Source organism: Asterias amurensis, chromosome 2, assembly GCF_032118995.1.
Source record: "Asterias amurensis chromosome 2, ASM3211899v1".
Taxonomy (NCBI): Eukaryota; Metazoa; Echinodermata; class Asteroidea; order Forcipulatida; family Asteriidae; genus Asterias; species Asterias amurensis.
In genome coordinates, this window is record NC_092649.1 from 3,753,024 (window position 1) to 4,041,381 (window position 288,358).

At 39.1% G+C, this 288,358-nt stretch overlaps 10 protein-coding genes across 20 annotated transcripts in view; 6 read left to right on the forward strand and 4 right to left on the reverse strand.

The window, feature by feature from the left end:
* Positions 1-9,803: 9,803 nt before the first annotated feature.
* LOC139954313 (transcription cofactor vestigial-like protein 4) lies at positions 9,804-53,521 on the reverse strand. Of its 2 annotated transcripts, none has more exons than XM_071954064.1 (4): positions 53,131-53,521; positions 21,521-21,743; positions 17,229-17,536; positions 9,804-14,466 (listed from the first exon to the last, which is right to left on the reverse strand). In XM_071954064.1, exons 1-4 carry the CDS (start codon positions 53,192-53,194, stop codon positions 14,213-14,215), a joined length of 849 nt encoding a protein of 282 aa, XP_071810165.1. In that variant the 5' UTR covers positions 53,195-53,521; the 3' UTR covers positions 9,804-14,212. The 2 variants fall into 2 exon arrangements, with proteins under 2 accessions (XP_071810165.1, XP_071810164.1); XM_071954063.1 differs by lacking the exon at positions 53,131-53,521 and adding an exon at positions 29,279-29,624.
* A 6,421-nt stretch (positions 53,522-59,942) lies between these two features.
* On the forward strand, positions 59,943-185,731 carry LOC139951675 (uncharacterized). Of its 7 annotated transcripts, XM_071950668.1 has the most exons (18): positions 59,943-60,103; positions 73,440-73,505; positions 89,044-89,138; positions 100,200-100,377; positions 108,632-108,711; positions 113,326-113,475; positions 155,999-156,143; positions 156,363-156,439; positions 157,053-157,151; positions 159,664-159,802; positions 161,799-161,952; positions 163,306-163,445; positions 164,627-164,758; positions 167,591-167,734; positions 168,431-170,205; positions 173,809-173,886; positions 180,678-180,871; positions 181,906-185,731. In XM_071950668.1, exons 2-17 carry the CDS (start codon positions 73,440-73,442, stop codon positions 180,829-180,831), a joined length of 3,606 nt encoding a protein of 1,201 aa, XP_071806769.1. In that variant the 5' UTR covers positions 59,943-60,103; the 3' UTR covers positions 180,832-180,871; positions 181,906-185,731. The 7 variants fall into 7 exon arrangements, with proteins under 7 accessions (XP_071806769.1, XP_071806779.1, XP_071806788.1 ...); XM_071950678.1 differs by lacking the exon at positions 173,809-173,886; XM_071950687.1 differs by lacking the exon at positions 157,053-157,151.
* Positions 185,732-191,956: 6,225 nt separating this feature from the next.
* Positions 191,957-217,629, reverse strand: LOC139950963 (host cell factor 2-like). Its single transcript, XM_071949797.1, has 21 exons — positions 217,444-217,629; positions 215,871-216,180; positions 215,268-215,476; positions 213,937-214,021; positions 213,249-213,355; positions 211,817-211,962; positions 210,757-210,874; positions 210,017-210,136; positions 208,789-208,895; positions 207,247-207,666; positions 206,118-206,552; positions 205,073-205,450; positions 204,463-204,571; positions 202,965-203,456; positions 202,086-202,322; positions 201,652-201,776; positions 201,326-201,469; positions 200,531-200,719; positions 198,926-199,200; positions 198,263-198,346; positions 191,957-197,824 (listed from the first exon to the last, which is right to left on the reverse strand). The coding sequence occupies exons 1-21, from the start codon at positions 217,601-217,603 to the stop codon at positions 197,755-197,757; spliced, it is 4,320 nt and encodes a 1,439-aa protein (XP_071805898.1). The 5' UTR covers positions 217,604-217,629; the 3' UTR covers positions 191,957-197,754.
* Positions 217,630-219,047: 1,418 nt separating this feature from the next.
* On the forward strand, positions 219,048-228,420 carry LOC139950974 (store-operated calcium entry regulator STIMATE-like). The gene is made up of 6 exons (XM_071949805.1): positions 219,048-219,502; positions 220,642-220,690; positions 224,099-224,197; positions 225,705-225,939; positions 226,595-226,678; positions 227,883-228,420. Exons 1-6 carry the CDS (start codon positions 219,259-219,261, stop codon positions 228,114-228,116), a joined length of 945 nt encoding a protein of 314 aa, XP_071805906.1. The 5' UTR covers positions 219,048-219,258; the 3' UTR covers positions 228,117-228,420.
* Positions 228,421-230,359: 1,939 nt separating this feature from the next.
* On the reverse strand, positions 230,360-236,688 carry LOC139954454 (NADH dehydrogenase [ubiquinone] 1 alpha subcomplex assembly factor 3-like). The gene is made up of 5 exons (XM_071954256.1): positions 236,533-236,688; positions 235,511-235,706; positions 234,868-234,934; positions 234,452-234,552; positions 230,360-234,019 (listed from the first exon to the last, which is right to left on the reverse strand). Exons 1-5 carry the CDS (start codon positions 236,613-236,615, stop codon positions 233,933-233,935), a joined length of 534 nt encoding a protein of 177 aa, XP_071810357.1. The 5' UTR covers positions 236,616-236,688; the 3' UTR covers positions 230,360-233,932.
* Positions 236,689-236,701: 13 nt separating this feature from the next.
* On the forward strand, positions 236,702-249,127 carry LOC139954453 (non-structural maintenance of chromosomes element 3 homolog). Of its 2 annotated transcripts, XM_071954254.1 has the most exons (11): positions 236,702-236,840; positions 240,535-240,669; positions 241,459-241,563; positions 242,491-242,554; positions 243,443-243,525; positions 244,238-244,350; positions 245,133-245,212; positions 245,883-245,928; positions 247,204-247,269; positions 248,224-248,338; positions 248,808-249,127. In XM_071954254.1, exons 2-11 carry the CDS (start codon positions 240,556-240,558, stop codon positions 248,943-248,945), a joined length of 924 nt encoding a protein of 307 aa, XP_071810355.1. In that variant the 5' UTR covers positions 236,702-236,840; positions 240,535-240,555; the 3' UTR covers positions 248,946-249,127. The 2 variants fall into 2 exon arrangements, with proteins under 2 accessions (XP_071810355.1, XP_071810356.1); XM_071954255.1 differs by lacking the exons at positions 248,224-248,338; positions 248,808-249,127 and adding an exon at positions 248,062-248,132.
* A 2,911-nt stretch (positions 249,128-252,038) lies between these two features.
* LOC139951658 (ADP-ribosylarginine hydrolase Tri1-like) lies at positions 252,039-261,346 on the forward strand. Its single transcript, XM_071950635.1, has 9 exons — positions 252,039-252,322; positions 253,355-253,573; positions 254,820-254,969; positions 255,393-255,536; positions 256,156-256,310; positions 257,007-257,175; positions 257,706-257,861; positions 258,585-258,715; positions 259,314-261,346. The coding sequence occupies exons 2-9, from the start codon at positions 253,376-253,378 to the stop codon at positions 259,687-259,689; spliced, it is 1,479 nt and encodes a 492-aa protein (XP_071806736.1). The 5' UTR covers positions 252,039-252,322; positions 253,355-253,375; the 3' UTR covers positions 259,690-261,346.
* Positions 261,347-265,666: 4,320 nt separating this feature from the next.
* Positions 265,667-278,555, forward strand: LOC139951664 (histone-lysine N-methyltransferase SUV39H2-like). Of its 2 annotated transcripts, none has more exons than XM_071950649.1 (6): positions 265,667-265,715; positions 267,284-267,369; positions 269,071-269,790; positions 270,669-270,821; positions 272,655-272,784; positions 274,012-278,555. In XM_071950649.1, the coding sequence occupies exons 1-6, from the start codon at positions 265,682-265,684 to the stop codon at positions 274,098-274,100; spliced, it is 1,212 nt and encodes a 403-aa protein (XP_071806750.1). In that variant the 5' UTR covers positions 265,667-265,681; the 3' UTR covers positions 274,101-278,555. The 2 variants fall into 2 exon arrangements, with proteins under 2 accessions (XP_071806750.1, XP_071806754.1); XM_071950653.1 differs by having other exon boundaries at positions 267,284-267,351.
* Positions 278,556-282,678: 4,123 nt separating this feature from the next.
* Positions 282,679-284,566, forward strand: LOC139954538 (octopamine receptor beta-2R-like). Its single transcript, XM_071954384.1, has one exon. The coding sequence runs from the start codon at positions 282,679-282,681 to the stop codon at positions 283,624-283,626; it is 948 nt and encodes a 315-aa protein (XP_071810485.1). The 3' UTR covers positions 283,627-284,566.
* A 169-nt stretch (positions 284,567-284,735) lies between these two features.
* LOC139954539 (transmembrane protein 243-like) overlaps positions 284,736-288,358 on the reverse strand; it is an 8,410-nt gene continuing 4,787 nt past the window's right edge. For both annotated transcript variants that reach the window (XM_071954385.1, XM_071954386.1), the window contains exon 5: positions 284,736-288,358. This exon is cut by the window's right edge and continues 319 nt beyond it. The gene's annotated coding sequence lies outside the window, so the exon portion shown is untranslated.

The following is a 288,358-nucleotide window of genomic DNA, read 5'->3' on the forward strand; positions in this document are numbered from 1 at the left end:
GGTACAGAAACAAAATTAAAAGTTCACAGATTTACAAAATAATATACAGGGTTTACAGAAGATAATGGTAAAAGACTTATCTTGAAATATTATTCCATTAAATGCTTTACTTTTTAAGAAAACATTAAAACAATATCAATTCTCGATAGCAAGAATTACGGATTTATTTTAAATACATATCATGACACGGCGAAACGTGGGGATACAAGGGTGGGTTTTCCCGTTATTTTCTCCTGACTCCGATGACCGATTGAGCCTAAATTTTCACAGGTTTGTTGTTTTATATATATATATATATAAGTTGTGGTACACGAAGTGTGGACAATACTGTTTACTGAAAGTGTCCAATGGCTTTAAAGGAACACGTTGCCTTGGATCGGACGAGTTGGTCAAAACAAAAGCGTTTTTAACCGTTTTTTATATAATGCATATGGTTGAAAAGATGTTTTAAAAGTAGCATACAATGATCCACACAAGTTTGCCTCGAAATTGCGTGGTTTTCCTTCTACTGTGCGAACTATCACCGTCGGCCATTTATGGGAGTCAAAATTTTGACCCCCATAAATGGCCGACGTGTTAGTCGACGAGGTAAAAGGAAAACCACGCAATTTCGAGGCATGTTTGTGTGGATCATTGTATTCTACTTTTACAACATCTTTCTACCCATATGCATTTTATAAAAAACGGTTACAAACGTTTTTCAAAGACCAACTCGACCGATCCAAGGCAACGTGTTCCTTTAAACGCTGTATTGTTTTGTATTGTCATCTCTTGATTTATGATCGGTAGTTTAAACAAATTATGTCAAAACCTTGTACAAACGCAACACAGCTGATTTCGTTTGGTACATCCTAAATTCAAGGACACATTTTTTCAAGCTGAAATTCTTTTCTGCTGTCATTTTCGTCAGCTTTTATACATTAATTTCTTTAAAAAGGCATCGTATACTTATGGTAATTGTCAAAGACCGTTCTTACTTGGTGAACCCCTAATAATGCATAAAATAACAAGCCTGTGAATATTTGGGATCAAAACCGAAGTTGCAAGAAAATAATGAAGAAGGTACACCCTCGTTTTATATAGAAGAATATTTATTAATTTTTTGAATATTCCATAGATTTCATTGAAATGGTTCACATTGGACGCATGAACATTCTAATAGCAATAATCTCAACGATAGGGATAATGCACAAACTACAATTCGATTATTATATTTGTGCATGTATCGCATATAAAAAACACAGGTACTCACCACATCAAATCAAATCATAAGAACCTGAACTTCGCCAATAATTTTATTAAATTCGTTGAAAAGTAGTATTTTTTCTTCCTCAGATAGCTCACTGTTCCGGTCGGGAAACTAGACTTCTGGCCATTTTGAAAGTTCAACAGTATACAATTTCTCGCTGTTCCCTTTTTCTGTCTGGTTTCACAATTTTCATTTTGACAAATTATGCCGTGTACAGATTTGAACGACAGGTTTCTTCAAATTACGGTATCTACAGACGGAAGACAAAACCGCTATGTGTACGCTCCATCACACCAATAAACCAATGTGAAACTAACCATAGTCAATTATCTTTAGCACGTATCGCCTCTCTACGCTGCAGTCGTCTGCAATTTCAAAATTGCATTTTTTTTTCGCTTCACCCTCTTCAAATAATAAGAAAAAGTTCCTCCCTGGAGATTTTGGAAATGTCTCATCAATTTGTAAAAATTTATCAGACATCTTTGCTTTCTGACAAAACACCTTGGAGGGATATGTCTCTCTCTGTTTTCATCGTATCTTTGGGATTTGTATTTTTCAACACTTCTACTTCTTCCCCTTGTAGTTATGTTGTTGTGATTCATATTTCGCCCATGGGAAGCTGAAGCCGATAGTCAAAGTGGTGGGTTATTTTCTTGCTAATTTTACCGCCAAAACAGGTCTCCGGAATTCTGTAAATTGGGGTGCGTTGAATTACTCATTGCATAAAATGTCTGTAAAATAATAAATGCAGACACGGTCGGTTGAGACTAACACAATCATAGAGCAAGGACCAGTACAGTGACTTTGTCTTACTAAATGCACTGGACACCTCGGTGTATCCCAACATAATGCACAACATAACAAACCTGTGACAAATTGAGCTCAAATGGTCATCGAATTTGCAAGAGAATAATGACAGAAAAAACCATCCTTGTTGCATTACTTTGTGTGAGACATTACCTCTTTCTCAAAAGCTACGTTACTACTTCAGAGGGAGCCGTTTCTCACAATGTTTTATACTATCAACAGCTCTCCATTGCTCATTACCAAGGAAGTGTTTATGCAAACAATTTATTTTGAGTAATGACCAAAAGTTTCCCCAGGGAAAACATGAGACAACTCGTCATGAAGTCCAGGATTAAAATAGATAATTGATCAAAATCCAGAGCCACCCGGAAGCGTCTTCGGAGTTGAGTAAGGGATAACCAGTGTTAAAAATGTAATCTCTATAACACCCTATGTCGATAACACAATCCGTATTCGAGATATGACGTCAGAAATGAGAGGTGTGACGTCATGAGTTCTACAAACTCGATGGCGTCAGAGAGAAGGGGGAAGACGTAAAGATAAGAGCCCCCCCCCCCCTCCCCTTAAGGGTAAGATTTAAGGTCATCGTTAAGTTTGTACCCGTAGCTGCCTGGAGCCGATCCAATCAATGGACAGGGGGTCCCTGGCTGCGACAAAATGAAGATGCAAGTCTTTTCGAAAGCACGACATCACATTTAAATAGGCTTCGGCTCTGCTGTTACAGGCTCAATACGTCTCGTGTAGAAAGAGTCAATTTTTCGAAAACGCCATATGTTGCTAGTCAGACTAGCGTAGCCCTGAACATCTGACGTCACACTTCGAGTCTCGTGAATAACGCCAGAGACCTGCCTCCAAACCGGCGAGTACTTTCACCTTTGACCTCATTCATTTTACATAGAGATACGCACTCAAATTCTATTGCAGACTTGACAGCAGAGTATTTGGGCATCTATGGAAAGCTCATGCCACTCCACGTATCATTGTACACAATGGAATCGCTGGATCTGACAGGATAAAGACAGGGGTCCAGTCTAGTCTTTGACCACTTTTTAGGAGGGCGCCATCACTCAAAAACGCACTACATTACCAGTAGAGGGCGTCGTTTAACATGCGGATGAAAGACCAAGAGAGAAACACCCTAAGATTGGTCAAGATTCACTGTATGGATGAGTTTATGGGGGCACATTGCTTTGGATCGGTCGAGTTGGTCCATGAATAGCGCTTGAACCATTAATTGTTGTGAGATCGATATGGTTAGAAAGATGTTTTAAAAGTAAAATATAATAATCTACACAAATATGCCTCGAAATTAAGTGGTTTTACTTTTACTTTGGGAACTGACACGGTCGGCCATTTAAAGGGGGTCAAAAACTTGTTGACCCCACAAATTGGCGTGCCAGGTTAGTTGGCGAAGTATAAGGAAAACCGTGCAATTTTTGAGGCATGTTTGTGTGAATCCTTATGTTCTTTTCAAACATCTTTCCAACCATTATGCATTTCATAACAATGGTTTCAGTACGCTTTGCATGGACCAACTCGACCGATCCAAGGCAACGTGTCCCTTTAACATGGGGGTACCGATCTTCAGATGTAAGGCCCTATCCATGGAGGTAGATCCATGTCAAGGCAATCGCATTTAGAAGACCCAAAGTCATTAATTATATTAATTGCATGCTGCAAACAAAAAGTACAATTAATTGTAATTCCATTCAATAACTCAATTCGGTTTTATTTATTTCGTCACAGTTGGGTAAAAAAGAGAAACTTGTTCCTGGTGTCCAAGTTTTACAATAAATCGGCCGTCCACATGCCAACCAGTTAGGTTCTATTTCTACCTCCATGGTTTGTTTTGTCACCAATGAAAGGTGATGGGCTGACCGTATATCTTGGCCACTAGAGGGGGTACTTCTAGACTGAGTGTCAACCTCAACAATGTTCACCCTCTCATTTCATTCCTCCATATTTCACACCGATTTTTTTCAGGATCAATGTGTTCCCTTGAAGTGACGTATCCAAATCAGTTTATCTCAATTGTAGTAGGTGTAACAAAACAAAAACTGTTCTTGCCAAATGTGCCCCCTCCCCCCCCCCCCCCCCCTAGATAAAACCCTCTGTGAATATAGCATTAATTGTTTGGATTATATAATTGGTGACTGTAACAAGTCAGTTTATTAAAGGATTATTTTAATCGTTTTGAAATTAATTTCTAGTTCATCTTTTTGTTTGATGATATAAGGATGAAGGACTTTTTCGATTAACGTTTATAAGATGTTCTTCAAAAACCATTTAGTTGTTTTTTATTTGGGGTATTCGTCATTTACCATTAAACACACGACAATCTATTAACATTCTTTGAAGAAAAAAAAATATATATAAATAAATATTCAGTGTTGTGGTACTACTCCCAATTGATGCCAGGCCATTGCAGGTTACTCCCAGAGTTCTGATAGCGCCCTCTTTTGAATCTTCCTCCTCTAGCCCATGTTAATTTCATAAGGGTGGACGGAATCTCCGGCAGACAGAATTCCCTGGGACACCGGTGTGGCAGGATTCTGTCCCACATCTCTTCATCCATGGTCCCACAGATCAGCGTTCTTTTCCCTGTGAACTGACTGTAACCTTTTCTGATAGCGCCCTCTTTTGAATTATTCTCTTAATAACAATAATAGTAATAATAATAATAATAATAATAATAAACATTTCTAAGGTGCTCTACAATTAAAGCCATTGGACCCTTTCGGTACAGAAAAAAAAAAAAGTTCACAGATTTACAAATAATTTACAGGGTTTACAGAAGGTAATGGTGAAAGACTTCTCTTGACATATTAGTCCATGAAATGCTTTACTTTTTGAGAAAACGGTAAAACAATATAAATTCTCGTTAACGAGAATTACGGAGTTGTTATAAACGCATGTCATGACACGGCGAAACGCGCGAAAACAGGAGTGGGTTTTCCCGTTATTTTCTCCCGACTCCGATGTCCGATTGAGCCTAAATTTCCACAGGATTGTTATTTTATATATAAGTTGTGATACACGAAGTGTGGGACTTGGGCAATACTGTTTACCGAAAGTGTATAATGGCTTTAACACAGCGCCTCACAAGAAAAACAAAATAACATAAGTAGAAAACAAAACAAAAGAAAATTACAAGAGGCTCTCAGTGGGGAAACAAAAACGTCTTGAGAGACCACTTGAAGATCGAAGTAGACTCTGCTTCTCTGACGTCACAGGGCAGTTGGTTCCAAAGCTTAGGAGCTGCATTGAAAAATAGATTGTCTCCAGCCTTTTTATAGGAGCGAAACAACCAAGCGTGTGACGTCAGAAGCAGAGCGGAGCCTTCTACGGTCTTCAGAATGACCAGTATTGTAGAGGATGAAGCCCATGTTAATTTTGGACAGAACTAGACCGTATCTGAAACGGCAGCTTCGACTACAACTACTCCTCTCGATATACTTTCTGAATGGTTATGCTCATCTTATGGGTGCACCCCACTATTAGTAGGAGAAAACAGAGCGTCGAGGATAGTATTAATTGTTTGTAGGGCCTTGTGAATGACTTGGGGAGCCAGGGCGCCCTCTACTCCAAACAGATAACCAAGGCGACGTGTAGTGTCCAACAAACGGTAAAACTGAAAGTACAGACTACAGAGCACTAGATTTAAGTACAAAATCTGAATAAAGATTAGCACAAAAGCATCACCAGGAATAATGAATAACTATAAGTAATTAATAAAAAAAAAATCACAAAGAACAATTTCCAAAGCAGACAATTTTTCTGACAGAATTGTTCTCTCTGGGCGCTCAAGATGTCCTCAACTATAAAATAAAACAGTGCTAAAAAAGCTCTTCTCGTCATCTTCAAACTAAAAATAAACAACAATGCATTGATTCTTTAATACACTCAATACACACAGCGAGTGTAAGCCTTTCATTCATAAACAGGCAAAGCCTTAAAGGAAGCAAGCTCACGTCAAAAATAATAAATGGCGAGAAGATGTTTTGGGGCAAGCCCTGCTACACACAAAAACCGAGTCAGTAGACCTTACAAACTCGCACATCTAGCGTTGTAATATACAACCACAAAAATGACCTAGAATTTCCAGTAAGAGTAAACCCTAACCAAGGGGGCCTGGGTGGGTTTCACAATTTATTATAGGACCAGTCTAATCTCGAGTTAGGACCAGTTACTCGTCCTAACTTAGGACTATCCCTGCAGTTGTATATCTCCTAACTCTTTGTGAAATCGACCCATGGACTAGTTATATGAACTACCCATTATCTTAATAACAATGGCCGTGACAACAAATGAAAATCCAGGGAACAAAAGGAACAAAAACTACGTAAAACGAGTTAAGGCGGGAAAACATGTATAAAAAAAGTACACGCCAATTAGACAACATTTAGACAAATTAATTTTCAATACCATTACAAAAAATAATCCAAGCTTACCACTAGTCTTCATAGTATTTACAACGTGTCCAAAAAAGGGCCTTCAAGGTGAGAAAGGAGACACTTTCTACGGAGTGGTTCGACGAACTAAAAACTTCAGAAAACTTATTTGCGAAAAGCACTAGGGCAACACGAGAGGGCGCTAGACCAAAAAGGCATAACTTTGGGGGTAGAGATGAACCATGAATGTGTTTCTACCTTCATGGGTGAACATAGCAGGCATCAAAATATCATAATAGACCATGGAAGACATATTTGAAAGCACCCACCCCCCCCCCCCCCCAACAAAAAAAGTATGTAAATGTGCCCAATTGCGAACCGGGGGGTGTGTTGACTTCCAAATTGTTGTATTTTGGACGGAATTGGGCCATAACAAATGGTCCTATTGTTGAGAGGTGTAGGGACATTTTTCAATATTGATGCTCGGGCGTTTGGTAAAGTTACATTTGTGTAGGTGTGTTTTGGGCTCATTTGGAGGGGGACATCACTCGACGGTCCCAAGGACTTTCCATATTAAATTGAGCAGAGGATTAAAGTTCAAGAGGAAATGAATAATTTTCCCCTTACTGCAAAAAGCTGTGAGACTTCTTCAGTGTTTTTCGTGTACTTTTATTATAAATGTTATCATTTTGCACTGTAGTGTACACCAGCAATAGGCTCATCGTATACCAATTTGATACTAGTCGACTAAATTGTGTACTTTATCATAAAATACCACGCGGGTTGTATAAGGGTGCACCACAAGTATAGTCACATAGAAACCAAGTGCTAATTTTTCAAAAATACTCAACAAATATTTTGAAGTTTCCTGCAATGATTTTACGGCAGAAAAAAAAAAGCGAAACTCACACACTAATATTTTCTTGAAACACAATTTTTACGCCTTGCGACCTTTTTTCACCAATGTTAGGTTGAACAAAGAAAAATGGACTAGAGCAGGACTTGAACCTACCTCCGTAAACATGCTGTAGATTGCAGGTTACAAGTTTTCCTCTAGTGAAATATTTCTACAGTGGACACTATTGGTAATTGTCAAATAATAGTCTTCTAACTTGGTGTATCTCAACATATGCATAAAATAACAAACCTGTGAAAATTTGAGCTCAATTGGTCGGCGAAGTTGCGAGATAATAAAGAAAGAAAAAATACCCTTGTCACACGAATTGTTGTGTGCGTTTAGATGGTTGATTTCAAGACCTCAAGTTCTAAATCTGAGGTCTCGAAATCAAATTCATGAAAAATTACTTCTTTCTCGAAAACTATGGCACTTCAGAGGGAGCTGTTTCTCACAATGTTTTATGCTACCAACCTCCCCATTACTTGTTACCAATAAAGGTTATATGCTAATAATTATTTTGAGTAATTACCAATAGTGTCCACCGCCTTTAAGTCCAAAATTATCATAACATTTACCCAGGGCCCAATTTCCTAAGCTGTTAAGCAGAACATACTGCTTGGCGAGTTTCTTTGCTAAGCATACATTGAGTGGGGCACCAGTCACAGCAGTGTGATTTTGGCTGGTAACCTGTTTCCCTGTTTATCAATACTTTTATGTGCTTGGCAATTTTTTGTGCTTAAATGCTTTATGAAATTGGTCTCCTTTGCTGTTTTATAACTAGACTCTTATCTTCCTCCATGCTCAATATCTGGTTGCACTTTAGTTATGTCAATCCAAATATCCTTTTTTTTTCTTTCCTCTGTGTTGTTTTAGGTCTGCAAAACTTTCCCTATAACCATCTGAACATAACAAGACCATGACGATCTACTAGACGAGTGTGACCATTCCCTTTAAAGGTACAAACATCTTTGGTAATACTGTCAAAGACCAGTATTCTAACTTATTGTTCCCCAACACATGCATAAAATAACCAATATGTGAAAATTTTGGCTCACTTGGAGCCTTTCTCACAATGTTGTATACTACCAACAGCTTTTCATTGCTCGTTACCAAGCAAGTTTTATATTCTCACAACTATTTTGATTTCCCACTAGTGTCCAGTGCCTTTAAGACCCTCGAGCTTAATATTGCAATGTTATGAATGCACATCATCTCCCATGGAAGCATATTTCTCATTCCTAGAGATCTTTCAGCTTAATGCCACAGCTTGCAGTCACACACACCAAGCTACGAGATTCCATGGATCAGTAACATTATCACCAGGCTGCCAGGAATTCCTAACACAGCGACTTGCTTAAAACACAGATCTTCTGGCTACTTAGACCAGCACGAACATTTCTGCTGAATAGAAGGGATGTCTAAAGGTTGTCAGCCATTTTTAATTCGTCTGACAAAATCTCCCATAAAATTTGGGAGGGGTGTGCATTGCCATTACACTGAGGTCCGATACACACTGTGGATACTCGGTACTATCCGGAGTTCTGTGACTACCAGAATCTAATACGAAAGAGCTTTCTCCAAAATTAAACATGTAAAGAATTGTTATTTGAAAGAGCAAAATGCAAAGATTTAACTCATTCTTTGTCTTACCAGACTCAAAGTCAACGTTTGAATGTCATTTCTCATCCGCAGTCGCAGTGAGGTATAATTATTTGATTGAAAAACACAAGACTGCCAGACTTGACTACCAGTAAGAGTTAACTGGCCGGCGGCTAAAACCACTGGCCTCAAGCCTCTGTCCAGTGTCAAATTTGAGCCCTAAAATGTATCACCACCTTTGTCAGAATTCAGAAAGGGGGGGGGCTGTAATATAAGACAACACTACGTCTCAAGAAAAAAAAACTGCACTTCTTAAAAGAGTGGTTTATCGGATTCAATAGTCTCATTTATTGGAATATTGAGTTATTTTCCATATTTCCTCAGATCAATATATTATAATATCAAGAGGACTACACATGTAACAATAATATTTACAAATACAGAAATTTAACTGACTCCTGGTCTAGCTTTGAACATGCATAATACAAATCCTTCCAAATCGCAGACAATTCCGTGTTTACCATGCCCTCACAATCATAGGAAAACTCAAATACAGCCTTCCCCTCACAAACATAGGAGAAAAAATACAGCATGCCCTCATAATATTCACAACAGTGAAAGTACAAAATTAAACCAATAAACCTTTCATAGGCAAAACAAATCATAATGCCCTTACTGGAGTCATAAGTGGACCAGGTAGGTAATTGCCCTCAATATTTTAGTGACTGGTTCTAAAATTTATTGCAGAATATAGCTTTGACAAGAGCTATTGCCCAAGAATGAAATCCTTCAGTTTGAAAAGATCAACTTCATAAGTTTGGCTACTATCAGTGCTAGATTTTGTTGTCAATTTGTTAACACCCCCTCCCCCCCCCAAATGTCTTCCCAGGGTCTACAGGCCCCTTGCATATTGCAGAACGCACCTCTGCACAAAGTGCGTCTACCATTTCCGCCTTTTTTGAAAGTCAATTTCTTTGTTCATTTTTTGACTCGCATATTATTGACTCCTGAAAATAGCGGACAGGACAGGTGTAGGTACGTTGCACATTGTGCAAGGGGTCTGTAGAATTAATCCGCACATATTACCACATCTTTTTGGGACCTGTAGAAGTGCATGATTTTGGTTCCCCCAAAACATAATGTGGGAACCGACAAAATCTTCCCATTTGCGTGAGACTTGCATGGTCTGTAAATCATTTCAACACGACAGCAAAATAGTCAGTGTTGAAATCCCAAAGAAAATACTATAATTTCCTACTGTTTATTACATTATGTGTTGAACCCCTCAAATTTCAGAGCTCGTCACTTTTTACAAGAGTGTTTGAAGTAATCTAAAACGATCTGCGGAAATACTAATACACTTAAATGTTGTGATATATATGTACGGTATACTGATATATACAATGCACTTTACAGCGATATATATTTAATTACAAGTATGTACAGACAAACAATTTTGTTTTGCCAAGAAGTTAAAACCAAAAACAACCACGGAATATTTAGAATCTACAAAGTATTGCTCTGTGATTATTAATGTAATGATTGCTTTGATTGTATTTGGTTGAAGCCTTGAGACAGGTCGCTAACCCGAGTGATAAAACCCACAATGAGTTGCTGGACTCACTGTTAAAGGCAGTGGACACTATTGGTAGTTACTCAAAATAGTTATTGGCATAAAACCTTTCTTGGTGACGAGTAATGGGGAGAGGTTGATGGTATAAAACATTGTGAGGAAACGGCTCCCTCTTAAGTGCCATAGTTTTCGAGAAAGAAGTAATTTTCCACGAATTTGATTTCGAGAACTCAGATTTAGAACTTGAGGTCTCGAAATCAACCATCTAAACGCACACAACTTCGTGTGACAAGGGTTATTTTTCTTTCATTATTATATCGCAACTTCAATGACCAATTGAGCTCAAATTTTCACAGGTTTGTTATTTTATGCATATGTTGAGATACACCAACTGTGAATGCTAGTCTTTGACAATTACCAATAGTGTCCACTGCCTTTAAAGATACAGGGCGAGTCAAAAAGAAGTTGACCAGGATTGGTGATGTTTTTCAAAACAAACAAATGACACTCAACCTTAAATTTGACTTTCCAAAGTGGGGGTTAAAACAAAGAATGTATTTCTTCGTTGGAATTCAAATGATTTGGTCAATTTGGTATGAGAATGTTTAGATAATTTAAGGGCAGATTCTGATTTCACATACCAGGGCCCAATTTAATAGAGCCAAATAATTTCTGCTGAGCAGAAATGAGCAGGCTACCAGTCACAAATTGTACTTGTGACATAGTAGTGTGGCTTGTAACCTTATTCTGGTAAGCGAAACAAAAATTATGCTCAGCTACTTTTTGTGCTTAAGCAGCTCTATGAAATTGGGCCCAGGAAAGGCCCCGCCCCATACATCCCTGGATCTGCTACAGCATCAATTTTGGGCAACATCGTTCATTTTGAATAAGTAAAACTCTATCCCCTAACCTGGACAAAAAGGTAAATTCAGAGTATAGACAGTTACTGTATTTTGTTCAGGCAGTTTACATGCATCAATTTACACACCCGACTTCAAGGATATTTCAAAAAGCAAGATACAGTCAAATAAATTTAGGAATGTCTTAAAACATCTTAAAACATCACTATGTACAATCATTGTTTACAATTTGTTAAGACCCTGCAATTCTTTCTCATACAATCCCTGTCTTATAATTCCCACTAAGTTATTCTGGCTGTAGATCAACTGTTTGCTGCTTTTGGCTCCTGCCCCGGCTCATAAGTGATTCTGAAAACAATTTTTTTTAATAAACCTAAGCCAGACCCAAATCCAGGACCATAAGCCGGAGTCAGGACTGGAGCAAGAGCCAGAACTAAGCCGGAGCTGGTACCAAAGCCACAGTCGGAGCCAAAAGCAAAACCTGAACCAAAGCCAAAGCAGTGGTTCTAAAAAGAGTCTTTGACACTATTGGTAACTGTCAAAGACTAGTCTTCACAGTTGGTGTACAAAATAACAAACCTGTGAAAATGTGAGCTCAATCGGTCGTCGAAGTTGCGAGAGAATAATGAAAGAAAAAAACACTAGTCCCACGAAGTTGTGTGCTTTCAGATGCTTGATTTCGAGGCCTCAAGATGTAAACTTGAGGTGTTGAAATCAAATTCATTGAAAATTTCTTCTTTCTCAAAAACTACGTCACTTCAGAGGGAACCGTTTCTCACAATGTTTTAAACTATTCACCTCTCCCCATTACTCATTACCAAGAGAGGTTTTATGCTGATAATTATTTTGAGTTCTTACCAACAGTGTCCACTGCCTTTAATACTACATTTTCTTTACCACACAGGTCTTTAATATATCAGTGAGGGGGCAACTATTTATAAATAATAAAATATTACCTACTAAGTCTGGCTCATACTTCCTGCCAGTGAATATGACATCACAAATTTGCAACAAACAATTCGCAAGAGTTGTGAAAATAGAGTTGTTACATCACGTTTGTTTCACATGCATACACTTGTAGGAAGTATGAACCAGGCTTTACAGTTCAAAATATTTATACAGTTGACTATGACCAATTATTTTGTTAGTGGAATATGTTTGCTCTTTAAAGGATTTGGGTACTTTTTCAAATTGTCCATAGATTTACATTAAACTTACAGGGTTTGAAGATAATGATAGTGGAAAGCTTTCCTTCAAATATTACTTACTGAGGTGCTGTAGTTTTTGAGAAATGAGTAAAAAAATGTCATGAAAATACGTTTGTAAATGATTAAAATAATTTTCGTCTCATGAGACGAAAATTATTTTCATGACATTGTTTTACTAATTTCCCAAAAACTACAGCACCTCAGCACGTAATATTTTCAGGGAAGCTTTCTATTATCATTATCTTCAAACTGTGTAAGTTTAATGTAAATCTGTGGACATTGTGGTTTTTTTCCCTACAAAAGTTACATAGACCCTTTAAGAGGTACCTTAAAAAGCAACATTTCAGTTAGTTACAATATTTGTTTTATGTAGTTTGTTTTTAAAATTTTAATAAAATTTTAAAATGTGATCACATTACGATACACCAGAGTGCATTGATGCAAAGTGAAAAATGGTCCCAAGTAATAATTCATAATCAAAACATAAAAGGGTATCGAATAGAGCGTGAATTTCAAGAAATCTACATGTAGCTCAAAACAAACTTTATGTTAAAAGTCAGTGCCGGATAGTTTCTTTAATTGCGCACTTGGTCAATTTTATCAAGGTTTAAGTGTTGAAAAATATTGAAAACTTCATATATATTTTTTTTTATTATATTATTGGAAATAATTTCATTGGTCACCATTTCTACTCAACTATCAGAGGAAATGAACAAAAGTTCCTGTTCATTTAAAAGTCAACATTATCAAACATCACTGTGTCCAATACTTGTATTTTCATAAAGAGCTAAATATTATAAAATCCATCTTTAGTTAATAAATTCAGAGCAAACTTCGATACATTTATATTTCTATATTTTGGTCACTCATAGTGCTCACAGCTTATTTCACCAGCAGTGGTCAAGTCAAAACATCCACATAAAATTGCTCAAATACCTCTAGGTCTTCCGGTCAATTTCAGCAAATTTTACTTCAAAGTCATTCAAATGCATTAAAATTCATGTATTGTTTCCCTAATTTGGTCAAATTTATTTCACCGGTTTCTATTTAGCCACTATTGCAATTAATTTAATTTTTGTGAAAACTGGATTTCATTTTTCTCATTTACGTTTGTTTTTGAAGCCCTATTTTATTTGTAGTCGTTTTTCAAGACTACATTTTCACGATACTCAGTTGAATTTCTATTACTTAAAATGTACTTCCATTTTGTACAATTGACGAAATTATATGGCTGACCAGCCTCTTGATGCTAGCTTTGACGAATTGGAATGATCTCTGCAACCGTACGACCAGTGAATATTAAAATTTTACATTTCCCTCATATTTATACAAGGTGCCCTTTACTTTCGGGGAAAAACTACCTCACCTCTCACAAGAACAATGTATCAGGCCGCTGTGGCAGGAGATTATGTCTCCCCACAGATTCAGTCCCCCAAACTGTGTACAAACTTCTTCTGATAGCGCCCTCTTTTGAATCATCCTCCTCCAGCCATGTTAATTTCCCATATGAGGGACAGAATTACCTGGGACACTGGCACCACAGTTTTGACAGCAAAATTGCACAGCCTTGTGCATACAACAGAAACAACGTTGATTATACCTATATTGAATGTGTTTTGATGCAGTGTTACGTAGACATTACTGACGCTTGATGAACGACATGGGGCGATGATGGCGGGGACTGACCTGCCGGTTCGATGACATTCTTTATCTGCGGCCATTTATCGCCTAACGCTTTAGCAAAATGGTCATCCACGGAGCCGGTGATCATCGTAACGACTCCGTCATTGGAACTAGAAGGCTTTGGGGTGCCGTAGTTCTCCTTGTAGTCCTTACCGAGACTCCTCCGAAAGTGCTCCTCGATAACTGGGTCGCAAACTCCTGAGGAATTGACAAAGTTGTAAAAAAATATGAAAGATTTCAGTGAGATAGAGACAATAATAATACTAATAATAATAACAATACTTGTAATGCAATGTAACCAACCCTCATAGTATACCTATGGTGTTTTTTTAATCGTTCCATGATTTAAGCCTATATAAATGTAATTGGCTGTCAAAAGTCACCCCAAATTAAGGGCCCCAGGGTTTGGGGTGACTTGGAACAAACCTCTACTCCAAAACAAATTCAAGAAAATGAAATTAAATTTGGGTTGTTTTTGGGGTATTCTTCTTCTAATCAAATCCCAACATGAACCGAAGAATCCCAGCATTTATAACAAAAACCTGTTATCATGGGAAAGCAGGTACAATTTTTCTAAAATTCTAAAGCCACCCCATTTTACGGAAACTTAACTTTTTACTGTTCTGCAACACAGATAAGTTTAAAGGGTATTGGTACCTTTTGTATAATAGATCAATTTTTGGCCATGACATGAATCCTCACTCACGGTGTATGAAGATGTATGTAAGTTTCAGCTTCATTTGTTGTAAAGTTTTTGAGAAAAAAAAAGTTAAAATCACAGAGCAATGTTTTCATGAGAGCCGCGTAAATCCGTTCAACATGAAAACAAATTGTGAAACTGTTTTACTCATTTCTCAAAAACTACAGCGCCTCAGCAAGTAATACTTTAAGGGAAGCTCGCTATCATCATTATCTATGAACCGTGTAAGTTTAAAGGCAGTGGACACTATTGGTAATTGTCAAAGGCTAGCCTTCACAGTTAGTGTATCTCAACATATGCATAAAATAACAAACCTGTGAGAATTTGAGCTCAATCGGTCGTCGAAGTTGCGAGATAATAATGAAAGAAAAAAACACCCTTATCACACGAAGTTGATTGCTTTCAGATGCTTGATTTCGAGACCTCAAATTCTAAACTTGAGGTCTCGAAATCAAATTCGTGGAAAATTACTTCTTTCTCAAAAACTATGTCACTTCAGAGGGAGCCTTTTCTCACAATGTTTTATACTATCAACCTCTCCCCATTACTCGTTACCAAGTGAGGTTTTATGCTGCTAATTATTTTGGGTAATTACCAATAGTGTCCACTGCCTTTAATGTAAATCTTTGGATTTTTGTGTTTTGTGTCATACTACGAAAAGTACCCAAACCCTTTAAAAGAGAAGACTAGAGCCAGGCAGAGGGTCACATAACTTAGGTCAAGTGCATCCTAGAGGAAAATAAAATGCTGAAATGCCCATCCATCATTGGGCAAGCCCCACTTCTAGGGACAGATTCATTTCATACAAATGGCTTGCAAGGTTTCTAGCACAGCCTGGGAATTATGTTGAAATACAGAGGCCATTCATCATTATCACCTAAACAAATCTTTGTTCACTGTGACTCCAACCTCCCGCCCCCACCCCCCCCCCCCAACTTGTTTTAATATTTCAATTAGGCCTTAAAAAGTAAGGTTGGAGTAACAGGCTTTTGTTTTTTGTTTTTGTTCCCAGCAACAAATGACATATTTTCCAATTTGTTAAGCTGCTAGCTGGTATACATGAACAGTACATGTGTATCGATCTCCGAGCTCCGTCCATACTTCTGAAAGTATTGGACCTGCGCAATCTTCTGCACATTCTTTGTGCAAAACATTGTGCACTCCTAAAATTCATGCACGCTATCATCACACAATTGAAGAGAAATGGCAGACAAACAATTGTTTCAAACATATTCATAACCAACTCTATAGATTTTAGTCATCATATTTATTGCCTTGAAAAAAATGAAAAAACCAGGGTCGAAAAAAAGAAACCCCAAAACAGGGTCGACTGTATTTTTATGATTGGTCGGGTAACGCAAACATTTTTTTGGGGTGTCCTTATTAGTATGCAGCCTTTTGTGAATGATTGATCTATGATACAGTTTTCCAGCTTTCTTTGGAGCACACAGCTGTCTTGTGAACAAAGGGAAGTTTTACTGAAACCAAAATTATGTTAAGATTTCCAGACATTACCAAAGAAATGATTTGTGTCCCTGTAAATGTTGACTGCACAGAAACAGTCTCGCCCAGTTTCATTAGAGCTGTTTAAAGACACTGGACACTATTGGTATCTGTCAAAGACCAGTCTTTTCACTTGGTGTATCCCAACATTACACAAAATAACAAACCTGTGAAAATTTTAGCTCAATTGGTCGTCGAAGTTGCGAGATAATAATGAAAGAAAAAACACCCTTGTCACATGAAGTTGTGTGCATTTAATTAGATGGTTGATTTCGAGACAATTCTAAATCCGAGGTCTCAAAATCAAATTCGTGGAAAATTACTTCTTTCTCGAAAACTATGGCACTTCAAGTGGAGCCGTTTCTCACCATATTTATACCACCAATCTCTCCCCATTACTCGTTACCAAGAAAGGTTTTATGCTAATAATTATTTTGAGTAATTACCAATAGTGTCCACTGCCTTTAAGCACAAAAAGTAGCTAAGCACAATAAAATTATGCTCACCAGAACCTGGTTACCAGCCACATACACTAGGCATTAAAGAACACTCTTACAATAAAGTAAAAATATATGCACCCTGGTAACATTATCATTTATTTATTTTGCGTTTTTTTTTTTTTTTTGGGGGGGGGTTTGTGGGTTTTTATTTTATTTATTTTATTTTTTTTTGGGGGGGGGTTCGGAGGCAGGGTTTGGAAGGTGCATATGGTTAACTTTTGATTTGGGGAATTTTGTACCAATCGAAGCATACAAACCTAGTGATATTTCTCGACGATGGCAATTTGTTTGAATCGCTGCCGATGATGATGTTGACGTGTAACCGTTGGTCCTCCCGTACGCCGGGCTGTTTCCGTGGCCTTCCCGTACAGCGCCCTCTCTTGACTGCGACGGTGCGCAGGTTATCACAGACGGCCGAAGTTGTTGCGTCTCCTTGCTGCTGGGCAGGCTGGGGAGGTGCGTGGGGGAAGGCGTGAGATGCGAAGTGCTAGGGGTCGGGAGAGCTGGGTTGACCTCTGGAATGCCCACGACGTCTGTTTCTTCAAGTCTCATCGTAGTTATTTCTCTGATTAAAAGAAACAACAACAACCTCATCAATCTTGCTGAGCTGATAAGTTTTCTTATCTCTTTCAGTTCTTTCAGTGATAGTAGAACGTAATTAACTAGAGTAAAGGTTTGTAATTTAGGAATAGCTCAATCGGATAGGCCCCCCTAAATAAAATCAACTGATCAACAGATAACAGGAAACAAGCATTATGGAAACTTGATTTAATACATGTACATATTCCTTCCTTTTTGTGTACAGCACTTGCCAAACACTCTTTCCCGCAAAGTGATTTATTCCTTCTGTAAATCAATCCCAGCTTTCCATTCTTCAAGTCCAAACAAAATGTGGAAACACCCAGATCAACCTCCTTTGATTTCCTGAGACACAAAGTATGCGCCCGGGTTCACAGCGAACGAGAGCCTTGACAATGCCTTTATCCTCTTGGGATATTCCAAATATTTCCCGTAACTCCAACAGGCCAACCCAAATACCCAAGCTAAACCCATGCACTGGAGAGATTTACTCCGGTCAGATTATTGAGTCCCCACAGCTCTATCAAAGTCGGTCAACAAGAAATAAAAGTTAGGCCCAAATGTTAGACATTCTTTGACAATTAATGATTAAAAGATAATGTCCAAAGTGTCCCATTAGTAATGAACTGAATAATGTGACTGTATGCCCTTCGATGTACATGTAGGTTTGGGCAATTGCACCGTTAGTGTTACATGCAATGTACAGATGCACAGTATGTAATTACAGCAGAAATAGGACACATTTTTAGCAGCTAGATGAACTAATGATTGTGTGCACTGGGCTCCAGCTCTAGTGTTTCTGATCAGCACAGTTTGGGTTCAAGTCCCGGTCTTGACACTTTTCTTCAAGACACACTTAACCATTATTGCTTCGTCCTTCCGATCAGAATTAAGACCGTAAGTCCAGTGTGTTGTGTAACTGTAAGGTATGTCAACTTTCCTATAAACTGTGGACGAGATAGGTAAGTTTGTGGTACAACTTACGAGCACAATAATTGTTATGCAGCTTTATGAGATATGAGGCCTAGTTCTAGGGGTCGATTTCACAAAGAGTTAATCCTAGTGACGATGTGATCTATGTTTACATTCAAACCGCCCTCTGTTGACAAATACTATATACGTCATGTTTCGCCGGGCACTGAGTTGCGTAGTCATAGTAAGATTGCGTACACTTTCTAGCTGGCTGCCAAAACACAAAGGTTTTGCCCGGCGGTATGCGTGCGAATCATGTTATGGTTTTCGTGTGACGTCAGAGGTCACATTGTCTATAGGAGCTCTTAAAAACTTAAGGCTAGTCCAATAAGTTAGGACGAGTAACTTGTCCCTACTCGAGATCAGACTACTCCTAATATTTATAATAGAGTTAGGATGAGTTACTTGTCCTAACTTAAGACTAGCCTTACGTCCTAACTCTTTGTGGAATCCACCCATGGCACACAAACTGCACTGAACCAGATGTTACAAACTGACGAACCCCATTTCTCATTTTCTTCTTCCAGATCTGTCAAAAAAATCATCCCAATACCTCCCTCCACAAACAGGCCACCATGAATCAACCTGTCATTCCCTCAATATCTTCCAGACTGAGAGAATTTCCGCTAAGCACATTTCACAAGCCCCTCAGGAGAGAAACAAAGTTATTTTCTTTCTAAGTTTTATTGGTGTTATGGTGATAGTCCACAGCCTTGTCTTGGCCAATAATAATTTCAAATCCCTGTCCTGCTCTTAAAGGCAGTGGACACGTTTGGTTATTGTCAAAGACCAGTATTCTCACTTGGTATATCCATAGAGAAAGGACAGTATATCCCAATAAAATCTGTGACAATTTTGACTCAACTGGTCATTGGAGCTGCAATTGACAACAATGAAAGAAGAAAGAAAAACGCCCTTGTTGCACAAATATGTACAGTGTATGCTTTCAGATGTTATTTGAGTGGAGTGAGAAGTTACCTCTTTCTCAAAAGATACAATACTTCAGAGGGAGCTGTTTCTCACAATGTTTTATACTATCAACAGCTCACCATTGCTTGTTACCAAGTAAGTTCTAAAGTCTAATAATAGGAGTAAAAACCATAAGAGTCCAGTGCCTTTAATAATATGGATTGCTCAGAAACCATTAGTGCATAACTTGCATAGCTCATGCCCTGAAGTACATCTACATGATGATGTGTAGAATTATATGTCTCATAGGGATGAATGTAAAACTGGCCAACTAACAGGCAGCCCGCCAGAAGAAGACCTTTGGCAGAGTTTAATGCACAACAAGGTTATGTCTTACTCACAGACAAACTTAAAGGCAAAGTCTACCTTTTGGTTTTTGAAACCATTTGATTGCTTTAATCCTATATAAATGCAGGTGTACACAATAAAACTAACATCTGAAAATTTCACTTCAAAATGAATATTGTCGTCTAGTTTACCGAATAAAAATTTGGTAAGTTGTGCCATTCATAATCATAGACAATTAAACAAATGTTTGTATTCTTGGCGAGATTAGCTGTGGCCAGCTTGATGTTTATATCAGCTTGTGGAAGTTGATGGAGTGTCGTGGATAAGAAGGATCATCTAAACAAACAAACAAACAAACAAACAAACAAACAAACAAAACGGACCGATGGGCTCGGACAGTAGGCCTAACTTTTAGTAAGATCAGTACTGATATGAACTTATTTATCATCAGTGAGCTTTTACATCACAACCAATCAGGAAACTACACAAGGAAGACATGCCTGCCTCAAAGATGGCAGACCTGATACTTCACAGAGGTAAAGAAGGCGATTGCCTCCATGCCCCCCCTTGGTCATTGCCTTAATGCCCTTCAAATGCCCCAGAAGAAATTGACAATGATAAAATGACTTGGTGCCCTTGCCCTTGGGAAGTGCCCTTAAAATGCTCCAGTAGAAATTTACATTGATAAAATGCCTCGTTGCCCTTGCCCTTTCAAACACGAAGCATATTGTATTGTATTTTAGTCTGAATTTCTTGTATTTTGTATCTGTACTTAAATATTTTTATTTCTTAATGTTTTTCTGTAATTTTAAAAATAGTATATATTATATTTTCTTATGATCTTTAATTTTAAATGCAATTCAGCCTCTGGGCTGCCAAGTTTGGATGTTTTTAAATTAACCAAAAAAAAAAATAATAATAATACAGTCCTGAGATGGGGTGTGGGAGGGGGGGGTGAGAACACAAGGTGTCTGTCAGTGTCAGAAACGTTTGGAGTTCTAGTTCTACACCCACTGTAATTCTGATGACACCGCTGCATGGTGTCCATAAGTCAAGATTGTCAGATCATTTTACTATACAGTGAATCATTCTACATCTGCACACATGGGTTGCGTTACACGTTTCAACCAAATTCCATAATGAGTTATGGACATCTGTTGTGGATTCCATTGTCATAAAAAATATAATAGCCTCTCCTTTTTATTTTTGCTGTGGCAGTGAAGTACTCACAAGCATTAAGTGTATCTGCGCACTGAGTTTGAACGTGTAGGTGTTAGATTTCAAGACAGTAAATAATTACTTGTGTTAACAAGATGTTCAGCCATTCAAATTTGTCTTTGTTTTAATACATTGGTCCAGAAACGTCAAGATCATCAATCTTTCTCCGATTCATATTTTAGGAAAAAATTAACTCTTTTCTCAACATTTTACTTCAGATAGAGTAATTTCTTACAATATTATTGTATACAGACTACCGCTCATTAACGAGTAAGTTTTTATGCTAATATATTTTTAGTAATAACCAAGCGTTTTCAGTTCCTTCAATACACATCTGTGTAAGGGTAAAAACCAAATTATGAGCTTGATAAGAATAAACTATAATAGTAAACTTGCAGGTACAACCATGTAATAATTCTCTTTATAGGAAGTGTTTGCTCTGAACAGAGCTAGTTTGGTCTTGACGCTACAGACGGTATACCCTGCTCGATCAGTTGATGTTTACAAATCTTACTACACTTACGTTTGTGTCCCTGCACAGCGAGTTGATACTGCAGCAGCCGTCTCCATCAGAGTCGCTGCTGCTGTCCTGCTGCTGCTGCTGCTGCTGCCGTTGTGAAGCTCATCAAAGCGCAACACCTGCGCCAACTCTCTCCTCTCCGTACTGCGTCGCTGCCGATTGACGCGAGACGGCAGCTCCTTGGAAGACTCCGATCTCATGTCGTCACTTCGTAGTGTTGCATTCCCTACGGAAGAGACAGGAGGAGAAAGACATTAGTTCACCCTTGACATGGCTTGAATTTTACACCATGGATCGCAGGCCCGAGGCCAGTGATTTTCAAATTGAGCCAGTATTCAGTAAACTCAGGACTGGACAAGTCTGGCGGTCTTGTATTTTTCAGCAGATACTACCTGTATCTCACTGTTGTTTCTGGCCGAGTGGATAAGAGCACCGAACTCAAGCTCTGGTGCTTCTGTTCAGCAGAGTGTGGGTGCGAATCCCGGTCGTGATACTTGTGTCCCTGAGCAAGACACTCAACTATAATTGCTTCTCTCCACCCAGGGGTAAATGGGTACCTGTGAGTGCAGAGATGGTTCTTGTGATTGGTTTAGCCGAGTAGCGCATAATTGCGCACATGCTGTATACTCCCCAGGGAGCTGAGATGGTTTAAGGAATGATTTAAGGCCCAGTGACCAGGGGTAATAATGTCGGAAGCGCTTTTAGACACCCCTCGGGCGTGAAAAGCGCTATATAAAAACGGTCTATTATTATTATTATTATTATTATTATTATTATTATAATTATTATTATTACTATTATTATTATTATTGTCATTTAGATTCTGGTTTGGCGAGTTAAGTTTTGATCCAGTCAGAATATTGAGTTATAAGGCCATGCAGTCTTGTGAAATTTCCCCCTAAAATCAAGCCCTGCTAGAACTCTTGGCAACTCTTTCCAGTGAGTTGACCAGCCTTTTGAAACCAGTCAACTACAGGGTTCTGTAGGGTGGAACAACTGTGCACAAAACTAACTGTGTACATGTATTAAACTGACATTCATTCCAGACCTCAGAATCACCCACATCACCCATGGTTATTGCCGTGGTGCCCTGTGCTTTTGCTGTAGTGCCCTGAGCAAAGTTCCAATACAAATTTACATTTTCCTCATAGAGTTGCCCTCACCAGAGGAAAATTGCTGTGCCCCTTCAAGAGCAAAGTTCAAGACCTGCATTCACAACCTTGGAGGCATGCTAGCATAGTTGATCTATCATTCAAAACCACAGTGGATGATATTGAATGGTAAAACAGTAGGAGGGTTGACTATGTACTATGTAGATGCATTCACTACATTACATCATATTGACAGGCTGGTATAGTTTATAAATACATCGTTCAAAACCACAGTGGATGATATTGAATGGTCAAACAGTAGGAGGGTTGACTATGTACTATGTAGATCATTCACTACATTACATCATATTGGCAGGCTGGTATACAAGCTTGGGCGATATCACGATATTATCGAATATTGCGATACTAACTTGGAAACGATTTCGATATCAATATCGGATCGATTTGGTTTTAATCGAAATATCGCGATATATCGCGATATCGATTAAATATCGCAATATCGAGATGTATTTTCTAGCTGAGACATCTTGCACCCCATAGGTTTGGAGTAAAACCAGGAGAATAGGTCATTAGAACACCTCTCTTCTACAACTTTCACTGGGAGTTTGAAGACTGATGATGTCAAATTTAGTTAACAAGATTATATCGAATATCGCGATATATTGTCGGCGATATATCGTAAATAAAATAAATCGATATCGCCAAAGCTTACTGGTATAGTTTATAAATATATCATTCAACACCAAAGCAGATGATATTGAATGGTCCTTGATTTAGGGGGGGGGGGGGTTGACAGTTGACAACGTAGTATGTCAATTTATTTACCAAGTGATATCAAACTGCAGGCTAGCAATGTATCTATCAATCATTAAAAAAACTTGAATGCTATGTTAGTGTTACCGGTACACACTTTGTGATGAGGTCCCTCTGAAATCAAACTGAATCCACAACCAAACACGACCTGTGAGTTCCACTCCCAAGCCCTATCAATCCGTGACAGTGTACATGGTTCTGAGCTACGTACAAGCATGGAGGAGCATAGTTACTTTGGCTATACCATGATTATTGAAACTACGTGTATCAAAAATAGGCAAAATCAACCTTTATGATCAAAGTCCAAACTTTTTCTTGTGGCAACTGGTCACAAATGATAAAGCTTCCAGACTAAATGCATGTCTGTTGTTTCCTTTTTTAAAAAAACAGTCTCCAATGTGCCTTTTGTTTAACTTCCTCCCCAACTTCCCCAGACCCAAACTATACTTCCAGGTCAATTGTTAAGAGTATAATGAAGCCAGCCTCTTTAGTTGATCTGTATTTATAAAATCCTTTTCCGATTCACCGTTCCCTAAAAAGACCTTAGGTTATCCTAAATTAAACAGTTAAAGGCCTAGGGGTGGATAAAATGTATCGTTTGAATTAACCATGCTTGTAGGAAGTTAAATTATGATTAAACTTTGTATGAACTACAGCATTTTCATTCCTTTGTAATGTTTTTTATAAAATAAACCAATAAATATAAAAAAAAAATATGCTCAGGACTTCCACCTCACCAGTTTTAAAGAAAAGCACAAAATTACCTCAGGTCTATCACAATAATAGATTTGATAAATTTTACTTCCGTTCCCCAATTTCCCCCTCAGTTCATGGTAAGTTAAATGACATCACAGTAAGCTGATGAAGGCAATGAAGCAAGTGTATGGCCAGACTGTGACGGCAGGCTTCAACTATTTCATTTCCAAATTCGAACATGAATGTTTAAATAATTTTCTGTACATGCATTATTTTTATTTAGGGCATGTTGCGGCTGAGCGGTTTACCTTACCAGACTTATGTTCTGCTGTTGTCAGAAGCAGAGTGTTGGTTTGAATTCCGTTCATGACACTTCTGTACCTTGAGCAAGGCTCCATAATTGCTTCATAGAATTGGGAAGGTAACATGACAGTAACATGCAGGGGTGAGAGTCATTACTAACGAAAAAGTCTGAAACTTGGATACAAATTCAACGGTATGTTAAAATGATGCCATTTCTACCTTTTGGATTCCAATAGATTCCAATGAGCTTTTGGGAACAGTATCCAAAGCACTAGAGAAGTAGAGCAATGAGCAGGATTTCTTTATTTGTGGAAAACAAATTGTCTGATCTTCTTCACCAGGTTAACATAAAAAGACTGAATTCAGAACTTGAATTGGAACTTTGGAAAAGATCACCACAGCAAAAGCACAGGGCACCAGGGCAAAAGCAAAGGGCACCACAGCAATAGCACAAGGTACCACAGCAAAAGCACAGAGCACCACAGCAAAAGCACAGAGCACCGCAGCAAAAGCACAGAGCACCGCAGCAAAAGCAAAGGGCACCACGGCAAAAGCACAGAGCACCGCAGCAAAAGCACAGAGCACCGCAGCAAAAGCACAGAGCACCGCAGCAAAAGCACAGAGCAGCAAAGCAATTTCTGTGGGAGTCATGGATTGTATCAAGGCCTAAAGTCTGAGAGCTGTTTTGTTCAAGGATTTATTTTATTCCACTGGGTCTATGAAACAGTGGACACACAGGTTCACTTTTCTTTGAAACAAATGGAGAGTCTCAAGTGAACAAGAAACTTTAAAAACAATTGCAGTTTTCAATTGGCTATCTTCTTCTTGCCATTATTTCTTTGTAAAAATGGGTTGACTTTGACTATATACACATTATAAAAAGAGAGTTAACTTTAAGCAAGTTAAAACTGACATTCCATACTCTTTTTGAAATTGCCTAATCAGCATTATGACCATGAAATACAGCAGCAGCAACACAAAAAGATGCAACGATCATTCAATTGTGGAGCAGTTTGATGGAATCAATTTCCTCTATTTGTGGAGCCAAAAAAGGACCAAAAATTCACAGAGGGATCCCTTCCCGATTTGATCAACTTAGCATCCCAGAAAGTCAGCAAACCCAACCCCATGCAGAGACACAAACCAGTCTTCAGGCATTGAGTAGATTGGGGGTCCATGGCGCTCATGAATGGGCAAAAACACACAGCCAAGAAAATTAGTTTGCACAAACGTCTCGGGCAATTTCCCACGGTTGTAAGCAGAGCGTGAGTGAGGCCGCCCTGCTATGCGTGCTATGCTAAGTATGAGAGCCAGAGGATTGTCTCCGATCTCAAGTTTTGTACACTCCCACTGATAGCGCTGATAAAAAGGGAGCAGTGGGCCACTTGGTTTCAAGTGTGCATCGATCGGATACTGGCTTCAGATTCAGATTGGAGAAGTAGTGCACACTACTTCAGTCTTCAAACATGAACTTTGTTCATCAACAATAAAAAAAAGAGGAAAACTGAAATTCTTTTTCTAATTGAAATATGAACCAGTAATAAAGCTGGTGGACCAGTAAAATGCCAAGCCAACTGGTCCTGTTGGCCAGTCGACTGTCTACCCTTCACACTTAATCGTGCAGGAATGGGATTTCAATTCATTTCAATTCATTTTTTTCCAGTTGTGAAACCAAGGACTCTCAGAAAAAGCAAACTTAATCATAGTACTGCTACTAGCCAAGAACCTTATAGGCCATTTTGAGGTATGGCGAGCACAGTACTATGACAGTGGAGTTCACTACTTAGGTTTGGGTAAATTTGTCTGTGGACACCCAAACCAAACAGTGCACTCCTAGTGTCCACCATACCTCAAACAGGCTGATGGATATGGAAAAGGTTTGCGGTAACACCATGTAATGACTATCTCTAATGAGTTGGGGTGGTTCTGAAAAGAACCATTAGTTTCAAGGCTGATGGAGTAAAGACAAGGAAGGAAGATTCAGTTTGAGATGTAGGAGGAAACTCCAGAGACTTTGGGAAACCTACGCAGTCAGGTGGAGGGGCTGAAAACAACAATAGGGGCCATTGTCACACACAGACTTTGAAACTAAAGGAGCCACAACACTCCATTCATGATGATTCACTACCGTGAAAATAATGATTACAACAAAATGCCAGAAATATTTCTGATCTGCGGTTCCACGCTGCGACCAAAATGCCCACTTTTTTTAGGAGTCGCATAATAGGCCCTAATGAATACTCTCCTGTCTTACATGGTACCATTGGGGGGTTAATTCTCAGCTTTCCTGGACCACAAACTGGGTTGGGATAACACCTGCTGGGGTTCTAAAGCACTGGGAGGAATTCAACCGCATCCAGGGACCTAATAAATGGCAGTGAGTAGCCAACATCTGGGAATTATCATTCAGGTTTTTTTTTTCCTGGTGGTGGAGAGAGCAACAACACTGAACCAGAGAGACATTTCTGGTTATAAATCCAGTAAGGTGTCAGTTTTTTACTTTAAAGTGACAGCGCTTTAAGTAACACTTAGAGTGACAATGCTTAAATTGACAAACTTGCAGCATGTTGTGGCCAAGCGGTTTACTACATGTACATCGGACCCAAGCTCGGCTGAATCATCAGAGTGTGTGTGTTTGTTTCCCCATCAAGATCAGGTGTCCTTGAGCAATACACTTTTAAACCATTATTGCTTCTCTTCACCCAGGTGTACAAATGGGAGCCTGAGAAACAGCACTGTGTTGGCTTCAAGGCAGTGGACACTATTGGTAACTACTCAAAATAATCATTAGCATAAAACCTTACTTGGTAACGAGTAATGGGGAGAGGTTGATAGTATAAAACATTGTGAGAAAACGGCTCCTTCTGAAGTAACGTAGTTTTCGAGAAAGAAGTAATTTTCCACGACTTTGATTTCGAGACCTCAAGTTTAGAATTTGAGGTCTCGAAACCAAGCATCTAAAAGCACACAACTTCGTGTGACAAGGGTGTTTTTTCTTTCATAGTTATCTCACAACTCCGACGACCAATCGAGCTCAAATTTTCATAGGTTTGTTATTTTATGCATATGTTGAGATACACCAAGTGAGAAAACTGGTCTTTGACAATTACCAATAGTGTCCACTGCCTCTAACCCCTTAGCACTGTCTTTGTTTTACACATCAAACCATTTTAACCATTCAAGTCTATTTCCACCAACAACAAAAAATGAAATTATAATTATCTTATTACATTAGAGAAATTAAGTTTTAAAAGATATATTCTACAATTTAACTAATGGTGTCTTAGTAAGAATAAGTCAAACAATGCTTGCTGCTGTTTTGTGTTATGAAAAGTTAAATTCACACATACTTGTCTACTACTGGTCTATATGTCTACCATCAGCACTAAACCAACACTAACTGCCAATCACTGTCAAAGAAACTCAACAAACACTCTGTAAATTGTGTGAAAAGTTTGGACAAGGTTTGTTGTTACTATTACTCATTATAGTAAGCCTTCATTTGACTACAATTGTAGCCTAATGTTTTCACTCCAACTAAATGAGGTAAATGTACACAAACTCCTCCATTCATGTACATTCTATAAATAATACTTGGTAAAATCATAGACTAAAGCCGAGTTCGCGCTGGATTAATATTTTGAGTAACTTAACCATGACGCTGGGTAACATTTCGACGGGTTAACTTTCCCACCGTCCGCACTTGGGTTTATTTGACTCGGGTAAACTTACCGAGACCGTGGGTAAACTAACCGAGCTGGCCCCCTGCGTAACATAAATCTTATTCTTCCATGACAAAACATGTCAGCTTCTTCGGGTCACAGACGGATGGGAGATCTAACAGAGTCGTCGCGTCCACATTGGACTTTCAGACTCGGTTAAACTGACCTGGTCAATCTTCCTGGGCACCTTTGGCTTGGTTAAACTACCCATTCGGGTCGGGTAAGTTACCTGGGAGGAAAACTTCCTGGGCTGTTCGCACTGGATTTAAAAATGGGTAAGTTACCCATTGGCTCGGTTAGTTTACCCAAATTAAGTCTAATGCGAACAGGGCTTAAGGGTGAAATTAGGCCCAAGTCCAAGCTCTATGGTATGGGCCAAATTTCATTGAGCTGCTTAGCACAAAAATTTGCTTAGCATTAGCAAATTTCTTTCTTGATAAAAACAGGATTACCAACCAAATTTCCATTTGTTACACATTGCTTGTTACTGGTATTCAGCTGTCGTTTGCATATCCTGAAAATCACGTAAAAAATTTGTTAGTAATCCTGTTTTTATCAAGGCAAAAATTTCTTTGACGATTACCAATAGTGTCCAGTGTCTTTAAAAAGAATCTGCCATGTTCCCTACTCTATGGTTCTAAATCTACTGACTACTGCAATGATTGAATACATAACCATGTACTGTACATGTATGATGTGGTAGAACATGGAGGTAGAAACCCCGAGTAGAATAACACAGTGGCCAACCTTACTCTTCTTCCTCCATGATACTACCATCCCATAAACCATTTTGTCAGTGTGGTGGATACATTAATAATAGAATATTGACTTGAAGCATGCTACCTCACATCATGCTCACATGTACCGGTACTGTACTTATTGTATGACAAGAAGTATTTGTCTATTTAGTACACAGCTACACCCAAACTGTGCTCTCCTACCCGTGTCATGTAGTGTCCCCCATATCTCAAAAAGGTTAATGGAGGTATTATACACGTGAGATTTTACAACATAAGTTAAAACCATGCAGGGCATGTTATGTACGTACAACATGTACATGATACAACCTTGATCAATGGATACTACAAATACAATGGCATCCAACCAAACCCTACCTTCATGATAAAACGCAATCCGCATCGGATCAAAGCACGGCACAAGCTGAGTGTACGTCAATGTCTCCATGATCATTCTCTACCAAACATCCACACAACCCAAGACGTGTGAGAGCGACGACAGCGAGCGAGGGAGAGAAGAAGGTACTCCCAAAGACCGTCTCAAATACAACTCCCAAGAAATCTACACACTTGCAATGTCAAAGAGTCTCCAAACACTAACGGAGTGTTCTGAACTAACCTAGGCTCCTACCTAGTGGGTTCAGCATCTGGCATAAAGTCCAAGCTATAATCCACTCCAGTCTTGGTTTGGCCACTTGCTCTTCTAGCTGGCCGGTCACACAGGTTGTTGGGTTGGTGCAGAATAGAAGAGAGAAAAAAACACCACACACACTCCCCATCCCAGTGATGAAACCTTCTTGAATAGCCCTACACCTCCCTTGACCAATCGCGACTCATCTACTTCACCACCGGTGAGGGGAGACAGCCAATCACACGGTCCCATACAGCACCACTCAAGGCTTGTTTGGATAACTATGCAAATTGGCATCTATGGAATGTGAGCTATGTGGCTTCGGGTGTGTATCACGAGACCCCAGCTCCTCACTGGAACTCCATTGGCCCATGGTTTGGCCATGACAAAATAAAAAAATTGTTTGCTGTTCAGGGAGAAGCGGATATTTTGACAGTCGAATCAAGCGGAAAACTATTGTGTTCAACTTGTCAAATGGTTTTGAGAGTTTTCTTTGGCAGATTTAGTACAAAGACTACAGAGGGTGAGAAATGTCTGAGCTAGGTGAAGCACAAAAACCATCTATTCAAAACAAACAAAGAATGTCTATTTAACCTGATAATAAATGTTCCCCACAAATTAAATTCCATTTTTCTAATTTTCAGTGACAATGTGACAAGAAATTATGTGATAATAATAATTTCAACTTGGCTGTTTAGATTAAACACAATCATAATCCTCAACTTGAAATTAAAAGTTGTGTTTTTGTTTTAAAAAAATTATCGTTAAAATATTTTGTCAATGCGCATTACATTAACCCTGGTCATTGGGCCAATAACATTCATGGAATCTTTCTCAGCTCCCTGGGGAGTAAACAGCCCTGGGCTGCCATGTTGCTCCAAAAGCTCTTTTCAAACACACTATCAACCTCGTCCCTTACAGGTACTCATTTATACCCCTGGGTGAACCATAGAGAAAGGACATGGGTGAACATAAGAGAAGCAATTATAGCGATGTGTGTCTTGCTCAAGGACACAAGTGTCATGACCGGGATCAGAACCCACACCCCAATGACTAAACCACCAGATTTTGAATTTGATGCTCTAAACCGCTCAGTAGTGAAACCCTAACCCTGAATTATTTTCCCTGTGGTATATCACAGCAAAAATATGCTACACAAAATATCTTGATTGCTCGTTGCTACACACAAACAATCAATCATTTGCCATCAGCAAAAGCATTCAGTGTCCACACAACATGTCTGAAAGAAAAGTCTGAAATCAGCCAAATTGCTGGATGAAAACTGTTGGCAGCTATCACACCAAACCTTTAGGGTACCCCCTTTAAAGTTATTTAATAAATGTCAATGTGTGGGGAAACAGTGCAGGCAGATAAGCATTTTATTTTGATTTAATCATTTCATCAAAGCTTTATACATAAACAATGCCTTCGCCGGTTATCAAAGAGTAAAGTAGTATTTATTTTACTAGCTTACAAACTACTTCATACCTTGTTTGAACAATCAGGGCTCATCTACTTAAGAGGTATGTAAAGACACTGGACACCTTTGGTAATTGTCAAAGACCAGTCTTCTCACTTGGTGCATCTGGAACATATGCATAAAATACCAAACCTGCGAAAACTTAATTGGTCGTCGAAGTTGCGAGAGAATAATGGAAGAAAAAACACCCCTGTCGCACAAGTTGTGTGCTTTCAGATGCTTGATTTTGAGCCGAGGTCTTGAAATCAATTCATATATTTTAGTGTGAAATTACTTCTTTCTCGAAAACTACGGTACTTCAGAAGGAGCCGTTTCTCACAATGTTTAATACTATCAACAGCTCTCGACTGCGTGTTTACCAAGTAAGTTTTTATGCTTGTTTTGAGTAATTACCAATTGTGTCCAGTGCCTTCAAGCAGAAAAAGTAGCTAAGCTTAACAACACGATGCTATTATGCTTGAAGGCTTTTAAAGAGAAAGACTATGCTAGGGTCGAAACGTCATCCCATTAACTATTTGGTTGGCATTTATACCATAGGTCCTTTTGTAAGCAGTTTGCAACAGATTTCTCTTAAATAAATAAAAAGATGACAATCCCTTTAAAACCAAAAACTACTCTCTTATTCTTCATCAGGAGATGCATTATCTTTTTTTCGCACATTAATACAAAAAATATCAACTTCACCAAATTGCAAATATGGCCTAGAGCGGTCGGCCAGCTACGCATATCATATCATCACAGTGCCTCAGCTACCCACTATGGTTTGGATCTCAGCCACGCATCGGCCAGCTGCAAGTTCATTAACTAGTAATCCGAGGCCTATCAAATATTTGGGCATATTTGCGCTGCATGTGAAAGCAGATTGGGTGACTTGCGAATAACAAGATTGCGTTACACACCTAAACATTTCAGGGGGATGGTAGGTGGCATCTTGGACAGTTGCCAAGAGAAGAATATTACATTATTCATGCAGGGTTATTTTCAGAGGTCTGCTGAATTTTGATAGCAATTTGTTTATGAATAAATAGATCAAGGTTTCTTTTATCGCTGGTGAGACATGAAACAAACAGATCAAAAACATTCTGTAGCTTAGAAAACACATTATCATTTTAATCTTTTTTAATTTTGCCACCAAATTCAAGTCCCGAGTATGGTTTTGCAGAAGAATTAATGTAAGACCTTTGGACTTCAGAGAATTGTCCTTAAATTTGTTTTATTACTAAAACAATTATTTATTATTATTTATGGTTTACTAAAGGCCATTTTCACTTTGCTAAGGGTACTTCCATTGGACAATCCTGTTAAGTGTGTGGGAAAGTTTTGAAGGGGCACCACTGCAAGTGTAAAGCCTAGTACTCTTAAAGGCAGTGGACACTATTGGTAATTACTCAAAATAATTGTTAGCATAAAACCTTTCTTGGTGACGAGTAATGAGGAGAGGTTGATGGTATAAAACATTGTGAGAAGCAGCTCCCTCTTAAGTGCCATAGTTTTCGAGAAAGAAGTAATTTTCCACGAATTTGATTTCCAGACCTCAGATTTAGAACTTGAGCTCGCGAAATCAACCATCTAATCGCACACAACTTCGTGTGACAAGGGTTATTTTTCTTTCATATAATCTCGCAACTTCGATGACCGATTGAGCTCAAATTTTCACAGGTTTGTTATTTTATGCATATGTTGAGATACACCAACTGTGAATGCTAGTCTTTGACAATTACCAATAGTGTCCACTGCCTTTAATGATACACGGCGAGTTTTCAACGAATTAGACTTCGAGACCTCAGATTTAGAACTTGAGGTCTCGAAATCAACCATCTTGATGCACACAACTTCGCGTGACAAGGGTGTTTTTTTCTTTTATTATTATCTCGCAAGTTCGATGACCGATTGAGCTCAAATTTTCACAGGTTTGCTATTTTATGCATATGTTGAGATACACCAACTGTGAAGGTAGTCTTTGACAATTACCATTAGTGTCCACTGCCTTTAAACTAAAATAAGGCAACAAGGGCCATGGCCTTCATGTTGTAAGGCCTGCACATAGAGCAAAACACTGGATGAAGACGTACATTTAGAATGTGACATTTAATTGGCAATGAAAGTATACGTGTCAACACAACTAACTGTCTGCAAACATCCATAGAGTAATAAATAACCCACACTCAGAACCAGGCATTTTCTGAATAAGTAGCACTTCAAATTCATGACAACATCAAATTCAACTGATGGGCTTGATAATGACTGGGGGTAGATTCCTACCTACAGTTTTGGGTAGGCTTGCATCTGTTTTGATCCTCTAGTTTCAATCATACTAATTGTTCTCTTTTTCATAAAAAAAAGCAAATCAATGGTTTATGATTTTAAGCAATTTGTTTTTCAACTTGAATCAAGAAAAGTAGGATTTGAAAATTTGCATGGTGGATATTTATGTAGATAATAAAAAGGGTAAAAACCATGTTATATTCCTTATCCCAAAAATTTACATTTATTAATGTTCTTCCTACTAAATTATTTTGGCTAAAGTTGATTAAAAACAAAAAAAACTATGTTGACAAATCTTGTATCTTCAAAGATTGCCTGCAAACGACTTTTGGAACTTTCTGTGGTAGCTATCTGTAAATGCCTACCCTAAAATACGGCCATCAGAGAGAAACCCGCTGTTTTCTTGATCCATGGATCAATTCCACATTCTTGATGAAAAGGGTTGGGTTTTCTCAACAAGTACATACTACACAAACTTTCACAGTAATTTATTCCAAAATGTTTGATCTCTAAAGATCGCCAGCAGGTCACTTTTTGACATTTCTGTGGTGTCTATTTGCGAATGCTGCTCTGAAATCGGCCAGAGATGCAGTTTGGTTCCCACTGTCAACTCGCTTAATGTGATGTAAAGCTGACAATTTTTTGCTGTTTTCTAAATAAGTAGACACTGCATTCAACTGAAACTTTCCGAACTTACTTTTATAAATCAGAATTTTTGTGTCAAAACCGAAGGACGATCCTACCTTTAAACAAAACTCTGTGCCAGAGCTTTGAAAATTCATTGTATAATATTAATAATGTCGGAGTTATTTCATGTATTGCAAGAAGGTGTGGAATTCACATCATCCTTCTCAACTGCATCGCCGCAACAATAATCGCAAGAACTCCACTCTGACAGTGGAAAAACATCCATCACATTTTTCATGGGGAGCAAGTTTATTTGTACAAATTTATTTTCTCGGACTGTCAAAATTGGCATAAACAAATGCACAACCGAGGAAATCAACAAATGTAAGACGCTGTTCATTAAATGACAGAATTAAGATTTACGAGGGTGGGGGGGCGGGTGGTGGTGGGGGGGATTTCTCCAAACACAAAAACTTCACGCACCTGCACGTCCCTGTAAGAAACTGCAACAAGGAATTTGAGTATTTTTTTTCATGTTTTTTTGTTTGCACTTTTTTGAGACAAAGAGAAAGAATAATTTATTATCTTTAAAAAATGTAAGTTTTTTTTTCTTGAAGGCCACTTCAAGGTGTGGGCTACAACTATTTTTCCAGGGGCTGTTGCCAAATACTCCAAGGCATATATGTTTCACGACGGCGTATGAAGCCCAATTTTGCTCTCTCATCTGTTCATCGGAAGCCTGGCCTATAGAGAAGAAAGCACTACCTCCAAAACTTGATGATTATTTAAGGATTTGTTCACAAAACTAATACGACAGTTCCATCTTAAAGAGTGTGCATTTTTGTGTAATAATAGTTTTTTAGTTTTTGTCTTACATTACCCTAACAGACATTTGCTTATACACACAAACTAAATCCTTATGTATATCTTGTGTAAAAGAAAACCTGATATCCCAATTCCTTCTAAATCCTCTCACAGCAGAAACCCAATGAATTAACCAAATTGAATTGGATTGAATTGAAATTCATTTGTACTATTCAACATACAAAACAAATCTTTGTAGTTCAGACGCCTTTGAACACCATTATAAATTGTTTTGATTGATGGATTGATAAGGTCCCCAAAACAATTCTTATACAGTTAACGCCACACCCCCACCCCCCCCCCCCCTAAAAAAAAAAATGAACCATCAACACATCACAAAAGAAAATGTAAAACCGCCACCACAAAAGTCCCACTGTAAAAACACATAGTTTAGAACAATTACAAATGGTTGTGTTTCAAGGGCTCTGTATACATATCTTCTCCCCCGAGAACAGCTTCCACTGCCTTGAAATGTTCAAGTAGAAGTGTAAATTTCCCTTGTTTTAGAGGTGCCATATAGTAAGAGGTGTTTCAACATTTTCAACAAATAATATCCACTTTTCCAAGCTTTTCCCTTTCAAGCTTTATCCCAGACATAGTAATTTGGCTGATAACCTTGTAATGCAGTGAACGGCACATTTTCGTTCTAAAGCAGCTCTATGAAATTGGACCCTGATGCGATGGCTATACTGGACAGGTTTTCAACCAATACACCTTTCTAGCCATACTGCTTAAAGCATGTAAGCATAAAAACTAAGCAAAGTCCCACAAATTATTGCTAAGCAGAATTAGGTTACCATCATAAATACCATACACTTTGCATTGCTGAGACTAGTGCCCCACTCAAATCTTGCTCAGCAAAACTATTCCTAAGGAGAATTAACTTCTTTTAAACAGCCCAGATTTTGAAGAAACTTTGTTTGTGCCTAAGCAGCTTCATCGAACTGCCCAATATATCAGCCCCCCCCCCCCCAACACAACATTCTTCCAACAATCACCCAAGGTGTTTGCCATTGAATTACCCCTTGTAAGGTCACATTAATTTGATAATACTCACACGCAGCCTGGAGGTCAGTTTCTCCCTCAACCAGGTATAAGCAAACACTGGTCTTGGCCCTCTAGGCAGCAACTGACCACAAAGTGACCATTGTCACTGACTTTATTGGCTTCACAAAGTTTGTCAAGTAGTTGAAGTTGACCTGATTGTATCTTAGCAGGTAAACGCCCCCAAAAGAATACAGAATAGTAGAAAGCTCACAATCCAGTTGTGTTGTGTTTTAATGTGATTGGTAAAGTACCACAATATTTGAATGGTTAATCTTCGAACATCCCCCCATAAATTATAGTCCTTTTGCTGAAACAAACCAAGCTAGGCACTGTGGCCATCTGAATATTTAGCAAAATATTCAATTGTATGTTTCAGCAAACCTTCATTTTAAAAAATCACATAATTGGTTGCTTTGTTTGCAACGAATTCAACACCGAACATTTGTGTAACTGTGGTTATCTGTTCACATTGGTTGGCAAAAACTTGAGCTGTAATATCCCTTATTTCCACAATCACAATTCTCTCAAATGTTCAAAATTCCAGTCTTTTTCTCCCTGAATGGAAAGAGTATGGCTATAAACTGCATGATCAACGTGGCCGAGGCATAGAAGTTTTCTATTGGTGAAGAAATAACAAATTCTTGATAGGATAAAAAAAAAAACTCTGATTCTCACCTAAAAAAGTGTTAATAAACTTAATGAGCATCTACCGGTAAACCTTGGACCACTGTATCTACTGCCAACATCCTATGCATATTCATTGAACCACCAGGAAGGAAAGTGGCCAATAGAGGGCTCAATCATGAAATAACCAATTGGTACTCCAATGTGATAACGCTGTCCTATGTAGCCTACATGGTCCTATCGTCCTAGTCTTGAAATCAAGTCGGTAATTGTTAAGGGCGGTGTAGCTACGGGGACGGTACACACATCCTCGATCTCAGTGTGTGTGTGAGTCATGAGTGGCAATTAGAGTTGCTGACGGACCTTGCCATGCGCTACCCGCGACTGTTGCATGAACGATAATCGCACTGTGACTGTTGCATGAATGGCAGAATGTGTGTGTTTTGGGCAGCGATAACGACTTGTCATAAAGTCTACTCTAGTCCTTGCTCTGTACTTGGTACACTGTAGCTCTGTGGTTCTAGTTACTATCTAGCCATTTTGGTTAGACTACAGGGGTGGATTTCACTAAGAGTTAAAGACACTGGACACTATTGGTAATTATCAAAGACCAGTCTTCTCACTTGCTGTATCTCAACCAGGTTTTTCAGTGCTTAACAAGTTTTTCTGCTTAACGGCTTTATGAAATTGGGCCAAGGTCTACTGTTAGTCTGTTGCTATGGCTGTAGTACCTACCTCATTGTGACTCTTCAGGTTCAACAGAGGGCTCTATCACACACAAAAAACCTGCATCATCATAAATTTGTAAAATGATGACAGTATACGTGTAGCCTACAATATTTAAAGGTATGGTCATAGATTGTTTAATACTCAAAAAATTAATGACCTTAAAAACGAACTTGGTGAGACGCAATGCAGCTGTTGATTGTATAAACTATTTTGAGAAAGGATTCCATTCGACGTATTATGGTTGGGATAGTTTTTCAACCAAAACCATTTGAATCTAAGGAAGCACGGATGGTATCTCAACGTTCTGAGGGTTGGTGTTCGCTTGTGAATTGCAGCCAGAGATGCGGTTGGTCCCCGCTGTCACCTCGTACAACCTTTTTTCTTTTCTTTTTTATCAATGGTTTATTTATTTCATCAAAATTGATAAAAGACACAGGCATTAAAAAAAAAAAACTGAATTGTGGTCTTGCACATGGATGGATTGACTTAGGGGTGAGAATACTGTGCAATTTTTTGGCTTTTTCACAGCAAGTAGACACTGTAGCCTACTCGGTCAGTTAACTTTCAAATGTGACTTTAATTGCATCTTTCTTGATAATTTGGCCTATAGACGATGTGACCTCTGACGTCACACGAAAACCATAACATGATTCGCGCGCATACCGCCGGGCAAAACCTTTGTGTTTTGGCAGCCAGCTAGAAAGTGTACGCAATCTTACTATGACTGCGCAACTCAGTGCCCGGCGAAACATGACGTATATAGTGTTTTGTCAACAGAGGGCGGTTTGAATGTAAACATAGGTCACATCGTCTATAGCATTACGTTTAGGTTGAAAAAAACACCAACCTTTCAAGGCAGTGGACACTATTGGTAATTATCAAAGACCAGTATTCTCACTTGGTGTATCCCAATATATGCATAAAATAACAAATCTTTGAAAATTTGGACTCAATTGGTCATCGAGGTTGCAAGAGAATAATGGGAAAAAACCTTGTTGCATGCTTTCCAATGCATGTGTTATGCCTCAGGTTTATTTGAGTGAGAAGTTACCTCTTTCTCAAAAACTACATTACTTCAGAGGAGAGCTGTTTCTCACAATGTTTTATACTCGTACTAACAGCTCTCCATTGCTCGTAACCAAGAAAGTGTTTACGCTAACAATTATTTTGAGTAATTACCAATAGTATCCAGTGCCTTTAAGGGCAGCCCAACATCATACATTTTTACATGTACACATCAATAAGGTTAGCAACTTGACCCCTCTTGACCCCAGCCATACTTCACATACCACAGAGGGCACCTGTTACTAGAGAGACCTAGGAAACAATTATTGGATGCAAAGTCCTGTGATAAAAAATTTTGACAATGCTGACAGTGACAAACAAATTCAAATGTATGGGGCATAAAAGTCAACTAATTGATTTTAAGATCACTATTAAATTTGATAGCTTCTACTCCATACTTTAATCATTATTTGTTTTCCACCACTTTTTTTCTCCATTTGTATTACAAAAGTTGTTCAATGCATTCACTAATGTGCATTTCTGATCAATGTTTATTATTAATCATTACTTATCTAATAAGTATTGATTACCATCCAATACTTATACCTGATAAGTATTGATTTCTAACCAATACTGACGTCTAACACTCTGTAAGTACTGTTTACTAATCAACAATGATATCTAATAAGTATTGATTACTAATTAATACTAATATATGTATTTATAACAAACAAATATTGTTATCTAATAAGTACATGTATTGATTACTTAAAATCAATACTATTATCTAATAAGTAGGCTATTGATTACTAATCAATACTGATATCTAATCAATAGACAATGAACATCATGTCAGTAAAGTAGGTGTAAATTAAAGGAACACGTTGCCTTGGGTCGGACGAGTTGGTCTATAAAAAGCGTTTGTACCGTTTGTTATAAAATGTATATGGTTGGAAAGATGTTTTAAAAGTAGAATATAATGATCCACACAAGTATCACTCAAAATTGCACGGTTTTCCTTTTACATCGCGAACTAACACGGTCGGCCATTATGGGAGTCAACAATTTGACTCCTATAAATGGCCGACCGTGTTAGCCGACGAGGTAAAAAGAAAACCACGCAATTTCGAGGCATATTTGTGTAGATCATTGTATTCTACTTTTACAACATCTTTCTACCCATATGCATTTTATCACAAACGGTTACAGGACGCTTTTCAAAGACCAACTCGACCGATCCAAGGCAACGTGTTCCTTTAAGGCACAAGCTGTGTGCTGTCTGGATGTACATAACCGTGTCTCCATCATTTTTGATAACATCTAAGATGGTGACATCAATGAATGAGGTCTACATACATGTCTCGAACGCATCAGCATAATTGTGTCTTGATCCCCTCAATACCTTAAGAAGCTCAAGTGATCATGGTCAAGTAATAATTTCCAACCAAGATGCAAAACTTGTTACTTCTAGAAATTGACTCGCTGACGTGCAGTACAAGAAGACTAAACTACACATCATCAGTTTTGGTTCACATCTCAATGTAGACTGGGCCCCTGTCTTTATCCTTGTGGATAAAGACAGGTACCTGCTTCTTTTCAGATCCAGTGATTCCATTATGGATACAGTGATTATAATTGGATAGATGCAGTGACTAAAAGCTACCATAGCTGTGTTTGTTTTGACTGGTCTGAGGTCACCTCGGATGAGGTCACCACAGATGACCAATCAAAACACAGATATGCAAAGCTTACTTTCGGTCGTCTGCTGTGTCCACGTGTGTGGTCAGTACATATGCATGTGGATGTACTTGCATGTATTGTTGATGTATTTGTAGAATTTGTACGTATCTCTATGTGAAATGAATGTAGGTCAAAGGTGAGTATAGACGCCGTCTCTGGCGTTATTCACGAGCCTCAAAGTGTGACGTTCAGGCTAATCTCAATGGACCTTATGCACATGACAGCATTTGAGCAGGGCGCCCTCAGCAAGAGGTCAAAATAAGTTTGCCTGCCCATTGGTCCACCCTTACCATGTGCACCCTAAAGCGCATTTTCTTTTATTGCATTAATGTGCATCTAAGATGGCGGTGTGATAACGTCAAAGCATCAGGTCTATTCTCGGGCCGAGGGAAAGCTTCACAAACTTCTAATCGATATGGACACCCGCACCATCACGCAGCATTCTAATCCCTTTACAACTGCCTCACTCCATACATGAAATAACTTCCAGGGTTCCCGAAACAGCACTGACCAAAAAAAAAACAAAGAGCAGCGAGAAATCCAGACCAGCTCTGCCTATAAAAACAAATTGAAAAACCAAATTCAACAAGTCCGAACCCTCGGAAAAATCTAGAGTACCCTGTAATTTGCAAATCAGCCAGTGGGAAATAAGAGACAAAAAACCAGATGTATGAATCCAGCAGAATGGGAAATGCAGAACTGAACTATAACCATGCCCTATATTCAACATTTCCAGCCTGCTTTAACAATAATGGCCAAAACCCACCTGTTCCCAAAAAGCACACACCTGCTACAAAAAAAGAAAGAAATGTGTATTGTACAGCAGTGATGACAGGCCCTACTGAAGAATGTATGAATTTATATTCTTTGTACACCTACATTGTGTTTAGAAAACTGCAGATTAGCTGGTATGTAATTTACTATAGAGAAAAGGACCCAAGAGAAAATTACCCCCCTGCCCCTCCCCCACAAGGGAGCTAGTTGACATTTATAATTTGTACAATTTGAGGATTTTTTAAAGACAAAGTCGCAAATCTCAACTTGGGAAGAAAGTTATTAGCGTCAATCTGAGAACTTGACGATAGGTAATGCCAATACCGATCCTCCTGAGAAATCACTCCGTCTGCAATATGAGGATGATCTCTTTCAGATTTACAAATAACTAAAAGGGTTTACAAAAGGTAATGGTGAAAGACTTCTCTTGAAATATTATTCCATGAAATGCTTTACATTTTGGAAAACAATTACCATTTCTCGATATCGAGAATTACGGATTTATTTTAAACACATGTCATAACACGGCGAAACGTGCGGAAACAAGGGTGGGTTTTCCCGTTATTTTCTCCCGACTACGATGACCGATTGAGCCTAAATTTTCACAGGTTTGTTATTTTATATAGAAGTTGTGATACACGAAATGTGGGCCTTGGACAATACTGTTTACCGAAAGTGTCAAATGGCTTTCAGAGATGATCCCTTTAAGATGATTTCTTAAAGATGATTTCTTAAAGACGATCTCTTGAAAATGATCTCCAAATCACTTTTGTTTATTTCAATTGCCACAATCGGAATAAGAATGTATTGATAACAACAATGGTGGTACGTCATGTTTGGGCCGTTAAGAGCATCATACTCAAGCTCTGGTGTTTCTGTACTGTTTGGGTACTTTTTTTTAACTGTGTCGTCATTTATATTCTGTTGTTTTCATGTCTTTTCTCATTTTTAATCTGGTCATGGGTAACAAATTCTGGTCCAGAAAAAAAAATTTAAGAGGACAGGTCCAGTGGTCTTGTGGATTCCCTCTCCCCCGAATTCAAAACTTCACCAATCACCTGTTGAAGCACAATCACACCATTAACATACTTCCTTTTTCCCCCCCCCTTTCCTTTGGTTAAAAAAAAATGGGGGTGTTCATATTTGTTTTTTTTCTTTTCCTTCTTCTTCAGTTTTGTTTTCCAATCTGAAAGGTACTACCCTTGAACCCATTCACCTGCCTTGAGTCTTAAACTCAATTATGACCCAGTTTTTAGCAAAATGAGTTTGTCATTGACAGAAGGGGCTTCCCTGCCCGAGATAAGAAGATGCGCTGGTTTAGCTCGTCTCCAATACTAATTCAAAACATGCTCCTCCACCTTAAAACAATATTTGTGCGATGTCAGCTCCATCCAAATCCTTTGGTTTTTCACCCTGTTGTCATCGGGCGGACTAAAGCACGTGGGAAGTTACAACACCCTTACTGTCTGTGATAAATACCGCAGGTGACTCCGTGTTGATATACACATCCCTCCAAAATCCCACCCCGAAAAAAAACACCACCTAAAGTATGCATGTTCGCAAAGCACTTGGCACATTTAATGTGACAGCTCAAGGGGTAGGGGCGGGGGTGAGCCCACCCTATGTGTCACCCATGCAACCCCCCTCCCCAAACAGGGTCAGGTAAATAGTGGGTCAACACGCTGGTTATCTAGACAAGGGCGTTAACTCTGGAGGTAATAGCTCGTAACTAATGCTTCCTCTAAATGTCTGCACACAACGCTCACCAGACGGGCCTTGCAGCCACGATTCCTGCGCTCCTCTCTCAGGTTTCAATTAAAAATCCTTAAATTGCAAGAAAAGCGCGCCAGACGAGGCCGCAAATTGCTGCAATTGGGCTGACAGGATGTCTTCAACTCGATGTCGTCTTGCGATAAACTAGCACTAGAGCAGCAACCTTCAGTGTTTCGCTGATTTCGCAACTTTTTAATTTCTGTCAGGTAGCGACCTGGCGGAGGGCCATCCTGGCTGAGGGCTGACTGGCTGCAAACTGGCATTGAATCAATTAGAACCCGACATCCAAAATTTCTCCTCAACTGATCCTTTTTAACTTCTTAAGAACTTTACAGGCCTATCTATTACCCCTATCCATGAAGTCGCTCAAACTACACAGTAAGCTTAATTTTCTAAGTCAATTTAGGGCTTTTTACGATGTTAAGGTTTAATGCCACAACTCTTACAAAATGACTCTCCTAGTTCTGCCTATGTACAGATAGGCCATAATGGGATGAGACGGGTTTACTTTCTTTCACCAAATTGTAAGGAATGAATCAGTAACTTTCTGTGAGGAACAGTTTTTGATTTGTGTGGAATTGTTCCAATCCAAGCAAACTGCCTATTCCGGATTCAAATTGATAAAAATATTTGTATGATATTTTAAATGAGAAATCAAACAAGTTTAAAATTGTCCCCACTGTATAGTTACAAACATATGTACAAGGACTCTTAAACTAGTTCACATACATGTAGTGATGCTATTCTGTATTTTGAATAACTTCTTTTCTCAAAGTTTAAAGACATTTCGACTAAAAAGATGTATTTTAGAATGATTTTGATTGGAACTTGGAAGTGGGCTTTATTTGACTTGATGGATACTATCTCTCTTTAAAGGGAAAAACCCCTCTCTCTCATTCAGGAGGGGGTTGGAAGAGTGATGTCTTCGTTTTGTTTTCTTTTCATGGAACTTTGCCCCTATTAAGATTAAAAGCCACTCTTGGTAAGAAGCGATATGAACAAAATAACTCAGGGAAGCCAAGGTAGGAATTGATATTCCTTCTTAAACAGTCTAGATTGTAGGATGGAGGGAAACATGCACCAGGCAAGGAGTTCCAAAGAGGTGCAGTTTGCGGGGAAAAAGCTGATGGAATGGCTATCTGTTTTTTATCTCGGCAAAGTGGAGTGCATGGGTGAGAACAAGCAGAAAGCCTGGTTCTACACTCAACATCCCAATAGGAGGACTCGGACACGCTGATGACGCATTTATCGTGAAATATCTGCAGAAATTATCTGTTGGAAAGGTTGTATTGTTGTTGATCCCAACCCATTACTAACAAGAATGACATTCCGCACTCTGTCTGATAAAGATGATTGCAGTTTACAACCAACCTACAGAAACTTTAAGTCATCTTGTTTTTAAAGAGAAATAGCCTTATTTTGATTGTGGCAAAATAGTGATTTGTGGGTTCTTCAAATGCTTATTCAAATGAAGAAAATATTTCCCTGGCACAGACTTCATAATAATCAGCTTAGGGGTCATTCAGAACTTTGATTTCTCCTGAAATTAGTTGGGTGAGTCAAAAATAATTGAAAAACTGAAATTAATAAATGAAAACAAAAGATACCCAGCCAGCCAAGATCGTCATTTTCAAAGTAAAAGTCATTTGTTTCGCTAGGAAATGCTACCCAAAAATACTAATTTTGGAGGCCTTTGACCTAAAATAGCTGGTTTATTTGAGGCATTACTTTGTTCTTTAGTGTATAAATTTTTTTCAAATCAAAATTTGGATTGGGTGGATGGGCCAAAACAATTTTTAAATAAAAACAATTTTTTTAAACAATGACTTTTCTGAAAACACACCCTCTCTCTCTCTCTCTCTCTCTCTCTCTCTCTCTCTCTCTCTCTCTCTCTCTCTCTCTCTCTCTCTTTAAAGGGTCACGGTACTTTGTTGGTTTACTTTAAACTCACACGGTTTGAAGAAAATAATAGTAGAAAGCTTACCTAAAAATAATACTTGCTGAGGTGCTGTAAGTTTTTCGAGAAATTGTGAGAAAAACAATGTCACAAAAATATGTTTTACATGCTAAAATAAATTTTTTCTCACTAAAATGAAAATTATTTTTGTGACTTGTATCTTTCAGAACAGATGATATTTGCATTGAAGTAGCTGAGAGATAGTCTTAAAAACCAGTAATGTGTGATACATGACCACTCTACAGACTCTATAATGAAGGGGTGACCCCTGGAAGCACAATTTTATGAATCAGCATCCTGAATTGCCCAATCCAAAGATTGTCACTCATATTTTATTTTCCCGGCGAAAAAAAACACCTAACAAACTAAACTTGTAGTTCATCAAAGACATCCGCCTCGTGCACACATCTGATAAGTCAAACTCCCCTGAGAGTACAGGCAATAAGGATCAAATGATTGTATCGGACGGACGGGGATGGTTCTGGGATGGGATGGGATGTGAAGGGGGAATAAGAAAAACTAGAACTGGGTATTTTTAAAACTCAACTCAAAACATTTCTTTTTTAAAGACATTATCTTTGAATCTTTGTATCTTTTTTATTTTTTGCTTTTTCTTGTAGTGTGATATTGTTGATTGTCTCAGTCAATTCTACCAGGACAAAGTTTCAGCTATCTGTGATGGACTGACATCAGCTACCAACGGTGTCCCCTTATCACCATTGCCATCACTCTCAACAACCCTCGACCACCTTCGACCTGTTACTGTTGATGAAGTTAAGTCCATTATTGCCAGATCTCCTACAAAGACGTGTAACCTCGATCCCATGCCTACTGACCTCTTGAAGAAGTGTCTCCCAGCCGTTGTGCCCGCCATCACTTCTATCATCATTGCAAGCTTGAAGTGTGGTGTTGTCCCTGCATCTTTGAAGATAGCCAATGTACATTGTACATCCAGTGCTTAAGAAACCTGGCTCAGACCGTAACTCTCTTCAAAACTTCAGGCCCATATCGAATCTACCTTTTCTCTCCAAGGTTTTGGAACGTGTCGCTTTCTCTCAACTCACTGATCATCTTGATGACAACCAGTTACTCGATAACCACCAATCAGCATATCGAAGTAACCACAGCGTTGAGACTGTCTTAGTGGGTTTGACAGATATGATCTTGCGAGAGATGGACCACGGTAGGGTGACTGCACTGGTTCTTCTCGATGTTTCAGCGGCATTCGACACTGTGAAGCATTCTGTCCTTGCTGAGCACTGAAATGGTTTAGTTCTTACCTCAGCGACCGTCATCAGTGTATCTCTGTCAATGGCACAAGATCCCCTCCAACTCCTCTAACACATTGCATCCCCCAAGTCTCTGTCGGAGGACCGCTCTTGTTTTCTGTTTACACACAACCACATGGAGCTGTCATCCATTCGCATGGAATCAACTTCCACTCATACGTGGATGACTTTCAGTTGTTCATCTCATTCTCCCCAACCGATGACATCCTGGTTTCAGCACTAAACCGCTTCAACAATGTGTGTCAGATGTCAAACAATGGACGTCTCAGAATAACCTCAAACTAAACAATGACAAAACCGAATTCATGCTCCTTGGTTCCAAGTCCACCCAGAGGAAAATATCTTCTAACCAACCCATCAATATTGGAGATTCGGAGATCACCCCCAAGGAGAAGTGCCGCAACCTGGGTGCTGTCATTGATTCAGGGATGACCCTCAATAGCCATATTTCTTCCATATGGGAAGGTCTTCGTTTTCAACTGCATAAAAATCTGTCACACATCCGCAAATACCTCACTTGCAAGACGACTGAATGCTTGGTTCACTCTGTCATATCTTCTCGACTGGACTTTGCTAACGCTATCCTGATTCACCTACCAGATCATCAAATCCGTCGCCTTCAGCGCCTTCAGAACTCCGCCGCCAGATTAGTTACACTTACCAGAAGATCTTCGCACATATCCCCTGTCCTCAATGCACTTCACTGGCTTCCTGTACATCAGCGAATAGTCTTCAAGGTGTTGGTTCTGGTTTTTCGCACTCTCCATGGCACAGCACCAACCTACCTACAAGACCTGCTACAATGCCATGAACCGAACCGACGCCTTCGCTCCTCTGACACAAACCTTCTCCGAGTACCCCTCTCTCATCACTCCTGGGGAAACTGCTCTTTCTCTCGGTCTGGTCCTTGCCTATGGAACTCACTCCCCATCAAACTCAGAAAGGAAACTTCCTTCAACACTTTCACACCAGCTGCTTCTCCTTCTGTTTATTTTGTTTAATTAGTTCCTTCAGTTGTTAGCTTAGTTAGGGTTCCTGCGCCAGGAGTGTCACCTGTGACGGACATGGCGCATTACAAGTTTCCTTTATTATTATTATTTATTATTGGTGTATCTCTTTTTTTTCTTCTTATTTACAATGTATAATCTTGCTGTATTTTGCTTATCTCTTTTTAGCTTAATGTTTATAATGTGTAAATATTATTATCTAACTACATATCAGCAATTACGAACATCTCATACAAAAAGGGGTTCTGATGATTTAACTTTTTCATGTGCTGACAAGTTGCTAGCAATCGGTTTAAATCCCTTCAGAAAAAAATAGTTGTAAAACGAAGACCACACAACCACACAGTTTTCTGGAGGGAAAGAAGACTCTTGATAGTGCTATTGTGACAATTAGTGCAGCCAGATGATCAATTTATCACTAAAAATTTTGCATGAAAGGTGAAAGAACTAAAGGATTATGGAAGAAGTGTTAAACACTTATGTGTTTCAGCACTGTAATACTCAGTACTTTCCCCGAGTCCTGTGAAACAAATATCACAGGTTTATTACTCGGGTGGGATTCGAACCCACAACCTTTGCAATTCTAGAGCAGTGTCTTACCAACTAGACTACCGAGATTGCCCAGTAGCTAGAGGCAGTTTGAATCCTATGTTTTAGCAGCAGAGCGGCAACGATATAATAGATGTTAAATTTGCATCGAGGATAACGAATATTAATTTTGGTCTTTACCCATACACCGATGTGTGTTAGCTCTGTACACTCAGTACTTCCGCGAGTCATGTGAAAAAATATCACAGCGAATTACTCGGGTGGGATTCGAGAAGTGTAGTTATAAAATGTATTAAACTATTACTTGATCATGTACAATGTAGGTAAGAAACCTATGGACACAAATTTGTAAAGCTGTACTGTAGTGTATTTTTTCATCATCCAAACCAAACACATTGAGTTTGCTACGTAAATTAATGGCTTCTTGAAATTGAAAATTGAAACATCAGGCCATTACCTACATGTAGTTTATGTACATATTAAGGGTATAGTACATTTAATAACCCTGGGGTGGACTTCACAAAGGTAGTCCTAACTTAGGACTAGTCCTAGGCAATGCTAAGAGATAGGACTGGTCCTAAATTAGGACCAGTAACTCATCCTAACTTAGGACTGGTCCTATCTCTTAGCATTACCTAGGACTAGTCCTAAGTTAGGACTACCTTTGTGAAATCCACCCCTACATTGGTATGTTCAGAGTGACAAAAAAAACTGTTTCTTTAATTTTTTTTTTCATAAAAGTACTGTACACTATTTCTCCATGGGTATGTTCATAGTGACTTAAAGGCAGTGGACACTATTGATAATTGCCAAAGACCAGTCTTCTCACTGAGTGTATCTCAGCATTATGCATAAAATATAACAAACCTGTGAAAATTTCAGCTCTTGAAATTGGTCGTCGAAGTTGCGAGATAGTACATGAAGAAAAAAACACCCTTCAGATGCTTGATTTCGAGACCTCAAATTCTAAATCTGAGGTCTCAAAATCAAATTAGTGGAAAATTACTTCTTTCTCAAAAACTACGTTACTTCAGAGGGAGCCGATTCTCACAATGTTTTATACTATCAACAGCTCTCCATTACTATTTACCAAGTAAGTTTTTATGCTAATAATTATTTGGAGTAATTACCAATAGTGTCCACTGCCTTTAAGATGACAAGCAACCTAAAAAGCTGCATCCAAAAGGCTGGTCACTAAGCTATTCCACAGGAAGGTGTATTAGTCCCGAGGTGAAACACTTTTGGAACGGACTCAAGAATCTGCGTTAATAATCACATATAATTATGACCAAATTATGATCAAAAGAGAGACTTTGGCAGTTCGCAATAACTTTAACGACAATCACAGACGCTTCACCAACAACCAGTAACTTGTTAAAACTGCACAGTGTGTGTGACATGCTGTGCATCAAAACCCACAGAGGGATCAGCAAACTGATAAAATGATTTTTTTTTTTGACAACGCACACATTTTTAAATAAACATCTGTAGTGTCAGTAACAGACAGTAAATGAATTGTAGTGTGTACTTTTTAATGTCACACACCAGGGGATCGCTTATTGCCTCAAGTTTCGCACGGAAACGGTGGACATTTTTTTCTTTTCTTCTTCTACCATATATTCCTGTACAACACAGGTGGTTTATGAGTCATAACATTAATGAGTTCTGTATGAGAATCTTACATGAGGTGGGAATGATGTACCTCGTGTGCCTCAATGACTATCCCACGAGGATTGTAAAAACTGGGATGATACAGTACACATGACGATATATTTTAAAGCTCATCCATCACATCTGCACCAAGAGACCCCAAAAATTGACTGTGCCTTGCTGTAGAAATTTTGTTTTCAAACACAACTTGGTCAGTATCATTCCATCATCTAGAACTGAGCTGTTCGTGGGTAATTTGATTGTGTCCTTCCCCATAAACTTTTTTTTATAATAAACTACACAGTTTACTAGCCTGATGGGTTACTTTTTAGAAAGCTTTAAAAGCGCAAGGCCTGCTTGAACAATTTGCATAAATATAGAATGTTTGTGGATGTGCAGAGTACATTTTCTTTGGATTAATTTGTTGTCCTTCTTTACATTAAAACTGAAATGCCTGCAGATAAGAAAGCAGGCCAATTAATGCCAACCTAAGCCTTTGTTGAACTGTTGTTTTACTGGAGACACAAGTCTTGATGCAAAATTTGTAATTTTAACAATTCAATATTTGTATACACTGTACATGAAATGCCACACAAATTCAAATAACATTCAGGCTTGATGACTGTGGGGATATAAAAATACATTATGTTTGAACAATTCGACTAAAACTGACTCATAATCACACATTTTACCTCCCCACCACCAGAAAACAATGATCTCCTAACTGCAGAGTCAACAGAAACACCCCCCCCCCTCCTCCACCCTGAACTCAAAGGAAACATTTACCATTATTCCCCTTTAGTGTTCCAAACAGCCAACGCATCGTTCCATAACAACTCATCAACCACTGATGGACTGACGGTCGATCGTGTATACAACACCTAGACCTGAAATTTTATCTTTGAGGGGAAAGAAAATTTTTTCAATTTGCAAAGGGCAATTCCATTGCAAAAATGTTGAAGTCTATTTGAAACTTTTTTTTTTTTTTGGGGGGGGGCATCAAGGCCAACCTTACCAGGGCAATAGACGCCATATGGCCTCAGTGTAATTCCAGGCTTCAACACCGTATGTACTTTTCACAGGGTCACAACCTGTCAAGGATGCCATTCACAATAATAGCTATACATGTAGCTAATGATGTGTTTCACAACACTTGGCCTTCTTATACAATACAAATTTAACGTTTAAAGGGAAAGTATGGTTGTTTTTATTCTGTATTTTATGTAGATGTATACAGCCAAACTAACATTATTTCATTTCAAAAAGGCGAACAATATTGAATATAGTGCAGGCAGAATATTTATTAATAGGAATACACAATCTCGGAAAGACAATACTTACAGTTTTAAAAGGGTTATCAGATTCAACTTTTGGGGCATAATGTTTTTGACATTTATAGCCACTTTACTTCAAAGTGAAATGATTTTAAAAGTATTAAAAAATGCTTTTATCAATGCTGCTGTACTTCTAACCAAGTAAGTTTTTAATGGCATTATTTTATGCACTGCATGCAAAATTAGTGCCATTGTTGTTCCACAATAAATGTTTTTTTCTCACTATATTCACAATAATTTTATGTGATATTTGTACAGCAAATTTTTTCTGTTAGAATTTCTGTAGGGAAACGAACCCACATCCTGGCGCTCTTCCTTAACAGTGGTCCGCTGGCCAAATGCCAGTTAAAACAACACCCAAGGATCAGTCAAAAGTCTCCCCAAGTCGTCCGGCTGGCTAGTTCAGTGTTGTAAAGCATCCCCCGTTTCATTTGAAATATTGAGTTAGTGAAAAGGCTACTGCTTTAGTGAAATGACAAGCTAACTGGTTCTGCTGGCTAGATGTTTAGGGCAATAATGAAACCTCCCTGCACTCCAGAGCAATTGCAGTATGTCTAAACCACGACAAGGTGCTCCACCGCCAGGTGTTATGAACCGCATTGCGAGCACTACAAGGTGCTACACCACAAGGTGCTACACCACAAGGTGCCACACCACAAGGTGCCACACCAAAGTGTTACACCACAACGTGCCACACCACAAGGTGCCACACCACAAGGTGTTACACCAAAGTGTTACACCACAACGTGCCACACCACAAGGTGCCACACCAAAGTGTTACACCACAACGTGCCACACCACAAGGTGCCACACCAAAGTGTTACACCACAAGGTGCCACACCACAAGGTGCCACACCAAAGTGTTACACCACAACGTGCCACACCACAAGGTGCCACACCAAAGTGTTACACCACAACGTGCCACACCACAAGGTGCCACACCAAAGTGTTACACCACAACGTGCCACACCACAAGGTGCTATACCATAAGGTGCCACACCACAAAGTGTTACACCAGATTGTGCCATACCACAAAGTGCCACATACATCACAAAGTGATACAACACAAGGTGCTACACACCACAAGGTGCCACACCGCTGAACTTACACCAATTTCGCAAAATAGACTAATGTTACCAGTCAAAAATATAGTACCACAGGTACAGTCTGTAAATGGCATCCCGCTAATTCTTGTTTAGCCAAAATGTACTTGGCAATACCTTCTGCTCTACTACCAGTAACTCTTTGAAGATGGGCCCTGGGTGATGTCTCAGCCAGTGTTATTCATCATAGGAATTCAAGGCCTGGAATTTCATTTTTGAAGTTTGAGAGGGCAAGGCCATGCCCCATTTTATCCAAAGGACATTTCCAATGGAACAATCTCAAAGACTCTAATGGGAAACTTCTGAGGGGGCACCGAGGCCAAAATCAGGGACAACAGAAGCCATGGTCCTGGTTTTTGAGGCCATGTCCTCCCTTGCCCTGGTCTTGACCGTGGAGCCCCTTTAAATGTTTCCCATAAACCTACTACATTTCCAAACGGAAGTGCTCTTTGCAAAATGAAAATAACTGTGATGAAATTCCAGGTCTGATGGGTACAATTGGACTTCAGTGCCAAATATTAGTTCCAAACTGTGATTTTTCTCTTCTCTATTTTTTACCAAAAAAAGTTTTCAAATATGCTTTAATGAAAATGACATTTTCACATAAATAAACTAAAAATTATAGTGTAGATTGCCAGCCTTATTATATACAAAAATTATGTCACATTTTCCAATTAGGTTCTGATCCATAGTCATGGGTTATTATTTAGTATTATGTGTTATAAAACTTATAGGCCTAGTATTCAGTAATCTAATCTACATACATGTACTATTACTAATGTTTTACACAATGCAACTCTTTGACCCTGGCAGACACGCTCTTAGCATTTTGAAAATGAAAATACAATACTCTTTTTTTAAATAATAAATGTGTACATATAAGTACTACAAAATAAAACAGCAACATTCAATAAGCAGTATTAACTAGACTTTTGATTAACTGTTTACTTATAATCATTATGTTTTTGGCGGGGTGGGTAAGGTATAATTTAAAATCCAAGTAAGGTAGGAATTTTTGTAGGCTTGCAATATATGGACATAGCACAAAGATTTTCCAAAAGCATTGGGAATTGTATTAGTATTATTAGAATCATAGTTGTTGTTTGCAGGAGATGTTTAGATAATTTATTTTCTTTGAAGTGTAAACAGCGCAGGCTGGCAACATCCAATTAATAAACAATATAAGTTATCATTTTGTGTTTTTTAGAAAACTGTTTTTTTAGTTAGTACATACATTAGAATCTCCGGGGGGACGGTAGCGTAATAAATTTGTTTTGCCAATCGCAATACAGGCTGGCTATGTCCATTTCATCAACATGTCATTAGCATTTTGATTATTTTTTTTCAGAAAACCTTGTGAATTATATTGTTTGCTTACAAAAAACAAATGTACCAGTATGTTTTCAGGGGGGGTACATTATTTGTTTTTCTTGAATTGAAGCAAACACAGGCAGCCAGGCAATATCCAATTTATCAAGCATGGTCTAAATTCAGGAATGTGCATTATTGACGTGCTGGCCATCGTAAATAAATGATCTCAAGGATTTGCAACCAACGAATACAATAGCATTGGTATGTCAGCCATTCTTGTCTGTTTTCTCTTATCACGTTTCTACAACACACACACACACTACGTGAAATGTGAATAATAACCATGCAGGTTGTCCATTTACCGTGTGTGGTGCATGCACCATCAATATGATTATGAAAGTCTGTCCTTTTTTTTATTAGGTATTGTTGACAGAAACATAAGCATAGAAAATGTAGATCATGTATACTTACGGTCTGGTCTATCTGTTTCTACCATTGTCGCAGCCCGTGAGAGGACATCTAATGGCGTTTCCATACTGCTGAGTGCTGTGGAATAATTCTGTAGGCAAAACGCAATCAATCGATGTCGAGTATCTCTGTATGCTGGTTTTACTGCGCGAATCCCAACGAACGCAAGGTGTCAGTTCTGGTTTCACTTCCAATTCCACACACACAGACGAGGAAAAACGAGCAGATTATTTCACCGAAAAAGCCGAGAATTTTCCATCAACATGGTTAAAATCAATATCTTTGCTTGAGTCTCTTTTCAACTTGAAGGCTGGCTGAGCCGGGTTTAACTGGGACCCTGTACAGAGGGAGGCGAAATTCGGTAGTTATTGCACACCCGTAGAGGATTCGATCGTCTCATGCGCGGATCAAACAAGTTGCAATGAATGGAAAATATGTCAGGAATGAAGGTATGCACCTTAGGTGGGACGTTCCATTATACGTGGGTTTGTTCAGCTGGCTAATTTCAGAGGGGATGCATAATAATATGTCATCATAATATAATTAGCAAACCAAAGGCTCTATCCACAATATCGTGTAGTAAGACACGTCTTTATTATTGTTTAACAAAACATTTTAAGTTTATGAAGTCATGATTAAATTAACAGCGAAGAGTAACAAAGTTTCAAATTGTGTTTTCGATTGAACTTTGAAGTTACACCCATTCCGTAATGGTATTGGCTTTTGGGTGATATAAAAAGAGCGAAGGGTAAATCGTAAGCGCCTCGGTTCCCTAAAGAAAAAAATTCCAATGGTGAACTCTTGTGTTGACCCATCGCCTACAAAATGTGCATTGCACCTGGCCTAAGCCCCACTGCCGAATAGCTACTGCACAAGCAAGGTCTTTGTTGATAAAAGAACTGTGTTCAAATTTAAGTTCATTATCTTTAATCACTTGTACAACCATTACGCGTCATCTATGGGTCTAATAGTCTACATACAAACACTTTTTATAAAACAATGCCGCTCTCAAAAATGTTTAGACATAACATGGAGGTAGATGAATGTAAAAATGTTGCCGATCGAGCAAAGCAAACACCTACAGAGAAGTCTTTACCAAATTTATAGACAACACATGGAAGTGCTTTGTTTAACCATTAACCCTGCAACAATGGTATACAATACAATTATGATACAGGTGTCCGCCACGCACGTGCTATCTCCATGATCACACAGTGCGCATCCTTCGCATAATTAGACTTGGTTCAAGTCGGGTCTTGGTAACAAAACTGCATGGTCTGTCGGATAAAATAACCTTCGAAAGCTGTTTACTTACAAAGAGCGCCCTCTGTTGAACAGAGGCATGAAACATTAGCCTAACAAGATTTCCCACATTTTTTTGTTGGGTCCTAGCTCTATATGATTAAAGGCAGTGGGACTCAAAATAATTATTAGCACAAAATCTTTCTTGGTGACGAGTAATGGAGAGAGGTTGACAGTATAAAACATTGTGAGAAACGGCTCCCTCTGAACTGTAATAGTTTTCGAGAAAGAAGTAATTTTCAAAGAATTTGATTTCGAGACCTCAGATTTAGAATTAATTGAGGTGTCAAAATTAACCATCTAATGAAATGCACAACTTCGTGAGACAAGGGTGGTTTTTTTTTTCTTTCATTATTATCTCACAAGTTCGATGACCGATTGAGCTCAAATTTTCACAGGTTTGTTAATTTATGCATATGTTGAGATACACCGACTGTGAAGGCTAGTCTTTGACAATAATTACCAACAGTGTGTGTTTCATCTTCTCAAATTGTTCTTTTTGCCATGTTCTCAAGAACGTACTTTTTGATCGAGGAAATAAAACAATTCTACCACCATCTTTTGTTGTTAATAAATTGTATAATGATCTAGATGTAAATCATTTTTCAATTGCCACTTTTCTGGATTTATCTAAATTATTTGATATAGTTAATCATGATATCTTGATGCGTAAACTATGTGTCAGAGGAATAGTGCTCGACTTGTTTAAAGACAGTAGACACTATTGGTAATTTTCAAAGACCAGTCTTCTCACTTGCTGTATCTCATCATTTGCATGAAATAATAAACCTGTGAAAATTTGAGCTCAATCGGTCATCGAAGTTGCGAGATAATAATGAAAGAAAAAAAACACCCTTGTCACGCGAAGTTGTGTGCTTTTTCAGATGCTTGATTTCGAGACCTCAAATTCTAAATCTGAGGTCAAGAAATCAAATTCGTGGAAAATTACTTCTTTCTCGAAAACTATACGTTACTTCAGAGGGAGCCGTTTATCACAATGTTTTATATTCTCAACCTCTCCCCATTACTTGATACCAAGTAAGGTTTTATGCTAATAATTATTTTGAGCAATTACCAATAGTGTCCACTGCCTTTAAAAGTTACTTATGTGATAGATCCCAATACGTTTTGTATAATATAGTTATTCTGTAAATCTACAAATCGGCCTATTACTTCATGCGGTGTACCACAAGGCTCTGTTGATGGGTCCCTTATTATTTATCTTGTACATTAATGACATCTGCGATACATCAGACAATTTTACATTTGTTTGTTTGCAGAGTATACACAAGTTTGTTGTATGCAGATAAAAATGTAAACTTAGTTGAAATCACTACTTGGCTTTTAGCTCTCGTATAGTTCTCAAATCAAATTGTATTATATTATTCTGTGCTGGGTAGAAATACACACTCGACCAGTATGTTCCTTTAGCAGGTTAAGGTAACTGAATGTTTTGGAATACATATTGATGAGAATTTGACTTGGAAGAAACATATTGACACTATTACAGCTAAAATATAAAAAAAAAACATAGGTATTATGAATCGGCAGGGTCTATTTACTTTTTTTGTAGGACAAAAAAACCCACAATGTCTACAGATTTACACCAAACTTACACCGTTTGAAAATAATGATGGTAGAAAGCTTCCCTGAAAATATTAATTGCTGAGGTGCTGTAGTTTTTGAGAAATTAGTAAAACAATGTCATGAAAATAATTTTCGTCTCAGTGATCATGAGACGAAAATTATTTTAGCATGTAAAAACGTATTTTGACGACACTGTTGTCTCATTTATTTTGTCAAAAACTACAGCACCTCAGCAACTAACTAGTGTAACAAGCTGCTCACTCTCTCCAGAAACGTGCAGTTCGGGTCATTTCTAAAGCTGACTATCTGTGAGCACTCTGGGCCTCTTTTTGACAATAATTTTAAAACTGTTAAAATTCGTTGACCTTTATTATCTTAACTTAGAAAAATGTATGTATAAATATATGAATATTCTAATACCTGCTTGTTGTTTCAACTCCAGTTTTACACTAACCTCAAACATCCATTCCTATTATACTCGCAGCACTGCTACTCTCTTTAAAGAATGAAAAAGCACTCTTTGAAGAGCCACGAAGGGCAACTCTTTTTCGAGTGGTCTTTCCACTCTTTTACATTGAAGTTTGCATCCGTTTGAGTGATTTTTCACTCTGTCCTAGAGTGTAACCCCTCTAAAAGAGTGCAACAACCACCACTCTTTTTGAAGAGCCATATAACGGACAGCTCGAAAAGTAAAAAAGTGATGTTTTCACTATTTTACATTATAGTATGTTAATTATCGTAGAACGTTGTCTAAAATGGTGTTGTCCAGCGTGGCACTTTATTTTGGAATAGTCTACGATAACAACGGCTTTATTTTCTGTCCTACACCTGTTTTGTCCTGTATTTTAATGTCTGTCTGTTTTTTGCATATGCAATCGTGTCCGGGGCTATGCAAAAACCGTCCGGTGGACATGTACATGACATGCACTTAACTCGTAAAATAATAGAGAACGTGTTCCGTCAAATTTACTGCACTGGGGACGGTTTTGCACGGGGGCGGACCCAACTGCATATGCAAATGTGTCCGGGCGGACGCAATTGCATATGCAAAACCGTCCGTTGGATGCTATTGCATATGCAATACTGTCCTCCGAATAGTATTGCATAGAGGACATAATTGCATGCGACACCGACCGTTGCGGACGCACTACACTATTTGTTCCCCCAGAACCTTCTTGAGTTTTGTGTATTCCAAAATGGGTGTGTGATTATTGCACTGGAAAATAAATAACCAACATGGAATAATGGTTATAATATTTCCCTTGTTGAAACCTCGGTCGATGCTTCAATTCCGTGTGGTAAGCTTTCTATCATTCATCAGTCCATCGGTTAAAATCTCATTTAGGGGTTTTTCAGTTTTGTTACATCAGGGGCCAATATCATAGAGCTGCTTAAGCAAAAAATTCGCTTAAGCACGAAAATAGCTCGCTTATTTTATACATGTTACTGGCCAAAATTTCATGCCACATACATTGCTTGTCACTGGTATTTAGCTGTTTATTACTTAGCATAAAAATTTAGTGGAGTCTTGGCCGGTAATCTGATATTAAGGCCCATTCACACGAGCGCTGCAAACGAGGGTCCCTGGTTAAGGGCGCCAGCCGTCTGTCACCTTTACCGCGTGCGATTTTTTAGCGAGCATTCACACGACACACACACACACACATGTAAACATACGTCCCTCGTTTGGGTAGGCTTGACTGCATGGACTAAAGTCTACAAGCGATTACAGTTAAAAGGAATAAAATAATACAATTTCATTGAAATCAATTTCATTTTAAGTCACATAAAATGTAGAATATTTTACAAACATTTTGCGATAACGTAACTCTCATCCCGGCGGCCGGCGGGAAGGGGGTTACGTTTTCGAAGCTAAAAAAAGAAAAACACGATTCAAATAGCTTTTTGGACGTTAAAAATGCTACATTCTTGAATGGAAATGCTTTATAGATATGAAGTTATTGATGACACATACCAAATAATGAATTAAAACATCGAAAAGCTTAACCAAATGACGTATTCTGCTTCCGAATGAACGATGTTTTTGCTTCAAGGTTTGAGCTTGTCTTGAAATGTAGCGATCCAGCAACGTCGAGTCATGTTCGAGTCGAAGAAAAACACAAAATTTCACGATTCAAATAGAGTTTTTGACGTTAAAAACGCTACATTGTTGAATGAAAATGTTTTGTAGATATGGAATTATTGATGAGACATAACAAATGGTGAATTAAAACATCGAAAAGCTTTGCCAAAAGACGTATTCTGCTCCCGATTGAACGATGTTTTTGCTTCAAGGTTTGGACTGGTCTAGCATCCGGCCACAAAACCCACCAGCCAAATGATCGTTGTCCAGCGTTGAGCAGATATACATTACGTGTATGTACATGTACATGTATATGCATGCTATAGTTCGCCCATTTCTTCCTCCATAGTTCTACACGTGTCAACGCAGCGGTCCCTCGTTACGATCGCAGGCATTCGGTTCAGACGATGGCTCCCCATGATTATAACATCGATGCGATTTTTTGGAGGAGGTCTCGATCTGTGTTATGAACAACACGGGACCCAGGTAATTTCGTAACATACATAGCATTCACACGACGTGGATTTGCGATTTCATAACATCGATGTTATGAAATCGCACGGGACCCTCGTTTGCAGCGCTCGTGTGAATGGGCCTTTACTAGGCAAGGATTTTTTTGCTTAAGCAAAACTTTGTGCTTAAGCAGCTCTATGAAATATAAATCTGTAGTTGGTATAAAATGTGTTATATAATGAGCTGTGTCGTATGAAATTTGGAAACTCCGAAACATCAATCAATCAATCAATCATTCATTCAATCAATCAAACGTAATTTGTATAGCGCCTTAATCAAAAGTTTGCTCAAAGGCGCTGAGGCACAGAAGAAATAACAAGTCATTGATGGTAGGCCTCCTGAAACAAGTGGGCTTTCAGAAGTGCCTTAAATGTGTTGAGTGATGTTGTGATTTTAAGAACTCAAGATATTCGATGCCGTTGACCAATGTAGCAGGAGATTCTGTCCCCGGAAATTCTGCCTCCTCTTTAAAGGATTTGGGTTCTTTTTGTAACACTAAACACAATGTCCACAGATTTACACTAAACTTACACCGTTTGAAGATAGTAGAAAGCGCACCTTTAAATATTAGTTGCTGAGGTGCTGTATTTTTTGAGAAAGTAGTAATGAACAGTGTCATGAAAATACGTTTTTAATTTTCGTCTCATGACCACTGAGACGAACATTATTTTTTATGACATTGTTTTACTCATTTTACAACGAAAACTACAGCACCTCAGCATGTGTTCAGGGAAGCTTTCTACTTCGTGTAAATCTGTAGACACATTGTGTTTTTGTCCAACAAAAAGTAGACCCTTATCTTCCTTAGAAATAAAACCACGATTCGATACCACCCTCTCCCTGTAAGCTTACCTCACCTCACACAATCTCCGCGGACAGATTTCCCTAGGACGACGTACTTGAATTAACTTTTAAATTTGAATTAATTTGGCCAGCAAGGAACACACACAAATTAGTTCCTATACGTTGGAAATAACATTTTCACTATTCTCTTAAAGATACATATATTTATTAATGTTGCAAAAGTTTCTCACAAAGATAAAAACCTGTCAAACCATCGGAGTTAGTAAAAAATACCTCCATGGTCAAATAGTGAGATCTTGGACAGGTTCGTCGACTTGGGGTGCATTCTTCCCTTTTCTGATTGCACAAACTTAAATACCGCCCTCTGTTGACAAAATAGGAAATCGCTTTGAAACGCACCTGGTGCCAAACCTTCCCATACCTGATATGCATGCGTGTGTCATCTCTAACGACCAGTACCTGACCAGCAAATCCACATTCATTTGATCATGCACTTGGTATGCACAACTAAACTGCCTATTGTGACACATACCGCTGGCTGAAAGTGAGCGGTCTTACTACAGTACTAGTTTTAGTTTGGGTTATACAACTTTGCCTTTCGATGATTAAAATGTCTAACTGGAAACACGAAAAAGGAACAATTACTTTGTACCGATAGTGGCTGTGTGGATTATAAAGACAACAAAGGTATGTTAAACTGTTATGATTTCAGAACAACGTTCTTTTTGGACTGAGTTAAAATTCAAATCGCTGTGACATTTTTGTTTACATTGTTGATTGAGCAAGTAGTCAGAGGTACGGTACAGCGTAGTGGACGCAAATGCTGAAAGTAAACTGAAACAACACAAGACTTTAAAGACAAGAGTAGTCTAAAACCAGCCTAAATTTTCTGTGACTCATTTTCAATGTAAAAGACCGTACCACTTTTCATGATGTTTTACTTTTTGGAATGGTTTTGTAATTTGTTGTGCATATTTCAACTTTTTTTTTCATAATCAAAGTTCAAGCCTAGCTTGTCTACTAAAACCAAATAGTTATAAATGAATCAGGCAGTCTTTACAAATTATTTCCTCAGGAAATTCTTAAAAACCAAAACCCTTTGGCTAGTCGACACAACTCACGATTTCTTTCTATTGGTCATTAATTAAACAGTTTCTGTATCCTGCCACACTTTTCCACTCATTTTTACCAAAGGAATTCTCATTTGAGTAAATTGAAACCTGATTTAATTCACAGCTAATGAAAAAGTGATGGCAGGATACAGTTATAAATGTGGAAATTTTTTCAAAAACTGGGCTTCCATAGACTTTAACGTGCAAATGGGTTCGGGTTTGTGTTTGTGTTGTGTATACGTACATTATTTTATTCAATGAAAGCAAAACGGCCCCGATGAAATTCACACCAGCAGTCTTTACCAACCATATTTCCATCAGATGTGATGATAATAAATAATAATAAGACTTGTAATGCGCACATATCCACCCTGCTGGGTGTTCAAGGCGCAGTAAAACCAAAACAAAACAAAGAAAAACAGACACAACATATTAAGAGGGGGGGGGGGGGTGTTAAGCACTTTTCAAGTCAATAATTTAGTTTTTTATGCAGCAATTGATATAATAATGTTAGCCTATAATTTCTGCCAACACTTTTAAAAACACATTTTCCCCCGATAAACACGAACACACCTGTACGTAATGCAGGTGGGTTTATCTTTTCCTCAGTAAGGTTAGTTTACATATCATTTTACAATTTAATTTACAGTGTGCGTATTGAAAACAATTGGGAGTGGTGGGAATAAATTCACTTTCCCCACGCCCCCCCCCCCACAACCTTCCTTTAAAATTTAATGTTTAATGCACATTTTTTGCTTTTTATAGAATATTGACATAAACCGGGATATAGGTGCTCCAACTTTTCCAAAAATCTTTCAAACTAAACATTTTCCATGCCTTATTTTAAAGAGTTTTAAAAGTAGCCCACAGGAACAGTTTAATAAATCAACTGTGCATTTTCCTCAGGATGTTGTGGTTGCCAAGATTTAAAAAAAAAAACATTACACCAATGTATCTTTCTGATGTAGTGATCACGGCCACTTTATTTGTGAAATAAAGTTACTTCATCAAAGACTCAAGAAAGATTCAATGTACATGTTATATATTTTTTTAAACTAAAAAAACCACCAATATTTCAGATTTTAAAAACTCAAACCACCAATTTTAGAAGAACATGGGTAGACTTCACAATATTAAAAATGTAAAGGCTAGTTCTAAGTTAGAACGAGTAACTCGTACTAACTCGAGATAACGCTAGTCGTAACTCTTTGTGAAATTACCTTTCTATTTAGTACAAATTAATCCGATGAAATTCTGCTCTGTGGCATTGTATTACAAACCATTTTTTTAAACCGAACCATCGGTTTTAGAGAATGGACTATGTACATGTACACGTGTATCCAGTAAAAAAGTACTCAAAGAAACTTCTGCTCGCTGGCATTGTAACTAGTTTTTAAGTTTCCATTTCAATATTGTGTGTGTATAAAGTGTAAAGCGTGCTAACGCATGGTAATGTAGAAACCAATCGACAGATTTTCCTTTGACCACACACCCCGCAAGCAGCTCTAGGAAGCTCCATTCAATTGACATCGGTATATATTATGACTGGTAACAAGTTCAATTAACCCAAGAGTTAGCTGTCAAAATGTTTGCCAGTTTACTCCACAGCAAACAGCCGTTCAACTATAGAATTGCCCTGCACACACATGAATTCATCTAAGAATAACAAAAGCAAGTGAAAGAAAACCATTTGTACACACTCAAAGAAAACAGTCCTGCCGACTGACTCTTTTGTGCAGGTTTTCTTTACATTGGTCATTCGGGTGTTTGTAGTTTTCCAGGTAAAGGGACTCCGGAGTCTTGGTGCCGGTTATGTCTGCTTTGGATCAGGGAGATTGGGGGGGGGGGGGGGGGGGGCGGCTAGACTCAAACACTTTCACTTTGATTTACATTTCCTGTGTATTAGTACAGTTTTGTAATTCCCTTGTCGTTTTGTGATTTCAACTACATCGTAGATAGGTCAGATTTTTGTGACTGTGCACTAAATATGTTCGTAAGGCTTTACTTGTACATAAATCTGTACTTTGTGTGGTCTGCGTTGTAGTTATAGCCTTGTAATGTAATTTATGATTTTCAATTACCATGATCACATTTGAAATAGTAGGGGGCCTACTAGTACAGGTCTACAGCAAATTTATATCATTAGATGTTTTATGAGTGATTTCACTGATTTTGATATTTGGTTGGTGTCTAATTTGGTTTGTTTGACGGTTCTGATAAATTTGTTTCTTCAAAATTAATCACAAAAATGACTGTCGCCACTGAACAAAGGTTGACAAAATATGGAGATCACCAACATCACATGTAGGGCTACTGCGAATGATGTTGCTCAGTTGGTAGAGAGTGCTGGCACCTTATTCTGGAGGTTATTGGTTCAAATCCCGCTCTAGTCTTAAATTCTTCTTTGCTCAATTGCAAATCAAACCACTGCAGTATTGTTCAAGGCATATATCCACACATGGCACATTATCATTGATTTTGCATAAAATATGGAAACCCCCCACAATTTATCTTGTTGAATATGGAACACATAATTGTAGGTTTCAGTGTATTGTTAGAAGTCAAAGAACCGTACTCAAATTTCAAAAGAGAGAGGACTAAGGGGCCTACTACTGTACTGCTATAATGTTTCATTCATGGTATGACTGAATGAAACTTCCTTATTTGTACCCTTTTTTATGTTTTTTAGATTTTGCATAAAATATGGAAACCCCCCACAATTTATCTTGTTGAATATGGAACACATAATTGTAGGTTTCAGTGTATTGTTAGAAGTCAAAGAACCGTACTCAAATTTCAAAAGAGAGAGGACTAAGGGGCCTACTACTGTACTGCTATAATGTTTCATTCATGGTATGACTGAATGAAACTTCCTTATTTGTACCCTTTTTTATGTTAAAGCACAAGTTTTGTGTTACATTTCAAGAATCTTCTATTACCTGTTTGTGTTTTGGTCGTTTTATTATTTACAAATCGCGTGTTTTAAAACTAAAACAAGTGATGTTTTAAAAAATGTTGACTTTGTTGAAATGTTAACACCAAATTCTTTTGAGTTTAACATTTCCTTTTCACATAAGGGGGTATGTAATTGTTTTGGTGTGTTAGAAAAATTCTGGGCCAGTTATTTTTATGGAGCAGCAAGCCCTGGGGTCTTGTTGATCCCCCCCCCTTCCAAATTTGAGCCCTGAATGGTACTTGGACACTGTATTGTGGAACCAGTCGTTGCACCTGTGCTGAAGAAATACATATTTAGCTCATTCATTGCTGCAACACACACACACAATGTGGGAACCCAATCATCTGAAACAGTCTTAGGAAGCAATAAAGTGTGTGTCCTCTTCTCGTAAGGAGATGACGCATCCTTGTCATGTACGCTTGAATCCAGCTCACCTGGTCCAACACAGAAGAAACACGCCGATGTAACACATGAGGATGAAGAGCGCGCTGGCATCCACGGCGCAATTTCTCCCCTTCTCAACAGTCTTATATCAACTCATCACTAAAAGTGTATCCTCTTAACCTTGGGGCTGTCCAACCATTCAAGCCTCACTCGCAACACGATGACCAGAGAGGCGGAGGGGAGGGGGAGGGGGGTGCATCGACGGCGGCATCTCTCTCCTTCTCAACAGTCCGATATCAACTCATCACTAAGTGTATCCTCTTAACCTTGGGGCTGTCCAACCATTCAAGCCTCACTCCCAACAAGATGACGACCACTGAGGTGGAGGGGAGGGTGTGTGTGTGGGGGGGGGGGGTTGCATCAACAGCGTCGTTTCTCTCCTTCTCAACAGTCCGATATCAACTCATCACTAGGTGTATCCTCTTATCCTTGGGTTGTCAAACCATTCAAGCCTCACTCGCAACACGATGACCAGAGAGGCGGAGGTGGGGGGGTTGCATCGACGGCGGCGTCTCTCTCCTTCTCAACAGTCCGATATCAACTCATCACTAGGTGTATCCTCTTATCCTTGGGTTGTCAAACCATTCAAGCCTCACTCGCAACACGATGACCAGAGAGGAGGAGGAGGGGGGGGGGTTGTAAATTAGATCTGACAGCCGGTATGATTCAGGAATTAAAAGAAGTGATGAAGTTGTTTGTAATCTTGAAGGATTAATCATCTTGCTGTCCAATGATGTGTGAAATGTTCATGGGAGGTAGTCTTTTTCATTTCGTCACCTGTTTCAGTGGGAAAAGAGAAGAATGATATTGGGGGCCATTATGAATTGGAAAAATGAATTTCATAATCCTTACAGGCCTGGAATTTCATCTTTTAGTTTTAGAGGGCAAGGCCATTTTCATCTTACAAAGGGCACTAGAAAATCTCAATTTGAAGGGGCACCAACAGCTCCATGCCAATTACTAAGACCAGGGCAACATACTTAATTTTGGTGCAACATGAATTTTGGTGCAAAGAGCAAAGTGTGTTGACTTTCATGTTTTTTCGTACATTCTTAAGAAAATTGGTTTATTAATAGTGTAGCCTACATTTGTACAATCTTGGGTGTTTTGAATGGTTTTATCCTCATGTATTTTGTGAATTCAATCTAAAGTCCCCCACCCTGAACAACAAAGGAAGAGAAAATGAAGAAGAAAAGCAGAAATAATGATTATAATGTTCTTCTTTTTGGGCATTTCAGTCCGCACTTCAATACAATTTTGCAGTTGTACATACTGTACACAACACTTGAATATTGAGAAATACCATTGAGCTATAAAATGGAAACACTGTACACGCACTTATGCAACACTATAAATTCATTTGAATAATTTGTGCTAATTTTAAAACCAATGAATAACAATTTACGCATTTGATTTATCTATCACCAGGTGCCAATTTCATAGAGCTGCTTTTAAAAGCAAAACATTGTGCTAAATGATTTTTCAAAGCAAACAAATATACAGGAAACCAGTCACTTTGTATGTCATTAGACACCTTTTTTTGGCTGGTAAACCTATTCTGGTAAAGGAACATTGTTTTGTGCTTGGTACATAATTTTGTAATGTACAATTTGTGTTTAGCACTCTCCATTTGAACATCGCCCATGGACAAATTTAATAGATCAACTTAAAGGAATACGTTGCCTTTGATCAGACGGGTTGGTCTATAAAAAGCCTTTGTAACCGTTTTTTTTTTAAATGCATGGTTGGAAAGATGTTTAAAATGTAGTTCACACAATGATCCACACAAATTTGCCTCAAAATTGCATGGTTTTCCTTTTACTGTGTAAACTAACACGGTTGGTCATTTATGAGAGTAAAAATTTGACTCCCATAAATGGCCGACCGTGTTGGTCGACGAGGTAAAGGTTTACATCTTTCTACCCATGCATTTTATAACAAACGGTAACAAACGCTTTTCAAAGACCAACGCGACCGATCCAAGGATACGTGTTCTTTTAAAAAAACACAAAAAGTAGCAAGACAAACCAAAATTATTCTTACCAGAACAAGGCTACTACCAGCCAAAATAGCATGTTACACCATCTTTGATTGGTATCCTGCTTAGTTTTTTTGCTTAGCAATTAGCAAAACAATTCTCGGCTCGGCTCTACTCAGTCCTGAAGTGAAACAGCAGGCCTGGTACAGTACTTCACAGAGGCAAAGAAGGCGATTGCCTATGTGCCCCCTAGTCAATGCCTTCATGCCCTTGAAATGCTCTGGAGTAGAATTGTACAATTTCCTCATAGAATGCCCTTTATCGAGAAGAAGATGCCTTGGTGCTCTAGGCTTTTAAAAAAAGGAAGCGTACATCAAAAAATAGGTACAAGGGATACCAAAATGTGTGTGGACAGGCTTGAAACAGGGTCTTCATAATGCACAGTAGCACTGTGTGTGTGTATATTTTTTCAGTTACAATACAGTTAGCGCTAGGCCCTATGCATTCAAAGATTAGCTTTCATTATTATTTCAGGAAATACTTGACTTCCTTGTAATCGAGTTAGAGTCAATTTACAAACCGTTCTCTGTAAGTATCAAATTATTCTTAACTGGTCAGAGTCTGGTTATTCATTCCCAATCGGGTCGGTGTTGACTACCGATTGCCTTATCGCACTGTGACATACATTTAATGTACTGTGTAGAATGATTGAACTTGTCTTTTAAAGGACACAAAACACAATGTCTACAGATTAACATTAAACTCGCATGGTTTGAAGATAATGATGGTAGAAAGCTTCCCTTAAAATATAAGGCTACTTGCTGAGGTGCTGTATTTTTTGAGAAATTAGTAAAACAATGTGACGAATATCTTGTTTTACATGCTAAAATAATTTTCGTCTCACTGAGATGAAAATTATTTTTGTGACTTGTGTTTTGTGTCAGACAAAAAGTACCCAGACCCTTTAAAGCCATATTGGACCCTTTCGGTACAGAAAAAAAAAAAAAAGTTCACAGATTTACAAATAATTTTTAGTGTTTACAGAAGGTAATGGTGAAAGACTTCTCTTGAAATATTAGTCCATGAAATGCTTTACTTTTTGAGAAAATGGTAAAACAATATAAATTCTCGTTAGCGAGAATTACGGATTTGTTATAAACACATGTCATGACACGGCGAAACGCGCGAAAACAGGAGTGGGTTTTCCTGTTATTTTCTCCCGACTCCGATGTCCGATTGAGCCTAAATTTTCACTGGTTTGTTATTTTACATATAAGTTGTGATACACGAAGTGTGGGACTTGGACAATACTGTTTACCGAAAGTGTATAATGGCTTTAAAGACACTGGACACTATTGGTAATTGTCAAAGACCAGTCTTCTCACTTGGTGTATCTCGACATGTGCATAAAAAAAAAAACCTGTGAAAATTTGGTCGTCAAAGTTTTGAGATAATAATGAAAGAAAAAACACCCTTGTCACACGAAGTTGTGTACTTTCAGATGCTTGATTTCGAGACCTCAAATTCTAAATGTGAAGTCTCCAAATCAAATGCGTGGAAATTTTTCTTCTTTCTCGAAAACTATGTTACTTCAAATGGAGCCGTTTCTCACAATGTTTTATACTATCAACCTCTCCCCATACTCGTTACCAAGTAAGGTTTTATGCTAACAATTATTTTGAGTAACTACCAATAGTGTCCATTGCCTTTAAAGCACAAAACAGTTGCACATGATCATAACACCCTATACTATATCAAATAACATGTTTGGCTTCATATATCTAGTTTCAATTTGAGAGGCAAAATCTCAGTTCCAATTTCAGTCATTCCAAAATCACAACTACACAGAAAACCTTACTGAAAGTGAGAGAGTATTCAATTTCAAAATTTCTAGAGTATTTAAGCAATTTTTAAGTTCATAAATTGACACAAATGTGTACTCATGATTGTGGCTGTGCACTTTTAAAAGCAGACAATGTTGTCTGCACAAAATGTATCAGTGCCTAAAACATCAGATCGAAACGAGGAATACAAATCACCAAGCAGGAAGGAATTAATAATAATAATAGTATCAATCTAAGCATTTATATTGCGTTCTTACACAAAAAACGTACCACAACGCTTTACAACAGTAATTATAAGCAATCTAAATTAACAATACAAAGCAATGACCAATAAATAAATAGCTATAAGAAGCGAAATAAGTATGAAAAAGGTGTGTTTTTAAAGGATTTGGGTACCTTTTCAAAATGTCCATAGATTTGCATTAAACTTCAGGGTTTGAATATAATGATAGTGGAAAGCTTCCCTTCAAATTTTACTTACTGAGGTGCTGTAGTTTTTGAGAAATGAGTAAAACGATGTCATGAAAATACGTTTGTAAATGATTAAAATAATTTTCGTCTCATTAGACAAATCTCATTAGACTCATTAGACTACAGCACCTCAGCACGTAATATTTTCAGGGAAGCTTTCTACTATCATTATCTTCAAACTGTGTAAGTTGAGTGTAAATCTGTGGACATTGTGTTTTTTGTCCTACAAAAGTTACATAGACCCTTTAACAAAGAAAATTTTAAAGGAAAATTATTTATTCTAGAAGAATTTCTTTTAAAATCAGCTACAGTGTAGAAAGAAGCCTGTCAAGCACTTGAAACAAAAATAGCTCAATCCAATTTGTATCATCCATCAGTAGCTCATTACTGCCAAAGTCATTTTCACTTATTAATTTCGGTCGTGAAGCCAAGGACGCTTGGAATTTAATCAAACTTAATCACTGTACTAGCCAAGAGCCCAAAGCAGTGAAGACGAGGAAGAAAGTTTTAGTTTTAGATGTGGGAGGACAAATCCCAGAGAATAATTCTAGGGAAAACCCATGCAATCAGGTAGGGACTGAAAACCCAATCCATTTAGTAACCCCGACGGGATTTGAACCGGGGTCCTAGAGGTGGAAGGCAAGGAAAGATACCACCAGGCCTGATACTTCACGGAGGCAACGATTGCCTCTGTGCCCAAAGGTAATTGCCTTGGTGCCCTTGAAATGCTCTGACAGTACAAATTTGCAATTTCATCATAGGATACCCTTTACCAAGAAGAAAATGCCTTGGTGCCCTTGCCCTTTCAAAAACGAAGCATACAGGCCTGTACCACTACACCAACCTGACTGCCCAACCTGTATTATAAGAGGTCTTTGCGAGTTTATCAATCTAGTCGCTTCTATTTTATGGAATTTCAACTTTAATTTGTGCCTTCAAACATCCAATAGAAATGTTACCAAAAAGCTGTAGTCTTGTGCAATATGGAGAATTTTAATTTGCTGACTTTAATGATGTCTACAAAATTTATTTGTTTGCCTATCAGCTCGTGATTTGTGTGTATTGCCCGACCCAATATAAACGTTTGTGTGTTTTTTTGGGTATGTTCAGACAGCGTACTAACTTAGACCCGAACCGGTTTAACTTTTACGAGCAGCGGGGGGTGGTCGTAAAAATAAAAAACCCTTGCGTTCAGACAGCACAGAGTTAAACCCGATCTGGTTTTTCTTCGGTTTTAAGAGGTCAAAGTAGACGCGACCCCACTGCCTTAACATCCGGTTTTATTCATCAGATTCACGTACCGAGAGATACTGAGTGCACTGGACGATCATCAGAACATGTTAGATATTGGATAAAAATGGCTCAATCGAAAGCGGTAACAGTTCTACCTTTGGGAGGATTCGGGCACTTATAACAAACATGTACACTATTTTAAAACAAGTAATTAAACAAACAAAATATTGATACAAACAGCCGAGAAAACTCACCAAAATATTATGCATATTCCATGAATCAGAACACGTTTTTTTTTGGTGTTTTTTACCATCGGTTCTGATTTAATAAAAGTTTGTACCTCAATCGATTGGAAGTTGCGATCTCTCAAAGCATGGCGCCACGATTTTTATTCCGATTCGTTCACACAGCTACACACGTGCAAGTTACGTAAATACATGTACATGTACTTTTTCAGTTTTTTCCCAACCTTCCAAACAACGTGGTATTGCTGGCCAAGGGGAATTTCCCCTACACACAGCCTCGCACCCACGGCAGTTCATTCTCCTAATTTGAAAGTACAGCACGCTAGTAACGGTGACGGCAATAGAAAAGCACATCCACGGGATCGGTGATGGATAACTATGGGATATCAGAGATTGATCACTATGGGATGGCAGCGCTGTGCTGTGAGAAGCATTACACAATATCTATATGCTTCTTCGCTGCGCTCGTAGAGTATACGCATGAAACCAGTTTTAATTTATTGTAGGGCACTCAACAAAAAACGCTTGGAAAATATAATTTTGTTTTAGAATTTAATCAATATTGGACCGTTGAAATAAACTGCACACACCGATCGAGAGAGTTTCGCCAACTCGGTAAGCGACACCAGAGACGACAGTATACATAACATAATATACAAAAAAATACAAGCACTCCGGGTCCCGGGCGTGTGCATTGAACCACACAATGGGTCGTCTGTTGTGAGTTAAAACCGGATGTCATTCTGTCCACACGCAGTGTTAAAAGATAAACCCGAACTGGTTTAGACTTAGACCGCCTCGCTGGACGGTTTAAGTCTTGGGGTTTAAACCCGATCCGGTCTAACTTTATTTGCGTTCACACGCACAAAAGTTGAACCCGAACCGGTCTAAGTGGACTTAGACCAACTTTAGTACGGCGTGTGAACGACCTCTTTTAGGGAGAACCCTAATCTGACCATTTAATGTGTGATTTGTATTTGATTTTGTAAGCAACAACTGCTGGAAGTACATCTGGCTTACAAGAGTTGTGGATTATTGTTTGTGTGATTAATGTACGTACGGCTTGTAAGTTGTATAGTACAAATGTATAATGTCCGTCGATATATCGAAAATACTTTTAAAAAACGACATCGACGGACGTTAGTATAGTATGTATCATGTAAGTAAGCATTTCTAGCCACACTATTTCCTGTCGTCCATCCCTGGATTTCAATTTCCAGCACTTCACAAAACCCGCACTTCAAACTTCCTGTACTACACAGCTTTGCTCAGCTGTGATTTCATTTGTGTTTACATAACGGATCCAGCTATGGCATGGACCCTTGAATATAGTTCAATCTGTCTGCAACAGGTTGGACGCTTGTTATGATGACACCGGTATTTTATTTGTTCCGGGAACACATGGAATTTGTTTTGTTTTTGTTCTGAAGCCCCCTGACAATGCTATCTATAATCAAATAAATCTGAACTTTGCTCCGTTGGCGTTTACTTGTTTCATACTGCACTTTCTGTGTGTAACATGAGCGTTCCTATGCGATGTGATCATCTTAAGTTTCTAATCAAACATTTCGTTTTGGAGGGAGAGATTTTAAAATAAACTGTGATGTGTGTGGTTTATATTTGATTTGCACAAGCAACAAGTGCATGGGAAGTGCATCAGGCTAAGTTTTGGATGCATTATATTTGCGTGTGTGAAGGCTTGTAATGCATGTTAGTGTTGTTGATGGTAGAACCTTGGTTGAACAGACCCTAAGATTAAGATTAAAATATTTATTGTCATGATAAAAAACATGAAATTTGTCTTCCCTTTGTAAAGGAGACTACATTACATACAAGAAAGGCATAGCAACAATAGACAACAAGAATACAATTACAATTTACAGATATACAAATATAAAGATAAAAAGATATGGGGGAGCATGTAAAAAGTACAAAATATAAGCGTGAACCAAATTTTCTCGACCATCAACTGTTTAAAAGATTAATTGCACTAGGGAGAAAGGAATCCTTAAACCTGTTGGTCTTTAAGCAAAGCTGGTCTTGTTTCTACCCTGTGCGCCGTGGTGCGTTGTTTATTTCTAACGGACACAATTGATTACTTCTAATGGTGTCATACATATAATTTTCAGTTTTTAAAGTGCCGTTATTATCTCGAACACAAAGGTCAGTTACAAGGTTATTCACTTTAAAATTGATTACAGATTATTACCAGAAATCTGATAATCTGAGTGAATTTGGTAACAAGATAAATTATGTTCAAATATTATTTTTGATAGTGAAATATTTTCAATTGGGGGCAAATTCCATAGTGCTGCTAACTATTTTTGGTGCTAAGAAAACAAATTTGCGGGGAAAAAAAAAAGCGTATTTCACAGGTTGGCAAAAAAATTAGGTGCCCAGCGTGCGTTTGCTGAAAAAGTGTAAAGCACCGGAATGTTAATTTGCCTTTTGCTATTAACTTGACACCATGGCCAATGTCAGAGAGGTGTGCGTAAGCAAAAAATAGTGCTTAAAACTGTTTTAAAAACATAATAACACATATCTAACAAGGTACCTTTTCTGATATAATCACAATTGAAAATACCCACTTAACAATAATTTGCTATTTTAGCAAAAAAGTCAGTCAACCAGTGGAAATGGGTACATTATATGAATTGGCATTTTGAGTTGTAACCTATCAATGTTTTGAATAACATAGGGGGCTTAGTATTTTGCCTAGTAGCCTTAAGTGGTAACCCATTTCTTGTAAGCAGAACTACTGTTGTGTTTAGCAATTTTTGTTTTTTTCCTTAGCAATTCTATGGAATTGCCCCCCCCCCCCCCAATGTAATTAAATCTGTGGTAATTGTGTAATGTGAGTAACCCTGGAACTGCCCTTCGGAGGAGACTGTATATTTTGTTTACATACAATGAGTATTCAAGTCTGATTTGTGTAATTTTATGTGCCTACTGTTTTGTAATAATGCCAGGTTGTGATTGCTGTGTGTTCTTGGTCTGGCCAATGACCTTGAATTTAACAATCATGTTATACTCGCAGCTGTTGCTGCTTTGCCTCAAGGGTGTTCATGTATAGTATAGACGACCTCCCTTTCACCATGGTTGTGTATACTACACTGTCGGTTGTGCATCCATATTCAATGTACACATGTACGACTACACTACTACTAATAATAATAGGCCTAATAATAATAATAATAATAATAATAATAATAATAATAATAATAATACTTACTTCAGTTTTATACAGCACTTTTTCACACCCAAAGTGCTTCAAATTATTACCCTTGGTCACTGGGCCTTAAATCTCTCCATAAACCATCTCTGAGCTCGGAGGTTACACAACAGCCTTGTGCAACAAATGTGCGCTACTCGGATAAATCAATAACATTCACAAGAACCATCTCTGCCCTCACAGGTACCCATTTACCCCTGGGTAGAGAGAAGCAATTATAGTAAAAGTGTCTTGCTCAGGGATACAAGTGTCACGACCAGGATTCAAACCCACACCCAGCTGAACAGAAACATTAGAGTTTGAATTTGGTGCTCGGCCACGACACCCAGAATGTATTGAGAAGAACCATAGGCCCTTTTCGCAACCACAAATTTGGATGTCAATGTTTCATTTATCACTAATCCTCTGTTTCATGTCAACAAAAGCGTCAAAATCTTGCAGATCTTGTGAATTTTAGAAATGTGTTACTTGGTGATTAATACTTTGCTATTTGTGTGTGTTTTTACAGATGAGTGACGGACGTCGTACCCAGGTGGTGTTACTTGATGATAAGAGGGTGGACCTTGTGGTGCAGGTAAATAATTTGACTAGTCCGGATTGACGACGCTTCTTTTTTTCTGGCTAATCTGTGACTTAACAAATATCTGAGTTCCAACTCTCCCTGATTTTGCAGGTAGTTCCCTAAAACTAAACCAATCTTTCCATGTTATGTTGACGAACAATTCTGCAAATCTACCTGATTTTAATGTTGAATGTATTTCCCTGATTGTTTTACAAGCTCCCTAATAGGGGACTTTCAGAACGCTTGGTGGCAGCAGACTTACCAGGTAAAATCCATTGTTCTTGGTAATGTGCGCGTGCTCAGAACTACGTACACAATGGACATTTACCTGGTAAGTCTGCTGCCACCTAGCGTTTCAAAGTCTTCTATTGCTAGAGAAACAATCTGACGGTATAATTATTTGTTAAACCTTACACCGATTAAGCACTGTGTACTCGGTACTTTCCCAAGTTCTGTGGAAACAAATTCAAAGGCAAATCAGCCAGGTGGGATTTGAACTCAAGACCTTTGCATTGCTAGAGCAGATGTCTAACCATTAGACCACCGAGATACATGTAGCCTGGTAGACAGAGACCGTTTGAATCCTTTTGTTAGCAGTCGGGACTGCAACAGTGTGTGTAGGTGCAAATACCTTAGTCCAAGTCCCTGTGCAGGATAACAGTTTCTGCCATCCTAAAATCTGCTTGCCATGTTCCCGTCTACATTGATATAACATTCACTTATTCAATTTGGGGGAATTCCTAGGGAATTCACTCCAACTAATCCCAGATCAAACAGATCGCGGATTAGGGATAAATTTGAGGATTAGGTGACTTCAGTGTGTGGTGACAATGATAGAATGCCCTTGTCTGGTAAGCTGGCTAGATTTACCAAGGTGGGTAGACGGGTAATTGTGTACTCTCTGGAGTATGTGCAAATAAGGAGCACCCCATGGATAGAATTTGACTCAATAGAAATTTTTTTGGTAAACCGAATGGCCTTTGTGGGATCTGGGGATCTTTTTGAGCGAGAAGTTTTCCCATAGCAGCTTGAATCTGCAATCTTGGGCGATGTGTGCTGGAAGCTTTCGGTTATTTAATAACCAGTTTAGCGTAAAAAAAAATGTTGGATTAAATCGGTCAACCGAACCAACCCTAGAGGTAGTGTAATGATCTTGCTAAGTCTTTTTGAGCAAGTAGGGTTTTCCCATAGCAGCTTGAATCCACAATCTTGGGCGATGTGTGCTGGAAGTTTTTTGTTCAGCGTAAAAAAAATGTTGGATTAAATCGGTCAACCGAACCAACCCTAGAAGTAGTGTAATTGTAGATATGTGACTTGGTGTGCACGTCATGAGCACACCACCTTCAAGACCAAGCCTGACTACTTAAAACAAAATACAAAATTTGTGACTCGTTTAGGCCTATTAAATTTCATACAGTGCATACAGATTTCACTAAAAGTCTGTCATAATTTCCTTACTTAACAAAATAATTTCAATTGAAAGATATTTATCAGATGCAAGGCAATAAGCCAGTTTGAGGCAACGACTCTGCAAGGTTTTAAACAGACGTTTACTCTTTTATTCCCATTCATAAATGCCCTTTTGTTAAAAAAATAAATACAAAAAATACAACTACAGACACTTTGACAGTTGAAAATTTGAGGTTTGAAATGTTTTTCCCCTGTGAAGAGTCTGTTGGGTGTGGGTTGTGTGTACGTGCGCGCGCTTAAAAATAGATTACGCGCGCGCGCTTAGAAGTAGATATCACCCTGTTTCTAATAGCTATGAATTGCGTTCCGAGTGATAATCTTGCGAGCTTGACACGCGGAAGCCAGCCGGTTATAAACACTGGTCATTTTCAACCGTTTAAACACCCCCACGTGACGCGCTCTCCACCAATAGGAGTAGAGAAACTGTCTGGGGTATTTATGAATGGTCTGTTTATGTACCTAAACCAAACAGTGCACTCCTATAGTGTCCACCATGTATTCTCAAGAAGGCTAGGGTAATGTACATGTACTTCAACAAACAATTTTAAAAATGTTGGAAATATTCAACAGTGAGGTATCGCTTTTCATTTGAAAAACCCAAGACTGCAAACCGAGTCCGATCTTGAGTTTACTTGTTGGAGCGGACGCTTAAATCAGTGGCCTCAGGCCAATGGTCTGGTATGAGTTTCCAGCCATGCAATGAGGGGGTTACCTGATTATCCGAATAACCTTTGTGCCATGAAGATCGATGAAATGTGTTTTGGTGTAAAATGGAGCCGTGGTTTGACAATAATGCCCCCAGGAATCCAATCTGAGGGTTGAGTTACATGCAGACACATATCGGCACGGCAGAATAAACAGCTAAGCACACATTTTCGCTCACCGATCAGACAAAAGTCTCACTTGTTTCTTAGCATGACATAGTAGAAAATTGTTAATAAATTGATGATATAACTGCAAAAACAAAATACACATTATTATCACACAAACTTTGAATCCATCCCTGTTAAAAAATATATGTAGGGAGGTTACAGCAGGTACCAACCACATCTCTGGCTACAGCATTCACAAGGACAAAACAAAACAAAAAATTACTCATCTTCAACTTGAAGTGAAATTTGCAAAACTGAACAAGAAAAAAATCATGATCACTTACTTTCACCAAGGTTCGAATATAATGATTATAACAGAAAAAAAAGAAAAGAAAAAATATCTTGTCTGAAACGAAATGTTGCAAAACCTCGAATTTTGAAGTGTTAAAAAAACCCAACTTAATCCTGGATGCACTCAATCCAGGTGCCATCTATGTGACGCCTAGACGGCATTTCTGCTCTAAGAATTTACGGAATTTGTGTATTTCATATCATGTAGCGCCCTGTGTGAGCTGATGACGGGATTCGATAAATAAACATACAGTTCCAGTATCTATTTATGATGAGATCATGTCGAGTCATCCTCCAAGGGTTGTGGAAAAATAAAAAGCTGAGAGGTGGAAGTAAAGTGTACATGTATGGGCAGACAACTCGCCAACATTCCAATCTAAGTTACTTTTTTTATGTTGTGTGGTAGACATAATAATAATAACTAGTTCCTAATAGCGCACTTTACAACAACATATCAATATGCTTTTAGTGCTCGGGGCCAAACTTAATAGAGCTGCTTATAAAGCAGAAACTAATCATGACATGTTTAGCACAAGTTCTGATCGGTGCGATTAAACAGAAATATTTGTGCTTAAAAGCAGAAAGTAAGCCCTGGTCATTGGGCTAATAACATTCTTTCAGCTCTGTCTTTATCCCCAGCTCCATTAGGAGTATTGACCCATTTCACCTGACGTCATCATAAAAAAAATCTTGAATGCGCCATACTGGTGGGCAATTTCACTGTACGTTTTTATATATAACTCTATGGTGTGGGTTATACGCAGTGAAAGTGCGCATTTTAGGCGACGCGGCGTTAATACACGTAAACCTAACTGCCCACCAACACGGTGAGCGCGGACCAGTCGCCGCGTGTGACGTGCGTGCAAGGGGTCAATACAGGTCAGTGCAAAAAAGTAAGATCAGAATTGTCATAACCACAGAATAATCATTTCTAATGCATTTAAACATTCCTGTTGTGGCGGATGCACAAATCAAGATGCTTGGAACACTGTTTGACCCCGGTTCACAAAACCGGATTCGTGTTTGCAAGAAAGCTAGCAGCATAATTAACTATTAATTTTTTTAGGCAGTTCTTAGATGGTGCTTTATCACACCCGAAGGGCATCTCAGAGCGCTCATTATTATTTCTGCAGGTACCCAGAGCTGTGTTTGGAAAGTCTTTAAAATAAGACCCGCTTACATGTATACATGTACAGTATGTACATGTATATGTATGAAAGTATTAAGCCCTGTTTGCATTGGACTTAATTTGGGTAAACTAACCGAGCCAATGGGTAACTAACCCATTTGAAGTCCAATGCGGACAGCCCAGGAAGTTTTTCTCCCAGGTAACTTACCCGACCGGAATGTGTTGTTTAACCGAGCCAAAGGTGCCCAAGAAGATTGACCAGGTCAGTTTAACCGAGCCAGAAAGTCCAATGTGGACGCGGCGACTCGGTTTAATCTCCCATCCGTCCGTGACCCGAAGAAGCTGACATGTTTTGTCATGGAAGAATAAGATTTTTGTGATTATCGAACTATTCAATGTTGCGCAGGGGCAGCTCGGTTAGTTTACCCACGGTCTCGGTAAGTTTACCCGAGTCAAATAAATCCAAGTGCGGGCGGTCACTGGGAAGGTTAACCCGTCGGAATGTTACCCAGCGTCATGTTTAAGTTACCCAGTTTATTAATCCAGTGCGAACACGGCTTTACAATATCACTTAGTCTCAGCTGCGAAAGACTACATGTACATGTATGTTATTACTATTGTTTGGGGCCAAACTAAAACCACATTTTGGAGTCAAGATAACCTCCTTCGTGCCAGGCGGAAGACGGTCAGCCTTAAAAGTGGACTAGCTACTCATGGATTGAAGGTGAAGATGAGAATGATTCTATATCCACAAGGGAGAAAAAAAAGCCACAAAGTGTGTGGTGGCCACTTACTATAGACCATGTGAACTGTGTTTACAATACGTGTGACCTTGTACATTTGAGTATTCTGGCAGGCAAGATACTACACTGGAAGTCCTATTGGAAAGTTGACATTTTGTGTCATACATGTAATTTCCACATAAAACCAAGAGTTATGAAAGTAAAAGCTGGGCAAGTTTTGAGATGTGCCCCCTTTCATCATATCAAAAGTTGATTGGAATTAGACAGTGCAATCTCCATAAAATATAAGATTTTATGTTTTCTTCCATTGAGCTGTGTACAAATCGTGCCTGTAGGAAGTCCAGGCTCTGTGGCTCTTTTGTAAACATGTGATGTCACAGGTCACATCATCTATATCATGCGATGATGTTGCCATATAGAGCAGTTTGGCTTACTGCTCATCTGATGAGATGCTCGCTTGTCTTTAACGCCAGTGCATCAGTCAAGAGAACATGTCAGTTGATGAGCTTTGAGGCTAAAATCAATGTAGGCATGGATCACGACCATAGAGCGCTCAGCTGCACTAACAGAGTATCACTAATAACCTGTCCGTGAAAAATGTTGTCTGGTTTGGGGGGGGGGGGATTACATTTGGCTGCAGTGTGGTGTGGCCAAGCGGTCAAACGCACCAGACTCTGGTGTTTCTAATCAGCAGCATGTGCGTGTTCGTGTCCTAGGCCAAATTTACATGGCTCTGCTTACCGTAAGCAAAGAATCAGCGCAATTATTTCAATGGATTAGCAGGATTTTTTTTTAGACTTGTGCTTGACGAACTCCACAATACTAGGCATTCTACGCTTACACAGCTAGAAGCAGAAATTGGCCACTTTCACTTAGTTTGCGGTGAATAGTGATCAGAAGCACAGAATTCAGCAGTAAGCAGGGCAATGAAATTGGGCCCTTGTGTCATAAGGCCTATTTCTTCATTCGTTGGAAGGGACTTGCATTGTAAAGCCTGTGGACCCAAGTGTTGCTCTGTCAAAATACACAATCCTCTAAAGTTGAATTCAATGTTCTGTAATACTTTATCTCTTCCTTGCTCTATGTTTTTACTAATGCACTGATTTATCGTAGTTGTTGAGTATATTGTTGGAACAAGTCTGGATAATGTAGACTATACTTTGTATGTTTACTGTACACAAACTGTTCTTGAGCTTTGAAGCATAAGATATTTATAAGACTACAGCAGTTTTAGGTTTTATGGTTCATAAGTCATTTGTGGGAACGCTAAAGCAGTGATGCATGGCCATTAGGATTAAAGGCCTCAATTCTGGGCCCTATTTCATATCAAGTTTGCTTGCAAAGTTTCTTGCTTAGCAAGGAGGACATGCTTCATGTGTGAGTTGCTAGCAAGCAAAATAGTTGCGCTTAGCTACATGTACTTTTTGTGCTTTAATCATGTTAATAGGGAGTTCTATGAAATTGGACTAGTGTTGTAGTAAAATCCCAGTCAGTATCATAAATTAACACATTGGTCTTTCCGGTAATACATACTGTACAGTACAGTACATACAGTACATACTCTACAGTATGGAGCAATAAACTAGACAGACCCCTTATTTGCTCCATGATCAGACCCGGATCTGAACCTGCAATGTGGATTAACAGCTTAGCTAGTGTAATGCAAAAAGCAGGATTAGACCTGGTTCAAGATCCTGCAGTTTTAATCCGCCTTGGAGGGTTGGATCTTGCAAAGAGGATTTCTAAGGTAATTTCAGATTTTGCTACATATAGCAGCGTTTTGCATTTCTTTTGATAAACCTCTCGTAGACGATGTGACCTCTGACGTCACTTGAAAACAATAACATGATTCGCGCGCATATCGCCGGGCAAAACCTTTGTGTTTTGGCAGCCAGCTAGAAAGTACACGCAATCTTACCGTGACTATGCGTCTTTGCCTGGCGAAAAACATGACGTGTACACTACAGTGTTTTGTCAACAGAGGGCGGTTTATATGTAAATATAGGTCACATCGTCTATACATTCTAACATCTGGGAGGTTCTGGGTCTAGCTGTTTGCAGGAATACTCGCATTTGTCAAATCTCATTCCTGCATGATGTTATTGAAGCGACAACTGTTCAAAATCAAAACATAAAGTTGTTTTTCAAGATCCAAGAAATTCACAGAATGTTTAGTGGATTGGTTTTGGTAAAAAAATACGAAAAGGAAGTGTCAGCCAGCTGTGTGGTGTGGGGAACTTAGTTTGCATTATTTTCAAAACAAGAGCAATTTGTTTTGAAAATGTTGTTTTGAAAACTGCCTTGTCGCGGTACAGGCCTATATAATATGATACATTTTTAAAAACCTCATTCCTCACATGTACCAATAGGCCTATTATATAAACAGTTCAATCAAATGTAAACAGCAATCATGCACTCATTTTAGAACCCAAATAAATACCCAAAATTAGATAAACATGCAACCTCAAATCACAAACCCACCCCTCCCTCTTCTGTCTAGCGATATGGTACAAATGTCACAATTGACTTTACTGATTAAATCCAATTCCAAACAACCTCTTTGTTGAATTGAAAGCAAAACTAAAACGTCCGTTTCTCATCAAACATTTTCATTTCAAGTATGAACAACAAAAGACTGAAAAGATAACAGTCTCGCTCAAGTCTGACATTCCAATGCTCATGGCTCTAATCTCTGTTCATTTCCCCTATACAAATTCAATTGCTTAAAAAGAGAGCGAGAGGGGGGGGGGGGGGGAGAAAAAAGAGGGCAAAAATAGATCATAGCTTGGGGTCCAGAGATAATATCAATCTGACAGTCCCAAGGATGGCTTTATTACTATTATTCTGTTATGATGTATCCTCTGGGCTTTGAGGCTAATCTATGGATGAGATCCATGGCCCTGTGTCATTGGCCTGCTGTATAGGTGAAGATGGATTGACATCACTCTAGAGTAGAACCCAAACAAGATTCAATTAAATTTCTTGCAACCATTTGGCTGGCATGAGGTTGGTTTGAGGTAAGCTGTTCTCTGAGCAAGGTTGAACAAAAAAAACCTTTCCCCATGCTCTGAGGTAATTCCTTGTTTCCTCTGGTTGTACAACCAGAGGAAACAAGGAATTACCTCAGAGCATGGGGAAAGGTTTTTTTAAATTTTACCTCAACATGCTATGAAATAATGTTTGAGATTCTACTAATATCATATGGCTTGTGATTTCTCAGGATTTTCTTTGATCTCAAAATCTCCATGGCATGAGGTTGATTTTGGCGGGCTTTTTTGCTGAGGTAATTGTTTTTACTGTGAATGTAGATCATGTTAAACTTCCCCCCATGCCATGACAGTTTTTTTTATTAGATTGTACTTTTAATGTATATTAACATTTTTTCTTTCTTGATTCAAAAATTTCCTTGGCATGAGGTTGGTTTTTGCTGGCTGTTTTAACAGGCTTTTTATTTCTCAGGATTTTTCTTGGCCTCAAAATCTCCTTGAATCTTTAAAATTTCTTGATAGAAGTCAATGTAGAATTCACCAAAGGGAGCAAGAATAAGTCCATATTTTTTCCCAACCTGTAGTTTTGTATTTCTGTTGGTGCACAGTCTGGTCAACCTTCTGAATTGTAGAATGTCTGAATGGTTCTGGGTCAAGAATAACGTAGAACACAAGCTATTTTTCAGGAATTTGTACATCATCATAATTTTTCCTAAAAGATTTTGTTTGTAATGATTTTGGAATAAGTTTTGTCTGATTCAATAAAAAAAATTCTTTAAGGGCAAAACTTACAAATTTTGACAAAATTATCAGTCTTCTTTGATTTTACCAAAAATCATGTTAGAGTACAAAACTAAAAAAGTTTTGCAGTGAAAAAATGTGATCCTTTTTATCATCGAACTATTACAAAATCAATCAAGGTTTTCCCCATGTGCAAGATATATGTAGCCTGTCAGGATGGTACAAACGAACTGTGGTCGATACATAACTGTAATGTTTGTTGTTACTTTACTTGAGATTTGAAAAGATTAATCAAATTCACAAAATGGTAAAGATAAAACCATTTAGAATGCCCCAGATTGAAGTGATTTGCACATTAGGGCTTTTAAAACGAATTTAAAGACACAGTAAAATCAGTCTTAAAGACTTTTGTCTCAACTCAGGCTAAACTTTGGGTCCAGAATGCCCAACAGTTTTGAAAAATCCTGGAGAGAACCCTAACACTTTTCCTTCAAGCTTAATAAAGCCATCTGTCTCGATGTTTCTGTAGATGTTGTTTAAGTCTCCTCAGAGGTGTCTCTCAACTAGGTCAATGAGGCTACTTCTTGGGGGATTTGATTGCGATGTGGCGACTGTTTTTTTTCTGCGTGAGCGATTAAAGTCGGTAATGATGTATGCGTGGGTGTGTAAAATGCTAGATTTGTAATCTAGGGTGAATTTTTTAAATTTTTTTTTTTCTTCGTCTGTAGTTGTCTGACTTCGGGGAACTCAGTGCTAAAATTACTTTTGAAATGGTTTTATATGAACATAGTAGTACAATCAGCAACTTGGGAGAGAAAAAAACAAAAACAAAATGGCGTCCAGGGTTACATTGTATTATCTTCATTTTAAGAAATACAAGGAAAAATAAAAAATGCTCTCCTTCAATTATAATGAGAACTCTGTGCAATTCACAGAACAAAATGTCATACATTATTATTTCTATTTTAAAAGAGCAAAATTTAAACACAATGTATAAAATCTGACTGTTCATGTTTAAGCATTTTTCATGTGAAAATTTGTCATAGGATTTGTTTGGTGCATTGCTAATCTTTGTTGCGGCATGTAGGGCCGAGTGGTCAAGTGCACTGAACTGGAGCTCTGGGGAGTTTTTGATCAGCTGAGTGTGGGGTCGAGTTCCGGTCTTGACCCTTGTATCCTTAAGCAAGACACTTAACTATTATTGCTTCGTCCTTCGAACGGGACGTGAGAGGTTTTGTCTATGCCTGTAAAAGAATCCACAGTTACACTTATCGCTTAGACTAGAGAAGGGGTTTGCCCTGGTGTTTCTGGCAATGGTTGCTGAATAGGCATACTGCTGAATGCGCCACCGCACCGCGAAACCCTTACAAGGTGTTACATTAAGTGGGTTTCATAATTCAAAAACTTCAAAAACCTGTCAGGAAATAAATAATGATAAGCACTTTGAGATGCCAGATGTAGATAAAGCGCAAGTTATTAAAACTAAATAGTATTGCTAACATTTACATTTTCAAAGCAGTAAAAAAATTTCATAGCTAATATTTTGTTCCTGATGTGAACATTGTTCAGTTGAGCTTTTTGATTTAGCATGCTTCAGCTAAGCTTACAAAGTGGGTCCAGAATAGGCCTGGGTGACTAGTGTCGAAGTCGCGACTAATGATAACTTAGTCAAGTCGCGACTACAGTTTTTCAACTACTCTGTTAATAATGCTGCCAGGACAAAAAAAATCGCGACTTCCTGCTTGGTAAACCAAATGTCGTTCAGGACTTGACATAATTTTACAAAACACAATCAGTCTTCAGTGACACAATCCTTCAATCCTTTCAGCGTGAATTTTACTATATTGCGCCTGCGGCAAACAATATGCAATCTTGGGAACTAAAAAATAGTTGCGACAAGTGTGAAAGTCGCAAACATTTGAGGCGCAACAAGTGTCAAAGTTGCGAGTATTTGAGGCGTGACAAGTCAAGTAGTAAATTTCGCCAGTCACCCGGGCTTAGTCCAGAATACCCCCCCAGAATTTAGAAAGAAACAAAAATCTAGAGAGAAGGCTCAATGGTGCAACTAACCATGGAGGAAGAAAAAAGAACCCACCGTGGCATTGAACGTGGGTCTATAAAGGCCAGGGTCTGTCATGGTACATTGCATGTCAGTCTGTAACGCGCCATGGTCACAGTAAGACCCCACAGCTACAACACTGCATGGGTCTAGCCACAGCCTCTAGAACTAAATGCCAATGTACAGCAGGGGCTCCAAAGCAGTCACGAATGGTCTAAACTCTGGTATGTGAGTACTTTGGCTAGTTTGCCAAAGTGAAAACAAGATCGACTAAAATATACTGTAATTAAAAATATATTTGACTTTGATTTGATTTATTTGGCATACTACAAAGCAAACAAATACAAATATTAAAAAATAGACAAATACACATGTGGACAGTAAATTAAAAGAATTTGTTTGTCAAGGATAATCTAAAAGATGAAAGACTTATTTCCATTGTGGTCCTCTGAGTAAAGAGAAAATGGCATAGTCTGTCCACGGACAAAATAGTAAAATTGAAGGACTACAGCAAAATTCTGGCAGGTACAGGACAGGATCATACAAGTAATCCACAAAAGCATAAAAGGAGAAGTGAACGTCAGAAAATATAGGGAAATTTTATAGAAAAAAAATATATCTGATATAAAGCAAAACCTGAAAAGTTAGAAGGCAATATAAAAGTGGTTTACAAGACAAACAAATATTTTAGCTTTTAAGAGCTAATTTGTTTTACGTGTTGTATGTACATGAAGTTGTAGGTGTTCTCTTCGAGATTGATTAGAAGTCTATTTTAACTTGCACTTTTCTTATTTCCTAGTGAGAAAATAATGTATATTAAGTCACTTTTGAAAAGCCCTTAGCACCCTGAACTTAAACAACAAAAATATTGGCAGTAAGGATACATATATGTGTGCTCAGTGCAAAATGAGTTCTTCACCAAATTAATTTCTTGATGCGCTGCTAGGCATTGGCGAAGGTATAAAAAGAAATGATACTTTTTTAACCGCTGTGACCTTTGAAGCGTGTCAGCTGAGCTATTGAGTTCTCTTTGAAGAAGTTACAGTGGTACAACACTGTATCCATATTAAACAATCTGTCGCATTACTAAGATGCCAGGAGGCAGGTTCTGGTGTGGGGAGAGCGTGCGGCTTTCTTGACGCACCTTGGTATATAGAGCAAGATGCCCTCAGTCTACGTACATGTTTACCACGGACGAAGGACCTCCATGGTCTTAAACATGGCTGTGAAATCTCATTACTTGCCAAGAGTGTGCCTAGATTGGGGGGGGGGAGGGGGACAGGTCCTGGTGACTATTTTAAAAGGGCAAGGGCATCTAGGCATTTTCTCCTTGGTAAAGGGCACCCGGCCCTGTGAGGAAATTGTACATTTCTACTGGAGCATTTCAAGGGCACCAAGGCAAAGACCAGGGGGCATGGAGGAAATCACCTTTGTTGCCTCTGTGAAGTATCAGGCCTGACAATCTGTCGCATTACTAAGATGCCCAGAGGCAGGTTCTGGTGTGGGGAGAGCGTGTGGCTTTCTTGATGCTGTGTGGTATAGATAGAGCAAGATGCCCCCAGTCTATGCACCATGGAGGAAATGGACCTCCATGGTCCTAAAACATGACTGTTAAATCGCATTACAGGGTGTGGGTATACTTTTTGTACGACTCAAAGCACAATGTCCACAAATTTACATTTTTTAAATTTACACTGTCTGAAGATAATGACGGTAGAAACCTTCTCTTAAAATATTACCTGCTGAGGTGCGGTAGGTAGTTTTTGAGAAATAAAACGGCATCACAAAAATAATTTTTTTCTCCAGAACAGGAGTATGTATCCAACGTATTTACGCGACTTTCTTGAAAACATTTCTCTATGATTTTCACTTTTTCTCTCCAAAAAATAAAAAAGCTGAAACAAATTATATTACATATACATCTTCATTCATAGTGAGTAGGGATTCATGTCATGGGCAAAAACTTGATCTACAAAAGATTTGCCAGAATGAGGGGGGGGGGGGACCGGTCCTGGTGACTTGTTTCAGGAGTGTGATTTGTTCTGCTGTTTAAAAAGCATAAACCAATTTGATATAAGTGTGTACGTGTGCTTCAGCTAATCCTGGATTGTTTGTGGTAACACCTTTGAGAAATCTCATACACGCTTTGCACGAGTTAGTTGCATTACAACTTTAAGGGGAAAGTAGGCCCCTAGCCTATACCTTTGGTTTTGGAACCAATCGATTGTTTTAACCCTAACCAAAATGTAGATATAGCCTACAATAAAACTGACCTGTGAGTTATTCATTTCAAAAAGAGGTAAAAAAAAAAAAAAATTAAAAATGAAATAAATAACAATAGTAATAATACACCTGAGAAAGACCTCTGAGATCTAAAGGCTACGGAACATACCCCAACAAAAAGGAAAATATGATATTTCTTTTGCTTGCTGTGATAAAATAGAATAAAAATTATAGCAAAACAAAAAACCTGCTGATGACTTCGGAGGGATAGGTTTTCATGTATCTCTTTTGTTTCCACGCTGAAAACTCGTGCTGTGGCATGCTTGCTTGTTTCTTTTAACATTACACGTACCTTGCCACACTATGCAATAAATCAATGTATCTCAAGTATATTTTTTTTTCTAGCTGAAAACTCAAGCTGTGGATTGCATGTTTCTTTCCAACCTTTACCCACTCACCACAACTTGCAATAAATCAAACTCTACCAAACTGCACATAGATTGCGCCTCATGGATCCAGTAGATAAATCTCAATCCAGCCTCTGCCAATGTGTTGCTTAACAGTAACTTGACCTGAGAAAGTTAGTCCATGCAATCTTGACTGATTACCAGATGTTTATTCCAATTCCCCCAAGATCAATTACTCTGATGCCCAGACACTCTCAAACCCAGCATTGTTTTTAGTATTAATTACCGAAAAAGCGCTCTCCTGAAAAGTGCGTCTCCATATGAAGTGAAATATAACCTGGATTTGACAGCGATCGGTCGAAATAATCAGATCTGAAACACCCTCGCTTTATGCGTAGTTTATGCTAAGGCCAAGTAAAATCAAATACGGGTTGATCGTCCGGGTTTTTCTGAAAAAGAGGAGAATGAGGGCCCTTTTTATTTTTATTTTTTTAATTTCTTTCAAAGGTGGCCAAGATTTTTTTATTCAAACTGGCCACCAATTTTTCAGTTTAAAGTCACCACTTACTTTATGTAGGATACAAGTTCTTAAAAGATTAGTAAGTTTAAGGAGAAATACATAGAAAAAATGTGTCTTTTTGAAGAAACAAAAATGTTAACTTAGAAATAAATTAAACAAGGATGCAGCCTAAAAAAAGGATGATGGAGGGGGTGATCAACTGGTATTTTTTTTATTTGGCCTAATCAGATCTGAAACACCCCCCTCGCCTTAATGCATAGTTTACACTAAACCGTTGCATGGTGACAGGGCCCCTTTTCAAGTGCACGGTCTAGGGCTTATGTGAATTTACAATGCAGTGATTTAGAAGGTTTTATTACTTCTGTTTATTCTCAGTTATCTCTGCTTGACTTCTTGACACTTAACATCGTGATGAAGTAGAGTGAGTCATGTGTACATGTACGTAGGACAAACGCACATGTACCTACATGTAAATGTAGATCATGTTGAAAATAAGCATCAGGTTGACCTGTATTATAAGATATTGCATTGAAAGCCCCTAGCGTTGTGAATCAGACGTTAGGTCAGAATATCAATTGCCTCTTGGTCATCGGTTTTTTTTAAGGAAAAATTTACTTATTAACATCTTTTCCCGGGTAGATTAGGGTTAGGGATAATGTACATTATAGGTTATTAGGTAAAATACATTCAAAGATACAGCGAAGAGTAGTTAAAATAACGAGGAAGGAAAAAGAAACCGTTTGAGCCCGAATGATTGCCTAAAAGAAACACAGTTCCTGTCTAGAGGCTCTCCTCTCAAGCTGGTCCTAAAAGCACAACTACATACATTTGGTAGGCACTCTTAAAATTAGGGATGAGAAAGTTCAGACCTAAGCCCGGTTCATACTTCCTGCGAATGCGAATGCGAAGCGAATCTTGACGTCACAAATTCGCAACGAACAATTCGCAGCAGTTGCCCTCTGCTCTACTCCCTTGCGAATAATCGCTGCGAAAGGAGGGTGTGACGTCAAATTCACGTCAAATTCGCTTCGCATTCGCATTCGCTGGAAGTATGAACCGGGCTTAATGCGGAAATTCAGACATTATCGGCCTAAGTCTGCCTGGTAAACAATTTTTTTTTTCTCTCAAAATAAAATTAAGCCATGCTCTTTGATCTACTTCTCTAGTGCTGAGGATACTTTTCCAAAAAGATCCTTGGAAGGTCCTTGGAACCAAAAGGTGAAAATGCTATTCCTCCCAAGATCTGGATCCCAGTTTCAGATCTTTTTGTCAGCAATGACTGTGACCTCTTTTATAGTTAATGGCAATTAAGATACATTTGGTTTGAAGCCTACAGCAACCTGCAATAAAATAAGACACTTTTGAGAAACATTTCATTTTGAGGTAATGTGGTGTAAAAAAAAGTTATCCGTTTGTATCCCCCAAATTTGAATCTGAGAAGCGTTATTGTCAGATTTGTAAGATCCAGCTCATCAGGGGTTACCAAAAGAAAGAAAAGCCATCATTGCATACATGTACCTCCTCACATTTGTATCCAAGTTTCAGGCCGCTGATAATAATGATAATAATAAGGAAATTTTTATTGCGCATGTATCCACCTAATAAGGTGCTCAAAGCGCATGAAAAGAAGAAAACAGAAACAGATCAACAGAGGGAAGAGGGAACATGGGGAAAACAAAAGAAATAAACTACTGAAAAGCTGTTTGAAACAAATGAAATTTCAATTTGTCTTTAAAAGTGTCCACGGTGCCACTATCCCGAATGTGTTTTGGCAACTGATTCCATAGGAATGGTCCAGCGTGCGCAACGGTCCTGATAGTGATTTTTGAGTAGCAACTGAGATATTTTGTGTGGCGTATTGCTACCCTATACAAGTGGAATCGTACAGTGCTGTACATATTTATTGGACTTGATTATTTTTTTTACTTCTAAATATTTTTTTTTCTGGAAAGTAGCTCTTGGGAAAATTGGGCCTTGGGATGATGAAGATCTTATGGGTTCTTGTTTTGACGACCCTCTGTCACTTTTGATCTTGTTTGTTCTGGAGCTTCGCATTTGATAAAATCTTTGATCATATTCTTGATTTTGTTTTCCTTTTTTTTTCCCAGCCTAAGCTGCTAGCAGGGGACCTTCTTGATCTTGTTGTTTCTTACTTCAGTCTCAGGGAAAAGGAATACTTCGGACTGGCATTCGCCGATGAATCGTAAGTATTTGAGGATAATTCTTTTGGTTGGGGGTGTCTTTAGAAATCAGGCTTAATATATTTCCCAAGCTTACTATGATGTTGATTAATGGTAATTTATTGATATATATATATTGTTTGTCATGCTGTTGGCTTGATTTATCATCATGTAGGACTCAAGGGGGGGGGAGGGGCGAGCTCAGGGAACCTTACTTTTGACAAGCTAGCATATCGGCGGGCAGATGTGCCAAACTATGGGCGGATATGCAACACAAATTTACAGAAGTCTGAACCAAAATAACAGAAGTCTAAAACCAAAGCTATTTAGAAATCTTCAGACTGCACAAGGTAGAGCTTTTGAAGCCAAACAATTATTTAAGCATCAATTTGCACCTTGGTAAAACAAGTTTATATTTGAGATATGAAAATATATACCCTGAAGAAGCAAGAAACCACTATCGGAAAAACTAATTTCAATTTGTTTTGTTCACCCTCCAATCACTTAACAAACCCTGTACTTGAAAGTGGGCTGTACGACAATCAACTCATTTTCGTATAGAGCCTGTCACATATGTTCACTTCTTAGCGCTAACCAGAGAAATCGGTGATGAGTCTAAGACAGTGAAGCACTGGCTCTTATGACTGGACCCGATGAGGCCAGAGAGAGGGAAGATTGGGGGGGGGGGGCTGTTTGTTTCATCATCTTCTTGCCTCTCTTAAAGGCACTGGACACGTTTGGTAATTGTCAAAGACCAGTCTTCTCACTTGGTGTACCCCAACCTACGCATGGTATTGAACAATTTGAGGCAATTGGTCATCAAAGTTGCAAGAGAATAATGAAAGAAAAAACACCGTTGTTTCACAAGTTAGTGTGCTTTCAGATTCCTAAAAAGGGCTCCAGGCCTGAAGATTGTTTTTTTTTCTCTGTCTCAAAAAGTCACTTCAGAGGGAGCCGTTTCTCACAGTAATTTATACTATCAACAGTTCTTCATTGCTTGTTACCGAGTACGTTTTTATACTAACAATTATTTTGAGTAATTACCAGTAGTGTCCAGGTGCCTTTAAGATGGAAGAGGGCAGGGAGGAAGATGTCACTGAGGGGTTGATTGATTTTTATTTTCTTCGTCTTCCTCTTACCCTTTCATGATGGAGGAAGGGAAGGAATGTCATGTTTCGATTTTCTAGGGTGATCTGTCAGCGGAGATGTATAATTGATTTGGTGTGAGGTTTCTCAAGATGTTTTATTCCTTAATACATAATCGGAAAGGAGGGAGGAAATTTTTGTGAATCGTAATTGTGTTGCTTTTGTATTCTTCGGGTTTCATTTTTCAGTTTGATATTTTGATTGTTGAAATGTACTGCAAGTTAGTGTAAAGTAATTTTTGGTTCAACAAAGATACACTAACAGAGAATGGATTTATCACAAATTTTGAACCATCGCTAGTGACAGGAAAATCAAAAAAAAAAAAAAATGCTATGATATTTACATGTGAACACAACAAACAGTAAATGAAGAAGTGTATATTTATTATTCACAATTCTTGTCTCAAATGATTCAACTTTACACAAAGGCAATGGCGCAGAGGTGTGGTACCACACCTTCTGTACAAAAAGATCTAATCGCGCTCACTAATCGGCCGTCCAGCAGGAGGTCTCCTAACTTATTCCACTGGTCAGACAGGGGCATTGTCAGGGTTTTCTTTTGTTACTCTGCGTTTTTGCGGGCCGTTTGAGCTCCTTCTCTTCCTTCCTCCATGCTCTGAAGTAACGTAGTTTTCAAGAATGAAGTAATTTTCAACGAATTTGATTTCAAGACCTCAGAATTAGAATTTGAGGTCTCGAAATCAAGCATGTGAAAGCACACAACTTCGTGTGACAACTTCGACAACTAATTGAGCTCAAATTTTCCCAGGTTTGTTATTTTATGCATATGTTGAGATACAGCAAGTGAGAAGACTGGTCTTTGACGATTACCAATAGTAGTCCAGTGTCTTTAACCTTTGTGCATTGTTTCTTGTACTATTTATGTATCTGCCTGTTGTTACTTTTGATGTTTGTGGTGTTTTTTAAAACTTGTGCGTGCAACGCAATTTCTTCCTTTTGGAGATCATTAATTATTCTGCAGTGGCCTCAATTGCCCTGGTCTTGGCCACATGTATGTATGTGCCCCTTCAAAAGTTGCCATAGAGTTTAAGATTTTACTATGGAGTCCCCTTTGCACATTGAAAATAGACATGCCCCCTCCAAGATGAAATTCCAGGTCTGCAAATGAGATTCTGTCTGCCTCCAACTAATTATTTGTTTGTATGATTACCTTACGCATTCCAAAGGGGAATAATTTACATTTAATTTAAATAAATGAAATCTCGAGTTACCCTCCTACCTCCTACAGCGTCCTAAGTAGCCTTGAGTTAAGATCTACTGTACATGTACGTGAATGAGGGCAATCTGGTCTTTGAAGGAAGAACGGGGGAGGGGGTGACGTCAACAACTGTTGAGTCAGAGCATGGAGGATTTTTCTTCCTACATGGTATAGAGTAATTCTGACTATTGGATTGCAATTCTGTTACGATTGAATGATTGTACCTGAATGAATCTATACTATACAGTCATCGTGGCTTTATCATGTTCAGTGGAAGGAATGACCCTCTAGCTTGACTGTAGTCTGAATTATTGGAAAAGGGAAATTTCACACTTTTATTTCAATTCAGTGACAGACTATTCAAAGTCTGTCTGATGAACTAAAAATTGTGTATTTCTCAAAATTATGTAAGTTATGCTCTTTTATTTTATCTACTGAACTCTAGCACTGACATGACTGAGAATACTGTTCCCAAAACTCCATGGAATGTAACACTCCAGGGGTTATCAAAAGGTGGAAATGCCATCATTTCAATGAACCTCCAAAAATCTGGATCCCAGTTTCAAAGTTTTTATTTTAGTTTGTCAGCAATAACTCTCAACTCTAGAATATTTACATCTGGCAGAGGCAGCGCATGTTGTTGCTATACACATTATTGTACATGGAAGTTGCAATTTGCTTCTTTTTTTTCATGCGGGATACATTTTGCAAAGTTAAGATAATACGCTTTTGCATTGTTGTGACAAAGTTTAGTTTATTGATCAAGAGTGAAGAAAAACATTTTGAATTTGATTGATTTATTTCTTCAAATTGACGTTGAATTTTTCAATTGACACCCTTTTGATCATTCCGGACATGAAATTGGAGTTAACGACCTTACAACACTTACATTGTAGCCAACGATTTATAAATACTGATACATTAGTACAACCCGTTGAAGCTGTTGATTTATGAATGAGTTCTTTGTTACGCAACTTTCATGCATTCTAATGCAATGGCGCTGCACTTTTCTTTTCATGAGACTTCTTTTCATTACGATGGGGATTCTATGAGCTTTCAAGGTTAGGTGCGTTCAGTTCGGAGTAGGTTTGAACAAAAGTAATAATGCCAAAAAGTGACTCATGGAACATTGAGGAATTACAGTTAAGTGATTACCATGTACCTGTTGCCAGTTGGGGGTATTAATATCTGTATAATGCTTGTGTTCAGTTACTCATGTTCGCAATGTGCACTTTAAAATGTTTTATACAAATTGCTTGATTCACAATGCTTGTACGCAACAAAGTGCTACTTGCACTTAGTGGAGGACATTTCTTACACTGCAGTACATCACATCACATGTGGAATAAGTCAAGATCCTTAAAAAACATCTACATTGTACATATGTACATATACATTGTGTAGTCTGGATTTTGGGTTCACAAAACAATCAGTCTTTTTACACTAATTTGCAAGTAATACATGAACAATGTATTTTTCTTTTTTTTTTAAATATTTTTTTACATTCAAGCGTAAAACAGTTTTAGGTTTTTTGCTCTGTTGGACTGAGTACTGTACATTACTAAATGTTTGGTACATGTAAAGTGTTGAGTTCTTCATGGTATTGAACGGACTTATAGGCCTTATCCGAAGGACGAAGCAATTTAATGGACACAAATGTCAAGACTAGGACCTGAACCCACACTCTGATGGTCACAAACACCAGAGCTTGAATCCGGTGTCCTTTACCGCGCAGCCACAAAACACCACAAAGCGTATATTGTATTAATGCTGTATCTGTGTTCATTACTGCACTGTACATCCCTAGCACTACTCAAGTAGAAAAGGAACAGCATGTACCCCAGGACACAATGTCTCAAACCCGGTCAAATTTCAGGCCTCGGAACATTCCATCGCAGGCGTTCGCTTTATTGTAATTGTACCCAATTTAATTACCGTTTTCTATTTTAACCCACTGGGCAAGCAGGACTATAACATTGCGTGATCCCAGGGCATCGTTCCAAGAGAAACACATCCTTGCATTTCTCATTCGCATCAGTCATTGCCGTCGGTCTTAATCAATCTTAGTCAGCGCGAGAATTTCTTGTTTATTTGCGAGCAGTTTAAGGAGTTGCTGAATGGTTGGGTAAGGGTGGAGGTGGGAGTTTCTTGAAATGTTTTAGATAATTGCTTGGATATTACGTACATTTGGTCTTGATTTTATACATTTGAAACCTGCAAGTCAGATTTTTTTGTTAATAGATGTTTTAATTTGCATTGTGAATAAGGAAAATTTAGCCTGCCTTGAATTTTGTTTTTTTAAGGGGCACAGCAATTTTCCTCATGTAAGGGCACTTCTATGAGGAACATTTAAATTTGTATTTTAACTTCGTAAAGGGCACCACAGCGAAGCATGAGGCACCGCGGTAATTGCTGTGGGTGCCGTGGGTTATTTCAAGGCCTGGAATATTGTGGCTGTGCACCCAAGTAAATTTCATGCAAATCCACCCCTTTGCCCCCCCCCCCCCCTCCTTAAACAAAGAGTCCGCCATACATAAACTTTTAATTTTTCACAGGCAAGCATTTCACAGAAAAAAATGTTTTTAGTATGAACTTTATACTCAGTAAGGTTTCAGAACAAAACAAAGCAATGATGTTTTTTACACTAATCCTGAACAATACCTTGATCCATTATTTAAAAAGATTCAGTGGGAAATATATAACAGGACAAAAAATGGTTATAGTATGAACTTCATATACTCTGTAAGCTTTCAGTCTAAAACTAAACAAATTATCCTTACAAATTCTGTATAACACCTTTATAATGCAATTTATATACCTGACTTTTAACGGACATAATTATGCAGGGTTGTACCATGGACACACGGATAGGCGTGATTCTTGTAATTGAAATCTGAATTGCCTGTGTCTCATAAAACTACCCCCCTTGTAGAGTTGGAATACCCAAGCAGTGAGATGCCTTTCTCTCGTATAAATCTCTGAAATGCATCAGGAGATATCGGACTGCGGAACTGAATTGTTACTAGTGTCATAGTGATCAGTGATCTTCAGTACCAGCATGGTGGGCGGTGCCTGGTAGGACTGCCCATTAGAACAAAACATTTTCGCCCAGCACTCTGAGAAAGAAAAAAAATACACTGTGCTGCCCAGTACAGACATCCCCAGATTGCACTTCAGCAATGATGGCCCCATATCTAAACATGAATATATTTCTGAGTATGTTTAGAGTTAGTTCCGATAATGAAACCCTCCTCCCGACGGCGGAAGGAGGGTTACGTTATTGCAACTAGTTTAGAGTATGACGAGCAGAGTATACTGTTCGAAACGTCAAGACCACACCAGCTCTTTTTAAGAGCCAACACTTCCTCAAAAGAGATATTATACATGGCTGTACCAGCAGGTTTACTATTTATAGTATTTATAGTTACTTCTTATGAATATTTTTGTAAATCTCCTTGCCCTTGGTGGATTTAGAGCCCACCACTAAAATTGGTTAAGCTACGTACGACACTGGTCAGTAGTATCGCATTGTGCAAGGACACTGCGATCAAACTGGTCAGTAGTAGCGCATTGTGCAAGGACACTGCGATCAAACTGGTCAGTAGTAGCGCATTGTGCAAGGACACTGCGATCAAACTGGTCAGTAGTAGCGCATTGTGCAAGGACACTGCGATCAAACTGGTCAGTAGTAGCGCATTGTGCAAGGACACTGCGATCAAACTGGTCAGTAGTAGCGCATTGTGCAAGGACACTGCGATCAAACTGGTCAGTAGTAGCGCATTGTGCAAGGACACTGCGATCAAACTGGTCAGTAGTATCGCATTGTGCAAGGACACTGCGATCAAACTGGTCAGTAGTATCGCATTGTGCTAGGACACTGCGATCAAACTGGTCAGTAGTATCGCATTGTGCAAGGACACTGCGATATTTCACCTTCCTGCTGCGCCACATTGATAAGCACGGACGGAGCTGGTGGCGGAGCGACACCTACAGGTGTTGGCGAGCTGTAGTTCATTTAAAATCCATGGCTCATCTCTCTTGTGATTTAATGGAAGAGAGATCTCATGAAACCAAAGGAGTTGCCTGTCCACACTGGCCTTGCTTTATGAATGAACTACATCTATGTGGAAATGATAAGAGGAGATGATGTGTTGGTCGTGTATATTTATATTTATTTTGATTTGCGCTAACACCTGGGCTCGAAGTTAACACTGGACCACGGGCCCAAGGCCAGTGATTTTAGTGTCCAGCCTGTAACATCATGACTGGACAAGCCCTGTGATCTTGTGTTTTATTTAATTGAACAATAGTATAGGCTCATTGCGTAATATTTTTGTGATAAAGTGTTGACTATTTATGAGTCTGATGAATATCTTTCAATTCTTTTCAGTGTCGTTTCTACGACTGGAAGTAAAACGAACTCGGAGGGTCACATGATTATTCAAACCACTTTGTGGTTCCAACTATCACCCGACCTTCATCTTTGTTTAAAAAATTGCTCAAAAACAGCTAAATTTGATGATCAAAGTTCTACACAAAAGACAAATGAGAAAGACTTTTTTCTTAGTGCTTGAGGAACACGTTTTGATCCCGGTTTGTAAAATAAATCCTGGTCTAGTAAACATTTCAAGCTGCAAGCGGTGAAGTCTTGTGGGTATTCCCCTAAATTCAAACCCTGGACACCTTGTTTATATCTACTTTGCTGTGTAGTTTTTGTTCTTTGAGATCTTGTTTTGATTGCTGTTTATTCTACTGCAGTGGAGTGATTTCAGAATTCTGAAGATTGAAAAATTTTAAAAAGAACTGTCCTACTTATTAACTACTACCTGAGTGGCAGAAGTTAGAAAAACGGCCGGGACTACTACTTTCAGTTAGTTGATCAAGGGGACTTCTCGCTATTAACTTCAGATTAGCGTATCAGATGCAGTTTGCGCATCAGCCCGATATGCAAAACAAGATAATGATGAAATGATTTATTTATTTATTTATTTGTTTAGCATATGTGAGAACCTTGACTCTCAGTCAGTGAGCCATCTGTGAGGTTAGATTTGAATAATTTTATCTTGTAAAGGCATCATATTCTTTCTACTTTTTCCCTTTTCTTTTTGAACTATTCAAATTTTCTTTTGAAATCTTATTTGAGTCTTCACGTGTGACAAGTCAACTAAGTATTGTAGCAGACATTCAAAATCTAACTTGCAAACGACTTATGATTAGGAAAAACGTCACAGTAATTGTACAGTAACTGTATTCTTCTGTCATAAAAAATTATGTGTCACAAATACATTTTCATAAATACCTAAGACAGTTAATCCATTCTGATTGGTCGAGAGGGCATCACGTGGGGGTGTTATAACGGATGCTATAACACCAGTAAAAAGTGTTGAAACACAGGCGTGACACGCGAGCTTGCATCTGTGCTTATAAGACAGTTTCTTCATTCCTATTGGTCGAGAGCAACGGCTGAAACAGTTGTGCCACATCACGCGATACGCGCGACGCCCACAGCAATCTCCTTATAAGGAGTTGTTTACCCGAGGGCCTTACCATTTTACAGCTGGAGGGGTGTTGTAATGAAAGAAATCATTGAATAATTGTAATGTTTGCATTTATTTTACTTTTTGACCAAAAAGTGTTTATGTTTTTTTGACCGAAAAGGTATTTATGAATGGGAATCAAAGTGTGTTGAATCGGTTTTCAACTAGTGGTTTAAACCCGCCGAGGCCTGGTTCTTGATAATTTACCTCGACTTCGTCTCGGTAAAATTATCAGGAACCAGGCCTTGGCGGGTTTAAACCACTAATTGAAAACCTCTTCACCACACATTGATTCCCTTAATCACACTCGAGTAACATGCCTGTGATTTTTTTCACAGAACCCGGGAAAGTACTGAATATACAGTGCTAACACACATCGGTGTATATGGGTAAACCAAAATGAATATTTGCCATAATTGGTTTTAAAAAAATACAAAAACAAAGCTGCGTGTCTAAATATGCCAGCAATGACCAACAAGGAAAAACAATGGAGGTCATTTTATAGTCAACAAGTTGGTTCAATTGTGTTGACTGTTTGTTTCCTTATTTCCCAATCCGGTTTCCTTTAAATTTGGCACAAACAATGAAAGTGCAATTCGCAATACCATGTTTCATAATTTGTTTTCTTCTTATTGTTTAATCTACTTTTAGTTTGATTTGCTTCCGAGGTTAATTGCTTGGCTGCTTTCCTGTACACTTAGGTATTTTAAATTTGAATTTTGTTTATTTGAAAGTAATTTATTACCTAGGTTTTATAGTTATTATTGAAAATCACTTTGGGGCATTTTACATATATTTTAAACACATTTTATTAGTGTTTTTTTTTTGTGGTTTTTTTTGGCCATTGAAACAAGAACACAACACATAGAGATTCTGTCCCCCATATGGGAAATGAACATGGGCTGGAGAAGAACGATTCAAAAAGAGGGCACTATCAGAAGAAGTTTGTACAAAGAATCTTCTGCCACACAGGCAATCAAAATACGATAAAACTTTTAATTGTCATGAATGGAAAGTAAGCCTTTAAAAACGCCCTCATGGGGTCAAAGAGCGGACAATTACGGCACACGCATGTACATGTACACATGTATTGCATCGCCTGTGGGAGAAGAGTTTACATTGCAGAGGAACATGTAGGCTAACCTGTGTGGCAGGAGATTCTGTCCCCATACGGCAAACTGTGTACAAACTTCTTTAGATAGCGCCCTCTTTTGAATCATCCTCTTCTAGCCCATGTTAGTTTCCCATATGGGGGACAGATTTCCATGGGACCCCAGGTTTCCCCTAGTCCCCTTATGGCTATTTGTGTACAAACTTCTTCTGATAGCGCCCTCTTTTGAAACATCCTCCTTAAGCCCATGTTAGTTTCCCTCATGGAGGACAAAGATCTATGAGGGACAGATTTTCCTAGGACACTGGTGTGGCAGGAGATTCTGTACCCCAAATGGCAAACTGTGTACAAACTTCTTCTGATAGCGCCCTCTGTTGAATCCTCCTCCTCCAGCCCATGTTAATTTTACATACTGTACGGGGACAGAATATCCAGAGGACCGATTTCCCCACGAAACCTGCACCTAGGGAGAAGCTGTTGAAAGCTTCAAATTGAAGTGAGCCCTCTTTGGTTTGGCAGGGTTTGCCAAGGATGAAAACAGCATCCACCAATATTTGTCATAGCGCCCTCTGTTGACACTAAGTGAAACACCAATGTTATAAGCTGGGGGTTGGTTGGATGGGATATTAAAATTGTGATCAGGATCAGGGGGTTTTGGATTGTAAAAAATACAGTGGTTAACACTGAGCTAACATATGTGGCATGTTGCTATGGTGTGTTTATAGAGTGACTGGTAATGTTAGTTCAGGCGAACGGTGTGCCACATGGTGCGGCTTGGAAAATACGCCCTGAGTTTGAGAGTAAATATTTCGAGGATGATCAAATATTTTGTCTGTATCAATAATCATTATGTTATGTGCATGATGTCAGAAGTACATGTACCTACATGTAGCAATGGTTTATATCGATAATATCAGGCGTGATATTCAATCTACTAAAGTCTGATTCCCAAAATATTTTGCTCTTGGGAACCCCCCCCCCCCCCCCCCCCGAAAAATTGTGATTAAATAAGCCTGAAATGTATATTAAAGTCTAGACCATTTGGACCAGGGTTTGCCCTTAATGTTTTCAGTGACTGGTCAACAGGACCAGTAAGCTACTTCATTTCACTGGTCTGTAAGCTCACTGCGCTTGCCCATGATTCATACTAGATAGGGAAGCTCTTCAACACCAAACTAGCTATCCAGGCTGCTTTGATTTGAGTGTATTTTAACTGGCAAAAGTTCTTTAAATTGTTCAAGAACGTCAACTTTAACCGGAATTTTATTGTAATGCACTCTCGAACAGGCTGGTTCTGGAGAGAGTGCAATTTAAATTCAATAACTTATTATTATTATTATTATTATTATTATTATTATTATTATTATTATTATTATTATTATTATTATTATTATTATTATTATTATTATTATTATTATTATTATTATATGAATTTCACATGATGTATTGCAGGCTGGCATACTACAATGTAGTCTACAAGTCATTCAAAACCACAGTGGATGATATTAACTAGTCAAAGAATAGGAGGGTTGACTGTGTACTTTGTTGATGCATTCAACACAAGATATCGCATTTTAAGTTGGTCTTGTGCATCTGTTATTCTTAACCACAGTGGATAAAAATGAATGGTCAGACAGTAGGAGGGTTGACTGTGTGTTGTATAGATGCGATCACCACAAGATATCATATTGCAGACTTGCATATTGTTTATCAATCATTTAAAACCACTGTGGATGATTTTGAATTGTCAGTTCAAGCAGAGAGAGGGAGAGAAAGATTCTAAGAGTAGATCTTCAGTGATATCTTCACTATGGCCCAATTTTATAGAGCTACAAGAAAATATTGCTTACCAATGTATGCTTAGCAGAAATGAGCAGAACACCAGTCACAAATTGTACATGTGTGATATGGTATGTTGGCTGGTAACCCTGTTCTGGTAAGCATAATTATGTTATGCTCAGCAACTGTGCTTAAGCAGCTCTATGAAATTGTGCCCTGATCTTCCCAACATTGGATTGTTTCATTGCAAAAACTCATGTGGTATTTTTTTTCTCTTCTAAATCTATTTTCAGGGGCCATTATAACTGGCTACAGCTGGAACGGAAGGTTCTAGACCACGAGTTCCTCCACAGATCTGGAACCCTGATTCTCTACTTTCAAGTCCAGTTCTTCTGTGAGAGTATAGCACAGCTCAGAGACAGTATAACGATTGAGCTGTTTTACCTCCAAGCAAAAGGATCCATACACAAGGTGAGGAAGAAGGGGAAAAAGATGCCCCCACAAGATGTAGAATAGGGTGTCATGGCCGAGTGATTAAGACCATCAAATTCAAGTTCTGGTGGTTAAGTCATCAGAGTGTGGGTTCGAATCCCGGCCGTGGCACTTGTGTCCGTGAGCAAGATGCTTTACTATAGACGATGTGACCTTTGTTTACATTCAAACCACTCTCTGTTGACAAAACATTGTATACGTCATCTTTCACTGGGCAAAAAGACGCGAAGTTATGGTGAGATTGCATACATTTTCTAGATGGCTGCCAAAACACAAAGGTTTTTCCCAGCGGTATGCGCGAATCATGTTATGGTTTTCGATTGACGGCAGGGGTCACATATCGTCTATAATTGATTCTCTTCACCCAGGGTTATAAGATGGGTACCTGCAAGGGTAGAGGTTGATATTGTGTATGAAAAAAGCCATGAGTAATCACCAAAGGTAATCCCTCCCTTAAAGAAAAAGAAGAAAGAAAAAAACCCCAGTACAAATCTACAGTTACTTTGCAAATTCACCTGGAAAGTTTAAGTGTACATAAAGGTCTCAGGTAGAATCCAACCAGCTTTTTGGTCATGGGATGAGGACTGGCAGCAAGAGATATGCGACATTTGGGAGGTTGGACCACGGTTGAAACACGAGGCTCAAGTATCAGGCGCCGTTTCATGAATTCTGTGTCGGGGGATAAATGGAAAAGGTCATGAGTTATTAGTGTTTAAAGGGTTTTGATACCTTTTGTAATAAATCAGGGTTTTTTTTTGCCATGGCATGGTCTCAGAATTCATCACTGCAATTAGGGAGCGTCTCAAAAGTCGGGCACATTCCTAGCGCAAAAGAACGTTCCTGCGGGCATATGCCCGCAGGATCGCAACATCATGACATTAGGAACGTTCTAACATGAGACTGGGCGCGGTCACGCATTTGGAACGATCCAAAAGATCGCTCTGGCGGTCCAAGTAAAGCGGCGGGGATACTCTTGCGATCCAAAAAGAACGTTCCTACCGTTCCGACTTTTGAGACGCTCCCTTACCTATCTTTCTGAAAGTTTGTATATACTCAGCGCCTTGAGTACCTTGTTTGGTAGATACGTGCGCTATATAAGACTTCGATATTATTATTATTATTATTATTATTATTATTACTATTATTACTCACTTTGCATGAAGATGATTATTTTTTGACCAGTAGAAGTTTCAGCTTCATTATTCGCCAGGTTTTTGAGAAGAAAAAGTGAAAATCACAGAGCAATGTTTTCAGGAGAATCTCGTAAATCCATTGTACATTCTAAAATAATTTATGTCTCATGAGACCACAAGTATTTTTGTGAAATTATTTAACTTGTTTCTCAAAAACTACAGCACAGTCAGCAAGTTATATTTTAAGAGGAAGCTTTCTACCCTTATTATCTTTAAACCGTGTAAGTTTAGTGTAAGTATGTTGCATTTTTGTTTTGTAAGTACCCAAACCCTTTAAGGAAACCCTGTAAGGAAACCCAGGGGGAAGGTCGCTGGAGTTATGCAGAGAGGAGGCAAAGATTTGTTCGGTTGACAGTGTTGGGCAGGAGACGAGACAACGGAAAAGTGTGTTAGTGGGTCTGACTGTTGACTTTATAAATAATATTGGGGAGTTTTTTTCACAAACAGAGGGCGTCCTTGGTTTGTTTCTTGTTTTAACCCTTTCCTTCACTATTTATTTAAGTAGTAAGTTAGTCAATACGGAAACGTTAATTGTTAATTTTGTTTTGGCGAGCACCCCCCCCCCCCAAAAATAAATAAATAAATAAATAAAATAACCCAACAACAACAACAACATCAACAACAAAAAACAGACCTGTCGCAATAGCACCCTCCCAGTCCGCCTTCCTATTCTAAAAACTGTGGCCGTGTGATCTTCATTTTTCGTTTCTCAGGCTCCCATTTCAATTGTAGTGTTAAAGACACACACAACAGTGGGAAAGTAAAGAAATCATACATGTAGATGGGGTGGGAAATGTGTACTGGAATATGTAAGAATAAAAGAACCCCATGTTGTCATAAAGTATTGAAAACTTGCGAAGTAGCACTACAATTTCTAGACACTTGAAAGTGCAGTTACCGAAACGTGTTGGGCAGAATATATGCATTATGGGTTTTTCCAAACAGTTCAAATACTCTCAAGGTGTGAATGCAAAACTGATTCCACTAAACATTGGAGACCTTTTCAAATATGTGCTCCTTTTGTCCCGAAATGGAACTTATTAGGAGAATAGAAAAGAGCTAGTGAATGTGAGGGGGGGGGGGGGGTCAGGAGACGCTTTACTCAGCCACCTGATTGTTGTGAGAGTAAACAACGCAACCGTGAATCAGACGTTTGCGAGGATTGACCAAACAGTTGAACGCAGGTTTGATACATTTTGTTGTGTACGACTCAACATTGTCCGGCTTTGAAATCCGTCCTTAATGGCAAGCCAGAAGGGAGTAGGAAAGATGTGTCAATTTGAAGAGAGTGTTTATCTTGGACGGGGGCCGATGTTTTTGTCGAAAATAACGACCTTCCGTCAGAGCTTTTCATGAATATCAGATTTTTTCCAAGCAGCTGTTTTGACACTATAAAAAATACAAGAAGAGAATGTTTTCAAAAGTGTTTGGATATTAGAAAAGATTTATGGAAAGAAAATAATCATTATGCAGTCAGGAATTTAACTGTAAGCCGAGGCTGCTGGTTCCAATTGACATTTTTTGTTTAAATCTGTGGATAAATGAATAAGGAAAAGGGAAGAATTTTTTGAAGCAAAGAATTTTTTTGCTGTTGTACATGGTCTCATTGATGGACAACAATGTTGTAAAGTTTGTGGTCAATAATGATGCCATTGAAGAGCGTGAGACTGCAGTTACCAAAATGAGTCGAGGGTTGGGAGACTTGCGCATCTTTTTTTTTAAACAGCTTAAATATTTCATGTATTTAAGTCATATCACATCAAATGTGGATACTGTTGTTTTAACAATTGCTTATATTGTGTGCATGCTTTAGAAGCAATTTCCTTGACACCAGTGGACATATTTTGTTAAAAGAACTTGAGTCTGTCCAAAACAATTGGACAGGGAAATCTACAACTCAACTATTTCTTGAGAAAATCCTTAAAAGAAAATTGTTTCAAAACATTTCCTATGGGTTCATCATCAGACCCAGACCACTGTGTAAAGTGGGCTATAGGCCTACCCCCATAGTGAAATGACGTCTCACAATTTGTAAACCAGCAGGAACTCCCAGCATAGATCTCCAAGTTACAGAATCGAAAAATAGTTTTCCTACTAGTCACTAGTCATGTCAGTCACCATCGTCACCGAGTCAGACACCATTCAACTACATGTAAATGTACCTGTTTATAAACAGTTTGGTCATAGCCCCCCCCCCCATGAAAAACCACAATGGCTTTGAAAGTACCAAGAGTCAGAACTGTTGATGACAGCTTTGTTGTTTTTGCTGAGGTCAGTCAACTTTAGCATAGCTATAAGTACACTGTACGCCTACGCAGTCATGTTCTGTGCAGATGTACAATGACAGAGACCCCAAGAGAAAAGTACATGTATTGATTAAGGGTTTTGTTGTTTTTTAGTTTGGTGTTTTTTTTTAACAACTAACAGATGGACAGTCCTTTGAAAATTGCCAATGTACATGTACATGTACAGTCAGAATGTGTACATGAGTTTACCTTTCGGAAAAAAACCCACTAACCCTTTGTATTTTATGCAAAAGGTGCAGTCCTTCTATTTTAGAACTAGTTTTGTTGTTATTTAAAAGTGTTAGGTCTGGTTTTCAACTTATTTGATCCGGAAAATCTTGATTTAAGTTTTTAAATAGTTTATCTTTTTAGATTCCAGAAGTTTACAAGCTTCCATTTTAGTATTGTACAGTAAACAACAATGCTTAAATATAAGCTCAGTAGTTTCTTAAAAAACATGAATTGTTGATAAAATCCTAACATTATTCCATGTATTATATTAGCCATACACTTTTAATTTATTACATATTTTACATATTGCTTTATTGCATTTAGTTTGTCCATAGTCCGTGGCATTATATGTTCTTCGTTTTGAAACAGCATAGTAGATCCATAGAGCATGGAGGTAGAAGCATAGAGCAAGGAATGGTAGATCTGTCAAAATTCGTTCAGGAGAGAAAACACTCTTTAAAGAAAATTAAGGGCCATGCAACTTTAAAACTAAATTCACACAATACAAACACTCTAGCTGGAAGTGTAATGTCAACAAGACCCTTAACAATGGATCCCCTCCATTCTTTGAGGATTTCTAGTACAATTCACCTTGAAGAAAAATCTTACTTTTTTCATCGCTTTCTTAACCCCATTCATTGGCATAAATGTTTCAAGGTCCTTTCGTTGATTGAATGATAGAGTTAGGGACAAGCTCTATGATTGGACATGTACTTGTAGTTTTTTTTACATGCCATTGTGTATACTATGTATAACTATGTACATGTGAAAGTTTTATTGTTATGATCTTAAAGCCATTATACACTTTCGGTAAACAGTATTGTCTAAGTCCCACACTTCGTGTATCACAACTTATATATAAAATAACAATCCTGTGGATATTTAGGCTCAATCGGACATCGGAGTCGGGAGAAAATAACGGGAAAACCCACTCCTGTTTTCGTGCGTTTCGCCGTGTCATGACATGTGTTTATAACAAATCTGTAATTCTCGTTAACGAGAATTTATATTGTTTTACCGTTTTCTCAAAAAGTAAAGCATTTCATGGACTAATATTTCAAGAGAAGTCTTTCACCATTACCTTCTGTAAACCCTGTAAAATATTTGTAAATCTGTGAACTTTTTTTTTTTTTCTGTACCGAAAGGGTCCAATGGCTTTAAGTGAAATTTACCTTCAAGACACTGGACACTATTGGTAGCCGTTTCTCACAATGTTTTATACCACCAACCTTTCCCCATTACTTGTCACCAAGAAAGGTTTTATGCTAATAAATATTTTGAGTAATTACCAATAGTGTCCACTGCCTTTAAAGAAAAGTCTTTTCTCTTTTTTTCATCTCTTTCTAGAATCTAAACCCCATTCATTCATTGGCATAAATGTTTGAAGGTTCTTTCGTTGATTGAATGATAGACTAGGGATTTAGCTCTTTGGTTGGACATGCACTTGTAGTTTTTATACACACACCATTGTGTATAATAATGTGTACATTGTACATGGAGAAAGTTGTTAGATTCTACCTCCATGGTCGTAGTGAGTATATGACGAAGCTCCATAACTACACCCCGCTGGTCTTGTGTACTGTGTCAACAATACACGAGGAACTGTTGCCTTTCGTTGCTAATTAAGGGGGTACAGGTGAGAGCTTGGGTTGGCCTTCCATGACTTTAGGAAGTAACCCCCTGGGAGCCGACAAATCCAATTGGATTGTTATGACAGAGGTCTGGTTGCTAGACTCATTGCAAGGTAGCTTGAACACTTTGACGTCACACTTCAAGGCTGGTCATTTATGTCCGATACATAAACTGTACCTGCCTTGAGCACACATGTATGTCAGGACCCTTACGGATGCAGATTTTACCCTGCCTTCATTTCACATGGAGATTCGCAGTCAAATCATTTGTACCTGCAGTGGATACGTATAAACTAAAAAAACGTTACGTGCACATACTAACATTATGCACGACGGAAAGTGCAGCTGACTATCAGATGAACTGTTTAAATAAATACAGTATGAAGACATTTTGTAACATAAGCGATCCTGCAGCGTAACGTCGACCTTAAGTTTATTTTTACAATTGATAATGTTATCAAACTTCCTCTAAACGGAAAAAGGAAGCTGTCTTTCCAGATGAATGCCTATTGTCGCAGGATTTGGTTAATGATATCCGTGTATTAAAAGGAAATACTGTCAATGCCGATTGCCGTGTTGGAAAGAAATTCTTTGTCATTCACTAGACAATATTTGGCCAAAAAAAACAAAAAACGAGCCAAGTGATTTTAAAGTTATGGTCATACATAGAGTGGTTGATCATCATCACAACACAACGCCAAGAGTTGTTGTCTGGCCAGTAGGTGCTGTGTTGTGTTGAGAGTTTTTGAACTCAAACACACAGCTCTGAGTAAACCTTCTGTTTACAATGGAGTCCATCATTTTCCTGAAGACGATCAGAGCATACTGATTGAAACGTTGAGTCGTTAACCACCAGTTCTTTTCTGAACAAACACTACTCAAAAAGAGATATTCACATGGTGTTACCTCAAACCTCTCTAAGTTAAATTTGTGTTGTTCCTTTGTACTTAATGTCTTTTTATTTATATACAGCGTTGTTGACTACACATGATCTAGAGTCCTAAATTAGCAGGCACTGGTTTACCGTTGTGGCTTTCTTGAGGTTAACCACATCTATTTTGGGGAGAATCTTGAGACATTTTTATCATGCTGTGAGAGTGTATGGTATCAGTGTACATGTCTACATGTAGGTGGGTATGTGGTGAAATGTGGGTATTGTTATGAGAAGATAGAGGGCAGTAAACTAACGTTGAAAACGTTCAAGGGAATTGGACAAGAGTTAAAGCGTTTGTAAATATTGCTTGCTTTGTACTGAAGGACAATCTTGTTCATTCTGTATGCATGATTCTACTCTATATAACATGAGAGAGGTTTATGCTCTTCAATGAACTGTAGTCCACCGGTTCAAGATGCTTCCGATGTGAACATGGAGAAATCTGGAACAAGGAAAACAATGTCCGTCAACAAAATGGCTCCCCTCCTCCAGCCAACCAAAATTCCTTCCTTCACCCTGTAAACACCTTAATAACCTTTCCCTCCCCCATTTCCGTCTTAAAAACAGAACCTTGTTTGCTTAGACCTTCTTAAGACTCTAAACATAGTGCAAGGGATGTTATTGTGTCTTTAAAATGACTTCCCCCAGCAGGAAAATCATGGCAGGACTTTGTCCAGGAGTGGGCGGAAATTTGATATAGTTTTTTTGGTTTACCATTGAACCTACACATACACAAGCCTGTCTTGTTTTCTTTTATTTCTCGTGCTTTCGGGGGGTTGGGGGGGGGAGGGAGAAGAAGAAAGAATTGCTGTTGATTTGCGGAGCTTTGAAATTGTTAGCAAACAATCCACCCACAGGCTCATTGAGTCTGCGACTAGAGCTCATCAAGAGTCACGACTTAAAGCCATTATACACTTTCGGTAAACAGGTTATTGTCCAAGTCCCACACTTCGTGTATCACAACTTATATAAAATAACAAACCTGTGAAAATTTAGGCTCAATCGGTCATTGGAGTCGGGAGAAAATAACGGGAAAACCCACTCTTGTTTCCGCGCGTTTGGCCCTATCATGACATGTGTTTAAAATAAATCCGTAATTCTCGCTATCGAGAATTGATATTGTTTTAATGTTTTCTCAAAAAGTAAAGCATTTCACGGAACAATATTTCAAGAGAAGTCTTTCACCACTACCTGAACTTTTTTTTCTGTACCGAAAGTGTCCAATGGCTTTAAAGAGTTGTGGTACCTTTTGTAGATCAAGTTTTTGGGCCATGACATGAATCCCTACCCACTGCGAATGAAGATAATATTAATAATAAATAATAAAACACATTTATATAGCGCCAAATCCATTTTAAAAATGCTCCCAGGCACTTTATAATAAGAAAAACTATCACATTAAACCATGAAAAGTAAAATCATGAAAAGGTGAAAAATAAGATCCACCAAATGTGATCATTAAAACAATAAATATTAAAAAATAATAAGATGTATTTGTAATGTAATTTATCTGCTTCATTAGTCTTCAAGTTTTTAAGAAGAAGAAAAGTGAAAACCTCTCCCCATTGCTAGAAATCAAGAAAGGTTTTATGTTAATAATTATTTTGAGTAATTACCAATAGTGTCCACTGCCTTTAAACTGTGTTAGTTTAATGTGAATCTCTGGAGGTTTGTGTTGTTGCACAAAAAGTACCCAAACCCTTTAAAGAACGTGTTGATTGCTTGTGACTTTTAAATCCCCTTCCCTTATCCTCTTCAGTCTCTTTAGATCCCCCCTCATTTTAACTTGTTCGATTCTAATTTCAAGTATTTTTATAAATCGGAATACTGACCATGATGCAGTAATCCAGCCAGGAGCGCTGTTTTTTTTTTTCTCCCATGACGCCACCTCTCATGTTTCTGAGTCCATGTTTAAGTAACCGGTCTGGTCTCGGTCTCTTCTGTCTTTGTTCCATCCAGGGTGACATCGAGGTTGACAGCGAGACTGTATTTGAGTTGGCTGCGTACGTACTGCAAGCAACGGAAGGCGACTTTGTCAGGTAAGATTTTTTTTGTTTTTTTGTAAGGTTGTTGTCTTAAGGGAGAAATGCAGGGGTGGTTACGCTCTGTGAAGAGATTCACACATGACTAAATTGTTTTCAACAACACAGTCCTTTTGAAAAAGGAACCTAAATCTTAAATGCCAAACGCAGGTGACAGTTCTACATGTTACTAAATGAAAGAAGAAGAAAATTAGTAAAATTTGAAACTTTGCATGGTGGAAATACGATATACAAAGGTTTGCTGTAACACCATGTAATGACTACCTCTAATGAGTTGGGGTGGTTCTGAAAAGAACCGTTGGTTTCAGCTCGACGTTTCGATCACTATGCTCTGATCATCTTCTGGAGAAGACGATCAGAGCATACTGATCGAAACGGAAGACGATCAGAGCATACTGATCGAAACGTCGAGCTGAAACCAACAGTTCTTTTCACAACCACCCCAACTCATTAGATATAGTCATTACATGGTGTTACCGTAAACCTTTCTATAAGAAGAAAATGGCTGATGTGTATTAAGAACTACAACCTATACGCAGAACTTTCCCCGATTTCTGTCAAAAAAATCCACAGGCAAATCACTCGATGGGATTCTCGGTGGTGTGGGGGGAGGGGGGTACTGAATACACAGTGCTTACTACACATCAATTAATGTAAGAGTAAAAACACATTATATTTTTCTATTCCTACCAACTCGGTATGATACCTTTAAAAGCTGTTTCAGTGTTACATCGAACAAGCTTTGAAATTATAATTTCACTAATCATATTTAGAAAATAAGAAAGACTGAGAGTACACTTTGCTTAACATCAACGGAATATTTATGACTTGACATTGTGAGGTATGGACGCACGGCACTGCTTGTCTACTGCTTTTAGCACTGCTCGTCTAATGCTTTTTAAAAGCCGACGTAATGAGTTCGAGAGAACAAACTGCATTTTGCTAATTCACTGGGGGAGCGATGCATTTTCTCTGCCTATTTAATAACATGAGGGGAGAACATGATTAAGCTAATGCATCAGCCTCCGTCAATATCAAGAGTGTAGAGTCGGAGACTGGACTGCAAGGCATCATGGTATGAATACCCAGAATTGAAGTGAGTGGACTTTAGAAGCGTGTGTATTACGGTGTGGAAAGGTTTGCGGTAAAGCCCGGTTCATACTTCCTGTGAATGCGAAGCGAATGTTGACTTCACAAATTCGCACCGAATAATTCGCAGCAGTTCAACTCTATGCAACTTACTTGCGAATATCGCTGTGAAAGGATAGTTGGGATGTCAAATTCACGTCAAATTCGCATTTGCAGGAAGTATGATCCAGGCTTAACACCATGTAATGACTAAAATGAGTTTGGGTTGTTCTGGAAAGAGCTGTTGGTCTCACCTCGACCTTTTGATCAGTATGCTTTGATCGTCCTCTGCTTTCTTCAGAAGACGATCAAAGCATACTAATCAAAACGGCGAGTTGAAACCAAAGGTTCTTTTCAGAACCACCCCAACTCATTCAGAGATAGCCATTACACGGTGTTACTGCAAACCTTTCCATATCGTATTCCCACCATGCAAAGTTTCAAATCCTACTCATGTGTAAAACATTGGTAATTGTCGACTACCAGTAGCCATGTTTTTTTAGCTGCTCCTTGAGAAAATGGCTTTTAAGAAGGGGGAAGGATTTGAGGATGTTAGCGGACAAAGTCTTGTTCTTAGGGGGTAAAAACTTGCCCCTCTTGGTGACATTAGGGGTAAGTGACTTGGACAGGTTAAGACGAGGGGTAACTCCCATCTGTCACTAAGGCACCATACCAGGGGCCACTTTCATAAAGTCTGTAAGCACAGTAAAGTATTGCTTAACAGAAGCAGGTTACCAGCCAAAATTTCATTAAGTTTACATTGTTGTGACTGGTGCCCTACTCGTTTTTTTGTCAGCAAAGAAATTTCTCAAGCAGTATTTTCTGCTTAGCAGCTTTATGAGGTTGGGCCCAGGATGTGACACAGTGAAAAATTTCCCTTCACTCTCTCGGCTTAGAGAGCATAGATAAGAGGGATTGGAGGATCCCAAGACTTTGTTTAAGACTTGCATTAAGAAGAAGACCAGGGGGATACGCTACATCTTGAGGATTATTAGATTTAAGAGAGGGATTATTATTAGGGATTTGATGTATGCATGGGTTGGGTTGGGATTTTAAGAAGTACAGTTTGTGTACTTCAGTGTCAGCTGTTAATAAAGTTGGCTGTGAAGAGGGTGGAAATTTCTTCTGGCAGTTATTCTGCGAAAGGATTATCTGGGGTTTTTTTTTTAAGGCTTAAGAATATGTTGCTGTATTGGTAGCATTATGTACGTATGTAGCTTATATGATGACACATGTTCACATACACCTACAGGGTCTGGGCCTGCCTTCATGCATGCTAGATTTGTAAAATTTTTGATATTAAGAAAAGAAGCACATCTCAAAACTTGTTCAGATGAGATTTATATTTTATATTTCGTGATTTTATGTGGCAATTAAGGTTGTAAAAAAACCTTTTGCGATCAGTGTAGTATCTTGCCTGCCATAAAATGCCCCGGAATGCACAGGGTTTATAATTTCGTAAGCAATATTATCTTTATTGGCAGTAACATCAACACATGGGTCACATTGTCCTACATGGATTTCCACCCCAACAAAGTTCTAACTCATACTTCTTATAAGAGTTGTAAATGGACATGAGTGATAAACTTCATCTGGGCAACATTCCAATTTGGGAACGATAGAAGCAATCCAGGCCTAGAATTTCATTGTTGAGAGGGCAGGTTCATTTTCAAAGGGCGCTTCCATTATCAAATCTTAAAGGCAGTGGACACTATTGGTAATCACTCAAAATAATTATTATCATAAAACCTTACTTGGTAATAAGTAATGGGGAGAAGGTGATAGTATAAAACATTGTGAGAAACGGCTCCCTCTGAAGTAACATAGTTTTCGAGAAAGATATAATTTTCCGCGAATTTGATTTCGAGACCTCAGATTTAGAATTTGAGGTCTTGAAATCAAGCATCTGAAAGCACACAACTTCGTGTGACAAGGTGTTTTTTCCTTTCATTATTATCTCGCAACTTTGACTACCAATTGAGCTCAAATTTTCACAGGTTTGTTATTTTATGCATATGTTGATATACCACCAAGTGATAAGACTAGTCTTTGACAATTACCAATAGTGTTTAGAACCTTTAAAGTCTCTGGGTAACTTCCAGTGAAGGGGCACCAAGGCCTCTGTGACCTCTGTGTAATTCCATGCTTGGCAACCCTGTAATGATCGTACACTTTAGATAACTGAGACATAGAGTGTTGGCAGTTGGCCATGTGGTAGTGCGTATCTCAGTGACATTTTTAGACGCTCCACTCTGATCGACATCACTGAATTGCATGCCCTTTATGTTAAAGTCATGAATGATAAACTTGATCTGAGCAACATTCCAACTTGGGAACGATGGTCGCAGTACACCAATGAAGCTATCCAGTGATGCTTTTACACCTTGATAACTGAGACGCAGAGCGGTGGCAGTTGGCCGTGTGGCAGATCGTATCTCAGTGACATTCTTAGACACACCGATCCCGATCATTATTCGCCAAGTTGTAGGCCCTCATCATGAGTTGATTGGTCATTGGTTTCTGTTCAAGATGAGGTCGCGACCACCTGCTGCAGCCGGAGGCTAAGGATGGGATACAGAGTATGAAAGACTGTAGGAGGATCTCTATCTCATCTTATGAGATTGCGCCACTTTTTGTTTACACCTCTACTAAAAAGGTCAACTCGGTAGAATCTTCCCAGCCTTCAGTCGTCTCTGAGGCAAGAGTGAAGCCCGATTCATACTTCCAGCAAATAAAAATTAAAAATAAAACTGTTTTTTATATATGGTTCCGAGGCGCTTTACAGAGGTTACAAATTTAAGCAAGTTGATAAAAAATAGAGAACAATTTAAGATAAACAGGTTAAGAAGGTTTAAGAAAATGCGAATGCGATACAAATTTTGACGTCACAAATTCACACTGAAGAATTCGCAACTGTATTCAACTCCAGCGAAACATTTGCTGCGAAAACAGTCATATAATGTCAAAATTCGCTTTGCATTCGCATTCGCAGGAAGTATGAACCTGCACTAACTTCTCGCCGAAGTTTAACCTCTGCTATTTGCTTTTAGCAAATGGCGCTGGTTTGTGAACAAGTTGAGCTTGCTCCCCACTCACACAGTTTGTGTGTGTTTGACCGATTTTCAGCGAAGAAATTGACAGATGTAAAACAACCGGACATGAAAAGAGCGTGCTGATCGAAATGTTAAAATGTCTCACCATTGGCTCTTTAAAATAACTGTATACATATAAGGTTACTGCTTATTGGTGAGGCTCTCTGTAGCCCTGGGGTGGCTTTCACAAAGAGTTAAGACTAGGCTTATCTCGAGTTAGGAAGAGTTACTTGTCCTAACTTAGGACTAGCCTTAAGTTTTTTTATCTCCTAGGTGTTACGAAAGGTTTTACGACAATAATTATTTTGAGTAATTACCGATAGTGTCCACTGCCTTTAACACTGAGAGCTGAATTATTTCTGATTTTCTTGTTATTTTTGTCCCTATTCAGTGATCCCAAATCTAGGAATGACTTAAAGACTTTACCAGTACTACCTCAGAGCACGTTGAGGGAGCATCCATCGTTGCCTTACTGCGAAGAGAAGATTATATTCTACTATAAACAGCTCGGAGGGCTCAGTAGAGGGCAGGCTATTATCTGGTGAGTACAACAATACGATTCGATCCTCAAAATCAACAAATGTACAATGTAGTTGATAATGTGTTTATTTAAACCATTTTAAGGAGCGCATGAACAAAACATATCATTAGTGAACTCCAATCTAAGAAACCACACCCATTTAACCCTCCCTTCGTGTGGGTGTGTCGTCATCTGTTTCCAATACCCATCCACTATTTCCCTACATCAGCACTTTAGGCATGAATCATAAAATCAATATACAACGACAGTAGTAATAACACTTAGTCTGGTTCTGTCTTGAAGAACAAAAAATCAAATAAAAAAATCATCTGAACTTTCACTCGTCGCTTATCCTCCAAATATGGTAAATTGCTCGGAGCTGAAAACAAGGGACCGAGGCAGCTCTTACTTGCGTCTGTCTGGAGAAATAGCAATATGGAAGGGAAAGAAGATTAAAGTAAAACACCCAGGGCCCTCCCAAGTATAAAAATTCATAATGCGTCCCTGCTGATCCCCGGGACGTCAGAAGAACAAATATATGAAACGTTGCTCAGTGTTTTATTTCTGGATCGGATGATTCTGTTTCCTGAGAAATGCAGACATAGCGCCATGTGAGACGGTGTACCTGGTCTGGAATTGGATCCACCTGATGCTGTGCCTATTGCGTAGGGTCTGACGTCAGACATGGTTTGGGGGTTGGCGGATCATCGTGGGTGACCCTCGTGGGTCCTTGGAGGTAGAGTCATTTTAGGATTTCATGAATGAGTCAGGCGGAGTCGTGTGACACTCCTGCAATCTGAAACTAGCTGTGTAGGACCACCCCCCCCCCTGATTCTTCTGACAATGTTTTTGAGTTTCATAACCATTTCAAGGACAAAGGCCTTGTGATGATTTGTTAAATCATCAATGTCATGTCGTTGTGACCCATTCCTAGGGAGTTAGTCTTAAACTCTGGGAGGTTACACAATGTAAATTTTCTCTACAGTGTGTATTATAATCCTGGCCCAGGTCAAAACACTTTATGTCCTATATTACTTACAATCAACCATGAGTAAATGCCTACATTTGAGAAGTTGATGTTTTGTTTTGCATGCGATGGCTGAGCAGTTAAGAGCACTTAGTACATGTACTCTGGTGTTTCTGATCAGTAGAGTTGATAAGTAGAGTGTGAACTCCAGTCCCAGTTGTGCCAATTTTGTCCTTAAGAGCAAGGTGCTTTAATCTCTTTGTCCTTCAGTTGGGACATTAAAGACTAAGCTTGGGCGATATCGATTTATTTTATTCACGATATATCGCCGACAATATATCGCGATATTCGATATAATCGCGATTAATTAAATTTGACATCATCAGTCTTCAAACTCCAAGTGAAAGTTGTAGAAGAGACAGTCATAGCATAGGAGAGGTGTTCTAATGACCTATTCTTTTGGTTTTACTCCAAACATATGGGGTGCAAGATGTCTCAGCTAGCAAATACATCGCAACATTTAATCGATATCGCGATATATCGTGATTATCGCGATATATCGCGATGTATCGCGATATATCGATATTTCGGTTAAAACCAAATCCATCTGTTATCGAAATTGTTTCCAAATTAATATCGCGATATTCGATAATATCGTGATATCGCCCAAGCTTGTTAAAGACACTGGACACTATTGGTAATTGTCAAAGACCAGTCTTCTCACTTGCTGTATCTTAACATATGCATAAAATAACAAACCTGTGAAAATTTGAGCTCACTCTTTAAGATTTTCAAACTTGTTCGTCAGGACATGAAAGGATTGGAAGAAACTGTAAATAAATAGTAAACTTGCAGGTACAACCATGAGTAAATCTCTTTATTGGGAGTGTTGGCTCTGAAAAGAGCCGAACTCTGAAAAGAGTTGATGTGGTCTCGATGTTTCAAACAGTACACTTTGACTCGTCTTCAGGAGAAAAGAAAGATTGGTATATTTTCAGGGAACTACATGTTTCTGCAGAATCAGGTAGAGTTAGTTGGCAGCTCTGCATTATCTTTCCTTTTTTTGCTCCCACTTCACGGGATTTTCTGTTTTGATAGTGAAACGTGCGTAACGCCACAAGAGACATATTTTCTTGCCTCTTCACCTGGGAAATTTCTCAAGAGTTCCGCTTGAGAGACCTTGCCTCTCTGTGTGCGGACAGGCAGAACGTGGGTCATGCACACGTTGTCCAATACTAATGACACCATCTCTCGTTGCCGTGACGGATGAAGGCTTGAAACATTACAGAAAGTGACGATGAGAGGGAATTTGAATACTGCTCCCTTTCAAAATGATACTGAGAGAAATTATGACCGAGTGACTAAAAAAGAGTATCACTTTAAAATAATAATAATAGACTGTTTTTATATAACGCTTTTCACGCACGAGAGGTGTCTCAAAGCGCTTCCAACATTATTTCCACTGGTCACTAGGCCCTGAATCATTCCTTAAACCATCTCAGCTCCCTGGGGATTATACAGCCTGTGCGCAATATGTGCGCTACTCGGCTAAACCAATCACAAGAACCCACTCTGCCCTCACAGGTACCCATTTACCCCTGGGTGGAGAGAAGCAATTAGTTAAGTGTCTTGCTCAGGGACACAAGTGTCATGACCGAGATTCGAACCCACTCTCTGCTGAACAGAAGCATCAGAGCTTGAGTTCGGTGCTTTTATCCACTTGGCCACGACACAACGACCCCACTGGTTTGCTTGTGTGCTTCGGCACAAACACCTGTGGTATGATTAATTAATGTAGATATGCCTGAATGTTTGGCCTACTTATGGAGCATGAAATGCTGACTCTTTCTTTGCAAACAACAAAAATCACTTTGTGTACAGCTGACATGAGTCACTGTTTTCACTGTGGAAAAAACCCGAGTTTCACGTACAGTACATTTGTAAGAACTTCTTTTCACTGAGATACACAAACGTGGTAATGATTGTGGGCATTTATAGAGCGCTCTTACACTGGGTATTACATGTATCACAGCGCTTTTATGCAACAACAAAAACAGTACACGAATCAGTACATTTTCAGTGAATCTGCAAAACTAAGGGAAACAATTCCAATATATCACTATCACAACTATTTCTGAATGAGGACATGTTATTACGCACTGCACATGTTAAACAATGGAACAATGTTCCCATTTTCTGTACATTCAAGTTAAAGTTGTACTTCCAGTCTAGCTGTGTGTGCATGGAATTCTTTTGTTCATTACCAATATCCACCGATGTTAACGCTCATACAGCACATCTTTATCTTCATCTGACTTCTCAACCACCTCCGCATGGCCCTTTCTTTGCACTATTTATCACATTCAAAGACCATTGTGATAAAAACAAGAGGTCTCTCACACTGTAAGCCTAAAAGGGTTTGAGCACATTTTCAGGCCTGGATTTGATCATGTCACAGCTGCCCTCCCACCCATTAAGGCATGATGAAAATTGACACGTTCACCCGATTTTTATTTCCTGTCCATCAAAATCACGGAGGCTGTAAGAGATTCTGATGAGATATTTAGGTGATTAAAACGAAAGCCGATATATCCCAAAGTGCTGAGGTCTAAATGTAGAGTTTGTGGTTTTGCGGTTTGAAAAAGGGGACATTAAGAACTGGTGTTGGTTAAGTGTCCTGTTAAAGGACAAAAGAGAAATAATGGAAGAAAAACACCCTTGTCGCACAAATTGTGTGCTTTTCAAATACTTCTTTCTCAAAACTACGTTACTTCGGAGGGAACCGTTTCTCACAATGTTTTATACTATCAACAGCTCCATTGCTTGTTACCAAGTAAGTTTTTATGGTAATAATTATTTTGAGTAATTACCAATAGTGTCCAGTGCCTTTAAAAAGTTCTATGAAATAGCACCAGGGCTTGATTCACAAAGTTGAGTTGTCTATAACCGTGGACTTGGCCTTTTGATGCAGATTCTACCACATTAACGTGTATTACGTGCACAAGTTCATTGTCTGATACCAGTCTTGTTTGCTTAAAGGAACACGTTGCCTTGGATCGGTTGAGTTGGTCTTTGTAACCGTTTGTTATAAAATTGATATGGTTAGAAAGATGTTGTAAAAGTAGGATACAATGTTCTACACAAATATGCCTCGAAATTGCGTGGTTTTCGTTTTACCTCGTCGACTAACACGGTCGGCCATTTATGGGAGTCAAAAAGTTGACTCCCATAAATGGCCGACCGTGTTAATTCGCGACGTAAAATGAAAACCGTGCAATTTTGAGTGATACTTGTGTGGATCATTATATTCTACTTTTAAAACATCTTTCAAACCATATACATTTCATAACAAACGGTTTCAAGCGCTTTTTTTAGACCAACTCGTCCGATCCAAGGCAACGTGTTCCTTTAATGCAGTCGACATTATTGTCAATAAACACATCTACATGTTAGCTCTATGCCTATTATTCATGTTGCCTCATCAGCATGTATAAGGTTGTAAGCCAAGTCCGTGATGAAACATTAATTACATTTTCTCTCATGTGTTATGCCTAGTGTGGTATCCTGCCACTGCCTCTGTTGAAGTATTATGCATTCACGTTGGGATTAAGACCCCTCTGGCATTTGGTTAACAAAGTAGGTTAAAAATCCCTCGGGAGCTGATGATGGTCATGAATGTCTGAAATCAAAGGCTTCTTGACTAAGGTCGTTACTCATCCTGGAAAGGAAGAAAGGTCTTGCATAATCATAATGTTGACATGTACTTTAAATTTGTGTTTTAGAATTAGAACTCAGTGCAGTTTTATTTTGGATAGTTGTTGTGTTTTTTGAGCTGCACATGTCATTGCTGCTGTGTTTTGTGACTGCTTTGTTTTTGGACAATCCTGTGAAAGCCCCTTGTGATCTATACACTAGGGTTGAGTTTTGGGATTAGGGTTTGGATTAGGGTTAGGATTAGGATTAGGATTAGGGTTAGGGTTTAATAGCAGGATTTGTCTATAACTTTAATCAGTGACTAGCAAGCAGGACCAGTTTAGCTTGTCATTTCACTGGTCCTCAAACTTTTTCGCGCATCCATACTTTATATTAGACTGGATGTTTATCAACACTGCACTTGCCAGCTGGACCACTTGGAGAGAATTCGGCCAGCAATTCACTGTTAAGGGAAATTGCTGTTAAGGATACATACATGTAAGGAGTGTAGGAAGATGGGGATGGCAGAACATTAGTGTGTAAGCCTATGTTTGAGTGTTCTTGTGCCCCTTCAAAAGTTTCCCACGGACTTTTCCAATGCAGTGCCCTTTGCAAAGCGAAAATGGCTTCTCCATCTCAAAGATGGCATTCCAGGCATTGTTAAATCATAGAGAAAAGACACCTTATAGCTCTTATGCTTATATGTGCCACTGTTCGCAATATGGACTTGATATCGTAACACAGTAACTTCACCATGTCGAAGTCCAATGTGAGTGAGGCTTCAGTCTGTCCCCTTCAGCGTGGACCCTCGACTCCCATGAACAGCCCAATTATGCCTCAGAGCGCCATTTGCAAGAAGTGACAAATGAGTACAACCCTTGATGGGTGTTCATTATTTATTGTACAGAGACATCCAGAGTATGAAGCTGAGGAAGCAAAGAGGATGTAGATGCACGGTCATAGGGGGGACATCTTAGCTCTGGGTTAACCATTCACGCTATCTCAGCTTGAATCAGGTCATATGTGTAGCTTGCCGATATTGAGTGCACTAATAATTCGTCCTGTCTTGAATTTTGTAGTTGTCATTTGTTCCTTTAAAGCCATTATACACTTTCGGAACAGAAAAAATAAATAAAAGTTCACCGATTTACAAATAACTTACAGGGTTTACAGAAGGTAATGGTAAAATACTTCTCTTGAAATATTATTCCATGAAATGCTTTACTTTTTGAGAAAACATTAAAACAATTACCAATTCTCGACATCGAGAATTACAGATTTATAGTAAACACATGTCACGACACGGCGAAACATGCGAAAACAAGGGTGGGTTTTCCCGTGATTTTCTCCCGACTCCGATGTCCGATTGAGCCTAAATTTTCACAGGTTTGTTATTTTATATATAAGTTGTGATACACGAAGTGTGGGCCTTGGACAATACAACATTGTGCTTACAGGCTTTATGAAATTGGGCCCAGGAATTTAAACATGCAGAATTTCAGATATATAGTTGAGAGATCAGCCATAAAGTGCTTCGAAAGTGAGGATATTTAACTTATACGCAACACGCATTTTAATCGGTTGCCATGGGTGTTATATTTTGTGAATGAGGCGTACGTGAGTAACGGTGTAAAGCAGTTGTTATCTTACCCAAACTTCTGCCCCTATTTCGACTATCCCCTTAAGGTGCACTATACTGTAACCAGAATTAACATAAACCAACCACCTATAAATTTGCTCTTTGAACAAAGTAATCTCTGATGGAAAAGGTCAGGGATCATTTGTAGATACATGCAAAGGTCACCAAGAGATCCAGAAACTTCCCTCTGGGGTAAAACGAGAATAGAAAAGTGGAGCATCCAACGGATTGCTGATTAGAAAAATGACGCTGTGTGGAAAGCCACAGAAAGCCATGGGGAGGTTAAAAAATCGTAATGTGAAAGCCCCTACTGGAAGATTGGAGTTGTTGAAGCTGAAAAACTGTGATGAAAAAGCACACTTGGAAATGACTGGGTTTCTTCCTTCTCAGTGTTGAGCTGAAAAGGTTTCTACAAATGCAATCACGACATGCAAAAAAAAAAATACAGACAACAACAAAAAAAGTTTAGAAATGCCTGCAGCTATTTGTAAGTCTTGCAGACAAATTTGCGCACCATCTGTTAATTTTGTCGTTTTGTGTAATGATGTGGTGAGGTAGACAGAAATGACAGGGAACATGACCGCAGATGGTCAAGTTGAATTATTAAGTGGAAGAATTTAAGGCTGGATAATAAAGTAGAAGGATTGGATTGGAGAGTACTGGGCTGGCGGGAGTTATTGCAGTGGTGGGCTAGGGTTTGGTGACGAGGAAGCTTCGTTTCCAGCCAGAGTTTCCTGAAAGATACGGACAGAATAGAAAATATTAATAATAGAAACAGTTATAACAATCAGGTCTTGCATTATATGATATTACCGGACGCCTCAAAGCACTTATTATGGGGTTTTTTTTTTCTTCTAAAAAGGAGAAGTTTTCAATGTTATGAATTATGAGACCCATAGCTACTTACATCATAGCAAGCTATATGCTTACATGTGTACATGTGGGTGTAATCTGCAGGCAACCATGACAGGAACATCGGGGCAAATACCTCATAAAAATTCTCTACTGGCATCTTACACATAATTAATAATAATAATAATAATAAATGTCCTGACCAGGATTTGAACCCACACCCGTGATCCAATCACTTGAGCCCAGTGCACCAAATTGTTGGCCACAACACATTTATGTATTGTATGATGAGCAATTTCATGGTCAGTCGCATTACACTTTTCTGTGTCATTTCTTGATCTTGGTGCTAGTAGTTCTATGTGAGATATTATTTCCATTTAAGTTTAAAGACTGATTTGTACTTGACACCCAAGGCTTTAGATTAGAAATGTTGTGGGCTTTGTACTGGATGTTATAGCTTTGTAAAAAGCGGGTGAGTCGCATTACACAAAAGGACATACCACATGCATTGTGTAATTTTGATAACACGTGTCTGATATTCTCTTATAAAAAGTATATGATTTGATGATTCTGTGAAAAACCCAAACGGCTAGAATCAATACTACGCCACCCAAACTCTTGAAAATTACGCGTGGGAAAGTGTTTTAGAGCCAATGGCAAAACAGTCAGCCGCAGATAGAACTGGGTTAACGTAATAAGAAGTGCGTAATGAGGGAGGGAGCGACCGTAGAATATTTGCCCCACCTCAACAGCGATTATCACTGGAACATGAAGTGCCTGGTAAAGGCAAACAAACCGGGCCACAAAGTCCCACGAGAAATTGGAATTCAACAGTGTGCGAACGGCAATCACTGAGGGAAATTATCTAACTGTGAATGGAAAAGACTTCATTAAAATCATCTCTTCTTTGTTTACCCTGAGCTCTTGTATCCACTGGTACTTTTAAAGTGCGCTCAAATTTCAACAAGTGATCTCCAAAGGCGTTTGCACAATCGGGTGAATGATGAGAAAAATCAGACTTTTATCAAAAAATGATGGGTTTTTTTCTCTGTATAAAACAAGTTATTCTCTTGGATCTACTTCCCTGTTGATACTCTTTACAAAATCTACTTGGAATCTATGGCCCCTTTCAAAACTTCAGCTTTTGATTTGGCTCGAGGCTCCATTCTCTCGTCTGAAGCCTTGTGCTGCCAAGCTAGCCTGAGCCACATCCAAATCCAGTTGTTTCAAATAGGGGCATATGACCCAAGGGGTTATTAAAAGGTGGAACTGCTATCATTTCAATGCATCTCCTAAGATCTGGATCCTGCAGTTTCAGACTTTTTTGTCAGCAGTGACTCTCGTCCCTGCACAATGGGGACTACTTGGTGCGTGTGGTCAGATGCTGACTGAGTATTTTATACGTTGCACCCCGAAGAGAAATAATTAACTTTACAAAAACAAGAACACCCCTTTTGAGCCAATGTACACATTGGCCGAGTACTATGTATGTTTAACTGCAAAGAGAAATCAATCAATCTTGCACCATACCCCGCAAGGAAGACTGTGGGAATAAATTTGTCCTCTCCATTCTTGCCTCTTGCGCTCTTTGGAAAATTTGAGCTCAATTGGTCATTGAATTTGCGAGATAATGAAAGAAAAAACACCCTTGTCACCTGAAGTTGTGTGCTTTCAGATGCTTGATTTTGTGACCTCAAATCGAAATCCGAGATCTCAAAATCAATGTCGTGGAAAAACTACGTTACTTCAGAGGGAGCAGTTTCTCACAATGTTTTATACTATTAACAGCTCCCCATTACTCGTTACCAAGTAAGTTTTTATGCTAATTTTTTTGGAGTAATTACCAATAGTGTCTGTCCACTGCCTTTAATGAAGTGCTGGATGGACATGCATGCAACAACCCAGCATTGAGACACAAAGTCTGGTGAGAAATTGCAGTTTGACAGGGTGACACTGGCTATTTCTGATGAAATTTCTCACGATCTCTTTACAGACTAGGGAGAGTGGGTGGGTGAGAGACTTCACCAAGATGTTTCCCAGAGCTGTCATGCCCATCTACCCATTCAGACTTTGAACATTAAAACATGAGGTTTCCGTCACATAGGAGACATAAGGTCGCTGACGAAAATGTGATTCAAAGGGAGATGGTTTAGTGGTGGGGACAATATGTCGCGGTCTTCTCCTCAGAGAAAAATGAGGAAAAAAAAAAACAGTTCCAAAAATAAATTTCACATATAAGTTTGAGTCTGAGACACAAGTACGCAGTCACAAGCAAAATTGAAATTTGAAGTGGTCTGGGGGGGATGTGTGCTTAATGGAAACCGTCACGCTCTCCCTCCCCTCTAAATATGATTAAGACTTTCTGAAGACACTTTGACCTCCTTGGTGTGGACAATTTAATTGTTGACTGTTTTAAGGAAGTTGTTTGTCCATGGGTAATCTTTAACTTAAACCATGCTGTGACATTCACAAAGGGTCAAGATTGATGAGTGAAAATTTTCCGCAGTCTCCGTTTTTAGTGGAGGAAGACCACGATATTCTCTCCTCAATTAATTTCTCAAGATGATAAATCACCCAATTGGACACATTCGCGCTTAAAAGGCCAGTTTCCTCACTTGGTGTATTCCATGCATAATTGGTTGTGATTTTCATTTTTTTTTTTTTCTCTCTCAAAAACCTGACGATTAAAGAATTTTTTCTACAGGTATTTATATTAACATCTTTATTCATTCAGTAGGGATTCTTGTCATGGCCAAGAACTTGATCTACAAAAAGTATCGAAACCCTTTAATGAAAAGTGAATCTTCTTGCGGGGACTGCTTGCTCAAGATGCAATGGTTAACTGGAGGCACTCTTTGACATTCAGAGAAGCAAACAATGAGTGAGTCTGAATGCTGTGGAAGACGAGCATCCTCAGTAATCTCGAGATAGAGACGAGGGAATCCTAGTCTTGGTTACTTTTTTGAGCAGTCTTGCTGGGTGTCTTAAATCTTAAATCTGTGATCCGGCTGAGGCCAAGTGGGGAATGGATGTGTTTGTGACTCTGTGGAAGTGAGAGGTTTGTTCGTTTTCCTCCTTTTTTTACACAGGATATAAGCCTGATGATAAATTTATTGTATCACTGAAGTTTTAAGTTTTTATGTACTATGGCATTTTTAGCAGGAACAGGTAACATTGCTTTGGGGAATTTTTTTTAGAGAAATTTTAAATTAGGTTTGAATATTTACTTTGTGTTCACGATAGAAAAGAAACAAGTTAAAATGTGGAGACAGGTTAATGGAAGTGTTTCCTGAAAGTGAAGGGCAACTCCCATAAAAAACTAACAGAAATATATACTTCCATTTGACAGTTTGATTACTTCCAAGGGGTATCAAGGGCAATGCAATGGAATGGGGCATTGAGGCGATTGCCTCTCGACTGTCTCTGGAAAGTATTGCCTGCTATAGATGGTCATACCTACACCACACCCCTCTTTTTGTAACTGCTTTTTCATTTACGATGGAAACTGGTTTTTCGTGTTCAATGACGAAAATGCTTTAGAAGTGAAGTCATACATTCCATTGCGCTCAAAACCTCAAAGCTCAAAACCTCATATCCTGTTGTTGACATTTTTTTAAGGAAAAACCAGATGATGCATTTCCTGCCTGTAGATGCAGTGTTTGGGGAAGCCAGTTTGTAAATATTTAGTTTCTTGAATTGAGTATAACAATGAGTGGAATTATTAAACCCTGAGCTGTCAGAGGGTAGTTTGTATACAAATAAAACATTGCAAGAAAAAGAAAGGCGTTCGGCTACACATGTATAAATGATTTTTCAAAAGAAAGTCTTCATGGTAAAACTGGAAGCTCTGCATAGTGGAGACGGGTAAATGAAGGTAGGCCTGCCCTGCGGGGACACCATGTAAATATGAGTAGAGGTGTGTCTGAGAGGAGCTGATTATGTTGCTCTGAATGTCTTCTGGAAAATGCTGGACTCTGTGTCTGTTGTTTATGACGTATACGCCAAATTATCAAGAATAATATAACAAAAAGTGTCCCGTGAAAGTTTCAGTTGAAATTAGTGTCTACTTGTTGAGAAAACAGTAACAAAAATGTGTCAATGTCTTTCATCAAGAATGCCAAATCCATCCATGATTAGTAAGTCGATTGCTGGTGGTTACAACTGATTCTTTAGTCGCAGCTTTCACAAACAGACACAGCAAAAATTGTATCTGCAAAAGATAACCTGAAGGCAATCTTTGGTGATTCAATTTTTTTGAAATCGTTTTAGTGGTTTCTAATCCACAGTACAGTGGTACTTAAGATCAAATAGTTTGACAGGATGCTGTCTACCATTACCACTTTTATAACATACAGGCTTTCTTCAACTAAAAATTATACAATGTGCTGAAGCAGAAATTTCTTGCTAAAAACCTTCACAGGTGCCTTTTATGGGATATTTCTTGATAATTATGCCTATAAATCACCATTACCTCGACAATTTAAATCAACCTACGACCCTAAAGCACAAAACTCTTTGTTAAAGCAAACCCATGAAATTGTGCCCTGTTGCATGTACCAAGAATCGTTCATTAGAATTCACGGCCTGAGCAAATAATGCTACCTCCTTAAAGGCACTGGACACTATTGCTTGGTGTATCTCAACATTTGCACAAAATAACAAACCTGTGAAAATTCATTTGGTCATCGAAGTTGTGTGCTTTCAGATGCTTGATTTTGAGACCTAAAAATCTAATTCTGAGGTCTCAAAATCAAATTTGTTGAAAATGACTTCTTTCTCGAAAACTGCGTCACTTCAGAGGGAGCCTTCTCACAATGTTCTATACTACAAACCTCTCCCCTTTACTCATTACCTCGGTTTTGATGCTTACAACTATTTTGAGTAATTACCAATAGTGTCCTGTGCCTTTAAAATATAGTCCGGTAGTCTTCTTGATGATGACACTCTTGCGTAGCCATACATGATAAATTAAGTCTTGTGTGTGCGCGATGTAGATTTATTCAAGCAGTATCTTGCGTCCATATTGCTACCCCCCCCCCCTTAATGAGACCTCATGCTGCAAAGATTTCGGTCAGGTTTCCCTTAGGGTTATTATGAAGATTAACATGAAGTGGGACGCTTGGTCATGGGTCTTGCTTTTTGGAATAACATAATCATGTTTGGTTGGAGTTGGGTTTTTAATGGGTTAGACGGTGTTATTCATGCTGTGTTTAAAGACATTGGACACTATCGTTAATCACTCAAAATAATTGTTGCCATAAAAACGTACTTGTTAACGACAATGGAGAGCTGTTGATAGTATAAAACATTGTGAGAAACAACTCCCTCTGAAGTAATGTAGTTTTTGAGAAAGAAGTAATTTTTCACTAAAATATTTGAACTTGATGCTTGATTTTGAGACCTCAGAACGAGATTTGGAGGTCTCAAAATCAAGCATCTCAAAGCACACAACTTTTGCAACAAGGGCAATTTTTCTTTCATTATTTTCTCGCAACTTCGACGACCAATTGAGCTCAAATTTTCACAGGTTTGTTATTTTATGCACATGTTGAGATACAGCAAGTGAGAAAACTGGCCTTCTGAAATGATTCGTTCGCTAATATATAATCACAGGTTAGTCTTATTGTAATAATGAAACAAATCGAAAACAGTTCCTTAAACCAAACGTATACTTAACCTTTAAAGCAATTTCTTTACACATCAACAGTATCTTAATGATAAGGGGCTCCAGTGAAAGCGAAATTTGGAACCCTCTGCAATCCAAAACATTGTTTGAGAGTCATTTGTCATCACAAATACTTACTCAGTAATACTCCTAGGTGTCAGCTATCTGTGGTTTGACTATTAATTACCAGGCGGGAACAAACATTTGATCTTGACCAACAAAATAGTACACAAGGCTGGTCTTTCTTTCAGTTGTTGGGTAAATTTGTTCCCCCTCAGTCCTTGCCTGGTCTCTGGCCACGAGATTAAGTTACAGTTTAATGTGAATAGTACTCTCTGTGTTTGGTCTAACCAAGGAGCTGTGGTTTGACTGAGGTTATTTGGTCTTTCATCAGGTTTTTCTTTCGCTTTAGTCTGTTGTCCTTCAACTTGTGTGGAAATGGAGTGCTTATCACTTGTTAGAATGTTTGGTTTTTTTAATATTTTAAATTCTTAAGTCAATATTTGACATTGCTGAAGGATTTATAAGACCTCTGTCAATGAACTAGTATTTTGTTCTTGTCCACCCTCTAAAGGCTAGAAGCCACTCTTAGTCTTGGTAATGGTTTAAAAGACATCATTTCTGATGAACATAACATAACCCGCTGGGGAGCTGATGGTAGAAATTGAAGTCTAAATTGTGTAGGATGGAGAAAAAACATGCACCAGGCAAGGAGTTCCGTAAGAGTGGAGTAACGCATTTTGACTTTGTTGGTTGCTTTAGGATTTCTTATTCTTACAATTCAACTCCTTTTGTTTGGGAATCAAGTTATATTTGTCTTCAAGTCTTGTCAACAAGTTGATAAGGTTTGTTTAAATTGTTGTGGTTGCTTTTCCCCCTCTGTTGATGGAGGACGTGACAAATCCTGTTGAAAATGTTGACAGTCATGCCGCCATATTTAGCGCATTACTTGTGTTTTACCTTAACACGGATGTGTATCGACTTCCAAGCACTCTATACTCTGTACTTTCCGAGAAAACAACAGATGAAAATTACTCGGGTTGGATTAGAATCCATGACATTTGCCAGCCTTACCACTAGTCCACCAAGCTTGTCCAGTAGCTGGAGGCAGTTCAAATCCTACATGTATCGTTTATCAATGGGTACTTGAATGTTTTATGTTAAATATGCATCGTGGATGGAGAAGATATTATTTGTGTTTTACCCATAGTGTGGATGTATGTTGAGCACTGTACAATCTGAGTCCAGTGAAAACAAGTAGATATACATGTATGTATCCACAGGCAATATGACTCGAGTGGGATTCAAACCAAATACCGTTTTTTTTTCTTTCTCAAAGGACTCAGGAAAATATATATTTGGTAATCACTCGTTAACTCTATAAGCTAAAGTAGTAGTCCAGTCTATTTTCTATAACATCCGCCCTGGTAATTGTTAACAAGCAGGACAGTTCTTTTCAGAACTGAGAAGTCTCCCGAACTCCCGATTATCTACTCCGCGGCAGTAGAATAAATGCTAGACAGTTCTCTAAGAACAAACTCTACCTGGCAAGTAGATACACACATGGTGTTACCGCAAACCCCCCAAAAAATATATTGATACCTCACCGTGCAATGCCTCAAATCCTATAAACAATATTATTGTTTATCCCCAATGCAAATTTAACATCTATATTTATCACGCCATGACGTCTGCATATAATGATTCTCAAGTGTTTTTCAAAAAAATACCTTTTAGAGCCTTTAAAACAACCTGTAAGAGCCTTTCATTTGACCTTTTAAGCTGTCTTTTCACAGGATCTTAAGTGCCTCTAAAACTTCCAATGTCACCTCCCATTATCATGGATAAATCAAGGACTATGTGTTTGTGCCCTTGTTCTTGTGCCCTACATAACAAGCACTTTGTTCATTTTTTTTAAAAAGTACATTAAAAGCATAGACACTATTGGTATTTACTCAAAGTAATTTTCAGCATAAACCCTTATCTTGGTAACAAGTGATGGGGAGAGGTTGATGGTATAAAACATTGTGAGAAACAGCTCCCTCTGAAGTAACGTAGCTTACGAAAAAGAAGTAATTTTCCACAAATTTGATTTTGAGACCTCAGATTTAGAACTTGAAGTCTCAAAATCAACCAACTTCGTGTGACAGGGGTGTATTTTTCTTTCATTATTATCAAATTCATTGGCCGATTGAGCTCAAATTTTCACAGGTTTGTTATTTTATGCATACGTCTAGATACACCAACTGTGAAGGCTAGTCTTTGACAATTACCAATAGTGTCCACTGCCTTTAACGCTGTTAAAAAATGCAAATCAACAGGGCTTGAATTTGGAGGGAAAGCCATAATACCATGCATTCACCATAAAAGACCAGAATTAAAATTAGTGTGAACAAGCACTCGGAAAAGAATAAAATATTCAGAATTAAAAGCTATTCATCACATTCTTAGTCACGGAATTTTCTGAGGATATATGAACGGGTCCAGGCAACATGTTTTGTTCATGCTTGCTCAAACCTTAAGCAGGTGGGAATCAGATCACCTGACTACGGAAGCAACAAGAAGCTGCAACTGGTACCCAGTACGGCGCTCAAAGAATGCCCGTCCCATTTTGTACATGTATCTAGAGCAGATCCAAACTCTATGACTTCCTCACAGAGGAAATAATTGGTTCCTAGTTGGACTTCCGCTCAAACCCTGTCATCTGAAAGACATTCCTATCGACCCAAATTACCGGGATGTGGAGAATTTTTTTTCTGGCCGGGATTCGGGGATGGAAGAGTCTGACTATCTTTATACATACTCCTCGCCAGTAACCAGACGCAGATTTTTGAAGCGTTGGATTAATTCAAAACACCAGGTGTTTTTGTCAACAGTTTTTTTTTCTTTTTCTGGAGGTATGGCTGCTGAAGCGATTAGCAGCGGCGTAAGTTATTTTGACAGTCCTAGCCTTTATGAACAGAAACAAAATGATTAGTTTACGCGTAACATGTTGAAGGCTGTGTTCAATTTCAATTTGATGAGCTTTTTCTGTGGCAATGCATGTGGATGGAAATTACTGTCAAGTTATTGTCCACAAGACCTTAAAATGAAATCTAGTTTGGGACACATGTTAAAGTTGAGTTCGTTATTGACTGTACTGTGTATGGTACATCCAACCTATTAAGTCCATGTAGACCTACCCATTTCTACCTTCATGTTTCAACTTGTGACATCACATGTTTACAAAAGAGACACGGAGCCTGATTTAAACAGACCCATGGAAGAAACCAATAAAATCATACCTTTTATAGAAACTGCGCCATTCATTTCTAAGTTTGTGGCTGAAGAAAACAAAATTGACTAGACTGTGGGAATCTAACCAATGACCTCCGGATTAACATGCCAGCGCTCTACCAACTCTAGCCTTATGTTGATGTCTCCCTATTTTGTCAATGTCTTTGTTTGTGGGTACTGATACGAAGAAAGGGGTCACTTCTCCAATTATTTGAAAGGGGTGTTGTGTTGGAAGGGGGGGGGGGCGATAGTGGATCAGTCTTTTGATTCATATTGTCGTTCTGACATGTGTGTGTTGGGGGGGGGGGGGGGGTTCTTATGTCATGATCCAGCTTCTAAAGCATTTACAATGAGTGACGTCACTGATCTACTGTTGTGTCAATCAGATGTAAACAATATAATTGATTTTGAGCCCCCCCCCCCCCCCCCCCCCTTTAAAACAACCGAAGTCAAGCATAGAGATGAGTCAAGTAATTGAAGCTAAAGTGCATTCACATGGCAGCAATTTAACTGGGGTCCCTTTGCTTAATTTTAGCATGGTTGTAAAATGTAGCAATGTTTGACAAGATCTTGCAAGAGAACTTGAACGGTACGAACCCTTGCTAAATTTCTCCCATGTGAAAGGGGCTTAAGGATATGGCGTGCGATACATTGTAACCCCGAAGGATATACATGTGCACCATGTAGAGAAGAACCAAAATCCATTAGATAAATTGACACTGTACATGTGTGTGTTTACTCAAGCCGGTTATTGGGTGACTGATGTTTCTCGTTATTGAGTTATGTAATGGAGAGGGGGGTATCTGGTTGCGGATATGTTTCCAGTTTGATATAGTAAACCGAGGTTTAGTCTTATTGATAAACTGATATGCATAACTGTGTTTGCAGTAGTGCATTTGATTAGTTTTTCTTCTAGTACCCCCTGAATCACTTATTGAAGAGTGGCTTTTAGCCTTGTTTGGGGCGAGAAATTACTTCTTTTTCAAAAACAACGTCTTCAGAGGGAGCCGTTTCTCACAATGTTTTATACTGTCAATAACAGCTCTCCATTGCTGGGGTTTTATGCTAACAATCATGTGGAGTAAATTACAACTCTTGGGAGATTATGAATCCACCTTTAATTGTATTGAACAGTGAAAACTGTCCGAATGAATTTAACAAGGTAGTTATATTGATGCCCCGATGTAACTATAAACCGGTTTACTTTGTCCTCGTTCTTTTTTACTCTCAAACCACGATTCTGTCTCAGTGGAGTCTTTTACCTTCCCTATCTTCCCTATATTGGATCAATTTCAAGATAAACTTTCATTTTAAAAAAGAAAACGGAATAAAAAAAAACCCTGGATGAGTATTGCTCTCTCTCTCTTCCAAAGTACGCAAACCACGTTTGACAACGTTCCAAGCCTTCTATTGAAATAATATACGGTTGACATTTACAGAGACTTGCCCGGTTTTATGGATTGGACAGTCCCAAGCGATTGGAATCCTAGCGAGGGAGAAATCAAACGCGATAATAAATTCTCTACCTCAGCAGAATTTTGAGCGATTAGCGACACACATGTCTTGTTATTGTTAATTTAAAGGAAAGATATATTCTTGGTAATTGTTCTTTGAATTAATGACAATAACAATTTATTGGGTTAGAAGCTTTCGGTTGTATGAAGCATTTCGAGAATCATTTTTACTTGGGTGTTGTGTTGTTATGGAAAAAGATATTATACACATAATGAATGTATATGAGTGCAATGGTGCGAATATGTTCATGAGTTGAAAGATGGAATGTTCTATTCAAGGAGGCGGAGCCGAGTTGAATGGAACATTCCAGCTTTCAACGAATGAACATATTCACACCATTGCGCGAATGGAAAACATTCATTATTTGTTTTATATAACATCCAAGTTGATCTTTGTCATTTTGATTGAAAGATACAACTTTCAAAACAAACAAAGCGTAGGCCTACAATTTTTAATTGTAGAAGCCGAATGCTAGTAATTTTACATAATATGCCTTGCAGTAACACTGCTGCGTTACCACAGACACGCGCATGTAGTGATGTTTTTTTTACTCAGCTTTTTCGTTCCATCCGAAAAGTACCATTGCACGCTGGCAGCGTGCAATGGTACATTTCGGATGGAACGAAAGAGCACGGTGAGTGACTCAGCGTGCAATGGTGATGGACAATCCTCCAATCAAATGGCAAGGATCTGCTTGGGTGTTATATAATATAAGTTATCACATGGGACACAGAAGCGCTATATTTTTTCGTATATCATGAGCGCGCGTGTGATAACCAATTTATCTTCCAGTCTCACGTGCAACGCGCAAAGTTTAAACTTTCAGAACGTTATTTCATGACGAACAGCATTCATGTGACAAAGTTTAGAATGTAATTTTTGCACTGTCCACATACGGAGCTGGACAAAATGACATTTCACAATACGCACTGGTTAATAAAAACAGAGGAAGTAGGATATAAAACAGAGATCATAGCATGTATGTTTTATCCCCCTAGTAGTTCGAGCATCCGATTGGTGGATTAGCGCGTACTGGAAGATAATAGTTTTTATCATGGAAACATTTGAATCTGATAAGCATTTCTGCTATAATTATGCCAATAGTGGATTATTCTTCCTGCGTAGACATAACCGCTTTAATGGCTGTAATCCCAAAAACTCTACTACCCTTTAAAAGGAAATTTTCACAGGTTAGTTAATAAATGTGTATAAAAAATATGTCCATATATAATGGCTTCAAAAAACAATTATATATATATACATTCCCTTTAAAGACATGCTGTGGTTTGGGTTTGCTGTTTTTTCCCTCTGGAACTAGAATTGTAAATTTGTAAACTCCAAATGCTGAAAATTTAGTTTAATTTCCAATGCGCATTTTAACAGATGCTCTCTAAATAAATTATGCTGAATTTTTCAGACCTGAACGAATTAGGGCACTTTAAAAAATGGAGAAAAAATACAAAAATCCTAGAGACTGTTTTATCAATTTTTGCGGATTAGTATCCGTAGGGAACAATGACTTGAAATGAGAGCATCTGTTGGTGATTGGGTTACCAGACAAGTGCCCGAAGCCAGACTAATTGCTGGATTGCTTTGTGTTTAAATGCGATTTACTGGTATGCTTGAATGCTTGCGAGCAGCTTTTAATTGGTAGAAAGATGGTCTTGTTTTGTAGATAGTTGTCCCTTCCGCTGTTTTATGCACCATGATTCACTTTCATTCAAGCAAACATGAAAGAGCCGTAGAGTCTGACAATGGGTTATGAATACAGTGAACTTCAGTAATGATCATATATTATACACATTATAATTATTGTTTTAGCCAACCAACTGTTTATAAATTAGTAACTTTGATTGGCTATAATTTTCTTTTTCTAGATACTTTCCCTTAATCCTGTGCTCCTCTTTTTGCTATAAATGGTTTTGTTGTTGTTTGTACAGTATATTTATGCCTCTGAAGTAGGTCTGGTTTGAAATTGTAAGCTGAGACCATCTACCAAAGACAAGCCTTCACAGTTGCTGTATCTCAACATATGCATAAAATAACAAACCTGTGAAAATTTGAGCTCAATCGATCATCGAAGTTGCGAGATAATAATGAAAGAAGAAAAAAACCTTGTCACACGAAGTTGCGAGATAATAATGAAAGAAAAAACACCCTTGTCGCACCATGGTCACACGAAGTTGTGTGCTTTTAGATGCTTGATTTCGAGACCTCAAGTTCTAAATCTGAGATCTCGAAATCAAATTCGTGGAAAATTACTTCTATGGCACTTCAGAGGGAGCCATTTCTCACAATGTTTTATACCATCAACCTCTCCCCATTACTGGTCACCAAGAAAGGTTTTATGCCAATAATTATTTTAAGTAATTACCAATAGTGTCCACTGCCTTTAGTATGTTATTGTATATATTGGTTCTATAAATGAAACAATGAAACCAACATACATGTAGGTAGTTTCAAAATATTTTCATTCAAAACTTGTTTCCTCAGAAATGAGAATACTTACCTACATATGTGTAACCCTTTTCATCAAAAGTACACTCACAGTGAAGGGATGCAATATAATGTCGTAGGATGTTACTTTTGGAATCGGACAAATGCTGTCAAGAAGCATTTTTATTTTTGCATGAAGGACAACCTCTGCCATTTATGGGCGTCAACATAAATAGCCGACCGTTTTAGTTGACAAGGTAAAAGGAAAACCATGCAATTTCGAGTGATACTTGTGTGGATCATTATATTCTACTTTTAAAATATCTTTCTAATCATATGCATTTTATAAAAAAAAACGTTACAAACGCTTTTCAAAGACCAACTCGACCGATCCAAGGCAATGTGTTCCTTTAAAGGCTTGCTCAAAGGTAATGAGGCACAGTCATGACAGAGGTACTAGGGCTCCTGAAACAAGTGTGGGCTTTCAGAAGGGTCTTGATTGTGTTGAGGGGTGTTGTGTCCCTGATGTGATTTGGTAGTTTTTTTTTCCATCAAATATCTGGCATGGTAGGCAGAAATAGGCACTGGAATGAATTTAACGTGGACAGTAGATTGGAACAAACCGGGCACAAAAAGTAGCTTAGCTTAACGGAATAGTGTTTACCAGAGTTAGGTTATACAAAATGCCATTCCACATGTACCAACTGTGACTGGTATCCTGCCTATTTCTGCTTAGCAGATATTTGATGATGAGGCAGCTCTGAGCAATTGGACCCAGGAGCCATTTTGAAACCCTAAACAAAAACAGAGAACAAAGAATGTTAAACCAACGACGCGTCTGCATTATTTGGCCCTAGGTAGATGCACCTAGTGACTCACCCATCGCAATAATCAGCCCCCCCCCCTTTCTCCTTTGGGCCTCTGCAAATCAATAATCCGACTGTGGTGTTACGTCTCACACCTCGACAAGAGATGAAGTGTCTGATGAAGTAAATGTCTGATGAAGAAAAAATCTCGTCCAGCGATGGGTTCTCCGTCATCTCTCCCAGACGAAGTTGTCATCAATTACCCCTCATTTGGTGATTGTCATCCTTCATTTTGATTATGTATTTCCCACCCCGCAGCAGTTTAAAGGGGTTTGGGTACTTTTTGTACGACACAAAACATAATGTCAACATATTTACATTGAACTAAAACACACTTGGAAGACAATGATAGTAGAATACTTCCCTAAAAATCTTACTTCTGCTGAGGTACTGTGGTTTTTTAGAAATGAGTAAAACGATGTCACAACAAAATTTTTTTTCAAAAACTCCCGAGTCAGGAGACAAAATTTATTTTACTCTCCTGAAACATTGCTCTGTAATTTTCCCTTTTTTCTTAAAAATTTAACGACTACTGTATTACATACGTCTGAATTCGCAGTGAGTAGGGATTCAAGTCACGTCCAAAACTTGATCTGCCAAGGGTACCTGCATAAACCCTTTAATGAGTGGGCGTGTAATTAAAGACCGTCTTGTCTTTTTTATTTTGGTATTGAATGTTGCTCGTCTGATGAAAATGGTTATTCTTACATTGTTTTTGTCGAGACAGTAGGAATAAAACGTGATCGCTGGGCTTTGCGTTTAGCATTTTGAAAGGACGCAATTAAGATGGATTAAGACGTGTTGACGTTGTTGAAATCCGAGAGGACCGTGGCTTTCTCGTCCTTCAGGGTAATAAATAAAAGATCAATCAGAATGCTAAATGGTAAGAATAAAAGATTTACCTTCAGACTTTGTCCTTGCATTATTCAAAGATGACATTTGCTTGATGCAAATCTGAATGAGTTACAAAAGAGTTTTCATTCTGAAGCTCTGTATCAAACTTTCTTGACTTTTTTACTTTGTTGTTTTTAATTCAAGGAAAAATTGTTAGTTGTGAATTAAGAAAATTTTTCAAGAACGCAATGTTTTGGATCTAACTTTGTCAGTAGCTTTGTTCAGCGATGCCAGTCAGAAGCCTTATAGAAAAGGTGGAATGGTTTCGGACAGTCATCGCAGAAAAAAAAAAGATGTTGACAATAAGGAGATCGCCAACATTAGGGCTCGATAGCTCAGTTGGTGGAGCCGTTAAAATGGAGGTTGCATGTTCAAGTCCTGCTCTGGTCAATTTTGGATGTGGGCGGGAAAACTCCAAATAAGGAAATCTATGAAATCAAGGTGGGGAGAGTCAGTGAAAACCCAATGGCTCCGGTCCGGGATTCAAACCATTCCACAGAGGCGAAAGGCAGCCGAACAAAACCACTGAGACAACCTCAATGCTAATTAAGCTTGGGCGATATCACGATATTATCGAATATCGCGATATTAATTTGGACACGATTTCGATATCGGATGGATTTGGTTTTAATCGAAATATCGATATATCGCGATATATCGCGATAATCGCGATATATCGATATATCGATTAAATATCGCGATGTATTTGCTAGCTGAGACATCTTGCACCCCATAGGTTTGGAGTAAAACCAGAAGAATGGGTCATTAGAACACCTCTCTTATGCTAGGACTGTCTCTTCTACAACTTTCACTTGGAGTTTTAAGACTGATGATGTCAAATTTCATTAATCGCGATTATATCGAATATCGCGTTATATTGTCGGCGATATATCGTGAATAAAAATAAATCGATATCGCCCAAGCTTAATGCTAATGCCTGTGCAGTTAACCTCCTCATTCTACACTACGCAGGCCTTAAAATAACCCACGACACCCACCCTGGCACCCACAGCAATTTTCGTAGTGCCCTTTGCTTTCGCTGCGGTGCCCTTTGCAAAGTCTCAATCCAAATTTAAGGTTTCCTCTCGTAGAAATGCCTCATACCAGAGAAAAATTGCTGTTTCCCTTCAAGAGTGTAATTCAAGGCTGCTACGTGTAGGGCCTACACCTCATGTTTTGTCTCATCACAGGACCTTCCTGTTTTGGTGATTAATGACGGCAATTATTCATATCTTATTACGGTGTTGGTGAAACTCAAGTAAATGGGCGGGATGACATCATTGGGATATAACGAGGATCGGTTTTCACAAAGAATTTTAATATCAAATATGTGGCGTGTATTTTTTTTTTTTCTTCTTGGTGACAAAAAAGGAAGTGGAAGTTGTTATAAATCTTAAATTGCTGATATATTTTACCTTGATTTCTTACGTATGGACAGTGTGGGTACTTTTGTGTGGTGGTTCAAATATCAAAATATGAGAAGTTTAACTTCCTAGTAACAGACACGGCGGTAAATTTGTCATATATCCTAAATTCCTGATACTTAAAATTTGAACGTGTGGACAGTGTGATTAATTTTTATGTGGTGGTTCAAATATCAAAATATGACGCAGGTAACTACCCAAGTTCCCAGTAACAAATGCGGAGGTAAAGTTGTCATACATTTGTAAATCTGAACTTACTGTGTTTTTTTTTATGATTTCCTTTGTTGGAAAGTGTAAGGGGAATTTTTACTTTCATGTTATGGTTAAAATGGCCATAGGTGGGTTGAGGCTTCTGCAGGAAAGGCATTGAAATGGAGAGGAGGGATTTCCCCAAAGCAGTTTTCTATTCTACTTTTCCGGAAACTGTCTGCGATCAATTTGCTCATTTAAGTGAACTTGTTTTATTTTACCATCTTGTATTTTTAATAGAAGTTTCAAAGAAAAGAACAAATCTATTGAGGTTGTTGCGGAAAAGAAAACCAGTTAGTTAAAACATAAGGTGAAACTTGTGAAAACACTTGTAAAATTGTGATGAATCTTCTTTTGAGTCTGAGATAGTGAAAGAAAGTATTTTCAAGAAGTTCTTTGTGTGTGTCTCTTTTGGTGTATCTTGGCCGAATATTCACCCCCCTTACTTAACTGAAACCGTGTGCGTATATTTGGAACTAAAACACATTCTGTAGTTAAATATGTTGGTCATTATTAAAGACATCTTTGTCTGATCATGGTCCAAACCTCATGGGATCAGCATTTCACTTCTGGCCGTCAACGTTCATTAAAACTACATGAATGGCACTCGCTGATTACAAGGGGGTTATATTATATTATGTAATCTTGACAATAATCACACTTGGAATTTCAATGCTAATTAAAAATTTAACAGCCATGCATTCCTTGTTGTACACCATTCCTGACTAATAACACTCATCTTGTAGCATGGAGATTCTCTATGCTTGTAGGTTGTACTGTTTATGGAAAGATGGCTGTAGAAGAAGGGCCCATTAGGAGTCTTTTTTTTAAGACAGTCTTGTGGCAATTTCAAGTGTGAAATTTGACAGTGACTCTTTTGTGGTGGACACTTCAGTCTTATTCAACGCCATTCATGGACTGCTCAAGGTGCTCCAAACACCTAAGCTTCTAGGAACCAAACCATGAATGGACCGTGCATTGTGACCCGAAGAATAGGAGATCAAGCATTATCCCTCCCGCTAGCTGTTATTATAATGAACTACCCCCCACCCCCCTCTATACAATGCTGTGACCCTGCAATAAACCATTGGTAGACCGGGTGAGTCCATTGAGTGTGTGGGTGTGGATTCCTTGGACTGCTGGAGTTGATTAGTCACGCTGTATGTTTGTGTGTGATGTGCAGGATAATATAGCTCTATGATCATACATAGCTTGTGGTTCACTGAGTAAGTAACCTTGCTTAATTCACCGGCCGGCTAGGTTGGGACGATTTTGTCAGTTGCTGTTGAGAGAGCTAGAGTGTGGGCGACACATTGTAGGGGTGTAACTTTCCAACAGCCACATGTATCTTGCATATGGTAACAGTTATTGACTCTCTCTGACAATCCAGTAAGACTATCTCGGGTTTCTTCGTTCGAGCATAAGGATTTACCGTTTTTCATCATGGGATATAACTAATATTGAAGGATACCGTGTACGTGTACGATTTTTCACGGATCAGCTGTGTGGTGAGTCTGTACCGAGGCTTGTAACCGTCTGAAAAGTGCTACATATTATTATAAAGGTAATGAGATTTAAATTTATGTTGGCATAAATTGGATTGAGATATATATTCATAATTCAGATATATTCAGATAATTCAGATATTATATGAATATGTACAGTTTACTCTGTTTATTCTGGTAATAGCTAGCTATTTGTTGTGCCCTGTTGGTCAACGTGGCCATTAACATTTTAAATACATTCCCTGGTTTATATGTTTCTACTAGCCGGAAAAGTTTCCGAATGGCGCCACCACTTTTTCACTCGATATGAAATAATGTAGTATCTAATTTACCTCAATGAGATATCCATTTTTGTAAAAAATGAGTGAAAAAGTGGTGGCGCCATACGGAAAATTATCCTTCTAGCCCACTTCTACCTTAGTATCATGGTTGCCATGAAAGACCCGCGTTAAAAAGAGAGCCATAACAACCCAACAAGTATGTTTCTAAATTCTAGTTTTGACTATTGATTGAGTGAGGCGATTTGAGAAAGGAATTAGTGATTGATGCTAAATTTTTGTGGGAAAAGTAGTCTACAAAATCATTATCTTCACAACTGAGAGGGTTAATCCATTTGTGATAGTTCTTCCAGCCTTGATGTGTGTAGATACGTCAAGGAATTAAACCATTTGACTTCATTCCCATTGATAATTGATTCTGTTTGTTTATAAAGTTGAGGATTGGAATGAAAGGTATTCCAGAGAGATCTAGTAGAGTGCTGAGCGTTTATAGGATAAGGATGATTGATTGGTTTTTAGAAAACTGTAGTATTTAGACTGAGTGATGTAATGATGAACAGTGTCACCAGTCCTTCTTCAGATTTGATTAGAAGATTGACTGAAGACCCAATACTTTATTTTTGTTTGCCAAAATATTTTTATCTGGCCACCACTTTATCTCCCTTAATTTACATTTGTAGGTCAAATGACATATATCCTTACCTATAGTTGAGATTGGTTGACAGAATGCATACAGAGTGGCACAAGCACTTTGAACTATTATGTCAAAATCGTGAAGAAATTAAGACCTTTTTCGGGTCAACACTGCTCGCTACACTCCATTCTGTTGGTTGGATTATGTTGGAAGGAATAGTTGGGAATAAGGTGTGGACAAGAAGAAATGTTCAGTTTTTGATGTGGGAGAGAAACTCCAAATGGGGGGAAAGCTACACAATCAGGTAGGGACTGAAAACCCAGTCCACATTCAAGGCTCTGGCCCCCACCATTCCGAGGTGGGGTGCAAACCAAGGGCCACATAGGTGAAATGCAGGGAAAGAAACCACTAAAGGACCGGTCACACAGGCCCCGATGACGAGAACGAAAACGAGAACGATAAAAATGCACGCTCGCGATTGGTTGAATTGATCCACGCAGAATACGCCCACGCTCATTCAACTAATCGAGGGCGTGCATTTGTATCGTTATCATTTTCGTTCTTGTTATCGGGGCCTGTGTGACCGGGCCTTAAGCCAGCCTAGTCCCCAGTACTTGAACAAAATACAAGTAAAACACATAATTAATCATTCATTCTTATAGTAATTATATTGATCTTATGCAATTATTTTGGGTGAAAATATACGTCCAACCCAAAAGCAATACTTCAGTTCTTTGTGTAAGGCCATAACATGTTTACCTTTCAGTTCACGGGAATTGTTTTCTTTCTTATGTTGACTTTTTTGAAAGGACAATGACAGGAAATCGATGATGGAAGTAGGGAAAACCTCAGAGATTAACATCGTCGACCTATCAGGACTTTACGATCACGTAAACTCCACGGTGTTGTATTTGAAGACGGGTCTGTCCGGTCTGGCGGAATGCGATTAAAAGATCTTTAATGAATGAATGCTGGCTTAGCTGTGACTCACTCGATCAGTTGATTTAATTATATTCTGGCCACTTCTTTCACGGTCCAATTTGTCTTGCCCACTTACGAGAACATGTATGTGCAATGTACTTTGCAGTTATAAGCAAATTGACACGACGCAAGGAACTCAAGCTGAAATTTTTCATAAACTATGCTCGAACTTTGGGATTTAGGCATTAAATATTCAACAACTGTTTTCTTTTTTCAAGTTTGTACTGGGTGGATGCCTTTTAAAGGGGCTGTAAAGCTGTTGGCCCTGAGCGTTGTGTAATGTTAAAGATCTGAGTAACGCTTAGCGATAAGAGAAAGGGTTTGCCCCAGTGTTCCTGGCAGTGGCTGCTGATTGCACCGTAATGGGTCTCAGAATTCATAACTTTGATAACCTACTTTTCTGGAAAATGTATGGAGGCCTACTCAGCGCCTTTTGGTAGATGTGTGCGCTATTTAAGACTTTGATGTTATTATTATTATATTATTTAGTGTCCAATATAGACCATATTGAATAACCTCTTTTTGCTATGGAAAGTCGACATCTTGTAGGGCAAACCATATGCGCGTCCAAGCGCGTACATCATCGAAGCTAGCAGCACGCATCATTCCCGGTTTGATTTCTACGGCACATGCACGCACGCACAGGCACAGACGCCATCTTGTAGGTCAGATACTTGAGCCGCGTGACGTCATATTCAATACGTTTTTTTTAACTTTTTTCTTCTCCTTCAAGTTTGTACTGTGATGGATTTTAAAGGGGTTGTATCGTCATGATCATAACATGCCTGTGGCTATACATGGAATTATAAATTCTTACCCAGGTGTGCACTTGAGATTGGCCTTCTTCCATCATATATTGTATCTATGGAAAGCGCATGCGGGTGCAATATTTGGGTGAGAGTTCATAAATAATTCCATGACGACATAGCCCCTTTAATAAAGATTCCTGAACTCTTAAAGTTTGTTTTAAATTTCTTGTTATTTGAGCATTGTCGTTTTGTAATTTGCGAAACTAAGTTAATTCATTAATGTTCAATGTAGATCTCGCAATAGACCTTGTTGCATAGGACTTCATTTCAGTAGGGCGCCCTCACCTACAGGTCAAAAGGAGGTGGTTCATTGGCCAATACTGTGCGCCGCGCGTACAAATCTGTGCGTCTCGATTGTTTCGTCAACGTTTTTCCTCTAAGATGGCGGCTGGATGGCGTCAATGCATAAGGTCTATGGAGTCACGCACTCGGTGACAATTCTGTGATGGTGTCAAATCTATGATAGGAATCAAAAAGTTTAAAAGAACAAATTCTGGTTTAATTTCTCTGTGGTGAATTTCTACCTCCATGATTTGATAAATTCTTGTGAGGTGAAACCATAGCATTTTTTTCTTACAACAGTGACCTCCTTCACTGGTTGTACATAAAATGACGTCAAACCGTTAACAAAAACAGTAACCTTGAAGTACATGTGGATTTAGTGGCCGACAAACTTTTGTGTGAGTTGTAAAAGAGATTTCTCATGTTGCGCTGTAATTGTCCACCTATATTCGTTATTAATTGAACCATGACAGCCTTCCTCAGCCCAATCTGTATTAAGTGAAGAGTGCTCAGTTATCTGCAAAGTTTCACATGGAAAAATCCTTGGGGGGAGTCTTTGTGTTTGAAAGCAGAGATTTGTACGCTTCTAAATTAAGCAGAGCAATGACATTGAACCCTGACTCTTACAGTTACTATCCTTGAATTAATCATGTGGGAACCAGGCTGACATTAATATTTGGTAGGAATGTTGTAATTTGTTGAACCCAGTGACTGATTTCCTGCGTATAGCAGAGCAAAATGTTACACAAAATGTTTCAAATGCTACTAAAAAAAAATCAAGATTTGCTACTCAATCTTAGTATTCTGTGTGCACAAAATAAGTTTAGTCTAAATTTCTTGCTATGGAAAATTGCAGAACGAAATCGTTCCCTGGAACCCCACCCCTGATATGATCCTATTCCATAAGAAAGATGAATTAGGTTTGTGATTGTTTTGGCTGGGCTGATTAGAAAAATGGTACCCATATGTGGGCAGGCTATTTGAATGCTTCTTATCTTTATGGCCAGCGATATCAAGCAGGAATTTATTCTTATCCTAGAAATAGAAGGCTGCGTACGTAGGTCATCTGGTTTAGTTGTGTATTGGTAATGTGTAGAAACTTGCCACACCCTTTGAAAATTATGGAGAAAATGGACAAGGGGGTATGACAGAGACCACAGCTGGTCTAAACTAACACATAGGCCATGGTGTCTGCTGCCCATATTAGTATTAGCTTCGGTGCCCCTTCAAAATAATAATAATAATAAGAGAGTATTTATAAAGAGCATTTTGCCAGGCCTTAAAGACAGTGGACACTATTGGTAATTGTCAAAGACCAGTCTTCTCACTTGGTGTATCTGAACAAATGCATTAAATAACACACCTGTGAAAATTTGAGCTTGATTGGTCGTCAAAGTTGCGAGAAAACTGTAAAAGAAAAAAAAAAAACCCTTGTCATTGTACGAAGTTGTGTGCGTTCAGATGCTGATTTCAAGACCTCAAATTCTAAACTTGAGGTCTCGAAATCAAATTCGGGGAAAATTACTTCTTTCTCGAAAACTATGTCACTTCAGAGGGAGCCGTTTCTCACAATGTTTTATACTATCAACCTCTCCCTATTACTCATTTGTAAGAAATGTTTTATGCTGATAATTATTTTGAGTAATTACCAATAGTGTCCACTGCCTTTAAGGCGCTTTCCACCAAAATAAACAATGTTTTAAAAACAGCACTAAATATAAAAAAGGCAGTTTAAAAGCTTCCCATGGTTGGAAGATTTTCCAATGGAATTGCCCTTTTGGAAAAATGAAAATGGCCTTGCCCTCTCAAAAGTCCAGGCCAGCCACAGCTGCCAACTCTCCCTGGTTATGCAGAAAGTTCCTTAAAAATAAACTATAATTTCTATGTCCTGATAAACCAATTTGAAAATCTCTCTGATTATGGCAACTTTGTCCCCGATGAATGAATTTAAAGAGCTCCCTGATGATGGAAGCTTTGTCCATATTATTTTGAATGAATTCTAAACATCTATCTGATTGTTGTGCAAAATGTACCTGATTGCAAGATTCAAATGTAGGCAGCTCTGCGCAGACGAGAATTACAGACACTTTGTGGTTGTATTAGATGATATACTATTAATTTGCATCAGCATGATCAGGGATAGTTTCATATATTTTACAAAATTAATTTTACAATGGTTATACTGCCAGCTGCTAAGATACAGGATTCAAATTGCATCTAGCTACGGGGCAAGCTTGGTGGCCTAGTGGTTAGACATCTGCTCTAGAATTGCAAAGGTCATGGATTCGAACCCCATCCTGAGTAATATCCTGTAGTTTTTGTTCATAGGACCCAGGGGGTAGTATTAGTGGGTTTGACATGTACATGTACACCTGTGTTCTGTGTAAGTACAGGGGTGGATTTCACAAAGAGTTAAAGACGAGTCTTATGTCGAGTTAGGACGAGTTACTCATCCTAACATAGGATTAGCCTTAAGTTTTTAGTATCTCCTAGGACTATAGTCCTAAGTTAGGTTATCCTAACTTCTTGTGAAATAGACCTAAGTGAGTGGGTACAACATGATAAAACTAAACATACAAAATATTGTGTTTGAGTTAAGAACATTTAGAGAAGTCTTTGTCTTTTTTTTTTTTTTAGAGAAGTTTTTGTTTGATCTAAATATTAAAAACAACTAGTGTATAGGTCTATAGCTGTTGTGGACCGGATGACCACACCCATGTCATACTTGAATCAGAATTGTTGCACTCATAATACATAATATCCCTTTTTCTGTCAAAATCTTTACATTGGTTTGCTACTATAATGTTCACCCTGTACTACATAGCAATTTTAACCAGCAGAACACACTGCACCCGCGAAAAAAGAAGGGAGAAAAAAAAGCTCAAAGTGCGGAGTGATTTTTTTATCAGCATTTGATGATTACTGTAAATGTCAATATCATTAAGTTAACCACGAACACCTGCAGACACTGCCCTGATATGATAGTTGGGTTCATGCAATAATGAGCAAGCCTTTTGAATTTGTGTCATTCATAATATTAGATACATGATAAGACTTAAAGGGGCGCGTTGCCTTGATGAATCGGGCGAGTTGGTCTATGAAAAGCGTTTGAAACCGTTTGTTATGAAATGCATCTATGGTTGGAAAGATGCTTTAAAAGTAGAATATAATGATTCACACAAATATGCCTCGAAAATGGACAGTTTTCCTTTTATTTTGGGAACTAACACGGTTCAGCTATTTTGTGCAGTCAAAAATCACAAAATGGCGTGCCGTGTTAGTTTCCTGACAGTTTCAAATGCATTTCATAGACCAACTCGCCCGATCCAAGGCATTGTATACCTTTAAGTCTACAGTACATGTATGCATGGTGGAAAATATTACTAAGTATATTAGTAAGGTTTGCGGTGACACCATTAGTGGTGGCTTTGAGAAGAGCCAGTTTGTACTGCTCCATTATGTTTCTATCTCTAGACTCTATCAGAATACATCATCAGCGCAATCATCTCTTCACACGCACACATGGGTAGGTAGATCCGGTGAATATTAAATATCCACGTATTTACGCACACAAATCTAGGAATGCATTTAGCATTGCCAACATTCACTTTGTTCGTAATTGCATGCGTTTAATACACAGTGAGTGCACACATGCATGAAATGTCAATTTAAAGGGAGTTGTAGTTTTTTTGCATTGTGTCATTTGTCACAACCTAACTTCTGATTGAATTTATGAATAATTGAGTTTGTTAGGGAGTCTAACCTCTCAGAAACAAAAGTTGTCTAGGTAGCTAAGCACAAATTGATAACCATAAATTTGATTCCAATCCAAAGAAGTGACCTGTTTCTTGCTCATATCTTTTGCCAAGCAGAAATTTTTAAAATATAATTCTCTGCTTAAAAGCAGCAGCTCTGTAAAACCAGGGCCAAATTTCAAAGGTTTGCCTGAGTAATAAATGTTGCTTGAATAAACTCTGCTTAGCAAATATAAGAAGCAGGAAATCCCTCAAAAAAGGAAACTGTGATGTGACATTGGTAAGGCTTGAGCACAAAAATTAGCTAACCACAACAAAACTATGCTTACTAAGCGTAGTTTTGTGCTTAGCTAGTTTAGCTAAGCACAACACAAACTATGCTTACTAAGCATAGTTTTGTTATGCTTAGCTATTTTTTGTGCTCAAACAGCTCTATAAAATTGAGCCGTGGTCAAGGTTTTCCACTGGCTCCAAACATCCTGTCAACTGTTTCTGCTTGGAGTGTTTCCATTGATGAAAGTGATGACTGACTGAGTCAAGTGGAAAAATAGAAGCACTCAACTTTATACACCCCCAAAGACTTACAAAAAATAACCCTGTGTTAAGTCATTTGGGCAATTTCACAGTCAGTCAGGTCAAATGACCATTGGAGTCAGGAAGTTGATCTGATTTTCTTGCCGAGATTTGCTCTTAAATAACAAAAATCTTTTAACCTTGGTAAGAACGAAAAAACTCTCACAGGTGCCTTGCAACCCAACTACCCCGTCTTTCCAGTGCTGCTGACTTGAGATCGGTGATATCACAACCTGACCATTCTCGGATGTTGTCTGGGTCGACCCAGCCCATCTTTGGTCAGGCTAAGGAACAATGGCATCCCATCCACAGTGGCTGCTACTAAGCTGCCTATTCGAACAACGTGGCCTTAACCAAGTTGCCTTCCGCCATGTCCGTTCAATCACAGCACTACTGCTGAAATACTTTCAGTTTTCTATCATCTCCGCCAGTCTTCAGTGATAACAAAAATATGCAAGGAAACTACAGAAATGAATTGAATGAAATGTACTCTCTCTCCCCATCGATGATGCATCATCCCTTAAAGAGCATTCCATATATAAACATGATAAATGTTCAAAGTTAATGTTTTTGACGTCTGTGATCATGGGATGTGGATGCAGAGGAATCTAAATTCCCGGCAAGATGACTTCCTGAGGTTCTGAGAGGGTCTCTGCTATTGCAATCACACAATGAAGTGGGACATTGTATGAGCAAAGATGACAGTCACATTAATGGAAAAACAAGTCCAGCATCAACAACCTTTCACTCCCACTTGATCAGGCCTGTAACTTCGCTCTTGAAGGGGCACAGCAATTTCCCTCAGGTTAGGGGCACTTTTATGGGCAAAAGTTTGTATTGGAATCTTGCGGGAGGCACCACAGTAAAAGCACAGGGCTGGCAATTGGTCTGGGTGCCCTGCATGGTGTCTCTGTGTTCTTGTCGTTACGTTCTGGAACACTTTCAGGCGAGTGGTCAAGACTATAAAAGCACCGGACTCCAGCTCTGGTGTTTCTGATCAGCAGAGTGGGGGTTCGAATCCCGTGTTTAACAGGTATCCTTGAGATTAAACTTAACAATTGTTCAGGCCTGGAATTTAAATTTTGAATAGGCACAGCAATTGTTCTCTGTAAATGGGCACGTCGAAAATGTAATTTTGTAGTGAAGTTGGTCTGGATCACTGGTACATGTACATACAAATCTGGAAGACCAACTTCCCTTTAATGTTGTTGTAGGCAACAACTTCACTTTACAATGTGGAATGTCTTTCCGCAATCACAGCAATTGAAAATGTCGCAGGTCATTCCAGTTGGTTTAACAGCTTATCAAAGCTGATTAATGTTTTTGTTGGTGCCCTTAGCCTGCAGTTCCTGAATATTTTATTGGGCATTTGTTATCTGTGAATGGGCAACCAGACAATTTTTATTGCTCGATGGAAATGTCTTTTCTGCAGGTTCGGGGTCAGTATTTTAATGATTGATGACCTTTTGCCCCGTAGTGAAATTAAGCGGTAATGATATTGCAGTTTTCTCATTTTACACAATGGAGGAGGCTAACACCTCTTACCCCTATAACTTCCTACCAATAAACTTTGCCGAACAAAACATTCATGCTTCTGTAGTGTAGAACTACTTGGAACTTTTGAGTTTAGGAGGCACAAAGTATTCACAGGGGCGGAGGTTTGTGATAGCAGCATCCTGCTGTCTGTTTTGAGTTTTGTTGATTCTAAAAAGAGCTAATGGTGTATGACTTTCTTTATTGTACATGTGTAATCCGGTTTATACAAAACATTCTTGGCTTCCTGCGATTGTAGACGCCAGTTTGTATTGGTTTGATGGGTTCTTGCTTACATCTGTAAATCATAATTTATATTTATGTCATCAAAGTCTCTGGCAGAAACCCATTTTGACCCATTTGGACAGGCCGCCATAACTGATGCCAAGAAACGTGCATAATTGCCATGAACAAACTCACAGCCAATGATTAGTCTTCCTTTGACCTCAGTGATCGCACTTTTCAAACTTTTAAGGGGTCTATTTTTGATGGTCGTGAAAGTTGAGTTTAAAAAAAAAAAAAATTTTGTTGGTACATAAATCCTCAAAAGGAAAACTAGCTCAACGCATTTCAGAGGCTGCTGGCAATTGTGGATATGGTCATGAAAGTTGAGTTTAAAAAAAAATAAAATTTTTTGTTGGTACATAAATCCTCAAAAGCAAAAACTAGCGCAACGCATTTCAGAGGCTGCTTCAGGCAATTATGGATTGGAGTCAGTTTGGCTAACAACAGTGAATTATGTCACACTTCCAGACTGGATTAGAACACAAGGCTATCATTTTGGAAGTTGGAGCACAGAACCTTTAACAAATTTCTGCACAGTGTTATTGTCCAAAAATTGATCCTTGGATTTTGTTTACTTCAAAAAGGTATTTTCTTGTTTCTGGGTATGGAATGTTTAATCAACCACAGCATGGCCTTGGTTAGTATCAAGTTCATATGATTGTGATTGTTTTCAACAGTGTCAACCGTCGAGTAGGGGTTATCAAGTTTAAGGAAAGCCATGCACGGTTTTTCTACTATACTCTAAGAATAATCAGTGTCTAGCAACTTCAATTTTGTTTTCTTTATAAATTGTGTGTGGGTTGGTCAAAAAGATATCACTGAAAATCTAAATTTTGTTTTTAATTAAAGTATTATAGTAGAATCGTCTGTGCAGTTTTACTGTTAGCGGTCAACCTTGTTTTGATAGCTAACCTTCAGGACTGATGGGGCAGATTTTCTCTTCTGTTTCAAGCCAAGAAAAGCCATTGAAAACTCCTTGAGCTTAGGAGAAAATTTGTATAAAATAGTTGGAACTTTTGAGGCATTTTGTCGTTCTTCTTTTATCAGTGTATATAGGGAATATACATGTAATAGTTGGTCAATAATTTGTGGTGGATGGGTTAAAACAATTTTGAAAAAAAAAAAAACTTATAGTTTTTAAAAACTCCTAAATGGCCCCTGGGGTTCGGTATATTTTTATTATTATTTTGAGTTCCATGGTATACATACCGTCACCAAAATACCAAAGTACTGTGTTGTGTTTAATCAAGAATTTGTTTTGATGCGGACAAAAAATAAAACAACACAAACAAGTAGCCAGTATTGAAACTGAAAACCGAGCACATCGTTATTTCTAAAACAGATCTTGGGATTGTTTGTGACTATGGAGCTTTTAAGAAAGCTCCAGGGTTATAACAACTCCATGGTTGTACCAGAAAGGACCATACCAAATAACCACCCAAGTTCAGCGTACATTAATAATTAAACCATACCCTTACAATGGTTTCAAATGGTCAGCCAGCTTCATCAAAAACGTTACCATTAGTAGAGAGGAAGGTTTTGAATGTCACTTTCATCCCTTAGAGTCATCCATTACCCAAATCTTGAGTTTCTTGTTGATGTACATAATGAGGGTATCAGTTTCCATATCCTATGATTCATCATTCTTAAGGTAGGAGTAAGACCCTGTAGTTACAGGTGAACCCATTATAGACCACTTTGAAGATATCGTGACCTTGTTTACCCACACACTGGTTTTGCAATCACAGACTGCCTTTAGTCTAAGACATTCCCAAGGAGTGAGGCATTAAACACAGACCCCAAGACATTCAATGATTTGGTGATGATAAGACCAAACCATGACCAAACCCACCTCTTGAAATTCGCCCCCACACTCTTGGTGGTTGATGAACCCATGGATGAACCACACCAGCTTTCAAGATAGTGCAAATATTCAATTCTCAGGAAGGAGAAATGCTTTGGGACCAGTGGTTTGTGGCACTGGGGCTGGGGTGGTTTGGTGGGAAAATGTAGGAAAGATCATCTGTCCTTTCTCTATGGTAAGATCAAGAGGTTGGCAGTTCAGACAGGAAAACACATAGAGGTACATGTACGTTGTGGAGTAGAAAATGTGCAGAGCTTGGTCTCTATGAAGCAACCTTTGTGTTTTTCTCCCATTAAAAACAATGCAACTTCGCTACTATAGGCAGTGAGAATATATTTTTTTACATGCACAATTTTTCTTAATATTTTCCTTAATTTTGGTTGTAACAATTAAAAATCAGTGTTTTTTTGTTTATGTTTTCAGATAGGCCTACTCATTAATTAGTTCATCTGGATTGTTGATGATAATGAATTAAAAGATTTGTTTTTACAAATCCAAAATTATGTGCATGATGTTACTTACAAATAATTTAGTAGTTACAATTCACTCCTAAGCTAGGAGCTTCGTCAGACCATATCCAATACAGAACTGCCTTTTATTATAGAGGGCGTTGTAGGCGTGGTTTGGACTAATTGGTCGTAAATGTTCTGTAGATAGGCGTACTGTTCTCAAATATAACTTGATTTCAGAGGGAAATAACTCACACAAGCATGTACATATGATCATGTACATGTACATGTAGGCGTATCAGATGCCGGATTTTCTAAGCTATTAGCCTAAGCTTCCATTTGAATTATTGTAGATGAAGGCCTTCATATTATTGTGGATTAGTGCGCTTTTTAGGTTCTCAATTTTATTATTATGAATTAATGATGTTTTTGTCTTTACCTATACCTCTAACCTTGAAATCATGCCAGGGCAGGGATTCAAATTAGGGGCCATTAAAACCTAATAATAGATGTACTTTTATGAAGGTCATATGAACAACATTAATGATAAAATAAAATTTAATTTTGCCCCGATGTATCACCAAAGAAATTCCATTACTTCATGAACGTACATGTACTCAATGCAGTCTGATTTACTACTTTAGTGCAGTGGCATTTGCTATCCATGCATGTCCTAATCAAGCAATATGTTTTCATTTCGCGCCGTAATTAAATTATAGTTGGTGTTTCCATTCTGGTTTCAACAGATAATAATTCATAAAAAAATCCAATGTTTGGATTAAATCTCTGCCAAACATGGAGGCTTGAATCCGATCAACCGAATGTCATTTCCAATGGACAATACATGGAATGAGTCATATATGAACCTAGGCATTCTTTACATGTGATTGCTCTCGTGCTCTCGCACCCACTATGCCGAGCCTCAATGCACAACACAGGAGGGTTTTTTTTCAATTATCGACAACGGGGGCTTTCTTTCCACGGGATGGGGAACTGTATGTTTACTCTGATACACCACTCTCATGTTTTTCAATATAAAAATAGAAGACTTGTTCTCAAAGAAGCTCACAATTTTAATCATGTTGAGTGTTTACTCAAGACTTCAGTGTATATTTATCTGCCGTTTCCACCGCCCCCCCCCCCCCCACCCCCAACGATTAGGGAACAAGTTTCCAACTGTCTGCAAAGTAAAGGAGGCACTTGAAGTGTTTTAGTCTGTTAACTTTCTTGTCTTAGGGAGAACATGGAGGAATTGTAACAGTGTAGCTAGGATAAAAACAAAGGGCAGATTGGTGATGGTGACCCTGTGATTATGAAGGAGGGGGGGGGGGGTCAGTAGGTTTACATGTAGTTTATGATATATAAGCTGTGCAGTCACATGGGGGACGCACTGATTGCGTAAAGACGACATTGTTGGATTCGACGGACAATGTACTACTACTGCTTCATTATACAGGAGCGGTAAAGATACAAACCATTTTGCCTCTGGAAGATTACCGATTATGAACTCCACACCACAACCATTTTTTCCCCCGTGAAATATTTCTCTCTGAAATGAAGTCATGCTGGATAATAATTTGTATCTGAAACCTTTTACAAAACCAACAGCTGAATTTGGTTGTTACAACCAAATTAAGTATGACTACATGTGTTATCAAGCTGAAAATGTGCATGTTTTTAAATCTATTTTCTCCTGACTCGCACAACCGATTTAAGCCAAAATGTCCACAGGTTTGTTATTTCATGTAGGGTTGATCCATGATCACACCATCACACAAAACAAGAGAAAAGAGAGAATAGAAACTGAGAGAAAGCGACTGATAAATATGGCCGAAATTAAAAACAAGAGTGAAAGTCTGGGTTACAGGTGGTCTGTGTAGTAAAGTGTTGACTGTTGACCCCATTGTAAACATCAGAGTATGACTCACAGTTTCTTCCATTCCCCCCCCCCCCCAAAAAAAAAAAAAAAAAAAAAAAAGAAGATATGTTTTGCTGGAGGGCTTTTAGCTACATGTACATGTACATGTACTAAAAACTCAAAAACTTGTAATAGTACTTTGGATAGTTATCTGAGGTTACCATAAAGTGGTGTTATTGCTTGTGATCTCCTGTTACAAATTTTGTGTGTGGTGATACCTTGTGTGCGGGCTGCAATATGTGTAACTTGAATCTATGATGTAGCACCATGAACTGACGTCTGTGGTTTAAATTATAGGTAGAAATATCAAACTTCACTTCGCTTATCTTGTCAGTAGGCATTCTGCGTTTTTTTTTCTCTTTTTTTTTTCTTCTTAAAAATAAATAAACGGGAAGGGAAATGTAAAAACACTGACGTCGGCTTCGTTGGCTTTTTGTTAATGTCAATGTTCGTGTGTGTGGATTCATACGTTGTCCTCTTCGGCCGGTAGTGCGTGCCTGTCTTGGACCCCTCCGGCATTTACTGTACGTGACGTTTGCACTGGGAGACGATCGTAATGTCATCCCTGACACTCGAGGGACACAAGAAAAGAGAATCCTTAATTTGAAGTGCTGGAATTGCGGACTGACTTTCTTTGTCACATTGTGTAGCCGTCATGTTCATTTCAACGTGATTGACCAAAAACTATTTTTTTTCAACTATTTTTATACTCCTGCCACTGCTAGCCGTGTTGTTTTCAAGATCATTCTGTGTTTTGTGCCCCACACAAGAATAGAGAATCCTTAATTTGAATTGCAACTCACTTTCTTTGTCACATTGTGTAGCCGTCATGTTCATTTCAACTTGATTCATGAAAACAAATTTCGAAGTATTATTTATTTCTGCCGTTTGCACTAAGAGACAATCATAAATGTCATCCCTGACACTCGAGGGACACAAGAAAAGAGAATCCTTAATTTGCATTGCTGGAATTGCGGACTGACTTTCTTTGTCACATTGTGTAACCGTCATGATCATTTCAACGTGATTGACCAAAAAACGCATTTTTCAACTATTTTTTTTTTACTGTTTTTTTTCCAACTATTTTTATACTCCTGCCACTGCCAGCCGTGGTATTTTCAAGATCATTCTGTGTTTTGTGCCCCACACAAGAATAGAGAATCCTTAATTTGAATTGCAACTGACTTTCTTTGTCACATTGTGTAGCCGTCATGTTCATTTCAACGTGATTGACCAACTATTTTCTTTTTTGTACTATTTTTTTTCAACTATTTTTATACTCCTGCCAATGCTAGCCGTGCTGTTTTCAAGATCATTCTGTGTTTTGTGCCCCACACAAGAATAGAGAATCCTTAATTTGAATTGCAACTGACTTTCTTTGTCACATTGTGTAGCCTTCATGTTCATTTCAACTTGATTCAAAAACAAATTTCGAAGGATTTTTTATTGATGCCTGTCGTCTTGTTTTCAATGTTCATTCTGTTTTCAGCACTGCAGGCCAAATTGCAGTTAAAAACAGCTGCCGATTAGTCAAAAATCTGCCCAGCTTTAATAAAGGTGTGACATGTACAGTTTGTACATGTACATGCTGAATAAGAATAAGTGGAATTTGTCAGTCCATTCACCTACATGTACATCAGAGCCCTCGAATTATCAGAAATTCACATCTGATTTCTCCTGATTTGGACAGCCTTTATAAAAAGATGTACTCCGTTGCCACAGGTGTTATAAATACTTGAGAGTGCCAGCTTCAAAAACGACTGAATATTTGAAATGAAATTTCTGGGTGTGGAATTTGTACATCTGATTTCTCCTGATTTGGACAGCCTTTATAAAAAGATGTACTCCGTTGCCACAGGTGTTATAAATACTTGAGAGTGCCAGCTTCAAAAACGACTGAATATTTGAAATGAAATTTCTGGGTGTGGAATTTGTACTACATGCAGCTGTACAAAAAAATAGTGGATATTTCAGTATGCACATAATTATAGAGCTGATGTTTCACAAAATGAAACATAAATTTCCCCAAGAAGAACTGAATTAGTGGGGCAGTTAGAGATATGTTTTGTAGGATTGCAGCTTCAAAAATGACTGAACATTGGAAAGGAAATTTCTAGCTGTTGAATTTGGACTTGGTGGAGCTGAACAAAATGGTGGATATTGTAATAATATTTATGCTAGCTGCTGTTTCACAATATGCAGCATGAATTTATGCAAGAAAACTGAATTAGTGAGGCAGATGGGGAAATATTTTGTAGGAATTGTGCCATTGATTATACAAGCACGGAATTTGGCACATCATCAGAATTTCACCAGAAAGATATTTGGATGAAAATGACATACTCTGCCTGTGTGCCACATTCCATGCTTGCGTCATCAGAGGCATATTCCTATCACCTCTACTCCTAGAACTATGAGGTTCGTTCCTCTATCCTCTCTACAAAGGAAGAAGATAGTGGAACGAACCTCGTAGTTCTAGGAGTACCCTCCGTCTTATTAAAGGGACACATTGCCTTGGATCGGTCGAGTTGGTCTTTGAAAAGCGTTTGTAACCGTTTTTTATAAAATGCATATGGGTAGAAAGATGTTGTAAAAGTAGAATACAATGATCCACACAAACATGCTTCGAAATTGCGTGGTTTTCCTTTTACCTCGTCGACTAACACGTCGGCCATTTATGGGGGTCAAAATTTTGACTCCCATAAATGGCCGACCATGTTAGTTCGCACAGTAGAAGGAAAACCACGCAATTTCGAGGCAAACGTGTGTGGATCATTGTATTCTACTTTTAAAACATCTTTCCAACCATGTGCATTTTGTAAAAAACGGTTACAAACGCTTTTGTTTTGACCAACTCGTCCGTTCCAAGGCAACGTGTTCCTTTAAATGTACGATGATAGTTTGATATAATGAATAGGGTAGATGGCCTTAGCTTTCGATCCAAACCGGACCTTCTTCAGAGGCAAAACACAAGTCCAAACAAATACATATCCATTTTATAGAAAAAAAGAGGGGAAAGGGATTAAGGGAAGGATCCAGAAAGAAGCGGGAAAATAACAGCCAATCAAAGTTTCTATTTCAGATAGTATGATAGTATGATATACATGTACATAGATTTTCAATCAAAGTGCTACACACAATGACAATTATAAATCGAACAAGTATGCCGTAAAAAAAAGGGTTTGAGCCTAACTTCAGTTTGACATTGAGTTGAAACTGGTGGGACACAGGAAGACATAGTATTTACATTGTCACTACTGGCTTCTTTTTGTTTGTGGTTCACACAATATACCGAGGTCATTAGAGAAAGGTTGACTGCCGGAGTTTTATTGATGTTAGGAAGACATTGGTCATAAAAAAAAGGACGGATGAAAAGAACGGAAAGGCAACGACTGGAATGAAACAAACATTGGATGCAATTGGTTTAGCGGACTGGCAATACTTTATTGTGAAAACACTCTCATTCACAGAGAATAGAACCAAATGTTGTGTACATGTACGTGTTAAAAATAGAGCGCTCGTTATTCACTCGTTTCCTACAGAGATCTATATTTATCAATAAACGGATGTCTGTGTGTTCCATGCTTTACAACAGAGTCGAAATTTCTATGTCCTGGTATACCCTCCATCCCTGAAACATCCTTGCCACAGATTACATAATACAGATGCGCACAGGTTTTGTATTCTTTCATGCTTTTTAAGGATTTCTGAAACAAAAGAGCATGAGGTTGTATTTTTGTATTGCATTTTTGGTTTAGTTCCATCCTATCAAGCTGGGATAAGCAAACCGGTACCCATCGGGTCCTAATTTCATGGCTCTGCTTACTGCCAAATTCTGCGCTTACGTTCTCCTTCTACTGTACAACCGCTGAATTTTTGCACTATAGCTGTGTAGGAGAAGAAAGCCTAAGTAATGCGGAGTTCGCACACAAATTCCCTGCTTATACAATGTACCCTGTGAAGTACGCTTGACGTAAGCCCGGAATTCCCTGCTTCCATAAGCTCTGATTCTTTGCTTATGGTGAGCAGAGCCATGAAAATGCCCGCTGCCTGTTACCAACCAAAAGCCCATGGAAATTAACATTTCTTTTTGACCGGCTCCCTGCTCTAGTTTTCGATTGGCAGCTTGAAGTTGATGTCTTTGGAAGTTAAGCGATAATTGTTTTAACACTTCCCTTATTCCTTTGGTTTCTTTTCTGCAGTTATATGCAACTAGTGGAGAGTTTACCGACATACGGAGTACATTACTACGAGCTGAAAGATAAAACTGGTATCCCGTGGTGGCTGGGTCTCAGTTACAAGGGAATTGGCCAGTACGACATCACAGACAGACTCATCCCAAGAAAGGTGGGTATTATCCTCTGGAAATTAACGGTTTTTCTTCTTCTGCACAACAGGGAAATCATGACCTGTAAAAGTACAGTGCCTTTCTGATGCTTTGTGCGGAGTGGGAGGTACAGCGTTGCTTTGAGCAGGAAATATTGCTCGTCAACTTGGATAGTGCTCGCCAAGTATTATGCGATGTAGTTCGATGATTATTTTGTCCATCTGTCTGATCCTTTCTAGGTCTTCCAGTGGAGACAGCTCCAGAACATCTTCTATCGTGATCGGAAATTTTCCATCGAAGTAATCGATCCAAGGAGGTTAGTCACTTTCTTTTTACCCCAATTGTTGATTTATTTTATTGACCATGTTTTTTAGTTTGGTTGTTATATCATTGAGGTACAGTGTAGCTATTTCTACCTCCATGGTCATATTAAGTTGAATTCTTAGTGTAAACAGTACCCTTTTATTTTCAGTTTTGTTTTAAACTTGATTAAGCATGGTATTTAATTTTGGTATGATCTGAAAATAACCTCAAAATAGTTGCTGAAATTCTACTAATTTAGACTAAGAAAATTCTCCCAAACACAGCATGTGTATTTGTCATGGATGTCCCGTTATTACCTACGTTTTGTTTTATGAAAAAATCTTGTTTAGTCTAAACGGCGCCCTCGCTGAGGTCAAAGGAAGACCAGTCATTGGCCGAGAGTTGTGCCTGGTGCGTGCACGTTTCCATTGTTTGCCCTACTCCAAGAGGTCTACTGTGTTTCGTTGAACAAAATTACCAATAACTTATTAATTTGCATGATTGAACTACATTATGTATGATTTTTGTTGTCTTCCGTTATTATGATTTTCTTGTTTTTTTATGATTTGTTTTCCCCCCTTGATTTGCATCTTGACCTTTGACCCTGACCCGACCTGACCCCCCAGAGTTGTGCATACATTGAGCAGTTTGAACCTGTATGAAGAGTCATTGGAAGAGGACATTTATGATGAATTGTCGGATGCGATTGCCGACCCTACAACTCAGTAAGTTACCTCGAACCCTCGTCCTCTACTTGTCAGTGTAATAATGTGTCTTGAGAGGGGAGGGGAGGGGGGGGGGGGCAAGCTGCTTCTAAAATACCTTGAGTTGCTGTGGTAACCGTATTGACTGCTTCACATTCAAGCACTGATAATAATAAAAACATTAATTGTTGCTTCTTATATAGCGCTTCTTATTTGGCTTCTCAGTGATGCTCTAGGCGCTTCCTTTTGTTGCAAGGGGTACTGAGCTACAGTTTTTTTTTAAGTATGGAACCTTTTTCCTTTACATAGCTAGCACCATGCAATGTTCTACAAGGTGCTGTGGCGCAATATGCTACCAATCAAACCAGGAACACTTGGGTGATGTCTAAGGAACCCAAACTGCTTGTGAAATGCTTGTGAAATGCTATGTATATATGTTTGCATGCTTTTACACACGGCATAAAATTTCTTGAACAATCCTGTGATCTGTGATCTGAAAGTTTTATGTATACCAAAGCCTAGGCTGAACATCTGATGTCACATTTTGAGGCTCGAGAATTACGCCAGAGATCTGCCTCAAGCGAATGTCAATCTCTGTCCATAATCACCTTTGACCTCTCACTCATTTCACGTGGAGATTCACCTCCAAATCCTATGTACACGTACAAAAACAATGCACACTGACTGTATGTGCAGACAACCGAAAGTGCAGCTTCCAGACATCATGTCGGAGTTGGACCAATCAAAACACAGATATGGAAAGCTTGTGTCACTACCAGTTATGAAATGAACTCATCTTATCCAATGGAATCGCTGGGTCTGTAACACGAGTACCTGTCTTTAACTGGGACCAGTTTAAAAGCCTATCTGAATGGTTTATAAAGCCGTGTCTGGCTATGGCTACGGCCACGGCTAGATTTCTGCGTCATCATGTGTTGTGGTGTAGGACATCCTTAGCAACGCCCTTAGCAACTGTCATAGCCGTAGCTACAGCCGCCAATTCGGATGCGGCCTTACTTTTGTTCACAACCAAATTCACACAACACATCACAGAAGACAGACTTGAAATAAACAAAATGGAGATGGTTATTATTTTTTCAGTTTCGCTTAGAGTGAATTGGGAGATAAATTCGCAGAATTGACCATCAAAAGAGCTGAAAGTAGTAGTGAGAGTTGAGACAAGCTTTGCTTATCTAAATACAAAATGGCCATTGAATCCTTGAAGGCATTTAATCTCGGTGGATAGGCTTTCTTGAATGTCAATGTTTCTCTCCAGTATGTTTTAGTTTTTCTTCATTTATCTACAAATGCTACTTTTTAAAGTAAGGTTTGTGGTAACACCATGTAAGAGTTGCCGTAGGTTTCAACTCGACTTTTTAATCAGGATGCTCTGATGAGAGAAGACGATAAGAGTGTTAGGAAAACTGTTCTTATAAATAGAAACTTTTTTTTTGTGTGGGGGGGGGGGTGGTCAAGTATAGTGCATGAAAGAAAGTCCTTATTAAAATACAATACATCTTTCGATCACTTTGACTAACTTAAGGTGAAGATTGGGAATCAGTTTTGAAATCACTCTTCCCTTTTATTCAAAAATTTACTTCCTTTTTTTCAAATTGTCCTGTAATGTTCACAGATTCCATCCATTCCAGTCACGTAATGTCATCTCTTTTCTCTCAGGAGTTTCAAATTTCTAAAAATCAGAAATTTAGTTCCTCTTTTGTGGCAGCGAGGGAATTTAGTTTCAATTAGTTACAGGTTTGATCCATGGGTAGAGTTACGAATAATGACATTTTGCAATATAATTGTGCGGTTGTTCCTCCTGCGATTTATTTCTCAACTATAGTTTCATTTAATCGTGGCGGGAACTGATTCCATTCAGTTAACACCATGTGACGAGTGAAAGAAATTTATCAGCAAGATTGGGAATTTATCCAGTGATTGAAACCTATTTTGAAATTTACTTGCATCTTCTTTAAGGGTGGGGACAGGGTTTGCTTGTGCGTAAAGCGCTCGCCTCTCAACGTTGTGTTTCTGGTTCGATTCTCTACAAGACCATATGTGAGTGGAGTTGTGCCTTGCTTCTCTCCTATGCCATGAGGGTTTTTTCTGGGCCCTCAAGTTTTCCTCCCTCTGGAAAATTCAGACACTTTCGACCTCTACCTGTGCTCTGTGTTCATATATGGGTTGATGTGGCTGGCTGTCGTAAGCACCCTTGCATGCCTGCAGCTCGTGCTCAGTTTATAGCCGCGTCCTTCAAAATTCAGCTTCTCAGCGGCAAGTTAAGGACGATTAGCCTCCTTAACTATTATTTTTACTTTAGGGCAACGCTGTCAACTACAGACAAGGGTAAACTTACAAAAACAAAACGTCTTGAAACTTATAGGGGATTTGAGGCATTGCATGGTGAGCTATCAATATGTATTTGGTTTGCAGTAACACCATGTGTGTATCTACTTGCCAGGTAAAGTTTGTTATTTGTCTCGCTATGTATTCTACTATCGCAAAACTTAATTATGTTTTTATCTTTGAACAGAGTCTCTGTGAGTAAGCGTACATTCGGCGTGACTAACTCCAGCCTCCATACATGGTATGGGTCCCCAGTAATGGTCAAGTCTATGTGGACAATGGCAGTCAGTCAACACCAGTTCTATCTGGACAAGAAACACAGCAAGGTTAGTTTTTTTCTTCAACAATTTCCTTTTTGGAACAGCAACCTTCCAGAAGTATTTATTTATTACACACCCAACAGCACAAAAAGCGGCAATAACATTAGCATAGGAAATGAGAATAAATGTTAAGTTTTAGTTATGGGAGGGAAAACCCATGACTGAAAACCCCAAATCCACATGCAAGACTCCTGTCTGAGGTTTGATGCAAACTGAAGTCCACAGGCGTTCATTAGTTCATTATAACCCTCCTACTATTGGTGTTTTTCTCAAGACAACGGATCCATACCTCATTGTGCTGTATCCGAATTAGTGGCTACAGCTCTGGCTACGACTCATGCATTGAAGTATAGAATGTCTTTAGCAACACCCTTAGCAACCATCATAGCCATAGATGTAGCCACTAATTTGGATCTTGGATCATTGGACAAACAATTGAAACTTTTTTTTTTTAGAGTCTTACAAAATGGTGCTAGGGATTGTGCTAGGGATTTAGTCCGGCACAAACTCCTAAAGAGAACCAGTGAGGCGCTGAGACATTTGGCACTGCACTCTCTCATCGCATGAAATAAGACCTTTCAATTAAGATCAATGTGTTGACATCAGGTCAGGTTTCCTAGTCCAGGCGGGAAAATGGCCTCCATTTGGCTGTGTTTTACAAAGAGTCCCTGGGGTTCGTCGTGATACTCAGCTCAGGTATCTCTTACTACCCTGCCCTTGCTTCAGGAACGACAAAAGTGCTGTTATTTACAGGGGGGGGGGGGGGGTGCTGTTTAGTCCTTGGGTTTTAAAGAACCAAGCTTCCTCCTCTCACCGATTTTAAGTGAGATAAGTGTATTGAAGGCTATTTTAGGTTGGCCATTTAAGTAGCTTGATATACTGATAATTGATGTTGTAATTTAAACGGATTCTATTCAGAGTGTCCTAGTTTTTTCCTTTAGATGAGCTAAGGATGTATTGAGGGAGGTGTGGAGCCCGAGATGGCAATCCTAAACCGTTTTGGCTAAAAGCGTTGAAAGAGCGAGGATAATGGAAGTTAAGGCCATGTCTGACTGAGTGGCTGTGGCTTAATTGCCATGGTAACATGTGTTGAAGCATCCCTCATAGCAACTCTGTTTGCGATAGCCATAGCCACCAAAAGTTCTCAGAATTTGTTAAGTTGACGTTTTTAGGAAATGTGCATCACAAGTTGAGTTGGTCATGCCAAGAGTTAATTCCTACTGAGAGTTTAAGAATGAAAAAATCCTGGTCATACATCTTGAAATAAACAAACCAATCACTGAACTAGACTGAACTCTGCCTGTTTGGGTTTGACACGGTTCTCTTATAATGAAAATACAAGGTGATAATGTCTCAAAGTTGACTCCTTCAGTGCCAAGTTCATACGTGTATGATTTCATTATTAATGTATCCCGAAAGGGCCACTTAGCATACATTGTACATGTGTGATATATTTTATGTCCTTAAAAAGTGTCATCAATCCGGACAACCCATAATATACAAGTTATTGCGAGGGGGCATTGTCACTCAAGAAATACTCTTTACTGTGGGATGTTCCAAGGCAACACAAATCAGCAAGATATATTTTGTTCAGTGAGAAAGACAAAACAATTAATACACTCTTTTAATAAGCCTAAAAAAGCTGGGCATTTTAGGTAAAAAACAAAAAGGGGGGGGGGGGGGCGCACTGGAAGAGTGAAACACTTTTATAAAAGAACGGTAGCATGTCCACAGGCTGTGTGGTACATCACGAAAAACACTTTATAAAACCTTGACTGGATTACATTAAACAAAAGTGAGTCAAATCTCAAAACGACGACCAGGGGAGAAAAGAGCCTTGTCCCGCTACCCCAAGAAGGATATTGTGTTGACTATGACTCAGAGGGCAAGCAACCGGCTGTTACAGTCAGAGAGAGAAGTGTGTGAGTGTGTGTGTGTCTCGGACGAACCTTAGTACACGCCTCGAATCGTTGATAACCGTTTACTCTTTGTCCTGGCCTAGGAGCGGTACCCAGCACAGCGTAGCTTTAATCAAATAGCCAAGGATCTAACGACGAGCACCAACTCGCTGACGTCTTCACATACGTCTGAGATGAGCGAGGAGCAGACGGAAGGTTGTACCAACCTGGTCTTATTGAAAGACGCCAAAGATGCATGTAAGTTTGCTCTCCCTCGACTAGAGTTTTAACTAGCTTGAACTATCTTTATAGCTTTCGAGACGGTCAAAACAGAAGCCTGTTAACTGTTTTTTTTTTTCCATTGATACCATGGGTCCTTTTGGTTGGAAAGCAGTATGTAAAAGCAAATTCTATTTGCTCAATAGCTTTAACTAGTTTTGAGTTTTGAGTGCAGTTTGTCATTACTGAGGTAAATCAGTCTGACAGACTCATCTGTTGTTTTATTCTGGCGCAATAATCCGTAGGTTTCAAGTTGAAGTCCACACTCTTGTCAATTTCCTTGTTCAAAAAAAAGGAGGGGGGTTCCCCCAGACACTTGTGGTTTACTTGTGTAATTTTATTGTTAACCAATTGCCATTAGTCTGTGACTTTTTTTTTTTTTTTTTTTTTTTTTTATTATATGAAAAAAAAACACCACAATTTTGAATTGAAAAATTAAATTGAATTGTTTATTATTTGGCGCTAACAAATAATGAAATTTGTATGAAACTTGATAGAGCAAAGATAATATTATTTGGTTTACCCTTACACCGATGAGTGTGAGCACTGTATACACAGTACTTTCCTGAGCTTTGTAAAATCAAAATTGCTGGCATATTGCTCGGGTGGGATTTAAAAAACTACCGGTAGTTATATGCCTGGGATTTTTTCCCCACAGAACTTGGGGAAAGTACTGAGTATACGGTGCTTACACACATCAGTGTAATAATAATAATAATAAGGGAATCAATGTGTGGTGAAGAGGTTTTCAACTAGTGGTTTAATCCCAACGAGGCCTGGTTCTTGATAATTTTACCGAGACGAAGTCGAGGTAAATTATAAAGAACCAGGCCTCGGCGGGTTTAAACCACTAGTTGAAAACCGATTCAACACACTTTGATTCCCATTCATAAATACCTTTTCAGTCAAAAACATCATCACTTTTTGGTCAAAAAGTAAAATAAATGCAAAAATTATAATTTTTAAATGATATCTTTCAACACAACACCCCTCCAGCTATGAAATGGTAGAGCCCTCCGCTGCCCTCGCGTAAACAACTCCTTATAAGGGAATGCTGTGGGCGTCGCGCGTATCGCGCGATGTGGCACAACTGTTTCAGCCGTTGCTCTCGACCAATAGGAATGAAGAAACTGTCTTGTATGAACAGGTGCAAGGTTGCGTGTCACGCTCATGAATTAACACTTTTTACCGGTCATTAACAAAAGGTTTATGCACACCCACGAGACGCGCTCTCCACCTATAGGAGTAGAGAAACTGTCTGGGGTATTTATGAATCATTATTTAGATGTTGACGAGTTCATCTTTAACAAATTCTCTGTTGTTTTCTCACAGCCTCGAGAGAGCTGCTCGCCATCGAGGGGGAGGCGGCGCGGAAGGAGCTGGTTGAAGCTCTCAAGGCGCGCAAGGTGGTTCTCCAAGACACCCTACAGGAGAAACTCGACAGTCTCAGGCTGCTCTGTCTGAACGAAGCGGTAAGTACGAAGGGCAAGGTCTTCAGGAAACTTGTCACGTCATTCTTGTGGAAGGTTCTTTTTTGGATGAATCAGATGGTGGTGATCGTGGGGCACTGCAATGACCATAAGATTTCACTCTGCTTCTGTTATTACGGGTTTACCTTTAAAAAAAAATTATGACGAATCTGTAGTACTTTTTCAACATAAGATGACTGTTGTAGTTCAGGCCTGGCATTTCACGGGGGCCATGACCTCCGTTGCCCCTGGGCCCAGTTTCAGAGCTGCTTAAGTACCAACAAGTAGCTAAAAACAGCAAACTTATGCTTACTAGAATAAGTTTACCAGCCAAAATACCATGTCACGTATACAGTTTATGACTGGTATCCTGCTAGTGTTTGCTAAGCACACAGCTTGTGAGCAAAATCGTCTGTTTAAGCAGCTCTGGGAAATAAGGCCCTAGTTTTGGCCTTGAAGCCCCTTCAAAATCTTCCGGTAGGCTTTAAGACTTTCCAAAGGAAGTGCCCTTTGCAAAATGGAAAATGGCCTTGCCCTTTCAAAGCAAGTTAGTGTTGTTAATTATATTTAATTGTTTGAAAAACAAATTATGCACAGTGTAAAGAGTTTTTTGTGATGGAGAGACTTTTTTTCATACAACCATGCAATGTTTTGTTATTGTAAACTTTTAACCATTAAGTCTTTTCAAACTGTTTTACCTGCAGAAAAATCAGCAAATCTGTGTCTAGGCAATTCTGTATCGCGTGTACAGTAGGTCAGCCCTTGTCCTCAATCAATAAAAGTGACATACTTTTTTTTTCCCAAGGGCCAAATATCATGTGTTACACCTGTTACAATCTGTTCAATTAAAGAGGTTTGAATCAAATATAAAAATCACGTCATTTCATTTACAGGAAAAGTTAATTACACAAATGAAGAGGTGTTTTATTGGTCAACGTTGTCTTTTTCCTTGTAAGTGTGACAAACATGTATAACACCTGGTACAATCGTTCAATTACAGATGATCAAATCAAAAGTTTCCTCTCTTTTTTTCCCCCCTAAGGGCCAAATATCATGGCTTTGTATCAAGCCCTTGATACAACCTGTTCAATTAAAGAGTGACACAAAACGCAAGAATCACCAAAAGTACAGGAAAAGTTAATCACACAAATTAAAGAGTAATTTTATTTTCCAAACGTTTTTAGGAGTTAACGGGAGAGCTACCCATTGACTTTCCGCGAATTCCAGGGGAGCCCCTACCCCGTCCGAAGACAAGAGTAACAACTGCGTTTACGCTCTCTGACAAGGCTGTGAACACACCGGAACATAACTCTGAGGTGAGACCACAAACTGTTTAATTAACTGATTCATAGATCGCTTGTCAAGTGACAATTTTTGCTGCTGCTACGACCGAATGGTTGTTCGCAATGACTTGGGGTGTGTTTTCGCAGTCGAAACCAATAATTGTTTCGGTTCAATTTGCCATTGATTGATCACTGGCTATTGACTGAAGAAAAGTTGTAGGTTAAGACCCCAAAACGCACCGGGTGGGCTTAAGGCGCTGTATGAGTCAGGAGAAAATAGCCAAAATGTTCAGCATGTAACCAAACTGTCCTTATATTTGTTTTTTAAAAAACCAACATCAGCTGTTGTGTTTTTTGAAGGGTTTTTCAGATACAGTCTTCTCGAATACAACTTTATTTCAGAGAGAAATATTTTACACAAAAGGTTTTAGTATACAATTCACAATCAGTAAGCTTTCAAACTAAATTTAAACTATGATGTTTTTCATCCTTGGCCTATTCTTTATACTACCATTAAAGACACTGGACACTATTGGTAATTGTCAAAGACCAGTCTTCTCACTTGGTGCATCTCAACATATGCATCAAATAACAAACATGTGAACATTTGAGCTCAATTGGTCGTCAAAGTTGCGAGATAACTATGAAAGAAAAAACACCCTTGACACACGAAGTTGTGTGCTTTCAGATGCTTGATTTCGAGACCTCAAAATCTAATTCTGAGGTCTCAAAATCAAATTTGTGGAAAATTAATTCTTTCTCGAAAACTACGTCACTTCAGAGGGAGCTGTTTATCAGAATGTTTTTTACTATCAACCTCTCCCCATTACTCGTTACCAAGTAAGGTTTTCTGCTAACAATAATTTTGAGTTACCAATAGTGTCCACTGCCTTTAAATCGAGATTTGTCAGTTAAGCGTCTGTCAAAAGTACGAAATGGAAATTTGTTTTGTAATTGTAGATGTTAAGTTGTGAGAAACGTTGGTAAATGTGCATTCAGGATATGACCTTTCCTTGACCATGGGTTGAGGGGAAGCAGGTCAGATCATGGCCAGTTGGGACAAGCTGCTACCAGGAAATATGGTTCCTCAAGGATTAATTAAGATGGGGGATAAGGACATATTTAGAAGCAACCACAAAAGGTTATTTCTTATTTGGCACACTTGCGTTCAGTGCTAATTCATTCTAAAACAAAACAAAAAGGCTTGTAAAATGATGTATCATTGCAAAGATGGCCGACTTGACACTCTGTGAAGTCAACTGAGAACTATCTGTAAGTTGTTATTTATTTGTTATTTTTCTGTAACTAGGATGAAGGGCTTTCTAAACCTTGTGGCTGGCCGCTGTTAATGAACCTCACCTTCAGTTGGATCTATTATTATTATTGGCCATCCCCCAACCTGGTCATTTTCCTGCTGTGAAGATTTAGTCCTCACATTGCCATTAATTATAAAGTATTTGTCATATTCGGCTATTTCTGTGTAGCAGGATGATGGGCTTTGGAACTAAATTGTTTTTAAAGCCATTGGACCCTTTCGGTTCAGAAAAAAAAATAAAAGTTCACAGATTTACAAATAACTTACAGGGTTTACAGAAGGCAGTGGTGAAAGACTTCTCTTGAAATATTATTCCATGAAATGCTTTACTTTTTGAGAAAACAACAAAACAATATAAATTCTCGTTAACGAGAATTACGGATTTATTTTTAAACACATGTCATGACACGGCGAAACGCGCGGAAACAAGGGTGGGTTTTTCCGTTGTTTTCTCCCGACTCCGATGACCGATTGAGCCTAAATTTTCACAAGTTTGTTATTTGATATAGAAGTTGTGATACACAAAGTGTGGGCCTTTGACAACACTGTTTACCGAAAGGGTCCAATGGCTTTAAGTGTTTTTACAGGCAATGTTCCAAGATATCTGAGCATCGTTTTTGTTCCAGTTAGTGAATTACACTGTCACAAAACTAGGAACATGGTCCTTCTGCCCCTAGAAGAGAACGTGGAAGAGGAACTATTTGTCATATTCAACTATTTCTGGAAAGCAGGATGATGGGCTTCAGAACTTAGTGGTTTTAAGTGTTTAACACGCAATATTCCACGGTATCTGAGCAATGGTTTTTGCTCCAGTCAGTGAATAGGACTGTCACCAAAATAGGAACAGCACTGTTGATAGCCTGGTCCCTCTACCCTCTAGAATGGAAAGTTAGTTTCAGGGGTGCCCAGGCTTGGAACAACTTGCCCTTGCCGCTAAATCTGAAATCTCTGCAGCCCACAGATCTTATTCAGATTTTTTTTCAAACAACCCGAGTTAATAACATTTTCCACTGACTTTTTTTATAAGCAAATTTGGGTGTCTTTTGTTGGTTGTAATTTTTGTTACATTTATCTCTCCAATTTCATGGCTTGGTCCATTATTAATGGCTGGCCCCCACAGCCGGTCATTATCATGCAGTAAACACTAGGGCCTCCTAAATATTTTCCCTAATTATAAACTATTTATTATATTGGACTATTTCTCTAACCAGAATGATATGCTTCAAACTTGGCAGCTGGCTGTTTGTTAACGGACCTTACATTTAGCTCAGTCAATTATCAGTGGCCAACCCCCAAATCTGGTCATTATCACACAGTGAAGACTGAGTCCTCCTACAGCTATTCTCTATTTATAAACTATTTGTTAAATTCAACAATTTTTGTATAATTGGGATGATAGACTATCAAACTTGGTGGACAGTTAATGCACCTCAGCTCAGTCCATTATAAGTGGCCTGCCCCAAAGCTGGTCATTATCATGTAGTAAAGACCAGGTCCTCCTACACATATTCGCTATTTATAACTTATCAATTGATTTTTTCTGTGATCAGGATGATGGGCTTTCCAAACTGGAGAGCGAGTACGAGATCCAATCCAAGATTACTACGGCAGCCATGAAACTTGCTAATGACCCGACCATAAGCAAGAAAGTCCGTAAGACTCGCAGGGATTCTTACAAGAAGTCAGCCCTCAGGGTAAGTAGGAATTGAGAATTTCATTTTCATTTAATCCACATTCAAAACATAAAGAAATGTGTGACCAAAGAACTTCTTCTAAAGCACTTCTTCCAAGGAGACTCTTAGAAAATATTTGTGGTATTTTTCGGGGCCTATGCCAGCCGTCTCATCAGACCTTAGGCCAGATCAGAGTTGGCGGCTACGACTTTGACTGTTGCTGAGGTTGTTGTTAAAGAAGTCGTATACTTCACGGCATGATGGTGTGGCGATCCAGTCATAGCAGTAGCTGTAACTGCTAATTTGGAAAGGGCGTGTTTTTGGACACATGCATTTGCATTCAACGAAAGAAATGTCTGTGCTTAAAAAAAGTGTATTTGATATGAGATTAGTGCAGGCCTGTTATTCTTTCTACTCAATTCTGGTTTCCGATATTTTGCCCTGAGGAAGGTCAGTAAAATATTTACTAAACATGAACAATATTTAAAAGCCTATAATATATGCACATGAAAGCCAGCCCTTTTACTATTTTGTTGTACTCTTTTCTAAGGGCCAAATAAAATGCCTGTTACTGTTACTAAAGATTATTTACATGTATATGAACTCGAATGTTATATATCAAACACTGTTTTTACGTAAAAGATTGCAATACATGCAGTGAAACCTTCACAAGGAAAGCAAAGTTACTCACAAATATACATTGTTTTCCTATGTCAGCTGAACAGCATTGAAGTTCAGCTTACCGATTTGCGCCACAGACTCGGCCTGGAAATAGAGGAACCGACAGCGGAGAGAAAAGCCCTGGATGAGTACAACAGCTTGAGTCGCTCCGGCCGCAAAGCGAGTACTCCTCACACACCACCAGCATCTAGATTTGGATTCGGATTCATGTCAGAACGAGGCAGAACTAAAACCTTAGACGATCGGAAAGGAGCAAGAATACGCTCCAAGAGCGTTCCTCGTCAGTTGTTGAACGGAGGCTGGCGGTCCCCGTCGCAGAGTCGGAAAAACAAGCCGCCCTTACCGGTGGAGATTTACTCGGACAGTCCCCCGCAAACAGAGTCTCCGAAGGTCTCCAAGAAGGGTGACGCTAAGAAGCCACCACGTGGAAATAAGATGAGCCTGAACTTTTTTGAGCCCTCCATAAAGGAGAGTAATGTGGAGCTTGCAAGGAGACCGTCTGATGACTTGCTTAATCGTCAGCCTCGCCAGTCGAGATCAAATAGCGTGAGTAGCAAGGACAGTTTACTCTCGCAGAGATCCGCTGATTACGTTGAGAGCCAGCGTCCCCAACCACCTTACCCCAAACCTGTGGTAAGTTACACAGACTCTTTCAGCAAGAGCACACCTTCGTTAAATTTGCAGGGAGATGTCCCTGGCGACTCGCCCCGTCGCCACAGAAACCCGTCATCAAACTCTGGAAGCAAAGGGAGCTCCGTAGCCTCGGCGAGGGCACCACCCCCGTCGTATCCGACTAGTAATTTCCGATCGCTGAACAGAACTGGACGGTACCACGAGTCCCCGGAGTTGAGTACGACTCCGAGGGAGTACGACCCCGCCCCGTTACGGCATCACGCCGCCTCCCTGCATGATCTGCAGATATTATCGGCGCGTCAGGACTTCCCGCTGCCTGACGACGATCTGGAATACCATCAGCAGCCAACGTCCCTGAGCCAGCCGGCTTCTCCGAAGAAACACCATTCTTTGGGCAATCTCCTTCTGAAATCAAACAGTATACAAAGTCAGAACTCTGACGATCAGAGCTCGACGGAGTACACGCCATACCGGAGTCGGACTTCCTATCGATCCCAGAAGTACCAGAACTATGCCAGCCGGCTGCAGGGTCCGAAGAAATTTGAATTTGAGGAAGTGAACAGCTACATCAACCAGCCGTACGATCCGCGTAGTGATCAACCTGATCAGAGGCTAGATCAGGATGATTATCATGATTACGCCGAGCAACTTGCTCCCTCAGAGCGCGGATCAGAGCGCGGTTCAGAGCGCGGTTCCAGTCATTCGTCATCAGTCGCCGGCGACTTCCAAAACGGAGGGAATCGCAACCGCCATCACTCCATCTCCTCCCAGCAATCGTCGAGTAGCTCCTCCCACAGCTCCTCTTTAGCCGTGCAGCTAGGGTCCAACGGCTCCCCCTACCACTCCCAAAGAACTCCCGTCTACACCCACGTCTCGGAGTACACCTCCAGCTACGCTACTATCTCTCACACCCCCTCTAACATGAGCGTTGCTTCCCACAACATGAGCACCCACTCCCAGTCTATGACTCTCTACCAGGAGCCCCAACCCGCAAACTCGTACCGGACTGAACCCCAGCCGGCTTCCGTGTACCGGACGACGTCATCCATGGTTCTACGTCCACAGCAGTTTGGCACTGGTATAGCGGTCAGTAAGGTCCACTACCAGCCGGTCACCCCCATGACTTGCGAACCAGTGGCCCGCCACAAGAAAGCCACGCACCCAACATCTGCAAATAGGTAAGGATCCATAAAAGTTTCCCTCAACAAAAATAATTAAATTAAAATTAGATTATTTCAGATGATGAATCCATTGAGACATTTCTAAGTTACAAAAAATTATGAACTTTTTTTTTTCTTTTCTTTTTTTCTCCCTGGGAAAAAACCTTCACTCAATTTGTCTTTCCTTAATAAGTGAAACAAAACACAAATACAGAGCTACATGTATCATGTCCATGTTTGGCACAGAGGGGGGATCTTGGGCAAATAACATCATCCTTGAAAACCTAATTCTGCAAAGTCTGATAACTTGATATCTCAACATCAGAAGTTTCCTGAAGTAAAACCAAGTGTTGATCAAGTGTTTTCTACTAAGACCATTTGACACTGCTAATTCATTAGACTAAAGATCAAACTTTGAACAGTTTTAACAAAGTAGAGTTTGCAAGAGGTTCTTTTAATTTGCCATCCATTACTAAGAGTTCACTTGAAAATTGTGACGATAAAACTTCATTCTTTCACCTTTTATTGTTAAACTCATTGAATAATTGACAGAAAAGATACAGCATTGCAAATTGTCCTAAAAGTTTTTGTCATTGTTGATGTGTGTGACAAAATCATTCCATTCTGATCAAAATTTAACCTTTTGAGAGATGTTGTGTTGTTTGAACAAACAACTAAAAACTGTTGAATATTCCCGCTTATCAGGATTCAGCTTTTACACGCAATGCTGAGCATAACTTTGTTGTGCTTAGCTTGTTATTTGTTTTCTGCTTAAGCAGCTCTGTGAAATTGTTCCCCTTTATGCAGTGCTCACAACCCAATGCTGTATCTTTTCTGAACCCCTATCTCTACTCTCCACTGAGGAATGAATTTTAGAATGTAATTTCATGTGATTAACAATTGAATGTGTCATTCTTGGTTCATGTGCTAATTTACATACAGTAGTTAGTTGCCCATTGAATCCCACTCTAACACTACTCTAGTATTATGGGTTGCTTTTTGTCTTCGTCCATGTTCATCCATGCTTTTAACGAATCCCGCTCATTTAGTCCATTAACAGCTTAACAATAAATTATTAACCCATACAGTCCAAAATCTTCCCAAATCCTACTCAGGGCGTTGTCTGACTTTCTTGGGTTTTTAGTACTGCCAAACAGCAAATTTGCTTTTAGGACAGGAATACCAATCTTATCGATGACCAGACAGTTTGATTTTGTGCTAATATAGAGAGGAGTATTCTGGATCCGAGTTTCAAGATTTTTTTTGTCAGCAGTGACTCTCCCCAGAAGAGATTAGTTGGGATTATTTTTATCTTGGAAAGCAGGTGGCAAGGACATGAAACGGCTGTGTGATTATGTTAGACTTATTGTATTGGCGAGCAACAAGGTCAATTAACAGGCTTTTAAACATTTTTTCAAAGGTTCATAGATCTTTCAACAACTAACCAGAACCTCATTAGAAGAGCTAACTTGTAGTTACAATATTAGTTCATGGCTGAATTCCAGGCCTGGAAATACTTGGCTAAGTTGCCCTGATCTTGGCATTGGTGCCCCTTCAAAAAAATGTCCCATAGTGTTTAAGATTGGAAGCGCACTTTGCAAAATGAAAATGGCCTTGCCCTCTCAAAGATGAAGTTGCAGGCCTGGAATTCACGTCTAATCATCTGCCTCATTCGCCCCCCCCCCCTCCCTCTGCCAGATACAAACAAACAAATATATGAAATACAACAAATGTTACACACAAAAAATTTTGTGGCGAACTTGCTTGTACTTGTTTGGTTGTCTTGAGTAACCAAGCTACATGTACATGTATGTGTGTTTGTTCATAGTCAGTGTTGATGTGTGTAAAAGTTGTCTCTGTTTCAAACTTTCATGCATGGATTTGACTCTTAGGGCCTGCTGTCGATTTCACAAAACTCTTCCTAACTTAAGACTAATCTTAGGAATCTTAGAACGAGTTCCAATCCTGCACTGTAGCATGCAGACCTTAAGACTAATCCTAAGTTAGGACGAGTTACTCGTCCTTGAGATAAGACGAGTCTTAACTCTTTGTGAAATGGACCCATGGTCACACGAGGCAACTTTTACCGGCAACTTGAAGGCAACCAGCCGCAGTATATTTTACAAGAACACTTCTGTAGCTATGAGTGATTTCTAAAGGGTGTCTTAAGATCCCCAAGTATAGTTATGTTAACTTTCAGATGTGAATGGATTCTCTTCTATGAGATTGCCTGGAACTGGTTGCCTGTAATTTGCCTCGTTTGACATGACCCTTAGATGTCTTTATTAGATTGTAAAATTAGTTTGTAGAATTACTCTTTTGGATTTCTTTTTGTGCGTGGCCAATCCAACACTACGCTCTGCTCCCATGCTTTGTTAAAATCCCAACATTTTTATCACAACCTAGTATGTAGTTCAATTTGAATGATGGCTGACATTTGCGTCTGAAGAGTTCAAATGTAGTCTTCATTTGTGACCATAGCAGGTGTACCAGACACCATTAAAATCTAACTTTTAAGTGCCGTATCAAGGTTTTTTAGTTGCATGAGAAAGTTTGTCACTTCAAAAGAGTGTGGACAATCATAACCTCTGGGTACATTTATGAACAGCCAATAAAAAGGCCAGCATCTTGTCACATGACCCCACATCATATTAGGTCAAGTTCGCGCAAGGACCAATGGTTAACTAATGGATGTTTAGTGACATGCAGAGGGCATGCGCAAAAATCTCGTCATGTCATGTCAACGCAACCAGGGACTCGACGAACTTTACAGAGTTTCGACTAACGTGACATGTAGTAAAACTATAGCCAACTATAGTCCTTGCGCAAACTTGGCCCTAGATTCAGGTGCATTTGTGCACAGCCACGATCATGGGTACACCTTTTATTACATACATGTAGACACATGTAGACACCAAAACAGACACATCTTGATGAAGGCCCCTTTGCAGTTGACAAACTCAAGCTCTTAAAGGGAAGGTTCATGTTTTGTAATTACTCAAAACAAATATTAACTTAAAAACTTACTTGGTAATGAGCATTGGAGAGTTGTTGATAGTATAAAACATTGTGGGAAACGACTCCCTCTGAAGTAATGTAGTTTTTGAGAAAGAGGTAATTTATCACTAAAATAATAAAAGACTGCTAGCTAGAAGTCTTTTATTCCTATCTGAAAGCACACAAATTCGTCCAACAAGGGTGTTTTTTCTTTCATCATTTTCTCGCAACTTCGATGACCTATTGAGCCCAAATTTGCACAGGCTTGTTATTTTATGCATGTGATGGGATACACTAAGTGAGAAGACTGGTCTTTGACAATTACCAAACGTATACCTTCCCTTTAAAGCAATTGTTGATGTAACATTGAGATACCTGCTTCATCAGTGGTTTTCAAACTGTTGTTCATAAACTGGACACCAACAAATGGTTTACCCAATATAGTGGCTGTGCACATTTAAAATTGTCAGCCGCCTTCGTTCCCAGTATTTGTAGAGACCATTTTTGCCGCCACTAACCCATTGCACGCCATCGTGCCTCCAGATCGCACACATCACACCGTTGTTTGATTCACCTAGCATGTCGCTTTCTTTGTTTCCGTTGGTTATTTTATTCACTCTATAGCTTTCCCTCGTTCACCGCTCTAGACGGTAGCCCCAGAGTCCGACCGCATGAAGAACGAGTTCCGCCAAATCATCAGAAGTAAGCATTTTTTTTTTTTTTTTTTTTTATGACCAACCCCCTAGGGCCTACTTTCAAAAAAGATGTGTAGCAAGTAAATTTACTTACCAAAATAAAAAAATACTAAGAACAAACTTTCTAAAACCTGAAACACTCAACAACAAAATGGGATAAAAATGAAAGAAACAAATAAACAAACAAACAAACAAACAAACAAACAAACAAACAAACAAACAAACAAACAAACATACATAACCAGGGCACCAGTGTGAAAGAAGAATGGCATTTTGCCTGGTAACCTGTTTCTTTTTGCAAACAATAGCAATTCACCTGGTTACTTGTTTCTTCTATGCAGTCAATTAACATTTTGCCTGGTATCCTGTTTCTTCTGTGCAAACAATGGCATTTAGCCTAGTAACCTGTTTTTATTGTGCGATTGTGGGAAGACGATTTTCGTGTTGACAAACCTTTTGAAATTAGGCCCGCAAAGTATTAATAAAACAAATTGCAAATACTGCTCAGTTTCAGTTGACTATGGACAGAGTTGAGTCACATTACAAACACTTAAAAAGACCTTTTCTTTGGTTCAGTTTTGCATTTATATAAATATCTCCATAATTGTTTTTTTTTTTAAATCCAAAAAATTGACTCATCTTGAAATGAAAGACAGGTGATGATTCGGGTTCCGCTGTCTGTTGCCATAGCGACAGTTAGATAAACATCACCTTGAACATATTATGACAAAACATAAAAAGCGAGGGCTATTCATGATAGGACAATCACTCCTGATTTTTATCGTATAGTCATTTCTGACTGAACCCCCCCCCCCCCCCCCCCCCCCGACAGAACAAAGATGTTGACAAAATAGGGAGATCGCCAACACAAGGGGCTAGATAACTCTGTTAGTCGAGCCCCTGGCATGTTAATCCGGAGGTCGTTGGTTCAAATCCTGCTCCAGTTAATTTTTCTTTGTTCAGCCCACAATCATTTCAAAAAGTTTCTCAATCCGTTTCCTTTTTGGTTTTGTAACTAACATTAACCATTCGGTTCGTTAATATTCCATTTTGTTTGCTTAGCTATTTAAGTTGCGTTTTGTAAATCCCTGAATGGCCTGATTTTGTTTGCTCCCTCGTCCTACAATTAACAAACAAAACAAACCAACAAACAATAAACAAACAAACAACAGATAACAGTTGGAGGTTGTGTGGATAAAAGTTTGACGATTTTGTACCCGTTTATGTTTGGCATGATTCTAATACTGCATTTCATTTTTGTCGCAAATTTTTTGGTGGCTCAAAACTGTGTCGAGGTGTTGTTGATTGTTACTTTGTTCGTCCTCCGTCATGATGTTATGGTGGTTTTTTTCATATCACTGGTGGGGTATACATACATGCAGTTTCTCAAATGCAGTTTCTCAAATAAAGGGCACTTTGTTTCATGTCTTAAAGTATTGTAAATATTTGGTTTCTGTGATGATCATCTGCTTAGCCACATTAAAAATTGATAATCTGCAAGTGGTGAAATATTTTGGGGTAGAACAAGGACAATTTTGTGGAGCAAAACTTCGACCTGTGGCTGTAGGTGCTACCAAACAAAGATACTGACAAAATAGGAAGACTGCCAATATTAGTGCTAGATTATCTAGCGAATGGTAGAGTGCATGCACCGATCCGGCGGTCACAGCTTCCAGTGCTGCTCTAGTAAGTTTTTCTTTGTTCAACCCAAAATTATTTACCCATTGCTTCCCTGTTGGTTTATAACTATATTGTAAGCTCTACCAATTATGTATTATATACGACTGGCAGAAATGTATGTTACAGACGAGGTTAGTTTATTTAATTATGAGACCCATTTTTAAAGCAACCTGAATGGTTCACAAAGTAATGCGGTGCAGTCCGCAGCCAGACATGCCACAGACCCCATTGCAGTGTTAGTGAGACTCCAGACTGTAAAAACTGACTCCCAACTGGGTACAAGTTATGAATATTCAATACCGGTAAAAAAAAAATTGACCAATAAAAACACATCCTCCTTCAGACCTTTTCAAGTCCGTATGAAAGTGTCCTGCGATGACCCGAATCAAGGTAAGATGGCCGCCCACGCCCTGCTTGCCTTTCTTCTGCTCGTTGGATTTTGGTAATCCATTCAAACGAATGATCTAACAGTGCATGGACATGCAAGCATTGACCTATAACTATTTTCCCGACCAGGATTTCAGGTGTCAAACTCTGATTGTTGGGAACAGGAGATAACGACGTGTGAGCATGTGAATTTGGGAAATTTGCACTGGTGACCAATGACCAATAGGGAGAATGTGTTCTTGTTGCATGTCTGATATAGGGCGGTGTCCAATGTCAGCGGCTATGGCTAGAGCTGGATCACCGCATCCTTGTGCATTGAAGCATAGAACCTCCTTAGCAACAGTGCTAGCCCAAGCCGTAGCCGCCGATTTGGATACGGCCTATTTCAGGAGAAAGTGTCATGTGACTAACTATCTACTACTAGTTACAGCATAAGAATTTTTAAAATCGCCTGTAAAAAAAAATTGGTGAATGAATTTTAAGAAAAAGATTTAGTGCATGCAGGATTGTGACGAGTCCCTTTGCTAGTTTGGAAAAATATTAGCCCATTGTATAATATGCCAGATTGCCAGCCTGATGTGTGTCTGCAAAATGGTTTGTCGCTAAATGTCTCGGCTAAATACTCCGCTTGGAACCAAAGTTGAATGCGTGCATGATGACATGAGTTTCTACAATTGCATATAGGCCTCACCTGTGTTTTAGATTTGCGTTTGTTGATAGATTTCAACAAATAGGCATATAGGGCATAGGTCTGTCAGGGATGAGAAGTATCAGAGGGTGATTTGGTTGGTGTAGTAGTATCTTAAAGGCAGTGGACACTATTGGTAATTACTCAAAATAATTATTAGCACAAAACCTTACTTGGTGATGAGTAATGGGGAGAGGTTGGTAATATAAAACATTGTGAGAAACGGCTCCCTCTGAAGTGGAGTAGTTTTTCGAGAAAGAAGTATTTTTTCCACAAATTTGATTTCGAGACCTCAAGTTTAGAGGATCTTAAACTGAAACTTCTTTGTCTTGTTGCCATTGCGTTCTTGGCTAGTACAGTGATTAAGTTTGCTTTTCTGAGATTCCTCGGCTTCACAACCAGAATAAATGAAAGGAATATAAATGAAATTAAAGCAATTGAAATAAAACCTGCAGGCACGGGCACCCTACTCATATGACGTCATGTTGATACAGAATTACACGGAAAGATGTCAAAAGTGTCTATATTTGTCTCCACGTTGGGAAAAACAACTTGTTTGCTTAAAGGGAAGGTATATATCTGGCAATCACTCTTGAAATTGGCAACTCTTGAAATTGGCAACTCTTGAAATTGGCAACTCTTGAAATTGGCAACTCTTGAAATTTGCGACTCTTGAAATTGGCGGCAGTAATAACTTCCACTTAAACGCCTACAGCAGCTTTCGATAGTATTGAGAAACAATTCACTGTGAAGTAATGTGGTCAATAATAAAAAAAAATAATTTATGGCCCCAAATTTGAGTCTGAGATGTGTACTTTTTCTATCACTACTGATTCCTCTTGGGGGTTATTTTCCATCGATAAAAAAACACGACCACCTTAAAAAAAATGAGTTTTTTCACATGTAAGTTTTATTGTATACATCTACATTTCTATAGGATTAAACCAATCGAACGGTTTCAAAAACTTCAGTACATGTATAATTTGCCTATAAGGCATGTTCGTGTAGGAAGGTCATTCTCTGACAAGAAGTTCTGTTTGAGGAAACAGTATAAAAATATGATAGCGTATAGACCCAACAATGCCGACCCTTTAATTGAAATGTTTGCTCAGGGAGTCAATCTGAATTGTTGCGACTGTACTTAAAGGCAGTGGACACTATTGGTAATTACTCAAAATAATTATAAGCATAAAACCTTTCTTGGTGACGTGTAATGGGGAGAGGTTGATGGTATAAAACGTTGTGAGAAACGGCTCCCTCTGAAGTGCCATAGCTTTCGAGAAAGAAGTAATTTTCCACGAATTTGATTTCAAGACCTCAAGTTTAGAACTTGAGGTCTCGAAATCAACCATCTAAACGCACACAACTTCGTGTGACAAGGGTGTTTTTTCTTTCATTATTATCTCGCAAATTCGACGACCGATTGAGCTCAAATTTTCTCAGGGTTCTTATTTTATGCATGATTAGATACACCAACTGTGAATAGTAGTCTTTGACAATTACCAATAGTGTACACTGTCTTTAACAAATAATAATCAAGACAACTTCCTGTTTTCTTGAAACGATGTCGGGATGGTCTCCGTCAACACATGCCTGAGATTGTCGTGTTTCATTTTCTTGATTAATCAGTAACTTCCCCTTTCGGGAAAATTAGTCGGACTTTGGTGCTTTTCTTGTTTGTTTTTTCGGCTCTTGTCATGTTGTGTCAAAAATGAGATTTGCCTGGGTTTGTTCTGATCTTGAGAAGGTGTTTTTTATACATCAACAAGGTGCAGGGTTGGATATTTGACTCATATAACAACGTTCCTGTTCATGAAGAGTCTGGCCAGTCACAGCGATCTTGTTATAACTATTGGATGGTGGGACTTCTGGCAGCCATCTTGGATATATTTTACGTGTGTCTGACACACTGAAAGTTGACTGTAATATTCTTTAACCACCAAAACAATCATCACGATCTGTTTAACATTAAACCTATTCGGTCTTGAGGTGTGGTTTGTTCGGGATTTAGGTGTAGATTATTGAAGCAGCAAAGGACAGAATGACTAAGGATTTGTAAACACTATCTCCATGTCCATATTTACAAAGAAATGTCCCAAATCGTTGCTGAATCAACTAGTTGACAGTTTCAAAGCAGGCAGTTGGATTTGACTTCTCAAAATAATGAATCACGTTAATAATGTTTGACCCCCTAGTTTGTTATATATACAGTCCTTCCTTAAATAATAGCACTGTTATAAAGAGCTTTATAAATATACGTCACAATGCTAATCCAAAACGAGGCGATGGGCGCAGCCACTGCAAGTGATGGGGGAAGTGCGCCCATAGCCCCATTTTGGGTACGAATTATGACGTCATGCATAAATATTAAGAGAGGCGTATAACAACGTTCCTGTTATGAAGAGGTTACTTGGCCAGTCCTTGCATTCTAGTTCTATTACATTTTTAACAAAAGTCAACTTCATTTTTTGTGTATTTGTAATACTATCGGTTTTTCTCTTTTGGTGAGGTATAGGGAGGTAGGGTTGTGGGAAAGAGACTTTTGGGATTTGGCGATTACAGTAAAAACTAGTTGTTTGATTTATCTAAACACTAAGCCCAGACTGCTTCTATGTCGAGGATCAGTCATCAGTCTTAACACTCATCATGACATGAACTATCTCTGGGTGGAATTGTGGCTTCAGAACCTAGACATGGCTATGGTTGCACGATACCATTGGCCGATGTATACTCAGTGGGTGTGAGTTTACCCAGCGAGGTAGGGGGTGCTTCGGGAGGGGATTGCTTCTAGATAGGGGGGCTTTGTGTCTCATCTAGTATGACTCACGTCCTGTTTGTGTAGAAATCTGAAGACCCTTTAGACGTCACCTGTTCGATGACGGTGACTGAAATCTCAAGACCGAATCGCATTTCTTAAAATTTGATCATGTAGTGCTTTGCTGTACGTCAAGAAATGGTTGATGTTTTCAGAACCTGTGCATAAGCTTTGTTTACCGCTTAACGGCCCTGTAGTGAAATTTGCACATGATTCTTGTTTGGCATGAACTTGGTTGAAGAGTCATGTCAAAGGTCATATAATTAAAAGGCGATCGGACTTGCGACATCATTGCTAGTACAAATTTATACCCCACCTCGCCCTCAAAAAAGAAATACGTGCGCACTCCGCTTGTTGCCGCTTTGATCTCTAAATGGTTAATATTGGATGTAATCAAGTTGTTTGCATAATTGAGAATTTTTGTCCCAGCGAATTGTTTGCACCTTGGCTGTTTCTGTATAAGGCTGTATTTGAATTAATAGATACGCCTATTGCTTATGGTGTTGCTAAGGATTTCCTATACTTCAGTGCATGATGACGCGGAAAGATAGCCGTAGCCGTAGTCACTAATCTGGACATAACCAAAGCAGCTGCAGCTGTGGCTTGGCTACCACACCATCAGGCATTGAAGCAACGACCTTAGCACTATGCGCAGCAACCAATTCAGACACGCCCTTATTCCCAGATCCACACTAATACCTTGGACCTGTATGTGTGAATGGGATGTCCGCAGGGAACAAGACTTTGTTTCAGGAAGGTCAGATGAGTTTGAGGTTAGATAAGAAAAGAGGTCATTTGTGACGTGGTTAGTTGCCTTGGTTGTGACGCTATGGACAGTTGGACACTTTGTTATCGGTTTCAGAATAGTGTCTGACATATTTGTTTCTGTTTTTAATGTAAGACGCCTTGGAATATCGAGGTCCCTTGATGTTCATGTCAAGGATTGTTAGACAAACCCATTATATCCTACTAGCTAATTGTTAATGTCATATTGATTGTGGTAGCTTTGTACTTTGCAATAACCTTAGTTGAGTGGCTGAATTTGACTAGAGATACAAGTCTTTGTGAAGCTACGTATTCTAGTCAAATTGAAAACTGAGTCGCATTATACAGGACAAGGAGTAGCTTTGTCCTTTTGTCCGTAATCCTACAGTTTCTTTTATCTGTTTTGTTTTTGACTGTTCAGGTTATAAAGTGGAATGCTTTAACCTGTCGTGTTTTTCCGCAGGATTTCGCGTGACTCTTTCTCCGCATCACTAGACGACTTGACGTACCGCGGCGACGCCGGGGAATCGCTGGCGATAGCGGACAGCTTCAGCGAAGAAATGTTGGCCTGGCTGGAGGATCACGACAGCAGCGCCCAGTCGGGAACACTTGTCTGACGCAACGAGATACAGCAGAGAAAGCTGCTGTCAAATTAAGGTAAGGCTCCACCCTTCTCTCTCTTGAATCTTTTTGTTATTGTAAACCCACAGGTTTCATACATCAAATTAAAGGAACACGTTGCCTTGGATCGGACGAGTTGGTCTTTGAAAAGCATTTACAACCGTTTGTTACAAAATGCATATGGTTCGAAAGATTTTTTAAAAGTAGAATACAATGATCCAGACACATTTGCCTCGAAACTGCGTGGTTTTCCTTTTACTTTGCGAACTAACAGGGTCGGCCATTTATGGGAGTCAACATAAATGGCCGACTGTGTTTGTCGACGAGGTAAAAGGAAAACCACGCAATTTCGAAAGATACTTGTGTGGGTCATTATATTCTACTTTTAAAATATCTTTCTAATCATATGCATTTTATAACAAACGGTTACAAATGCTTTTCAAAGACCAACTCGACCGATCCAAGGCAACGTGTTCCTTTAACCCACTCCACCCACAGCAACTGCAATGGTGCCCTGTGCTTTTGCTGTGGTGCCCTCTACAAAAGTTCCAATACAAATTTTACATTTTTCCCATAAAAGGACCTCTCACCAGAGGAAAACTGACAACAGTATTAATTTATAAAGGGCATTTATGAAAACAAAGCGCCAGGTATTTTTACTGCAAGGAGTGGGACGAAGTTTGTAATGGTTTACAAGGTGCTGTGGCGCAATATTCTGCTAATCCAGCCAGGAACACAGGGGTGCACTGGGTTCTTTCACATGCATTTACACAACACATGGGACCAACGACTTTACGTCCCATCCGAAGGACGAAGCAATGGTTAAGTGTCTTGCTTAAGAACACAAGTGTCATGGCTGGGGATTCGAACCCAAACTCTGCTGATCAGAAACACCAGAGTTTGGAGTCGGTGTTCTAAACCACTCGGCCATGACACTTTCAAGGGTGAAGTTTAAGGCCTTAGGTTTGGAAGGATTTGGGGTTCTTCTTATCTTTTTGTGTGCTTTGTTACCATGACAGTTATTATTTTGATTCTAATAAAATTCTGATTACACTTTCTTCTTGACACAGTTCCCCATCCCCTGGGCTGGTTCCCAACATCTCTTCGCTGAAGCTGCGACCTTCTGCTGGCAGATTGTACAATCTCACCCCCGACCTCTTCATCGACAACCCCTCATCGGGGGTCCTCCGTACATCACCAACCCTCTCTCTCTCCTGTTGTAGTTTACCTGTAAATAAACGTCTCTTTGTAAATTATTGTCTCGATCATTCGTGTGTACATTTTATAAGGTTATTTTAAATGAAATGGTCAGACGAAATACAAATTTTACGGAAGAATATTAAGTTATATATTTTTTATGGCAAGTGTTTCCTTTTAAGTGGCTGATTTTTCTCGTTATAGAATTTGTTTTCAGACTTCTGAGTTTGTTTGTTTTTTCCTTTATACCAAAGTTCTGTTTTTGAAATAGAGAGTACGTTTCATTAATAGTTGTTCTTTTAAATTTTGATAACGCAAATGATACAATTTTTGGGGGGAAGCGTGAGTGACAAAAATAATGCAAAATTTAGTATTCTTGACATGAGATAAACAATTGTGTTTACTGAAAACAACTAATTGTATTACTCTCAAGAAAATGTTTCTATTTAGATTTTTGGGAGTGACACAAGAAACGTTTTATTGAAGATTTGTTTTTGTTTTTTTCATATCTCAAGAATACCATATTTTGAAATTAGTTGGAATTTTTACAAACTCAGTATGTCAATGAACCCAACAGTGAACTGAATATTTTATAAAGACGCCAACAAATTGTAGCTAAGTAACTAAGAATAAGTGTGCCCCTTTCTACTTAATTCAGCAGTTGCGTAAAATGTGTGTTCAACAAAATCCGTACCTCACTTTTTTACAAGAGGGTTAGCAAGCTCAAAAGGCTCTATCATTTGCAAGTGGGGAAAAAGTCTTGTTAAATGTAGTTTTTTAATAATCGTATTTGTTGCAATACTGCTGCGCTTCCCAAAGTAAGTTTGTTTTTGTTTATTAATCTGGTAAAGCTCTGGTAGCATGTGACATGTCAATAACTAAGCCCACCTTTGTGGCACGACTTGGAAACGTCAATCTCAATATTCTGAACTTAAAGGGGATGCAAAAGACAATTCTTGACAAATCAAATATGATTTGAAATAACTCAATCACCACAAAATGACTTGGGTTTTTTCTCACAGAGTGGAGTACGGCATGAAATTAAGGCTTTGGTACTTACTGGAATCTTTTTTACAAAAGTACGTATAGGTTTAACCGTTTGGAATCAAGATTGGTGTTACTTGCTCAATAACTCTTCATGTGGCTCTTTGAGGGTATTGTGGAATCTCCTCAAGTGGCTGTTCTGGGCCCAATTTCATGGCTCCGCTTACCGTAAGCAGGGAATTCTGTGCTACTGGGCAAGCGTATTTCATGGGTTAGCGTCAAATTTTGGCTTCTGCGCGTGCGTACACCACGATACTAGGCATTCTACGCTTACAAGGCTAGCGCAGAAATTTGGCGCTTGCACGTAAGCTGGGAATTGTGATGGAAGTGCAGAATTCGGCGGAAAGCAAAGCCATGAAATTGGGTCTTGGTCTTGATGACAAAAGAATCCAGGTAGAGTCAGTTAGCTTCCACTTTGTGTGTGCAGTGGACAGACATTGCGAGGAATGTTGCGAGGAACGAGGAATGTGCGTTTGTAATTGAGGGTGCCCCACTGACATCTTGCTAGTTGATACGCATAAATAGAGTTTAACCCGTCGAGTAATTTATCAGATTCGTTGTTTCACGTCTTCAAGCCGTTTATCAGTCGTTTTGGTTCTTATAGATTTATGTCAGTGGTTTATGGATAATAATCATTCAAACATTCACGTCGTTTGGTGGCAAATTATCAGTACATTTTGATTACATTTAATTTGCATTTTGTATACAAACTTTAATAAGTGCACTCTTCAACGAAACCAAGTTGTTGCCATAGAAATAAGATAAGCAATGCTGTAAGTGCTCTTGTTGATTTGTCGTGTGTCTTAAAGAATTGAATTGTTATTGAATCTCATGTTCTCATGTCCTTAGCAGTATCTCTGGCGGATTAAATTCCCCAGTTTTCAGACTTTGTATTTTCAGGGTAGATTCGAATATACTTTTCTGTTGCAACACCACAGTCCAAGGTTTTGTAACCAAGGTTTAAAACTAAGGAAGCCATAATTGCAAGGCAGAAACAGATTGCCACAGTTTGTAACAGATTGCCACAGTTTGTAACAGATTGCCACAGTTTGTAACAGATTGCCACAGTTTGTAACAGATTGCCACAGTTTGTAACAGATTGCCACAGTTTGTAACAGATTGCCACAGTTTGTAACAGATTGCCACAGTTTGTAACAGATTGCCACAGTTTGTAACAGATTGCCACAGTTTGTAACAGATTGCCACAGTTTGTAACAGATTGCCACAGTTTGTAACAGATTGCCACAGTTTGTAACAGATTGCCACAGTTTGTAACAGTGTTACACAAATATTGAAAAATAGTGTGGAAATTGTTGGAAACAAAGCACCCAATCATGGGATGTATTATTATTTTTTTTTTTAAGTTTGCAATAATGTTGAATCTGTTAAGCACTCAAATTTTACTTGGCACAAAAAAGGGAAAACAGATTACCGGCCAAATTGTCATGTTATACATCTTAGATGTAACTGGTTCCACGCCACTTTTTGCTAAGCAATAACATCGTTCAGCAAATTGTCTGCTTTTTTAGCAGCTTAATTAATTTCAAAAACATTTCAATTTTATAGGATTTATCAACCACTAAGACCAAATTGCCTGTGATCGTTGTTTTTGAGATGCAGTGTTTATATTTCTAGGAAGTTCTTTACATGTAGCGAAGACAGACACCAAATTTCACAGTGTCGCTTTGTAAAAATAATGTTGCCAAGCAACTCTCATTTCTGAGCAGAACTTTGCAGAAATTTGCCTCAACTTATCTCATAATCTGCTTTTTTATTGGTCTATTAGTACTCGGCAAATTCATTTTGACAGTTTCTTATGCTTGACAGTCAACTGTTTATTGTTTGAAACAATTTGCGGTCATAGTTCTTTTTTATACCCCGTACTTCGCTGCTGCTGTATTTTGATTGGCTGTAAGCCACCTTGTGACATTTTTCATGCTATCTTATTGGCTGTGTGTGAATCAAAATAATTGAAGTCAAACGTAATTGTCAAACAGTCTGAATTGTAAACAGTTTGAATTGTTTTTCTTGGGAGGGGGGTTGATTGCTCCTCTTTGAAAAAATGCTGTTACAAGTTAAAATGAGCCTCAAGTTTGCCTTCTGTCAGCAAAGTTTTTGGTAGTTTTAGTTAATGTTCCACACCTGAAATTATTGAGGGTCTAGGATTGTGTAGGATTATTAGAGAAAATCAGTGTTCAAAACTAGTCAAACCGCCGTGGAAGTTGAAGATAATTTCTTGACAAAATGTTTCATGCAAAATAAAAAAAGAAATGTGTTTCCATTTTGCAAGGCTAAGCATGGGTTTGATAATGATATATTTAAGAAATTTCAAAGGTGTTTTTCCTTAAACTAAAGAGACCTATTTGTTTTTGTTTTTTTGAGACTAAGAAGTGGCTTATCAGTTTGGGTAAAGTTCTGTTATTTATTTATTTTATCAGAGAAAAGTGGGGGGGGGGGGGGGGTGTCGTTACAACGACACGTAGTTTTTTTTTTTTTCAATCCGCTAACTTAAGTCCTAACTTACAAGATCGCAGAAAAATATATTTGTGAATATTTGATCAAATTGTATTTAAGACCTGGGTTTTTTATAAACAAGTGAATGGATTAAGATTTGATGTAGTGTTAAAAAGAAATATTGAAACAATAAAAAACGACTATGTATATTTTTGATGTCTGTCTCTACTTTGTAATGTTTGATTGTCAGAACAGTAGCTATGAGATTGATTTACAGACCATCTATCTTTGTTGTTAAACATAGTACCATTGAGACCATCAGTGGCCACAACTTGATTGTACCAAAATGCCCATAGAGCCCAAAAACGGACGCAAGGTTTGACCTACGAATAACTTTCATTTACATAGAGGTCAAAGTATCAAAGGTCATATCAGGATGTTTCCTTTGTTAACTTAGCTAGCAACCCAATTTCCTCTTAATATCAAAACGTGTTTCTTTGGGTGAAATAGACCATGGTTGTCAAACATAGGGGTGGTGGAACATTGGCGTGTCAGAACAAATGTTTGTAGCTCTTACACATACATAATATATATTGTTGATAAATAAATCCTGAAGGTTGGCTGTGATGGGTTTGCAATACAAAGGTCTACTTCACTCTACTTAGCTGTAGAGCAAATACTACAATTGCATTGTTCCCTATGCCGGCAGGCAAAAAGCTAAGAGTTTTACACACAATAGCGCCCTCAAGAGTCCTATCCCCGACGCCCTGTGACATGCGCACCACGTTAGCGCCCCCTTTTTCTCTTAGCCGGCAAAGGCAGCGGACGTAAGTACGTGATTGTCCGTTTTGCGGTAGATTTCTTTGCCCTTTTTAGCTGACAAGAGTGTAGTTTAGCAGATATCCGATAAAGGATAGTCTGTAAGTTGTTGAGAATTTCTAGTAGACTGGTAGAGTTGTTGAGAGGGGGGAAGGGGAAACGCCCCGGTAAGGCCAAAAAATCGCCTAGTACCGGGGCGACACCCAAGAAGGGACGAGTTGGTAAGCGGGACTCCACTATGGGGCCCGCCCCATCGATCCCAGGCCAGCCAGCAGGGCATGCACAGCCAGAGGGGGTACCCCTCCATGGCTCGATGCACCCAGGGCTGAGAACAGGTTATGCACAGCCGGAGAAATTACCTCTCCACGGCTCGGTGCACCCGCCCCCCACAGTGCACACGCAAGTACCGCGGTGCCCAGGGATGGCCTCTTGTACCGCCGCCCCGACCAGGTAGCCTGCGCTATCGGGCTCGGGGCGCTGGCGGTGGCCAGGGAGATTGGAAACGGGGTTCAGACCCCTTGGGGCCCCGTCGGAACGTTACGTTCCGGAGGGTCGGCCTCTACATCAGGGTTTACCCACTGCTCGGGTATTCCCGCCCCGCAGACGGCCTCCTATACTACAATGGAGTCTGCTCGGGGACGCCTCTCCAAAAAGGGCAAGAAAGCCCGCCCTCGAAGTCCCAGCTCGAGCGGCTCTACCTCCGATTGTCCCCACCGTGACAAACGTCACAAGGGTGGGGACCCGATCTCGAGGGAAGAATTTTTGGAAGCATTTCACACCCTCGCGGCCTCAATTACAGGTCGTCGCGAGGATGGTGGACAAGGCCCGTCTGACTTGGCCACCGAACCGGTGCCCCACAGTCAACACAGCCATGGGTGGCTTGCGCCGGGCCAACGGGGACTCCCCCCGTTGTTTGCCACACCCGCCCACAAAAGGCGGCCCGTGGCAGTTTTCGTGGCCGCGCCGCTAACACGGCGGGCTCACGTTACCCACAAACTCAACCTGGCCAACCACGCACCCAGTCGGGTCGTGGTTTCCGAGTGCCCGCCCCCCGATATACCGGGGCGTGGCGCAAGTGACTTGACAAGTTTCGAGCGGCCTCCCACCAACGGACCCGTGGGGGGCCGCCTCTGGAATTTTCTGGGGTCCTGGGGGCAAGTGACCTCCGACCGGTGGGTCGAAACAATCGAAACAATCGGCCGCGGTTACGCGCTCGAGTTTACGAGGACCCCCCCGTCAGACATGCTCACGGCCGACACCCGTACCATCCGACTTAGCAAAGCGCCGCTCCCTGGAGGGGGAAATAAACACCCTCCTCCTCAAGGGGGCGGTGCGTATCGTCCCCCGTTGTGGGACTCAGACGGGCTTCATGTCAACCTTCTTCTTGACTCCCAAGAAGGAGGCTGGCGTGTGGCGCCCAATTTTGAACTTGAAACCCCTCAACAAGTTCATCCGTCCGAAGCGTTTCCGCATGGAGACGCTCAGGACTATACTGAGTTCTATAGTGACGCCCGCATGGACGGCGAGTCTTGACCTGAAGGACGCATACCTACACGTCCCAGTCAGGCCGGAGCACCACAAATTCCTACGTTTCCTATACAACGATACCCTGTACGAATTTGTGGTGCTCCCATTCGGACTCTCCACCGCACCTCGGGTGTTCACCCGGATTGTAGACAATCGGGGCGGCACTGCGGAGGCGGGGCACCATGATATTTGTTTATCTGGACGACTGGTTGGTCGTGGGCCGTTCTCGGGAGGAGACGGAGGCAGCGCTCCAATATACCTGGCGCCTGACCTCCGACCTCGGATTTATAATCAATACCGAGAAATCCCACCTTATCCCCTCGCAGGTTCCCACCTTTCTCGGTGCGTCCCTCGACCTGCGCAGGGGATTGGCCCGCCCTTCGGAGGAACGCCTACTGAACCTTCGGCAGTGCGTTTCTCTCTTCCTCCAGGCAGTGGTGGCCCCGGCGCTGGCCTGGCTCAGGCTGTTGGGCCTTATGGCCAGCATGGTGGATTTGGTGGACTTCTGCAGGTTGAGGATGAGGCCCATTCAACTTCACCTGCTCTCCTTTTACAGGCCCATTCGGCACCGAATCCACCACCCGGTGCCGACCACGCCCTGGCTAGTTCCCCACCTTCGCTGGTGGCTAGCCGATGCGAACATCTCGCAGGGCCGGGTTTTTCGTCCGCCCCGCCGTCGGTGACCGTCACGACCGACGCGTCACTCCTCGGCTGGGGGGCAACCCTCCATCCGTGTCAAATCGCAGGCGTGTGGGGTTCCGAACACCGATCGGCCCACATCAACGTCCTGGAAATGTTGGCAGTCTCCAACGCACTACGGCATTTCCAGTCGGACGCCAGGGGCTGTGCGGTCCTGGTGAGATGTGACAACGCCACAGTCGTGACCTACATCAATCACCAGGGGGGCACCCGGTCGGGACGCCTGTGTGCACTGGCCTGGGATCTCATCCACTGGTGCACACAGCGGGGAACAGCACTATCAGCAGTCCACATTCCAGGCGTAGAGAACGTCACAGCTGACGCTCTCTCAAGGGGCTGGATTGTCCCACGGAGTGGTCCCTTCTCCCACAGGTGGCTCGGTCGCTCTTCCACCTGATCGACCGGCCACACGTGGACCTGTTCGTCTCCCATGCAAACCACCAGTTGCCGATCTACTGCGCAAGGGGCCCAGACCCCAACGCGTGGAAGATTGACGCTCTATCAGTACAATGGGACGGCCTACTGGCTTATGCGTTCCCACCCATCTCGCTCGTCTCTCGGGTTCTGACCAAGATCGAGCAGGAGGATTGCTGGGTCCTTCTCATAGCCCCGTTCTGGCCCCGCCAACCGTGGTTCCCACGACTCGTCAGGTTACTGGTCCACCGTCCGGTGATCCTACCAGGGCGAGCGGATCTCCTGTACCAGCCCAGTTCGGGGATGGTCCATTCGGCTCCGGGGGATCTTCACCTGACGTGCTGGGTGCAGTCACGCGATCCCTCCGCTCAGCAGGCCTTTCGCAACGGGCTGCAACAATCGCAGCCCAGTCACGACGGGCCTCCACCAGGAAGGTAAACAACAGCCGACTACGCCATTTCTTTAAATGGTGTGGCCGGGAATCCCTCCATCCTCCCAATACTTCTGTAGGGGAGGTGGGGGATTTCCTGGTATATCTCCTAGACAGCGGCCTGACGACCGGTACGGTCAGAAATTACAGGTCAGCCATCGCCGCGATCCACCCCGGATTCCCGGACGGTTCCTCCGTCTCAGACAACGGGGCCCTTAGCCAATTGATCAAGGGGATGTTTGTCACCCGTCCCCCAGAACGCAAACTTGTCCCGTCTTGGGACCTGTTCGACGTTCTGTCAACCTTAGCAGGGCCTCCCTACAAGCCTATGGATTGCTCCACACTACTACAGCTCTTCGTCAAAGTGGCGTTTCTCCTGGCCGTCACTACTTCGCAACGGCGCAGTGAGCTGCACGCCCTGTAGGTAGAGACCAGACATATCCAATGGGAACCAGGCAGCGGCCTGCTGGAAGTGCCCTAACACCTTCAGCAAGCTCTACCTGAAGGATGTCCTCCAGGCAGACGGCAGAGCCGGGAAAGAAATGCTGAAGACGGCCAGTCAAGTTTCCCAGAAACGCTAACTGGTGAGTCCACTTTCCTCTCTTATACATGTAATAATTTGTATATTACCTATGTGCATTGGACATTTAACGAGGTGTACCTATTATGTTTTTACCCCATAATGGCGATACCCCCCTAAGGTCTTGCGCACGATTCGCGGGCCCCCAGGGCCGCGCGCGTGGTTCTCGCGGTTCCACGCGCCTGGACTGACCTGTTAATCATGGTCTGGCCCTCCGTTGCGTAGCCCGCCTCTGGCCCTTTGGCGCCCGCTTACCGGCGGGCGAGCTAGGGCCCTCCGTTGGGGTTCTTAGGCACGCCCCATGTCCTACGCCCCTGTAGACATACGATAGCCTGCGTATACCCACCGCCTACTCGGTGCGAGTCTATGCAATTGTAGTATTCGCTCTACAGGTAAGTAGAGTGAAGTAGACCCCCCCCCCACAGTAGTGTGGGTGGGTCTACGAGCGAATACTTACCTGTAGAGCACCCTCCCTCCTACCCCACTATACGAGTGGTTTCTTGAGTACTTAGGCGCGTAACGCTTGACGAAAAAGAGGACGCCGACGTGGTGCGCATGTCACAGGGCATCGGGGATAGGACTCTTGAGGGCGCTATTGTGTGTAAAACTCTTAGCTTTTTGCCTGCCGGCATAGGGAACAATGCAATTACAGGTAAGTATTCGCTCGTAGACCCACCCACACTACTGTGGGGTGGGGGTTTATAGGTAAGTCATTGGAACTTTCGGGTTTCAGAATTCAGCAGCAGTATTTAAAAGGGAAGGTATACATCTGGTAATCACTCTTTTCAATAAAACAGCTTTCAATGGTGAAAAATATTCAGAGATTCATTTCTCTTCAAAGTTATGTTTTATGCAAAAAGATATTAGTTTTTATGGCAGTGTCATGGCTGAGCGGTTAAGAGCACCGGATTCAAGCACTGGTGTTTGATCAGCAGGGTGTGGGTTCGGATCCCGGCCCTGACACTTGCTACATAAAATTGGGGAGGTAGTGCTTTCTGCTCTACCGGCCAGACTTCGAATTGATGATACCCAAGCCTTTATTGTATGGACTGTGAAAGGGGTAACCCTGTTTCAGCCCTAGGAGTAGGTGGCAACGGCCTCTGAAAAAACCCTAATTGTAGCCTACACCTTGAAAGGCCTTCAGGCCTTGTGTGTAAGGCGACTTGCATAAAAAAACAAATTAAAAAGAAATCCCCCAAAATTTGAATTTGAGAAACAATACTGCCAGATTTTTGTTGGTTAAACTTCGGATTGTCGGTTATATCTCAAAAATGCCTCCACCTTTTTAAATGAAATTGTATTGATTTGGCCTGGAGCAAAGAAAATTTATTGAGCGGGATTTGAATCAATGGGCTCCGAATTAATGTGCTGGGCCTAATGTAAGTGGTCTCATTATTTTGTCATTGTTAGGGGGTGCCAGTCAGAACAGATTAGTTTTATTTGTTGTACTTGTCTACATTGATGTGGGATTAAAACAATCAAACTTTTCTGGGAAAAACTCCCAAAGGTGTATCGTTAGGATTAAAGACAGTGGACACTATTGGTAATTGTCAAAGACCAGTCTTCTCACTTGGTGTATCTCAACATTATGCATAAAATAACAAACCTGAAAAATTCGAGCTCGATTGGTCGTTGAAGTTGCGCGATAACTATGAAAGAAAAACACCCATGTCGGACAGTGTTGTGTGCTTTCAGATGCTTGATTTTGAGACCTCAAATTATAACTCTGAGGTCTCGAAATCAAATTCGTGGAAAATTACTTCTTTCTCGAAAACTATGACACTTCAGAGGGAGCTGTTTCTCACAATGTTTTCCCCATTACTCGTATTCAAGAAAGGTTTTATGACGATAATTATTTTGAGAATTACAAATAGTGTCCTCTGCCTTTATTTTAGGGAAGTTGTTAGGGTTAACACAAGAATAAAAAGAGTCGTTAAACGGATGTTTCTTTACAGTTTAAAAAGCATTTATTACGATGACACAAAAAAAAATGTTACGTTTTCCTACTAATACATTGAAGGGATAACGTGCATGTTTTGAAACTAGACATACAGTATTCAAATACATTATCAAAAAACAATGAATTTGTTGATTTGTTACCCCCCTGAATCCATATCAAAGCAGGCGTTCCTGTAAAAAAAGAAAATAAATTCCTTCATACTTCACTCACTTACGACACAATTACAAAATGAAGTTCCTTTTTATCAATAGCTTACATTCCTGAATTAAACATACTTTTAACATTATAACACATGTATTTGTAGCGAGACATGCCCAAATCATCGTGCCCCAAATCCAAAATAACATCTATATGAAATTGTGCCCTGTGCCCAAAATGTGGCTCTGCTTACTAAAGAGAAAATTCATAAATTTTGGAGCGGAATAAAACCGTGCTTAATGTAAGCGTATTTCAAAGGTTGGTAAGGAAACTTTGCTTGCTTACACAGTTAACTAACAAATTCAGTGCTAACTGAGAATGGCGACTGTAAGCGTAGAAATTTGCAGTAAGCAGAGTCATGAAATTGGGCTCAGCTTATCTGAGACTTTTACCTACAACTCAACATTCACATGGAAGCCAATGGACACTCGTAATTTTCGATTTGAATTCCTCTTTGACTAAATAATGACTTTTGTTTCAAATTAAAACCTTCAGATCACCACAGATTGCAGTTCATCAGAGATTGTGTATTGGTGTTTGTTATCTCTTAATGTATCTATGCAAAAGCTTGCCACTAAACTTGTGACAAAACAGCACTGGATATAGTCTGAGGAATTCAAATTGAGCATTTACTTGTGACCGAGAATATGTCTCACTACCCAGTTCAGTCTGATTTCTGTAAACAAAAAGTAAAGTCTTCTCTGTAACACACAACTCAAGCTAGTGTACAGTCATTGTAAACCTTAACATTAACTTAACAAAAAGGCCCAATTTCATAAAGCTGTTAAGCAGAAAATACTGCTTGACAAAATTTCTTTGCTTAGCAAAAATTGAGCGGGGCACCAGTCACAACAATGTAAAGTTAATGTAATTTTGACTGGTAACCAGGTTTTGTTATTGTCTGAGCTAAGCAAGTTTTTTGTGCTTACAGGCTTTATGAAATTGGGCCCTAGTTTCCTCTGAGATACTGAAATAAATACGGCATAAATAAGATGCCCAAAGGTGTATCAAAAATTAGAACCAAGAAGAAGATTTGTTGACACAAAAGTCAAGAGAAGTCATCTGTCAGGCATAGTTGGAATTATCATAACTCCACAACCCCTGACCCGCCGGGAAATGTAGGGTTATGATCATCGCCACTTCGCCTGACAAAGACATCATCTCTAGGAGAAAAAAAACCAAGAATTGTGAGTTTGTTTGTATTTTAAAGAAGGAATACTTACTCATTTGAAGACACTTAATAGATTCCTTAACAACAGAAAATGAATGAGCTACAAATGGCACATGTTTTGTATTTATACACAATTGAGTCATAACAAGTATGGAAGCATATTCTAAATGGGTTTTTTTAACGGCGGACGATTGCTCAATTTGAGCCAATACTCCGGAACAAGCATGGCTGCATTTCAATTTCAAGACAATGTTTCACTGCTACATGTTCCTGTTGTACCAACTATGTGTTAATAATGTCTGTTCAATGTCAAACATCATCCAATCCAACAAAGTAAACTGACCAAACACTGTACAATCTCAACTCATTGAGGAGTCTGGTACCTGACCCCACTGAAAAAAAAAATTGGAAAAAAAAGGAAAAAAAAAAGGAACAGGAACAAAAATAAATACAAAACTACCATAAGTTTAATCGTTAAGTCTATGCCTGGACCCACTGCTCTGAAGAAAGAAACGTGCAGCAAATCTCATCTAAAACTGATAGACTCGACATGTTTGACACATTTATACATAGGTAATTCTAAACTACGTTCAAAAATTCATGTTTTTTCCCTCTTTTTTTTTCTCTTCTCGTTTTCTTTTTAAGTCATCCAAAATGAAACCCAAAACAATTAATTAATGAATCTACAAACTATATCAGAAAAAAAACAGAGGAAATATTTACAGTTCTGCCGACACAGGGTCAAGCCATAGAAATGTTTGTATTTTTTTGTGTTTTATTAAAAAGCTTTGTTAACGTGGGGGGGTTATTTTAACGACTAAAGCTTGCCCCTGTTAAAAAAGGGGGAACAATTAACTAAACAATTTTTTCCCACACCCATCATGTACATATCATGTTTATTTTTATAATTCATATTCGTTTGTACACTCAAAAAATTGATTGACAAAAAACTTAAATTAACGATTCCTGTACATATATGTTTCTTCTTTTTCAATTTCAACATTTGGGACATTTAGTAACACTCAACATAAAGGGTAAAGTTTTCAGTGAAAAAAATTAATTTGAAGGCAGTGCACAACTTTGGTAAGATTGAAAAAATAATCGTTTACAGAACTACACAAAACTCGCACGGCATGAAGATGGTCGTGGCAGAAAACTTCCCTCTAAATATTTCCGCCGGAAAGGCTAAAGTTTTGAGAAATGAGTAAGACAGTTAATTAATAAACTTGCAAGTCAAGAACTTGATGCTTGAAACCAGTGGTTGGGATTGTTCACTATTTTCTTGTGACTCAGGTTAGCGATGAGTTTACACTTTAAGTGCAGATTCTGACGTGTGATTTTTATCAGTGTTTACCACGAGCTCTAACAACAAAATTAAAAAGAAAAAGTAAAAGAAATAAACAACCCAAAACTGGCCTTTCAGACATGTATAAACCAAGATATAATGCAAATATGCAAGTACAACTCTGACGCTTGCAATTCTTTGACCTCAATTAAATTGACATTACAACAATTGTCAGATTTTTCAACTGATGTTTCAGAGAATAATCCATGTTTTATTGTTTTATCAAAAAATATTTTGAGAAGGCTAATCATCAACCTTACAGCAGAGAGTCTCAAATTGCGAAAGACTCGGCTACAGCGTGTTTGAGCTGCAGGCATGCGAGGGCGCCCTTGGCAGCCAACCACATCGATCCATTGACCACAGAGAACAGCCAGCAGTCGGAAGTGTTTGATTTATTTACAGAGACAAACTGGAAGGTTTAGGGGGAAAAAACCTCATGGTATAGGGTAGTTTTCTGCTTTCATATGGCCTTAGCCAGGAATCGAACCAGGACCACTGTGAGACTATCAATAGCCGTCCATACCGCCCCTATTTCTGTGAATAGGTAGCTGCAAGTAAAAGTATTGTTTTAAAACTTCACGGTTTTGAAATATTCATGTAGAAGAAATTTTGTTTTTAAAACAATTGTCACTTGAAATAGCTGTATAACAAAAAGTTTGTTCAATGTTCTCAAATTGTTGAAACTTTTTTTATCTGCCATTGGAAACAGCTCTACATTAACGGAGCCTTTTTGAGGCCAAGTTAAACATTTACCAAAGTTGTACCAACCCAATTCCCACACCATACGAAAATGAAAACTTCCTGAAATTACTTCAATTCAATACATACGTAACATCAGATTAAATCGGGCCCGCAGTTCTAACTATCATTCTTAATGACTATTACAAAATATTTCGGAAGTAAATAATGTCCGGAGGTAACATTACAGTTGCAAACATAACAGCATGCACACAGACCAAACACACAAAATGAACACAAACTATTGTACAAAGTTGTAATTCAGTTTTTTTATACAAAAATTGACTACCTGCCCAATTCAGTTATCTTTCTTCCGCCTCTCATACTTTTCCCGCCTAAAAATTACAAAGATATAAATCTAGATTTCTTTTTAGTTGGCACTCATGCAGTCCTTCATAGATTATGCTATACATTGTTGAGGGATATTGTAGGGTAACAAGTTTGAGAAAGATTAACAGCCGAGTAAACAAAAAAAGAAAAAATTATATCTCAAAAAAAAAAATCTCTGTAGACTTTTAGTCATGGAGATTATTTTTGGGTAAAATAAGCTGAATTAGTTTCCAAACGTCCAAACAACATTATTTTATTTCTCAATTCGGAAGCGCATCATGGTGAACGTTTATTGGGACTACATCATCAGAGTGTGATATTTTAAACTGCATCTTGCTGAAATCTTTCATGATGTTGAATTCACATCTAGAAATTCACTTTGTTTTGTTGTTGTTTCAAAGCAATATCGTGTTGGTTTCTTTTCTTCAACCTTAAAACTTTTGAAAAAAACCTTTGCCCACAAGTATTGATCACTTTGCACGCCGCGCTGCGCACTTAACCTCCCTGCCATATTGGGACTAAAAATGTTCGCAAAGCAATTGCCTCCCAAAATGATAGAAATGGCGGGCGCGTATTTTGCGGGAGTGCGTTCCACCTGTTAGTCTTCAACAAATGGTCAATATTGGAAAAGAAAAAGAACAAATTTAAGAAACAATCAAATACAAGATATATATCGTACAATTGTTTTACCCTGCTGTCAGTTTTAGGGAGTGTAGAATTGGGGACAGGTGAAAACTAGAACCAGTCTTAAAAATGGCGGGAAAACACTTTGGTCACTGTTCAAAGACATATAGAGACAGATTCCTAAAAACCAAGACTTCTTGTGATGTACAACCTACTTAATAAGTCACTCACTAGTGCAATATTGGAGTAGAGAAATCACTAACTTGAACAGTAATTAACAAAGTCTTGTTCTTGGGCTTCTCTCAACACCACTAAACAGACCAAATGTTTATTTACAGTCTTATTACAAGGAAACTCTAAAGGCCCACCAGACTAATTTATCTACTTTCAGACCAGAGGCGATGCTATAAAACCATCAAGCAAAAAATGTCATATGGTTAGGACTCCCAGGGGGTACCACTCCCCAATTAAACCATACAGTCACCAATGTGGTGAATTTGCTAAGTCCTGATCAACTGCCAATGGCTGGTTCCCATCAGATTCCTTTTCAGTATAAAACCACTTTGTGTCGTAAACAAACTTGATGCTGGGAACCGGCAAATCATGGTCAACATTACAAGGTCACTTGGCTGGTGACCAAAAGCTACTCTCTGCTATCGTTCAGGTTTTGAGGTACACTGGTGGGGCCGCAGCCAATGAAATTATGGCTTTAAAAAAATACGCTCTGGTCATCTAAGATAAGACGAGACTAGACAGTGTCGTCAGTTTATAAACAAACACAATGTTATAGCAACACTCTGACTTTTCCCAAATCCCAAACAACGTCAGCAGAAAAAAAGGAAAAAAGAACCCCCGAGGAGATCAAAAACTGTACAGATTATTTACGGTTTTTTTAACAGTAAAGCTTCAGAGGGCGATAGAGGAGGTTGGGTTGGGGTGGTGGGGGGGGGGGGGGCTAGATGAATGGATTTTTAAAGAAACAGGATCTTGAAGAATCAGGGGCCTTTCTCAAACCCTGGCTTAGGCTCCAGGCTCCGCCTGCTGTTGTTAGAAGCACTGCGTGCAGAGCCAAAAATGCAGGTTAAAGGGCGAGCTGCGTTTTCCACTGCGTACGCAGCGTGCAGAGCCTTAGCCAGAGACAGAACCCAAGCCGAGGTTTGAGAAAAGCCCAGGTTCTTTAAAAAGCAGAATCTTAGAGAATCAGGATCTTAAAAGTCAAGATCTTAAAGAAACAAACCAGACTGGTATCATGTTCCTTGGTGGTTGAGGAAGAACAGGACAGAGTGGTGGGAGCTGATGATAAGACGATCATCCCATTGGGGGGTAGACAAGGTGGTAGGGAGGGCTGGGAGGTGCGGCCGGTGAGTGGTTATCTTGAAGGTGGAGCTTTTAGACTGCTGGCTTGGGGTCTGAAGACGAATCATCTGGGCGTGGCTTCTTAGCTGCCGACTGCTGTTGACTGTTGGGTGAGGAGGGAAAAAGAGTTAGAGGAAACTAGTTTTTGAAAATAAATCCTTTTAAGAATGGAATTAAATTGAAACATTGATGGTTTGTACAAACACATTCCTGGGGCTCAAATTTTCAAGAAAATCTTCACACGTCGATAGGTTTTTCAGCTTAGAGCTAAAATATTTATGTACAAGATCAAAAATGTTGGCGCTTCTTTTTTGGCTTTTTTTTTTTTTTGGCTAAACTTTCTGGCGATTTGGAAATGAAAAGTTTTAAAAATCGAAATATGGCTAAATAAATTGGATCATTTTTTTTTTTAAATTACAAAAATGTCATCGAGGCATTCGTGGCTTTTCAGACTTTCCTCTGATATTTATCTCTTTACTTGCTTTTCTAAAAAAGTAATTTTATCGAGTTGGGCTATTTTGCCACAGCGGTCTACACTTACCCATCCGCCGCTCTTTTAGCAGCAGTTAGTTTGGATGATGCTTGACTGTCTTGCAACCATCTGACCTGAGTGGCTGGACCATAGCTATAAACAGAATAAGAAACACAATCACATAAGACGACTTTGAAACCTTCAAGTTGTTTAACTGGTACATCAGTCTTCCTCTTACCTCATTTAAATATTACACATGTAATAGATATGAGAGGCTAGTATACAATTTGAATTGCTTGGAGTGCTACTGTTAAAACTACGACAACCTAAGGGATCCTCGGCACATTTTATTTTCCCCGAGGTGAGACTGAGGGAACATAGACCGCTCCAGGGATCACCGAGGAAGTTTGACCACCGCAATGGTGAAAGCAATCAATATTTGTTTTAAAACACTAAAACATATACTGTGCCTAGACGTTTAAGAACCAAGAAGTTTAAAAAAGCTGCTGTTGCTATGGTTATAGTAAATTGTCTACTGCGTGTATAGCACATGACGCTCTAGGATTCCCAGAGTTATCTGAGGTTTCAACCTCAAGTTACCTCAAGTTATCGCTTGTTTTATTCTGCATTTCTCCTTAATAACATTAAAGATACAAAGCAATATGATTTAGTTTTGACCTGCGCCGATTGTAAGACATGATAAATGAAAAAAACAAAGTTGTTCAAACGCACCCCTTCTCATTCCTTGCAGCAATTCTGAAGATAATGGCAGGCTTGCTGGTGTAATCGATATGCGCTGTCGTCAAGTTGGTGGAGCTGACGACACACGAAGGCTTGGGGCCGCAGAACACCCTGACGAAAGCCAGCTGGGCTGGGGTCTGAGGTTTCTGCTCGGCGGTCGCGGCCGACGCGATGGCACTGCGTACCGCCAGGTAGACGGAATACTCCAGGATGTCGCCGGCGGTGTTGGTTGGCGCCTCCCAAGAGAGGTGGGCTCCCTCCGCACTCTGTGAATAGTGACAATGGAGTTAAAAATTAGAATTGTCTTTGAAGATGGTGGCAAAAAGTATCCATCATAAACATTTCAACTTGCTTAAGTCAGCAAGTATAGAATTTGTGTCTGAATCACTCATGATGTTATATATTCTTTATCCCAAAGCAAAAATAAGCCATTATACACTTTCGGAACAGGAAAAAAAAAAAGTTCACAGATTTACAACTAACTTACAGGGTTTACATAAGGTAATGGTAAAAGGCTTCTCTTGAAATATTATTCCATGAAATGCTTTACTTTTTGAGAAAACATTAAAACAGTTATCAATACGGATTTATTGTAAACACATGTCATGACACAGCGAAACGTGCGGAAACAAGAGTGGGTTTTCCCGTTATTTTCTCCCGACTCCGATGACCGATTGAGCCTACATTTTCACAGGTTTGTTATTTTATATATAAGTTGTGATACACGAAGTGTGGGCCTTGGACAATACTGTTTACCGAAAGTGTCCACTGGCTTTAAATCAAACTATAGAATCCTATTCAATCATACAGCAGTAGATCCTAAAAAGTGTAATTCAGATGCTCCCATACAGTTAAAACATTGACACATTAAAAACATTAAAAACAGTTCTAGGGCTACATACAATTAAAAGAAAAACTACTCAGCAATGCAAAGGTTGCGCGTTCGATTCCCACCAGAGTGATTTGCCTGTGGAATTTTTTCATAGAACTCAGGAAATCACTTAGCATACAGTTACACATTGGAGCAAGGGTTAAAAACAAATTGTATTCTTTATTCCCAATGCAAAACATACATAGAAAATGTGATTCAAGTTCTCATTGCAGGAAAAAATGGACCTACAACTAAAGCTTGTGTCATCAAAAAATAATAATATCAAAGTCTTATATAGCGCACGTATCTACCAAACAAGGTAATCAATGCGCTGAGTATATACAAACTTTCAGAAAGATAGGTTATTGCAGTGATGGATTCTGAGACCCAATTATGTAGCACTTACAAGGGTTTACAAGGTGCTCCGGCGCATGAACCAGGAGCACCGGGGAGAACCCCTTCTCTTTTCGATAAATGCACTGGGTTCTTTTACATGCGTTACACAACACATGGGACCAACGGCTTTACGTCCCATCCGAAGGACGAAGCAATGGTAAAGTGTCTTGCTTAAGGACACAAGTGTCACGGCTGGGGGTTTGAACCCACACTCTGCTGATCAGAAACACCAAAGTTTGAATTCGGTGCTCTTAACCGCTCGGCCACGACACTTCCACTAGCGACTTGAAGGCATGTCTGACTGATTAAAATATATTGTAAGTTCCTACCTTGCTGATTCTTATGGCAGATGGGGCACCAGGGAAGCCAGGCAAGCATGTCTTGAATGCAGAGATCTCACTCCACGGTCCCCTGCCGCAAGCATTGATACCGGCGACACGGAACTTGTAGGCTGTGCCTGCCTGAAGGTCTTGCTTCTTCAGGTAGCTGTGGTCTGGAATGCTGACCACATCAATGTCCTGGAACAACGAGGGGTGTTTTGAGTAATATTAACCATCTAATCTATTTTTCCTTGTTCGATAAGTATATTTCGGTGTGTTGTGGCTGAGTGGTTTAATAGTGATTCAAACTCAAGTTCCGACTCACTTTCATGGCTCTGCTTACCATAAGCAAAGACTTGGTGGTGCTTATGGAAGCAGGGAACTCTGGGTTATTTCAAGCATATTTTAGATACTTTTCTTGTGTGCGTGCTTACTCCAAAGTCAAAGCTTTCTTTGGTTACACAGCTAGCACAGAAATTTGGTGCTCGCACAGAAAGCTGAGAATGGTGATCATAAGCGCAGAACATTTGTACAGTTGTTGGAGCAAGACACTTGTCTATCATTGTGTCTCTTCACCAAGGAATTGCTGCCTGTGAGAGCAGAGATGGTTCTTGTGATGTGATAAACTTGGCCACACAGGCTGTATACTATATTACTATACTGTATTTCCCATATATTTTTCTTTAAACACCACCACACAAGTGATGAAGAAAATATTCTTCAAATTCAGTGGTTTTAGTTGCAAGTCCCATTTTCTGCCTTATATTTTGTCTCAATAAAATGAAGTGTTTCCATGATACTTACATCTTCAGTCTTCAGCCCAGACTCCGATGGTAAATAATAATAAGACACCACCGTGTGGGTGGTTTTAATGATCCCGACGTCATACCACTGGTTCACATCCTTCTTGGGCGCCGGTGTAACTTTCACTGGTGTTGCCGTCTTCACCTGTGAGATTGATTTACAAACAGATTCATCCTGGTTAGGAGAATTTGAGCGTTTCAAGGGGCACCAAGTGAGAACACTGGTCTTTGACAACTACCAAAAGTGTACCTTTCCTTTAACTTGACAGTTTTTCCATGTAACTTACTTGACAGTATTTTTGGTTGGTTATTTTTGAGAGAGCCTACCTTTTGATCTGCAATGTCCAGTCCGTTAGGGACCAAGTCTGTCCGGCTGGAGGTAGATGTTGCTTGCTGAATCCCAGAAGTAGCCAACGATGCTATCGTCATAGCGATGGAGTTGGCATCCGCATCTTGTAATAGAAAAACACCATAACATTAACATAAACACTAACTTCTTAGAGTTGACAAAAGCTTTGTTCCTGTGTTTCTTTGGTTTTTTTGTGTCTTAGTTTTAGAATGGCTTCTCAAATCGCTGATTGTTCATATGATCACTTGAAGTTACAAGTACTACCAATACTACCAGTTTTATACTACCAATCTCTCCCCATTACTCATTACCAAGTAAGGTTTTATGCTAATAATTATTTTGAGTAATTACCAATAGTGTCCACTGCCTTTAAGAAATATTAAGAATAAACCCTGACCTCCCCTTCACTGACCTGATTTGCCTTTCTCGGCCGACGCCACAACCTTAGCTGTCTCATCACCATTACTAACAGCAGGTTCCCCGGTTTCCATGGCAACAGGAGTATCGACTCCTGGTTGGTCAGCCTCCATGGGCGTAGGTACATCTTTGGGCGTCTCTGGTGCGGCGGAGGGTTCCGTTTCCGTGGGTGGTTTCTCCTGATCTGTTTGGCTGGTCTCAGTTTCCATTGGGGTTTCTTTTTTTACTTCAGCTATTGAGAGGAGAAGGTAATATCAAGCACTAATGGTTAAATTGCCTGGCTGTAAGACTCATCAGGGCCCAATTTTATGGCACTGCTTACCGTAAGCACAGAAAGAATCGGTGCTTACGAATTGGTGCTTACGGAAGCAGGGAATTCTGTTCTTATTGCAAGCGTATTTCACGGGTAAGCGGCGAATTTTGGCTTCTGCGCGTGCGTACTCCACATTACTAGGCATTCTACGTTTACAAGGCTAGCTCAGAAATCCGGCGCTTGCATGTAAGCGGGGAATCGTGATGCTAAGCGCAGAATTCGGCCGTAAGCAAAGCCATGAAATTGGGCCCAGTGGGATTCGAACCCAGTGGGAATAACACCAGAACTTGGGTACAGTGAACTAGACCACTCGGCCACGCTCTGATATCTTTACTAACAAATATAAATTAATCAAACTAAATGTCTGAAATGAAAAACTGCACCCCCTTAGTGAGATCCCCCTGGCTGCTTTCCAGGATGTATAGTAATTTGGGTGAGATCCCTGGATACACCACAGTTAACGGTTGAATAGCTTCTAATTGGCACCCCAAACAAAGATATTGACAAATAAGATGACTGCCAAAATAGGGCTGGATAGCTCAGTTGGTAGAGCAGACTTACCCGATTTGTCTGGCGAAGTTTCTGGCTCAGAACTGCTCGGTTTCGTTTCAGACTCTTCCACTTTGGCAGCGTCGCCACTCGGATCCTCGGCAGGCTTCTTGTCTTCCCCTTCGGATTTCGTTTCCTTCGTTCCGGCATCGCCACCTTCCCCGACAGTGCTGCTAGAGGTCGCTTCACTTGACGACATCCCAGCGCTAGATGGTGCTCCCGTGGACAGTATGGGTTGAGTCATCGATGGAGTGGTTTCCGTTAACACCCCGCCGCCCACCGTCGCGGTGGATTGCGTCGCCGGCGTGTCGACCCCGGGGGTGGTGAACTTCTCGCAGGGTGGGTTCTCGCAGTTTGGGTTGATCGGTATGTCGTGGAGCTGAAGATCTACCTGAAGGTTTGGAGCGGCTGGAGCCGCCGCTGGAGCCGCCGCTGGAGCCGCTGCTGGAGCCGCCGCTGGAGCGGCAGCAGCATCGCCTGATGAGGACGGGGTTGGTGCAGATGCTGTGATGAAACAAAAAATAAATAGGATTTGAAACCTTTGCAGGGTGGGAGAATAATAAGGTGAGGTCTGCGGTGGGGCACCACGTGAAAATCTCTTTTGAGAAATGTTTGTTCTGAAATGAACTGGTGGTTGACAACTCAATGTTTTCGATCAGTATGCTCTGATCCATTCTCCTGAAGACGATCAGCTGCATCCTTCAGTTGGGATGTAAAGCCATTGGTCCAGTTTGAGCGCGTAAAAGAAACCAGTTTCATTTATCACTAAGAGTTGGGGGTTTGCCCCGGTGTTTCTGGCAGTGGCTGCTGAGTGCCCTGCTGCAACTTGTAAACCCTACATAAATGGGTTACATAATTAAACAACCTTCAAAAAGCTTCCTTAAAAAATTACCAATCCGCCTGGAGATGAAGTGCTTTATAAAAACTAGTTCTTATTACATGGTTGAAAGAGCACAGCTTTATCAGATTATAAATTAGTAATTTGCATTTTTAAAACCTTCAACATATCCTGCACTTTTGATTTCTATTTTTTTTTAAGTGTCTTTAAAACTACAAAAAATGGGCTATTTAAGCAGGAGACCATGTTGTCTTTCCTTTTTTAACAATTTTGATGGAGACAAGCAGAATGTACTGTTCGAAACATTGAGACCACACCAGCTCTTTTCGGAGCCAACACTCCCTCAAAAGAGATTTTACACGTAGTTGTACCCGCAAGTCTTTTCTTTTAACAATTTTGATGGAGACGAGCAGAGTACACTGTTCGAAACATAGAGACCACACGGGCTCTTTTCAGAGCCAACACTCCCTCAAAAAAGATTTTACACATGGTTGTACGAAGCATGTCTACTATTTATACAATACTTAATTTTGATGGTGTAATATGTAATGTTTTTTACAATTCAGTTTCTGTACTGAGGACCTCCATGGAAAGCAGTGCTGAAACTGATCAGAGTTTACCTTCATTTTAAGATGACGTAAATAAATAAGATGAGGGCAATGAACTACTGACCTGTAACCTCCGCTGTTGAAGGTGCTTTTGGTTCTCCGGATGCAGTTGGCATTGTACTGAGTACAGGCTTACTGAGTGTGGTTGCCACTACCGTAGTAGGAGCAGGGGCCTGTGAAGAGTTATCATGTCATAACTTATTATACACAAGTTTCTCTAACAATTACAAAGAATGATGAATTGAGACAAAAATAAATATTGTTAGTTGTGTTAGGGAGTAGGTTGATAAGTACACAGAAAGGAAAAGCCAGTTGGGTTAAAGGGAATGTATCTGTTTGGTAGTCACTCTTACAATGAATAGCAATAAAAACTCTTGCTAAGTAACCTTAAGCAGCTTTTGAAAGTAATCTGGTTAAGTAAAAATAGATCAGAAATTATTCTTCCTGCAGGGACATATTCCCTTTTAGCAATATCTCAAAAACCACCTTTTGAAATGAAATTTTCACATCTACATTTAAATAAGATTAAACAACTGAGCGATTCAAAAAAAAAAAAAAAGTATACAGATCCTTTAAAGAAATGAACAGTATTGGCATTGTCTGAGCTTTTTCAATAGTCTCTATGAAGGGTTAAACATGGAGAAGTTTTTTACAAAAAAACTGAGCCGACCAACCTGTCCTGGTGAGACAACCGGAGCGGCAATCTTAGCCGTGTTGGCGACGATCTGCGACACCGTGGTGCCCGGGGCCAGGTTGAGCAGGTTACCCGCGGCCGATACTGGAATGGTGATGTACTTGGTGGTGACCCCAGGGCTGGAGGTGGCCGCCAGGCTTCCGCCCGCCTGCGTGGTGGTCACGGTCTTGAGGACGGTGGTGCCCTGCTGACCAGTGACCCCCGGCCTCATGCTGGACTTGGTGATGATCTGGATGGTCTTACCGCTCTGTCCGGTGATCTGACCGGTCTGGGGGTTGACGGCACGGATGATGGTGATCGGGGAGGAGGAGGTTCCACCAGAGACTGACGTCTTGAGACCTGAGATCACCTGACCAGCCTGTAACCATTGTAAAAATCACATTATATTTTCCTTCATTATACATTTGCAACAACAAAAAATTTTTGTGATGTTTCGACCCTAGCAGAGTCTTTCCCTAAGGCTAAATTATAATTATTATAATTTGTGTTTATTCGTAGTTATTGTACAGCGCTTTGTAACTTTTGTAAAAGGCACTCTATAAATATTATTTATTATTATCATTATTATTAAATGACAACACAACAAACATGAACAGTAGTACAAAAGCAGTGAATATGCACATTTATCTCATTATACATTTGTCGAAGAAAAAAATGAGGCACACTGGAACATTTGGTGGCCTTGGTAAAATTTGACCTCATTTCTGATTTTAAAATTTTGAAGTACTTGGAAAAAAAAAAAGTAGCATCATTAAGCAAATTTATCATTAAAAACCAATGTTGATGATTCTTTATCTATCATTCAAATGGTCACAAAGTAGGAGGGTTGACTGTGTACTGTGTAGATATGTATAGGTCACATAATATATTGTTGACTGGAATTCATAACCACAGTGTACTGTGTAGATATATTCAATATATAATATATTGCAGGCTGGCATAGCATCATGCAGTGGATAAAATTAAGAGGTCACTAAGTAGGAGGGTTAATATTCTATAAAATGCACTTTTAACTACAAGCATACCTGGTTAGTGAGCATAATCTTGGGCTTGCCACCACCGGTCGTGATATACTTGGTAGGGGTACCAGTGGTGCCCCCCAACACCTTGGTAGTGACGGTCACAATGGTTGGGGCTTTGCCCGCCATGGTGCCCCCCGCCCCGACCTTTGACATGCTCCCGATGGGTATAGTTTTGATGATGCTCTTGCCCTGTTGGTTGATGCTGCTGATTCCCAGGATCGTCGGCTGAGCCTTGGTGCCGGCGATCTGCTGCGCGCTGGGGCTGATGATGGTAGTCGGCTTACCCCCGGCCTGAGTCGTCGTGATCAGCTTGACGATTGTTGTGCCTGGGATGCCAGACTTTGAGATGGGTTGGCCGGCCGCGTTCACTAGGACGGTGCCAGAGGTCGGGATAGTCTGAACGGGTTTGGTTTGCATTACGGTCACCTTTGGAACTTGCTAAAAAACATTCCGGGGAAAAAAGTAACAAAATTGTAAAAAACAAGTGAACTCATGGCGGTCTGAAAATGTCATTTAAGCCCAACGAGAAACAAGAGGGACGGTGTGTTCTGGAGCTGTTTAAAGAGGTGCTCCAAGGTTAAATTCAGTTCTGTAATGCAACCATTCAATAAAGAAACATTCCTCATCAGAATGGGAAAAAAATTAAAAGTCTCTAACCTAACAAAAAACTGAGGTAAAATGCCACTGTGTTCGATACCCTTCAACAGCAATTTTTGTCAAAATCCAAAAACATTTGATGACGTCACATTTAAAATATAAGAATCTGTACATTGTTCCACAGAGAGTTTTCATTTTATACCTGAGGTAGTGAGAATCAGATAGATCTGTATCATGGTGTGGTCATCTTGATTTTACTCCATTCCAACTCATTGTAATCAAACTGAGGCTGGACGAAATAAAAGTCTGGTGCCATGTCAATGAATGTTAGCATTCATTACTGTTATTGGAAACAGGGAACATGATCAAGATGGTGACAGCGTGATAAAGGTCTATATTATAGCAGCCGTTACTGCAAAGTTTTAAAAAAGTAAGTTGTCATAAGCAAGTCTCGTTCCATTGCTTGTTAGTCTCTTACTTGGAAAAAGACAAAAATGAAATGAACAAATTTGGCAACAACATTTGTCCAACTCACCGTGTTTTTGACGAGGGTCATAGTCTTCGAGTTTCCAGTCACTACAGCGGAGACCACACTCTGAGTGGTAACCCCTGATTTCTGCACCGTTATAATAGGCTTCCCCGACGCCGTCAACGTTTTCAGGATGTTCGTCCCTGCCGCGACTCTTAACCCCTGACCCAGGGTCCCGGTAGTGGCCAGTTTCATCCCCTGGGGGAGTGTGATGGTGGCCACACCCCCCGCGGTGGTCGTGAGGGCCCGGGAGACGATGGTGAGGCCAGAACCGGAGAGCGGGGAGAAGATGGATTTGGTTGGTGTGGTCGGGGTGGTGCGGGTGACCCCAATGGTCACGCGCTGCCCTTGCTGGATCTTCTGGGTGGCCGAGGCGGCCTCTGCTAAAGCGACGATACCACTCAGGGCTGACCCCCCACTTGTAGTCTGAACGGACAAGTCAAAACACAAAGAACAATGTCAAGAATAAACTATAAACAACAGTAAACTTGCGGGTACAACCATGTAATAATCTCTTTTGAGGGAGTGTTGGCTCTGAAGAAGAGCTTTTTTCAAACATCTTCAGGAGAAAAGCTTCAATGCCGATGGCGCCATTGTTAAAAAAAATCTCTTAAAGCCCATTAGTATCAGATGTAATTTGTTATAGTTATAGTTCCATTGGTTTTGCTCTTTTCAGCGCTTCGATCTTGATGTAAAGGTGCCTTTACAAATATTCCGTTGTATGTATGTATATTGCTTGAGCGATCTCTATTTTAGGGGGAAGTATCCAAGTTGTTTCTGATCGGTTCTAACAAACAATGTCAAAGTTGGTTCAAATGTAAACCTTTCACATAGTAATAATAATATTGAACATTTTTAGGAACCCATGTCTGTCGAGGATCACACTCCTGGTGCAAAAAAACAACAGAACTCCGCTTTTAACAAAGACAACCAAAGGCTAAAAGCTATGATTTCCGAAATAGATAGGTTTTGAGATGTGTTTTAAATTGAGAACAAGTATCTGCTTGTCTGAGTTGAAGTGGGAGGCTGTTCCAAAGAGTTATGTGTTATAGTTATTTTTTAGCCTTAACTTGTCAGGGGTCAGGCATAATTTTCAGGACTTTTATTTTTATTTATTTATTATTGGTTTATTAAAACATCCAATCTCCACAGCCAAATGCTGAATTCAGTTTAAAATACAGAGTTTTATAAAAAAATTATTTGTTATAAAAAACAGTAATCATCATGCCATCAAATAAGAACATAGTATAATAATAACTTATTCATTTCTATTGCTCCCATTCCTTAAAATGTACACAAGCGCATAATGAAAAAAAAATATAAATATTAAAAAGTGAGAAAAATATATAGCAATCTATGTAAATGAAAATACAAGAACCTTACAGGACTATCCAAATAGTAAAATTGCAAAACATCAGGCGTACCCAGTACACTAATCAACATAGTAAAAATTCCACATTTCATTTTGGGATAAATATGTTTGTGAATGTATGCCATGTCTATTGTTTGTGTTTTACCTTTAGCTTTGAGGGATGTAGCAAACCTTACCTGGGTAGCGATTAATTTTGTCGTAGTTGTTCCAGGCATGGCTAGTTTCAGCCCTGTAGGATTACCGGCCGTGTTTACAATCATCGGACTCTTTGGATTCAAACGTCCTGAAAAATAAATATAGTCGTCAATATTATTATAAATAAATAAAAATTAAAGGGTGTATGTACTTTTTGTAGGACCAAAAAAAAAACCACAATGTCCACAGATTTACACGTAACTTACACAGTTTGAAGATAATGATAGTAGAAAGCTTCCCTGAAAATATTACGTGCTGAGGTGCTGTAGTTTTTGGGTAATGAGTTACACAATGTCATGAAAATAATTTTGGTCTCATGAGACCAAAATTGTTTTAAGCATTTACAAATGTATTTTCATTACATTGTTTTACTCATTTCTCAAAAACTACCGCACCTCAGTAAGTAATATTTGAAGGGAAGCTTTCCACTATCATTATATTCAAACCCTGTAAGTTTAATGTAAATCTGTGGACATTTTGAAAAAGTACCCGAATCCTTTAAAGCTCTGGTGTTTCGGATCAGCAGAGTGTGGGTTAAAGCAACACGTTGCCATGGATCGGACGAGTTGGCCTATAAAAAGCGTTTGAAACCATTTGTTATGAAATGTATATGGTTAGAAAGATGTTTTAAAAGTAGAATATAATGATCCACACAACTATCACTCAAAATTGCACGGTTTTCTTTTTACGTCGCGAACTATCAAGGTCGGCTATCACGGTCGGCCATTTATGGGAGTCATAATGGCCGACCATGTTTTGGACGAGGTAAAAATAAAACCATGCAATTTCGAGGCATATTTGTGTAGGTCATTGTATTCTACTTTTACATCATCTTTCTAACCATATGCATTCTATAACAAACGGTCACAAAACGCTTTTCAAAGACCAACTCGACCGATCCAAGGCAACGTGTTCCTTTAAAGTCCCTGTCTTGACACTTATATCCTTAGTGAGACACTTCATTATTGCTTCATCCTTCGGATCGGACATGAAGCTGTAGGACCTGTGAGTTGTGTATTATGCAGGTTACATGTACCAAGTACACTAATCATTAAGAGAAGGGCTTCACCCCAGGTGTATTCCAAAACTAATATTGCTTTGAAATTAAAAAACATATGGTTCATTCTTTACTGCACCGTCTTGTGCTCAATCAATGAAATTAGCACCTCTCTCTCCCCCACCCTCCCTCGCCAAATTTTTCCAACATACCTTGCGTCTGCTGCCCTCCTGTGACAGCTGCGCGGAGAGGGGAGTTAGTGGTTCCTGTCAACGGAGTGGAAGGAGTAGGGGGCATGTCATACTTCTGTAACTGCAACAGGTAGGCATCAGCTGGAGAACACAAAAAAAAAATCACCGTTGAGTTGCAGTAATAATTTATTTCAGATATCAATTTCTATCATTCAAAAGTCAATAAGAATTAAACAAGTCTTTTTTAGATATGGTGGACACTGTAGGGAGTGCACTGTTTGGTTTGGGTGTATGACCCCTTTCACGCATGTCACACGCGGCGACTGTCGTACGCTCACCATTTTGGTTGGCAGTTATGTTTACGTGTAAACGCTGCGTCGCCTAAAGTGCGCACTTCACTGAATAACACACGTTGACATTGACCACCAAAATGCGCATCCAAGATTATTCTGATGATGACGTCAGGTGAATAGGGTCATAATCGGCAAATTCAAACAAAGGTTATAATGTCATAGTATCAGGCCTGGAGTTACACAGTGGCCATGCGAGCCATGACCGTTCCTCCCCTGGTATAAGCCTGGGTGCCCCTTCAAAGGTTTCCCATAGACTTTTTAAACGAAGGAAGTGCCCTTTTGCCTTGCCCTCTCAAAAATGAAACTCCAGGCCTATCAATCAACAAAGGGTTTTGAAACTTTGGTGGTGCAGTTATGGTGGGGTTGCTTAGGAAAGGTTCCGATATTTTCTCTCCAGGCATCACTTACCGATTGGCACCGCGCCCCAAGACACCTCCAAGGTGTTGGTGCTCGCCCGTACAAGCTGAACTCTAGAAGGCCCAGGAGGTTTCTCCGTCTCAAGAAACCATAAATCTTTGCAGCACACCTGTAAGACAAGGAAACTTTCGTCAACTCAAGTTTGCGAAGAAAGATCAAAAAGATATTTTGCAGTAACAACAGTGTAGATAATTAGGATTTGAAACTTTGCATGGTGGAGATACAATCTAGTAAGGTTTGCAGTAACACCATACACATGAGTAGGATTTGAAACCTTGTATGGTGGAGATACAATCAAGTAAGGTTTGCAGTAACACCATGTACATGAGTAAGATTTGAAACTTTGCATGGTAGAGATAAAATGTACAGTAGTAAGGTCTGTGGTTAAAGAGTAGGGTTTAAAACTTTGCAAAATTTGACTCCGCGGTAGTAGAATATATATAGCAAGACAATCTTCAAAAGAACATAACCTAGCAAGTAGTATACACATTGTGTTACCGCAAACCATTTATAAAAGTACATAGTGTATCCACAACTTTCCCCAGCCGTTTATATATTATAAAGTGATTTTTAATTCTTAATGCAATTCAGCCGATGGACCACAAATTTTTTAATGTTTTTAAAGGCAGTGGACACTATTGGTAATTACTCAAAATAATTATTAGTACAAAACTTTACTTGGTAACTAGTTATGGGAAGAGGTTGATAGTATAAAACATTGTGAGAAACGGCTCCCTCTGAAGTGACAAAGTTCTCAAAAAGAAGTAATTTTCCACGAATTTGATTTCGAGACCTCAGAATTAGATTTTGAGGTCTCAAAATCAAGCGATTTTGAGGTCTCAAAATCAAGCATCTGAAAGCACACAACCTTGTGTGACAAGGGTGTTTTGTTCTTTCATTATTATCTTGCAACTTCGACGACCAATTGAGCTCAAATTTTCACAGGTTTGTTATTTTATGCATATGTTGAGATACACCAAGTAAAAAGACTGGTCTTTGACAATTACCAATAGTGTCCAGTGTCTTTAAATTAACCATAAACCATATATACCTGGTTATTCCACGCTTTACGATACCCGTCTCGCCCACTCCATACGTACAGTCTTGAATGGATCGGCACGGAGCAATGACCTGCCCTGGCACGGGGAACATTGTCCTCAAACACTTCCATCGCGAGGGGCTCCCATGTCATCGTTTCTGGTAGAGACAAAGAAAACAAAATTTTAATCATTGTAGTAAGGGGGGGGGGGGGTTGGGGGGGGGCAGCACTATGAAAAAAGTTGGTAAAAAAACAGACAAATCACAGGTCGACAAGATCATAGAGGAAATGATATTGCAGAAAAAGTGATGTGAGATATCTAATTGAAGAAAATATGAGAGTTCCAATAAAAATAACTGTGATTTAAGGTTTGAACAAACACAAATTTACCAGAGTTGGATTTAAACCAACCACCTACGGATTAAATTTTAAGTGCTCCACCAACTGAGCTGTCTAGCCCCATGTTGGCCATCTCCCGTTTTTGTTGATATCTCTGTCTGGGGTTTAGAGCACCGTCACGTTAATCCGGAGGTAGTTAGTTCAAATCCCAATCTGGTCTTTTTTTGTGTATCTTTGAGTGTGATTTATATTAAGCTTTGTAGAAAGTATCTTTCTCGTCAAGATTCTGGTCTTGTGAAGTAACTTTTGGTCCAGTGTAAATTTTGAGGTACAGGCCTTGTGTCTTGTGGTGTTTTAGCCCCAAATTCAATTCCTGCTTAATGAGACTAAAGGGCGAGTCACACTGCAGCGATAACGAAAACGATAAAGATCATGACGCAATCGGGGCCTGTGTAACCGGGCCTTAGACCTGATATTCCTTTCCAGGGCTCTCTGCAAACTTCACTTTCTGCCCAAAGTGTACAAATATTTTACACAGGAAATGGTGCCAACCACTGATGATTCATCCAGGGTCATGTGACCTTTTCAATTCAGCGAGGGCCTTGAATATTGAAGGGTCACATGACCTTTCAATCAAACTAGGGCCTTTATGAGTCAATATAAAAGGGTTTATGGAAGGCATGTTAAGTCAGAGCAAGCACTACAGGTTACTCGTGACAATGTGCCTTTTTCATTAGGTCAAAGGAGTTCTCTGTATAAAATATATAAAATATATTTTTTATTTTAAGCAAATTCACGACAAACAAGGCTGAAAGCCACTCAAGGTACAAGGTACAAGGCTATAATGAAAAAGAAACATTTTAGATGGAAATAACTCGGGGGAGCTGAATGTACATTGTAGGAATTGATATTCCTCTAAAAACACACTTAGCAAATTTTTGTGCTTAGCAGCTCTATGACATTGGGCCCTGGTTTCATGCTAAAACACTCTGACCCATACGATACTCTTTTTATATGGTCTTCATGAAAAAAACCTTCAACAGACACAAACGTAGTCAGTACACCAACATGAGTGACCAACTCTTACAAGCCAAAAGTGCCTTACCAAGATTGAGTGAAGCCAGGGTGCTTGTGCACTTCCATTCTTTCTCGTGAGTGGCTACCTTCACATCGTCCATTACCAGCGGGACCCAACCTCCAAAAACATACATCCTGCAAACGGGAAGATTAATGTTTTTACAATTTTGCCTGATTTTTGCCTGATTTTGCCTGAAGTTGCCTGATTTTTTAACCCTAGCAGAGTCTTTCTTGAGGGCTAAAACTTTGCATAAACAGTTTCAACTCGACTTAAAAGTTTCTTGCAAAAGACTTTCCACTTGTTTTTAAACACCCTTATCGCTCGAAGTTGTGTGCTTTCAGATGCTTGATTTCGGGACCTAAAAATCTAATTCTGAGGTCTCAAAATCAAATTCAAATATTTAAGTGGAAACTTACTTTTTCTAAAAGTTACGCTACTTCGGAGATTCGCTACTTCAACAGCTCTCCATTGCTTGTTACCAAGTAAGTTTTTATGCTGACAATTATTTTTAGTAATTACCAATGGTGTCCAGTGCCTTCAAAAGGAATTTGTTTTTTCATAGATTGTTAGTGTTAGGTGTTTTGACACCCACTTATGTGTTTGTACGCCCAAATTTTTACTAAACTCATGCTTTGCTCAGGTAGTAATTATCTTTTTAATTAAATAAGTGTACCATTACCAGATAGAGATTAAGGAGTCTAAAACCCTGACTTACTTGTGTCCAATAACAGTGGCTGAATGGAGACTCCTTGGCAGGGGACTCTGACCATTCAGCTCCGGTTTAAGCCATGTCATATTTTCTTGAATACAAAGGAGAAATTCAAACATCACATAAGTCTATTTAAATAATATTTCAATGCAGAGTTGTGGCAGAAATAAGATTGTCTCACTAGCCAAACTAGGGCTAGGAATCGAAGCACAACAAATTATGCTTACTAGATTTAGGTTACCAGCTAAATCAGCATGACGAGTGTACTGTTTGTGACAGGTTTCCTGCTCATTTTTGCCAAGCAGGAAATTGTTGAGCAACATTTCAAAAAGCAATAAAAAGTGGCTAAGCACAACAAAATTATGCTCACCAGGTTAAGGTTACCAGCCAAAAAAGCATGTATTGTGTACAATTTGTGCCTGGTATCCCGCTAATTTATGCTTGGCAGCAAATTGTTCAGCACGCTAGCACGCTTTCAATAAGCAATCAAAGTAGCTATGCACAAAAACCATTATTCTTACCAAATTTGAGTTACCATGCCGTGTATACCATTTGAGACTAGTATCCTGCACTGTTTTGGCTGAGCAAAAAAATATGCTTAGCAGAGCAAAAAGTGGCTAAGCACAAATAAAAAATACTTACTATAAAAAGGTTACAAGCCAACCACCTCATTTTTGCTCATCCAAATACTGTTAAGCAGCATGTCAATAAGCAATCAAAGCTGACCGCAAACAACTGTGCTAGGTTACCAGACACTTAAAGAAGCTTTATGAAAATGGCCCACATAGAGCTGCTACAAAAGTAGTTAAAGCCATTGGACCCTTTCGGTAAACAGTGTTGTCCAAGGCCCATACTATGTGTACCACAACTTCTATATCAAATAACAAACCTGTGAAAATTTAGGCTCAATCGGTCATCGGAGTCGGGAGAAAACAACGGAAAAACCCACTCTTGTTACCGCGCGATTCGCCGTGTCATGACATGTGTTTAAAATAAATCCGTAATTCTCGTTAACGAGAATTTATATTGTTTTGCTGTTTTCTCAAAAAGTAAAGCATTTCATGGAGTAATATTTCAGGAGAAGTCTTTCACCATTGCCTTCTGCAAACCCTGTAAGTTATTTGTAAATCTGTGAACTTTTGTTTTTTTTCTGAACCGAAAGGGTCCAATGGCTTTAAGCACAAAGTGATTATGCAGTTTGAGGCGTGCACCATATTATGACCAGTATCCTGCTCATTTTTGCTTAGCCGCTAAGCAGCTCCATCAAACTAGGCCCTTTTTAGGGATAGTAGATAATTCCTACGGAAAACTTTAACTAAACAGTACAATGAACCTACCCAAATTAAGTTGCCACATATCCCCAAGCCTACAACCACTCATTCCTCCATAGATGATAAGTCGACCCTGGTGACCTTTCCTTTCCATGTAGGAGACGCACGTATGGGATTCACGGGGAGGGGGCGCTGCACCGTACGTGACCGGTACCTCCCAGATCATATTGCTGTAGCCGGAACGTAACTCCAGACAATAGAGATCGTTCAGATATCTGGTGAGTGCAACAACAAAAAAAGCTTTAATTATGATCACTTTCACAAAGTAAATTGTCATTATTTTAATTAACACACCTCATTAGCAACTAAGAACCAATGTTTAGTTTATTTTCTTGTTTCATAAAGAATGTCTCCTAAGAATTTTTATTTTGGTTTGGTTTGATGCAATTAATGCTTTGTTTTATTCAAAGGGCCAACAGATATCAATTTTACCACATTTACTACAAATAGCTTAATTGTTTCTTGATATAGTAAATAGTATAGAGACTGTTCAGTGAAAAGCAAATGTTTGGCATTTTGACTTGAAGAGTTGTTGGAAATTGAAGTGCTTACAAACTGAAATATTGGTTCAATGAAGAAGACAACTTTGTATTTTGGGCAATCTCTCACCTAGGGATGTTGTTCTTGGGATCATCGCTGTCGTTGGCCAACCCCCCAAAGAGATACGCCTTGCTGCCATGCAGAGTGAAGGTGTGGCCAAGGCGTGGACATGGCAACGGGCCGTTCTTGGGCGGCTTTGGCTTGAGCCGTCTCCACTCCCAACGGCTTGCCTGTAACTCGTACAACTCATTGGAGTATTTGCCGTACTCCACCATGCCTCCAAATATGAAGAGGCGTGTGCCATCGCAGACGAAGCCGTAGGCGGCGCAGCCTGGTGGGATGTCACCTCTGACTGCTGGCACAAACCACTGGTTGGTTGCTATTGGAAAGATGTATATGAAAAGAGTCAATGAGTGCAGCGATTGTCAATTAAAATACTAAAGGCAGACTAGTAAAGTGACAAACTAACTGGTCCAGTTACTTAAAAAAAAACTGGACTGGCAAACCCTGGAGTGTAGATGTGTGTTGCTAGTTAATACACCTAAGGACCACTCAAACCAATTTTGGTTCAATGTTGAAAAGCATTGCTATTTGAAGCTGCGATAATTGTAGCTCAATTGCGTCTTGGTCACTTCAGTCATCCTCAGGAGGAGGGTCAAGGGTGAAGATTATTACGTTTTAGAGTAATGAATGGACTAGTGTTGGTAGCAGTAAAACAGTTGGTAGGCTAGTGAAATGACAAGCTACATGGTACTGCTGAGTGCTTGAAGAAAACATTTGCATACCCCTGAAAAGATTGGTCTTGTTGAGAGTAGAATTCTCTCCTTTTAAATTGAATATATCAAATGCTCAATTTTTATAGTATTTTATTGATTCAACCCTCAAACTTGTATACAAAAAAAAGTATTGAAAGTAGTGAAGATATGCACCTAACCACAAAGGACACCCAACAAACTTATTTAACAAAAAGGAACTACTGGCAAGGCACATTATTAACATTAAATTAAAACAAAAGATTTTATGTCAATCAAATAAATAGAGCGAAACTGAAAATTTGTCGACCAATTTTAAAGAATCGTGTCTGCCTGAAACATGACGATAATATAAAGGCATTTACAAAGTAAATATACAATGAAAGTAGGTAAAGATGACATTCTGAGGCATAGGTTAAAACAAAAAGTCAGAAAATATTAGGAAAATTGAAGAAAAATCATCACAAACTTCACCAGTTTACCCCCTCTTTTATCGATTAAACTCTGACATTTTCATTGGATTAATTAGGGGTATGTTTGTGCAACAACTAATTTACACCAACCTAGTTTGCTACTTATCTTAATCGTGTAATCACGGCCTTAAATTGATTGCCGTACTCTGGTCTGGGTCAACAACAACCAAACGTCAACAACGGGCGCCGCCATTTTGAATTTTGAATTTTTTTATATCTTCAAAACACGTACTTTAAATTAGACAAAAAATAGAACTTTGCCTCGTATGAATGAATATCAGGCTAAGGCAAAGGATGGTTAACATGTAAACTCGACAAACCGACAAAAAAGATGGATAGCGTCGTTTTTTCTTCAAATGACAACAATAGGGCGCCATCTTGGATTTGTTTGGCACCAATAAAAAACATCGGGCTGACCTGTGTTATAAACGTGCAACTCATCCACGATTCCTTCGTTCCCACCGCCAAACACTACCATCAGGTCCTTGATGGCCACAGCTCGATGTCCATGTCGTGGTCTTGGACAAGGACCCGTCGTATCTGTTACACGCTTCCATTTGAGTATGGGTGCCGCCATCTTGTCCCTTACCCACAATGCAGCTGCTGACGCTAACAAAAATGCCCGGATGTAGTAAATAACATAAGTTTACCTCGTTCACTAACTTTGTGCAACAACATTTTTATTGAAATAGTCTGTTCCAATATATAATCAAAGTGTTTTACACTAGAATCCTTAATAATTTTTGTTTAAAAGTTGTATACAATATTTTGCAGATTTATCATGCAATTTTGAAAAAATCTGATGACGATAATTTATGAGTCGTGGTTTGTTGGCGCGCTATCAAAACAGGCGGGAACAGCGCACGCATAGAATGCAAGTGAGAAACGGATCGGGGAGAGCGGGTTGGTTATTTTGAATTGTGTGCCGACTGCTCGTGTCGTCAGTTTGAGGGGACGAACCCCGCATGCAGTTGGTAAAAGTTTGCCACTACATTATATAAACATGTATTCACAAAGGCTTATTAAAATTCACGTTGCAACCAAACCGAACGGCTGAATTGTAACTTTATAAGGTCAACAACAAGGCGAATTGCACTTTACACTCATCATGGAGGAATAAATTAACTTTATTCCTCCGGCCATGCACTCATATGCAAATATTAGTTACCATAAACAATTGACATGAACAATTATACATGGGGATCAAATCTCTACTATTGTTGTAATTAAAAAAATATTAGCTGTGAGATCATGGAGGTCTACCAGTCCTCCATGGTGAGATGAACCAAAAACAAATCACCGACAAACACCCCCCCCCCCACCCCGCCCCACGGCCACCACCCACTATGCTATATACCTCAGTTTTTTAACAAAATAGGCAGCATATAAGATATATTATACACTTAGACAACGTTTTATAATTCGAGGTCTACAAGAAAAAGATAATGACATGCAAATGGAGGAATTGATATACACTTGTTTTGCATTATGACGATGAGATGGGTGGGGCGTGGGTGGGGTGTGGATGTGTAATGTATCATGGAAGAAAACTTGTAAAGTAATTGCTGTTTTTTCAAATTCAACTGTATTAAAAAACATAAATCATAACAAAATATAACCGATTGGATTTGAAGATGTGTAAAGCTTGTTTAGAATAATAATGAAGTTATGAAGTTATAAAAAAGGTTATTGGTGTTTAGGACGAACATGGAGGAAGGTTCCTTCCTCCATGGGACGACCGACGACACTCAATCAACTAGAGTTGACGAATTCGACTCAAGACAACTCAACGATGAGACAGCTCGTCCGTTGAAACAACTCGACAATGTAATTGGCCAACTCGCCTGACATGCTTATAGCCCTACAAGTCGAGTTGTCTTGCACCTTTGTAAACCTGTGGTCGAGTCAGTCAACCATTTATTGATGATGAGTTTGTAGTCGAGTTGTCTATTTGCAGAATAGGACTTTTCGACGTTCTTGTCGCACGCGTCATAAACGCGTACCCAGCAGTCACACAACAAACGTACAGGGGATCGGGACACATGGTGTGTGTACACGACGAACCGGCGGTGTGTGGATCGATTGCGGAACTATAATATGCTTGAGCCAGTTTCTAGAAGTAATAAAAAAACTAATATGAATGATGATATTTTGTTCCGTTTGTAACGTGATTATCGATTAGGTAGTCCTCTCACAATACATTTAAATAAAGGGACAATTCTACGTTCAACCATGCCAGCTGTTAGAGTGTTTTCGAGTGCAGTTTTCTTGGCATTCCTCGCCGATTTTGTCCCCTACATTGTCGATGGTGCAGTCATTGTGGACCGGGCGGGGAAGGGTGTTATTGTTGACAACATGACCGGTAACATCAACGCCTCTGACCCGCCGCAACATTGCAGTCAGGGAGCTCTGACCGATAGGTTTGGAATCATCACACAGGCTGTTTTAGCAGTGCTGGCATTCAGCAGTTTAATTTGTAAGCATGAAAATAAAATAAAAATTGTCTTACATTTCCACTTCACTTGTCTTTCAATTTACTGTATCATTTTTAAATTGTGACAATTTTATATTATTATTTATTTAAAATTAAATTATTCATATTTTAATCTGTTTATTATCAATAATTTATGAAAATCGAAATTAAAATAATCAAATTTTGTTTAGGTTGGTATACACTCAGGGACAGTTAATTATGATTATGAATACTATAATGAATATTATGATTTAATAATTAACTTTCATTTTCAAGTATGTATTCAATAAAAATATAAACTTATTGTGTTAAAAAATTAATTTAAATCATAATTTGCTGGTGGGCTCACTCAACTCAACTGGATGGTGGGGGGGGGGGAGCCTACAAACATTGACACTGATCATCATTTGGTTGTATTACCATTTATATATATATTATATCAATGTAAACCACAAACACTAAGGGAAGCTGACTGGGTAAATTTTCAAATGATTTTGGGGGTTGAACAAAGAATTGACTTGAGTGGGATTCGAACCAAAAACCTCCGGATTATAAACGTGCCGGCACTCTAGTCAATTCTTTGTTCAACCCCAACAATCATTACAGATTATAGAACAACAATAATTGTGGCTTTGAACATCTGGAGTAGAGGAAGGAAGGCCGTCACCTCGATTTACAATTCATCTTTCTTTCAACATTTAGAAAAAAAAAAAAAAATGTATTTTTCAACAAGATTTCGTTTAATTTTGTGGCAGGCCTGAGTGATACTGATAGTGCCATAATGATTGGTGATGCTTCTTGATTTGGACAATGGATGCAAGGCATTTGTGGGAAGGAAAAAGGGGCACTGTGTATCCCTTTTCCTTCACACAGTGCCATTCGGACAATTCAGAAAAAAATAATTAGCGATAAGGTCAATAGCATGAGAGGGGGGCGGGTTTAGCTTGCATGTGCACCGAACTGATGGACCTTCTAAAAACAAAATATAATGCTTGGCGTTATTACAGTGCTTGAGACTTAGAGGTAAAATGATGATGAAACAATGTAAAAGTTCGGATTGCGCGACGAGCAGGATCAGCCAATGACCTCTTGAAGTCAAGGTGATTCTCCAATTACATGTATTTCACTTTTCTTTTTTGCAGTGAAACGACTACGAGAACCTAAAGATGAGCGGAGGTCATGGACTATTTGGTAAGATGTTTTATGCAGTAGCTGTAGAGTACCAACTTTATTTCAACATTTGGATTCTTCCATTTTACTCATTGTAATTCTCATTAAAAAAAAACATTTGTGGAGTGTCCTGGCCAAGTGGTCAAGTGCACAGGACTAAAGGAGTGTTGATCAGTGTCCGAGTTAGGACTCAAGAAGTGGTGTTTAGTTTCAGACTAGGACTCAAGAAGTGGTGTTCAGTGTCAGAGTTAGGACTCAAGAAGTGGTGTTCAGTGTCAGAGTTACAAACATGTAATGTAGGACTCAAGAAGTGGTGTTCAGTGTCAGAGTTACAAACGTGTAATGTAGGACTCAAGAAGTGGTGTTCAGTGTCACGAGTTACAAACATGTAATGTAGGACTCAAGAAGTGGTGTTCAGTGTCAGAGTTAGGACTCTAGAAAGTGGTGGTCAGTGTCTGAGTTAAGACTCTAGAAGTGGTGTTCAGTGTCTGAGTTGGGACTAAAAAAGTGGTGATCAGTGTCTGAGTTGGGACTCAAGGAGTGGTGTTCAGTTTTAGACTAGGACTCAAGAAGCGGTGTTCAGTGTCAGAGTTTGGACTCAAAAAGTGGTGTTCAGTGTCTGAGTTAAGACTCTAGAAGTGGTGTTCAGTGTCTGAGTTGGGACTCAAGAAGTGGTGTTCAGTGTCTGAGTTAAGACTCTAGAAGTGGTGATCAGTCTCTGAGTTAGGACTATAGAAGTGGTGTTCCGTGTGTCAGAGTTACAAACATGTAATGTAGGACTTAAGAAGTGGTGTTCAGTGTCAGAGTTAGGACTCAAGAAGTGGTGATCAGTGTCTGAGTTGGGACTCGAGAAGTGGTGTTCAGTGTCTGAGTTTGGACTCAAGAAGTGGTGTTCAATGTCAGAGTGATGACTCTAGAAGTGGTGTTCAGTGTTCGAGTTAGGACCCAAGAAGTTGTGTTCAGACTCAGAGTTTCAAACTTGTAATGTAGGACTCAAGAAGTGGTGTTCAGTGTCAGAGTTAGGACTCTAGAAGTGGTGCTCCGTGTGTCAGAGTTACAAACATGTAATGTATTGACTCAAGAAGGGGGGTGTTCAGTGTCAGAGTTCAGTTAGGACTCTAGAAGTGGTACTCAGAGTCAGAGTTAGGACTCTAGAAGTGGTGTTCAGAGTCAGAGTTAGGACTGAAAAGTGGTGTCCAGTGTCAGAATTTGGACTCAAGAAGAAGTTTTCAGTGTCCGAGTTAGGACTCAAAGAAGTTGTGTTCAGTGTCGGAGTTAGGACTCAAAGAAGTGGTGATCAGTATCTAAGTTAGGACTCAAGAAGTGGTGTTCAGTGTCAGAGTAAGGACTCAAGAAGTGGTGTTCAGTGTCAGAGTAAGGACTCAAGAAGTGGTGTTCAGTGTTGGAGTTTACATCATGTAATGTAGGACTCAAAAAGTGGTGTTCAGGTTCAGAGTTAGGACTCAAGAAATGGTGCTCATTGTCAGAGTTAGGACTCAAGAAGAAGTTTTCATTGTCAGAGTTAGGACTCAAGACGAAGTTTTCATTGTCAGAGGTAGGACTTAAAGAAGTGGTGTTCAGTGTCAGAGTTAGGATTCAAGAAGAAGTTTTCAGTGTCGGAGTTAGGACTCAAGAAGTGGTGCTCAGTGTTCATTTTGTTGTTTTTCAATACCATCTTACATGTAATTGAATTAACTGAATTAACTTCCCCAATTTCATTGACACTAATAAGGTTTATATCTTGTTTTTTACACTTACAGCGATTTGTGATTAAACACTGATGCTGGGGTTTATAGGGCATGGTTTATGTCCTAATGATGAACAATGGGAGTCAGTGGTTATGGATTTATTTAGTCCTTCGGGTGAGGTTAGAGAAGACACCATGAAATTAACTCTTGTTAATCTGTATCTGTGACGTCGCTCTATTGATGAAAGTGTAAATTATTTTTACGAATCTACACCTAACTGTGGATTCGTAACGAATCTACACTCAACTGTAGATTCAATACGAATATACAGTTGAGTGTACAAACTAAATACAGTCCTTATCACGCATTTGTTTTCCATTCAATTCAATGTACATTTATTTTTCAGGTGGACATAAATGACAACTAAACTATACAGTTGAAACAAATAACAATGAGTATAAAGCCAAATAACAAAAAATACCAGTAGATCGTCCGGATTTTTCACAAAAGAGGAGGATGAGGGCCTTACTATTTACTATTTACTATTTTTTTTCTAGATGGCCGCTAAGTATTTCAAATCAAACAGGCCACCAATTCTTCAGTTTGAATCATCACAAACTTATTTATACCTATTAGTTGCATGAGGACCTGTGTTTTAGCACTAACACTAACAGGGTTGGATAACGATTTGCTGGTAGACATTCACTAATATTGTTTTATGAAACAGACGGTTACAAGTGTTCGAGAGCATCAAGTTAGATTCGGGGAAAGCTCCTAGGCTAGTCCTTTTGAAAAGATGGATTTAAAAAAAAACAAAAAAAAAACTGTTTTTTTTTTTATTTTATTTTTTTACAAAAATCGTAAAATAGTAAATAATAAAGAAAAGGATGCGGGCGGGGACGATCAACTGGTATTTTTTTTATTTGGCCTAATTACCAAGAGATGTATGCCACATAATTTGAAATAAAATTTATAGAAATTTCAAAGACAATACAGAGTGTAACTAACATGCTAGCCAACATGCACGGCATACTGCATAATTGTACATTTCCCTGTGACAGACAAGGACTTGGACACTACAAGGACAAAAGCAGGTTAAAAAAAAACAAGTTTATTTATAGTTCATGTAGTGTAGCTGCAGGGCAATCTAAATGGTCTTGTGGTAAGACATATGCTCTAGAATATTTCATGTAATGTAGCTACAGGGCAATCTAAATGGTCTTGTGGTAAGACATATGCTCTAGAATGGCAAAGGTCACTAGTTCGAATACCACCCTAGTAATATGCCTGTGTTTTTGTTTTGATTTCATTGGACTCAGGAAATTACTGTAGTATGCAGTGTTTTGTACACATACCAGTGTGTGTGTGTATAACCAAAAGGTTTATATCAAATGAACACGTTTCCTTGGATCAGTCCATGAAAAGCATTTTAAACCATTTGTTATGAAATTGATATGGTAAGAAAGGTGTTTTAAAATTAGAATATAATGATCCACACAAATATGCGAACTTACACGGTCGGCCATTTTATGGGGAAATAAGGAAAACCATGCAATTTCAAAGCATATTTGTGTGGATCGTTATATTCTACTTTTAAAACATCTTTCCAACAATATGCATTTTTTTTTTTTTTTACGGTTTTAAATGCTTTTCATAGACCAACTCACCTGATCCAAGGCAATGGTCCCTTTTTAAAACGGTTGAAAATTGAACAGCCATACTATTTTGTGTGTTTTAACAGGTTTTATGACACATCAAAGCAAGCATTAGGAGCTGGAGTTATACACATGGCCAATGTGTTTCTCTCATCAGAGCTTTTCCAAGGAGATCCCTGTATATGGTGAGTCTGTATTATTAGTTGCAGATACAACAATAAAAAATAATTAGCATGAGATTTAAAACTTGTTCCCCCAAAAGATTACATGAATTCTTTATCCGAGATGAAATATTAACATCTATTGAATTGTTCAATACTTGCTCTAGTGTTTTACAAGGCTTGGGGATGGTTTGCAGAATTAAGTAACCCTGAGCGCAATTTCATGTGTTTATCAATTTTTCTGCTAGCAAATATAAACAGGATACCAGTCATAGATTGCATGTGTGACACTGTGCTTTGGCTGGTAACCTTATTCTTGTAAGCATATTATGTGGTGCTTAGCTACTTTGTTTTTTAAAGCAGCTTCATGAAATTGGGCCCTGATCAGCTGATAGTCAAGCTGGTTCCACTTGCAACTACAACTAAAATACAATGTTGCATGTTCCATTTGAGACAGGTTTACTGCTCATTTATGCTAAGCAGAAAATTGCTAAGCAATATTTTCTGCTTCAGCAGCAAATGAAATTGGTCACCAAGAAAGAACACTCTTGCTGACAAATGCAAATAACTAAATTGTGTTGTTAAAGGCAAAGTATACCTTTGGTTTTTGGAACCTTTCGTATGAGTACAATAAAACTAACTTGTGAATAAATTCATTTCAAAACAAGGTTGCGTTTTTGAGACATCGCTGAAAATCAGGAGAGAATAATGTTAAAGACAGTGGACACTATTGGTAGTTGTCAAAGACTAGTCTTCACAGTTGGTGTATCTCAACATATACATAAAATAACAAACCTGTGAAAATTTGAGCTCAATCGGTTGTCGAAGTTGCGAGATAATAATGAAAGAAAAAACACCCTTGTCACACGAATTTGTGTGCTTTCTGATGCTTGATTTCGAGACCTTAAATTCTAAACTTGAGGTCTTGAAATCAAATTCATGGAAAATTACTTCTTTCTCGAAAACTACGTCACTTCAGAGGGAGCCGTTTCTCACAATGTTTTATACTATCAACCTCTCCCCATTACTCGTTACCAAGTAAGGTTTTTTTCTAATAATTATTTTGAGTATTTACCACAGGAAGAATAGTCCCTAATAGGAATACACAATCTGTTAACGCAGTAATGCTTCTCAAATTCAAATTCTGGGGCATACCGCTGGTATTTTTGTACATTATTTATAACCACATAACTTTGAAGTGAAATGTTTCTCAAAATGCTTTATACTACCGTAAGCTGTTGTAGGCTTCTAACCAAAAGTTTGTTAATGCCATTAATTTTAAGAGTGATTACCATTTGACCGAACCATTAAGCTCTGCCCCATTGCGTTCGTATTGACCAATCACAACGCAACGAAGGTCCGATCATATACGGTCCAACATGCGTGCGCGTATGCTTGGCACGCACGGCAGACTGTGCAGAAAGGCATTGGGGAGGCTCACGTGTTCTTGCTCACATGTGCGTTGAGGGCGGTGCCTAATGGATCGGTGTATTGCATACCTTCCCTTTCATCAATTTTTCCTCTCTTTCAGGTACATTGTATACTTCCTTCTGGACTCCACGTTCGGCCTGTTTTTTATCTACATCAGTGTGAAGATATCTCAGTGCATTGTTAAACTATGCGGCTGCAAAACATTGTATTTCGGAGAATACGGCACCCCTCCGAAGTGTGAATCGTTCATTGGCCAGTGTGGTGTGTTTGTACTCATAGTCATAGTGGAGAAAGTTGTTATTACTCTGTTTGCGAGCCTGAAATTTTGGTCCGAGGTGAGTTTCATTTTAATATTTTTGCATTTCTTACTAATATAATATAATAATATCAAAGTCTAATATAGCGCACGTATCTACCAAACAAGGTACTCAATGCGCTGGGTATATACAAACTTTCAGAAAGATGTGTTATTGAAGTGATGAATTATGAAACCCAATTATGTAGCACTTATAAGGGTTTACAAGGTGCAATGGCGCATACAGCAGCCACAGCCAGGTACACTCTTTTCGATAAGTGCACTAGGTTCTTACATGCGTTACACACATTGGGCCAACAACTTTACGTCCCATCCGAAGGACGAGGCAACGGCTAAGTGTCTTGCTTAAGGACACAAGTGTCTTGGCTGGGGATTCGAACCCACACTCTGCTGATCAGAAACACCAGAGTTTGTATTCAGTGCTTTTAACCGCTCATCCACGACACGTCCACGACACGTCCACATGTAGCTCTGCTCAAGATTGCATCTCAGCTCCTGGCGTGTGGCTGCCAATGGTCTAATTCACTGGACCTAAGCTTTGGTGTTGTCAGAAGCAGAGTGTGGGGTTGAATCCCGGTCATGACACTTGAGCAAGACATTATAATTGCTTAAACTCAAAACGGTGTATTTTGTTTATTATTAACAGCATAATTTTTCTCTTATTTAATGTGCAGGTTGCAAGAACGCTACTTTCTCCGATACATAACGCCAGAGTTGAGGTTGTTATTGTTATGCTTATAGTTCCCTTTTTTCTTAATGTAAGTATAACCTCCAAAAATTAACTTCGGATTGCCCATGTAACACATGATTGAAGAATAAGGAATTATGGCAGGACACCTGACCTTTTCAGACCACTCTCCCTGGGTTTTTTTGTGTGGTTTTCTCGATACAATATTGAGCTGAAACTTTCACATGTCCCTTACAAAAAAGTCCTGTAGGAATCCTATAGGAAAAGTCCTATAGGATCCTATACTATAGGACTTTTCCTATAGGATTCCTATAGGTTTTTAGTCACTTTCTATAGGATTTTTCTATAGGATTCCTATAGGATTTTTCTATAGGATTCCTATAGGATTCCTATAGGATTCCTATAGGACTTTTTGTAAGGGGTGACTTTTATTGTATGCCTATAAATAAATCAGTTTTACCTTGACAAAACCAATCTATGATAGTATTTCATTTGTTTCAAACAGCTTTTCAGTAGTTTCTTTCTTCTGTTGTCCCATTGTTCCCTCTTTCCTGTGTTGATTTGTTTCAGTGTTCTTCTTTTCAGGCGCTTTGAGCACCTTATGGGGTGGATACATGCGCAATGTAATTTTTCCTTAATATTATTATTATTATGACCCAACCTTAGAGCTAAGTCTGAAATGGCTGCTGCTATTGACAATCTGCACCCACCAATTCGGACGCAACATTATTTTCATAAACTTGATTCTGGTACATAAAAATAGTTCCGGAATTACCTTGATAATTAGTTTAAAAAAAACATTTTTACCCCTACCACTCCTGTAAAATGCCTAGTTGAAGTTTAAACGAAATATCTTGTTAAAGGATTGTTACAGAATAGGTAAGAAGAAAAAAATCGTGAAGATCACAGATTTAAATAAAACTTGCACGGTCTACTGATGATGATAGTAGAAAACAGCCCTTGAAACATTTCTGTCTGAAATGTCATATTTGCTGAGAAATAAATAATCTAGTTTCGCATTTGGAATTTATCGCTCATGGAGTGTTTTATTCATTTTTGTTTTGGCATCGATGCAATGCAATATTTGTGATCGGTTTTTCACTATTCTCTCGTGACCCAGATGGCTGATCGATCGCAAACTTCTACAGGTTTGTCAGTTTATGTATATGGTGGATTACATAAAGTGCCCACTACCCACACTGCCAACAACTGTTTTGTTTAGCAAAAACCAACTCTGTAATGTTCTTTAATGCTCTCCTCTCTTTCTTTTCCAGGCCATCATGTTCTGGGTGGTGGATAACTTCCTCATGCGGAAACGGAGAAAGCTAAAAGACGACCCAAACAAGAACGGCGTGCAAGCGCGTTACTTCAAGCTGAACAACATGAAAGCCACAAACGGCGAAAGTCGCGAGCCTGAATCTGAGGTTCTCCTATCGCCAGATGAGGAAAGTGGCGACACGGTCATATTACAAAGAGGTGCCAATGGTAGACCAGGTTCGGAGGTGTAGCAGACTGGCGACTTGCAGGCCTTGAATTTCATCTTTGGAGAGGGCAAAGCAGTTTTCATTTTGCAAAGGGCGCTTCCTGGCATTTTAGAGTCTTTTGAAGGGGCACCAAGGCCAAGACCAGAGCAACGAAGACCAATGCCTCCATGGCCTCCGTTTAATTCCAGGTCTGGACTTGTGGTAGACATTTATTCATTGAGATTTGCTGGCCCTAACTTCTTCCATGAAGGGACAAAAAAATGTCCCCTGGAGTGGAGGACATAGCTAATAGGGGTTTTTTCACTACTGCCTTTCCAACCCTCCCCCCCCCCCCCCACTATTATACAAATATTGACTGCTTCGAGTGCTATGGTTAAAACTATGACTACCGAGGTGATCCCCGGAGCGTTCTATTTTCCCAAGGCGAAGCCGAGGGAAAATAGAACGCTCCGGGGATCACCGAGGGAGTCATAGTTTTTAACCATTGCACGAGTAAAAGCAGTCAATATTTGTTTTATAACACCCCAAACATTTCTAAATACTGTACTATTATTATTAAGTTACAGACCTGAATGCTACAATCCACGGACGACGCGAATACAGATTGCAAACACTTTTACTTACTGTGTTGCATGTAGAGTCGTGCAATCCGAAATGGTTACAGACTATTAATTTATCATCCTCGTACACGCAACGGACGTCTGGGTACTGCACGCCGTGTGCTAGTCTGTCGGACTAGCGCACGGCGCCGTGTGCTAGTCTTCGGACTAGCGCATGGCAAACCGACGCACTATCACACGGCCGTCGTCTAGCAAAACTAAGACATGTCATGTGACGCGCTCTAAACCAATGAGCAGGCAGAATACTTGCAAGGGGTGTTATAATCTGTACTATCACAAATCTTGAACCAGGAAATTTGAATGCATCTTAGTTGACAATACTATGATTTTGAGTTGAAGCCGTGTGTGAATTTTGTTTTCTTCTAGCTGCATGAGACTAATCTAACTTGACAATTTGACTTGGAAAATTTAATCTTTTGCTTCACATTTTTCTCCCATAATCATGCAGTTGAAAGAAAAAGTTGTAATTTATGGGGGAAACTGGCAGACTAGACTGGCCTCAGGTCGTACTTTGTGTAAAACACTGCACACAGCATTCTGTATAACGCTTCAATTCATTACTGTGCGCCCACACTTGCCAGTATTGTGCCAATCACCTTCACTATTGGTTCCCTTTGAAGACTTTAGTTGAGGCACGAGGGATGAGCAAACTCACTGGATTGGCAACTCCTTGACATCTGGGCCCAGTTTCATAGAGTTGCTTAAGCAGAAAGTATTGCTTAATAATTTGCTGCTAAGCAAAAATGGCAGGATACCAGTCTCAGATTGTTTATGTGACACTGTATTTTGGCTGGTAACCTTACTCTGGTAAGCATAACTTTGTTGTGCTTAGCTGATTTTTGTACTTCAGCAGTTGGGTCCTGAACCGCACATGACAAGAAGCTCAGATCATGTACATGTGTACATTAAAGAGCAAGCACAAGACCCCGATTTGAACCAAGTCTAGCTTTAAGACAAGCTTACTGGTTCCTCTGGTTAGTGAATGAACAAGAATAAGCATAATAAGCAAATATTTAACCACTTTTATAGAGCAGCTTCATAAAAAAAATATTGCTTATTAAGTTTATGCCGAGCAAAAAGCTAATAGGAAACCAATCACAAGTTGCACATATGACAAGGTATATTGGCTGATAATTGTTTTTTTGTAAGCGCAAGCTTTGGTGCGTAAGCAGCTCTATAAAATTGAACTATGACAATTTTGTTACTGGTCAATTTCAGACACTATGTGGTGTGTGTATTAAGTATTGTTTCGACTATAAAATTGGTTGAGATTGTATAGTTGTATTGTACATAATGTTTAATAATTTGTGAAATATTGTATGCCAAAAATGTTATAAAAAGTATATTTTTTACTCAGAAATACATGTCCATGCAACTGATAGGTTTGAAAGCACAATGGTAAAAGAGAACCGAAGAAGTTGAGTTAAAGGAACACGTTGCCTTGGATCGGACGAGTTGGTCAAAACAAAAGCGTTTGCAACCGTTTTGTATATAATGCATATGGTTGGAAAGATGTTTTAAAAGTAGAATACAATGATCCACACAAGTTTGCCTCGAAATTGCGTGGTTTTCCTTCTACTGTGCGAACTAACACGGTCGGCCATTTATGGGAGTCAAAATTTTGACCCCCATAAATGGCCGACGTGTTAGTCGACGAGGTAAAAGGAAAACCACGAAATTTCGAGGCATGTTTGTGTGGATCATTGTATTCTACTTTTACAACATCTTTCTACCAACATGCATTTTATAAAAAATGGTTACAAACGCTTTTCAAAGACCAACTCGACCGATCCAAGGCAACGTGTTCCTTTAAATGTTGGCAATAACCAGAAACCTGACGTCTGCTAACGTAGAGATTTATTTTCAAAAGTGAATTGAGTCCTTTAAACACACTGGACACTATTGGTAATGGGAGACTTTTTGAAAGCTCTGCCACTAGAGGGCAGCAGACCTACCAGGTAAGGGTGCACAACTCCTATAGCAAAAGTTTCCCATTGTAAAAGACCAGTCTTCTCACTTGATGTATCTCAACATATGCATAAAATAACAAACCTGTGAACATTTGAGTTCAATTGGTCGTCGAGATAACAATGAAAGAAAAAGTACCCTTGTCACTTTAAGTTGTGCAATTTCATATGCTTGATGTCGAGACCTAAAATTCTAAATCCGAGGGTCTCAAATTCAAATTCGTTGATAATTTCTTCTTTCTCGAAAACTACATTACTTCAGAGGGAGTCGATTCTCACAATGTTTTATATTGACAATGTCTCCCTATTACTTGTTACCAAGAAAGGATTTAAGCTAATAATTATTTTGAGTAATTACCAATAGTGTCCATTGCCTTTAAATTCTCTTTCCTGTTGAAAGTTTTGTCTTTGAGGAGAGTCATATTTTGAATCAAAGGAGAATTATGGTACTATAATTTTTTTCTAGAAGCTTAAATGGTGTGATCAAATATTTTTTGTATAAGTGGGGATGCATAAAGGTGTATAAGGTTGTCCTTCTGTCAGAAATAATATGAGACTCAAATTAATATTTTATATTAAGCCATGTTACTCTCACAGTTATTTTTGTTTTTCTTCAAATAAATAATCAATCTTTATTCTGTTGAAATACCAAAAAGAAAAAAAATTTATATTACATATAATATGATCTACCCAGAAATTGGATTGTTTTATTTTGTCAACACTGTATAGCAAATTCCTCAAATCATGTTTATGGAACACAAAGGCAGTGTCCGAATTTGCCTATGGATGTGGCTGTTGCCAAGGGTGATGCTATGGGCATCCTATACTATCAATACATGTTGGCATGACGATCAAGTCGTAGCCACTAATTCTGACATGGCTCGAGTATATATAAAACCCTACGCAGATGGTGTACAGCATTATTAAATAACCCTAAGTAGATGCTTTTTCATACAAGATTTCAAGCTTTCAATTTTATGTGTTCTTCAGTTTCAGGTGTTCCACACAACTATAGAATTGGACCATTAGAATCTTCAAACACTAGTTGGGATCAGCCCAACTATAGTTGGGCCGATTCTATAGTTGGGCAAAACACATGTACAGTGTGACATAAAAAACTTACCAACATGTAGTGATTTATTAATTAGCCAATTCCACTTATAATTAAGACCGTAATCAATTAATCTTTTTGCATGCAATGGAGACACACACTGCTTTTACTCTAGCAAGAAACAAATTCATGTGTATAATGTGTGGACATGCGTATGTCCACATAGTGTTTCAAGTCCCTACATTGTGTGGTACCTCTTTTGTTTGCTGGTCCACACAAGGTATGTATGAATTGTTTGCCCATGATGGAAAAATGTCTGTATTCTGCCACCACTTTTTCATTTGTTATGAAATAAAATAGAAAGACTCTGCTAGGATCGAAACGTCAGGCCATTAACTATCTTTTGCAACAGCTAGTTCTATTTTCCAACATAAAATAGTATCTAGTTTACACAAATGAGTGAAAGAGTGGTGTCAGGCTACGGAAATCTGTCCCCTACGGAAATCTGTCCCCCATAATATAATTGTCAATTCTGTACACTAAGGACTTGTTTAGTTTGTTATCCCATTGTCTGGACTTATCTTAAACACGCTGGACACTATTGGTAATTGTCAAAGACCAGTCTTCTCACTTGATGTGATTCAACATATGCACAAAATAACCAACCTACGAAAATACGAGATCAATTGGTCATCAAAGTTGCTAGGTAATAATGAAAGAAAAAACACCCTTGTCACACAAAGTTTTGTGCTTTCAGATGATTGATTTCAAGACCTCAAGTTCTAAATCTGAGGTATGAAGTCAAATTTGTGGAAAATACTTCTATCTCAAAAACTACGTTACTTCAGAGGGAGCCGTTTCTCACAATGTTTTATACTATCAACCTCTCCCCATTACTCGTTACCAAGTAAGGTTTTATGCTAATAATTATTTTGAGTAATTACCAATAGTGTTCACTGCTTAAGCGATCTGCCCATTGTGAGTAGCGAGTATCCTCGCTCTTTCTAAACACCCAAATTCCTCTGGATAAAGTCCTCCTTTTTTGATGGGTACACACACCCTGCCCTGCCCCCCGTACTCTACAAAAAAGTAGGGGCGAAGTATTTGTCTCAAGTATGCTGTGGCCTTTGACCAATCTATGTTTTCTTGTCTAGCCTAGTGCAATAAAGTTACAATATTTGTTAAAATGTACATTAATATTTACAGTAACATTTTAGTCAAGTATGACCGTATTGTACAAAAATCACTTTTCATGTACTAAATATTTTTGTTGGTATACCAGTATGTTTTTCCCATACATATTTGTTTTCTACTAATATCAGGTTTTGAATTGTTCAGTTTTCCTGCCCCTTCTGATTTTGCTTTTGTTTCTGTACTGCTGTATGAACTCTTTTCCGTTTGTTTAGTGCTGAACTTCGGACAGGTGACACTAGCTGACTCGTACAATATGCATCATGACAGTATACAATAAACATGAACACTGAGACTATTCAAGTTAATGTACAAATGGATTTGATTTTTAAACCTACTTGATGTTACTGTGTATAGCTCGGCTCATTTGTACACCTTTTAGATGGTGTTTCATAATCTAGGGGAGGACATTTTCACAGTGCCTCACAAGTTTTTGTTGTCTTGCAGCCCTCATGTGATGCCGAGTTTTTTTTAGTGGGCTACTTAGGGAAACTGCAGAGTGCTGCTGTATTGTGAACCGCCCAACTCCAGAAACTTTAACACACATGGACCATTTTCCCAAATCTTGGCTTGTGCCCTGGCTATAGACTTTATCAAATTTGGAGCAGTGTACATTTTGTATAAATGCTTTTAACATCAGAAAGCTCGAAGCTGTAGACAGAGTCTAAAGCCTGGTTCATTCTTCCTGCGAATGCTTCGTTCGATGCAAATTTTATTGCGTCACAAAGGTAAAGGGAGCTCGTACCGATTGTTGCGTCACCGAAATTCGCTTCGCATTCGCAGGAAGTATAAACCGGGCTTAAGAGGTGTGGAAAAAACTCCTGAGATAAAATTTGTTCTTTTTACCAGGGTCGACTGTTAGCATGTAGCAACATTTTGACACAATTCCACTTCCACCCCTTGCTAGATACACCACTGCAGCTCATAACTGATTATTGGTTGATCATGAAATGAAACTGAGACGGAGAATTGCTCACAACGGAAACTCTTCGTTGATTAGTGATGCCATCATCATAATACCTTCTCGGGGGGTATGAGACCTGCGGCAACGATGCGGTTCTCACTCACTAAATAATTAAATGTTGAACAGGCGTGTGGCTGAAAATGAGATCAGAAAAAGAAGTATACTTTAGCAGGGTATACTTTTTGTGATTTTCAAAAGACAAGTATCCTCATTTGGTGTATCCCAACATATGCATAACATACTCCAGTGTAAATTGGGCTCAATTGGTCATCAAAGTTGCAAGAAAATAATGAAAAAAGAAAGAAAGAAAAACTTGTCGCATAGACTTGATTGCCTTAGAAAGGGATCATGTCTGGCTGAGAAAGGCTTCATGTCTGAAGCTTTTCTCCGATTCAATTGTTGGGGTGAAAATGTTTCTATTTCTCTAAAATTGCATTATACATCTTCATAGATCCTTACCGATAAATTTTTAATGTTTATAATTTTTTTTAGTAACTGTCAAATTCTTGAATAGATTCATTAGGAAGTAATTACTAAAGGTGTTCCCCTCCCTTTATGATACTTACCGTGTCTTGAACTTCAAGCGCTATTCCCTTTTGCCTCATGAATTTGTGCAGCCCAGGATCCAATCTGTGGTTGACTGCCCCACAGCCAAGAACAAGGATTTCTGAAAGAGGGAATGATCACAATGAAAGTGAAATTGATGAGTGTATGAAATTAGGTCACAAACTCTCAGAGAAAGTACAAATTTAAAAAAACATGTATATTGATCAATATTTAAATACAAAGTAAACCTTGGTTTTTGGAATCGTTGGATTGTTTTAATCCTATATAAATGTTCACATATGCAATTAAACCAATTAAACCAACAAACAGAAATTACGTTTCAAAATGTGGTAGTGTTGTGAGTTATTGCCGAATTTCTGGAGCGATAATGTCAGTTTAGTTTTAATCATCTACCGAGAATTCAACCATTTCTTACCTATTTTGGGTTCCAATAAATGAAACAGTGACAGGCTCTCTTCATTGATGTCTGCTACACTACCGACCTAAAACAACAAAGATTACCAAATACAATAATAATATCGGAGTATTATATACCCACAAATCTACCAATAAGGTACTCCAAAGGTACTGGACCAAAGGTTTTTTAAGTGTTTTAATTATGAGACCGATTTACGTAGCACCTTGTTTGGGTTTCACAAGGTGATGCTCTTACAGGTGTTGCTCTTGCAGCTGGACACAAAAATGCTAACAGGCAAACGCATTGTCTTATAAACCCATTTTCCATTGCCTCATAACTGTAAACATAGCTACAGTATTAAATCCTACAGCTTTGCGTCCTGTCTGAAGGACAAAGAAAGGTGTGAGGTGTCTTGCTTAACTTAAAGCATAACATTTGACACCAGTGTCATGAGTGGCACTCAAACTCATAGCTGCGTTTTTAAACACATGTAACCCCAGGCACTTTGAGCTTCTCCAATGTTTTTTTCCGACACCCAATTTAAAACCAGGTGAACTAACAGTGTGTAAAAAACTGTCCTCGACAGAATTTAATAGCTGATTTCCCTGGACTAATTTTGACACAATCCCTAATGTATAAGGATGGTTGAAAGGTGACTAACATTCCACTGGACGAGACTTCTCGGCAGAATAGCCAGAGGTCCGACTACTCGATCTCCGCTGACTGTGAATCCATGGACGCTGTAGTTGGAGATGAACGGTAGACCCTCGGACTCTTTGGACAAGAGGCTGATTGTGGTTCGTACATACAGCTCGTCATCAGTTGGCTGCAGCTTACTCATGGGTCGACTTAAGTTCCTGAGTAAATAAATACAAAAACTAGACAGTGACTATATTTAGTTTATATTCAGGGCATTCTGGTTGGCTCAGCGTTAGTGACGTTAGGCTTCCTTTGGGACCTATATATCCTATCAAGAGATTCCTTCCAATAGACATCGAGCTCTTTCTTAAATGTTGACACTGTCTTACTTGGTGTGGGCGACTGTATATTAATCATTAATGATTCTCTGTGAAAAGAAATTCCTTCTGCACCCAATGTTTTTGTTGAGAGTAGGCTTGTATTGTACAAGTTTTACAACTTAAATTTTAAAAAAGAATGGCCCCTCGTACTGGTGTTTCTAGCTGTATTTTTACTCAACTTTTTCCAATCCCTTGACCAGCTGAAAGGTTTCGATCAGGTGACAAGCAGGGTTCAGAAAAATGTAGCTTCATAATATTAATAATATTTATAATAAATCATCATAAATAATTTATAAAATTGAAAAATCCAAAACATTTTGGATTATTTACACTAGCTACATCGTAATATAGTAGTAATCCGAAATGTTGGATTCAGCAGAAACTAATTGGTTCCCAATTAATAAAAATTCCCTCTTCCATCCATTCCATTTCCACCACTGAAAAAATAATTTATCACGAAACTCGTGCAATACCAAATACATATATAGCACCGAAGCAGCACTCGTGACAATAAACTCGTTGCATGAGTTTCGTGAAGAATTTCTCTTCACTATTTTAGACTATAAAATGTGCATTTATTCCATTCGCGACACTTTGGCAAACAAGGGGTAAACGATGTCAAGCTTTGAACAATATTTAACCAGTTCTTGTGAAGGATACTGACCTGAAAACGGCTTGTCGATTGCATAACAATCTCAAACTCCGTGCGACCATGGGAGCTGCCATCTTGAATTTGTAGCAATGCATTTTGGGTGCAATCCTCGCTGGTAATCATTCCTTGACTAAACACCAAAAGCTGCCGAGTCGAGTACCAGTAACAATTTCGCGCATGATTTGGAAATGCGGGGAAAGCCTCGAATTTTTGTTCTTCCTATTGACAGAACTTTCCTGATGTTGGTTATCAACTTGCAAACTTCACTCTAGTCGACATGCACTAAAATACATAATCAACTTTAATTCAAAAGCACAGAGGTAAGATTACATGGAAAGTGTGATTACTTTTCATGGAATAGTTCAAGATTAAATAATAAACAAAACATTAAAATTAAATTAAAAACATAAACAAACTGACAAATGGAAATGAATTGGTGGTGCATGACAATAATTATTCCCTGTTGATTATTAGGAAGAGGGCGTGAAATGAGATTCATAAATACCTTGGACAGTTATCCATTCTGATTGGTCGAGAGGGCATCACGTGGGGGTGTTATAACGGATGATATAACCTAAGTAAAAAGTGTCGAAACATGAACATGGGCGCATGACACGCAAACTTGCACCTGTAAGACAGTTTCTTCATTCCTATTGGTCGAGAACAATGGCTGGACGTGCAAGCAATCTCCTTATAAGGAGTTGTTTACCCGAGGGGCTTACCATTTCATAGCTCAGTCCGCGCAAAGTGCAGATAAGGCAACGTTGCCTTATTGTGCAACGTTGAGTAGCAGAATTTGGAAACATTGACGAATTGCACTACTTCAAAGTTGCACTATTCGGCAACTCTTGCATTCAAACACAAAAAGGGAATCGAAAAAGGCTTTGTTGGAATAGTTAAAATCATATAATAGTATTGTACAGTTCCTTACCCAACTTTCTATCTGTGCAAATCAAAAAGTTATCTGTGCGTTTTCGTGCAAATGGCTTTTGAAAATCATCACTCCACACTTGCCGTTCAGGAAAACTGCGACGCCATTTTACTGTGTCAGATTGTATCCTCGTCCAGCGGTGTTAATTTATGCAAGTTTAAAAACCACTCTTATTTCAAAAATAACATTATTTATAGTCAATAAAAATATGATATTACAGTTTTAAATTAAACTTAATATTTTTTATTGTTAAAATTAAATAAAATAAAAACTTTATTGATGTTAAGTTTTTAAATGTATTGTCGTGCCTGACCATTCATGAATTGCGCGAAACATAAACAGATGGCGGGAAACTTGGCAGAGCCTTGTAATAGTAATAACTATTTTAGTAACTTTGCTCCTTGCCTTGGCTGAGTAGTTTGGATAACAAATTTTGTATGTAGACGAGAATTTCATATTAAAGCAGGGAACCTAAGTAAATATAGTGACAACTTTGGCAAGAGTAGGCCTGTCCAAGACCAAGGGACCGTGGTTTGAAACTTGAGATCGGCCCGATGCCGGAATTTTTCATTTACGCCAGACAAGTTCGTTGTGGTGGACCCAAAATATTTTGGAGGTTTAGAGAGGGGGAGATGTGCAGGCGGGTCTCTAACTTAGCCATCCCGGCCCGTCCCATTGACATAATTGATTTAAAACAGTAGATTGCAACCAAATGTAAACAAGTAAAAAGGAAGGTACAGTAATTATTTCGGAAATAAATAATTATTAATAAGTAATTATTTTAATTGTGGTTACAAGTATGGCTACAAATTAAACATCAGTGATATAAAATAATTAATTTTGGTTTCTGCAATCTTTATTAATTAGGGCAGAACTAAACTTGGTATATCCACTGTTCAACAAAAACTATTGGGCTGCCAATCAGCAGGAAGTTATGTACTAATTAGATGTCTTATTCAACATTCTGAACACACATGGTGGCAACATTTTACTAACTTGGTAAAAGTGTAACATTGTTGTAATTGCTGACTTCCATTTGATTTGAAAATCACATTTTTTGTTAATTTTTAAAGATTTATAAAATGTTTATTTAAGAAGTGTTTTTCACTTTGATGTTTACTAAAATTCTGCAATCTTGATTAATCATTACCATAAATGAAACTTATGTGTTTTTGTATGAGACAAATTTTTAATTATTTTTATTTACATTTTTTTAAGTGACCATGCAGTTTGCAATTTGCCATTTTTTATTTTAAATTATTCAATCACTGTCAGTAAATTTTTCTAGAAATAACTTTACTTTAAACACAAGTTATAGTTTATATTTATTATTTATTGCTCTTTCAATGTTAAAAATAAAACCTAGAAAATGTACACTTTTGAAATATTATGAGACTTAGAAAAAAGTAAAACATTTGAGAGTAGATAATATTAATAACAATATAGGTATTTATAGCGCCTGAACTAAACAAGAACCAAGCAAAGAAACAAGAAAAACAAAACAACAAAATATTAATGTCGAGGCTGACTGAAAAAGTGGGTTTTGAGGTTTTTCTTGAAAATGGCAGTAGAAGATGATTCCCTGACAAGTTTAGGTAACTTGTTCCATTCCTTCAGCCCAGCCAGAGAAAAAGACTTGGAGCCGGCAGATCGAGAAAGCCTGTGCTCACAGAGAAGGAATTAAATCGTCATTATAAATATAAATACAAAAAAGAACTAATCAACGTTCAGAAATAATTTTATTAAAGAAATGTATTACAATTAAAAACTCAATGAAAATACAGAATATAATAATAAAGCTTAAAAAAATGAATAAATAAACCTTTAATCATGGCGCTATTCTCACGTGTAGTATTAGCTCCGCCCCCATACCCCACCCCTCCTCCATGCTCCACCCCACCCCATCCCCAACCAGCCCAACTGTCCTAAAACAACAGTAAAGATGTTTTATTTTACCCTCAGACCACATAAGCTGATTAGCATTGACAGTATTTCACCTTGTTTTCAACGTAGCTTACATTTTTCTACTTTTACACCGGAAGTTGCATTATTGCGCTACTGGTTGCACAATAAGGCAACGTTGCCTTATCTGCACTTTGCGCGGACTGAGCTGGAGGGGTGTTGTGTTGAAAGAAATCATTAAACAATTATAATTTTTGCATTTATTTTACTTTTTGACCAAAAGTGTTGATGATTTTTGACCAAAAAAGGTATTTATGAATGGGAATCAAAGTTTGTTGAATCGGTTTTCAACTAGTGGTTTAAACACACCGAGGCCTAGTTCTTGATAATTTACCTTGACTTTGTCTCAGTAAAATTATCAAGAACCAGGCCTCGGCAGGTTTAAACCACTAGTTGAAAACCTCTTCACCACACATTGATTCCCTTATTTAAAACTGTACTTTTTTAACTTTTGTTTTCTGAATTGTTGGTTTCTCCCCCCCCCCTTCCCTTGGCCTGTTGTGTTGTGTTTATTTGTTTGTTTGTTTGTTTGTTTGTTTGTTTGTTTGTTTGTTTGAATGATCTTCCCATCAAGGGAACTCGGCAAACTCCCACAAGGAATATTGGCTGGTAGACCCAGCTTCCAACGAACTACCTGGGGTGCTGTACCTTTTCATAATTTTTCATTATCGCTCGTAATATGGACAAGTTTCCGTGTCAGCCACCACTTTTCCATTCGATATGAAATAATACAGTATAATTTACTTCAATAATGAGGTATCTCTTTTTGTAAAAATGAGTGAACAAGTGGTGGTAGGCCAGGATATACAAGTAAAAAATTTAAAGTTGCAATGTGATTTTTAAACTGTTATTCTAATCTAGTGCATCCTATTCAACACCGCCCCCCCCCCCAGATTTTCTTTCCGTTAGAACATAGTTTGAGTTGTGATAATCATTGCCCGCTCATCTCCGTCGAGAGTATGGAGAGTTTTAATAATTCTCAATTAAAAATATTTTTTCATAAAAAGGTTGCTCAAATTTTTAGTTTCTACTCTGGTCTACCCATCAAGAGGATCAAGGGTTTGAATTACCCAATCGCTTCAAAATTCTATTCAAATTTGTTTTGGTTTTTTTAACTTTAGTCAAGAAAAACCTCTATTACAATGCCTCGTGGACCAGCAGGAGCGAGCCAGTCCCAAAGGCAGAAGTCACAACCGAAGAAGGGACGACAAAAAGGAAGGGCTGCTGTGGTAGAGTCATCATCAGCATCCAGCTCGGTATGTCAAGCAGTTTATTTTTTAGCACCGCCGGGGCTCGTCTTTGGGGGGAAATCCACAAGCCTGCAGCCAGGGGTCGATTTTACAAATAGTTTGGACTAGTCCTAACTTAGGACTAGTCCTAGGAGATACTAAAAACGTATGGCTATAGTCCTAAGTGTGGACGAGTAAGTCGAAACAAGACTAGTCTTAACTCTTGCGAAATCCACCCCTTGCAGCTCGGGATTTTTACCGGTACTTGACCAGGATTCCATTTTCAAGACCAGGGGTCGATTTCACAAAGAGTTAGGACTAGTCCTAACTTAGGACTAGTCCTAGGAGATATTAAAAACTAAAGGCTAGTCCTAAGTTAGGACGAGTAACTCCTAACTCGAAATAAGACTAGTCTTAACTCTTTGTGAAATACACCCCAGAATCTAAATGAGAAGAGACTATTTTAAAAAGAGAATACAGCTTTTTCACGCTTCTGTTTAATATGTGTGTGATACTCTGCAGGATTGAAAGATATTTGTGAGACTCAAAATTTGACATTTGAACGCCATTCTTTTGGTACAAAGATTAAGAATTTAAGAAACAAATTATGCTCAATTTTTCTTGACAAATTTAAGCTGTAGGTTAAGATAGAAGCTCAAGTCGATGAAGAGATTCACACACCATACATACAAGAAAACCTGAAAATGGGCTACAGTCTCCGATATTTGTCCCCATTTTCAGGTTTGTATATATTTTGTGTACAAACGCAATTCCCTGTGTCGATATAAGCTTGTTTTGACCGTTGTTTTTGCACAGGGAGAGGAGGATATGGACGCCAGTCAAAGCCAGCAACAGTCTCAGAGCATGACTCAAACTGAAAAAGCGGTCGCCAAACTCACGCCAGAACTCATCGAAAGGAAGGTCAGTCCATCATAGATCTTGGCAATAAACACCCCTTAACGACACTGGACACTATTGTTAATTGTCAAAGACCAGTATTCTCACTTGGTGTATCTCAACATAAAATAACAAACCTTTGAAAATTTGAGCTCAATTGGTCGTCGAAGTTGCGAGATAATAATGGAGTCACACGAAGTTGTGTGCTTTTAGATGCTTGATTTCGAGACCTCAAATTCTAAATCTGAGGTCTCGAAATCAAATTTGTGGAAAATTACGACTTTCTTGAAAACTACTCCACTTCAGAGGGAGCCGTTTCTCACTATGTTTTATACTATCAACCTCTCCCCATTCCTCGTTACCAAGTAAGTTTTATGCTAACAATTATTTTGAATAGTTACCAATAGTGTCCACTGCCTTTAATCAATTAACCATTCCAGGGTCCAATTTCATAAGCAGAAAATACTACATGACAAATTTCTTTGCTTAACAAAAATGTAGTGGGGCATCAGTCACAGCAATAACATCTTAATGTAGTTTTGGCAGGTAGCCTGTTTCTGCTAAGTGATAGTAGTTTCTGCTAAGCAAGTTTTTGTGCTTACAGGCTTTATGAAATTGGGCCCTTGTCTTGAAGTAATCACTGAACCCACTTGGAAGGGCCCCATGGCTCTGCTTACCGCCAAATTCTGCGCCAAGAATCATCATTCTCCTAACTTGCGATCGGTATGAGACTCGTGTTAGCGGATGATGTTGTGTTAATTGGTACGCTATGTATATATAGCTTGATAAAATATTGGCACAGCTACTGTTGGCCGACCGCGAAGAGAGAATGGCGATACAAAGAAAACTCTGTTGACATATATTCATCATATTGTATGGTTAAGCTTTGCTGAATTCATTTGGGTTATTTAATGTTCTGTGCCCTTCGTTTTCTACCGTTCTGTTTTGAAGGTTGGTGAGTTGGTACAGTATATGCTGATAATGGAACAAAAGAAAATCCCAATAAAGAGGGGAGGTAAGTAATGTCATAGAACCCCCCCCCCAGTCTTTTTGTATTTTGTTATGTTTTTGATGAAGCATAGCGTAGAATAGACTTTGGAATTGGCGTTGGCTCTGGTGTTAATTATCAGCATAGTGTGGGTTCGAGTCCCAGTCAAGACACTTTACTATATTATTGCTGCATCCTTTGAATGTGTGTTGTGAATGCACATACAAGAACCCAGTGCACTTGTAAAGAGAAGAGGTTCGCCCTAGGGTTTCTAATTTGATTGGCTACATTAAAGGAACACGTTGCCTTGGATCGGTCGAGTTGGTCTTTGAAAAGCGTTTGTAACCGTTTTTTATAAAATGCATATGGGTAGAAAGATGTTGTGAAAGTAGAATACAATGATCCACACAAACATGCCTCGAAATTGCGTGGTTTTCCTTTTACCTCGTCGACTAACACGTCGGCCATTTATGGGGGTCAAAATTTTGACTCCCATAAATGGCCGACCATGTTAGTTCGCACAGTAGAAGGAAAACCACGCAATTTCGAGGCAAACTTGTGTGGATCATTGTATGCTACTTTTAAAACATCTTTCCAACCATATGCATTTTATAAAAAACGGTTACAAATGCTTTTGTTTTGACCAACTCGTCCGATCCAAGGCAACGTGTTCCTTTAACGTTAGGCTACATATTGCGCCACGGCACCTGTAAACCATCACATGGTGCTGTCTAAAGGAAAAGAATCCTGAACACTTGCCGTGGAAGAGTAGGGGTTAACACTCCGTGTTTCTGGTTAACACAGCAAGCAGCCCTGTTTACAGGTTTCCTGAGGCTTGCGAGCTACTGTGATTAATTTCACTTATGAGGCATCCTTGGTGTCATTACCAAAAATATGTAATAATTTGTTTTTCAGATATTACCAAGCATGTATTGAAGGCCGAGTATCGCAAAATTTTGCCGCACGTTCTGGATAGAACCAAGAGGAAGCTCAAGATGGTAAAATCAGAACCATTTCAAAACCTTTTTTTTATTTTTATTATTATTATTTTTTATTATTGTATCTCCACCATGTAAAGTTTCAAATCCTACTCATATACACACACCTTACTAGACTGTATCTCCACCATGCAAAGTTTCAAAAACCTTACTAGATTGTATCTCCACCATGCTAAGTTTCAAACCCTACTCATATACATGGTGTTACTGCAAACCTTACTAGATTGTATCTCCACCATGCTAAGTTTCAAACTCTACTCATGTACATGGTGTTACTGCAAACCTTACTAGATTGTATCTCCACCATGCAAAGTTTCAAGTCTTACTCATGTACATGGTGTTACCACAAACCTTACTAGATGTATCTCCACCATCCAAAGTTTCAAATCCTACTCATATACATGGTATTACCACAAACCTTACTAGATAGTACCTCAACCATGCAAAGTTTCAAAAACCTTACTAGATTGTATCTCCACCATGCAAAGTTTCAAATCTTACTCATGTACATGGTGTTACAGTAAATCTTACTAGATTGTATCTCCACCATGCAAAGTTTCAAATCATACTCATGTACAAAGTTGTTGTATTCCCACCATGCAGTTTCAAATCTTGCCTAAATTGATGAAATTCAACTGCATACAAAGCAATCAGCAACTCATAATATCTGCTTAATAACCTTAAATAACTTAATTCTGTCACAAAATTACAGGCATTTGGTTTGGATCTTGTAGAGTTGGTACATAAAACTGGAAAAAGCTCAACGAAGATGTACATACTTCTGAACAGAATAGAGACAGAAGCACAAGGAGACTTCATAGACAGGTATTAAACTTGGATCCTCTTAGGCCCAATTTCAAAAAGCTGTTAAGCAGAAAATTCAGCTTAGCAAAGTTCTTGGCTAAGCAAGAAATGATCGGGGTACAAGTCGCAGCAATTGTAACCTTCTAATGTTTTAGCTGGTAACCGTTATTTGCTAAGCAAGTGTTTAGTGCTTACAGGCTTTATGAAATTGGACCCAATTGGATTCTGTGTCTTGAACGTCTGAATTTCTACTACAAGCCCAGCGTTCTTGTGGAATTTTACCCCTAATGCCAGCCCTGATTAGTGTTTCTGTTTTTCTCTTCTGTAGAGCGTTATCATTGGCATTTGCTATGATAATGGTTCTCGGGGTGATAGGGGTTTATGGTTGATGGCTCCCTCTATTGGTGACTCTTAACAGCGATGGAACCTAACCATAGGAGTAGTAAGATAATAGGCAACAGGAGCGTCTTGAATCACGTCTACTACAAGCTCAGCGGTCTTGAGGAATTTAACCCCAAATGCCAGCCCTGGGCACAATTTCATAGAAACGCTACGCATAAAAATTTGCTTAGCATGATATTTCTGCCTCGATAAAAACAGGATTACCAACCAAATTCTATGTGATTTTCAGGATTAGCAAACATCAGCTGAATACCAGTAAGAAGCAATATGCAACAAATTGACATTTTATTGATAATCCTGTTTTTATCAAGGAAGAAATTTCATGCTAAGCACATTTTTGTGCTTAGCAGCTCCATGAAATTGGGCCCTGATCAGTGTTTCTGTTTTTCTCTTCTGAACAGTTCCTCTGAAGATCCCAAGGTTGGTCTCCTTCTGGTGATACTGAGCCTCATCTTCATGAACGGAGGAGTTCTCACTGAGGGTAAGTAACGCCAAGGCTCGATATCAAAAAGAGCTAAAAGATTCACATAGGCCATGGCCTCTGTTGCCCCTCGTCCTGGCCTTGGTGCCCCTTCAAAAGTTTCCCATAGACTTTAAGATTTTCCGATGGAAGTGCCCTTAACCAAATGAAATGGCCTTGCCCTCACAAAGAGGAAAGTCCAGGCTTGAAGATTGATCTTAACCCTTTAGAAATCAGACGACCAAGCCAACGCAACCGGGCCAATCAACATAGTCTCACAAATGGGCAACCATTCGCCAGAGTTGACTGCTACCTCTGTAGCCCTTTCCCAAGAGCTGTTCGGGTTTGGAACAGGCTAACAGTAGCTGCAGTCATTGCAACAAATCGGACAGGGTTCTAGAGAGCACTGCCAGCTATAAGAGGGATGGAGCTTCCAATTTATCTCAGGACAAACTGACATTATCATCATCTGATAAGCCCAACTTGACAGCACAGACACAGAGCACAAATGGAATTTGCCACCCACCCTCTCCAAGACAGCATCAAAGCTTGCAGGAGAGTACAATAATGCAAGAGACAAAAACAACCAGAAGCGGCTTGTACCAAAATGCCTAGCGGCCGAACACGGCCTTGGGGTAACCTGACCAACACATGTGATTGAGGGATTTTTTTTGTTTTTTTTGTTTTGCAGTTGTCCTTTGGCACACACTGGAGAAGTTGGGCCTTCGACAAGAAGAGTGAGTTTCATTATTATTGTTACGTAACAAAAGCTTGGATTTCATAGTGTCTCAATTTTTTCTATGACATATCCCTCATACAAACTGATTTCCCATTTAGTGTCATGTACTGTGGTTTTGAATGATTGTTCTTACAAGACACAACTACTTGTTTACAACATTGGGAGGGCCTACCAACAGACGTTGACCCATGTTTATTAACTTTGTTTTCACACTTATGATTACACTTTGATGATATATTCTCATAGTTTATGTATCATTATCACATCGTTAATACCCTATGGTGTAGGTCGTACTTGCTGCTGTGGAATGGAAAACAAGAGGTCAAATTTCTGTGTGGAGAAATTGCTCTGGAAAACCCTGCACAGTGATTTCTTAAAGTCACCTGGAAATAGAAATTTTTGTTTTTTCAAACAAGAGAGTATATGTTTAGTAACAATAAAACAATTTGTTTTAGTAATTGTTCGTCACAATTTATATGTTTGAAAAATAGATATGTTTTGAAAAATAGATAGAATAAAGTTATTATGGGGGTTGACTCCGCCTACCCCTTTTGTGACGTCAATCGAGGGAGACTTTGCCTTGGTGCGTAGAGTAAACACACATGCAAATAACATGCAAGTCCAAGTCGTAGGTTTTTTTCTTGCATTTTTACGGCAATGGCGACCAGGTGTATTGTTGCTGGATGCAGCAAAACAACCAAAGATGGGATCAGTCTGCATGGCTGGTCAGACTCACAAGAGCCATAGTGCCTATAGGTCCGGTCCGACGCCTTTTTCAGTGCTGTGCAGCATTTTGTCTTCAAATATCGCGCCTCGATTGACGTCACGAACAGCGCCCTCTCGGGTCGGGGCCTACTCTTAAATTTGTAAATAAGATAAGAACTAATTTTTTAGAATCTTAGTTAACTGTTATTCACAATCCACTCATCAAACACACTTTATGTTAGTGACAAAAGCTTTATTTTGACAAAATACCACTTCCAGGTGACTTAAGCTATTTTTGTAATGGTTTGGTTCTGCATTGGACTTCATGATTAAGTGACTCTTGTAAGATCAAATAAAAAGTTTTGCCGTGTCTGTCGGTACGCAGATGGCAAATTTTTGCCATGCCCTGCCTTATATACCATGTATATAACCACCAAGTCATTCTGCACAGCTGATTTGTATGCTGAGAATTAATTTTCCTTCTAATTCACTGCCCATTCAACTGTCAGAAATTTAATAACCTGTTAGCTGACTGATGATTTTCTGATGGTCTGTTGATGTTTTTCAGAAAGAACCATGAATTGTTTGGTGACCTCAAGAAGCTAGTGACATCTGAGTTTGCTTCAAAGCAATTGTAAGTTATAATAAATTCACTTTGTCAGTCACTTTGTACCCAAGTCACTTGTTGCAACTGGTGCCCCACCCATTTTTTGCTTTTTCTACTTAAAAGATTTGAGTCTTGTTTTGAGCAGCATTTACTTTCCCCTCAAGACTTTGGGTGGGAGCATTGAGGTTTTAAACATAATCCAGAAGCAACTGTCATTTATTTTATTTTTTTATTTTTATTTTTTTTACCTCTAACTGGCTTTGCATGATTGTACCTTTTTAAGTTCCTTAAAGGCAGTGGACACTATTGGTAATTACTAAAAATAATTATTAGCATAAAACCTTACTTGGTGACGAGTAACGGGGAGAGGCTAATGGTATAAAACATTGTGAGAAACGGCTCCCAGTGTAGTGACATAGTTTTCGAGAAAGAAGTAATTTTTCACGAATTTGATTTTGAGACCTCAGATTGAGAATTTGAGGTCTGGAAATCAACCATTTAAACGCACACAACTTCTTGTGACGATGCTGTTTTTTATTTTATAAATTTATTGCAACTTCAACGACAAATTGAGCTCCAATTTAAACAGGTTTGTTATTTTCTGCACATGTTGAGATACACGAGGTGAGAAGACTGGTCTTTGACAATTACCAATAGTGTCCAGTGTCTTTAAGTAGTCATCAGTGTAATTAACTGCTTTTTACCTGACCACAAAACTCACTGACCATAAAGTTTGCGTGTCTGAACTTTCCCCATTCTCAATTTGCAATTATATCTCATTTATGTTCAATGTTATTTTCTTTGTCTGAAAACCCCCAGGTATTTAGACTACAGTAAGATACCCAATACAGACCCTGCATTGTACTAGTTTAAATGGGGTCTGCGAGCCAGTGCAGAGGTCAAGACTTAGTCGCTACCCTTTTATTCCCTTATTTATGTTCAATGTTATTTTCTTTGTCTGAACCCCCCCCCCCACCCCAGGTATTTAGACTACAGTAAGATACCCAACACAGACCCTGCATTGTATCACTTTAAATGGGGTCTCCGAGCCAATGCTGAGGTCACTATGAGAAGTGTCCTGGAGTTTGTCTGTAAGGTGAGTGTTTCCCGATTAATTATTTGAACTATAGACCCATTGCATATGACGTCACACTCGTAAAAGGGAGGCAGATCATTGGACAACAGCTGTTCTCTGTATCCACCCTTCAAACCGTGCAGGGAGACCAGTCCAACAGGGATGTGATTTCTCAGTGTAAAGACACTGGACACTATTGGTAATTGTCAAAGACTAGTTTTCACAGTTGGTGTATTTCAACATATGCATAAAATTTTTCCTCAATCGGTTGTCAAAGTTGCGAGATATTAACGAAAGAAAAAACACCCTTGTCACACGAAGTTGTGCGCTTTCAGTCGCTTGACTTCGAGACCTCAAATTCTAAATCTGAGGTCTCGAAGTCAAATTCGTGGAAAATGGCTTCTTTCTCGAAAACTACATTACTTCAGAGGGAGCTGTTTCTCACAATGTTTTATACTCTATCATACTATTGTTACTATTTCCTTGCTAGATGTACGGAGACAACACAGAGATGAGCACATGGAAGGAGCAGTACCGGGAGGTACTCCATTCTGAAAGGTCAGGAAGTCAGACTGATGAGGATGAAGAGTCTGCATCAGGATCTGATGAATCAGACGAATCGGACTGAGGAGGCAGTTAAGACCATGCACCGACTTCATGAAGCTGTTAAAGGCATCGGGGTCGATTTCACAAAGAGTTAGGACTATGGCAATGGGGTGGAGCTTAAAGGAACACGTTGCCTTGGTCTTTGAAAGGCGTTTGTAACCGTTTCTTATAAAATTTATATGGTTGGAAAGATGTTGTAAAAGTGGAATACAATGATCCACACAAACATGCCTCGAAATTGCATGGTTTTCCTTTTAACTCTTCGACTAACACGGTTGGCCATTTATGGGAGTCAATATTTTGACTTCCATAAATGGCTGACCGTGTTAGTACGCACAGTAAAAGGAAAACCACACAATTTCGAGGCAAATTCGTGTGGATCATTGTATTCTACTTTTAAAACACCTTTCCAAACATATGCATTTTATAAAAAATCGTTACAAACGTTTTTTATAGACCAACTCGTCCGATCCAAGGCAACGTGTTCCTTTAATGGATCGGTCTATTGATGTGGGTGCCGTGGGTTATTTTGAGGCCCGTTAGCATTTTGTTGTCTTCAAGTTATGGCCTTTGAGCTCTGTAGCAATATTTGATATGAGATGAGCATATGTTTTGGGCAGGAATCAGAAATAAGTATTCTACTTTTTCTTTTGTTGGTTGAAAGGGTTTTGCTTTAGTTATGCCATGGGAAAACATTAAAGGCTGATTATAAAGTCGTATTGGGGTAAAGAACATTATGAATAACTTGTTTGTTATGGGCCATTTTTCCCTAACCCTATCCTAGGAACAAAACAACTGTGGATACATTTTTTATCATAGGAAATTATGGTTTTGCGCAAACTATCCTGGGAGAAGTTAATAAACCTCTCTAATGAAGTATACATATGTGTGTACAGGTAGGGGAACGTCAGGCTTTTTTTGTATGGGACTGATAGTGATGTCAAGCAAACACTTTTTGTACAACTTTGTGGCATTTGCAAACCATTGTGCCTGTATGAATGCATGAATGTATTTCATGAGAAGGCTGTGGATTTTCATTTAGTTATCCTTTTTTTTTTTTTTTCTTTTTGTATGGTTAATAGAGACTTAAGGCCCGGTCCCACTGCAGCGATAACGAGAACGATAACGATAACGACACAAAGAGAACGCATTCCATTGGTTGAATGAGTGTGTGCGTATTCTGCGTGGAGCAATTCGACCAATACAATGCGTTCTCTTTGCGGCGTCGTTGTTATCGTTATCGTTATCGCTGCAGTGGGACGAGGCCTTTAGCCTTTTTATTTGTAAATGGGTCGCAGTCCGCATGTATCAGCCAGCAATCTGTGCGAGCCGGCCCGCAATTTGCTTGTATCGGCCTTATTTCCAGTGAATTTGATACGCAAGTTTCTGCATCGGGAGAACCATGTATTTTAAACTACATAAGGAGATGAGCATTGCTGGAGAAAAGGGTGATCCTGGCCTTAAACCCTGTAGCAAAAGAAAAAAAACCTTTATTTTGTTGGTGACTGCTCTATAATCGGACAACCCTATGTTCCGACAACTCTTGTTCCGGTGAAAAAACTGATGATCTAAGCGTTAGGGCTCAGGTTTGGGTTAAAGGGAAGGTACACGTTTGGTTATTTCTCAAAACAAATAGTAACTTAAAAACTGACTTGGTAACGATCATTGGAGAGCTGTTGATAGTATAAAACATTGTGGGAAACAACTCCCTCTGAAGTAATGTACGGTAGTCTTGGAGAAAGACGTGATTTCTCACTAAAATAATAAAAGACTTCTAGCTAGAAGTCTTTTATTCCTATCTGAAAGCACACAAATTCGTCCAACAAGGGTGTTTTTTCTTTCATCATTTTCTCCCGACTCCGATGACCAATTGAGTTCAAATTTTCACATTTTTATAATTTTATGCATATGTTGAGATAAGTGAGAGCACTGGTCTTAGACAATTAACAATAGTTTACCTTCCCTTTAAAGGCAGTAGACACTATTGGTTATTACTCAAAATAATTATTACCATAAAACCCTTACTTGGTAACGAATAATGGGGAGGTGTTGATAGTAAAAAACATTGTGAGAAACGGCTCCCTCTGAAGTAACGTAGTTTTCGAGAAAGGAGTAGTTGAAGTAGTTTTTGATTTTGATTTCAAGACCTCAGAATTAGAATTTGAAGTCTCAAAATCAAGCATCTGAAAGCACACAACTTCGTCTGACAAGGGTGTTTTTTCTTCCATTATTATCTCACAATTTCAACGACCAATTGAGTTCAAATTTTCACAGGTTTGTTATTTTGTGCGTATGTTGAGATACACTAAGTGAGAAGACGGGTGTTTGACAATTACCAACAGTGTCCAGTGTCTTTAAGATTATGAAAATACACTAGGGGTTTCGGAACATTGGGATGTCTGATTATAGATGTGTTAAACCATTTTGTTCATATTATGTTCATGTCCTTTTTTTCTATTACTGTGCCAAGTGTAAAGTTTTGTAAAATAAAATATTTCTTACAGTTTAAACAGAAAATGATTGTTAGTCGCTGTCTGATTCAATATTTTGTGGCCATTCCTTCTATTTTGGAGTGATCATTTCCTCGGCTTTTCGTCCTGTCTTATGGACCCTACCAGGTATCCAAGTAGAAGTAGAACTGTGGCCTCAAGACGGCAAGAGGTACACGGGTTTATTCTTATATACACTCTTTATAATGAGTGAGTATTTGCTAAACATATTATATAAGTTTTGTTTTAGAAGCTAGTTTCAGTTTCTAAGGCCTGGAACTTCATTTTTCAGGAGGAAAGGTCATTAATGCCTTCTTCTCTCGTTCACAGTGCTCTGGGTTCTTTTCAGTACAAAGGAGTCAAGCTTTCCTCAGGGCTAGTTGGAGCTTTACATTGGTTAAGTTCACCTATGAGGCCTTATGAGACTTCACTTATGAGACTCATTTTGTGTTCCCCCCCCCCCCCCCCGCACCCTTTTCCTTCCCTTTCATTACTGTTTGAGTCATGACCCAAACTGAGCATTTCATCAACAACAAATTATTTAAAGGGGTAATTCGACTGAAGAGGGCGCCCTTTTCCCACACCACAGAACACCCACACCCAAAACAACACAGCGCTACAGAGAGCATGCAAGTCAAGTCACAACCTGAATCTAAAAGCATACGACCGTATCAAGGTCAAACAGATAAGCTGCTACAAAATACATCATTGTGCTATTTTTGGCACCTATAAACTATTTAGGCCTACTCATCAGGATTTCCGTGAGCAGCTTGTTTTAAAAGGAGAGGTGGTTGCACCATGGTTGCACATGTATCAAGCTCAGCTGGGCTTACGAAAAATAGTGGTGGTGATAGTTACTGCTGAAGAAGTCGACTACAATTTTACAAACGCAATTTTCGTGTCGGAACAGGTTGGTGTGCTCTTTTTGGTTTGTGGTTTTTATGGGATGCCGTTTTTGCACAAATTACGTTGGCTGAATGAACGACAGTTGGAAAACTGTTACTTTTGACACACATAAATACAGTGTGTTTTTAGATTTTAGAAAGCCTTCAATTGGAAGTTCCAAGGCGTTTCAATCATGCAGTATAATTTCTGAAGATTCTGAACTGAAGATTCATAATAATTCATTAATCATCATGAAACAAAAAATTAGAAAAGCAATATCTCATTTGGGGGGAAGGGGTACTGGGCCAGCACTTTTTCTCTCATTTTTACAAAAAAGGATCATAAAGATTCATATCTCATTGAGGTAAATTATAGATAACTATGTTGTTTCATATCAAATGAAGGATAACTTTCCGTATGACGCCACCACTTTTTCACTCATTTTTACAAAAAGTGATAGGCCTATCTCATTGAGGTAAATTAGATACTATATTATTTCATATTGAATGGAAAAAGTGGTGGCGCCATACGGAAACTTTTCCCAAATGAAAAAGTGGTTGCGTGATACCGAAATTTTTCCAGTGGGGCAAGTTGAATCTGGCCGGTTCTAGTCCATTCTTCCTCCATGGTTATTCGTTATTCCATCTGTTTGTTTCATGAGTGCCCACTACTAGTACTGGTGCTATTATTATAAAACACCAATCGTTACATTTGCCCAATTTTGTTGAAAATGAAATGAAAGGGAACTATAAAACAGTTGTCAAGCATGGACCAGTGGATAAAAGCTGGCGGACTATAGTCAAATGACATGCTAACTCAACTGGCCGCCCACCCAGCTAGTCACAGGAACACTTAAATGTGAACCCTGTTAAGTGGGTAACTTATAGACCTTGTGCATTGACGTCATCCAGCCGCCATCTTTGAGGTCAAACGGTGACGAAACAATCGAAATGCACATTGATTGGCCAATGAACAACGTCAATGAAATGACGTCATGTGCATAAGGTCTAGTCACAACAACAAGAACCTTAATACTTATATTTGTTTATTTTGACAGCATGATTAGTGCTGAACCATTATGGGTAAAGCACAATCATATCTCAAAGGGAAAGTCTCGACGTTGGGGAGAGACAAAAGTAACGATGATAAACTAACGCTGATTGTCGACCCAAGCAACATTCTACAGGACCAGATTCTGGGGACGGTCTATGGCAACTGCATCGGGGACGCCATTGGTCTTATGACGGAGTTCCTCAACAAAGAACAAGCTTGTAAAGTAAGCTATATAATATACTTACTTACTGTCATAGGGTATGTTCAGACAGCGTACTAAGTTAGACCCGAACCGGTTTAACTTTTACGAGCAGCAGGGGGTGATCGTAAAAATAAAACCCCTTTGCGTTCAGACAGCACTGAGTTAAACCCGATCCGGTTTATCTTTGGTTTTAAGAGGTCAAAGAAAACGCGACCCCGTTACTCTAACATCCTGTTTATTGTCCTGTTCATTGGTCACCATGTGTTTACGTAATGATTACGGAGGTCAATGGGTCGCCTGTTGTGAGTTAAACCAGATGTGGTCTTTTTTATTCTGTCCACACACAGTGTTAAAAGATAAACCCAAAGCGGTCTAAAGATAAGCCCCCTCCCTGGACGGTTTATCTTTTGTGGGTTGAACTCAATTCGGACTAACTTTAGATCCGTTCAGACACACTGAGTTGAACTCGATCGAGTTGAACCATGAGTTAAACCAACTTTAGTACCGTGTCTGAACGCACCCTTAGCTGATTAGAACTGGGTGTCCCTTGGCCTCCTTGGAAAATGTTCCCCACAATTCATGTCTATTCATCTATAGGCAATTGCTCTGCCTCATGAAGTAGAATAATGTCATCTTCCCATACTTGAGCCTTCCAGCGCAATGGTGGGCATCCTCGTTGGCGTGGAGTGTCGAAGTCATTGTAGTAGACCAGATTGGGTAGCCTGTAGTCTGGCATTCTGATAACATGGCCAAACCAGTTAAGGCGATGCCTGGTCACTACATCCAAATTTGTTGTGGTCATGTTATAACAAATTTATTAGTTGGATTTGAAACTTTGCATGGTGGGAGTATAGTTAGGTGAGGTTTGCAGTAGCACCATGTGAAAATTACTCTTCTGAGTGGTTCAGAGAAAAAAAGACGGTTTCACATCTACTCAAAGAGATATTGTTAACATCTATTCTTTTCTGGATTAGGCTTGCGCTGGGGCCTTCAGGAAAAATCTCTCTTTTGAGTAGTGTTGGTTCTGAAAACAACACTGTTTTTTTTTTTTTTAACTAACACTACTCAAAAGAGAGATTTACACATGGCTCAAACCTCGCCTTAATAGGCTTGAGTAAACATATTGGCAAAAATCGAATATTAATAGCAATGAGCACCTTAAGACGCTCTCAGCTGTTAGTATAATAGAACAGGGTGTGTTACAAATTATTTTACATTATAAAACTAAAATGTATACTGACAACAACCCTTCTCTGTGTTTTGGCAGTATTACAGTGGCAAGCATCTGGAATACTCCATGAAAGCCATAACAGCAGAACATTTCTTTCATCAAATGGTCTTCCCGGAAGCTGATTGGACAGATGACAGCGATCAGATGATCTTAATTCTCCAATCACTGATGGAGAACGATGGACAGGTACTTTTTTTTAATAATTGCTTTGTCATATTACTGATTATAAAATCAAAGATGAATTTACTCAAATTGTTGCTTGTAAAAAAACATAACCTTGCCTCTGGAAACTATACAATCAGCAGAACGTACGATCTTCCATATTTTGGGGTAAAAAAGTTTGTTCTGCAAAATAGCAGACCGGGTTCTGTCATACAGAAAGCGAACAATATCAAGGGATATCTAATTCTACTTTTAAAATGTCTTTCCAACCATAGCCATTCATGACAGCAGCATTTTACAGCCCAAAGCAACCAATCGGGTAACTGCATCCCTCACCATGAAGTGGCCGTCCATGTGATGTTAACCGATTTCTCATTTAAAAAAAAAGATATTTTCCGAAAAATGTCATCATTGTCAAAGTACAACAATAGTTGCTGTTTCTTACAGGCAGTTGCAACTGATTTTGCTGAGAAGCTTGTAACTTGGCGATGTAGCGGTTTCCCAGAGCTTGGAGACACCTGTGGAATGGGTCTAGGAAGGACCACAGGCCAGGTCTTACGTAGCGACAACTTCAAAACAGACCCACATAAGGTACAGTCTGTGCTACAGATATTTTCATGGTAAATGTGCCACCAGTGTGTCCGACCTACAATCCCGGCCATATCTCATTGGGCCCTCCTGCCCCCTTTCAATGTTGGTTCTGATTGACAGTCTTCTGCGTTACAGTCGGCAATGAGGGGGGGGGGGAATGGGGATCGGGGGAGAGAATGATTTTTAATGTTGTCAGTTGGAAGTGTACAGGGAATGGTTTTATGTAACGTTAGGAGGGAGTGGCCCAAGCATTTTGGTCGGGACTGTAGGTCCTCCTGTCAAAATGTTTGATCTTGAAACCAGACTTTCTGCTTCTTCTCACCCATACACTCTTGATTTGCCGAGATGTAGAACAAAGAGCCTTTCCAACAGCTTTATTCCACATACCGGTACTTCATAACATCTAAGATGCCCATCTCTGGATCAATTTAAACTCCTCAAAACTCTGACTAATTTTGTTTGTTTGTTCTCAATTGACTTTGTACAGCGCATTGGGACTCTGTGTGTAATGCGCTTTATATAAAAGCGGCTTCTTCTTCTTATTATTATTATTACTATTATTATAATTGTACAGCATCTCTTTGGAACTCCTTGTATTGTGTTCGTGTCTTAATGTCAGGTTGCTGAGACGGTATGGGAGAATGGTAGTAGATTTGTGGCGCCTAATGGGGGTGTGATGAGGACGTCCATCGCTGGAGTTCATCGATTTGATGACATTCAGCAAGTCATCAGCAACACTAAAGTCTTCTGTAAAGTCACACATGCAGACCCAAGGTAAACGTTTCTATTTCTCTAAAACTGTTGATGTTCTCAAAAATGCATCCTTATAGAGCATTTTTTGTTCTCTCCTTTGTCCCTCCACATGTCAGTTTCCTGTTTACTTTGTACACAAACTTCCTTGTGGAGCGCCCTAGTCTTTAGAATTAATCTATGGAGTTATTTCATATTACCTTTTTTGTTTGTCTTTCCTCTTAAAAAGCTTCCACAAATGAGCCCCATGGAGCTCTGTAAATAAGTTGTTTGTACTCCAACACCCCTCACCCCCCCCCCCAAAAAAAAAAAAAATACGGTTACCAAATCAAAACAATTCTAAGTTCCCTTTTGAGACCTAGCCAAGAAGCTTGGTGATTAGTAGTGGGTTCTTTTACATGCATTATACAACATGAGACTTGTTACATTCTGCCTCTGATCAGAAAGCATTTTATTAAGTGTTCAGTCCCATCTCTAACTATGTGGTTATTCCTCTTCTGAACATATGGCTAGATAGCTCAGCTGGTAGAGCGCTGGCACTTTAATCTGGAGGTCGTTGGTTCAACTCCCGCCCTAGTCAACTTTTCTTTGTTCAAACCCAAATCGAAATCAAAGACGGAACATTTTTATTGGGGTTACAATTCAAGTCCCTTTAAGAGGGTCTTCTATCAGAAAGATTTAGTCATTAGTTATATTTAAACTTTTATTGGACCTCTTCAGGTGTGTTGCATCGTGCGTTGCCGTGACAACAGCCATTGCGATGATGCTGCAGGGGATGCATAGGAAGTCCAACGGCAGTTACAAGGTTGACAGTCTCATTGAGGCAGCGTTTGATTACGCCAAGGAGTGTCTGTTAAGGGACGATGAGGGAAATTTGAAAGAAAGGCAGGTAAGCATTGGAGAGGGTCAAGGGTCATTACAAGGCTGGAATTTTGGTGGAAAATGTTCCAAGACTGCCAGACTTGTAGCTCAGGCTATTTAATGGACCAGGATTTTATTTACCAGGCCAGAATCAAAATGAAAGACTTGAAGAGACTTGAATTAATATAAGAACACAATTTTATCGTCTTAGCACAGAACTCAAGCTCTGGTGTTTCTGTTCAGCAGAGTGTGGGTTCGAGTCTCGGTTGTGACACTTGTGTCCCTGAGCAAGACACTTGACTAAAAAATTGCCTCTCTCTAAGGGGTAAATGGGTACCTGTGAGGGCAGAGATGGTTCTTGTGATTGATTTAGCTTAGCGCATATTTGTTGCATAGGCTGTAACTCCCCATGGAGCCGAGATGGTTTAAGGAATTAATTAAATGGCCCAGTGACCAGGGGTAGTAATGTTGGGAGCGTTTTGAGACGCCCTTCGGGTGTGAAAAGCACTATATACAAATCAATTATTATTATTGTTATAAATTATTATTATTAAATAGGTTGAGGAGTTGAAGTTTCATATGAACGCATCACTTCCAGAACTGAAGCTGGACGACAGACAGAGAATTGGGTATACCTTCAAATGTCTCGGTGCAGGATTCTGGGCCTTGAGACAGAAAAACTTCAGAGAAGCCATCGAGGCTATAACATTGGAGGTAATTATTCATCTGAATGTTTTCCTGATTGTTTTATGAATCCTTAGAATCCCAATTCCTTCCTAAATGTAGTTGCCAAAGTGTGTTTTTTCCCCCCTATTTTGGTCTGATGGTTGATAGCTCAATGTTTTGGTCAGTATGCTCCGATCATCTTCAGGAGAAGACTGATCGAAACGTTGAGTTGTCAACCACTGGTACATTTTAGAACTAACACTACTCAAAATCTATTTACATATGGTGCTACCGCAAGCCTACTTAATATTATAAGACACGTTGCTACAATATTCTAAAAGTGCTTAAAGGCAGTGGACACTATTGGTAATTGTCAAAGACTAGTCTTCACAGTTGCATAAAATAACAAACCTGTGAAAATTTCAGTTTAATCGGTCGTCGAAGTTGCGAGATAATAATGAAAGAAAAAAACACCCTTGTCACACGAAGTTGTGTGCTTTCAGATGCTTGATTTCGAGACCTCAAGTTTTAAACTTGAGGTCTCAAAATCAAATTTGTGGAAAATTACTTCTTTTTCGAAAACTACGTCACTTCAGAGGGAGCCGTTTCTCACAATGTTTTATACTATCAACCTCTCCCCATTACTCGTAATCAAGAAAGGTTTTATGCTAATAATTATTTTGAGTAATTACCAATAGTGTCCACTGCCTTTAATAAACAACTATTACCATAAGTCCCATTTACATGTTTTGTTTGAACCTGTTGTCATAGGGAGGTGATGCAGACACAAATGGGGCTGTTGCGGGCGCTTTGCTCGGATGCAAGCTCGGGTACAAGAAGATTCCCCCCACCTGGAGAAATGAACTGACCCACAAAAAATGGCTGGATGACATACTCGTCAGGTAAGAGATATCCCGATGCGTCTAGGGTAAATATGAGTGAATGCCTCAAGAGGGGAAACTGTTGACAGGGACGCGATAAAGAAATAATTAAACCCCCTACTGTTGATGATATTGTCCAGTGGTTTGACAAACGAATTGAAACTACAGGACAGGCCAATGAGCAACCTTCTTTTGACCGACCTCTGGTTGAGGGCGCCCTACTCAAATGAGATCACATGCTCTATAGATGGATTGCAGTACGCTTCATCGACCACCATTTTTTATATAAAACAATGGAAAAGTGCACCTATGTACGCGCTACGCAAGACTCTTAGCCAATGGTAGCTCTTCACGCGTGCACAATTCATCAAATATGGTGGCCAATGACGCGTATTGCAATCCATCTATTTGGACGTGGTCTATTGTTAGGCTCAATTTCAAAAAGCACTTAATTTCATCTTTACAATTAGTTGTTTTCACGCTTTGCTTTGTATTCAAGATCGATTTGCAGTAAAGATCAATCCAAGCTCTGTTTTGAAATCGCCACCAGGTCATGTATTTCAAACAGGGAGATGTCATTATTCAACTGTTAACCATAAGTTGTCCGTATCTTTTATAGGTACTTTGAGATGGGTATCAAATCGGAGGGCAGTGGGACACCTGTAGATGCACCGCAAAGTGAAAGCATCTTGAAGGCCGCTGAATCTTCGGAAACGGACAATATTGAAAACCAAGCCCAACATTCGGAGGGAAAGACATCAGATGGAACTAACAGCGTCCCCTCATTGCCCTCTGCAGAGGTTAAAGATCAAAGTTCAGATGTCAAAACTGAGCCTAACGCAGATACCCAACAGGGTGGCAGTTCTGAAGTTGAACTTCAAAATGAGTCATCTAAGGTCACTGATCAGATAGAGGTCAAAGGTCAAGTGGATTTGGTAGGAGATGATCCCCAGATCGATGGAGGAGCTAAAAGGAAACTTGAAGAAACATCATAAGATCACAACAAGTGAAATTTAGAAACCCCAACCCCTAAATAAGATTAGGACAACAAAACAGGAAAAAGTTAGACGTATAGTGTTGCACAAACTACATCACTCTCAGTTGTAAGAATGTTATTAAACTTCTTTCGCAGAAATTGATGAACAAAGCAACATTTTTAATGTGTTCTACTGTACTTTTGTGAGAAGGTGAAGAAATTGTTGAACATTAACTTTAAGAGCTAAATGGCGTTTGGAACATGGTGTGAAGAGTAGGAAGTAACTATAAATACTGAATAGTAAACTTGCTGGAACATCCATGTATTCTCCTGAAGACGAGCAGAGTATACTGTTAAAAACGTCCAAACCACAACGGCTCTTTTCCGAGCCAACTCTCCCTCAAAAGAGATATTAAACATGGTTGTACTCGCAAGTTTACTATTGAGTGTTTTTCGTTACTTTTTTTAAAGTGCTAAGTAGACGGCAGGACCAGGGTAAATACACATTACTTGCTCGCCAGAAACTTTTGTGGCCCTACTGTAATATTTTGAGGGAAGTTTAGACCACTCTCTGACCGGGCTATCGTTTTTGGTGTATTTGGTGGCCTGAAGTTATTTTTATTGGTCACAAGCCAGCGGGCCACCATTAAATTTGACTAGTGGGGAAAACAAAACAAAATAAGCCTTTTTTTGGAGAATGCCTGAATACAACTTTTGTTAAAGTTGTGTTTGAGTTGTGTTCAAGCTGTGACGAATGTCGCAAACAGAAAGGACTTGTTTATTCACTTTTCAGCCATCATGCCAACTAAAAGTTAATACATCATTTTTGTAGTATAGAAAACTGAGTGTTAAAATTAGAAACATAACAATAGATGAAATATATTTTGTATTCATATATTTTATAATAACGTGCACTATACCCTTAGATTAATAAAGAGATATGTACAGTATAATATAGCTAACTATAAAATATTTACAAATAATTTTGAAAAGTGACTATCAAATACTTCAGTTCAACTTTTTTTCAATGGAACCTTGATAAATTAACAATTCTGTTTGTGAACTTTTTTTTTTTTGGGGGGGGGGGTGAGACAAAATAGCAAAATGATAACAATATTTGCACAAATATTGCAAAACAGTTTTTTATTGTCAAACAAAATTCCTATACCTGTCGGAAAGGGTGAACAAAAAATTCATTTTTTTATTTCAGTATTTTGCAATAATGCAGAGAAATGCAAATTCTTTGCTGCTGTTGTTTGAAAAATATACCAATCTTAAATATCTTGCCATAAAGTTTTAATACATGTCTCTGTCAGAAGGGATGTGGCAATATTTGTGTTTATGTTATTTTTTATTTACCTTACACCAATGTTCTCAGCACTTATCTTCAGTACTCTCTCGAATCATGTGGGGGGAAAACACAGGCAGCTTACTCGGTTGATAGTCTAATACCCTCGACTCTCGTCATTCTAGAGTAGGGCCCAATTTCATGGTTCTGCTTACCGTGTAAGCAAATAATCAGCACTTGCGGAAGCAAGAAATGCTTTGCTTAAATGTCAAGCGTGTTTCACCGGTTAGCAGGGAATTTTTGCTTGTGTGCATCCATACTCCGCTTCACGCTTACAAGGAATTCTTTGCCTACACAGCTGGGGCAAAGAATCGGCGCTTACAGAATGGTGACCATGTAAGCACAGAACTCAGCAGTAAGCAGAGCCGTGAAATTGAGCCCAGATGGCTTACTACTGGACCATACTGACAAGCTTGCCCAGGGGCCAATTTCATAGAGCTGCTTAAGCAAAAAATTTGCTTAAGCACGAAAATAGCTCGCTTGTTTTACACATCTTACTGGCCAAAATTTCATGCCATATACATTGATTGTGACTGGTATTTAGCTGTTGTTTACTTAGCATAACAATTGAGTTGAGTCTTGGCCGGTAATCTGATTTTACTAAGCAAGGATTTTTTTGCTTAAGCAAAATTTTGTGCTTAAGCAGCTCTATGAAATTGGGCCCAGATGACAAGAGGCCAGTTGGTGTCCTATATAATGAGTAGTCGGGGCTCGAAATTAACACTGGCCTGCCGCAGGCCCGAGGCTAGTGAATTAAACATCAGGCCAGTAAACTCATGACTGGACTGGGCCGGTGGTCTTGTGTTTTTTAAATTTTTTAATAGTAGGCTTCCTTGTCGTGTAACAACTTTGCGAAAAGAGTTTACTACGAGTCTGATAAATATCTTTCTATTTTCTTAATTATTGAAGTATACTAACTAATTAGACAAGGTAGATCATCTGTTAGGCCAATTAAAAAAATACAAGTTGATTGTCCGGGGTTTTTTTTCTCTTAAAAAAAAAGAATGAGGGCCTTGTTATTTTTTATTTCTTTCAAAGGAGGCTGCCAGGCATATTTATTTGAACTGGCCACCACTTTTTTAGTTTAAAGTCACCACTTACTTTATGTACAAGCTCTTCAAGATGAGTCAGTTTGAATAAGAAATACACAGAAAATTTGTCTTTTGAAAAAAAGGGGAAAACAAAAATAGGTGAAAAAAGGATGCTACCTCTAAAAAGGATGAAGGAGGGGACGATCAACTGGTTTTATTTTTATTTGGCTTAGTGCTTGTTCAACTAATTTTGATTCTGGTTTTGTAAAACTTGTCATCTGTAAGTCCTGAGTCTTGTGGGTTTGAGCCCTGCACCCAATTTCATAGAGCTGCTGAAGCACAAAATGCAGTTAATCTCAACAAAATTATGCTTAGCAGAATATAAGGAAAACACCTAAACTGCCATGTTACATAAATTTGTGACACTCTGCTCATTTCTGCTTAGCAGAATTGTGTCCAGCAATATTTTCTGCTTAAGTAGCTCTATGAATGTGGTTTCTTGTAACTGATATTGCAATATTGTTTTTCTACAAAAATAAAATGCTTATTCTGATCTAACTAACAAAGACAAATCTTGAGATACATTTGAGGTAAATGCAAATTTTTCAAAAATCGATAGTTCCCAGGTTAACACCAGTCGGTGTCTTTTAAGGGCAACTTTGGTTTCTGGAATTGAGCTGTGTCAAGCTTTTGTGTTTACAGGCTGTATACAATTGGGCACTGGAAGCATAGAAACTTGACCTTTGTCTTGGAAAGGATGAATTAATTTTCCTCATTCCAAGGAGTACACAAGACGACAAATGTATACACAATTATTTTGGGATGTGCAATGCTTTATTTATTTCATTAATTTGTTTGGTTGCCAAATTGAAGGTTTTAATGGACATCGAGAAGTTTCATTTTGATTAAAAAAGTGATGGATTCTGCAATTATGCATATAGTTTAATGTTTTATATTCATTTAAATATCAAAGGGAGAATTATAGAATTATTGTAATGTTAAAGATGCTATGTCAGATTTTTGGCCGATTTGACCAAAATATTTTGATTTAAAATTCAATAGGTATTTTGATGGGCGTCGAGAAAGTTACAAGCTTTCATTTGAGCCATTGCTAAAAAAAGTCTGCCAATTATTAGTAGCAGTGAAATAAAGTGCTCAAAATGAGTTTTTTTCGGGATCCTGACAATATATCAGGTGACCAATTCTTATGTGATTTATAAGAAACGTTTTAAATTTTTGTCATGGTTCCTGACCATTAAAAGTAAAAGTTAAACTTTTTTTCGTTAGAGCGGGTGATACTCTTTGAAATGGCATTCACTCAAAAAAATCTATTTTTTAATGTTTGGGGCCAAAAATCTGACATAGCATCTTTAAGATTAACATTGACACTGCCATTATATATCTTGTATATATTGCATGTAATGAAGTTTAAACTTAAACTGATAAAATGGAAATACACAATGTAATGAAATGGCAGTATGTTCTCCCCGTTTGTGTAAACATGACTTTAAAGCCAGCATAAGCCACGCCCACAGTATGCTCCAATGGTTTTAAAAAATATACAAACAAAGGATATGCATTAGGCTGTGATGTAGTTTACAGGGATTTTTTGTACATTGGACAATTGGTGTGTCAAAATTGTATTTAAAAAACCCATTTGGATAACAATTATATATATTTTATTGTGTAGGCCCTATTCACACTCATTTTTATGCCCGTTGGGCATTGTGTGGCAACAGGCTGTGCAGCAATTTGAAGTGAATTTGAGTTTTACACATTTATAGCCCAAACCTGTAGATTCGCGCCACTTACAGCCCAAACCTTTTGCGAGATACTTTTCGGGTTATTTTTCTCTCCACCATTTTGTCAACTAAAACTTACTTCTAAAAGTCGTGATGTATCATTATTCTTATTTATTTTTTTATTTTTTTATTTTTTTTAGGTGCTTTACCCCGTGTGTATAAGTTATTTATGATAGATTAAGAGGGAGGCTATCTTGTTCGGGTACAAATAAAACAGCTTTCACACCTAATTCGTGAAAGTTTTAACTTAATGGTTTTTTTTTATAGATGTGATTCCTTGCGGGTTGGAATTTTTCTTTCATTCTGATTTGTTCTTCCTTTTACCTATTTATTTTTGTAGATTTGTTTTAAATTTTATCTGATCATATAACGTTCTTATGTTTGTATTATAAACTTATTTATATCTATACCGATTTGATCATCGATCCGAGAAACGTTGGAACATCTGAGATGCCGCGCGGCGACCACCGATTTATGGAAACAACTGTTCAAATGTTTGTTTTTGTCTGGGTAAAGTGTTCCAATACGTATAGGCATGCTTAGTAATTTTGAATGGTAAAAAAATTTGTCTAAAAGTCTACTACACAGGAGCAGCAAACAAAGGATAAAACAAAAACAATCGACAATATTTGAACCAAAAATTGTAAGGAGAGAGAGAAAAAAAACTGCATTGTGCCTAAAATTGTAATGAGAGAGAAAAAAAACTGCAGTGTGCCTAAAATTGTAATGAGAGAGAAAAAACTGCATTGTGCCTATAATTTTTATAGCCCTAGCATTTGGAAAGTGAAGGTGAACTTTCAAAACATTGTCAGTCGAAGTAAAACAATTAAAGGGACACACCGGCTCACGGTTTACGCAATTTAGGGGTGGAGAATCATAAATAACGTTTTTACAGATGGTTGCTGTAAACAAAAATCATCAAAATGTCACGTATTTAGCGAAAAATGATTTAAAAAACCAAAGCGGCCATATAACAAGCTTCAGTTACACGGACTCTTTGAATGTGAATCTTATGTTATAATTTTTACCATTATTTACATTTTGTAGCGATAATTTGAATACATGATCTTTTTCGTCAATTATTCGTAAATAATTTTGTAAAAATAAGATTTAAATTTGGTTAAGTAAGTTACTTTTAGACGGCTGCAAGTAAAACTAGCCCGGAAGGTCACGTGATTGTTTGTACCACTTTTTGGTTAGAACAATCACGCGACCTGCGTTTTTGTCTTAAAATGCTCAAAAACGGCTTAATTTGATGATTTTTTTTAAGGACTGTTCTTCTTCATTCCTGGAAGACTGTTGAAGTCACATCTTAGTCTATTTTGTAGCCCAAATAGCCCAATTCGGCCGGTGTGTCCCTTTAATTAATTACTAATAGTATTACATACTAAAGTGGTAATTGGTTTGAGTGCAGTGCACTCGGTACTTTCCCGACTGAGTTCTGTGAGAAAAAATCATAGGCTTATTCTCTGGGGGGGGGGGGTCGAACCCACGACCTTTGCAACTGGACACCCACCTATTTATTATATTATTAGGACCACATCCCAGTAGCTGAGGCAGTTCGAATCCTATATTTTAGCGGCGGGTACTTATGGGTTTTTAATCCCCGATTAGACTAGTTTTACGTAATTTTATAGCTGAAATTTTAGGCCCGTAACTTTTAACAAGAGAGCATCTGCTTGCCGTCAGGCCGTACGATGGGAGGGGCACACGCGCACGATTCAGTACACACAAAGAGCAGGTTTGGGCGCATTAAAGCGCCCCACTGTTGGCGCTTCATTTTACGCACATTGACCAATCACGATCCATGTTCACGGTACCAAATCCAAAATGGCAGATAATAAGAAGTCTAGCTCCGAAAACGGTAAGTGAGGTATTTTATTAAATACCGAATTATTCACTTACTTTAGTGTGTTGCCTCTTTACATCTAATATGTTTTATTAAGACGATTATCAACGTCGTATTTGAATGGCAAGAAGAACTTTGTGCAAGCTGAAATATGACGACAAATTCCGTGTCCACATGATCAAGGATTGTCAACTTTTTTTAATAACCACAACAATGGCGAGAACGTGTTGCATGTTCTTTGCATTTTATTATGGGGGATGGGAGACCCTTTAAATTTTTGTCATTTCACATCAGCCATTGTGGCATCAATGCACATTGCTTAAATTTAGTGTATACATAAGTGTATCTGAATAAATAAATTATAATTTGCCGTTTTGATCGAGTTGACAGTCAACACTAAAAATAAACAGTGGACATTTCTACCTCCAATCATCCATGCATGCGATTTTAATTTTAATTTAGAAATCCTGTCCTACTTCTACGGTAAAATCATCTGAAATTATGTTTTGACTGCAGATCATACGTAGATCCCTCCTTGACGCACATATGAGTAGCCAACATGAGTATCGTTCACAAACATTCTGGTATAAAAACTTTGGAAAAGTTTCCGTATGGCGCCACAACTTTTTCAATTCGTTATGGAATAATATAGTATCTAATTTACCTCGATGAGATATCCCTTTGTGGTGGCGCCATACAGAAAGTTATCCAAAACTTTTCCATGACCAAATTACTTCAAAGTGAATTATTCTCAAAATGCTTTGTTGTACTGTGTAACTATCAAAAGCTGCAGCGAAAAAGATTCCGTATGGCGCCACCACTTTTTCATTCGATATGAAATAATATATTCAATTTTTTTTTTTTTTTTTTCAATATACATTTATTTCCACAAAACATTTCCACAATATTATAGTAATACATACAGGTATATATAAATGATAGAAATAAAAAGAAGAATAAACTGGCGGAAAACGCGTGGAGGCAAGGCCCAAAATAAGCCAGGTAGCTTGTAGCGGCTTGCCTTTACATAACAAAATAGATAAACTAAAGGTAAATGCTTAGGATAAAACACAGACGAAACAGACAGACAGACAGACAGACCGTCAAACAGACAGACAGACGGACAGACATACATACGAACTACTGGAGAAAATGACAAAGTAAGCAAAAACTACAATGAGAATATAGGTATAGAAACTATGTCACATACTGGGAAATAAGGAACTTTTTATAAGATATTTTGAACCTAGCCACAGAGGAATATAGTATCTAATTTACCTCAATGAGATATCCCCTTTTGTAAAAATGAGTGCAAAAGTGGTGGCACCATACGGAAAGTTATCCCTGCACTGTAGCATGCAGACCTTAAGATTAATCCTAAGAGATAAGACGAATCCTAACTCTTTGTGAAATCGACGGCTGTACTTCTAGCCCAGTTAATGTTTTATTGCCATTCATTTTTAGGACTGATAACCAATTCCAAACGTATACCTTCCCTTTATTTGTGGGTCAGTGTTGAAGATTGTAATTTGTTTTCTAAATCTTACTTTACGCAACTTTTTATTTTATTTTACCTCGTTTAGCTACCAGCCCTGATGTCCCTAATGAGTATGAAGTTGAAAGTATTGGAGACTTCGTCAGGGATGAGAGTGTAAGTCGGTTCAGACATGTAAGATATTAATTGATAATTTCTTGCAATGTTTGTCGGTGTAACCATTTTGTGAATGGAACAGACGACCATGTAATATACTTGCTTGAGCTGCCGCTTTGTTAGTTGTGATAACGTAACTCCCGACGGCCAGAGGGTTATGAAGCTCTGTGCACAACCAAAAAACGACCGAGCTTGTCCTACACGTACAATTTTTACCCATGTTGACTGACTAGTCACCAGATTTGTGTTGTTTGTTTTGCTCCACGCTCTGGTAATTTTTGTTCCTCAATATTTCCTCAATGGTGTTTTGAGTGTTATGAATTGATGAATGAATATTCTTTATCCCCGATACAAATTTAACGTCTATTAAATCGTTTGCAGTACCCGCTGCTAAAACATAGGATTCGAACTAACTATAGCCACCGGGCAATCTCGTTGGTCTAGTTGGTATGACAATGCTCTAGAGTTGCAAAGGACAAGGGTTAGAATCCACCCCGAGTAATATGCCTGTGATTTTTTTCACAGAAATTTGGGTAAGTACTGAGTATACAGTGCTAACACACATTGTAGCATATGGGTAAAAACCAAAATAATTTTCTCTATCCCCAATGCAAATTTAACATATTAAATGAATGGATTCATTAGACATTGAGGATCAAGCTCGTGTTCTGAGAATTCGTGTCAAGATTTTCGAAAGTGGTAAAAATGGGGTAAATCTGGTGACTAGTCTGTCAATTATACATATTGGTCTGTTGGGCAAGTTTGCCCCTTTGTATGCACACATTCTCGTAACCCTCCGGTCGTGCGGACGAGGGTTACGTTGGCACAACTACCGTTTCGGTACCATTTCGTTTTTGAATGGACAAGGGCACCAAGGCGTTTGTCCATGATAAAGGGCACATGAGGCTATTGAAAATCCCTTGTGGAAAATTTCAAGGGACAACTTAGGTAATGCAGAGGAGGCCTTGAATGGCTTGAAGGCCACAGAGGCATGGTCTCTGTTGCCCCCAAGAGCTGCCAACTGTCACTGATTCTGCAGAACAGTACTTAAAAATAATAATAATATTATAATAGTATTTGGTTTAAACACCATGTCTCAAAGCGCTTCCAACATTATTACCCTGATCACTGGGCCATTTCATTCGAGTACTTTCTGCATATTGCCCTATTGACCCTTATCACGCTGTCACCATCTTGGTCATGTTCCCTGTTTCAATAACAGTATTGAATGCTAATATTCATTGCGCAAACATGGCACCAGACTATTAATTCGTCCAGCCCCAGTTTGGTTACAATGAGTTGGAATGGAGTAAAATCAAGATGGCCACACCGTGATAAACGTGTATTTCTGACTTCAATGTTGGCATGATAAACGTGTATTTCTGACTTCAATGTTGGCAGTGAAAATGCCAACCTAAAGAATGTTTGAGAAATTAGAACTATCTGTTGCAAGCTGCCTACCAACAAAATGACCTGGTATAAGCGCAAAAACGATTCAATGGCCTGACGTTTCGACCATAGCAGAGCCTTTCTTGAAGGCTAAATGACAACACAACACACACAAAGGTATACAAGTGTAACAGAAGCACTCAAGTGGAAATACATGGAAATACTACGAAATATTTATCGTTTGACTAGTTGATGGACTTTCTTGAGAGTCTGTTTAACTTACAGTGGGAATAACCATATTTTTGCTGCCTGTATTTGTTCCTTATACAGGACACTGCCTGGTACTATGTGAAGTGGAAGGGTTACTCAACCAGTGAGAGCACATGGGAACCCTTGAAAAACCTGGCAGGCTGCTCGAAACTCATCAAGAAATTTCACAAGAAAGAAAAACGGGACAAACTCAATCGACAAGAGTACAAGCGCAAGCGCGAGCACTCCGGCGAAACTCTTTACTCCATCAAGAGCAAAAAGCCGAAGTGCAGTAACGAGGACGGAGTCATCACCCCGGTGGACCTTTCCAGTCAGCGGACGGCCAATCAGAAAGCCCTCAAGAAATGGGAAAAGGATTTGAACGCAGTGTGTACGGAGAAAGCGCGCATTCTCGTTAAGAACAATGTGGATTTGGTCGGTCCACCCAAAGACTTCACATACATTAACGATTACAAACCGGGGCCGGGACTCGTCATCCCGAACGATCCGCTCGTGGGCTGTGAATGCGAGGACTGCAGCACTTGTTCCGGCTGTTGCCCGCAGAAAAGCGGCGCCCCCTTTGCGTTTCATAAGAATGGAAAGATTAAGGTACCGCCCGGTAAGCCAGTGTACGAGTGTAACATCAGGTGTAAGTGTGGCCCGAAGTGTCCAAATCGTGTGGTGCAGTACGGCCGGCAGAAGGACGTTGCCATCTTCAGGACGTCTAATGGATGTGGCTGGGGCGTCAGGACGCTTTCGGAGATCAGGAAAAACACATTTGTCATGGAGTATGTTGGGGAGGTGAGTCTATGGATGAAATGGGTTTTTGTTTGATAAAAAATAGCTGTCCTTATATTCACAGAGCTTTGAGATCACGTACAAAGGGTTCTCCCTGTGCACAAGGTAGCAAATCAGGCCGATTGATACTACTTTTGAGGAGGGGGGGGGGGGTCAAACTGGTACTACTCTCTCTCTTGAATCTGAACATTTTTGAAAACTTTGGACAGTACCTTAGCTAGTGCTGTCACAGGCCTGCTACATTGTTCATGGAAGTGCAATAAATTTTCTCTTATTAGTAAAGGGCAACTCTTATGGAAAAAAACTCAAAGGGCTACTGGAAAATTTCGAAGGGGGCACCAAGGCCATGACCAGGGGCAGTAAGGCAAGTGCTTCTATGAAGTATGAGGCCCACTGTCCTAGGGCTTGAATTTTACTCTGGACCAGAGGCCGAGTCCAGTGGTTTTAGTGTCTGGCTTGTAAACTCATGACCTGACAAGACTTTCGACCATACAAGTCAATGCATGTCAAACTGTAGCTGTGACAAGACTCGGGGAAGTTTATGTCATCATTTTGATTCTGGTCTTGAACACAAATTTATGGTCCAGTTACAATAATAAAGACAGGTAATGCGCACATATCCACCCTGCTGGGTGTCTAAGGCGCAGTAAAACCAAAAACAAGAAAACGTACACAACAAAAATTAGTCCTTTAAACCTCCTGTGACATAAGATAAGTTTTGATAAGAGATTTGAATTATTTGGTGCAAATACAGTAAACAACTACAAGCCCTGGGGTATTGTGGATTTTTCTCTCAAATTTGAGCCCCCCCCCCCCCCCCACCTGAATCAAATGCTTCTCATGGTTTTCTTCATATTTGTTTCTGGCTTTTCAACCCTCAGGTAATAACCAATGAGGAAGCAGAAAGGAGGGGTCAAATCTACGACGCTAACGGCAGGACCTACCTCTTTGACTTGGATTATAACGATGGAGACTGTCCGTTCACTGTGGATGCTGGCCGCTATGGAAACGTCTCTCACTTTGTTAACCACTCTGTAAGTATGCTTAATAAACATGCTAACTGTGTTTGTATGCGTAATACTATTGGTTGGTATACATGTATACATGCTAGTTATGTTCATGCATACACACTAATGGTTGGCAAGTATGCTGAGTACGTTTTTTGCATCCAAACCAAACTGTGTACCTGACGGTGTTCGCCAAGCCTCAAAATATTGTAGTCGATACAATATATATATTTTTTATTCATAACATTCAAACACAAATTTAAATTGGTCAGGGACTCAATAAATTATCCCCATTTTATATTCTGTTCTTATATAAAGACCCCTTGCAATATGCGCAGCGTGTGCTCACATGTGCCTACCCTGGATATCATTTTGGGAGTTAAAATCATATACAAACGTGCACAAAAGAGAGTTGACACCCAAAATTGCGAGCATTGTTCGGAGGCCGCTCTGTATTGTGTAAGAAATCAATAGCTCCCCCTTGCATAACGTGAAACGCTACAGGTATGCTGTGGTCACGCGCCTGTTTTTAAGCGCAGAGAACAGCTATTGTCCAATGATCTGCCTCCTTTTTGAGAGTGTGACGTCATATGCAATGGGTCTATGTATGCATTTTTCTTCCCAATTCAAGCCCTGGCCATACTAGTGAAGCCTACAATCATACTCATAATTTGCATTGGGATTTATGTTTTTTTCCTTTTCAAAAAATTTGAACAAAACAAAAAACCCTCATTTGCTGTGACTCGACTGTAAGCTAGGCCAATACTAATTGATGAACAGCCAAAGGGCATGCTGGAATCTCGCACTTTCGAGAGTTATTGTGGCTTACAATTGTGGCAGAATATAGGGATTGAATAATCCTGGTTCGTCAGACTAAAAACACCAGTCTGGAATTGAGGATTACACTGTCTGGAGATTAAACTGTAATTTACTGGGAGTTATAGACGTGAGACTTTGGTAATTGTCAAAGACCAGTCTTTACACTTGGTGTATCTCAACATGCATGAAATAACAAACCTGTGAAAATTTTAGCTCAGTTGGTCGTCAAAGTTGTGAGATAATAATGAGTGAAAAAACACCCTTGTTACACAAAGTTGTGTGCTTTCAGATGCTTGATTTCAAGACCTCAAAATTTAATTTAAGTTCTGAGGTTTTGAAATCAAATTCGTGGAAAATTACTTTTTTTTTTCTGAAAAACTATGTTACTTCAGAGGGAGCCGTTTCTCATAATGTTTTATACTATCAACAGCTCTCCAGTAAGGTTTATGCTAATTATTACCAATAGTGTACAGTGCCTGTAAACTGTATGTCCAAGAAAATAATTATTCTGTGAATTGTTTTTAGCATTTATTCTCCCTGTCGTATATGATCAATGAGGTGTACATGGCTCTTCTCAGCATTTTTCAAAGCTGTGAGGCATTCTGAACATTAAGTTTGGAAGTTTGTCCATAAGAATGTTGAGATGAAACGAGGTCCTCACATTTGGTGTTTATCTTTGACTTCGATTTCGGGCATTCTAAATAGTTTTATTTTAATGTGTATGTTGCTTGTTCTGAAGTAACAAAACAGTAAAAAAAGGAATGTCAGACATCATTTTACTGTATTTTATCAATGTGGTCGGAAATATGTTCTAAAAGTAGAAAATAATTACACAAAGGTCCCTTAAAATTGTGTGTATTTCCATTTACTTAAAAATAATAACAACATGATTGCCCCTTTAAAATGTGTGTAGTTTTTTCATCGCTATTTATGTAGGCCTATTTCTTGTATTTACACAAGTTCAGTTCAGAAGAACATTTTTCTAAACCAGAATGTTATTGATTTTATTCTACATTGTACCCTTGTTCCCCCCTCTTGCAGTGTGATCCAAACTTAGTCGTCTACGGTGTGTGGGTAAATACACTGGATCCCAGACTACCAAGGATAGCGTTATTTGCGAGTAGAGACATCCAGGCCGGAGAGGAGTTGACGTTTGACTATCAAATGACAGGTAATGCAGCCTTTATACAGAAAGTCATCTTCTGGATGATAGTGGAACTCTTTTTCCAACCCTAGATTTTCACAAAATAGTCACGGGGCTTTGTCGTTTCAGATCAGCAGCGTGTTTGTTCGAGTCGTGACACTTCCAGGCCTGATACTTCACAGAGGCAATGAAGGTGATAGCCTCCATGCCCCTTGGTCATTGCCTTGGTGCCCTTGAAATGCTCCAGTAGAAATCGATAGGGTGCCCTTTTCCAAGGAGAAAATGCCTTGGTGCCCTTGCCCTTTAAAAAACGAGGCACACATGCCTGCACTTGTGTCCTTATCCAAGACACTTAAAACCATTAATGCTTCGTTGCTCAAATGGGACTTGAAGCCTTGGGTGTTGTGTTATAAAATGCGTAAAAGAATCCAGTTACACTTATTGCGTAGAGAAGGCGTTTTCCACAGGACCTTGTTAACCCTTTACACAGCAATTTTTCTCTGATGAGGGCCACCTCTATGGGGCAAATTTGAGCTTGTATTCATCATTCTCTGTGGTCCATCAAGACGGACGTAAAGCCGCCCAGACCATACGATGTGTTGCAGACTGCCACAGCCACTGTGCCGGTGTGGCGGTTTCAGTCTTCCGCTGTGTTCAGTTTTCCGGGACTCAGTACGGCACTAACAATGACTACTTTCGCGTGCTGTGCGCAGGCATCGCATGACGTAATATCACCGTATTTGGTCATTCAGAAAACTGAACACGGCGGAAAGTTGAAACCGCCACACCGGTGAGTCGTGATCCACTTCAAGCTGGCGCAATCAAGTGTTGCGCTGTCTCCCTCTGGGTCTCTTCCAGGCTGGGCCTCTTCCAGGCATCGACGCTCAGCTTCAACTTGTATTGGAACTTTGCAAAGGGGCACCCCAACAAAAGCAGAGGAAAATTGCTGCGAGTGTCGTGGGTTATTTCGAGGAGAGCAGCCAATTTCACGAAGCGCTGTGATTAATCCTATCTCTAGGTCCTAACTTGGGAATGGGTTAATGCATCCTAACGTCTTCGGATACGGAACTGAACTCATCCTAAGTTGGGAAGAGTTTGGTGAAAACGACGGGTGGGCTGTATCCGGCACACAAAGAGGCTGTAGCCCTAGCCAAAGTCACTTAATGCAGAAGTGGCTTGACTTAGAGTTTGGGTGGAAAGGGCGTATTCATGATGACCTTTGACACCTTTTTGTGATTTCTTTTTTTTCTACAGGTGAATTGAACGCTTCAGGAACGTCCTCAAAGTTACAGCCCATCCGCTGCAGGTGTAACTCCAAGAACTGTAGGAACTTTCTCTTTTGACTTTGTATACATTTGTGTTCTTTTGTCAGTGGGAGTAAAACTCGAAAATGTTTTTTCTGTGTTTAAGTACAAAATTATGCGACCTCTTTCCAATTTAGGCTCCTAACTGAGTGACATATCTCTACCGGTTGTGGTGAAGTTTGTTTTGCGTACATCACGAAAATATATATATATGTTTTATATCTGTGGGTTATTTTTTTTTGCTTGATTTCTAATTTAAGATGACTTTATATAATTTAGCTTGTTGAACAATTATTACATGTTATGTTTAGTGCAAATTATGAGAGAAAGTTTTAGTGATGGATCTCCAAGATCGTTGAAGTTGGACTCTAGTGTAGATTTTAAGTTTTCTTTATGTGGGCTTGGGTTGGCTAATTATTTTGTGTGGGAAACCAATAGTACATATTGAAGCTACTCGAGCCACCAACTCACAATTTCCTTGAACTGCCTCTACCCACCTGGCAATCTCGGTGGTATACTGGTAAGACATCTGCTCTGGATTGGCAAAGGTCGCTGGTTCAAATTCTACCCGAGTAATAGGCCTGTGACTTGGGAAAGTACTGAGTATACAGTGCTTACACACATTGGTGGAAGGGCAAAGCCAAAATAATATTCTTTAACCCCGATGCAAATTTGACATCTATTAAAGCCATTGGACACTTTCGGTAAACAGTATTGTCCAAAGGCCCACACTTCATGTATCACAACTTATATATCAAATAACAAACCTGTGAAAATTTAGGCTCAATAGGTCATCGGAGTCGGGAGAAAATAACAGTCTTTCACCATTACCTTCTGTAAACCCTGTAAGTTATTTGTAAATCTGTGAACTTTTTTTTGTTTCTGTTCCGAAAGTGTCCAATGGCTTTCAATCGGTACCTTATTTAGCTATCAAGCAATCTCGGTGGTCTACTTGGTAAGATAGCTGCTCTAGATTACCAAAGGTTGTGGGTTCAAATCCCACCCAAGTAATATTTTTTTTCATAGAACATGGGAATGTTCTGAGTGTACAGTGCTTTCACACATCGGTGTGAGGTTAAAAACAAATCAAATTCTTTATCCCAGATGCAAACATACTTATAAATATTTTGCAACTAGAAAGAATGTGAATAGTCAAGTATAGAAATTCTGCAAAAAGAAATAGCCGATGTAATGCATTTAAAACCCCACCAACATCTTTCAATCACACTTGAACTCGCCCACAGTTTCAGGATTCTGTTTATATTTTTCTTAGTTGCAAATTTGTAAGGTCAGTGTTCTACATCGATTATGTCATGATGTCATGTCGGGAGATTTGTGTAAAACGTTGAGCAACAAACTAACCCAATTTGCAAACAAATGTACATGACAACTGTTTTTCCATGTTTATGTTAGCCTTGCTCAAGGCAGTCGATTATTCACTCAGAAAAAAGGCCGCCGCTGTATAAAAACCCACCCGTAATACACTGTGCGTAAACTGTGTGTAACCACATCGCACGTCACAATGCCCCTGGTGGTACGAGTGCGGATGACTTGTGTGCACAGTAGACGTACGACGTGACAGTGTGTATAGTGTATACGGGTGGGTCATATGCGGTGTGATTACACGCACCACGCACAGTGTATACCGGTGGGTTTACAGCGGCGTCTTTTCGGAGTGAATAATGTGACTGCCTTGAGCAAGGCTATGTCTTTGTGTAAAAAATATTGCGCCAGCAGCATCTCAGCAATAGCAGTGTGGCGTGCAGCACTTGTGTGGATTGAATGAGCCTATTGATGTTTAATATGTAGCCAGGGTTTGCCCTTAACTTTTTGTTTTGAGTTACTAGCCAGCAGGACCAGAGGGCCCTATTGCATAGAGCTGCTAAGCACAAAAATCTGCTAAGCATCAACTTTCTTCCTTGATAAGAACAGGATTACCAACCAAATTTCAACTTGCTTTTTCAGGATAAGCAAACAACAGCTGTAACAAATAGAGATTTGGTTGTTATCCTGTTTTTATCAAGGAAGAAATTTCATGCTGAGCAAATTGTTGTGCTTAGCAGCTCTATGAATTTAGGCCCTGTTAGCTTGTCATTTCACTGGTCCGTCAGCTTTTTCACCGCTCCTTCATTTGGAGTTTCTTTCCACATTGTTTTTTAGCGTGGGACTATGTAATTGAAAGCAATAATGAACAATCAGTGGATTACATGTTGCTGTGGTGGCAAGCAAACAACTAGCAAGCAATTCTAGTTGGACAGAATTCTGACTCAGTGGTCCTTGGGTGTATTTTAACCTGCACTTTGCCAGCGGCCCACTGTTAAAGGCAGTGGACACTATTGGTAATTACTCATTGGTAATAGTTAGCATAAAACCTGTACTTGGTAATGAGTAATGGGGAGAGGTTGATAGTATAAAACATTGTGAGAAACAGCTCCCTCTGAAGTGACATAGTTTTTGAGAAAGAAGTAATTTTCATCGAATTTGATTTTGAGACCTCAGACAAGCATCTGAAAGCACACAACTTCATGTGACCAGGGTGTTTTTTTTTTTTATGTTAGCTCGGAACTTTGACGACCAATTGAGCTCAAATTTTCAAAGCTTTGTTATTGTATGCATTATGTTGAGATACACCAAGTGTGAAGACTAGTCTTTGACAATTACCAATAGTGTCCAGTGTCTTTTAAGTGAGAACACTGTACCTCAACAGGTTTTTCCTCTTTTGGGCCTCTTTTTATTTTCATGAGTTTAGTTTGTGACACTTCGGATTTCAGGCACTAATTTTGTTTTCCCACTTGTACAGTAGTTTTGAAGGCTTTTTTGAATGTGGTGGGAGTCAATTTACAGCGTTTTTAGAGTTTTTTATTCTTCTGGTTTCATGAAGAAACTTGGCTTATAGACATAATGTCAGCCATTTTGTTTGTTTCTTCCATTCAAATTTAATGTCACCAACACGAGGCTGGAAGGAAATAATAATCTGGCCCCATTTTGAAATTTTCAGTTTGGAAGTCTGTATTCAGATATTTTGCCCTCAATGTCAAATCCTTTATTTATTTTGCCGTATCGAAATCCCCTTCATGTAATGGTTTTAGCATTGGCTAGTTTGGTTTGATCAAACTTGTAAATTAACTTTTGAACATTTCTGAGAAAATTCTCTCGTAAATAGTTTTAATTGTTTGTTTGTTCCGTCATAAGCTAAGGAACGATTTTTAACCGCATATAATTGTTTACCCTATGACCCCTCCTTGCTAGTTCCAGTGACCCTTTTGACCAACAGCTTAATGAAATCAGAGAAAGCTTGCCGCTGACAAACTGAATATTTAATTTGCGGAAGATTTGTTTTGAACCAATCAGAATGGAAGAATAAGGAACAGGTGCAAGCCAAATTTATAGAGCTACTTAAGCAGACAATTTTACTCATAAATGGTGTACTTAGCAAAAACTAGCAGGATACCAGTTGGAAATTGTGCATGTGTCACATGGTATGTTGGCTGGTAACCTTAGTCTGGTAAGCATGATTTGTTTCATATGCTGAGCTACTAGTTTTTCTTCTTAAAGGAACACGTTGCATTGGATCGGACGAGTTGGTCTATTAAAAGCGTTTGAAACCGTTTGTTATGAAATGCATATGGTTAGAAAGATGTTTTAAACGTAGAATATAATGATCCACATAAGTATCACTCGAAATTGCACGGTTTTCCTTGTACGTCGCGAACTATCACGGTCGGCCATTTATGGGAGTCAAAATGTTGACTCCCATAAATGGCCGACCATGTTAGTCGACAGGGTAAAAGGAAAACCGTGCAATTTCGAGGCATGTTTGTGTGGATCATTGTATTCTACTTTTACAATATCTTTCTACCCATATGCATTTTATAATAAACGGTCAAAAACGCTTGTCAAAGACCAACTCGACCGATCCAAGGCAACGTGTTCCTTTAAGCAGCTCTTTTAATTGCACTGGACACTTGGTAAATACTCAAAATAATTGTTAGCATAAAAACAAAACTGGCAAAACGAGCAAAGGAGAGCTGTTGATAGTATAAAACATTGTGAGAAATGGCTCCCTCTGAAGCAACACAGTTTTTTTAAACTTCTCATTGGAGTATTAAAAGACGTTGGGCCTTTATGAAGCCTTTAATTAGGCATCTGAACGCACATTAAGGTTGTTTTTCTTTCATTTCTCTCTTGCAACTTCGATGACGAATTGAGTCAAAATAGACACAGATTTGTCATTTTATGTATATGTTGGGATACACCAAATGAGAAGACCGGTCTTTGACAATTACCAAAGGTGTCCAGTGCCTTTGAAGTGGGCCCTGTAATCATAAAGAAAGGCTAGCCATCACTGATAGCCGTTACTTTTGTTTGTTGTATATGATGTTACTTTACCAGTTTTGTTTAAACACTGACTGGATGTTTTAATGATAACACGAGGAATGGAGATGTATATAGAATGTAAAAAAAAACTTTAAAATAAAACTTTGGAAATTTTAACCTTCTTGACTCTGTACTTTTCCTTTATGAAATCATGTTGAATGTGTGAGCCCATTTACATCATGCAGACAACAATGCTTAGCAAGTTGTGCTATATCGGATTTGAGGCATTGAATGGTCATGGTGAGGTATCAATATATTTTCACAGGACTCGGGGAAAGTACTGAGTATACAGTGCTAACACACATCGGTGTATGGGTAAAAAACAAAATTAATATTCTTTATCCCCGATTTATTATCGTTGTGGTACCCGCTGCCAAAACATAGGATTCGAACTGCCTCTAGCTACCGGGCAACCTCGGTAGTCTAGTTGGTAAGACACTGCTCTAGAATTGCATGGGTCGTGGGTTCGAATCCCACCCAAGTAACATGCCTGTGATATTTTTTCACAGGACTCAGGAAAGTACTGAGTATACAGTGCTAACACACATCGGTGTATGGGTAAAATCCAAAATTAATATTCTTTATCCCCGATGCAAATTTAACATCTCTTAAATATATCTTTGGTTTGCGGTAACACCATGTGTGTATGTACTTGCCAGGTAGAGTTCTTAGAGAACTGTCTTTATTTATCTACTACTGCTGAGTAGATTTTATTGATGTTTGGGAGACTTCTCAGTTCTGAAAAGAACTGTCCTGCTTTTTAACTACTACCTGGGTGGAAGGTATAGAAGTTGCTGCTATGCACAAATAGACAGGGGACTAGTCACAATTAATGGTAATGTCGTTGCTAATGATCTGGTAAGCAAAACTGTGCTCATATAAAATGGCTTAGATATTAAATGCAAATAGTTTGCTTTAATTTCAATGTCTTGTCCAAATATGGCATACTATTTCAAAATGCCTCTTTACGATTGTGAGCCTATATTTTTGAAGCCTTTTGTTATCGAAAAATGTTAGCGGTCTCCCTTTAGAAGTTTGTGATGAGTCTGATACAGAACAGCTTAAAAATTGTTGCTTTATATCTTCTTAAAAATAGAAGTGCTTTGTGAGTGTCTGGGCCCTTCTGGTGGATATTAGCTGAATACCCCGACCCCCCCTCCCCAACCCCCCACCCCTGCTTAACTGAGGACAATATGCACGTATTTGTTTAACTACAAAAAGGGTGGAAGGTACAGAAAATTTGCTGAGACTACTACTCTCACTTATAGGATCATAATAAACTGTGAGAAATGGCTCCCTCTGAAGCAACACAGTTTTTTTAAACTTCTCATTGGAGTATTAAAAGACGTTGGGCCTTTATGAAGCCTTTAATTAGGCATCTGAACGCACATTAAGGTTGTTTTTCTTTCATTTCTCTCTTGCAACTTCGATGACGAATTGAGTCAAAATAGACACAGATTTGTCATTTTATGTATATGTTGGGATACACCAAATGAGAAGACCGGTCTTTGACAATTACCAAAGGTGTCCAGTGCCTTTGAAGTGGGCCCTGTAATCATAAAGAAAGGCTAGCCATCACTGATGGCCGTTACTTTTGTTTGTTGTATATGATGTTACTTTACCAGTTTTGTTTAAACACTGACTGAATGTTTTAATGATAACACGAGGAATGGAGATGTATATAGAATGTAAAAAAAAACTTTAAAATAAAACTTTGGAAATTTTAACCTTCTTGACTCTGTACTTTTCCTTTATGAAATCATGTTGAATGTGTGAGCCCATTTACATCATGCAGACAACAATGCTTAGCAAGTTGTGCTATATCGGATTTGAGGCATTGAATGGTCATGGTGAGGTATCAATATATTTTCACAGGACTCGGGGAAAGTACTGAGTATACAGTGCTAACACACATCGGTGTATGGGTAAAAACCAAAATTAATATTCTTTATCCCCGATGCATTATCGTTGCGGTACCCGCTGCCAAAACATAGGATTCGAACTGCCTCTAGCTACCGGGCAACCTCGGTAGTCTAGTTGGTAAGACACTGCTCTAGAATTGCATGGGTCGTGGGTTCGAATCCCACCAAAGTAACATGCCTGTGATATTTTTTCACAGGACTCAGGAAAGTACTGAGTATACAGTTCTAACACACATCGGTGTATGGGTAAAATCCAAAATTAATATTCTTTATCCCCGGTGCAAATTTAACATCTCTTAAATATATCTTTGGTTTGCGGTAACACCATGTGTGTATGTACTTGCCAGGTAGAGTTCTTAGAGAACTGTCTTTATTTATCTACTACTGCTGAGTAGATTTTATTGATGTTTGGGAGACTTCTCAGTTCTGAAAAGAACTGTCCTGCTTTTTAACTACTACCTGGGTGAAAGGTATAGAAGTTGCTGCTATGCAGAAATAGACAGGGGACTAGTCACAATTAATGGTAATGTCGTTGCTAATGATCTGGTAAGCAAAACTGTGCTCATATAAAATGGCTTAGATATTAAATGCAAATAGTTTGCATTAATTTCAATGTCTTGTCCAAATATGGCATACTATTTCAAAATGCCTCTTTACGATTGTGAGCCTACATTTTTGAAGCCTTTCGTTATCGAAAAATGTTAGCGGTCTCCCTTTAGAAGTATTTGATGAGTCTGATACAGAACAGCTTAAAAATTGTTGCTTTATATCTTCTTAAAAATAGAAGTGCTTTGTGAGTGTCTGGGCCCTTCTGGTGGATATTAGCTGAATACCCCGACCCCCCTCCCCAACCCCCCACCCCTGCTTAACTGAGACAATATGCATGTATTTGTTTAACTACAAAAAGGGTGGAAGGTACAGAAAATTTGCTGAGACTACTACTATCGCTTATAGGATCATAATAAACTGTACTACCGGGGAGTAGTTTCTTGGGTTGGTCTCAACGTTTCGACTAGCTTGCTCTAGTCACTTGCTCTAGTCATTGTCAGGAGATGAAAGACAGTTATTTAAGAATAAACTCTACTTGGCAAGTAGATACACACATGATGTTACAGCAAACCAAATATCCCTCCAGTCCCTGCACCGCCCGAGTTTGCTGAAAACTAATACTTCAAGATTCTTGCAGTTAATTACTGGAATCGTAGTTCAAATTTTAAAAGATAGCCACAGCTCAATTTTTATGCACAATTTGAACCTTGATATTTGTATAAAAGTACAAGTTCGCATGAAAACAATAAATGTCTCTCGTTAAACGGCTACGGTAATTTTTATGGCGAATATTTGTTTGTAAGGATAAAATGGACACCATAGCTTTTCAAGGCTTTTATCTGACTCAATGATTATACTGATTAAATGCGAAGGCGTGAGTTTTCGACAATAATTATTATCATGAATGATGAACAAATACAGTTTCCTTTGTGTTTACTAATGAGCGTTTTGTTTGGTGGGTAAGAGCTAAATTATTACACCATCATTAGCTTCATTAGCTTAATAATGACTATCGAGGATTCTTTTGACGTTCCTTTTTTTCTACAAACACAAGCTAGCAAGGTTTCCTCCTACCACATACAGTATATCAATAGGCGGCTGGGTGGTCCAGTGGCTAAATGGTTATATATTGATATCTCACCATGCAATCCTCAAATCCTAAATAGTTTTAATATAGTTGGTTATTAATGACTTTTTTGTCTGACTATGGTTCAAGCCTCATGGGATTGGTGTTACACTTCAGGCCGTCAATGCTCATTAAAACTAGATGAATGGCACTCGCTGATATCACACATAGCTTTACAAATTTAGCGGCCTTGAAATAGCACTCCTATTTTGCTTTTTACTCAACTTAACACAATGGAACATAACACAATTAAAATCACCCGATGCAATTATCTTTTCACACATCTCTGCCTTTAAGAGTCTCTTGCATTCTAAAATTTGATAAAACTGTTGCAATCTTACATTTAGGGCTCATATCCCCGACTCAGTGGCGCTCAAGGATTCAACATTCAGTATTTTTCCGGCAAGGTACATGTACATGTATGTGGGACTACATTTGAAGCATGAGACCTACTCCTTTTTACAACGCACCATGTAATGACTTACAAGTTGCTGTGGCACAATATACAGCCGATCAAGCCAGGAACACCGGGGCAAACCCCTACTTTTTTTGATAAGTGCTCTGGGTTCTTTGACATGCCTTACACAACTCACAGGACCTACAACTTTACATCCCATCTGAAGGACCAAATGCAATAACAAAGATGACTGAATCAGAAGTTGCTCTACGGGTCTATCAAGACATGGTAGCAATTGTAGGGTTCTTCGGCAATAGTTTAGTATGCTTTGTAATCTTCAAAGTACGTGCTATGCGGACCCGCACGAATGCCTTCATCTTCCACCAAGCTGTGATTGATTTCATTGGCTGTACAGCGATCCTCCTGAAAAGTGAGATTCCGCTGCCCGACTCAATCCCAAGTGACGCCTTGGGTTGGTTCATCTGTAATGCCTGGAACTCCAACTGCTTACTGTTCTTCCTTTACACTCTGTCTACTTTCAACCTGTTAGCAATGACCGTGGAGCAGTATTTCGCCATCGTTCACCCCTTCAAGTACCAGGCAGTATTTACCGATTGGCCTCGTCTCAAAGTCGGTGTTGTCATGGCAGTGTGCTGGCTTTTCCCATTCTCCCTGGAATTCATCCGCAGTTTTTCGTTTTATAAGGAAGAAAACGGACGGTGTGTCGTCATTCCGATTGCCGGATCCACAACCATCGGGGTTGTTACTGTATTCTTGCAATACGTTTTACCGGTGGCAGTGATGCTATTCGCCTACATCCGTATCGGTGTGGAGATGAAGCGGGGAGCAGCCCGTGTTGGCCCAGCACCGGCCCAGCATCTTCCCAACAGAGCCAACGCACCAGACATGGCTGAGTCTCTTCTCAAGGCCAGACGGAAGACTTTCAAGCTCCTTGTAGTCGTCTTTGTCACGTTCGTGATTTGCTGGACACCAAATGAGACCATCTTCCTTCTGTTCAATCTCGGCATGGACATTGACTTGACCGAATGGTTTTATTCTCTCTCCGTTGCAATGGTGGCGACTAATTCCTGCGTCAATCCCATCATATACGCTTTTAAATACCGCCAGTTTCGCAATGGGGTACGCCAGATCTTTTGCAGCCGAGCAGGACAAGCTATTGATGTTAGTGCCTAGGATAAACTTGATGTTGATATAGGAACTCCTCCATGGGATAGCTACAGTAACAACAAACACTAAAAAGCAAGTCCGCTAGCTCTCATCATCCTGGGCCCAATTTCATGGCTCTGCTTATCACCGAATTCCACACTTCGATCACCATTCTTTTCTTACAGGGCAAGCACAAAATTTCTGTGCTAACTGCGTAAGTGAACAATGCCTCATAACGAGGAGTACGCAGGCGCACAAATGATTATTCCCTGCTATGGTATGAATCTAAAACTATAGACACACAGAAGCGAGACACCGGCTTGACCAGCGCTGAGGAACTACGCTCCTGCATGCTTGACTGGAACGGAGAAAAATCACTGAGCAGGCTCAAGCTTCTAGATGGCGCTCAACTTGATTGATTGAAATCTATATAGGATTGAAACAAAGAGTGGGTTTCATTTACCAAACAAATACAATTCCTTCAATCTGTCACGCGTTTCCACAATTCAGACGCATTTTACAACATTGAAGTGTAAGTTTTTAAAAATCTATGGTAAAATATAGAAATGCCTACAAAATGTAGTGTACAGTGTCTGTTATATTGAATTAAACTATTTCTTCGAAGTCATTCTGTTGTTGAAAGTTCAGAATATTTTTACGATTCAACACTTGAGTGTAGATTCCTTACCAGTTTACAGTTGAGTGTAGAATCCTTAATACCAGTCTACAGTTAATAGTTCAACTTGAAAATTACTGTCTTTCCAAACTGAAAGATAGCATGTCATGAAGTGCATTAAAACACAGCTGAAAATATGTTATCTTTCAATTTACAAAAACATTTTCCAGTTTAGAAAATCTTCTATAGTTCCACACTTTATCGTTAGCTGAGCAAACTGATATTGTACTTAATGATGTTGCAAGCACTTAAGTATGCCTATTTTGTAAAATAATGATAAAATGTGACCAACCGTCGTTTGACATCGTATACGAAATTAGATAGACTAGTTAGTGTTATTATTATTGATAAATCCAATTCATTGAAACTGTTACATAACCAATGTAGGAAATAGTTGAAGTCAGAGAATAGACTCTAGAAAGTGTAGATTCGTGAGTACATTGTTCTCGCCTTTGGGTCATACATTCTATCCACGAATCTACACTTTCTCATCCATTCTCCTGCACAGAACTACTTTGAGTCAATCACTTCATTCTCACTTTTTAAGAATAAGTCAATTTTAGGAAATTTTTTCATCACTTGGCATTCTAAGCACATTTGTGCCCATTTTTGTTTATTGTGAACATTCAAGTTTAATGTCATTTGAAGAACAAGTAAAGTTAGAAGATAAGTATATATTTGTTTGCACAATTGATCAATATATTGTAATACTTGTAATACTGGCATAATTATTTGGTTTCACTGATTTGTCATTAAAGCCTGGTTCTCCCCATGCTATGCTAGCGTATTGTGACTGATAAAAAGCCAACCTTTTGGCTAACACACAATCAAACAATACCCAAAACAGTAGGACTTTTAAAAAATAAAGATAACCACCAAGAGAAAAACATTCGGAAGACCTTGTTTCAATTCAGCCTGCTTCTGCCCAAACTTCCCAAGCTTAAAGGCAGTGGACACAATTGGTAATTACTCAAAATATTTATCATCATAAAACCTTTCTTGATTACGAGTAATGGGGAGAGGTTGGTAGTATAAAACATTGTGAGAAACAGCTCCCTCTGAAGTGACGTAGTTTTTGAGAAAGAAGTTATTTTCCACGAATTTAATTTCGAGACCTCAAGTTTAGAATTTGAGGTCTCGAAATCAAGCATCAGAAAGCACACAACTTCGTGTGACAAGGGTGTTTTTTCTTTCATTATTATCTCGCAAATTCGACGACCAATTGAGCTCAAATGTTCACAGGTTTGTTATTTTAAGCATATGTCGTGATACACCAACTGTGAAGACTAGTCTTTGACAATTACCAATAGTGTCCACTGTCTTTAAGCCAGAATGCCCCCAGTTCTGAGAAATCATGAGGAGAACCATAACAAGTATTGTTTAAGTTGTATAATAATAATTTAAAAAATAAATCATCAATATTGTTTTGAGGAAACTGAGCTTGTAAACCAAAGCTTATAGTTGGATTGTTTAATGGCGCGTCCAGTTGTTAATTAGGCAGGAGAACTTGTTTTCTTCAAAGCATTTTTTTCTTTTTGATAAATCCTGTGAAATTGTTTTATTTATTTTTAATTATGAAGCCTTTTAATTAATGGCAATTGTTTAGATTTATCAAATTAAAGCTGACTTTTAAGTTATTTTGATTTTACAAGACATAAGAATAATTTGACCTAACAGATCAATTTCAGACCTACTTTGAAAACAAAAATACCAATATTTACAGATATTTTCGAAAGCATTTGTTCTGAGGCAAGGCAAGCTTTAATGATTAAAAGAATTAAAAGTAATATTTAAGATTTTTTGAAAGCTTAAAAGGAAACTTTCCATGAATTCATCATACATCTTGGAACCTTTGACTCTAAATCAACTTATACTAAGCATTTTGCTTAAATAAACTTTATCGGGGCAAACTTTCACAGTGCTGTGAAACCCACAATTCTGCTTTATACATTTTACTTTCCAAGCATACAAATAGTTGGGAACCAGTCTTAAAGCCATTGGACCCTTTCGGTTCAGAAAAAAAAAAAAAAAAGTTCACATATTTACAAATAACTTACAGGGTTTACAGAAGGCAATGGTGAAAGACTTCTCTTGAAATATTATTCCATGAAATGCTTTACTTTTTGAGAAAACAGCAAAACAATATAAATTCTCGTTAACGAGAATTACGGATTTAATTTAAACACATGTCATGACTTGGCGAAACGCGCGGAAACAAGGGTGGGTTTTTCCGTTGTTTTCTCCCGACTCCGATGACCGATTGAGCCTAAATTTTCACAGGTTTGTTATTTGATGTAGAAGTTGTGGTACACAAAGTGTGGGCCTTGGACAACACTGTTTACCGAAAGGGTCCAATGGCTTTAAACAATTGACATTATATATTTTTTTGACCGGTGCGCCATTCCTGCCATGCAGGAGTTTTCAGTACTTAGCAAATCTGTTTTCAGCAATTCATAAAATGCTTAAAGGCAGTGGACACTATTGGTAATTGTCAAAGACTAGCCTTCACAGTTGGTGTATCTCAACATATGCATAAAATATTAAACCTGTGAAAATTTGAGCTCAATCGGTCATCGAACTTGCGAGATAATAATGAAAGAAAAAACACCCTTGTCACACGAAGTTCTGTGCGTTTAGATGGTTGATTTCGAGAAATCAAATTCGTGGAAAATTACTTCTTTCTCGAAAACTACGGCACTTCAGAGGGAGCTGTTTCTCACAATGTTTTATACCATCAACCTCTCCCCATTACTCGTCACCAAGAAAGGTTTTATGCTAATAATTATTTTGAGCAATTACCAATAGTGTCCACTGCCTTTACTGACCTTTAAAATGTGTCTCATTGGACATTGTCAAAGACCAGTATCCACACTTGATGTGACCAAAAGTACACATGAAATAACAAACCTGTGAACGTTTAATTGGAGTCACAAGAACCAAGTGGTGAAAACCGTAAATGTTTTTACCGTTTTCAAACATTGAGTTTTGGACTTGCAAGATCAAAACTAATTGTTTTATTCATTCTGAAAAACTATTGCATTGCCAAGCAAACACAATGTAAAAGGAGGTCCCACCATGACCAGCTTAACAAATTGTGTGCAAATCTGTGAACATTTATATTTTTACTTTTACAGATGTTATGTACACCCTCTAAAGGGAAGGTACACATTTGGTAGTTACTCAAAACAAATATGAACTTAAAAACCAGCTTGGTAACAAACATTGGAGAGCTGTTGATAGTATAAAACATTGTTTTTGAGAAACAGGTAATTTCTCACTAAAATAATAAAAGACTTCTTACTAGAAGTCTTTTATTCCTAACTGAAAGCACACAAATTCGTCCAACAAGGGTGTTTTTTCTTTCATCATTTTCTCGCAACTTTGATGACCGATTGAGCCTAAACTTTCACAGGCTTGTTATTTTATGGTTATGATGGGATACACCAAGTGAGAAGACTGGTCTTTGACAATTCCCAAACGTGCACCTTCCCTTTAGGAAACATACATCATATTGTAATTGCATTTGGCTTCGATCAATTCCTATCAGGTCCCAATTTCATAGAGCTGCTTAAAGCACAACAAGTAGCTAAACACAACAAAATTATGCTTAAAAAACAAGGTTACCAGCCAAAATAGCATGTCATTATGTACAATCTGTGACTGGTATTCTGCTTTTATTTTGCTCAGCAGAAAAACTTTTAAGCCCTGTTTTCTGCTATTATTCAACGATATTGAATGGTCAGACAGTAAGAGGGTTAATTGTTTATGCATTCACCACATGATATCGGATTGCAGGCTGGTTGGCAAAGTTTGTCTACAATTCAAAACCACAGTGGATACTATTGGTCCAACAGTAGGGGATCAACACCTGTTTTAGACAGGCGCTCCAGAATCTCGCAGAACCAAATTCTGAATTAAAAAGTTCAACGTCTGAAACAGTAAGGAGCGACTGGCCACGCTAGAAGTCGAAAGATCAACTGTTGCAGTCGTTCAGAACGACTCTGGAGCGCCTTGGTTTCAGACGTTGGTATGTAAATAATAAGTTCACCAGCCTGAAACCAACCTAGAGTCACTCCTAATCTA

What these genes read in the sequence shown, in the direction of transcription:
- LOC139954453 (XM_071954254.1), top strand. Translation starts at nt 240,556, where the DNA reads ATGCCTCGTGGACCAGCAGGAGCGAGCCAGTCCCAAAGGCAGAAGTCA. An exon ending in CATCATCAGCATCCAGCTCG is followed by an intron (nt 240,670 to 241,458) that starts GTATGTCAAGCA and finishes GTTTTTGCACAG; the next exon opens with GGAGAGGAGGATATGGACGC. An exon ending in CAGAACTCATCGAAAGGAAG is followed by an intron (nt 241,564 to 242,490) that starts GTCAGTCCATCA and finishes TCTGTTTTGAAG; the next exon opens with GTTGGTGAGTTGGTACAGTA.
- LOC139954313 (XM_071954063.1), bottom strand. Translation starts at nt 29,354, where the DNA reads ATGATCATGGAGACATTGACGTACACTCAGCTTGTGCCGTGCTTTGAT. An exon ending in GATTGCGTTTTATCATGAAG is followed by an intron (nt 21,744 to 29,278) that starts GTAGGGTTTGGT and finishes TCTCTTCCGTAG; the next exon opens with GGAATGCAACACTACGAAGT. An exon ending in TCGTCGAGAAATATCACTAG is followed by an intron (nt 14,467 to 17,228) that starts GTTTGTATGCTT and finishes TCAATTCCTCAG; the next exon opens with GAGTTTGCGACCCAGTTATC.
- LOC139954538 (XM_071954384.1), top strand. Translation starts at nt 282,679, where the DNA reads ATGACTGAATCAGAAGTTGCTCTACGGGTCTATCAAGACATGGTAGCA.
- LOC139950974 (XM_071949805.1), top strand. Translation starts at nt 219,259, where the DNA reads ATGCCAGCTGTTAGAGTGTTTTCGAGTGCAGTTTTCTTGGCATTCCTC. An exon ending in GGCATTCAGCAGTTTAATTT is followed by an intron (nt 219,503 to 220,641) that starts GTAAGCATGAAA and finishes TCTTTTTTGCAG; the next exon opens with TGAAACGACTACGAGAACCT. An exon ending in GCCTGAAATTTTGGTCCGAG is followed by an intron (nt 225,940 to 226,594) that starts GTGAGTTTCATT and finishes TTTAATGTGCAG; the next exon opens with GTTGCAAGAACGCTACTTTC.
- LOC139950963 (XM_071949797.1), bottom strand. Translation starts at nt 217,603, where the DNA reads ATGGCGGCACCCATACTCAAATGGAAGCGTGTAACAGATACGACGGGT. An exon ending in CCTGGCTTCACTCAATCTTG is followed by an intron (nt 211,963 to 213,248) that starts GTAAGGCACTTT and finishes TGTCTCTACCAG; the next exon opens with AAACGATGACATGGGAGCCC. An exon ending in AACTTCGCCAGACAAATCGG is followed by an intron (nt 202,323 to 202,964) that starts GTAAGTCTGCTC and finishes TCCTCTCAATAG; the next exon opens with CTGAAGTAAAAAAAGAAACC.
- LOC139954454 (XM_071954256.1), bottom strand. Translation starts at nt 236,615, where the DNA reads ATGCATTGCTACAAATTCAAGATGGCAGCTCCCATGGTCGCACGGAGT. An exon ending in GAAGTCTCGTCCAGTGGAAT is followed by an intron (nt 234,935 to 235,510) that starts GTTAGTCACCTT and finishes TTGTTGTTTTAG; the next exon opens with GTCGGTAGTGTAGCAGACAT. An exon ending in TTTATTGGAACCCAAAATAG is followed by an intron (nt 234,553 to 234,867) that starts GTAAGAAATGGT and finishes TCCCTCTTTCAG; the next exon opens with AAATCCTTGTTCTTGGCTGT.
- LOC139951675 (XM_071950668.1), top strand. Translation starts at nt 73,440, where the DNA reads ATGAGTGACGGACGTCGTACCCAGGTGGTGTTACTTGATGATAAGAGG. An exon ending in GGGTGGACCTTGTGGTGCAG is followed by an intron (nt 73,506 to 89,043) that starts GTAAATAATTTG and finishes TTTTTTTCCCAG; the next exon opens with CCTAAGCTGCTAGCAGGGGA. An exon ending in ACAAGAAGTCAGCCCTCAGG is followed by an intron (nt 167,735 to 168,430) that starts GTAAGTAGGAAT and finishes TTCCTATGTCAG; the next exon opens with CTGAACAGCATTGAAGTTCA.
- LOC139951664 (XM_071950649.1), top strand. Translation starts at nt 265,682, where the DNA reads ATGGCAGATAATAAGAAGTCTAGCTCCGAAAACG. An exon ending in CTCACTTTGTTAACCACTCT is followed by an intron (nt 270,822 to 272,654) that starts GTAAGTATGCTT and finishes CCCCTCTTGCAG; the next exon opens with TGTGATCCAAACTTAGTCGT. An exon ending in GTTTGACTATCAAATGACAG is followed by an intron (nt 272,785 to 274,011) that starts GTAATGCAGCCT and finishes TTTTTTCTACAG; the next exon opens with GTGAATTGAACGCTTCAGGA.
- LOC139951658 (XM_071950635.1), top strand. Translation starts at nt 253,376, where the DNA reads ATGGGTAAAGCACAATCATATCTCAAAGGGAAAGTCTCGACGTTGGGG. An exon ending in GTCACACATGCAGACCCAAG is followed by an intron (nt 256,311 to 257,006) that starts GTAAACGTTTCT and finishes GGACCTCTTCAG; the next exon opens with GTGTGTTGCATCGTGCGTTG. An exon ending in GAAATTTGAAAGAAAGGCAG is followed by an intron (nt 257,176 to 257,705) that starts GTAAGCATTGGA and finishes ATTATTAAATAG; the next exon opens with GTTGAGGAGTTGAAGTTTCA.